This window comes from Myiozetetes cayanensis, unplaced genomic scaffold (genome assembly GCF_022539395.1).
Source record: "Myiozetetes cayanensis isolate MyiCay16 unplaced genomic scaffold, myiCay2020 scf9, whole genome shotgun sequence".
Classification (NCBI taxonomy): Eukaryota; Metazoa; Chordata; class Aves; order Passeriformes; family Tyrannidae; genus Myiozetetes; species Myiozetetes cayanensis.
The window spans coordinates 10,348,603-10,632,322 of record NW_026088185.1 but is presented as its reverse complement, the minus strand read 5'-3'; the positions used below and the strand labels follow the sequence as shown (position 1 = coordinate 10,632,322).

General features: G+C 41.8%; 1 protein-coding gene and 1 long non-coding RNA gene across 3 annotated transcripts; one reads left to right on the top strand and one right to left on the bottom strand.

Annotated features, from left to right (window-relative positions):
• Window positions 1–73,881: 73,881 nt before the first annotated feature.
• On the bottom strand, window positions 73,882–79,175 carry LOC126652975 (uncharacterized). Its single transcript, XR_007632090.1, has 3 exons — window positions 79,119–79,175; window positions 78,799–78,967; window positions 73,882–74,297 (listed from the first exon to the last, which is right to left on the bottom strand). It is a non-coding gene; the product is annotated as an uncharacterized LOC126652975 (long non-coding RNA).
• Window positions 79,176–98,879: 19,704 nt separating this feature from the next.
• On the top strand, window positions 98,880–230,095 carry SATB2 (SATB homeobox 2). 2 transcript variants are annotated; one of them, XM_050340130.1, is made up of 11 exons: window positions 99,372–100,063; window positions 100,545–100,763; window positions 120,437–120,613; window positions 156,855–156,981; window positions 159,105–159,228; window positions 164,032–164,134; window positions 176,489–176,961; window positions 188,547–188,759; window positions 193,335–193,490; window positions 205,167–205,364; window positions 226,899–230,095. In XM_050340130.1, the coding sequence occupies exons 2-11, from the start codon at window positions 100,595–100,597 to the stop codon at window positions 227,352–227,354; spliced, it is 2,196 nt and encodes a 731-aa protein (XP_050196087.1). In that variant the 5' UTR covers window positions 99,372–100,063; window positions 100,545–100,594; the 3' UTR covers window positions 227,355–230,095. The 2 variants fall into 2 exon arrangements, with proteins under 2 accessions (XP_050196088.1, XP_050196087.1); XM_050340131.1 differs by lacking the exons at window positions 99,372–100,063; window positions 100,545–100,763 and adding an exon at window positions 98,880–98,917.
• The last annotated feature ends 53,625 nt before the right edge of the window (window positions 230,096–283,720 follow it).

Below are 283,720 nucleotides of genomic sequence, written 5' to 3'. Positions count from 1 at the left end.
TCAGTTCCAAACTCAGTCTTTGAAACTGGAGTTCTGGGAATTCCTGTCCGTGCTCCCAGGAGTTTTTCCCTGTGAGTGTGCCCTAAGGGTATAATCTGACTGGAAACTTTCTTAATGCCTCTGCTAATGAAGCAAAATTATTTAGGAAAAGAACTGTAGCTCCTTCATGCAACTATAGAACTGTTTATTTCAGTTCATACAGGCAGATTTTCTTAATCCAATTTTGAGCAGTTCTGGTTCATGCTGATGCGAAAACTTTTAATTAGAAGGGCCAATGAAGCCTTATCACTTCTGTTCCCCATTAAGGTCCTGTGCTAAAGCAACACTAGGTGAGACCTACTAAATGTATGCACATAAGAAAAAAACAAGTGGTCTGCTTTTCTCATATGAAGATGATAATAAAAAAAATTTAAAAAACAAACAAACAAACAAAAAAACAGAGAAGCAGAGGAAAAATAATGGCTGTGCTCTGAAAATCTGTTACTTGGACCTTGGTTGTAAGGTTTGCTTGCACAGGCAGAGCTCTGCTATGGTACCTGATGAAGTAGTAAGGATCCATCAAAGGGAAGTGGTAAGGAGAGTGAAAGTTTCCAATTTAGTAATTATTGTTGAGAAATGTGAATAATTACTATCAGTGGCATGGAAAAAATAAATCACAGTTTTTATACATGAGATCAACTCCACTGAGTTGCAGCAGAACAGCCTGTCCTGTATGTGCAGCTCTCTGCTCATTTTTACTTCCTTCTGTAGGTGGGATAGGGAATTAAAGTGCATAATGTTTTCTCATGACTTGCAGAAGTCTGTCAATACATCTCAGGGAGTTTGGCAGAAATAATGTATCATGGTTGATTAGCAGTGGTGAGAGACATGCATGTGAACACTAATTCCTTGGAGAGAGGAATGAAGGGCTTACTTGGCTCTTCAGTCTCTCTGAGTTCCCATACAGGCCTTTGTGGGTCCTGCAGAGGGGTTAATTAGATTAACCTGGCAGAGGCAACCACCTCTGCAGTTTCTAACTAGAAAGAGTACCACGGCAAAAGTCATCTTTACGACACTCAAAGAACTTTTTCTGGAATTGTCTGTGTTTCATTGCCTCTATAGCATGTATGCTAATCCCGTGCTTTCATTCAGAGCCCACATAAACAGCACAGAATAGCATTCTGGTTGTATCATTTTCGTACACCAAGAAAATATGTTGCAGGTTTTTTTAACCATAGCGCTTCAACTAAAGCATTTCAATAGGTGCTTCACTGAAATTCTAGGTGAAGAACACCTGTGACAATAATAACTTCAGCCAAGTATTCCATATATTTGAACTTTTATCTGTTCATAGGTAGCAACTGTAGTATTTCATGGTATTTCAGTGATTTTCAGGAGAACATGCTTCCTGCCCAACTCATGTGCAGTGTGCATATATACATAGTTGCATATCTGCACGTTATATTTTATATTCTAGTTTCCTTTTAAACATTTTTTCAACTGCATATGCATTGAAGTTGCTAGTTTGCATTTTGGCAGAGGATTGGAATAACTGTGAAAACACCTGGTAAAACTGGTAGGAAACTCCTTTGCAGTTGATACGCAGCTGTGTCTTTCACTATTCAGAGAAAGTGCTGGGCCTGGCTCATCATTCTTTCAGGTATAGTAACACTTTAAAGACTCAGTTTCCTCTCTCTGTGGTGAAGTGTGCACAGAGAAATTCCCAGTGGCTGCACAGTGATGAATGGCAGGGTCTTGGCTTGTAATTTTATTAGTGGCAACAGTTCAAGTGAAATTACAGCTATTATGCTCCATTATAAGTACTAAACAATTTACTTCTGCTGAAATTCCAACTGACAGCTCTGCCTGCCAGCATCCATCTTTTGTGTGTGTATGGATATTCAGGAGATCATAGGGGAGAATAAATCACTCTCTGGGCAATCTACTGAGCTGTATGAAAGTGAGAATAAAAGCTTTTCAGCATGAAAAATAAATCCATGTTCTTTTTATGTCAGCTGTGTGGAGATGCTGCTAAAATAACATTTCTGGGGTTTTTTTTCAATGCTGAAAAAGTTAAGAGTGTACAAAGTATTTGGAACCACTGTTACTGCTTAAAACACCTCTTTCTCTTGTTCTGTTTTCCTGTGGAAATTGGTTTTGTTTAATCTTGCATCTGTCTACCTTTCTAATACCTTTCTGTCAGTCCTTTCCAATGCCTCTACTGGCTGCTGTAAGTGGAGAGCAGGAGTTGCAGATAACCTGGGAACATTGGGAAAACTGCTGAATTCATAGATTAGGACGACTCAAATGAATGCCCCTGCTGGAGGAAATTTTGGGGGAATTCAGCCTCTCTACAGTATGTTTAAAAGCAATAGGCTGAAAATTCACTACATGTTGCCTGTCACACTGGAGCCAGCAGGTGTTGTCTCTGTCCTGGCCCAATGCACAGAAAATGTGGTGGGTAGGAAGGGCTGGAACTACTTCGATAGAAAATTTAAGAGCAAAAGACACAAGTCCATAACAAAGCTTTGGTAGTTCTGCTGTTGATGGAGCACATGGTAAAATGACAAACAAAGTTTCTGTGCTCTGCAGTTTGTCTAAGAATTCAAGAAAATCTTGTGGCTTAAGGAAGCTTTATGTTGTCTGGTATAAGTCAATATAAATTAGGAAATATATTTGGGATTTAGAAGAACATACAGTGGCCCAAAATGTATAATAGAAGGGGATTTTCTTGCTTAAAGAAATGGACAAAGCACAGCCCCCTAACTATTTCTGCAGTCTGAGGTTTGGCAGTGAAATTATGAACTTCATGCTTGTGTCTCAATTTCCCTTCTCTCTTGTTCTTTTCCTTAGAATAATCTGGCTTTGTGGGTGGGTACCACGCTGTATTAAGCATGTGACTAACTTCTGCCATCCCATCTTTTAACTTCAATTGCTGCATCCACAAAAATGAGGTCAGAATTTGGCCTCAGATGATATCTTTGCACCATGGGTTTCTGGAATTTATACCACATCCACTGGTCTAGTTTTTTTTTCCCAAAGTGGTTCGAGACACTGCTTATATGGTACATTACATAAACAGAAGGCAAATAGGTTCTCAACTTGAAATTAGCTGTTTGTCAGAGAACAGTATTTTCTTGGGTAGAGCTCTGCAAAAGCTCAGGACTCTGTCCCAGTTCATTTGTTTATGGGATGCTGATTTTAAAAAAGTATTATTCAAGTTGAATATGGTAAAGTCAAATGAGGGACAGATTTAGCTATATGACTTCCAGTGGGTACAGGAATTCTTCAGTTTCCAGTTATACTCTCCAATAGGTAATGACAGTGGAAAATGTGCAACAGGCAATGTTTGTCACTTTACAGTATCGGCTGATTCTTCATTCTCTATGCAAATAATCCTATTGCAGTTAGTGCATAATGTGGATGAGGAATATGCCTTTGTAGATTTGGAAGACCTCAGCACAAGTAATATATACAATACTGTAAATAAAACTATCTCTGATAACTTAAATTATTACCATTCAAAGTATTTAAGCATGTGCTTCTCTTCGGCTTTATCAAAGGACTTGTCTTCAAGTGCAGGCAGAAAATTATATATATATGTGTGATTTGAGGTTTTTGCTATTTACTGCATACTTGAAATCTCAAATTTTTATCCTTCCCTAGGGCATGAATATAGTCAAGTAGCAATGCTAAATACTTATGCCTATAAAAATCTGATTTAATTAAGGCAACTCCTGTTGATATGTTACATAAGAAGGCATCTTATTTTTTATGTTCCTAAACCATTTTAAACTCTTGTCCCAAAAGAAACTTGTGTCTGATTAGAAGAAAGATGAGGCTTATTTCCCACTTATCTGATGTATCTGCCACTGCTTTTTCCTTCTTCTGTTTTCAGTGCTTTGCTGTTGCAAATACCGGCTGTTCTAGACTCAATTCAAACCTATCGAGAACAGGTTTACTTTCCTCTTGTCTTCCTTGGGCACATTTCACATTGTCCATAGATTTGCAGACCCGACTAGATGTTTACTGAACAAATGGGGAGTTAGGAATCCCTCCTATGATAGTTTTGCAAGAAGTATTAAACACATGGGTTTTAGCTGAAATGGACACTGGTTAATGATAACATGAAACTCGGAGGAAGGTGTTTATGTGAATGGGGACGTTCGTACACTCACCAGCAGAAAGTAGCTGCCGAATTCATATGTAGGGTTTGAATACTTCCAGTGAGGTGAAAGAGTTGTCTACCAAAGAGACACTGCTGTATCTTTAGATACTGGAAATAAGTGTAAGAATGCTGACATCCTCACAGGACTGTCTGTGAGCGCTACTTTCATAGAGCTAGACATGGTAAAAAGAAGTTTCAATTGTATAGGCATTATTTATTTAAAAAGCCAGTAGACTCATATGAGTTTTTACAGTGCCAGCATTAGAACAGCTCTTCTATTCAAAAAGAGCCAGAACATTTTCCCTTATATTAAAATAGACACATGCAGGACAGTGACATAACTGTTCTCAGATGGATGTGATCTTTGAATTAGGTCAAATATTAAAATGGCACAAAGCCAATCAGTAGAATTAAGGTTTCTCCTTGTGGAGAAGGTTTTTATTATGGAGGCTGTATAAAGTTTTTGCCTTTACTATTAATTTCTTCTTGTTGAAGTACTTGAGATGTGCAGCTCGTGTAAGTGGGTTTTTTTTGTCACAGCAGCTCAAAGTTGCTTTTTAAATTCTTCTATTTGATAACCAAATAAGACTTTCTTTTTTTTTTATTAAAAGGCATTGTTTTGATATTTGATATGCACAAACTTGGAGTCTATTGATAATAAAGCAATATTTGAATGTCAAACCATCAAATATTAACATTCTAACATTCAGTACCCAAATGAAATAAACTTACTGAGTTTTGTTAAATACAAAAACGAGCAGCATAAAATGTTAATTGTTATCTGAAAGGATTTTATTTCCTTTCAAAAATTTTTTAGTAAATTTCTTAGTATATTTACATTTATAAGCTTTCTTAAAAGAATTACATTTCTGAAAGTTCGAGGGCCTTGTAAATATCTAAAACCTCTTATCTGAGATAGGGTTGGAAGAAAAAAATCAAGTTATTGATGTATTTTCCAAATGTGGATTCATATGAACATGTTGGTTTGACTTAAAATACCTCTTTACCCTTTCCTAGTACTTCACAAACTCTGCATTGTCTCCCTTTGTGTTGCAATTTTAATTCCTCTTTTATGGAGCATCTAGACCTTTCCTTCAAACAAAGTCACTGAACTCATTACCCAAATGAACTCTTATTACAAAGAAGGAGTTAGTTTTTATGGAAGGATTTCTATTTACTGGCACTTTATCCTGATATAGCAGTTCTGTCTTCCCAATGACAAGGTCCAAGAGGTAGGAACTGCAACATTTTATTCTATTAATCTGTCTACAAATTCAGTGTAGTCAGCAACGTTCGCTCTCAGCTTAGTGTGAAGTAAATTAGTCTATGCAGTATCACCCACTGTGTCAGTGAGGCTTTGAGCTTGCTTCTTGAAAGACTTCAAATTCCTTTTGCAAGGTTGTTAACATGGTGAAATCAAGTGATGAGGTCCATTTGTTTTCATAATTAAATACAGCAATTTAGGGTTTGACTTTCTAGTAAAATCTAAAGAGATTACGCTGACAACCATTGAAAAGTACCAACATTTTAGTCTCTCAACCAAGGAGAGAGACTTAAAGTTGTTTGGGTGGGTTTTTTGTTGTTGCTTTTTGTTTGTTTTTGGTGGTTTTTTTTAAGTAAAACAAAAAAGTTTCTGGGTGGAAGGTGGTATGTGGTCTGAGTTGTGAGAAATAATTTGTTTAGTAGCAGTTGGACCATTATGGAAAAGGAACAGAATCTTCCATGTGCCTTGTATGGGAGCAGGCAGGCATCATTCCCTGCTTTGCAAGTAAGGCTGCTTAGAATTGAAAATTCTTCTTCCAGATTGGCATTTATCATTATTTTCTCAGCCAGCAGCTCCCAAGAAGAAAGCATTGAGAGAGAAGATTCTCAAGGCATTTATTTTCCCAATGGTCATGTACAAATATGCAAAGAATTCTGGCTGAAGCATTGCTGTTGGCTTTGGTTTTATTTTCATTTTCAATGCAAAACTTCTCATTCTTAATTTCATCCTGAATACTTTTAGCAAAATACAGATATGCTTTCTCCCAAATACACTGAAAATCTGTTCTAAAAGGCATACCACTTGGAAATCCTGCAGAAGGTTCTTTTTATGTTAAAATGTAACAATAAGGAAACTTTTGTCTGGAACTGAAATAATTAACTATCATTAGAACTTTAGGACAAACAAGTAAAATCAGCAGTGCTCCTTATTTTCAGATCTGCATTATTCAGTGAAGGTCTGTTAAACTGATGTTTCAGTACCACAGGTTTAATGTTTGCAAAGGAACCCAAAGGAAAATAAGTTTCTTTCATTCCATAACAAACACAACGAAGCTTTTCATGAACCTGGGTAATTAAGGAAATGACAACCAAAATTCTTACAGGCTGTGTTCACTGCAGGACAATAAGAAGTTGAGCTGTATCGTTGCATTTCAGGATGGAAATTCATAAAATAGATTTCACGTCTATGATTCCAAAAATCATAGAATCTTAGAATGGCTTGGATTGGAAAGGACTTTCCTTCCATCCCTCCACCACGAGCAAGGACACCTTTAACTAGATCAGGTTGCTCAAAGCCCCATTCAAGCTGGCCTTGAACACTTCCAGGGATATTGCATCCACAGTTTCTCTGGGCAATGTTATAAATTAAAATAAATAACAGCCAAGATGACATAATAATCCTTTCATAAGGCTCTGTTATAAACTTGGGTTACAGCTTCATTGTGAGTGAAATTCTGTCAGTAATGGTTGGTACTGCACTGGATTCTGAAGGATAGTTCTGGTTTAGGTTTGTGCACCTGCAGAGGGTTGAAAGCGCCTGTTGACAGTCATTCTGCTCTGCTCTAGGACTCAAAGCTAAAGTTCTGTCAAACCTGGTAGCTTTTGATTTGTCTTCCAAGATTTGCTTTGAATTTTAAGGTTTTTTCAAACAAACAAATTTTGGGGAGGAGTGAGGGAAGAGGTTGATGGAAAGGGGCTGTGAGGAAAGGCAATTCTCCAGATGCAACTTCACTTGAAGCTACTATGTTTTATTTTACTTCAGAAAAAGGGTAACCAAACACCTCAAATCTAACAAACATGCAACCACCCCAAAAACACCAAACAAAAATCTGTAATTGATTACAGATTCAATAGAGCTGTTGCTTTTCAAGATTGAAATTGGTGCCATCTTATGAAGTTTTGTTTTTGTTAAACATAACAGTGGAAGCAATGTGACTGATAGCAATGTGAATTGACAAATTTTGGCAGGATGCTTTGGCTGAAGTGGCTGCCAGAAGTCCACACACAGCAAGAAGATGATGGGATGGATGTTTTCTGCTTACCTGGATCATGGCTTTCCAGAGCCTCTGTTTTGACTGTATTCGGTCTTGTGTGTCCTTAAAAATTCAGAAAATAATCACCAGGATATTTCAAAGTGCACAGCTCACAGAATAGGACTGAGTGGTAGGACTGATTTTATGTAGCATTAGCAGACACTACAGAATGTCTCGATAGGAAACAACTTAATGTTTACAATTTAGTGTCTACTTTAGCCACTTACAATAGACAGCTATATTCCATGGATAGTCAGTGAAAGGATGCACCTTCAGATACTGATTTGGAGCCAGAGATCATTTTAGGAGACTGTCTAGCAAATGGATGCCTTAGTTTGGTGTGAAATGCTTCTTGAAATGGCAGGCAATTTTCTTTGCATCCCTTACTGAAATCCAGAAGCCTCAGTTCTGTAACATATTTTTGAAGATATAAGTTCTTAAAAACTCAGGTTAATAAATGAAGCCATTATTGCAGCTGGACTCCTGGCCAATTTAGCACCAAATTATTTAACCTGAAAAATGTTTGAGGAAAATAAGCAAAAATGATACTGAGCTACACTTCTCCCTTAAATAAACCAAGGATTTTCATGTACTTTCAAAATATATCCACTCAGAAACTTAGTTTTTATTGAGAATGGCAATGTTTGGATCCATTTTAAGAAAAGTTATACGTGAATAACTTTCTGAGAGAAGAATACATGGGTTTTGTCTGCAATCACTGCTTTTAATTTTCTTAATGCACTTTTCACTGTTGTTTTGTCTGAATACATTTTTATTTTTGTTCCTCCAGACAGGATCCTGCCACAAGCATTTTTAAATCAGACATTAATAGCATAGTTCACAGTTGTTACTGCCAGTGCTCAAACACAAATACTGCATTTGTGTTCCGAGGAAAAAGCAAACATCAGATCTTAATTATGTGCATTTGTGCTTTCTTCTGTGCTTAAACAATCTGGCATAAGGAGTTTACATCACTACCAGTTAACTGTAGTCTGTAACAATCAGGATCACCAGCTGTATGATTTGCATTGGTGGCGTTTTTGTCCCATTTTTCACTTGTTGTTTTTAAATGGCAGAATTGCCAGGGAAATTTGAAGCTTCGTGCTTCCTTTATCCATAAGAAGCTTACTAGGAGAGACTTTTGTATTGAATGCTTAACTAAAATAATTCAATTTATTTGTAGACAGTTTTCAAACAGTTTTGGTGTTTCTTTATTGGTTTAGTATGATTGAACAGGCTGAGCATTAGAGCAGAGATCAGAATTGGGGAGTCCTGTCTTCATTGCTGGGACCTGCACTAAAGCCTCTGCTTGTGCTTCTGTTTCTGAACAGACAGAGGATGAGTGGCTTGTCAGCCCTTTGGAGCATGGACTGAATTTCTGTCTGTCACTGTAGGATTGTCTTCCTGGCATTTTTAGGAACATTTCTAGCAATAACTTTCAAAATGTGAAAAATGTACATAGGTCATTCAGGCTTTGGGTTGCTGCTCAGTCTAAAGCTATTGCTGTGATCCATCAGTCTCTAGTGGATCACTAGAGCCACTTAATAATTATTCCTTCTTCCATTTTGTAAGGTGTAGGAGATGCTGAACTTCAGCATGAGTGAATTCATATAAAGACAATTATTCTTTGCAAAGTATTATAAACAAGAATGCTTTACATGCTGAAGAAGATAAGAAAGGTCACACAGAAAATTCTCTGTTGTGGCTCTTGGCCAGATCTCATTTGTAGAATAAAGAATAGGATTGGGCCTGTAATGAGTTAAGTGCCAGGGAATACTCAAGAACATCCAGCAAGGACCTCTGATCAAATCACTGCTCAGAATAAAAGAAATATCAGCTAAACCTAAGAAGGATTGTGTGTCATGCAGAACCCCAGGCCTTTATTGATAGGACTGTGACAAGTAAACCAGGAATGCTGTTACCTGATGTGCCAAATATTGGCAAATTGTACCACTGAACAAAGTAAAACTTCAGTGTACTTTTTTTGGGTTTTTTTTTGGTCTGTATAAATCCATTTACATTTGTTTCTCATTTTAAAAATCTGGTCTTCCAATGTACTAGCATTTTATTTAGATTGGTATTGTAAACAGCTGAAATTATTTTTAATTATTTTATAACATATTTACCTAACAATATGATTCTGATGTAGCTGGCAGTGAACAGCAGAAGATTTAGATTTGGTTGACTTATCCTCCTTTTCATACAAATGGGAATCAACATTTATTGTTTCAGTTAGAAGCTTGATTATAATCTAGAGATTCTTGTTACAGTGTTGGCTAAAAGGAGTGTCACAAACAAGATGTTTTCAGTTTGTGTGCAGCTCAGAAAGTTTTGTTAAATGTGCTGTTGTCCCAGGCCCGTAGGAATACTTATTTTTTTCTGCAGTGTAAAGTTGAGTCCAGCAGACTGAACTTTAAGATCTTTCTTGAACAACAAGCACTGGTGACTTGGGGAGACAAGTGCTCATTAATTGTATTTCAAAGTTTTGGAGATGGATCCAAACAGAATCCATGTTCAAGTTTCTTTCTAAAACACAATGATACATCAATTTATTGTTCAGCTTCTCTGAAGAAAAGTATATACCAATTATTACTCAGCTCTGAATAGAAGATGTGTAGATATCTTATGCTCCATTTTTTAGTAGCGGAAGGAAGTTTAGTTTTTATGAAATCAACTCTTTTTTTTTTTCTTGCTCTTTCATGCAGAACACTCAATAAGAAGGCCAAGGGGCCTATCTTTGGAACACGAATTATTATTTAGGTGTTACTTTATAGTATGGACAGTGAAGCTGATGTGGGCAGATAAGAGGGAATGAAACACTTGTAATGAAACACATCTAGTCTGTTTTCAGTAAATACCTTTGTGTATGCAAAGACCTTTATTTTTAGCATGCCAAAATAAAGGAACAGAAAAAAATAGCAAAGTTAAAGGAAATTAAGTGTGTACATATTAGATATTTGTGGTTAAGAAGTCAGCTGGAGACAAGGAATTTTGAGAAAGAAATATAAACAGAACTTAAATACTAATGAGGCAAGTGGATGCATTATCAGTCCAGAAACTTTTAAATGAGTCAGATGTGTTGCCAACAGCATAGCTTTAGAAAAGCTAGAATCTGATCTTAATTTATTTTATAAATATGTACGAGAATGTAGAAGTGGTGAGGAATTTTGTTCTGAAAAATCTGGTTTTCTAATGATTATAGGCATTGGAGCCAACTCCTATGAAACGAGGTGCAGTATGGCCATGGACACTCAAGAACTGGCTACCAAAAGAGAAAGAGCAAGTGCTCTCCAGGGCAGCAGCACAGGTGGTTGGAAGGATGTATGAATGATCACTTCTCCCCACAACGTGAAAATCGGACAAATTTGTGGTGTGGAAAACTTTCAAGATAAGATGACGATACTCTGACTTTGCATGAATATACATACTGAATATATTTAATACACTGTCCTAGAGAACACTTCCCGGGTGTCTGCCCTCAGCCAGCAGAGGAATGCTTCAAAGATTGGCCCATGACCATGGGAAGAAGACTGCTTGGATGGCTCTAACTGGAATCACTCTGAAGGACTGTGAGCATTGTGTGCATTAATGAAAGGCACTAGATAATTTTGCAAGAGGGGAAGCAATTTCCATATTATTTTATAAGATGCATATACGTATAATCATGTATCTCAACCATAAGGATTTTAAATCTTGGCATTGGAAAACCTTTCCTGAATTGAATTGGTGAAGTGTATGAACACAAATAGCCTAAAGTGCTGTGTTCATGGAAGCACAAATGAACAATGTCAATCTAGAATAATTACACGTTAATTACTGTGTTTTATTCCAATGGTTTAATTAGGAAATGGTGTCACATATTGCCATAGAATATCACAATTTACCTGCCCCTATCTGATGACTTCTAGCTTTAGTAACAAATAAGAGCATAGTCCTTTTCAGAATGGCTTTGAAGGCATGAGGTGAAAATCTTATTCAAAGAAGGATAAAATTAATATATCTGTTTGGAAATACATAGTGAAGTTAATTGACCTGCTCAAGATATACTAAAAAAGTGTATCAGTAGTCAAGAGCATTTAAACTCCTGACTCTGTGTCCCTCTTTTTAAATAATTTTTTTCCAGATCAGTCTGCAGAACGGTGCTCTCACTCGTGACTGAGGCAGTCAACAGAACCTAAATACTGTGTGTCTATTCTTCCTACAGTGAGTTTTCTTCTTGTAAGTGATTTACCCCTTTAGAATTTTCTGGTTTGGTTTTTCAGATGAGAGGAAGAGAAAGGAATGAAGTAGATAAAAAGGGAGGCAAGGTAAATCTGAGAGAAAACTTTTACCTTTCTTATTGATACTTCAGATGGAAATGGACGTATATTAAAAAGAAGTTTTTGTTATTCTTGCCATGAACAGAATGCCATTAAGTAACAATAATTGGATACAGGTCTTGGAATTGGGGTCAGTGGCCAGGAAGAGTTCTTGTAAGAGATTTGTAAGAAATTTATTATTTCTTCTGGGTGTGTAAAGCAAGAGATCATATGTTACATTTTCTTCAAATAAACTCATTTGATGATTTACTTTGTGGGATATAAGATTGTCAGTCCATGCTTTATGGAGATGTTTTTGACCCAGTTTTAGTTATAGTTTATGTAGCAGTACTTATTTCTCTGCTGCACAGCAAATTCGGGCTGCTGTCTAAAAATTCAGCATTCAATCCTGGATGAATATTTGTGAAAATAGGCCTTGTATGTTCTTTCAAAAAAGTCTTACTTGCCGAGAATTACATGTGAGAATATAGTTTGCTTTGGAAAATCTATGCTGTGTTGCTGTCATTCAGCTATTGCAGGGGATGTTATGGAATGTACTAATGAATAAAAATTCATTATAAATAATCCAGTGTTTAGTAATCCTCTAAACCAGAGAGGGATTACAGTTACTCAGATGAACTCGATGCTATATCAGCAAGGATACAATGACCCAAATTATATTTTCTGTTGAAAATATAATGTTACAGATTACCCTATTTTCATCTGTACAGTAAACTTCGAACTCATTGCATTTGCAGGTAATTTTGCCACAGAAGGACAAAAATACAATATGCAGCATGGTTGGGAATTCTGCTGACTTTTCCCTTTGAATACCTGACTCTTATACCTTTTAATATTATTACCATAGACAACTTCAGTCTCTTTTGTTTGTGCATGTTTAACTTATTTTTGTTTACTTGTTATGGGTTTTTTTGCTGTTAAACACATTCCTCTTCAGCTGCTGTTTAGCAAACATTCAGCAGAGCAAATAAAGACCAAAGGGATCTAGTCCTTTTAACAACCACACAGTAAACCTCCCAGCATGTAGAATTCATTGATCCTACTCATGCTCATCTCTGGGATGAGGCACCTCATGTAGTTCACTCCAATTCCTTACTATTTCACAACAGTTGATCTTACCTGCTTTAGTATTGTTTCTGTGCCACAGGTACTAACTCCTTTTTTTTTTCCTTGTCTGGTTGTTTGAAATAAGAGCCATATAAAAGGCATATTTTCTAACCTCATTTTATCTTGCAGTTTGCTGTTGCTTTGTCAGATCTGATACAAGTATTTTTCTTGAAGTCCATTCTGTTGAAGTGTAGTCATTACTCAGATATTTTCCACTGGAAACATGGATAATCACTGTGGAACAAGACACAGAAAAAATGTGGGTTTCGTGGCAAAGTCTTAGACCAAGAATTTTAAAGTTCAGGAGTGATCTTGAGTGCTTAACTAGCATTAATGGAGGAGCCTGATTTCCAAATATTACTATATTGTCTGGTAACTCAGGCACTTTTCATATAACACGATATGTCCACTCCCAAATTAATCAATGAAAAACGAACAGAAAAATTGGAAAGATGTGGTTTTAAAATGGATCTGAGTTATGGAATTTAAGTTTTACTTCAGAATTCAAAATTCATTGAGGCGAACATAATCTTCTCAGGACAAATAAACCTCTTAGTGAAATCATGCTTTTTAGAAAAGTGTTGCCTTGAAAAATATTATGCAGCTTCATGTACTTTGTGGTTTTCATCTCCATGTGTTTAATAGTTAACAAGCTAACACAGATGAACAAAGGCTGATATGTGCTTTTTGACAACTTGGGATGCAGTGAGTGAAAAGCAGCATAATTCATATGAACAGCTTACAGGGAGGCTTTGAGTGTTGTCATGGCTGTTACCACTCAGCTGATCTCAAGAGTTGTATCACCCTAACTTCAAGGGCTGGATGCATTTCGTGTCAGACAGTCTTATTCCAGAAGTTACATACAGCATAGTTGAGTTTTTCACAGAAGAAATGAAATTAAAGTGTGAGTGGGGAAAGAGCAGAGGAGCTTTTTCTGTTTATTAAATTTGCGATGTGCGAACTCTGAAATTTCTAGTAATACAATTTGTTAAAGTGCTGGCTCCTTCTGATAGTGCTGCATGTTCTGAAGCTTTATTTCATGAATAAAAATTGTCCTGTTTGCAGGTCATATTAATTTGTCATCTTTCAGTTTAATGCTTGCAGCGTGGATATCTCTATTTTTTATTAACCCCTTCTAAAACTAACCTGACCAGAAGCATAATTTGTTACTGTGATCTCCTGAACACTCGAGCTTTCCTATCTCTTCAGTAAGAGAAGCAGAGCCCAGCTTTTATCCTCTTATTCCTCAGCTTAATCAAATATACAAAGGAAGACCATGTAAGCTGCTTCACTCACCCTAAGTGTATGCTGCTAACTGCTCTTGTACTCTTCCCTGTACCCTGGCCTGTGTGGTTTTCTTTAAAGCTGCATTGTCAGAGTTCAAGTCTCCAAAAATTGCTTCTACTTTTTCAGTTTCTGCTGCAGGGTGTGGTTCCTTAGCAATATGTAGCAGTTAAAGCTGGTATAGGACTGTGCTCCTATTTCCCTTATCTCACCCTTCCCTGACGGTAGTCCTGGCCTTTGTGTGATTAGGGCCTGATTCTGCTCGAGATTAGTCACTCTTTTGTTGGTTAGTTTTCTCTGAAGTGCTTCTCCATTAGAACAGAGTCAATTGCTTGGGATGGAGAATCGTGTGGGGCAGCAGCAGCTGCAGTTCAGGTGAGACTGAACTGCTATGGGACCTCTCCCTGAGAACACACTGAGGTTATAACCATGGGAGAAAATACTCCCTGTCTGTTGCAGCATGGTATGACTCAAACTTAAAAGGTTATATGACATCATCTTTCAGTCTCACTGGAAAGGACTGTGTTAACTTTGTACCCATCAGTTTGGAGTCCCCAAATTTTGCTGAAAGAAGAATAAAAAGAACATTAAGCAAGAAACGGAGATGGCAAAGTTGCATTTTGAAGAAAGCAATTTAACTTTTCCTCTCTTCCCATGTTGTGAGCAATTTGTTTTCTCTAGCTAGTATCCAGAACTGTTAATCAAATAGCTGTGGGCATTTGTTTGTGGTATGTATTTTGCACATAGGCCACTGCATGCATTTGACAGCTCAAATTCTGAGCTGATATTTTTGAATGGATGTTTAGGTCACTTGATGTGTTTCCTTTCTTGGTCTTAATGCGTTTGATTTGTTTTGATTAAAGTTTCCTCATAAATGGTTTGGTTCTTAAATTGGGTTCCTAAATGATCTGTAAGTAATTCTTTATACTTATAAAATTCCCTGTTAATCACTTGTTGACAATTTGAAGTATTGCTAAGCATCTATAAACAATGGCCATGACAGAGAGACTGAGACACATTTAAGCTAATATTTGTGGGCGGAAAAAAGAAAGGGTTTTTCATTTGTGTCCCCACACTGGAGCATGCTCTAGTTCTGCAATGCATTTTATGCAAACAATCTCTCTTTTGGTCCTAAATATGGTCCATGGAACACCTGTAGATAGATTGGAATGATTTCGTCTGAACCTTTCAGCTCAATACGATTTAAGATTATGATGTTTCTGTTGCGGCATGTGGTATAAATCTTGCTGTTACCCAGCCTGTTAATTACATACATGCCTTGTACATCTTCACATCTGCCACTGCAGAGCTGTCTGAAAATACCAAGCTCAGATATGAAAGGTGAGGAATATCCTTCATTCCTCCTGACTCATGCTTTTGTAGACCACTGCAGGATGAGCAGTGTCATGCAAATCACCGTTCTGTGGGTCACTGAATATCATCATTGTTTCACTGACTTTCATAGGCATTGAAGTATAAAAATTTTCAGTAAAGTGTATAATAACAAAGTACTGACTAATCTAAATTTATATAGAGCTTTTCATGTTAAATCAGTGGGATAAATAATTTTGAAAACAAAGAAAGACCAAATGCATACACGGTATTCTGAAGGAGCCATAATCACAGAACAACAGAATATGCTGAGTTGGAAGGGACACACAAGGATCATCGAGTCCAGTCTTGCAAAAAATGTTCTGCTCTGTTTAGTGAATGTTTAGAAAACCAAATTAGACTGACTTTTCACTTTTATTCAAGCAAATGTATGTCCAAGCAGGAGAGAATGGAAAGTCTTCATCTCATGATGACCTTCCCAATGGTTATGGTCACAGCACCAAGCCTGACAGAGTTCAAGAAGCATTTAGACGATACTCTCAGGCACATGGTGTGACTTTTGGGGATGGTCCTGTGCAGAGCTAAGAGTGGGACTTGATGATCCTTGTGGGTCCCTTCCAACTCAGCTGATCCTGTGATTCCTGAACTGTGGCTCTTGGTTGCTGGAGAACATGGCAAACTGCTGCAGATTTATTTTCTACCGTATGTGGACAAAAGGCAAACACTCATCCTCCTGTCGTACTTGTTTTGCTTGAAATTTTTGTATTTTGATGTTGAGCTCTGTGTTTGAAGCAATAGTTGTATGGTTAACATGGCTTAAAGCAGAAAACCTTGTGGTGGAAAGGATCACTGTATATTCCATGATACAGCACCTTTCCTTCAGGAAAGGTTTATTTATTCCTCATTTGTATTTTATCAGCACACGATGAGATGCACTCAGCTTTGCAACCCTATCCGTTACTGTGATTGCTAATTTTGAGGTTTGTGTGTGGAGTACGGATGAAACAGATGAAAAGCTCTGGGCATATCCCTGTACGTTATGAAATCATTAGAATATCTCATATGGATTAGACCAAGAGTTGGAGTAGATTCACAGTCTGAATTAAACATGGAACTTTGTCTGCTGTTGTTGCAGCAAACTGCTTCCCACATTGCACTGCAAACAATGTTTTAGCAATGTGGAAGAAATGGTGGGTTTAAGGAACAAGAGCAATGCCAGTCCTGTTCATATTCTATAGGCTGGTTACTGTGAACACTATGGTCTGTGAGGGTAGTGCATTCAGCCTGAAATGCAAAAATGAAAAGTTTTTCTGAAGAGGAAGCAGTGGAAGAAGAAAAATATATGCCCAGCTTAAACATCTTACCTCTGAACTGTAATGAGAATACTTGGTTATAATAAATCTTGTGTTTAGACACTCCTTTCACTGTTACTCAGTTTAATGGTTCTTCATATTTCCTCTGCTGAACCCCCTTTCTTTTCTTTTCTAGGTGTTTAAGCGTTATCCATGCATTTTGCACTGCAAAGGAAAATGTCATTGTAGACCTGATTCCAGTGTTACAGTAGTGCAGCTCAACTGACTTCTGCTTTATGGGTGTGAAAAGCAAGATCAAACCTGGGTCACTACTCGAAGTGTTGTTTCTCACTATGCTGTGTCACTCAGTAGCCCTCTAGCATCTTTTTGGAGGGAGGTGCATCAATTCACCCTCTCCTTGTTCTTCCATTGTACTTGCAGGTAAGATTAGATGAAAACATCTGAGAAACAATAGAATTTACTTGTTGTAAAGGCATTTTTGCTTTTGTGACCTCGATTAGTTGTAACTTCCAGAACAATGCTGGTAGCAGGGGTCTTTGAGTTAGTCTTTTGGTACAGTACACTGTGTGGTTCTGGGAAGTGGAAGAATAGGTGGGGAGATGGCCCTCCAAAGCAGAAAGTTTGTATTACAGAATTTTTAATTGAAATTATTCCCCCGGATTATTCTTAAGGAGAAATATCTTCAAGTTTTCAGTAACAAAAGGTTTTTTGGGGTTTTAGTTGGTTTGTTTGTTTTTGTTGTTTTTGGTGGATTTTTTTGGGTTTTTTGTTTGTTTTTTATTCTGTTTTGTTTTGTTTTAGAAAAGACACTTTCCTTTACAATTGCAATTAATCCTTTATTGTATTTTGCTTGAAATAGGAGCCCATCCCACCCCATGGACATGAGTTTCATATCAAATTCCTCACTCTAGGAGTAAGCATTTAGAAAAGCTCAGCAAGGACTCATTGATAACTTTCTCCTTTACCTTGAATTTTGGCTTCTCTTTTGTCACCTGTGTTTCCATTTACCTGTCCTTGTTTCATTCCGGTAATTGAATTTACTTCAATGCTTCCTCATTTGTCTGTGCAAATGAATCTTGGGTCAGACTTTGGGTTATTTTTACATATGTTAGACTTCATGAAAATCCTAAAAATCAGGGTCTACTCCTTCACATTCTGCTCACCCATTGTGTTTTTTCTGGAACTAAGTACTTAGCAGGTGTGTGGGAAGGTGAGTAGCACTTAACTTCAATTGCAATGCAGGCTGCAGTACCAAACCCTTGCTTGCTTTGTTGGTCATTTTATAAACTGGTTTGTAGAGCTTCTTGGGAATGTATTTACTTTCAGCTTCTCGACATTTAGTAAATCCAGAAAATGCAGCGTGTCATTATTCGGGGGTCTCAGCATGCACGGAGCTGTCTCTTTTCTTCATCATTACATTACCGGGCTGGCTCCTCGTGAGCGACTCGCACGGGCTTAGCATCATCCCTTTCGCTGTCTGTCATCTTGCCACCTGCTGGCAAAAGGTGCAAGGCTGCAGCACATGGAAATCAGACTTCCTGCTTTTAGGGAAAGACTCTCTCCTGCTTACAGTGAACACCGTAGACCGAGTCTTACCTGTTTCCCAGCAAATCTGGGCTCTTCATATCTTGAAGTGGAGCGCTTTACTTAAAATACCGCAAGAATTTTCAGAGGGGTCCAAGTGTGCTAAGCATTCAGCTTGAAAAAAAAAAAAAAAAAGAGCTTTCCTAGCTCTCTTCTCAATATCCAGCTTAAAATGATTTTGTGCTTTGTTTTTGAGGGGGTGAGTCTCTTTTTGCTGAAATAAACAGTAAAACTTATGTTGACTTATGGCTTTGTTCAATTCGTGTGTATTAGAAGTAAATACAAAGTGTACTGCTAATGATTTGAATGTTGTGTTGTAAAGTGGTCACATTAAATCTTTTCTGTTAATTTTTTTGAACAGTTCCCACACCTCAGCAGCTGAAACACACTGGAACAGTTTCTCCAAATTGAAATAGAAAACAGCACTGGTGTGTAGGATAGCACATGGTGAGTTTGCAGAGTTCCTTTTGCAATGGCAACCACTGTCATTTTTAAATTCTTATATCTGTTTCCAAACTACTTTTAAATGCAGCCCTCAGTTCTTAAGGGTGTACTAGTGAATCAGTGCCTTCAAAATCAATGAATAAAAGCTACTATACAGCTGAGACAGGAATTCTCTAAACGTAGGACAGTGACTCTTGTGACATTTAAAACTTAATGTTTGCAATGGTTTGATACTTTGCTCTTTTTTCCTGATTTTTCTTATTATAAGGTCCTACTTTGATGTAATTTTTAGCTGCTGTTTGTACAGGGAAATAAGGTATATTATTTTAATAATCTCTTTGCTATACTATTTGACTAACACAGACCTTATCACTTCCCTAAGGATGCCATTATTGATTGAGTCAGTTAAAGTATATGTGTTAATGACTCCCAGTAGTAAATGTATACTTAGATGCTTCAATTTAAAAGTAAAGCATGATACAACTTTTCAATATTTTCCCATAAGCAAGGCTGTATTCTTCAAAATTTGTAATATAATGAAATGTGTGGTGTAATACAAGTTGAACTTTTGGGTTTATGTGTATGTATAAATACAAAGCATATGGGTATGCACACAGACATTCAAACATACCTCCTTCGATGAAAACTATCACTTTATCATATGTTCAGAAATGCTGCCTTCAGTTAATGCTGTTTTGCTGTTGGTTCTATTATGATGCTTAATTTTTAATGAAATTAAAATGTAGCTTTCTTTATTCCTGGACCATTTCACATTGAATTCCTCAAGGAAATGTGTAAGGGCAACATTAGGTTTGCATTAGTGTTATTTTTCAGATCATGCACATTTTGCAGTCATTGAGGGTTCAAAGCCCATGACAGTTTAAATAAGGTGGCCATTTAAATTGTAGACCTGAGAGCTCTTCAATTTTTAATGTTTGGTTTCTGAATAAGAAGATGCTGATATAATTTAAGGTGAGTTATTGAATGGAACACAGTGAACCACTCACAATGTAGGTTTCACTGAGGTAACCTTGGCAGTGGGGCTGGTGAGATTCCTGCCAGTTAATCAGTCTGAGTATATGAATTGGAATGCCCAGTTGTGTGGTGAAACCTGGACATTGGCTTTGTAGAATTATGATGTCCAAGATCAGATAACTGGATAACAGTTATCAGATAGGTTTTTCTAATTTCCAGCAATTACTACCAGAAGGACACTTACTCTTCCAAAGCATATAGTCAGGCTGTTAATCTGTTACATTTATTTGGACAAGACTACAGTGGCTTCCCAAAGTACTAGAAACATCTTCAATTTACAAACTAACTTTGTAATTCTACAAACTACTTAAGCTGACAGGAAGCAATGCTGCTACTCGAAGGTAATTCCAACCAGTTGGTCATTCCAATAATTTCACTCTCCCTTCCTCTGTTTCTACTCAGCTGTTTATGCACATAGTAAATCAGTTCGGAGAGAACTGTCTTTAGAAAGAGTGAACTGGCTGATCCCAGTATAAATGAAGCTGGGGAAGTTAGAATTTGTAGCTGAATGAGTTGATTTTGTAATCATGTGAAGACAGTGATATGGCCAAATTGAGTCGTTTATGTAATCAACAACCTCCTAAGAACATGGTATGATGATAAAACTGTACTCATGCTGCTCTTAACGAGACACATATTAGACAAATCACCTCGAAATGTGTTTTTAGTAAATGCAAACCGTAGCTGACAATTCAGTTTAACACTGTAACTTCTTGATTTTGGTATGACAGATCAGAGCCCCTTGAAGGCATGTGTTAAGCTCTGCTGCCTTAGTCATGTAATAAATCCTCACTAGCAAAATTAAATTTTTCTTGACCAGTGTAATACACAAAAGCAAATGGGAGTTCTGTTGTTCTCTTTATATGCTGGGGTGGGGTGAAAACAAACACACACGGTACACTGCAAGCATTGGGCATTGTACTTCCATTAGCCATATTTTTCCAATATACTTTTGAGTAATTAAAACTCTGTTCTAATACCAATCAAGTGACAAAACTGTCTAGTTCAGTGGAATTGAGTACCTGTTACTTACGGGAATATCTCTGTTGCTGATTTTCACTGTGATTGGTTGAACATTGTTGACTTTTTCACACCAGTATGAACTGCTAATTTTACTTTTTATGGCTTACAATGCAGCAAACCTCCATCTTTGAATGTGTCTGAAACATTCTTGGAAGTCAGTCCAGTTGTGTCCTAGAGTGAATTTGAAAAGGGAGTTGAAAGCTTGCTCACTGTTGAGCTGTATCCCAAAGAATAAAGAAAATGTTAGGTTGTATGGAGAAAGAGAATAGCATGGGAAGTTTAAAATGCCATTGTAGAAAACCAAGACTTGTATTTATTTGAATTACTATGATCTCGTTACTGTTTTGCAAGAGAAGACTAGTGGGTTTAGAGACAAACAACTAAGCTTTTCACCAGAGAGCAGACTGAAAATTTTGTGTTTATTTTCACATGTGTATAAATAAGAAAGTCCTTGGTAGTCTGAAAAGAAATAATAACTAGCATAGATGGAGAACGTAGAGTAGAAGAATCCAGTTAGTGTTAAGTGGTACTTTTAAGATGTATAAGAGCAAATTCCTAATCAACTCATGGAATTCTATTACAAGGTACTGAACAACTTGAGTCTGAAAATTTTGAGACTATTTTGTGGCCATAAGAATTACTGCTCCATTGCAATGGGGAGAGGTACAAATATGTATATTATATGTAAACATATTTTTCTTATTTGAAAATTCACATTTTTCTTTAGTTGTATAATCTGATCTGACACAATCCCATTCCTTTATAATTATGTACATGTGTGTGTAAATATGCACTTATATTTGTTAATATATTTGTGTGTTTTTAATGCATATTAATTTTTATGTATATGTGTGTATTTATATGCTTACAAGTGGTTATTTGTGACTTGTTTAGCATAGCAAAGGAAAAGAGAGAATGTGGTAGCTTTCTATATGAGGAAACTAGAAATGGCATAAATACCAAAGAGGAAAAGTTAATTAAACTGAAAAAAACCTGTTGGTAAAGAGCAAAAAGACATAGTAGGGAAACAAGTAAGTTCTGTCAGGAAGTTTCTAGAAGGTTCCAAGCTCTCATTAGAGTTAGGCTATAGAATGATGTTGTTAGAGCAGTGGGAGTAAGAAAACCCTGCTGGTTTTAATTCAGAACTTGATAAATTTGAGTAGATAGGATTGAATCAGCTGTAGATTGGACCTGTAACCTCTCCCTGGTCCTGTATCCCAAAATGAATAACTTCAAATGCTTCAATATGATGTGGATGTAATATTAAATTCACATTATATATGATATCACTCTTATACGTGTTGATACAACACATTTAAATGATCATTTTTCTTTAAGTTTTATTGTTCAACACGTTTGTTTTGCTAATATGAGAGAACTGCTAGAACGACTCTGTAAAACTGCTGTGCAAGTTGCCATAGCAATTAAATCAGAGTTTTATGGTGTTCCTTTCTTGTGTCTTAGTTCTGTTTATGATTTTTAAAATAGCAAGCCAATATTTCACATTTTATTCACATTTTTCTGGCTTGTTAGAGATTAGAACCAGATATTTTTGAATTCTTACATTCCTTGCCCTAAATGTGCTTAAATATATCAACTGTTTCAATTTACCCATACTTTGGATTCTTTCTGTCTGCTTATGTTGTTTATGTACATTGTGAACAGCACAGGGCAGGACCAGTGATTTCAAAAGATCTCTGAGACCTTGGGATGTGCCTGTGCTTTAAATATTGTCCCCCAGTGTGGCTTCATTTGACAACATTTCTAGGCTGTATTTCTAATAAAAAGTAATAACTGGCAGGTCTTTCTTTCCCCGCTTTGTTGACTGCAGCAATTACAAACTCAAGCAGAATTTACTAACAAGGCTCTGCTTTGATCTTCACTTACTGTAGCTTTTCCTGGAGGCCACAAATGAGCACACAGTAGAAGGTAACTTCTCTCCTGGGGTGTTTTCAAATCACCCAAGACGGAGGGAGGGAGAAGAGAGAGTGATAGCTGCCACGTGACAGAGGGTTTGCTGAAACACCTGGGCCAGTATTTGGGGTTTCTGCTGTAGTGACCAAGGTCAAGCTGCCTTCTATCCTGAGTCTTCGCACCCTTGTTCATGGAGATATAGAGCCCTGTGTTCATGAGGAGAGAGTCATTGTAGTGTGAAGCTACAACTGAGCATGGCTGGAAGAGACTGAAGGCAGAGTTAGGGGGAATTCAGACTTTTTGTTCCATGGAAAAATCCACAAGAACTTCAGGAAGCTGCAGGAAGTTATGCTGACTTGGAGAAAAACGCGGAATTTCTAAAGCTTCCCACAGAAAAGAAATTCTAGAAAATTAACTTTCTTGAAAGTCCTGAAAATATAATTTTTCTTTTGTTACTGAACAGAGCAGACAGTTGCTCTCAAATCTTGAGAGACATCCTGTGAAATCTCCTTACATAAACAGCTCCTCATAGCAAAACTAAATATGAAGATTCCGTTCTTGCCAGGTGAGCTGGCGGCACAATTGTCAGTTTTACAGCAGAACTTTGTTAAACATGCAATAATATTTGAGGAAATTGTTCTTATGAATCAGTATTCTCCAATGAAAATCCATTCAATGAGAAAATTTCCAGCCATAATTATTTCCCAGTTGTAATTCAGAACTTTTCCTAAAGATCATCTAAGAAGTCTCTGTCAAGTTTAAGAACTGAAAGAAAGCCTTTTTTGGGTCCTTGTGTTATTGACAAGACTAATTCCAAACCACAGGAGATGACTAAATAGCTGCTTTTGTTTGTATTAGTAAGGTGATTGGTGATGAACTTTGCTAGAAAACCAGTGTTTAAGAGAAATCCTTCTCAATCTTACATGGTAAGAAAGTGGTAGGAAAACAATATAAGGTTTTTTATTTTATATTTTACTTTATATTAAGTTCCATTCACCAGTCACCTATGATGGCTCAAAACCTGAATGGATTGGTTTTTTTCTTATTCCATAGGTTTTTGCTTGAAAGGTTATTTCCTTATAGATAGCAGAATTCTAATCTTGTTTTCTAATAAGCTACTATGTGTTAGTCATAGTTTGATGTCTTCTGGAAAACAGAAATACTTCATGTTTTGAATTTTAATTTAGAAACATTCCTTCCCATTGAAATGAGAGCCTGCCTGATGAAGAAACTTCCTTGTCATATGTCAGATCTGCATCTGTAGTTGGAAAGGGTCACATGGCACTTCCTCTGATTTCCTTACTGACTGATATCAGAATAGTTATTCCAGTGTGTCTGTGGAGTCCTTTTTGGCTGTGGAAAAATGGCTGCACTTTGCTGTGTTCCTGAGCCAGTCAGAAATAACATTTTTAAAAATTTTTTTCTGTTATGAGTCTCAGGAGCTTGACCTGAGTGGTTGTGTAGTTTCTGGCACAAATACTTCCAGGTGTGGGCCTTTGCTGGTCAGTCACATTAACAGGGCAATGGACTAGGAAGCTGTTGTCCTAACCAGTGTTTGTTTTCTGGGTGATGCCCTTAGGAGGAAGGATGACTTGTCCAAACCTCAAATCCTAAGCAAGAGAGTATCTTGTGCCCTTGCCCTGCCTGGGAAAACAGAGGGGGAAAGGCACATGGTTATTGCCTTTGGAGGGCCTTCTTGCAAGGCCTTCAGCTCCAACTGGGGCTCTTGGAGACTAAGCTATAGAAACGAAAGTCTGTTGGTGAGATATGGTGGACCTTTGTAAGGCTAAAAATTACTGACCTTGACTGGAAATCCTTCATATTCTCCTCTTCTAAACTTGGATGTTGTTGGGGATTTTTTGGAGTTAATATGAATTTTACTTGTAAGAGTCACCTGCAGTGCATACTCTGTTTTCTAGAGGACTGCAGTACAGATATCGAATGTTGTAAATATCAAAGTGTTACAAAAATAAATAAACAAGGGACAATTTCAAGAGAACCATATGTAGGTTTCTTTAGCAAGAATCACATGTACAGAATTGGTCTTATGTTCTTATGGATGGCATTTAGGAGAGAAATGAGCTCCAGCTGGAAGCATATGAGTAGTCATCTCAGCAAGTCATGTCTTATAATATTTGCATTACAGGTACACGCTTCTCTTCTAGCATTAACAGTGATGGTGATCAGCACAAAAAGGAGGCAATTCAGCTACTGAAATTTTTGAAGAATAAAAGCTGCTCTTTTCTGTCAAAATAAGGAAATTTGCCCATGGCATTTCCAGAGAGAAATTCCCTTCTGAAATGTGGAAAGTGGCAGCCACTAGTGCCAAAACAGTGATTGCATCATGTAGCCTCTGCTTTTGCCATGCACCTCTGAAATGCCTACTCCTGACTCTTTCAGAGAAGGGATTAAGAGCTAACCCCACACTGATCTAGGCATAGCTGGTGTTGCAGTCTCTGCTGTGGCAGGTCTTCAGCCAGGATGTGGAACAGAGAAACTGGTCTGTAAACATGGAATACCCTGTTAGCAGAAACCAGAACATTTAGTTACAAGATGTACCCCAAAATGACATTGTCTTAATGAAATATCTCTACTGAACAGAGAAAAAGTTCTTTGCATAAAGTTTAAGTTTGGGAGGATCTCAGAGAGCTGAAGAGCCCAGACACCTGAGCACTGTCTCTTGCACTTGTAGAACATACTCTATGTGTACATGTTTATACATAGACTTAACATGAGTGTCTACATATGCATGTACATACAAAACCAGATATAAAACATGTGTATGTACTTCTGCATCTTCACAATCTGTTTTCCCAGGCTTTTTCTGGGAAGGAATAGGAACTGGGTAGGATTCTGAGACTGATGGCTTGGAGGAGCCATCTGTTGGCTCCAATCCATCTTGTAACCATTTCTATTGTTGCTGTGCCAAATATAAAACATGTGTTAAGCAAGTGACAATTGGTGCATTTACCGTAAGGGCATTCTTATGCATAAACTCTTCTTACTGCTTAATTTTGAAGCAAAAGACAATGTATCTCTAGTCATCCAGTATCATTTTCTTCATCCAAATGAGAAATCATGTACTCGTCTATTTATACAAACTGTCAAAATGCAGCTGATCCTGTAACACAAAGCTAATGGAGCTGAGGCATTTTATACTGGCTGAAGCCCTTGTCTCATGGTCTCAGAACAAACAGTTCAATGTCATGCCAAAGGATTGGGTTGTTTGCTCCAAGAAATGTCTCAAATGTAATGATCTCATGTGCTTTCTTTTGAATTACTAGGGAGCATCCAGAACTAAGCTTACATTATTTTATTTGTTTTCAAATTATATAGCTTATAGAGGGAGTTGGATATAATTATGCTACTCTCTCCTTCTTCTCTTCACTGTACAGAGAACACCAATATTCAGTGTCTTGGAAGTGACCATGAACACTGAACTGTTTCCACATAACTCTCTCATGGATAGGACAGAGACAAAGAAATGGTTTGAAAAAAATGAAAAACAAACAAACAAACACACACATACACACACACACAAAAAGGCAAAACCAAACTAAAACCCAATGAAAAAGCCTATTGCTTCATACAGTAAAGTTTGAAGATGATTTTCATTTTGCAGAGAAATATTATGGCTTCAAGGCATGAGGGCAGCAGTCTTAACCTGCTGCGCATCACTCGCAGATGGCAGTGTATCTTTGCAGGAGTTTCTCAGTAATGGTGTGACAATGGAATGGGAGACTTGGTCTTTTTGAGGGATTTACCTTTACTCATATCAGACTGCAGTGCCCTTCTGTATATGAAGGTGAAGATGTGCTTTAGGAGAAAGCCTTCCTGAGTTGTTTTGTGATCTCAGGCCTGACCCAAAGGTTGAAGAAGTAACACTTTTCTGCAAGATGCTTTGGCTCACACACTTTAGTATCTTAGAAGGGTTAAAAGCCTGATGCAAATTCTTAATTTGGGACATCTGGTTTAAATGGCATCTTAAATCTCTTTGGTCCTTCTTTTGTGCTTCTGTAACTAAGTTGTGCTTTTTGGTGCCCATTTTATATTTATAGCATAATTTTTCCAAACGGAAACTTAACATCAAGCCAGTGATGCATTTTCTGTGCACAATAACCATAATTATTAAGCATTTTAGGGCTCTTTTGGTTTACTGAACAGTTCAGTAACATGAAGATAGAAACGGTTGCTGCAAGCTAAATATTTTCTGGGATTTGTCTTTGATATTAGAATAATTAAGTAGAATTAAATTAATGAGAAACAGAAACTTCTATTCTTTAAAATCTATATCAAAAATACCATATTAATTACAAGGAAAGAAACCTGACTGTTTACTGCAAGAGAAGCTTTGTCTTTGAGGGGTTTTTAAATCTTTTTTTGGGACTCGGGAAAAACCCAGCCTATAACACTGTAGTGCTGCATGTAGCTGAAACTTGAAATTGAGCAGTGTGAACATTATACACTTAAGTCTTCCGTGGGACTACTCAGATGTAGAAAATTAAATAGATCATTTCTGTTTGCAGACTAGAGGCTGTTCTTTCAGCCATCTGATTGACTAGTTCATAATTCTGTTCCGTCTGTGTCAAACTGGACAAGCCATTTAAGCACAGATGGTTAACTTATTCTACAGGGAGTGACATTTCAGATTAATTTAATTCCTGCAAACTTCAGCGTGACTATTCCTAGCATGGCTTTAGTTTGGTGTCCCTTTCCATAACTTTCTCTGCTGAGCACAGGTCATTGCCACCAGCCTTCCCAGCCCAGTGTTTAAGGCCACCCTTGCTATCAAAGCTGCTGAAGAGACCCTATTCAAATATATGACTACAAAAAAGTCTTGTTCAGAGATATCTATACTTGAAACAAAGTTAAGCCATCTGACTTTGTAACAGGGGCACTTTGATTCTGCTGATATAGTGGAGAGAGAAGTAAGAGAGTTAAGAAGGAATAGAGGAGCAAAGCATTGTGAACTCCTTCGCTTGGCACAGGCCTGTATACACACTAAATACAGCAGGATGAGGCCAGCTGATGTTTAATCACTTAGGAAAATTCCCTCACTCACACACATTTGCTCTAATTGACCGAAAGTACTTTGGCATCAGACTCACCTCGAATTTTAAACATTTGTAAAAGAAAATGGTGAGGACACCAGGATGGAAGTTGACTTGAATCTAACAATATTTTGGCTCTGAATGTTCCCGAGTGCAGCAGTGATATTGCAGATCTGACACTGTGGTGATTTAGTAGTGGAATCTATTAGTTTCCCTCCTCCACGGTGACTTCAGTTTCATTCTTCATAACTATTTTCTCTCTTTACCTGAGATATCTAAATAAGGAAATGAAAACTTGATACCTGGTTGCCAGTTTGCTCCTTTTGTGGTACCCCTGGATGCTGTGCTGCCTCACAGGGTGTTTTCCCATGGCTGCCCCCAGCACAGAACAAGCTGGAGAATCAGTGGTGGTAGGGTACAGACAGCAAGCTTTCAGCACCACGTGCCTCTGAAGTGCCTGATTGTTAGACTGAAACTGTCATTTCCATTGAACAGCTATTTAACTGTGATTAACAGCCACTACTTGAGATACGTCGTTCAACTATATCCTATTGGACTTGTGTCAGACTATTTATACTGGATTAACAAATCCGTAGCAAAGCTGTCATGGCTGATTTAATAATTTTTCTCCCAGTGAAGCTTGTGCTGTTTTCAGTGAACAGAATCAGGTGTTTAATGATGTGGAATTGAGGAATGAATAATTTGTAAGGCAAGTGACCTTGGACTGCTAAAACACCACGGGCTGTGCAGTCCACTTATGCTGTTGAAATACTAGAGAGTTTTGTGGTGGTGGTGTACTGGTGATGGGCTCACATGCTTGAAAGTCTTATTAGTATGCTTAATCTCCAGAGCAGAGTGAGGAGAGAATAAAAATTACACAAATCATGGTGTATTCACAGCTGGTATTGAGAAAGGGCTGAAGCATTATGTGCTGATCTGACAGTAGCTTCAGGAAGTAATGAAGCGTTCTGTTGCTCTACTGCTTGGACCTAAAAAAAGTCTCAATTTCTTTCATTCTATAGGAACAGAAGTAATCTTCCAGTGACCTGTTTTCTTTTCAGAAACTTTTAGTTAAGTTTTTGAAAGCCCATATTAGCAAAATGGGTTTTATAATAATAGTTTCAAAGTGCTAAGAACTGAAGATATAAATGAAGAAGACCTTCATTTTAAAGACTGTCATTTACAAAGCAAGAGATACTATTTCTTGATTCAGGTTATTAAAAAAAAAAAAAGACACCTGATCACTCTCCATTATGATATTTTGTATGAGTTTTGCAAAGCTAAAGGACTTTCAATATAAAGAATCACTCTTTGCTATGAATTCTGAAGAGTGATGGACATTGGGGGTCTTGCCATCTGCGTGATAAAGGGGAATTTTCAGAGTTTGCTGGGAGATGGGAACACTACAGGAAAGCTATTTGCTTTGTCTGGTGTGATACGGCACTCCCTGTGACACAGTTCATCAGGCACTGACCTCTTGTTGTGTTTTAAACCCAACTGGCAACGAAGTACCACACAGTTGCTTGCCCATCCCACCCGGTGCCACCCCACCCACCATGGGGAGGAGAATCAGGAAAATAGAACAACTTCTGTGTTGAGATAAGGATAGCTTAATAACTGAAACAAAGCAAAATGTATAATACTAAGGATAACAATAACTAATGAAAAGGAGAGAAGAAGAATAAAACCCAAGAGAAACAAGTGATGCCCAACACAATTGCTCACCACCTGCTGACAGATGCCCAGCCCATCCCCGAGAAGTGATCAGACCTTTCCTGCCAACTCCCTGCAATTTATATACTGGTCATGATGTTCTACAGTGTGGAGTATCCCTTTGGCCCTTTTCTAGTCAGACATGATCCCTCCCAGCTTCTTGTGCAGCTCCTCACAGGCAGACCATGGGGAACAGAAGCGTCCTTGATTTGGGTGAGCACTACCTAGCAACAACCAAAGCATCAGTGTGTTATCAACTTTATTCTCATATTGAATGCAAAACACAGCACCGTGCCAGCAACTAAGAAAATTAACTCTCTCCCAGCCAAAACCAGGACACCTCTCCTAATGGCTTGCCTTTCTGGTGACTCTTTCCTTTTTACTGTGAAAACTTTGTGACTGGCCTCTTTGCCATTCTTTAACATTGCAGGTAGGAAAACCTTAGGGGGTCAGATGCTTGCACAGTCTATGCTCTTGGACACAAGTGCTATACTTGTAAATAGGTCTACTGTTGTAAGTCATAATTTGTGTGAGTTATGTAAGGGTCAACAGTGATCAGGAGCTGAGGAACTTTTTCCTGTGGGTGAGTAAAACATCCAGCATCTAAGCATAGCTTGGATGAAAGTGGCTTCAGAACTGTCAGAAATAAGTCCCAAAATAAATGTCCTTATAAGTCACTTTCATAAAGGTTTATTCACTTTTGATGTATTATAAGTAATGTAAATTTAATGTCCATCTGGACATTAGGGTTTTGCCAACTGCTACCAGACCAGCTGCAAAATTCACTGGCTACAAGCTTTGCAGCTGCTGCGTGCAGTCAGTGCCAAGAAGGAGCACACTGCTTGCACTGGTGTGATGTGCTGGAAAACAGCTCAACAAGGAGTGAGACATCAAACAGGGGAAGTAAGGGCTTATGTATGGGAACACACCTTTCTTTTAAGACAACTCCTTGCAGACAGAAGCCAGCTGAGACCTGATCACCTTTGTTTGCAGTCATGCAGCCCCTCATGATTCCTGTTTCCTATTGTAATGCGTATTATGTGCACTTTATGTGGTATGTTGCAGTAATAAGAGCTACAAAAATGCATAGAATCTCTACATACCTATGATTTTGATGTCTCCCTCTAGATGCTTTTGGTTTTCAGTTTGTTTAATCTTCCTTGGCTTATAGGTTGCTTAACTGAATGAAATGGTAGACATCCTTCCTTAGGGACAGTTTCCTGTCAACATCTTCAGGCTGTTTTGGCCCTTGTGATTTTTGATCTACTTGGCACTCTTAAATATGGGGGATACCCCCCATTTCCTTGAGCAACTGGTCTGTTTAGTTTGTAACTCAGGATTTCATTGACATTCTTCCAACTGCTCAGTATTTTGGAATGCATGTCCCAGTGGACCTGAAGATGCTGATGAGGAGCCTAGGGCTAATGCTCTGTAAATTGGAACCCACAGCTCACAGCAAAGGCGATTGAAACTCTGACGACAGGGGAAAATGCACGGTCTAAATTGAAGATGGATCTAAGATTATTGCAAGTTTTTTTCATTAAGAGGATGTTCTTTACCTTCAGGGAGAGTCCGTGCTTTTAGACCATTGATATTAAATTGGCTAGTATATTTAGATTTCTCCAAACACAAAGCCTATGCTTTGGACACTCACTTTATGTATTAGCTTTATAAAGCAGTGCTCAGCTACAAAAGGAATATAACTTTCTAATAAAGAGTTTAGCAAAGGTTTGTCCTTAAATTGAAGGCATCTGATATTCAACCATGTTCTCCAGCTGCTTTAAGTTTCAGGGCAGGTTTTCAGCTGGCAAAAATCAATGTCAGGTTTTTTTACTGTCTTGGATCTATGCAGGCTAACGTGAGCTGAGAAGCCAGGCATTACTTTGTTGTCTTGGGGTGTGTGTGTCTGGGTGATTACGTGTTGCTCTGTTCATGTTGTTCAGCAACACTTAGCACTGCACTTGGGAGCTTTCAAGAGCAGGAGGAGCAAGCATCTTGATTATTTATTCTGACTTCTTCCAGACCACAGTGCATGGTCTGGTGGGAATCAGTCTTCTCTGCTACAGAAAACAGCATCATAGTACCTTAGTGGGGAGGCTTGCATAAATGTGAATGTTTAACTTTGAATTGCTAATTACCCTCTTCAGCACTAAGACTTTCTAAAAGTCCCAATTCTGGGAGGTTAGTATATTTTTTGGTTAAGTAATTCACAATTTTTCTTAAAGTCAGTCACACTATACTTCATGAAAAGAGGGATTTTATGAGGGAAAGTAGGCTAAGCAAACAAAGCTCTGGACATTTCAGGTTCTGTGTTCAGTGCTCAGTTGCAGTGGTCTGGGTTTTCATACACTGGTTATTGGGGTTACTCTGAATCTTAGACTTCGTGAATTACAGATCATTACCTCAAATTCACTGCTTGCCTCACTTCCACATTTTCCTTTTTTTTTAGAAGACTGTTAACATTTCATCCTGTAAACTTTTTGTTGCTTCACAACATTATTAATTAAATTATGTTTGGTTTTATATGGTAAATTTTCCATATAGTGAAATCTGATTTTATTAATTTTAATAGACCTCTTATAGCTGTAGTTGAATGCTGAAAGTTTTTAATTGAATTAGATAATTATTTCATTTCACTTTGATAGCAGATTTCACCCAGAGAGCTCAGGTGTTTATGCATTGTAAGTTGATAAGCGGATGTGTAGCACAAATATGGCTTCACCAATACACAAAGCAAGGAGAAAGTATAGGAGAAGTTCAGCTGCCAGTGTGACTGCCCTTGGCTTTAAAGTTCAGGATGTGCTTACCTGCAGTACTGAATGAGAGCCCCGGCTCTGCCATGCAGCTTGGACTGTAGTGTTGACTTATCAGTTCTGTAAGCTTGGTGAGGAGAGGATATAAAATATAATCTGGGTAATACAAAACATGCTAAACCAAAATGGAAATCAACAGACATACGTAGAACTGGTCTATTGATGCTTTAAACAGTGCAGTACAGAGGTACTTAGTCACAGGACAATCTAGATTGAAAGGGACCTCTGATGCTCTCCTGCTTGCAGGGCCAACTTCAAAGATAAACTCAGCCTCAGAGTTGTGTTGGATTGCTCAGGGCCACAAAAATATAATTCTGAGTAATTCCAAGGCTGGAGATGTCCCAACCTCTCCCAAAAGCACGAAGACACCCACTGGATTCTTGCCTATTGTAGGAGTCTGAAATGAGGTTGTTCGTTTCTTTTAAACCATAAATACATTGAACAGAATATGTTGGGAAATGTGATCCTGCTGTTTGCAGTCCTAGTAACCACTCCGTGTCCTCAGACAGTCCTGTCCTTACAGACAGTAAACAGGAATGGCTCTGTGTTGAAAATGATGGCTGTATTGCATCAGAGGTTGGAATGTGCTTTGTCATGTACAAAATTCTTCACAAGGTTTTGAGTTGCAAGAATTACTTCTTTGAAGCCGATGGTATTTCTGTATTACAAGTTAATCTTGAAACTAAACAGATAACTACTAATGTTGTTCCAAAATTGTGACCATTCCTAATGAAGAGAAGGATAAAAAACCCAGGGGAGTTTAGCCCCCTAAGCATTTATGTGAGCCTGGTCAGCACAGAAGTGAAACCTGCCCTCCCCAGCCACTAAACGAGCATTTCTGGGCTCATCTTTTATTAATTCACAGTGAGCATTGCTGTAATGCTTGTTTATGAGAGTAGAAAAAAGGCGGTTGGAAAAGTTCTCTTTGTGCAAAGTAATTTAGACTATTTTAGATGAACATAAGTCTCCTGCAATATGTATTATATTTACCTACCATTGTAACATATCTGACTCTAGGGAGAATGTTACTTTCTAATTAAGACCGTATAAAATTTTAGTTCTATTACAATTACTTTGAGTCAAGTAGAAACACATATAGAAAATCAACATAATTCTTCCAAAACTGAACTCAAGCTGGAAATGTTTATCCCAAGACCTAGGTGCTGGAGCTGACTGCCTTTAAAGATTCAGAACTTCAGCTGCCCTCAGTTTTATGGCTTTCATGTTTAGCTGTCCAGTGTATATGGAGAATGAAATGTGCTTTGGGCTGGTCATTCAAGGAGTTTGTTAACTGAAGTCCAGTGACAAAACCACTAAACCCTGGGATCTGTGCACATTGAGATTTTATAAAACCTTTCCATGTTTACGATGGACTCGGTCAGCCCTCAGAACTGAACTTCCCCAGATACACTCAGCTCGGCCCTGTTTCTATTAAAATCCATTCTGTGAGAACAGGTGCTAATATCAGCTTGTTACTTGGTACAGCTAATGAGTCAGAGACACCCATTATGGTGATAGGGTGAGTGTTGAAGTCCAGTCATGGGTTTCTGATGGCCAAAATGTGCCATTGTGGCCTCTAATATGTGCCCTAGAGGACTTTATTGCAGCTGTAAAAACAGGACTTTTAAAATATGAAGCATATTTCTAAGAATTTACAATTAGTCAAAGATTGCTTTTGAAGGAAATACTGCAATATAAAGTAGCTAATTGAGCCATATAAGCCATAAACACCTCAGGGAATCTCTTAAAGAGCACTTTTAAAGCTGACTTGAGAAATCTACTGGGCTTTTTTAAAGTATTCCTGCCTCTAGCCACACTTCTTTCAAAAGCTGACAGGCAACGAGGGGATGGGAGACAGAACTTTGCTTCCATGAAAGGAAGTGGTAAATTCCCATTGACTCCCACTGCCAGTCCACTTTCATAAAACAAGGAGGTAGAAGAACTGGCAGACACTGGCAAAGTGGGGAATAGCTCTGGGGGCTGCAGGAGGCTTCCTTTTTATGACTTGGTAAAATGACTTTTATAAAGTTATTCTCAATGAGCAGGGGAAAAGAAAGTGTGTATTTTTCACTGCCAATTTTTGGATCTAGGCCTGTATGGCAATAGGAGCGGAGATGATTATGAGAATTATGTATCAATTTGAGGAGACTTTGGCTTCAGTACAGTCATTGCCGAAACTGGCTCTTCATCTCTGTAGAGCCAAGGTTTCGTCTTTAGTTCATGCAGTGTTTGTATCATTTGTCAATCTGCTTAATCTCTGCCTGCATCACATGTAAAATGGAACAATATGTATGTCGTTCCCAGGAATTAGCTGGGCTACAACATTCTCAGCAGTCAGTAGGTTGAAGATTTTACATTGTTTGCACTGAGGAATTTTCCTCAAGATTCAAAAGGACCATTAATCAAATCTGTGAATTTTTATATTACCTCAAGATTACCTACTCTTTTCCTCAGTCTCTCTGTTCATCACAGTATATTGCAAAAATGAATCCAAGTTTTTAAAGTATTTCAAAGTTGACTTCATACCTTCTAAAATATGTTTGCTAAAATTTTGCACTGTTTTAATTTTGTGTTTTTATTGCTCTAAAGTTTATTATTTTTATATATTATTCCTTAACTACAGAAGGCTTTAAAAATATATTTCAAATTTATTTAAAACTACTTTTCAGTTCTTGAATTCTGTTAGCAGTGAATGAATATTTTTGTACCAAATTTATTCTGTTTCCATGTAATATATGAAAAATAGCACTTCTACATCAAGCAATTTTTATGATACTAAAATATGTTGGGCAAAAACTTATCTGACCAACGCTGGTTTTTTTCACGGAAAATCCTGTTCAGTGTAGTGTGCCAAGGTGGTTACTTTGACACCTTTTCAGATGGGTAGTGTAGTTCCTCACAGGGACTTTTAAGATCATGGCTTTCCCTGGTGAAGCAGTTATTCTGATGATGACGGTTATCACTCTTCAGCTTCAGATTTGTAAATCATAGGACACCCAGTGTGTTTGAATTTGTCCAGTCTTTGCTTAGTACAGGAATGCAAAGAAGGTCTCAATGGAAATCATTATTCACACTTTAATAGCTGCTATGGGCATATTCAGAACATAAATAGAAGTTATTGAAGCTCCTCTGATATTCTGACTGGTGTGGTGGTTAAATAATTCACCATCAGATTAAAGAGCTGATTTGATGAACTTGAGGAACTATAGGGAATTGGCTGAGACATTGCCAGTGTAATTTGACATGTATAGTAGGATTAATTATAAGTTCCAATCAAGCTCTCTTTGGAGACAATGCAAGTTTCAAATGATCTCAAAATGAGGCCTGAGATTTGGGCTGAGATTTCCAATGCTACTTGAAGTATTTACAAATTCAAATCCCACTGAGATGAACAGAAGCTGGGCATCAAACATTGCAGGTGGCTTGCAAATCAGTCTTGAATTTTAGCAGTAATCTTTCAGTCCTACTGAGACTTACAATATGAGGTATAAAGGAAATAAAAACAGGGGCTCTGACCCAAGTCTGGCGTCTTTGTTAAGACAAGTTATGCCAAAACACATGTGCAGATTTGCTGGCACATCCACGTACTCTGCCTAATAGGTCAGCCTGTTTGTCTTCCAGGGATGTTCTGTCTTTATTACAAAGTTACTGCTTGGGCAAGGAGCTTTAATATATTAATAATCAGTGCCTTAGGCCAGGTATCAGCTGGCTTTTATTACTGCAGTCTGTGTGGTCCCACATTCAACTCTGTGGGTATAGAAGTAGAGAAACTACTGTCACCTTCATTTATTTCTGCTATCAGATACCTGAACAAACATCTTCCAGATCTGTGCTCCATTGCTTTTGCTAAGGAGTTCCCTTCTGCCTTATTTCAAAAAAAAAAAGAAAGAGATTTCTGGCCAGAGATGGTTAACTATTTGCATACAGACAATCCTGTTGTAAGCATCAAAGCAATTGGGATCAGTCTGTCTTTATTTTCTTTTTTTATTTTTAATCCCCACAAGCAACTTTGTACTGTGTGGTTTTAATGCCTGTTAGCACTGGAGTGGATTACAAGAATTACATCACTGATCACTACATATATAATGATGAATTTATATCCTGAATGAAGCAGACAATGCCTTCTCTTGAAATAATATTTTATTAGGAAAAATAGAAAACAAAATTAGAGGTAAAGTTTAGTTTTTAAATTAGTATAGAACAGCAGAAACTGCTGACATTTTTGACTGCATTGCTCAAGAACCAATTTTGTCATGTGGGGTAAACAGGGGATATTAAGGATATTAAAACATTTAACATGATAAATTAGTACTAGTTTATCATGATAAAAGCTTAGTATGTGTCAAGTAAGAGCATTTTTAAGCAAGACTATGTTCCCCTCTTTATCTTTAGCCATAGAGTTGCACGAGAATTTAGTTTTTCCTTAAGGGAAGAGTCTAGTTCTCCAAGTAAACTAAATTGATCTCAAAAATGCACATGGAAGGTGCCTAGTTACCAAGCTACCAAATTCCAGACTTGAAAACATTGGCTTTAATTTTCTGAACTGGGGAGAGGAAAAAGAAATTAACATCCTGAGGAATGTTTTTATGTTTCCTGTAGTGTTAGGGGCTAGCCAGTGTAGTTTCCTTTTCAATGAACACGGTAAGTTCTGGCTTAATTTAAGTTTCTTCTTTAATTGTCTGTTTCTTCAAATGACTCCACGCATCCACTCCAGTTTTGCATGGTAGTGCCAGGAGGTGCCAGGGAACTCAGCACCAAATGTGTCTCTAAACTGTCCTGCTCACTCTGCTGTTACCTTCCCTTTTCAGAGATATTACATTTGGAGCATTTATTTGCCCTAACTCTTCAGGCTCCACTTCAGATGCACACACAGAAGTGCCCTTTGGAGGACTGTGGTAAGGTTTGCACATCTCTGCAGGTCAAAACACTCTTTGTTACAAATAACCTCAAATTTCGGTGCTGCAGATGATACACAACTTGTAAAATAATCTGGGCTGTGTATTAAAAGGCCTTCTTATCTTGTCAGCACAATAGCATATTTCCAGATGATCATAATTTTTAGGTCACTTAAACATGTTTCATAGCTTGAAACTGTCATTTTACTTTAATTACCAGGAGTGAACATTGAAGTAACTGCTTCAGTTGCCACAGGTACAACTTCTTATTGATCTGGACAAGTGTTTGGTTATGTGAACTGCACTTCGTTGTTTTCCTGCACTAAAAATACAATATTCCAATGCTGGCAATCTAGAGCTCTGCTCCTCCAAGTGCTCATTGTGAAGAAACTGCTCCAAAGAGATCAGTAAGCATTGGGATTGTGTGGGAATGGTGAGACTGAGCCCACCAAAATTGAAACTTTTATGTGTTTTATGAACAGCTCCCATGCTAATGTGGCCCAAGGCAGAAGAGCCTCAGTGATTTTGTCATGTTATCAGTTTGTTTGCATGTGAAACTTTGGAGGATGTGAACACAGAACTAAAACCTTCAAAGCACCATCTTAGTGAAGAATGATAGAGGTTAACAATTACTTCTAAAAATGTAATGATCTGCTTTGAGTGGTCAATAGGACTGCTGAGGAAGGAACAGCATCAAGCTTGGGGCTTCTACCACTCAAATTATGATTCACATTCATACTAGTCTGCTTCAGTTTGATTTCTTGCAGTGGGTGAATGAGAAACACAAGTTCTGGATGTTTCAAAGGTTGACATTCCAACCACAAAAAGAATTTACTTTTCTACTGTAGGTCCCTCAATTAACAAAATAAGAGTCCATTTCCACTGAATAGTCTCAATTTCTTTGTTTCTCTTCTTCACTCATCTTCCTAATTCATTAGTAATTCATATTTATCCAATATTCACACATATTTAGGACCAGATTGCATACTCCAGTGGAGATGGATGTAAACTAGTTTCATGAAGAATCAATAAACTCAGTCATACTGATTCATCATCCCCAGCACAAGATACACTAATATGTCCACAGTGATTTAATTGTGAAAAATATTATTAGTCAATGACTGATTTAATTTCTTTCTGATAAAAGTTTAATAATTGCATTGTGGCAACAGAGAAGAACTCCAGCAAAGATTATAATGTAGTAAGTGCTGACCACAAGTAGGAAAAAAGGATAGTCTCTGCTCCAAAAAACTTACAGTCAGTGTAGAAACTGCAGTGCAGGGGCAGGAAAGCACAATCCAGTCAGTACTGAACACAGGTATCTTGTGTTACAGCAGAGGATTTGGAGTGACATGGGAGTGACGGATGAAAGTGTTACAATTACCTCCTGTCATCCACAAAAAGCCATGTGGGATCAAACACGAGGAGCTTTTCTGGAAACATAGCAAGTGGGTAATGAATGCTTGCATTGCAAAATGGGGGACAGAAAGCTGTAGTTATGAAAGAATAGGAGAGAATAAAACTAGAATAAGACTTGTTCTTGAAGGCCTTGAAATAAAAATAGTTTCTTACCCAAGTCCTTTCTAATACAAGCTGATCGAAGTTGAGGAGTTATGTGAGATTAAAAAGAAAATATTATTTCTTTTCTCATTTGGTGATTGCTGTATAACTAATTGCCTGCTTTCTGAGTGTCCTGAAGCTTCTGGGTAGTGAATGTCATAATCCGGTATATTCAGAAGAGGGCAGCATCAACTTAAACAAGTGGGGACACGTTTAATTTAAGGATTTCAATTTAAACCGGAGAGACTCCAAAAGGTGACACAAATGCAATTGTTAAGTCTGTTAAAATCAGAATTTTAGTTTATGTTCTGATATTATGACAAAGCAAGTTTATTATCCAGAATTACAGGAGCATTATAGTATTTCTGCAATGACATATCTGTTGTTTTCCAATAGTAACACACTCCTCAGAGTAGTGGTTACTGCACCTTAGTTATAACACCTGCAACCCTCTAGTTAAAGGTGTTTTGAAACAAAAATGGAACAAAATGAAAAAAAGAACCAAAATTCTGAGCATTCTGTGACTGAAATGCTGCTGAAGTCACAGGCACAGCTAATGCAAACCAGGTATCAGTACAGGTGGTAACAGTGGTAACACTGGTCCTGACGATCTCAGTTGATAGGAAAACTCTCAAGGACATCAGTTAGGCTTTGGATCTGGGATTGAGTCAGATGCAAGGTTTGGAGTAAACCAGGCAAATACTTGTGTAATTACATTATGGTGTCAGGCTTAAGGGAATTTGCCATAAGTTTTGATTGAATGACTGCACTGAGCACAGAGGTATCAGGTTAGCCATTCCTCACCTAGCTGCTAGGTGTTGCTCCATATGTTGAGTTAAATTCTGTTCCAACTGAATGGGCCTATGTGAGTTTTTAGCTGTTTTACCTCATGATTTTACTTTAACAAAACCCCTGCAAATTTGTGCGTGAGTCCCACTGATGTCAGTGATGATTATGTGTGTGCTGAAGGGTTTGCTGAGAGGAGAACTGCAAAAGGAGGGCTAAATCCTTAGGTCATCAGTACAGCAACACTGCCAGCCTGCACAATGGCTATAGGCGATTGAGGCAAAACAAGTGTAGGAGCTTTTCTTGTGAGAGTTAACAGACTGTATTCTGAATCAGGGCACCAGGAGACAAAAGTGTACATTCAAACAGTATTTTTTCTCCTGCTGGTGAAATTTTTTAAGTGTCTGGGTTATTACAGCTTTTTTCCCTGGGTGTATTTAGAGTTCTTTGGCTGAAGAAGGTGTATCATATTTTCCTTGATTCCCTTCTTGCAGGCTAAAAGAACTGGAACACATGAGCTGTTCTATTTTGCGAATTTCAAGGTGGGTTATTTAACCTTGAATTATGTGTCAAAATCCTGTTTCAGCATAAAGACTACATGTGCATGTGCTTAATGAATAAGACCCTAAAGATTTGTGAAGAGCCTAAGTTTATATACTCCATTAAATATGATCTTCACGGGCTAATTAGTTAGAAATTTTACCCTTGCTTATAGTATACACCATTTTATGGCCAATAACAGTAAAATCTATGTAAACCATGCTCTCTATTAATAAACATTATATGCTTCTGGCTTTCAAATAAGGAAATGGATTACTTGTTTTTCTCTTGTGACTGGACTGCTGGCAGAGTAAAATCCAAGCAATTAGCATTATGGATTGATTGCTTCATGTGAGATATGAAAGCAGTACAGATAATTTTGGTTTCTATCAAAATAAGGATCCTGTGGAGAAAATTTAGATCAGCAATAGCCAAACTGAGAGATTTCAGGGAGAGTCTGAAGACTCTGGAGGTTGATATTGCATAGTTTGACTTTCCCTGTAAGTTAGGGATTTATTTCCAACCACATTTAGTACTAGCTAGAACTGGTTGTTAGCTACTTGTTGTTGGATAGCTTCTGTCCAGTTTTTAGCAGTCATGTATATACTCCTAAAATCCCCTTAGAAATGGCACTGTTGACCTTTCTAATGCAGGCAGTGAGATGGAGTGATCCGGGATGTGCACCACCCTCCCCATCCCTGCAGGGGCCTCTCTGGGTTAGCATTTGAAACAGAGCGGTGGAAGGAATGATCTCTATGGAGCTGTAAACTTAAGTGATAAGCTGTTGTTCTGCCCACGCACACAGACACGATCATCCTTTCTATTCCAGTCCAGGAGCTCCCCAGATATGCGTACTTTGGGGATGTATATAAATCATAGACTCCTTGTAACTTTTCAGCTAGCAGGATTTTCAGTCTAAGCCATCAGAGAGTACCATAGAGGTTCATTCTGAAAGGAAAAGGCCACTTGTCCTGGAGTGACAGGTTTGCTGTGTACAGGAACAGGCCTGTATGTTGTATACAAGGACTTACAAACCCAGGGCAGAGAACATATTAAATAAAGGTCTCTTGTGATTGAGGTCTCTCCTTTAGCCTCACTCTACAAACAGATGCTGAAAATATTTTAGTAATTCGATTAGAAAAATCAACCTAATAGTTCAAATGGTTATAAATAAGAATTTAGATTGCCTTTGCACTTTACAAATGTAGTCATCTAGATCCAAAGGGAGACTTTGGACTGGGTGAAGAACAATTGTTTTTTTTCAAAGATCATGTTATATTGGTCCTGTCTGAAGAAAGCAGAATTTTCAACTGGTTTTGTTTTAAATAGTAAGACTAGCACAGAGTACATCTCACTCCTCCCTCCAAAGGTGTTCCCTGGGCACCAAATATTGTTCATAAATATATGAAAAGCATGTGACCCAGTATCCAGCTGAAAACTAATCACTTCAACACTTAAAAATAGAGCTGTTAGGTGTGGGAGACTTCCCTCTGTCCTGTATATACCATTCTTCAATTTTTGTTTTATCGAGCACAAAGTGCATTTAGAAGGATAACAGTTCAGGAAATTTTTCCTACCTTTTTCTGTCCTCTAGCAGTTCCTCCAAAATATGTATGCTGAATTTACTTTATGGGTCACAATTATTGCTGTGTTGAAAATCCTGGAAAGTATGAAGGATGAGTTAAATTTTTCCACGAGTGCTTTCCCCTAAGCAGCTTTGCACAGGAGTACCTGTGGATGATTTTTTGCTATATACTTTTTAACTAGGCTGTACAATGGCCAGACCAAGGCAGAACTAAGTCATGCAGAAATAAATATTTCACTCCTAGGTGCTAGGGCAGTGCCTAGTCATGAAACCAGAAACTGATTCATGTATGATCGGTTCTCAAATGGGTATCGGTATATCCAGGTGCTGAGAATATGACTGAAAAGGCCTTATGTAATGCATGGATTCTGCAGATGAAGGGCAAATATTGTGCCTCTTATGTCATTTCCTTACTGTATAAGTTTTCCTTCCTCTACTGGAAGGAAATGAACTTCTGATCGTTTGCATTTTTAGATGCACTCAGAGAAATGGCATTTGTTTTCCCAAACTCTTATGGCTGTTCCCAGCTCCTTGCTCTCACAGGTAACTAGCCTTCTTCAAGTTCTTCCCAGGCCATGGGACCTAAATACTGAAGTCCTGTTTCGTGTACTACTGGAATTGCCTAGTTTAGAATATCTAGGAACATAATAGAGGCATAAGCAAACAGAGATTTTTTTCAAAATACAGACTCGGAATGGGTCATTAACCAGGATGATTTGATGTTCTTCAGTCTTAAAGGAAAGCTGTTGCTTCTGCAAATGTGTTTTCAAGGGTAAATCACTTTTTCTCTAGAGAAGCAAAGGGAGGTGTTCAGATCACAGAGCTGAACTTCCATCTACAGTGGAAGTTCTCACAGTGTGCTAAATCATAAGGGCTGGGAGCTTGAGTGGATGCTTTTGTTGCTGAACATGAAAGCAAAATTATATTGCTACTTGGATGAGGGATTTCCCTTAGCAGGCAGCCACCATCTTGTTTACAAGGAAATCTCAGCCATTAGGGTTTGTGCAAACTGCTTTTAGCAGGGATGACACGGACAACAAATGAGACGTATATTGGATTGAGGTAAGCAGCCTCTATTACCACAACTGTATTACTAACTTATGTTTAATTGCTCAGCATTTATGAGGTTCCTAGTTTATTGTCTTTCTTGCCACACAATAGGCTGGGCAAGTTAAAAAAGCTCCAAGTTTCAAAGGCTAGAGTTTTGGGTGCCTGCCAGCACAGATCTGTTTAGCAAACAGGCAGCAGGGTGCTTATTAGTAGGTTGTGGTTTGCAAACCATGAAGCCTGTGGGGCCAGATGCTCTGATCAAATAGTGAATCTATAGATCAGTGAGCCCATTAGATGAAAAAGGGGAGCCCACTGAGTATAAATATATTTTTCATAGGCTTCAATTAGCCACCATAAATGACTCTTGTAACTCTTTCTGTTGACCCAGCAGTCTAAATATTAAACATTAGTATAAGCAACATTTGTTCCAAATTGCTTCTCTTAGAATTTCTCAATGACTCACAATTATATAGTACTTGGTAGTAAAAGAACAAGTGCCAAATTGCTCTTATTATTTCTATTTATTTCAGTGTAAAAAATAGCGCCTACTTTCAACTCAAGGTGCTTATACATAATTCATAAAAGCACAACAAAATTGGCAGTGAATCAACTACTGCATAAGACCAGGTGATTAGCTGGACTGAGTTAGTGTGGTTCTACAGCAGCCAAGACAAGTCTATGAGTTCCCTGAGGTCACTGGGGCTAAGAAAATTTCTAGTTGTTAAGGATCATCCAAAAGGACTCTGCAGATGACATTTCACCCTTTGAATTTTCCATTGGAACAAATGAGACATCAGTCTCTGAAACTTCAGCCATGAATTTTCCAAGAGCAGGTTTTTCTATTTTAATTACTTGAACTTCCCTGATTTTTTTTTCAATTGTTTCAGCCTGTGAATCACTTGTGATTTTCCTGTGATGGCTACTGCTAAAAGTAGTTGTTTTCATGCTTTACCTCATAACTGAAGTCATGTGGCAAGGTTCCCTCTTCCTGACAGTGAACCTGCTGAACCCTGGCACTTCCATGACAACATTCCCAGTCCTGCTCCTTTCTATCAGTATTCTTGTGAACACAGTTTTATTCTTATAAATGTTTGCAAGATAAAAGTGAAAGGTGCTGTAATGCCAATAAACCATCACTTTTGTCAGGCAAAAATCTGTGCATTCTTTTTGTAGTGAGGACCCAATTCTGGTTTCAGTTGCCTCCTACAGGAAAGATCAGTAGGAAAAAAGAAAAAAGACCTGAAAGAGTAGTTTGAAGGTCAATCCAAGATTGTTTAGATACTAAAGAGGAAAAATAAATTAATTTCTGCAGCTGAGAATCTTCTGTTGAAAACGCTCAGAGGCATAGAACAAAACCAAAGTACTCTCCAGTGCTTTCCTCTCGGCCTCTTTCCACTCTGTTGTCAGCATCTCCTCTTTGTTTTCCTTCTGTTGAGTAACTCAGGGCTGCTCCAAATTTTGAGTAAAAAAAAATAAAAAAAGACCACAGAAGAAAACATGATGACAATATTCTTTCATCGGTTGTCTCAAGCTTTACATGGTTGATGTGAATTAACTTTCTTAGAAGGTACCGGTCATTGGCAAAGAAAAGTCTTCCTCATCTGTGCTCTCCACGTGAACAAAAGTGATGTGCTGCACCAGTTTGTAAAGGAATTGTTATAAGTAGCCTTACTGGTAAGACATTTAGTTTCAGGTGGTGGCACACTGCCAGAGAAACACATATTCACATAGTATAAAAAGCAAGCAGAACTCGTGAATTGACTTGCAACTTATCAGATTGAATATATTTAAAAGTCTGCAATGACCTTAGCGTCATGAAGCTTTGTTTTGGGTCTTTCACTGGCAAGATCCTTAAGTACACAGCAAGTGTCACGTATTTCAGTGGTTCCACGCAGACATACTGGAGAAAGTGATGTGTTTAAATTTCAGTGTGTCCTTATATATGCTAGTGTAGACTGGGAAAGTGAGAGCATGTTTAGCCCCATTGTCACCAAATCAGCAAAATTTGAAAAAAAAAAAAAATTCAGGTTGGCATTTTCAGAATGTGTGATTTACTCGGATGTTTCTTACCCTTCAGTTACAAGTCTTCTTTAAGCCATATCATCTGAGGGCTGCATTGTCTCTTTTTAGGTGGGAAACCAGAGTCTATTGTTCTGAGACTAAATTAGGACTAGAGGCCAGATTAATAAATAATATGATTCACTTTCCAGAGTTCTTAAATGTCACTAGGCAAGCATACGTCTGTGAGGCTTATTAGCCTCATTATTCCTGTGCAGAACTGACATCTAAGAGCACAAACAGGAACAAAGACTAGCTGAGAAAGAGACTAATGCAAATGCAGGAAGCCTATGTTCCAGTGAATATAGGACAATCTAAAACCCAGGAATCTATATTACAAGGATCTTTATTTTTCAAGCACTAGCACTCCAGGGAAATGCAATTACTCCATGACCCTTGTATTAAGTTGATCCTTAAATTAATGTATTTTGATTCCCATTTTCTCCTTTTAAGGGCCAAGGTCCATAACCCAGCCAAAGCAACCGTTCACTCCTCCATGAGCATGAGCACCTTTACCTTGTGATAGAACTTGCTACAAATTCCTCAGTTATCTGTTACTATAACTGATAACCTCATTAAAATTTTAGTGGTCTTGGTTTTGCTGCTGTTATTGTCTCAGGTAGGAAGTTTCATCAACCCCAGATAAGAACCCCTTCCACCCACTCCCCCAACCCCTGGTCGGACATTCATTTGAACCAGATCTGCTAAGGGGTAAGTGTTTGCAGCTCTCAGGGGTTTTTGCTGGGTTGGGGATGCTTAGGATTTCTAAACTTCAAATCTTTAATGATGCATGGAAAAACCAAGGAAAACATTGACACTCCAAGAATGCCACATGCTGCATGTCTGTAGAGAAAGAAAGATGAAAACTCTTTTATTCTACTAAACCAGTGGATTATAGATAATGCCATGAAACTGGACCAATGTTTTCATGAAAACAAGTTGTCTTTTTTGAATTCACGCCATCTTGCTTTGCCTCAAATGCTCTATTTGGCTGAAGTTCAGCAGGGGTATTAGGAACTGCTGCTAGCTGAATGCAGAGCAAAGTCTCACAGCCAAAATTAAGAACAGTGCTGTCTTCTGCAGGGTTTTTAAAACCTAATTAAAGTAAATACTTTGGAATGATTAAAAGGCATACACCATTTTAAGATAAAAGTTTATTATAGTTAAAAAAGGAAGCTCTGTAATTTAAAATGGAAAGTTTATGAAGCTTCAGGATAAACCTCAGCTAGGGAAAATAACAGGTTTCAGATGTTCCAAATATCATGCGTTAACCCCAAATGATCGTTCTATAACACCAGTTTCCTTAGTCCACGGTGGTCAGAGTTAGAACACCCACTCTGCTTAAAGGCACAATGCTCACTGCCACCAGCCATTAATCACCCTGTTCCTGCCCTGTATCAAGGCTCCAGGCGTCATTCAAAGAGGGGGTGACCGTGTATCTGTCCCAGCTAGATCTGATTTCATCGTAACTAGGCCTGCTTTAAGCAGGTGGTTGGACCAGGGTTCTCCTGAGGTCCTTTCCAACCTGAATGATCCCAAGGTTCTAATAAAACAAATGACTGCTAGAGCAATATCTAATGAGACCAAACAGCTAGACAATGGCATGTTCTGAAAGGCTGTTAGTATTCCAAGTAATGCTTGTGTTTGACAGAGGAAGGGGGAGGATATTCACATGTTATTTACTTAAGAGTAGCTGCTATTTAATCTACAGAGTCAGATTTATTTGGATAGTTGCTATAATTAAATTCCAACTGACTACTAGAAACATTGAAAGTTAACAACTATGTAATAAACTTCCTAGGCAACAATTAGATATGTTGGGGAGCCAAGTCTGCAAATCTTTTAAAGGTGCTATGCAAGAGGAGACAGAAAAAAATAATATCAGAAAGCAGTGTAGTTTAAGTTATGGGATTAAATTTTAGAAATTACCCTTTGATGTTTTCTTTTGGAAGCACCCTCCTGATAGTATGTAATAAAAGACAGCCCAGGAGGAGGTTAATGGAAGAACCTGCAACTTGCTTTTGAGGCTTTTGGTGTGTTGCAATTGAAATCTTCCAAAATGTGGCTGGGGCCTACTTGCTGGAAATGAAAAGGAGTAGTTAACAGAAAGTTTCTATTAGGTAGGCTACTCAAGCTATTTCCTGGTGCAGAATTTACCACTTCAGCTTAGACCACTAGTGTCTGGTACTTTTAAGGCTCTGTCGAAGTGCAAACCCCATTTCTCTCTCTTTTAGACATCTCTCAAATGTATACTGCTTGAGCAAAAACCACCTCTGCTTTTAGTGTCATACCTGCTGTTCTCTTAGGCCTGAATGTTGTGTTTCTACAATGATACCAGATCAAAAGCTCTAAGGACATCTAGTGATAGCCATTTGGTTTGTCTGCCTTACCTTGCTTCAGGAAGATCTGACAACATATATAATTTGTTCCTCTTCCCATATACTGCTGGGATAACATTTGTCTGCCTGACTGACTTATTCAGAAAAATTTGGTGTTTCTGGATGATTTTATGGTTGCCACAAGTGGTTTTTTTCTCTGCCTTTGAAGCACAGAGAAATGGCCAAGGCTAAGAGAAGCTTTTTCAATACTGGGATTTTATGAGTGACATGCCATTTTTCAGCACTCTTTTTTATTGCCCTTCATCACTGGTCCTTCCATTGACTCTACATAACCTAATTCTGTGACTGCTTGGCACCAGGCAGTATTTATTGTGGTGAGAGACACCCTCGCAGTAGAGAGCATCTGTAGGATTTGGCCTTCAATGTGTGATGTCCTTATGGTTGCAGTGTTGTCATTCCATCTTCTGCTTCACACACTGTGCTGTTTTTACAAGCAGTAATCCAGAGCAACCCTTTGCAGCTACAGAATTCAATAATACGTTGTCAGCAATCAATTATGGAAACACACAATATTCAAACACACTATTTGTGTCATTATTAAAGTACAATAAGCTCTCTTGCTCAGAGGATAGTAATAGCAGATCAGCTTTTTATGAAAGATACGTTACATCCCCAGAGAACAAATAAACCAGTCTCTTTTCTGTCATTTTCCCTTTGTTAAAAGCTTCCTCTGCTCTTTTGACAGTTACATTCTTTCTTAGAGAATGCCTCAGTTTTAAAATCGTCACAGCAGATTCATGTCACCCAGATTTTATATTCTCTCCCATAAGAAAAGAGAAAATTCTTCATCTACTAAGTCTTGACTGGTAGTTAGCTCTCTCTGCTTCTTTCTAGTCCAGCCATAGCATTTCTGCTGTATTATTTTTTTTTCTATGTTACAGTCCTTGGAAAATAAGCTGCAAAACCACTGTGCCATTAAAAACTTCATTTCAGGATCAGACCTCAGTCACCTGAAATTTCCTATTCAAACTTTTAAATAAATGAACCTAAGCCATTTCTGGGCACAATGCTTTAGACAATTAGTTGAAAAAGGTCCTTAAGACAGCATATCCTGACCTCTTGTATCCACCTCCCGAGTGAACTTTATGATCCATGTGCCCTTGTTGCCTGCCACAATGAATATTTGTCATATGTGAGTATTAAAACACTTTCTAGCGTGTGAAACTTGCATGATAACCCTGGAGGTGGTATAATGCACTTCACAACAGACTCTTAACCTTACGAAATTACCTATTAAAAGTACAACTAAACACTAACATTTCTTGGCTAAAACTGATGGTTAGCTTGAGCTTTTCTAAGTGTATGATAATACAAATAACTGCAATTAAGACAACTCTATGATTGTCCACCAAGGCTATGCATCACTTGGCATTGAAAATTATCCCAAATCAGAAAAAAAAAAATTTTATGAAGCAACCACCAAGCAGACCGTCATATGCTTTTTCATACCTTTATGACTGATTCATTTAACAAATAAATAATTTTTCTTCTATTTTCTAAATATTTGATCTTGAGCAGATGTACTGAGTCATTGCTAATATACGTAGTGGATGGTATAATGAAGGCTAGTGCTGTCTAAATGAACCTCTATAAACTAATGAAAAAATGATCATCTGCTTTAATTTCAATTCAGATGAGTTCCTAACCAGAGAACCCTGCAAACTTGTCTCATGCACTCTTGTTCCACGACTAGCCTATTTCTTTATATTTAAATGTTACACATAGTATAGGCAAAGATTTAATCCTCTGCTCTGTTGTCAAACATGCAATATTCTGGCCTCCCATTCTCTCTCAGCATGAAGGTGTTACTGTATCACAGTTTCGGTGTGCCTGCCAGAAGAAAGGACCTGGAGGGAACTTTTATCATTCTATTTTTTAATTTCACCGTTCTCAATTAAAGTAGGGTCTCTGGAAAACTGCCTGCTCATCACTCAGCTACATTTCTCAGGCAGCAAAGTTCAAACAATTTTCAGAACTGTTTTGTAAGCTCCAGTTTGAGGCTGTGCTTAAGCATGTTTAGAACAGCTGATGGGTTAGACAGAAGTTGGATGTAGCTTTCCATCTCTCCCCATTTCCCAAGAAAGCAGGAGGAATTCACATGAAAGCACTCTACAACTTATCTACAACTTATGAAATGTGTTCAGTTTACTGTTCAGTACCTATCATGACATATTTTTGTAAGCTGCTGACTTGAATTCTAAAATCAGCCTCTTCATTTTTTTTGTCCTCAAAAAAAAGTCAAACATCTCTGTTTCTTGAAAATCCACTGACAGGCACAGGGCCTCTCAATCTTTCTTTCAAGAGCAGCTGCTGTGTTTTCTCAGTACTCAAGGAAATGCCTAAAAACCGAGAGAGGAAAAAGCCTAGCTGCCCTACTTCAAGTGACCGAGCCAGATCCTTCCCACGACTGCTTGCTTAGGACACAGTTTAGCTGTACAGAATCATCCATCTGGTGTTTAATGAAAATGTGAGGAATGGAGGTTCTTTACAAGTTCTTATAGAAAGCCAGTATCGTTTGATGAAAAACTTATAAATGTCTCCACTCATTGTTATGTTAATTTCCTAACCTGCTTGTCTTGTTCATGGTAACTTCAGTGTTTATAGCTGTTGGTACTAGGTTTTTGGCTACAGTGTTTCTTTTAAAGTAGACCATCTATTCGTGTAGAAGTCAGTTCTATCAGCAGATGCTGCACGAGGGTGTCACCAGTCGGTTACAATTCTCTTAGGGATCATTAAATTTTGGTATTTTGACACTATAATGAGTCTTTGGTGAAACAACGTAATATATAAGACACAAGCAAATAAATTGGATGTGAAAAGTATCAACATTCATGAAAAGAGGACTTTTCTAGGTTTATTCTAATACCTGCTTGAGATGGACTGGATTAGTTTTCCAGACTATAACAACTGTAGCATTCTTTGGGAATTATCTTCCTGAGCATTTTGGCATCATTTATGCTGAATTAACTAATGAAGTGTAATTTTCTCTGCATGTAATTTTGTGTAATCTGATAATAAGCACAGTTAAAAAAATTGGCACATGCATCATGTTTTCAGGGGTGCAAGGCAGTTTTAACAGCACTTCTTGACCTACTGTGAATTCCTGTGTGTCTAAATGGGACTGAGGACTGTTGTATCCACAGGATCTCAAAACACTCTACAGTGCAGCACATTTTTTGAAGTAACCTGATATGAACTGGGAAGAAAACACTAATCAACAGGCTTCTGAGTGCTCTGCTTTATCCACTTGACTTCTGTATCTCTCATGATCTTAAGCATAAGGAGGCTTATTGATTTTTTGCTAACAACTTTGACACAGTTTGTGTTATCAGTAGTGCTTGCTGTGTTTGGAGTGGACATCAAAGTATTTGTCTGCAGCAGATTGAGTGGAAAAGGATAGTCCCTCACTTTTCCACCTTTTAGATTCATAAAGCGACCTTAGATTAAAGTTAAGACTCACAAACACTTTCTTCCTTTCTTCTGGAATCCTGGTGGGTTTTATACCAGTGACAGAAGAAGAGGTGGTATTTCTGTCTCAGGAAAAGGTCCTCCTATGCAACCTGCTCTGTTGGCCTTGCTTTGAGAAGCACTGCTGGGCTAGGTGATATCCTGAGGTGCCTTCCAACCTCACCCACTCTGTCATTCCTTACCAGAGAGTAGGACTGATCAGTCAAGAACAAGAACTTCTTTGAGCAAGCACTTGTCAGGCTCTGGAGAAATACGGCCAAAACCACCAGTTTACTGCCCTCAGCATTGCCAGTCAATGCAACTGGAAACCTTTCTTCACACAGAAATGCTAGTGCTCTTCCACTCATTGTTACCAGTTTTCTGGTGCAAGGTGTTTTAATTCAGTTTATACTGCAAAGTGCCAGAAACTCATTTAAGATGATAAATTTAAATTAAATTTGAAGTGGCCTATATCAATTTAGCTAGAGAAAAGTGAGCCCCGAAAGAACAGCAGTCTTAGGGTGCTTTGTTTCCTGTAGGGGAAGGATAACTCTTGCAAAACTTGAACTTGATGGCCACATGAGCACCAGAAGTCAAAAGCAGAAACTCTTGTCTGCCATCACTGACAGGAAATACGAGGCATTATTATTTATGGTGCAGTAGAAGCTACGTAGAACAGTGAGCCAGCACCTTTTGTGCTTGGCACTTGCTGCCACAGAAAGTTTCATCTAAACACCTGTAATTATGGAGACCAGACTCTGCAGGGTATCATGCAAGGATTTTTAAAATTTTTTTTACTAGTTTTACAAACTAAACACATCTCCTTTTATTATAAGTCTGTGTTTTTATTTCTATAGTGTAGAAAGAAGCAAAGATCCCAATCCCAAGAGGAAAATAATTACGGTTTATGAAAGGCCAAGTCATAAGCTACTTATTTGTTTAGGGATATTTTTAGGGACTTCAGAGTTTGAGAGAATTCTACCTTGAAGATTTCATGTTCTTCTATAGCAGACCTCAGCACAAATGTGACTATGGAAAATTTATGGAACAAAAATACTTCCTCCACATTTGTGGAGAGAGAGAATTAATATATTGCATAAGACAGAAATGACTGGAATACTTTAACTAATTTACAGGAACATAATGTCCTCAGTTCCAGAGAAGGGAAAATATGAACTTGATAGTGAGGAGTGCAATCCTAAGTGCTGATAGATCAACAACATTTACAAGTTTCTTTCTGTCTATAGTCCTCTGCTCACTGTACTGGATTCCTTCATAATTATCTGTTTTACACCCAAACACTCTAATACTAGAGGGACGTGATCTAACTCCCCTTCTTTTTCCAAATAGAATGACATTGCAGGAAACAGATAGATGGCACCAGTGAAAGGGTATCCAGCTTGGCATATAGAGTTGTGCTGGTGATTTTGATTTAAATAGGAGTTGGTTAACTGACTTTAAAAAATAGCCCCAAGGTTACATCTATGGAAGTTTAAGGACTCTGCATTACAAACACTGTTGGCTTATCAGTAATTGTTTCTGTTTCTTGTGAGCCTCGGAGCTTGTGAAGTTTTGGAAGTTTGTAGCTACATCCTTGAAATTCTTTGAAGCAGGTTTTTATTTTCTTCTGTACCTGTGCAAAGCCTGGCACAGCAGTGATCCCATGCTTTGGGATCCTTGGGGACGTGGCCGTACCAATGAACAGCTGACAACCGTCAGTTTGCTTGCATTTGAAATTACTGCTTCAGACTGAGTGCCTGGGGAGTTAGTAGGTATGTTTGTGCAAAAATACAGGGCAGCCAGCACAGGAAGGTGTTCATACTGCATTTGCAAATTGTATTTGAATGATCTTGGCCATGAAGGCATAAGGGGACCGAGCAAAACCATACATTCAAACGCCTGCTGCAACAATGCATGAAACTTGCCTATACTTTTTGTATATAATAGCATTTGATTTTCCATCTGCAAATGTTCTTAATTCATTTGAAGGAGTATTCTTAGCTGTGCTGCTGTTAAAAAATTTAGGGTTTTTTTTTAAGGAAACCATATAGTTATGAGGTTGCAGTTAAAATCTTACTAAATACTAGTACATAACTGTTTATCTGGGTGAGAAGAGGACTGAGAGTACAGCCTCTTCGTTCTCACTGGACCCTTGGGATCTTTAAATCTAGGAAAAATACCTAGATTTGCCCACAAGCAAAAAAAAACAGAACAGGGGAAAAGAGAGGCAAAGGAGTAAACCCCTTCAAACTTGTATTGCTCTGTAAACAGAAAAAGGGTAACTTTGCACAGGATGATGCTTGTTAATCCCACACACCTGCCCGAAGAGTTATAAGATATTTATAAATTTTGAGAAACCCTGTACTAGAGTTAGCTAGTTTGTCGGCTGTGGATGCTTTGCCAGAGAGGTGATATTTTAAAACAGGTGTATGTATGCCAGAAAGCAGAGAGATCGACATGACCAAGACCACCGTCCAACTCAGTGGCAGAGAGAGGTTTCCTAGTGCTTGCCAGTAAAATGCCTCATTTCTCCAAAGAGGATCTGATAGTGCTCTGTCTCTTGATTGATCACTCAGTCTGATAGTGCTCTGTCTCTTGACTGATCACTCAGTAGCCTTTAATCTCTCAGCAGACTGGACAGCAGACAAAATTGCAGTTCTCTGACTGCCTCCACAAACAAAAGCATTTCTTTATTCTTGCTATGCCCTCAGCCCTGGTGTGGAGGGGCCATTAAGGGCAATTCAGTCCACATTGTGGATTTGATTTTTGGTTTCTCAGATGAGGCTGCCAAAGCAGGGAACAGTTAATGCCAATTACAGTTAATGCCAATTAGAGTCGTGGCTTTTGTGTGAAGAACTTTAGTCCAGTAAGAGCTGTCCTGGACCACCAAGCTGTTTTACAGAAGCCAGCAAACAAGCCACCCAATGGAAACGATTTTCAGTCTTGAAAGTACAGCCTTTTGCCAGAGTCTTTGGAAAAGCTGTTGAAAGCAAGAAATTCCTTTCAGGGCCTTGGTAATGTCTCCACCTTGAATTTTTTTTCCCTCATAATGCACTTCTGTTTTTTTTACAAGTGCTTTAACATGATCTTCTAAAATGTGATTAAGTTGTGTATGTGCTTGAGGTTTTCATGAACAAAACAGATTTTAAAGTGACTTTTCCTGTTAACATAAAGTTACATGTAACCAAGAGTCTGTGCCAGAGTGTACTGTGCGAAAGCTTTTGTGCCAGGTAGGTTCACATTTCACTGGCATAGCATTGATTTCTTTTCACTCCTCAGTTTACATTTCCAAACATATCAGTACACAAGTACTGGAGGATTAACCTTACATCTTGTAAAGAGGTTTGCATTGTTCGTGATAATGTACAGCCTTTGGTATTATTACAGCAAGTCATGAGAAGGTTCAACTGTTTCATTAGCTGACTGAAAACAACGAAGTCTTAAGTTTCATTAAAATCAGATGTAATACTTGCTTTCCAAGATCAGTTGGAAACTAATGGGAATAATCCAAGCCATAATATCCCTACTAAGGCTGAGCTGTGCTAATCACATTGAGGATCATACTGAAGTGATTCTGTATTAAAATCTGTCTTTTTGCAATCCCAGCTCCTGGACGTAAACTCCAGGAGACATGAAGAGTTAAGACAAGACGATGTGGGTTTTGCTCATGAAAGCATATATGTGGGACTCCTTATGAAAGCATGTATGTGGGACTCCTTCCAGCCCTGACAGATTGGCTGAGGATGCACCAGCAGTTTGTGGGCTCCTTAGTCTGGAGGCTGCACAGAGCTGATGTAGGGATTAAATCATGAGAGGGAGGGAATCCCTTCATCAGCTCTTTATGTTTGAAAGTCTGGAACCCAATAGCAGGTCCTGATGATAAAGAAAGGGGATGAGGGATCCAATTGCTGTTATCCAAAGAAGACAAAGTAACTTGAACATCAGCAGTGCTCAGCACTAAGGTTGTAGTTCCACTTGCTGGACAGGGAGTCACACCCTTCTCACTAGCACAGGGAAAGGGGTACACAACTGAAGGGTGATGGTGGACTCTTCCAACTGGATTTCTCTTGTCAGTCTCTACTGAACTAAGGCAAGAAATGTGGTTAGGGTTTAAGCCAAAAAATATAAACTGATACCTTTAACAGGTCCTTACCCATAACAGAAGAGAGATAGCAAGGTCCAGTTTCCCCATTCCCATAGTCCAGGCAGTATTTATTCTCCCTTATAGATGTTTTGGCCTGTGGAAAGGCTAGATTTTAAAATAAAAGAAAGCAGAAGGACTTGATTTCTTCATTATATTAAGGAAAAAAAAAGTCTTACACCACCTGAAAGGCAAGGCTATAATTGTGAAACGGATAAATGAATAAAATAATTACCCATAATGTAAGAGAAAAAAACCCTTCAAATGTTTTGTTTGGTTTTTTGGTTTTTGAGTATTTATATAACTTCAGTAGATAGCACAATGGAAGACAGGAGCCCTTGCTAGAGAGTGGAGAACCATATCTGTTGAGCTAAGTTGTAAAAGCTCTCATTCTACATGTTCTGAGGAAATCCAAGGAAATAGGGAATCCTAGGAAATATGGATTAAACCATAACATGTTTAACATTAAAAATCACTCTCATAGGAAACACCACAACCATAGCAACAAAGCAACGACATTTGAAACACAACAAAAATCAAGAAGCTTATGACCAGCTTTTAACTGTCCCTATTAAAAGGGTTTGGCTTTTTCTAGAAATAGATTTAGAACACAGTGAAAAATCTTCTGAAATCAAGAGAAAAAAAATCCCAGAATCTGCAGTGCTTTGAATCAGATGCAAAATCACTTGGGGTCTTTCTTTCCAAAACTTAGGAGCTGGAATCTTGCCTTTTTGTTAGCTCCTGCAAGGAAAAAGTCTGCAGTGAAGTGGAATGAAACACAATAGAACAAGCTGTGTCTGAACTCCAGCCAGACAACACACCCCCTTTTGGATCCCAAGGGAACTTTGATGTGCTGGCAGAAAACTGATTTGTTAGAAAGTGTGACAGTGATAAAGGCATCTACATAGTGAAGGAGGCCTGACTGGGTTAGGAGAGAGCTGAGAACATAAAAACAATGCAATGTAACCCCTGTTTTGATTCAAGAACCCTTGCGTGGAACGAGCTGAAGGAATTAAACTTCACAAAGCATTACAGCCTTAGTTGTGTCTTGGTACCTTTCATCACACAAAATGAAATTCAGCCCAGAACTAAAACATTAAATCAGGAGATACAAAATGAAAAAATAAGAAGCAGAAAACATGACTTTTGACTAAATGAATTGGCTGTAAAAACAGGGGTGAAAATATGGTATAAAATTATCAAAGCTCTCTGCAATTTTTGCAGCACTTTCTCAGCCACAAATATGCTTTCCCACAAAAGACAGTAACTGTGTTTCTTTGTAGAGCTATCATTAAGTACAGCAGAATGCCAAGTGAATGTCAAAGCTTTGAATGCAAACTATTAATGTTTCCTTTCCTCCTTCCTTCCTTTGGAAAAAAATTGAGAGGTTTCTTTCAATTACACATTTTTAACAGATTCAGATTACAAAACAATATATTCTACACACATATAAAAATGAAAATGCCAAGGATTTCTTTCAATAAGATCTTTCCAAAAGATCTGTTCTTTCCTGTGGAATGTGTATATGAGACCTTTGGAAAGGTGAAGAATATTTTCAGCATACAGATGGCAGTCTGCTTTCCAATTCCACTTTGCCTGACTGGCCTGGCTGAACTTTCTTACTGATTAGTAGTGACTGGATCACGCATGAAAGCAGCTAATTCACAGTGCTGAAGCAGTGGTGGTTGACTGAGAACGAGTATTACAGCTGTACATCTGAGGTGTGTTTCAGTCTTTGTGATTTTTGGAGCCTCGCTGGGTTTCTTCTTCATAATTAGATTGTTGTGAGCGGTGCAGTTGATGAAATGTAATCATCACAACTCCTCCATCTAGGACTGAGGTTGCATTACAAGAAATGTGAGTTATGTCTACATGACACAATGCAGGGTCTGAGGACCAGAAGTGTGGCCTTGTGAGCTGCAAATGTGCCCCTGGTGCAGGGGCAGCCCAGGAATGCAGGCTGGTGGCAAGGAAGCTGCAGGTAGGCATGCTGAGCACTCCGTGTAGCCATGACCTCCCTCCTCCTGCTCTGCTGACCTGCACCATTCACTTCAGTGTTTGCAGTCAGAGAAAATGGAAGACACACACATATGTTCTTTCCTCACTAAATGTAAACACTAACGCTGGGCATGCACTGGAAGGAGTTCCTCAGAAGGGTTATACAATATAGTGCTGAAGATGAGGATTCTCTGGATTCACTGCCTTTGCTCCTCAAAGTTACTGTGTGTAGCCCTGGCCTCTAGGAATTGCCCTGCCAATTTATTTGGTTTTTATTTCATTACCTCTTAAGCTAACTGCAAAGTTTGGTATAATATGATGTGTTTCAAACAGTGTCTGCTTCTGTCTTATCTTTAGGAAACATGCATATTTAAATCTCTTTATTTTTTATTAACACACTGTTCTACTGGAACTGAAAAGTTGAGCTGTTTTGTTTACTGATCCGTGTGCAGTTTCAGCTATTAGACAAGGAGCTGCCTTTCTGGAGGGTAACCATTTGAGGTTTGGTGTTTTTTTAAGTGTCACATCTCATCTGGAGTATTTTAGAACAGGATTAATCACTTCCCAGTTTTGCTGAACCTGAAACAAGACTTTCTGACTGAAATTCATATAACTAAATTTTTCTGTGGCTAGCTATAAAAACCACTGAGAAGTCATGCCATCCAGAAAGGAGGCTTTAATTTGATTTTAGGGAGAAAGAGACTCAGTTTGGCACATAGTCGTGGGGTAGTGGAAATATTCATACAAAACTAATAGAGGGGTTTTTTTCTTTACCCTATACCCCTTATGAGGTAAGCTTGTTTTCATTTGCAGAAGCATGGACACTTTCAGGGGTGTCTCCTTGTTCTAAGGGAAGGTAGAATCAGTTTGCAATAGTCAGAATCTTGCTTTTTCAGTTCCATGTTGCTTGCAAAGGGAGCAAAATCAATACAGATTCAGCACTGGAGTGAAGTAAGTTATTTGAATACAAAAATTTGGTATAGAAAAGAGAAAATAATTGTTTGAATATGGGAGTAGAACTTGCACAACACATCAAAATGCTCTGGGGAAAAGGATATTTTTCCACAGATTATTTGCTGAAGCCTGTCCTATTGCATGTTCACTGTAGTTGTTATCAGCAGATAAAGAAAATAAGAGCCTGTCTGAGTATACCATTACTTGCTGCAATTCATCTGCAGTGGAACTGGTTTACCCTGCACCTCCTCCGTGGAGGTACATCCACACACACAGGAAGCCACCCTTATCGAGAGGCAGATTAACAAGTTGAATCTCACTTCACATTTTTGTGTAGTTAGGGATTGGTTTCCTCAGGGGTGCAGTGCAGAGCCACAGCCTTTCCTGAGGCGTACAGTGATGGGCCAAGCACAGTTAGTGCAGAGCACTGAAACCCACCATGCTGGGTGCGTTGTACATGGACTCATGGCTCAGGAGGGGAGGCTGCAGAGCTCTCTAACATCTCAGGTTGGAGGCAAGTATCAAATTCTCTACCCAAAGTTTATTTGCTAGTACTGTCTAATAATATGGGCTTTTCTTTGTTATATAAACTAATGTGTCTGATGCAGTAATCTGATCAATAGGACATGGCACTGTCTTGTGTTGGAAAAGAATTCACCTTCTTTCTAAAGAGGAATTAGAAATCTGCCCTTGTTAAGAGCCAGCTTCAATTCTGCAGGTCTTACCTGTTTTTATAAGAGCTCCTCTTGTCCACAAGGATTGCTCTTGGGATGTGATGAGGAAAAACGTCAGAAGCACCAAAACAGTCTCTCACTTCTGAGATGTTAAACTCGAGGCAGAAATTACTGATACTCTTTATACAACAGAGCACACTACAAACCACTCACCAATCTCAGACAGCAAATTCTTCACCAATAAAGGATCAATAAGCTTCTAAGAGTAGAGTTGGCCAACAGTTTCCTGTCAAAAGATTTTTACACCTAACATGGTCTATTTTTTCTTAACAAGAATTTTCAATGGCTGTTAAATGTCTATTTTTTTTACTAAAGAGATGTGTTTTTAAGAAAAAAACACATGTTTTTCTAAAAAAATTGAGTACAGAATATCAAAACCTTTCCATGGGAAAAAAAAGGAAAATAAATTGGGTCTTTGGTCCACCAAAAATCATGAGGAAACTGATTCTTCAAGTAACATGGAAGTTATTTTCCATATTTGAGCTTTTCTTGTTACTCTGTGCTGAGACCAAGTCTTTATTTCATCATAAATATAAAAATCATATTGATAAAATCATCAATATCCACGTGTATGATAAATAAAGTTACAAGCAAATGATAAATAGTTTTTATATCTGGATAATATCTCATTCACAAAACAGCATTTTAAAAATGAAACTTTAATGGAACAGTTTTCCATAGTGTACCTACTTCCATAAAACTCCAATAACATGTCAGTAACTCAGTTTCCATCCCTTAAACATTTGTGGTTTAGTGCTAATAGCTTTATACACATAGAATTGTGATTCAAGGAAAGTATCATGTTAAAGGATTTATGCATTCAGTGTACTGTCAAGTGCAAATATTGGCATTTAAACCTAGCATTTTCCACACTGCCAGCCAAACCTGTGTTTGGGATGTCTGGCTGTAGTCATGTTGGGGCTGGTGTTTCCCTACTGCTGTTGGTCTGTTGTCACAGGTTGACTTCTATGACTGACTCTTCAGCTTGTTGTGTCAGTATGAATGTTACTTTTCAAGCTTTGAATACTTGAAATAATTTTCTTGTTTCAACCAAGGGTTTAGATATCTGAAATCAAAATTTCTACTTTTCATATGTATGGTATTTAGGGATAATGGCTCCTTCAAACAATCCAGGATGATCATGATGCTAAAATAAAATGCATTTCTGTATCTTCTCTCTTTCCCTGGACAATGCAATGTATTCCCTCTCAGTGGTCATGTAGCCTCCATGTCTGTGGAAGTTCCATCAGATTTCCATCTACCCTCTGATTTTTCATAGATTATTTGAGGTACAGTTATACATCTTAAAGTATGGTACATGTTCTTTTTAACTATGTGAAAAGTTGTACTTCTGCAAGGAAGTAAGAATATACATTTCTGCGGGACATACCTCCCGCTTGCTCTGTTTCTCTCCAAGTCTCTGTATTTCAAGGAGGCAATAGATGATACTTGGAAAAAAAAGTTATAGCATTTTTAATACCCAAGGATTTCAGCATGTTACGTGCATGCAAATACACATCACTTGCTTGTGCTGTAAGAACTGTTCTTTTGGTAAGTGTTACACCAGTTTTATTGTAGATCAAACCCAACATTTCAGAAAAGGATTATTTAGCTTATTATATGAATTATAATGAATATAATTCTCAAATGTCTTGATGTAGAGCCTATGTGTGCAGCTTCCTGACTGTTTCAGAAAAAACTTCACACTTCTACTCACATTGCAAAGATGAGAAGGAGAAAATTCTGGCTGCCCAAAACAGTGCTGGTTACAGCCCCTGTGAAGAGGCAAGGAAGCATCTTTGTCATGCTTTCAGCTGTAATAACAGAAGCATGAGTTGGCTCATCAAATGCCTTCTGCAGTTGGTCCCTCAGGGAGATAAGTGTGTCCTCCTCCAAGTTTGCTACTACTGACACATCTACTTTGAGAGTGGCAAATTAAAACATCTTCAGGGAGTGGAGGCTGCTGCTGCCTGGGCATGTGGCCTGCAGGTAAAGCTCTTGGGACCTCAGAGCATTCTTATAGGGCTGTAGCACAGGCCAGCCCTCTTTAGGACTGATGCAAGCTGGAGTTTCCAACCCTTGCCAGACAGTTAAAAGCCTACACAAAAAGAAAAACTTCAGTGGATTCCTGGAAAGTTTTCTGCATTGCCCCTAGCTGGTCTGACAGAACTCCAGTCACTCCCTGGGAGGAATGGCAATGTTCTCCTAGCATCCAGCCTGCCTCTGGGTTTGTAAACTTGTGCTAGAGCAATAGCTGAATACGAGGCCTCTAGAAAGTGCCAAAACCCATGATTAAAAAAAAAAGATCCCTTTGTTGCACATACTACAGGAAGGCATGAGACATTTGTGATACCAATTCAGTGATACAAAAGTACTTTAACACCTAAAAAACATTCCTTGTGCAAATGTGTTTAGTATCCAATTAAATGTCTATGACAGCTCCCCACAAGTTATTATATGTTATTTGCTGCCACTGCTACATTGCAAAAGCCTCATTGGTGGCCAAGTAGCATGAACTCATAGCAATTGATACAAAGAGTCTTTCAGAGGAAAGACATGCAGACTTCTAGCTTGAAATTATTCCATTCCTGTCATTCCCTTAAACAGATATGTGAGACGAATTAATCCATCCATCCTCATCAAATCATTTCTTGTTGCTCAGCTGTGGAATTTTAGGATATTAAGAAGCTCGTGAGACAGGGGTGTTGATTGCCAAGTCAGCAGAAACTTTAGAAGTCTGTGTCAAAACTAAGTTTGTTTGACATGCAGGAGCAAAATATTTGCAGTCGTATAAGGATGAGAAGGCTTTGGCTTTTGTTTTTGGTTTGTTTTCTAAGTAGTTCTGGGATAGCAGTTGATGTCCTGTTTTGCAAGGCACTAATATTAGAAGACTCTTTGATGTGGAGAGGAGACTGCACTATTTCTTGGGTTGAAACACTAGAGGTTGTTGCCTCATGATGATAAAAAAAAAGTAATGACAACTGTAGCAATCTGTCTGCTGGGATGGAGGTCTCAGCCATACACCATTCACAAACGAGCACGTGCTGCTTTGAACATTGCTTGTTGCTGTATGTGCACTCCGTGTCTGACTCACACACTGCCATGTGTGCAGGGCTGGCAGGAAGGAGGAAGCTGGGGCTGACTGAAGGACGTACCAGTTCCTTGATTAGATTGCCTGGACTGTAGGTTTTGAATAAGCAGCCGCAAGATCTTTTTCAGTGTGCTAAGCCATGAGGATTCTTGGTGACTGACACGTCACCAGGAAGGTTTGAAACTAGTCGGGCAACGGCACGAGAAACTGTGGTCTTGGAAATTTTGGCCTGCTTCGCTCATTGCTTTTTATTATTTGTAAACTCTTAAGGAATTATCTATCATAGCAGCTACTCGTGAGACCCCACCTGGAGCGCTGCATCCAGTCCAGGGTCCCCAGTACAGGAGGGACGTGGACCTGTGGGAATGAGTCCAGAGGAGGCCACAAAGTTGATTAGAGGGGTGGAGAACCTCTGCCATGAGGAAAGGCTTAGAGCCTGGAAAAGAGAATGCTTTGAGGTGACCTAATTGCAGCCTTGCAGTACTTGAAGGGAGCTTAAAAAGATGGAAAGAGACTATATACAAAATCATGTAGAGACAGGACAAGGGGGAATGGCTTCAAACTGAAAGAAAGTAGTCTTATATTAGATATTAGGTTTATGTTAGACATTAGGTTGGTTTATATTAGATATTAGGGTGAAATTCTTTATGGTGAGAGTGGTGAGGCACTGGAACAGGTTGCTCTGAGAAGTTGTAAATGCCCCATCCCTGAAAGTGTCCAAGGCAAGGTTGGACAGGGCTTGGAGCCACCTGGTCTAGTAAAAAGGGTCCCTGTCCATGGCAAAGGCACTGGAACTAGATGATCTTTAGGGTTCTTCCCAGCCCAGGCCATTTTATGATTCTGTGATTCTGCTACTGTATGTGTTCCAGCACTACCTGTAACAGCAATGCAAACCTGACACTTATTCCAGGTGACTCATGTATTCCCAGGGAAAGATGTTCTGGGAAGGGGAAATGAGTAGTGGTGGTTGTTATCCTGTCTGTTTTCATTGTTTCAAACAATGTTGTCTTCAGACATGTGATTAGTGGTATTGTGCTGCTGTTTTTATCTTCTGTATCACCCTCCCTCCTCTCCCTCCCACCTCCTAAGGAGCCTTCTCTTGGTGAGAGACTTGCATGAGGAAATAGGCAAATCTATACACAGCATTTGTTCCCCTTGGCAGCAGTCAACTGTCAATCCAGGGAAGCCACAGACTCCTGCAGGGCTCTGGTTGATGGTGCTAGGAATAAGGAATCCTGACTACAGTCTTTCAAACATCAGTCACAGATCCATGGATTCTTGGGATTGAGCCCTGTGCTGTTCTGTCCTATCACTGCTGGCATCAAATTGATTAAAACTCTACAAAACAACGTGGCAGAGAGATCTCCAGAAATGGCATTTCATCCACCAGAAAATATATGGTCTTAAATAAGCACTTTGGTTAGTCCCTAAGAGGGTAACAAGTCATGCTGGTTTAACTGCTTCCGATCCCTTAAACAGAAGAAAAGCTTGGTAGTTAATTTGCTGAGTTAGAACTCAGAGGATCTGTTCATTGTGTTCTGCTGCAGAATTCCTAGGTGACCTGAACAAATTCTTTAATCTCTGTTCCCATCTAAAAAGGTACAGTGGTAAGACTCTTTATTTAACTTTTCGCTTGTAAGATTTGGCAGCGGGGATTGCCTCATCCTACAGGGATACAAGGTATTCAGAATGAGGGAATCTCATTTCAGTTGAGTATTACAGACCTCTTTTGCTGTTACACAGCCGGTAACGGTACCTGTGAAATACAACTGTCCTATTATTTAGGATTAACAGAAGAAGTTACTTATTGTCTCCAAGGCTTTTCACATTGCCAGGGGATTTTTTACACAGTCCAGAAACCTCTATTGTTACAGAACTAGCCAGAGGCACAGACTGAGAACCTGGAAATGCCCAACAGGGAAAAAGGGGAGAAGGACTCCTGTATTGAAACAAATCCCATCAGTGCTCATCTTGTCTGTGGGAGAAGGGAACTGCTGTGCACACCAGAGCAGGTGGGTTGCTGAGTTTGGTGCACAAAGAGTGAAGTTACTGCTGGGACACAAGCTGGCTTCCTTTCATGTTTTAGGTGGTAAATGCAGATGTAATTTGAGAGTCGCTGCGTGGCTTTTGATTGAATACAAAGGGGCAGACGGTTCCACTTAGTTCTGAAATGAGATGCAATCATATCTGTGAATTGCACAGTGGCAAATCACAGTAATCTGCCTTACGATGCATCGAGCTGCCGTGCTACCAAACTGCAGAGTCCTGCAGCAGCAGCAAACCCTCCTCCCTGACCTGGGCTGTGTCTGCTACGGCGTCGTGCCATGCTGAAGGGATAAGATACAAAAATAAGTGCTTTCTGCCACAACAAAGAGCAATCTCAACAGGAGTAAAGCCTCACTAATCCAGGGCTAGCATTGTTTTATTCAGTTTGCATGACTGCATATTCTGAATAGTTATTATTGCTGTTGTTGTTCTAAAAATAACATGGCATCTCCCAAGTTGGCTTCTTGAACATAGGTGGAGTACACTTTGAGAATACATTGCATTTCTCGTGTATTAGGTGCCACTTCTGCTGTCTGGAACAAATGGTTAATGAATCTTATCTGGTCAGCAGTAGGAATGGAATCAGAAAATACCCCTACCAGTACCTTTTTGGTTCCTGTCTCTTCTCAGAGCATTTAATCTTACTTAAATCATTAAAATAGCAAGTTGAGGTCCTGTAACTAATATGAAAGCCAACTGAACAGCTAATGAAGGTCATGATCCAGGGATTCATAAACACCTGACCTTCTCATCACTTTCTCTAACTCTCTTTTAAAACAGTGGAATTATATGTTAGTATAGAGCACTGAAAGGAAGAGAACAGACCAGCCTCCTGCTTTGAAAACCTTGAACTCTTTAAATATGGAAATTCAGTAGCTAGCCAATAGAAAATTAGTCAGAAATCTAGAAGAAATCTGTTCTTTTCTAATTCTTTTAACTCCAATATGTAAGATTATAGATCCTTAGAAGAAAGATATTGGTAGAAGTTTATCTTTTCTCCAGACTGGAGATTGGTTAGAGAATTTTTCAGAATTGGAATAGAATTTAAAATTATTCTGCTTGATTTAGTTTGTTGAAACATCAGGAATTTTTATTCTCTGGATTTTTGACCAACTGTAGCAGAGAAGAATAGCTTCTGTGCAGGATTCTCATTTCAAAAACAGCCATGTACAGTAGTATGTATGCAAACCTAAATTTTCTTAATAAAGTAACAGATGTAATATTTTTTGAATTTTTGAACAAAAGACTGCATTGTGAAGTAACTACAGAAAATTTTGCATTTGGCTTGTTAGTGGCTGGTTAAGGCAAAGAGACACCTGAATCAACTGACATAGAAAATGTTTCCTGTGGCAAAGAGTACAGAAGATTTGTTTGCCTCTGAATAGTACCCTTTGTGGGTCTGTGTGCCTGAAAAAAGGGCTAACATTTTTAGAAATACACATGTTTTCACTGATGATGCTGATAACTAGCACTTGATCTCCTGCCTTCAAAAACCTCCATGTCTACTATTTAAGCAGAAGGAGACATTGTTGTCAAGTCCAGAGGCTTTGTATTTGTAGTCTTTAGTCCTAATGATCACACTTCCAATCCCCTGTGTTAGAGGGGAGTGTATTACTACTTTATTTATATTAAAAAATATGCAAGTTAGCTAACAGCAAAATTATTCGGAAGCTCCAGGATATTAGGTTAAAGTAGAAAGCAATTGAAAATCTGCAAATGAGTGTGAGAGAACGTGTGATGCATCAAAGGCCATATTCATATGGTGGTTCTGTGCTGTAGTTCTACATCCATGGCAATGCCTCAGCCTGTTTGACTGTCCAAGTAGAGAAAAGTGTTCAAGACCCTGTTCCAGCCTTGACTTGCCTGGGCTGCAATGGTGGGAACAACCTCTCTGGGAGTCACAGATGGCTTTTCATGGAGGCCACAGACCATGTTTGTGCTGAGGTTTGCCTGCTTCACAGTGTTCACCATCAAAGCAGTAAAATGCAGATCCTGTTTGCTCCAGTGCTTGTAAGGGAAGATGTAAGGAATAAGAAGCCAATGAGGTAGACCTATTCTTGACTGGAATCAAGGATGTTAAATGAAGGACTTTCAGAGACATTTATGTGGGACCTAACAGAAGTACACTTCTCTAGAAAGGATTCTGAAAACTCTCTCTGATGGTAAGGGAGCCTTTGGCACTGGGATGCTTACTAAGGATCAGACAACCACACACTAATTCTTTGGTCAAGTGTTTTCTTATTGTTTCTAAATTACTGACTGGGATGACTAACAGGCAGCAGCTGAACTACTGTTACTTCCTTGTTTTTCTGTTCTCCCTTTCTTGAATGCTGACACACATTTTTTGTGCATGAAGCTTAAAACACTGTTGTGATGTTGTGGAGCTCCAGTCTTGAAAGTAAAAGCAAGGGGTGCTGAGCCAGCTGTGTTGGATGAGCTTTTGACACGCTCGTTACTCAGGGCAGAGGAAGGGTCTGTGGCCTAATCCTGTGTAACTCTCTGAAGCCACAGTGTGGGCTGCTGGTAGGACAGTGGAGGGAAAGTAGATGGCCTTTACTACAGCCCACAAGAATGTAGCTTTGTGGCTCTCACTGTGCACTAGAGTGCAACAGGGCAAACTTGTACCTGGTTGTGTCGGGCCACCGCGAGGCACGTTCCGGATTGGTGTGGAGCATTCGGTGCTGTACGTGCTGGAGTAGCACCCTGGTGTAGAGATGCTGTCAGATGGGAGGGGTGCACACTCCCACCTCTGAGTACTTTTCTGTAACAAAGCGAACAACTGTTGTTTAACTGTTGTTTGTTATCTGTTTAACTGCACAATGCAAGTGCCTCTTGCCAAAAGCCTGTCTTCTCGGTTTAAAGATGTGTTAATCGAGTAATAGACAATATTTGCCATGAGGGAACTATATGTCTCAGGGATGTCTGCCACTGAATCACGATAGGTTCTGCAACGTAGTATTTTTTTAAATAGCACATCCCTGCAACACTGTGTGGGTTCAGCTGTGGCTATTGTTCCAGACAGGACTGGCCATAACCCCTGGAATAGATCAGCAGTGTGAGCTTTGTTTTGTTATTGTGGTAACCCTTGTAACCTAAGAACTCAATAGCTGACTTTTTTAGTTTAATTTATCTTACAATACAGAAATGGCAATGTGCTTCTGGTAAAGAAACCCAATTCTGTTTATTTTTTTCCAGTCCATAAAAGAAACATTGTGCTCACCAAATCTTGCTTCTTCAATAATTTTGACACTGCAGTCTTGAGATTATGCTCCTCAAAAATCCTATAAAGGATTGCTCAGTCTAAATATTCACGTGATCTCAAAGTAATTATTATATGTTTTTGGTGCCTGTCTGCATCTAGGATATCAATTCACTAATCTTCGAGAACTTTTGGAAATTATATTGCAAAAGACTCTCTTGAAACATCCTAAGCAAATTTGCCTCTGATGATATTTACTAGAATTTACCAAAATCAGTGTCTTTTCAGATATATCAGATCAGATTTTCAAATTCACTACTCAGTTTTGAAAAGTAGAGACCCTCACTGAGTGCTTTTCCATGATGTATCATGTTGAAAAGTTACTTGTTTTCTAAAGCTCATAGTAATTTAAGACATCTAGAACTATATGAGCTATAGTTCATAAAAATGTATTTTAAAAAATTAATTTAAATTAAAATCAGACTACTCTTGCTTCTGGATATATTTCAAAAGTATTACACCAAGTTTGTATGAGTAAATTACTCACTTGATTTTGATGCTAACTTCCTATCTGCAGTCTGGAAACACTGAGGGGTGTTTAATATTCACATTAAACAACACCTTGATTGGCCCCCGTAGCAAACTTCTAACAAGCTATTAGATTTCTAAAACAAATGGGCACACAGGCAGAGTTCTGAGGACCTGTGAGGAGACAGAAAGCAAAATGCCAGAGGTGAGTGGGCTTTGCCTACAGCAGGAAGATCTTACTCAGACTGCACAGATGTCGTCACTGTTTCAGTCATGAGAAAATGTGTGGGGCAAAGCCCCCATTGCTGACAGAGCCTCAATAACTTCTGCACCTTAAGTAAAGTTTGATGACAGGAAAGCTAAAATAGAAAAACAAATAGAAAGTAAAAATCACGTTGCTGGAGGCAATGAGGGCAAAGTCCTCCAGTTAAAATCCAGGTTTGCTTGCACATGGCTCATTCTAGAACTTTTTTGTTCTTACATACCTGTGGGTTTACTTCTTAAGACACACTTACTTGGGAAAAATGAAAAATGATACATTAAGAACAATGAAGTAGAGAATGGAAGAAGGAGAGCATAGTGAGAAGTTGACTCTACTGAGGTAAATGGGCATAGAAGAGCCAGAACAGGAAAACTGGAGTGGGAAAAGAAGCCAGTATGAAAGGTTGTCTCCAGTGGATATAAGGTACTCTCATTTCTGCTTTGATGGTGTCTCTAATAGAGGAAAGTTTTGATGTAGGTATTTAAGTATGATTTTAAGGAAAAAAAACAAACCCTGCAGTTCGTGGCTTTTAAAACACAGAGGGAAAATCACACTGACATATAGATGGGTTGGCTCTGCAAAATGAGTCATAAGAATTTCCTAAAATCGCAGACTTAGAGAGGTTCGCCTGTCTCTAATATTAAAGCTCTCGTTTGCCCAAAGCTGAGGGTTGTTTCTAGTTGCTTGTGTCCTGACTGACAAATTGAGCTTACAAAGAGACAACTTTGCTAGATGACAATACACAACCCATCCTAACACTGCATGTTTTATATCTTCTCTAGACCTTGAATATTCAGTTAAAATAATTAATTTGAAATATGTCTAGAATGTTCTGATTACTTCTATCCTGTTCATAGCTGGACCACTCAGTTAAATGAATGCAAATTTGAAAGTATGTAACCTCTCCCATTTGGTGTGTCTGAAAAGTGTACATACTAGTAGCAATAGCTACAATCTGTTTAGTCACATTTACCTTCTATGTGCTTCTGACCAAATGCCTCTTATAAAGCAACAGAGATTATGAAATAGCATCAGAGAAGTATTAAGAAACATTTTGAGGAAGTTCTCTCATTTTTGATACTCATCCTGAAGGCCTCCATGGTAGGTGTGGCTGTTTTATCTAAAATGTTTTTGCTTTAATTGAACCAATTCCTTAACTCATGAAGACAAGAAACAGGTGTTTTCCAAGTAACCCTGTAGCAGTTTATGCAGGGAGAAGAACTGTACTACCTTAGAAAAAAATATTGTTTATTGCTTTCTTTAGTACTAATTAAGCTCTTCACTTGAAAATAAGTTATATTTTTAATCAGTCCTATCATTAGGTTTCTATTGCCCAAGAAAATTTTAGTGGTGCCATCTATATATTAAGATCTGATGTCACAGCAAAAGCTTCTAGTCTTTTAAAGGGAATTTCCCTGAAAGAGCTGTTCGTTTTCTTGCTTTAAATCATACCGTTTAATGAATGACTAAGAAAATTAATGGGATTGGGGGGGTTCCCTCACACACAAGAGTGGCCTAGCTGATGACATTGTGAAATCTGACTTCAGAAGAAGGATTTTTATTTTCTATTTTATTCTGGTAAAAGTTCTTCACGTGTATTTTGAATTCAGATAGATGCTTGAATTACTCGGGTGTAACAGAGACTGAGGAGGACTTGCCTCCTGAATAGTCAGAGGAACCCAAACTGAGAGGAACCCTAAGTAATAACTGGTATCAAGTTCTAGAAATTCAGTTATATTTGGACTTGGTGAGAAGCATCAAAGGTGCAGAGATGGCTGGTGCTATTTCAGGAGTTACCTCAGAGCCTGCATCATTCCTTCCAGTTGTACATCTGCACAAACCTGGCTGCTGGTGGAAGCGGAAAAGTGGGGAGTGACAGAGCATGGAAGATGAAATCCACAAACCTTTGCATTGTGTACATGAGAAGAAAGGGAAAGAACAGTGTGAAGTAGCTCATAAGATCGCTGTGTGGGTAATGTAGGTGTAATATATTTGGAAAATTAAATGGTTTGTAGTACTACTTAAGGAAAACAGATGAGTTTGATGCTGGCAGTATGGAAAAAGTGACTGCCCCATTCTGAAAGGGATGTCTAATAGCAGGGCAAGGCGCAAAGTGTAAATGTCAAAAGATTAGCTCTTCTCATCTGCTGCCTCAAGTTCTTGTTTAGATATGGGCAATTAGACAACAGTAGTGAGAGTTTGGCTTTTGAATGTGTTTTTTATATTTTATTACACACAAGCAGTTGTTAAAATGATAACTCTCCTAGGCCCATTCACATTTTTTGGACCCAAACCAATCCATTTCCAAATGGCCTCTGATAAACTTTATTTAGGCTGCCAATTTGAAAGTGAACTCAAAACCACACAAGGTGTTTCTAAAAGATGTGATGTGTTTTGCGTGCTGCGGTGAGAATTTTCACTGCAAGAAAAGAATGGAATCCAGAAACAGTTGTCTGACTCCCCTCACGCTCTCAGCTGAACAGAGTTGTAAATGATTTTGCTTTCTTTGTGGTTCATCTGTGTGCTGACCAGTACTGCTAAATCTGCTCTCCAAATTGCTCTGGCACCATTTCAGAGGTCAGCACGGAAGGACTTGAAGCACAGTTTCCAGAGAAGCTCAAAGGTATTCACTAACCATTTAACTTTTCTGAAGAATCCAAGCCATCAGATCTCATGGCATTGAACATATTTTCTCAAGTGAAGGGTTGGATTGTGTGACAGTGCTTGGGAACGCATTTTGTGATGAGAAAGAAAATAGGGAAATAGTTTTCTGCCAAGTCAGTAGGATGAATTAGCTCACCAAGGAGTCCACCAAAGGGTCCTTGGCCAAGAAGGAGAAAAGGCTATGTGGTCAAGAGCAGTGACAGAAAAGAGTCAGATGTGTGTAGGACAAGCAGTATATTTTCTTCTCAGTGACGCAGAGCAGCTAGATTGACTCATCTTTAATGTAGTTCTTTACCCTGGTAAAATGTAAGGCAAAAAACAAGTGATAGGAATCAATCCTAAAGGAAAAATATTGCCTGGAAGGATTAAGATGCTGAGGAAGAAGGGTTTCCTATGTGCCCATGGAAAATACTTGCAGGTTCAGAATGTGTAAGGTCCCTGAAACCAGAAACAAGGGAATGGAAACTGAATCCACAGCTAATTCTCTCTTGATGGTCTTTGTCACTGACATCTTGATTATAGATATGAAAAACTATGACACAAATCTGGCACATGGAAGAAGCAGTTTTAACTCCTCTTTCCTCACATATTTCCAGTGCTGCCTTGAGGACTTCTCAGTCCTTTGCTCTTTGCTTTTTCTCTGGACAAATGTCATTAGGAACCATAAAAATTCCCCATTTTGTGGAGCGTTCTGAAAACAAACTCATAAAAAGTAGAAGGTACTCAGACCCTCTGCTAACAGTGACCAAACTAAGACATTAGATAGATGGCATTAGGCATTAGTATCTGCTCAACAATGACAAAGAGTATTTATTTCTCCAACCCTTTTAGCTCTTTACTAAAGTATGGTATTGTCTCAAAAATATGCGTTTCTTTCCATCAAGACTTTCTAAGCTAAATGATTCATGGACGACGGGAAGAAAACCCCATATTTTAATATGATTACAGATAATTCAATTTCCATGCTGGTGATTAGCAATTAATTAGTAGCTGAAAACATTAATCCAGTCTGTGAACCACAAAGCTACAGTATATTCCAATGGCTCCAAGATAGAGCAAATCTTTGGAACCAGTTTAGTAATATAAGTAGAGCATAAATCTGACCAAAGCGATCTAATGAAAAAGTTCAAGCACAACCCAATGGTCTCTAGAAAGTTAGAATTCCAGAATAATTGAATTCAGAGTAATTTCATCCATTTGTGTGGGCTTCTGTGAAGTGGGAGATGGACAAGAGTTTTATTTCATTCTGGCTCATCTAAAGAAATCTTAGACTTTTCCTTACTGATCAGATTACTCTCAGTTTTCTGTATGACATTTTATAAGAGTTCGTTGGGACTCCCTGCTATTGTTCCTCACGTAATCTTATGGAAACTCTGGGTAGCAGTAAGCACAATGGTTTTACCACCACAATTGGTACACATTTTCCACACATGATAAATGCAAGTGATTTGCTAAATGCCTGCCAATTACATACTGTAACTTTCCCTTTTTATGCAATTATTCATACGCTGGAGACTCCAATCAACGCTAGTTCACGATTCTGCCTTTATAACAATTAAACCAGTTGTGGTATTGAAATGAGTTCTTGTATCTTCTACTGGCAGCTACAATTTTGGTTAAAAGGATGGTGAATATAATCTACAGCAGTTCCAAAAGGGGGAAGTACTGCAAGCAAATTCCAGTGCAGTTTTTTGTCTGGTTATTTGTGAAGTTCCCAGCAACTTCCATCTGTCTACCCTGGCTTCCTTGTAATAAGTTAATAGTGCAATAATGGCTGATGAACGGGGAGGGAGCAGAGGAAGCAGCAGAGTTGTGCTGAGAATGGAACGATGTGCCCGTATGATGATAAACTGATCCCATTCCATTAAATCACAAAGCTGTCTCCACTCTTCTCCTCGTCCCACATGAGCAGCTGAAGAAAAAATCATGGAATTGCTATCGCTCACTGCAGCTGTCAGGAAATGATACTAATTAGTTTAATTTGCAATAACACAAGCACTTAACTCTCCAAATAATCTAAGTTAGTAAGTCAGTTTTTATATTATGACAATGACATGTTTAAGAGCCTCTGGAGCAGTGATTTCTTTAACCTCTGACTCAAATGCCTTTCAAAGGAACACAGCAAAACTCTTTGTCCCATGTTACCTGCTTGTGAGGGCAATTACTTGGTAGGAAATTGTGGCGGCGTTGCTTAAAGAGGAGAAAACCTGACAGCTGTCAGAAGCTGCTATTTTGCAAGGCAGTGTAAAGAACTGTTATTCAGAACAAAAATGCCTGTCCTGTGGAATTAATTGCCATAAGATGACACCAAAAAAAGATGGGCAAACTGACTTGTTTTCCTCATTTCATGTCTTTGTGATGTTCCTGAATTTGATAGTTTCTTCTTTGCTGCATTTTCTGGCATTCACACACTTTTCTGGTGTTGTGTGTGTTTCTAATGCTTCTGGCCAAGGCAGGAAATGTTGATGAAATATTTGAAAATACTGGTCAATCGCAAATGGAAAAAAATATCACTATACTGACTTGAAAATAATGAGATTCAAAAGAAAACCCACCTATAAATAAGTTGTTTTTGTCTGCTCTCTCTGTTTAGACCTCTCATATTTCACTCTGGACAGTCATAGGAGATTGTTGAACATTGTGAAATTCTCTGATATAATTAGCAGCAATTTAATGTAATATCAACATGCTAGTTTTAAAGTTGCAGAGTAATCAAACCTTGGAAATGAATGGGGCATTTTATGCCTCTCCAAGCTCGTGTTTCAGGCTCTATGCAAACTCAAATACTACATTAATTAAGGTATTGCTTGTGCTTTTGGTGATTATTTTGTATTTATTTAATATGTTGATGATAATGATGGTGTGAAGAGGGGGAATGGGCACACTGTCATAGCTGATCTTCATTTCTTAATAAAGACTTAAATTTTGAGGGAGAATTTTTTACAAAGAGTAAAATTCAGTGTCAAGTTCCTCAGTGACAGAATTATGGAAATATGTGTCTCCTGAAAACAGACGCAGTAGGCTGACTTGGAAACCTCGGCTGAATTGTCTTTAAAGACTTCAGTCAGACTTTGTGTTTTAAGATCATTGTGTAATCAGTACAGTTTCACTGCACAGAGTCAATCACTTCAGAATCTCCTCTGCTTCCTGGGTTTTATTTTAAGACGTCACTTAGAAACATACACTTCCCAGCCTTTACAGTCCAGTTAGGGTCTGAAAATCCTGAATGCCAGGAACAGTGGTACCAGTCTTTAAAGTGAATCAGGGGGGAAAAAAAGCCTCTGTAATCAGCAAAAAAACCCCAAAACTAAGAAAACAAAAGCTTATTTACTTAAAGAAAAAAAATCCTAGAACTCCTGGTGTCTTCAAACTTCATAATTTAGTTTATCAACTGTCAATAACCAAACTCATGTTTCTCTTTTCCCAAGAGCTGATTAAAGCTGTGGTCTCCTCCTGTAATTCATGACATTCCATTGTGTTTGTTTCTCCTGGAATTTTCAGGCTGAATTACTGTAACTAATATACCACTAACTCCGTACTGCAAGAACCCTGACCTTTTGAATCTCTCCTTCTTAGCAGTAAATTGGCATAGAAAATTTCAACACAATAAATGCCTTTAACATTTTACTTTATCTTGATCCAGAAACACATATACACCATCTTATTAAGTTAGTTTGCCACCAGTATCAGGTTGGCTTAGAGAGTTCAGAAGATGAGGAGATAGGAAAAGATGAACTATTCCATTTGCAGTGGATTAGCAATAACCAAGAAAAGGCCAAAAACAGAGTCCTTTTGGCCTCACTTTAAAATGGGACCACACTTGTGTACAGATGACCATCACCTCGGTGTGCTTACATGCTGGTTGAATCAGTTTAGGAAGTCCACGTTGCTGTTGAGGCTGCTTTCTTTTTTCCTTATGGTGCGAGGCAAATGTTGGTATTTTTCAGGCTGTAGTTCTGTACTACATTGCTCTTGCCGACGCATCCTACACAGAGATGAAAGCAAGAAGCTTTTGAAAAGGGTGGCAAAAAACATTAAGTGAAATTATCCTTGGCCAGGGACTTCTCTGCCTTCTGGGCAGCTTTTTTCATGCAGAATGACACATATTTCCTTGTGAGTTTTGGATAGACTGTAAACATGGTGTGTGGAGGAACAAATCAATGACTTGAACCTCTGTATGAAAAAGCAGTACCCAAATGATACTGGCTCTCTGTGGCAGCACAGAACTGCAAGATCCCTTTGCAGAGTAAAACCTTGCTCAGCATGTGGCATGGAAACTTCAAAATAAAGCTGAGCTGCCACTGGAGGACCTCACTGTACAGGACCAAGAATAACAATATGCTACATTTTTCCTAAAGAAGTAGTTTCTGACACCTTCCTCTTTAAGCTGGAGCTGGTAATTTCATGTAGTAATATGGATAGGACATTAGTCATTAGTTTTCCCCCACAACTTTTCTTTGTTGCTGATCCTCCTCCTCAATATACCCATTTTTCAGTGCTGACTTCAATGTTATAAAATATTTAGCTTTTTGATGCTAGACCAAATTAAAAAAATAGACCACAGCTACTTTACAGCTAGACTAGACAAATTCTTGTACAGATGGATGTTATGAAAGTAAACAGATAAATCACTTAACAAAATTAAAAATATTAAGATTGTTGACCAACAACAAAAATTCATTATTAAATACAGGATGTTCAAAATTATACATTAAACAGAATTTAGTATTTAAGGGAAAGCTTTTTGTAGCCTTTTCTTTGTTTATACATTTAGTTAGAACCGAAGTGAAAAGCAGGTTTTTTAATGAGTCTGCTCTCTGAGAAGAGCAATGTAGCTGAATTGAAATACCCACATTCTTTCTGCCTTTTTTTTTTTTTTAATAGGTTATTATGTTCTAAAACCACAATGAAAAATATCTTATTCTAAAGTATATAATTACCCTCTGTCACTCTCAAATCTCCTCTGGTTTCTGAGCTCATTTAATAACAGTGAACAGATGAGCAAAAGTTACAAATGAAGGTACTATCAATTTGATACTCAGCACATAAATACCTATAATGATAGTGTGCTTGTCGGCATCCATTGTTTCCAGTCCTACCCATTTTCTATTTCTACAGGGAGTTCCATCATCTTATGCAGACAGTAAGAGGCAAACATGAATTTCAGACCAGGCAAAAAGGGCCCCAAGAATCAGAGAGTGTGTATAACGGTCTCTGGATTCCCCAAGGTTTTAGATTACTGGATCAAGAAGTTTTACCTTGAAGGTGAAAGATTCACATCTGCAAAGACCAAATCTGGCAAATCCAAATTGATTTGCCTACTAATAAGAAGCATGTTGAAAGGGTGAATTTGGCCAAAAGGTACAGGCTTACCTGTAGTCTGTCAAGAGCCCATTTTGGATGTCACATTCCACTTAACCAGTTTCATATCTAAATGTACACACCACAGCAAAGAAATGTTCATAGAAGTGCAGTGGAAATCTCTGATGATGACTATGGGTTGATTCATGGACAGCATTATGTTCTGTGAGAAGGAGGGAGTGAAAGGATGTAAGTTCAAGTGTATAAAACAAAGAATTCCTCATTATCTCCTTTACAGATATTTTGACTTATTATTATTGTTGAAATAGTGGTTCTTGCCACCTCTTAAACCTCCTGGCAGCCACCATGCAGTTGTAGGAAGTATTTAATAGTAAATATTAGAATAGTGGTGGGGTTCTAGTGGGCTGTTCCTCTGATAGCTGTGGGCGTGTTTTGTTTGTTGTCTATGTATCACCACAAATTACAAAGCTTCATTGGTATATGGAGTTTTTTAATATGCTCCGTGTTCGTGCAGGGCTGGTGAAACTGTGGTGGAAGGAACAATGTTGCATGCAGCCTTGTAGGCTATGTGTAGGTGTAACACTTTAGCCCATGGATTGATTCGCAAGGTTCTGTCAGGGCAAGGGCTTCCATGTGCCATTTCAAGCGTCCTGGTCTATAGAGGCAGGCCTGGAGAGGACTTTGGCCTCTCACGTCACCCTGTGAGTGCTGTACAGTTTTGGGGATTTTCTCACTTTCAGACATGCTAAATTTGCATCTGTATCCTACAGTCTGTTCTAAGAGGAAGCCCTAAGCTGCACTCCAGAGTTTGCTAGAAGTGAAGAAACATAGCAGACTCAGATTTATTTTGCTTATACACTTTAGATCCAATGGGTTTGGTGACAGAGGGACCATGGGTCACACATATGGATGTGCCTGGACCCTACCACATCCTAGGCCTCCCTTGCTAAAAGTACTTCTTGTGCCAGACCTCAGGTTTCCCCCATCCAGTAAGGATACAAGGTGGACCAGGGAGGGCAATTGGCAAGTTATTGGCCTCAATTCCAGTGGAAGCTTTGTGGTCCATGTAGGCATGGGCAAATACACACATCATTTCTCCTATTGATCCTCTGTTTTCCTGAGCCTTTCACTTCAGATGAATACAGGCTCTGAATCTTCATGGATCTAACCCTGCTCCTTTTTACTGGTAAAGCACCGCACTGTTCTCTGCTTTTAATATATTCATTTCTTAACATTTTAAATGAAAAAAAAATTTACACTGTTCTGTGTAACATTTGAAACATCACTATTTACAGCATAGGCTTCTCCAAATGGGTTGCACTGATGTTGCCCTGAGAAAGCACAGTACAGATGGGGCAAGGCTAGGCTGTGACATTTTTTATGAGCAGTGGGAAAATCCCCTCAGGGCAATCATTTGCTTTGCTACACACAGACATTCCAGGGCAGAGTCAACAGCAGTCTCTAAAACTACCTTCCTCCAGAATGCATCCTTGTTATTGGGATGTAAAATGTAGGGCTTCATCAGTGCTGTATAGGCAGTGCCCCCATAAAAATACGTATCCATTATTTGTTTGTTTGTCTAAGGAGATATCCTGTGTATCGTAGTTCTGAAAGGAAATCCAGATTGTCTGGGTTGTTTGCCTGATGGTATTTTCCATAACTGAAGGTATTTTTCACTTGCTTTTAGTAATAGCCCCTTAAAATATTTGCTAAGCTGCCCAGACTCCTGGCAGTTAGAAAATAATATGGCTGTGTTCTGATTGAACTTGATCTTTCAATTGAAACCTGCCCCTGTTCTCTATCTGTCATTTCTTTGGGTATCAGGACTTCAAGCTTGTGAATTCTATTGTAGGATTACATAAGGGTGTCTCAAAGGATCAGGCTGTAAATATATCCTTGAATTTTGGTAAGACAAGGACAACGGCGAGCCCTGCCCAGCAGCAGTCCTGCTGCCAGCCCTTGCTTCTGCTCCTTCACTGTGAGAGTTCCTGTGTGTGGGGATGCACACATGTGCATGTGTGTGCATGTGCCTCCACAGGAAAGTGAGTTATTATGTTCTTCTTTCTCTATATTCTACCAATTTTATTTTAATTTCATGAGGTGCACAAGACTGATGTGGATAATAAACTATGAGTTATATTCACAAAAGAGGAGGAGGAATAGCAGCCTTTATTCTGTTTTTCTGTCTATGTACCTTCTTTCACTTTGTATCTGCATTCATTTTCTTCAGATCAAGTATTTTTTTGTAAAAGCATTCTCTGCTTTTTTCTGTGTTAGTTTTATAAGAGAACAAGCTCTTTGGCCACTTATATGAGTTGGAGTGAAGGTTAAAAGAATGAATACTCTGTTTGCCTAATTCGATAAAGTCTCTTTTCCATATCTGTTGTATTATAATCCATGTCTGATTAGGTTGTTGGGACTAGATCCAAACTCACACCCTCATTGTGCAATCCAAAACCAGCCCAGGTGGTAAATTCCTGGTCCCAAGGCCCAAAAGCCACAGACTGTGAGTGCTTGCTGCTATGCAAATACTCCTCATTGATCCCTTGTTTCCCCCGTCCCCTTTCATTGCAAGTTTTGACCAGGTGCAAAATGCTGTCACAAGCTCTATCAGAAGAACGTCTCATTTGGCTCTGTCCCTGCTGGTTAGCACAGCAGCAGCAGTGGCTCAGCTCTCAGTGTGAAAAAGGTAGTCGCACTACATGATTTTTGTGCATCCATCCGTTCCTGCTGTGAACAGCATGAACTGCAGTGCTTCAATTCAGATGTAATGTATGGGACAGCAGACTCTGAGACTAGATGAAATAAAGGAATGTGTTATGTTTTTTATTGATTGAATAGATGTCCAATCAATATAAACCTGAGGCCAGATGTGTGTTGTTTCTGAGCCCAGGGATTAGTATCACAACTGTGAATGCCACAATCAAATTCTCACTGATTTTATACAGCACTTAAAAATAACTTGCAAAACCACAAGGTGATATTAGTTTCCTATAGATCTTTTTTCTTATTAGTTTTTAGGTTTAATTATATTCCTACTTGTTCTATACCTCTCCCAGGCCTGCCTCCCCAACACCTGTGTACAAATGATGTACACAGTATATTGAAAGGGCCCAGAGGTGCTTTGCAAGTTGTGAACTTGATTCTCTCTTTTAAGCCATTACCTTTTCACTTGTGAAGGGGTGTGAGGAGCCAGCTAAGCCAGTGTCTGGTTGTGTCACATAACTGCACCAATTCAAGGCATTTGAAAGTAAGAGAAGGTTTGGTGCTTCAGATCTTAATGTCCTTTTCTCCAAAGAAAGGGTCTTCTCCATCCCCATCATAGAAATGAACCTAGAGAGACTGCGAGAGTTAGTGGCCTTTATATGTATGCACACATGGGAGAACAGATGCCAGATTAAAAAACAACAACAATAACCAACAACAAAACCAAACAAAAAAACAACTGTGAAAAAGGATGGGAAAAGTCATCTGTTTCGATGACCTTCCAATTCTGCTGTACTGGTTCTCCAGGGGACATTGCTGTCAATGGCATTTACATCTCTGAACTGAAGTGGGTATGTGGCCATGAGATGAAGACATTCATCTCCTCCTTGAAATTGTTAGTTGACTCAGTTCCCCCAGTTCCTGTTTGCAACAGAGGAGTGTTGGTTTCCCAGAGCATTGGTAAGACCTAGTTTTTGTTTTCTGCAAAATATAAGAGCACGAGAGAACTGTCAGGGTTAATCATGATCTTCAAACACAGCGAGAGGCAGCGTTACAATGAACAGTTGATCAGCAGTTCTGGGATGAACACCAATCAGTCCAAATGAGGGTGGAGAGAGCAGGACAAGACTGTCATGACTGCACTGCATGACACAGAGGCATGTCCCAGGCTGGCCTGTGCTCAGCAGGGACAAAAGCCTCATCTTCCCCTTGGTAAAACTGTTGCCAGGTGCTAGCCAAGGCAAGGTACAAACCGATTTTCTGTCTTTCAGAAAGGAAGAACAAAAGATAGAATTATGTTTTACAGGCAGTTTCAGCAGTGAGTGAAATCTGCTACTACTGATGTATTTGATTTTTCTTTTAATTATCCCACAGTTCTTATGTTATGTGACCCTGTCTCCTGTGCTACAACAGATCCTTAGTACTCTCCTTTAGATAATTCTTTCAGAAATCTTGTTTTTCCATATAAAGAAACCAATAAACACATCTGTTTGGGTGGAAAATCCAAACTCATTGTGCAAGTCCAGGTAAAGTTTGCTTTGTAACAACGACCAGATTTTGCCAACTGAAACTTGTGTGTGTCTAGTATATCTGAAAAGAGCAGTTCTTGCTAGTTAGAGTTAACACTTTGACATCCCATTTTACTCAGGGGAAAAGAAAAAGAGTTTAAGCTTTATTTGAAAAAGCTCTTCAAATATGGTTTATCAACTAGGAAAGCACTCAGCTATCATTTGAGATTATAAGGTTTGTGCAAGTTTGCATATCAATAAATAATAATACATCTGCCATTTCAGGTCTTGTTCCTGGGAGCTGGAGTGGAAGAGCATATATTGTAACCTCTGCAGTTTTGCTTTTGCCTGAAGCAAGATCCTGGCTCCTGCAAGAAAGCAGTGGCAAATCTTGCATGAGTGTAGTGACACAGGATTTCATCTCAGATTTTCAGTATTACAGTGGGCATCATGCACTGATGACCAGAGTCTGTCTCAGTCTCCATAGTATTTACAATTGTTATCTATTGGGATGAAGTTCCAGTGTTCTCATTACCAAAGAAAATCCTTCTGTTCGATTTATTAACGCTGAGGGTAAAAATCAATCGTATGGTGCCTTTCCACCCAAGCAGAACATGTATATGCATGAGTGCTCCACATCTCACCTGATCTAAGGACTGGATGAGTGGGAAAGTACACATTGCTTCCAGAACAGCGAAACCTCTGTTTTAACACCAAAACCTCTTCGATTTCTTTCTGACACTTTAGAGCTAGATTACCAATTGTAATGAGCCTCTGAGTGCTGAGGCATTAATGGCCCTCATCAGCTTCACCTGAGGCTTCCCCTTACACGCCCTGCCCACAAAGTCTTAGAGTCATAGCATGGGCCCAGGAGTTCTATTTAAGCTCAGCCCTGGCTAGCCCAGCTTGCTTCTTAAAAATAATAGATTTTGTAAATCAGGAAACAAACAATCCACGTGGGAAAAGAAGCACTTAAGGTCAGATTGAAAGATTCTTGTTAAAGGAGTAGAATTAAATTATGGAGAAGGTTAATGTAATATAGAGTAAATATTTCTGGAATTTTTTTTGTTTGGTTTTTTTTGGTGCCTTTTTTCCCCCTCTATTTTTGTCTGTTTGTTTATTTGTTTGGAGCTGTTTAAAACATTTTAAAAACCGTTTGGTTTTTAACTTGTTTACATTTAAACTGAAAAAAATCGTGATGTCTAGATAACGCTGTGAAGAAATAGTTGTGTCAAGAGTGGTGTTTGTCTGCAAATACCTCATCTGCTGGGGGAATACGGGGAAGAGGCCAGTAGTGCCAGGATCTCTTTACCTTCCCCATTGTTCCTACCTACAGCAGGAGCTCTGTGGAAACTTGAAGGCTCCTGACCTGCACTCTGAGGCCACTGTCAACTCTTTCCAGATATTTTTTTTTAACTGAAGGCTAAATTCACTCTTCTTTACAAGTTCAAGAATACAGTGTATTATACACTCTGAAAATGGTTTCTGTGTGTGAGTTTTAGCTTCTGGTATCTTTCCAATTTCTTCAGACTGTTGCTTTACAGAACAGTACTTTGCAGTATCCTCATCTGCTGCCTCCCTAGCTGTTTTTCAATAATCTTCTAGGCTGATGGTTCTGAACTTTCTTCATTAGCAACCAAGTGTTTGCTAAAGACCCACTGAGAACGAAAGGAAGATGAGAGTAGAAATACTTTTTTGAAGTATATTTCCATTTTTCACATGTAACTGTTTTAGCGGATGTTGGCCTTAAAATATACAACTAACATAAACCCAAAGCAGCTACAAGAAATAAATTTCTCACAAAGAATGCCAATCTACAGAAACATTACAATGAGCTAGAACATGTTTTTTTAATCACAAATACCCCAAACAGCATGCAATTGCCTTATTTCTGTAAAACGCTTATAACTAATGCATTGTCAGTTAAAAAAAAAAAAATCCAAATTCCTAAAAATCATTTTGAATTATTAATTATAGCCACCTGTTTAAACTGCATGTCTCAAGACCCTAAGGCAGCAGGATCTGCAAGAGAATAATTCACTGAAAACAATAGTATCCATATGAAGTCAAGGTGAACATTAGCTGGAAACTAGCAAATGCTGAGGAGTTTATCCAAGACTTGCAGCTTGGCCAGTGGCACAGACGTGAAAACTGATGATGTTTTCAAGGCAGGTACCTTAGTGGTGCAGCGTTGTCTGAATGGTGGCTGAGTGGCTTCGTTTGTTACCCCACTGAATGTTCCAGGGGAATAAAACTCTACCTGTCTGTCAAAGAGCCACCCTTTGGAATTCTTGGATCCCAGGCTGGGCTCCTGTGTTCTTCCAGGCTTTCTGAATTTATTAATGGCTGAACATTACTCATCCTGCTGGGAAACAAGATGGAGTTTCTTCACTGTATGTAAAGTGCCCTTTTTTGTTGTTATTGTTGTTGTTTTGCAGGTACTTTGTATCTAGTCAGGGTTATGTGATTTTTTTTTTTCTTCAGTGATAATATTTGTGTGGTGTTTTTGGCGTTTATGACCTGAAGGAAGAAACACAGCAATAAATGTGCCTGCTGGGCAAAATTTGCTTAAAATCTTTTCTCTTTGATATTGGCTACTGATTTTCCCTGTGCAGAGGGGGCTGCATCATTTATTGATACATTGATACCTACAGTTCATTGACTACCTTGATTTAGTAGCAGCAAAAGTGGTTTCTATGAGACAGAAATGACTTAGTGTGAGGAAAGGAGGCCTGATGGATTAGCCCAAAGAACAGCAGAAGGCAGAAAGACTGGGCAAAACTTTCTTTGTAGTGTTACTTACTCTAAATTCTAGTTGACTTTATCAATAAGTTTGTTTTAATTTGTACTAGGCTGGAGAAAATCCCATATTTCAGAAACAGAATGGATGAGAAGGGAATCATCTGAAAGCTTATTTGATGTTTGAATGTTCACTACAGCAACAACTGTCAGCATAGAAAAGGAAACACGACTCTATTTATTGTACATAAACCTTCAGTAAAGTGGTTCTTATTGTTCTTGAAAGGCAAAGTTTAGCTTGGTTACTTGTGTAACAATGCAGAAGCTATTCCTGATGCCACTGTAGAAATGGGACTTTTGCTATTGGTACGTGGAGGATTCAGCCCTGTTTCTGAATCTTCTTTACCATGTTGAGTTGATCTCAGATTCAGAACAGGTGATGGGCCAAAAGAGGTTGTCAAATGTTTTAAATGCATGAAAGAAGAGATAATAAGTTTGCAGATCATTCTAAATGTTCTGAGAGTCTGGATTCTGCCTTGTGTTTTGGAAATGTTTTCCCAGACTTGGAAGCAGACTGGTCTGGAAGAATGCACAGAAGAGGGAATCAGGAATGACTGTGGAACCTGCCAGTGACCGGCTGTGTAGCCTTGGGCAATCGTTCAGCTCCTTGTCTCTTTCTCTTCTTGCACTAATTGACCCTCTGTGCATGTGGAGGGTAAGGAGCTGGGAAGCAGCAGGGCAGGATCCTTACTGTCTTTCTCAAGTCTGCCTTCATGCAGGACAGAAACGGGACTCTTTGCAGGCATTTGGTTCCTCCCGAGTCCAGGAAAGGGCAAGAGCTGCCCTGGCAAGTTCAGTGTTAAGACTTTACAATTGCAGCAACTAGATCTCCACATATCCCTAAGTGTGTCAGATTTGTTTCCTCTTACAGGTGTAGGAAGTAAGAGGTGACTTGAGAGGTTCTCAGTTGTGCTTTCATGATGTAGCAGGATGAGTCTGGCAGACTTGTTTTCCTGGGTTAATAATGTGCTTCAGAAAACCCCACCCAAGAAATCTCTGTAGAAAGAGAACTGGAGCAAAACTACATCTGTAGCCCAAGCCTCTGAGTGCACTAACCTTTAGACCATCCCTTAAAATGGGAGCTAATGAGATTTGAGCTCCACCAGATATTAATAAGTAAGTGCTCATGTAAAAATTGTCAAATAACACTACTACATCTCAGAGGTTAAGTTCTGTTATTTGTTTTGTAGCTTCATCCCTACTAAGCCTTAACCCACATCTGGCAAAACTGTTCCCAGACCACTCTGGCTCTTGTTGTGTGGGGCATATATAACCCTTCGTATCACTGCTGAGTCTGGGTCATTCTTGATAATTTAAGGCCAGATTTCAGCTGGTGTGGGCTTGCTATCTTCAGTGACTTGTGCTGTAGAGGGAAAGAATAGGTCCAAACTTGGATATGCAAATGCATTTCATCCACTTTTATAACACTGAAATGTGTCATATGGACTATTCATAATTTTGAGCAAATCTTGCTTTATGTGCTTCTAAGTATCTGAGAGTTACCTAGCACCTCTATTTCCAAACTCATTCCTCTTCCAACAAATTCTGAAGTCTTTCTAATGAAACATAAAATAGAATAGGAAATGAATTCAATGTGGGGAGGAGCCTTAGCAGTTTCTGCAGCCTTTGCAATCAGGCCTCAATAAGGCACACTGATCTATCTCTTCTCATATGACAGGAGAAAGAACAGATCATAAGTCTGAGATAATTTTATAATTAATCAGTTTATTAAAAATATCTAGTTATGTAAGTGGTAGCCAGTGATTAACTGAATGAGAAGAGCATTGACTAAGGAGTGAAGAACAATGAGGTGTTCTTCTTGTCTGTTTGATGGAAAAAAAGTTCTGGAGTTCTACGTGTGTTCACAAAACTACTAATGTAGGAATGTAATATACTTTCACTAAACATATAACTCTGCTGTACCTGAGAAAGGACAGATGTTGTAATGACATAAAGAATTAAATATTGATAGCACAACAAAGAACAAAATTCAGACTTCATTTGCTTTGGTGCAACTGTACAGAGGCACATCACAGCAACACTGTGAGAGGCATCTTCAGACAGTTTATGTGCATTGCAGTGCACTGTGCAAGAGCCTGGAGTTCCAAAGCCTATGCTGATATTTGCCTCATGTTACTCCACCTTCCTCATGCAGGACTGACAGAAGCACTGTCTGTACTGGTGTGTCAGAAGGGTTCTGTCACTGAGGCTCTCTTGCCCGCAACAGCCTCCACTGACACTGTTCTACTGTCTTTCCCACCAAAACAAAGAAGCCTAATGTGAACTGCCTTTTGGTGTTGAAGTCTGCCTGGGCTAACTCCTGAGATACGCCCAAGAGCTGCTTCAGACTGTGCTAGTTGGCTTAGGCCAAACCCATGACAAGAATCAGTCTTTGGACATTCTGAAGTCTTAGCACAGGCCATTGTGCTCTGGGGCCCAGGAACATTCCTGAAAGTGCAAGGTGTTTCCTAGTATTGATGGATCCAAAGCTGGTACAGAAATTGTCTTCATAAACATCTAATAAAAATATTTGAAGAGTATTAAAAAAATTTCAAATGTGTCAATGAATTTAGTTTCTATTGCAGTGGAGATGCATAAGTATAGCAAGGACATCAAAATATGGTGGTACTGAGACTATGCAGAAAGTGAAAACAGTGAGAGCTTTCCTGGCACTCCAAGAACTTGAATGGGTATTGAAGCTTTCACCACCTGAGCTGATGATAGGAATAACTAGATGTGCTGCTTTTTCATGGCTGTTCAGTACCTTTGCAGGAGGGGCTTTGTGCTCTTTTCCTAAATTACAGGGAAAATGGAATGGAGAAGGAAGGATGTGTGATTTGGAAAGGAATCACAGTGCAAGCTTTTTTTTTCTCTTTAAATTATGAAACACTCAAAATCTCAACTTTCTGTTGTGATTTGAAGTAGGAATTGGGTTTTGTTGTCCTACAATTTTGTTAAACCAGGAAAAGCTTTTCTGCCCAACACTAAGCAAAATATTGCAACAAACCTCACTAACAGGTCCAAAGTGATTCTGCAGCCCACCAGAATTCCTAGACAGGAGATCTGGTGGTACAGAAAAGGTTGAGTTTAATTTGCAAGAAAAGAAAAAGTCTGTGTGATTTTAGAAGTGGTGAAAAATAGCTGAGTAAAGGCTCAGAGAGCTGTGACTGCAGCAAGGGAAGTGGGTGGACAGATCCCTGTATACAACAGTGCTATGAGATGTGAAATTGCTAAAATAGCCCCTGCCTAATGTAATCACCTTTCAAAGAATATTTGAGAGGCATTTTGTCAGTGAAACATAAACAAAGACTATGTTTGAAATTCAAAACTTGTCCAAAGTAATTCTTCTTTCAAAGGCTGTTTCCCCTGCTTGTGCTCATTCTAGTGCTTTGAAAAGACATCTTTTTAGAGAACAAGCTATTTTTAATTGTTTATAAAAACCCCCAACAACCAAACAAAAACCTTTTACAAAGCAGTAAGGAAAACCAAATGCATCTTTGAGCAACTCTACTTTTCTAGGAGCAATAGTGAACACAATAGAAACTGCATAAAAGCAGTCATTACCCAAGAACTTTTAGGAAATGCTGGCACTATTTCTAGAGTAGAGATCTCATGAGACTATAGAGAGAACAGCATGCATGGTACCACTTACATTTGCCACTTACAAATGGGCTGTATCAGGACAATAACTTCAGATCTTATAATGATTTCTCATTTTAAAACATTCCAGATTGCATTACAAACTAGTGGCATGATCCCTTAGCTGTGCCTGTGTAAGACTCCTGTTGGCTTCAAAGGCAGTGTTCAGGCAGTGCTGTGTTCAGGCTGACACAGGGTCATGACCTTCACCCAAAGACAAATTATTCACTGTGGTCACTTGAGCTTGTGCTGAACAGGAACTACTGAAAGAAAAGAGAACAAACTGCCTAATATTGTCTTTATTAACTGTTGCTTAAGGCAGGAAAATAAAATAAATTTTAAAAAATAAAATAAATTAAAAAAACAGCTCTTGCGAAGAATTAAATTATGGAGGACATAAGTTAGTAGTATTGAGATAGGATCCTGAATACAGTTAAATCTGGGGTATCTCAAGTATCCCCTGATATCTCTTATAATCACAAATCATCACCTTTTGCATCCTGAACACTGAAGTTCATGAACAACACCAATAGTGACATGTGGCTTCTCGTGACTTTGTTTCTGGTGTCTGACTATGAATCATGACAAAGAGATGTTGGTTTTTTGGGTTTTCTTTGCCACAGGTAGCCCATTTATATCTGCTTTCCTCCTCAGTTGATTCTTTCTTGTCTAATAAGGCAGTTTGTCTTGCAACTTTTCTTAGCGCAGGTCACACAAGGGGAGAAATGACAGGACTGCCCTCCTCTACCCTTTTCCTGACCCTTCATTGCTGGCAGGAACTTACTGATCCCTCTCACCTCTATACTTCAGGTCCTCCTTGTAACTTTTAAACAATGGCTTGTTTCAACCATCATCTACAAGTTTTTAGAGGGAGTTGTGAATGTGTCATGACTGTGTATGATTTGATTTACAGGAAACTGAGGGGGTGGAAAAAATCACTGGCGCTATTTGCAGGCATTGGTGGAGATTATCTCAAAAGGAAATGTGTTAATTCGTGGGCACTAACATCATTTTTCTTAGTTGGAATGTGAATCACCAAAAGGTTTCAAAACAAATATGTCTTTGTATATTCTACCATTTTTATAATTGGAGATTAAAAAATATAGGAGTCTTGTTCCAAGGAGGCCCCTGAGAAGGCACACAGCCCAGATCTCTTCAGACCCTTTATCCTCTTCCTAGGAAATCCTTGGTTGTACAGAACTGGGGGGCAGGGACTGACTTGTGAGCCACCAGTGGCTCCCACTGCCACTTCCGAGAGAAAAGTGACACCACTGCCACTTGATGGCTTTATCCTGTTATATATGTCCACTCAGATGGCCAGCTGCAACCTAGGCCTAATCTTTAAGAACTTGGGGAAGTGAGTTATGTATTATCCATCAGTCATGAGTATATGAAAGACAAATCTAGCCTGGCAGTTGTACCGTTACTTTACATGCCTGGTTTCCTGTGAAACCCACCTATTTTGCTTTTTTATTACCTGTTGCTTCTAATTTTTGTGAAGGCATCAGGAAGCTTGTTTTAGCCACACTGAGTAAATTGTCTTGGCAGAAATGAGGAAAATGTTAAAAATGCCACACAATCTGCTGCAGGTTGCTTAAATGACTTAATCAAAAATATATTAATATGAATAGACCTCAGACTTCCTCTCCTCTCAGTCTTTTTCCAGGTTGAAAGTCATCCAAGGCTGCAGTGATGCTGAGGGCTGTTGGGCAGTAGAGGGGAGTTGGTGTCCAGGGCTCAGCTCCATGGGGTCGGGCTGGCCCGGCCCAGCACTGCACTCCCCTGTTTGCTTTGCAGGAGTGGACAGGCACTGGGAGTTTGTTGGGATTTTACTGTCAAAGCTTTCAAAAGAGGTGTAAATGTGTGTGCACAGGCTGCCAGGCAGGCCTAAACGAGCAAGGGGGAAATTGAGAAAGTGGTTTATTTGATTGCCATCCTCCTGCCGTCCAATCTTGGCTTCTCTCGGTGGTAGCTGGGGCGGCAGCCTCTGTGCTGCTGCGGGACCAGTGGGCAGCAAGACCGGCTTCTACCGGCACTGGGGGACAGCCAGAGGTCTAGTTTGGTTTGTAGACTTCGAAGTAGTCTGCAAATACTTGTTTGTGGTCGCCTAAGAGGCAGATGCACTGGGAGGTGCTCCCAGGGCCCTTGGTTCACAGCCTTGGCGGGTCCTGGGCAGCCTGCAAGCACAGGGCTCCTGTACTGCTGACACGGAGCTCTGCTGCACACCAGGCACAGTGAGGGTGGAGGCCTGGCCCCCCCCAGTTCCAGCTCTCGGGCTGCTGACAACTGCCTGCCACAGGTAGGGGCCAGGGCCTGGCGAGCTCCAGTGTGGGCAGAGAGAGCACAAACAGGCGAGAAACAGTGGGCCTGGGTGGGTTGTGTAGCAGAGACATCCATGCCTCCATCCTAAAGATAGGCTGGCAATGCGGTCCTCCTGGACCCCACACCCGTTTCTCCATCAGATACAGCTGCATATGCTGCAGATTGGGGGAAAACACGCACTAGTGAAAACCTTGGATAACAGCTTCCACCTGTAGGCGTGCAGATGCTGCCATAACCTGCCAGAGGCACCCTGAAGAGGCCGAGGGCAACTGACAAAGTGATGCTGCTCTCACTCTCCCATCCAGTTACAAGAACTGGCCTCTGCAGGGAGAGCCGACACACTGTGATGGCGACAACGTTTGGGAAGGCTGGGAAGAGTCCACCCCAGGGAGAGCACACAGGAAGAGTGGGAAGGCCCCATGCCCTGGGCACTTTCTGGGGCACGCCGCCAGCCTGAAGGTGTTGCAGCTCGGTAGTCGTGATCTGCGGAGCTCCAGGGAAAGGCTGTCTCGGTCCCCCGGGCTCAGCCCTCCGGCCAAGCACAGGCAGTGCGGCACTTGCCTGTGTGCGGGGCTTGGACCGGACCCTCTCCTATCGCTCTGCCCTGTGGCGGCGTGTCGAGGGGAAGGGGGCGGGAGGACCGGCTGGCCTTCGTGACATCCCAGGGAAACAACGGAGGGGATAGGCGGCTCTCAGCGGGCCGGGAAGGGATCTTCTGCTGTCTGCGCCCCTGCCCGCATCCTTGGGCCGCACCCGACTCTCTCGTCCTGCCTGAGAGGTGACTCGAAGAGTGAGCGAGGCGGAAGGTCACCACCGGCATCCAGGGGACGGGAGTCACTTCAGCCCTGTGTCCCGCTGTGCTGGCCCGCAGCACCTGCCGCCCTGCCCTCGCCGGCCTCCCGCGGACAGCTGTGTCGCGGCGGTGGCGCCGAGAGCCGCTGAGACCAAAAGTCTCAAAACCTGGGTGCTTCTGACACTTCCCTCCCGAGGTAGCAGGAGCAGGTCCGTTCTCTCTCCCACCCGTAGAAGTTGCAGTTCGGCTCCACTTGCATGGAGGCTTCCCTGTCAGTTCGGTGGCTGCGAAAGCTCCTTGTCCCTTCCCCTTTCAGTGCGGCAAGCCGGCAGGGCTATGTGGTCCCACCAGCACGGGCATCAGTGACTGCCCGGGGAGATACCGCTGCCTGTCTCGCCACCGGGCTGGAAAGGACTCTGGTCGGCTTGGAACTGGCCCGACGGAGTGCCAGAGCTCCCCGGAGCGGACCAAGCAGGGGGTGGAGGCTGGAGGCGCCGGGGTGCGGGGTGCCGTCAGCTCGCCCCTCCGAAGCGTGCGCTCCGCTCACTACTGGGCGCCCACTCGCGGCCCCTCAGTGGGATCGAGGCAGCTCTGTGAGCCGGCCGGCAGGGTGGCCGGGCTCTTACAAGCGACTTACAGCCATTCTCTTACGACTTAGAAAAAGTCCAAGGCTGAGAAACTTTGAGAAAGTTGGGCAAATTCCTCCCTGTTGTGTAGGGGAGACTGAAGACGCATGCCGTGACCCCTCCTGAGTGAGCGCACTCACAGGAGTCGCTGCACCTCCGCCTTATCCTCGCTGCGGAGGAAGATGCTGCAGCCCGAGAAATCCTGTCGTATCTGGTTCTTAATGGGTTGATACAGAGTCAAGGCGCTGACAAACCGCCTTTCCTCTCGGTAAACGCGCACAGAAACGCCGCAGAAACTGAGAGACTGTTATGTCTGCCTTAGTGAGGAAGGATGTACAGAGCTGTTCCCAGGGACAGAACAAATACCTGCTAAGAACCGAACGCGCCACAAGTTGTTGCACAAATGAACTGATCCTGTACTCGCTAGGGCTCTAACACCCTTACTTATGCTAAAGCATGTGACACAATCTTCAAAATGTGGTAGCTCCAAGTTACCACCTCTTTATTACTTATACAAGCTAATAGGTGAAGTGACTTTTACCTTCTTTACTTGAAGGAGGCACAAAGAAGCAGACAGGTAATTCCGCGCCGTTAATTTTTGTGATGTGATGGGTAGGGAAGGGATAGGTTGACGTAAAAAAATGGGAAGACCGATTGTGAAATCTCGGAATTTATCTGATAGTGACCGTTTCAGATCTCATGATTATTTCTTAAACTGCTGCTGCAAATATGTTAGAAAATCTGACACCTTATCTGCCCGTGTGTGAACCGAAAAAGGGTGATTTGATAGCAGACAACTTTTTTTTTTTTTTTCCTGTGACTGACTTGAATTCTCGCCTAAATGTTAGCGTTTTAAATGTTTGGTGCGGAGAGAATGAAGCGGTAGCTATCTCTCCCGCTCCTGGGCTCTGCCTTACCGGGAAGGATCGCCCTGAGTGCCGATAGCGGAGTGCGGATTTTTGCCGTCTGCCGCGGTGAAGTTGCGGTAGTGGTGCAGTTCCGCTCGTGTGAGGCTTGCCAGGCTTAAGGCTAAAAGTGTCCCGTGTACAAAAACGGTCAGAATATTTACAGGTAATTGTAACTGTCAAATACTCCGCTGCGTTGACGAAGCGCAGAGATCTTCGAGCGTTTCGTCTTTCTTGAGGTGGGGAGGCTGCGGGGGCGTGGGGGAGCGGTCCGGGCCCGTTCGGCTGGGACACGGGGGTGCCTCTGGCTCCCGGCAAAACGCTGACCAGGAGGAACTAACCGTGTCACACCGCAGGGGCGGTGTGGCTGAAGGGCTCTTCACGGGGCAGAAGTGCAGCGGTTCACGGAGCAGAGTAAGCGAGAACTGCCGTCCCCGCTGGGGACAAACTCGCTTGATAGATGGTGATTTAGTTGGAGAGATTCCGTGACGGGGAGCAGACGAGCACTGCGTCTGCTCTGATTTTGTAATGGGATTTCAAACGGCGGATACCTTTCACCCGTCCCTTTACAAACGTGAAATTTGTCACGGCAGCGCTCTGGCTGCGCGCAGGCCGGCGGCCCCTCCGGGGGGAAGCGAAGGTGGCCGGGGGAGACGCAAGGGCTGGAGAAAGACGAGGCTTTAGAAGGAGTCGCGCTCTCTGCGTGACAGCGGTGCATGGGACTGTGGGCGCCGCTGCTGTGCCTGGGCACGGCGACCGCGCAGCCGCCGGGGTCGCAGAGGCGGTGGCTGCGCCCGCACTGCGGGGCTGGGAGGTGGCAGCCCCCGGCGGCGGCCGGGCACTTGCTGCTGGCCCGCTCCGCGCCCTGCCTGCCACTTGGGAGCGGGGCAGGGGTGGTACGGAGACAGCGTCGTCGGAAGCTGCGGAAACAGAGGGGGGCCAACTGCCCAGCGGGCAGGCTCAGGGCAGTGTCCCCAGGCCCACACTGCCCCGGCATCTCCCGGGTAGGCATCTGCCTTTTTCGGTCAAGCCACATCCAGATCGAAGGACACCGCCTCCACAAGGCTGCCGGGGCTGCCTTGGGCAGCGGGCCACCTTTTGGCCACGCTTGAAGGTGCTGAGACCGGGCAGACAGCCCCGGCCCCGGCAGTGGCCTTTTCACGGGCCAAGTACTAACTCAATCTCCGAAACTCTTTGTAAGTGTTTGTGCATATTGGCTGTCAAAGTTTGGAAATCGTGGGGGAAAGACAATAAGATTGTTTGCAAGAGGAAAAGCGACAGGATTTGTCCTTTTCCTGCCCTGGGCCCCCATGTGTGACCCCTCTGCAAAACGTGCCCTGCTGAGCCCCACCGGTAGCAGTACAGGGCTTGCGAAAGCTTAAAACCCCTGAGCGTTACCCGGTCAGCCTCTCGCAGCTTTCCAGCTGCGATGATTTCGCCAGAGACAAGCCCTGTTCGTGACGCGGCCGGGAGGCTCTGAGCTACCTCTGCTTGCTGGAGCCGGGCTGTGGGATGTTTGCGGCTCGTGTGTATGACGGTGCGTTTCCTCGTTCTGTTCAACGGCGTTTTCAGCCTTTACAGTTTAATAAAACTCCTCTTCTTCATCTTCACTCGAAATCCCCTGCGCTGTCTGCCCCTTTTCTGTGGATCAGCAGTCTTCGGTTATTTGCACCGAAAACTACAACTCCCCAACCGGGCACCCTCAACTGCTGACCGGGCTCAGTTCTGTCACGGGCTGACCTGCCTGTGCCTTCAGCGAGGACGGGAGGTGGGGGCCGGCACTGGGCCCCCATGCTATCCTGCCACGGCTCTGCTCCCTGAGCACCATTTCGCGTGGCAGGAGCCGGCGGGATCTGCTGCCTTGTGTGGCAGAGCGAAGGGTTCTCCCTACACATTTACTGGAGATTTAATTAATACGGGCCGTTTGCGTACGAAAATGAGAGTGTGTGTTAAGAGGCAAAGTTTGGATTTAGAAGGAAAAGGGCACCCTCGTGGCACAGTGCTCGCTAATGAGCACTGCCGTCCTGGGCAATGAGCACGGCGGGGCTGGGGCTGAGAGCTGCTCGTTGGGAAGGTCATGGGGAGGGCGCTCGTAATAGGCTCTGTCCTCCCCGATCTGTTGGGGGGGGTCTTTACTCCCATCTGGTCTCCGCCGGCCGTAGGAACTTAGAGAGCGCTCGGGAGGCGATGGTGTCCAACGTGGGTGGGTGACGCTGTGCTTCCAGGTCGGAGCCTGGCAGGGCAGAAGGGCTGATATCTTGCTAATTTACGTAAATCGTTGTAATTAAAACGATCCGTGCCTCGGGGTATGAGTCCTCAGCCTTACACGCTCGGCATGTCCTGCTGAGCTCCGCCGTCATTCGCCCTCACCCTAGGCGAGAGCGCGGTTGGAAGGGAAGAGCGGGCTGTCCCGGCATCCCGCGCCCCGTAGACACGCTTGGGATGTAAAGGCAGGCGCTGGGCTGCCTCCCGGGCCGAGGGGGGCGGCTCGCTGCTGCAACCCCCTCCCGCATTCGTTCACGTCGTAACTCGGGCAGTGCGCGGCAGGCGGGACGCTTGTTTCCCACTCAGCTCGGCCACCTCGGGGTGGGAGTGGGGGGCGCAGCCCGGCCCGGGGCAAACGGCGCAGGAGTGGCCGTGGGCTGCGGTGAAGGAGCAGCCGCAGCTGGTTCTCGGGTGGCGGGTTTCACCTCGGGACTTGTTAGTCACTTCTTTCTCGGATCTAGGGAATTTTCCTTAATTGCAACGACGATGGCAAAACTCTTCCTTCATTTCCAGCTATAAGCTGCTAATTCGAAGGAAAAGAGGCATAGGGCACAAGCGCTTCGGGTCTGTGCTCCCTGCTCCTGACAATTTACAAATCTAAACGGAACTACTTCAGAGAAGCCATACAATATCGAAAAGTCTAGCAGGTCTGTTAAGGTGAGGCGGGTCGATGAGCGCGATATCTCATGGAGGAAATCCCTTGTGGTTAGCACTGCAGCGTGTGATTCCGGGGAAACGCGACCCGTGGCCAGGGGGAAAGTCAAGATCTGGAGACGCGTGTGAGGAACACGGGAAAGCGGCAGAACGCAGTGGGCAGCCGGAGGGCAGGAGACAGCCTAGCAGGACGCCGGCAGCGGCCATCCCCGCACTAGGCGCCCAGCCGACCAGGCCTGCCGGTGAGCCCTGCTCCCTGCGCCCGCCTCGGCCGGCGCTGCGCTGCCTTCTGGGCATCGAAATACATTGTAATAACAGCTCCGGCCGACTCGTTCCCTTCCCTGTACGTCTGACTGTAGAGATTGTCTCCCTATTGTCCACAGCTCGTTCTCCGTACGACCAGCATTAGCGGCAAAAGACTTACTAATAAAACCAGTGAGGGGAAGGATAGAGGCGAGGATAGGTCTGCAGAGATACTGCTGTCCCGAAACGCTTTGGTTGGAGCTCGGGCGCCTTAAAGACGCTTTTGGTTTGTTGTTTTTAATTTTGCTTATTCCATTGGTACAGCACGAACTAGACGAGTGGACTCCGAAGGGGCTGGAGGCAGGCGGCGGTGCGCAGGGTAGGCAGAGCGGGCTCCCGCGGGGCCGAGGCACTGTGCCGCCGAGCCGGGGGACTCGCCAGGTGCCCCGGCAGCCGCCGCGCTCCCCTCCGAACAGCCACCCGCTTAGGCTTGGGCTGCCGGGGGAAAACAGCGGCTTGCGGCTGGGAAACGACGATGGCCAGCGCCGTGCTCTCGCCGGCACTGTCGGCTAGAGGCAGAGCTCCCCCCTCGAAGTGCTGCGGGCAGGGCCGGGCTCCTCCCGCCCTTGCGCTCAGGGACATTTTCGTTTCGTTTTGGCCTCACCTCCTGAACCTGGCTCCGAGCGAGGGATCGCGGTAGTACAGAGAAGTGGGAATCCCTCCTACGGCAGCAAGGTTAGACGGCTTGTCCCTGACAGGGAGAGCTTGATGCCGAAGCTACCCCGCAAAGGCGAGGAGGTGCCCAGCTCCTTGGCTGCCCAGCGCCTTTCCAGGCCCTCGAGCGGAGCGCGAAAAGAGCGCGGCCGGGCAGGAGGTCGGTCCCCAGCGCTGCCCGCCGCGGGTTTGCCCGTGCCACCGCTCTGCCCTGTCCGGCTGCCGGAGCCTCGACGGCACGTGGCGGGCAGGGCGGAGCGGCGCTGCAGGGCCGAGGGTGCAGCGGAGGGTGTCGGCAGGGCCCGCCCGGCCCCGCGGCAGGTGCTGCGCCCTTCCCGCACTGCCGGGGCCGCGGGCGGGCGGGAGCGGCGGCGCCTCGGGCTGCGGCGGCGCCGGTGCCCGCGCGATGGCGCTGTGCGAAGGAGAAGGAGCCGCGACGCGTCGGGCGGGTGGTCCCGGCCCCCAGGAGCGGCCGCGGGCTCGGGTCCCTCCGCGATGAAGCCCGGCCCGAGCGGCGAGACGGGAGCCCTCGCCTGCGGGAACCGCCCGCCCCTTTCCGCCTGCCCCGGCGCCCTGGCGGTGCCTGCTGCCGCCGCCGCCCCCGCGGGGGGGACCTTGCGCTGCCCCGCCAGTGCTGCGGGGCCGCCCCGCTTCGATCCCGCCGGCCCCTGTGCCGTCGCGGCATCCCGGGATCTCCGCGCTCCGAGGTGGTGCCCGCGGGCGGCGGGCCGGCGCCCCCCGGGACTCAAGTGTGCGGCGCCGGGGACCACTCTCCGGCTCCGGCCAAGCGCCCCGTGGGGAGGCTGCCGTCCCTCGGGCATCGTGGCCCCGGGAAGTCACTGGGCGGAAGGTGGACAAGTAGGAGGCGAAGAAGAGCGCCCGGGGGCCCGGCGGATCCTGCCAGGCACGGCGGGCGGCTCTCGGGCCGGCTGCGCTGGGCGAGGGCCGGCCCGGCCCGGGGGCCCGCGCCAACCACGGCTGCAGCCGCCCGTCCCTGGAGCCTGTGCGGGCACGGAGCTGAGATCGCTTCCATGCGTTCTGGCTTTAAAAGCGGTAGTTAATGAAAACCAAACCTTTCCAAGGAGGTGTTTTTGTTCAAATTTTTTTTGGCAATCAACTACTTAAGGCGTCCATGAACTTCAGTAACAAGGAGAGCTGGGCGCTCGGAACGCATAAACTCCTGCTCTCAACAGAGTGCGAGAGCAGAAAATTCTCGTACTGGAGTTCGTGCTAGGAAAAAATATAGGTTATTAATATTTTTCTTTTTTAATAGCGAGATTGAAGACGGATGAGGAAAGAGATGGGAAATAATCGTCCTTTTTTTTCCAGTGGAAATAAGGACAACATGTGAAATTCATGCAATGGGGGAAAAAAAGTGTTTGTAATTTAAAACAGAAAGAAAAGACTTTTATTGGGAAAAATATGTAAAAGAAAAATAAGCATCATGCTTCATAAAATCTGTCTAAATTAAGTGATGTTTACAAAACAGAAGTTACCAACCATCAAAATTTATACAAACTCGTTTCAGTTTCCTTGTTTCACTAACAACCCCCTTTGCTTCCGCGTAAAAATTTTCGAATTATTACCACTTCCGATCTCAATGTTATTTTTTCAAAGAGTATTTTATGTAAACATTCAGATTATAAATACGGAATAAACACATATTTGACCATCCTGATACTCCAGTGAACGCGCAAATGAGAAACCAGATGCCGGTGGAGAAAAAAACGAAAGCAAGAGAAAGGTGCAGGGGATTCATTGCAAATGAAGCAATCGCTACATATATATTTAAATGTATTTAATTGTATGCATTATTCAAATGCCCTTCTGACTAGTTTAATAATTTAGAATCGATAGTTTTCCTAAAAACTTTATAAAATATTTACACTTAATAAAATATTAATCGATTAACAAGCCGGTCGTACTCTTATAGGAGCTTTACTAAAGTCCTGTAATCGCGCTGTTGCCACACGTCTCCGCTGTTAAGGAAAGGATCACTGACAAAATGTAAATGAAGATCTTCAGACGGTGGTGTTTATAAAATAGCTCATTAATGGGCTTGGATTGAATCTCTCCATCCATCCATCCATCCACATCATCAGATATAATAATAGTAACGAATCAGACAGGGAAGATCCTGGCTAAACCATTGGCATTTTTTTTTCCAGAAGTACTGAAGTCCTAAATCACCAATTCTTCTAACTTTCTGGCCATTGATCCACGGGAATTCGTAGTTCAGCATCAAAGGTAAGAACAAAACATTATTTAATTATTCGATAGCTGGTGGAAAAATGTTAATTTCCTTGTAAGAGCTGCTGATGAGCTGTATCAGATTTAGATGGGGGAAAAAAAGAAGAAAAGTTAGATGGAGTTATTTAAAAAGAAAACTGAGAGTTTTCCAAACTTTGAGGCTCCTTTCTGAGAGGGACGGCGGGAGACCCGGCTGGCGGCAGCCGCTGTCTCTGCTCCGCAGCCTGAGTGTTCCCGACACCGGCGCTCGCTCCTCCGAGCGCTCTCGGAGCCCAAGTCCTAGCGGCGGCCCCCCGCCCCCGGCCTTCGCTGGCCCCCGCATCTTCTCCTGCTCCCCAGGCTTCAGCCGGCGGTGGGACCCAGCTCCCACCCGCGTTCAAGGCTTGCTGTCCCGGGGCAAGGCGGGCACTTTGGCGGCGGGTCTCCCTGCCCCTGCCTAGGCGGGGAGACACACGAGTTCTTCGGCCGACGCGGGGGAAGCCACAGCACTGCTTTTCGGGGCCGGGCCGGAGATTGGGTGTGGGACGAAGGGATGATTTCTCTTACCCTGCCCGGGGATCCGCTGCTTCTCCCGGCACCGCTTTCAGGGGCGGCCAGGAGCCCCCCGGGACACCGGAGCGCTCGGCGGGTTGTCAGTGCCGCCCGCAGGGAAGGAGGGGCGCGGCGGGGTCGGCGGCGGCCGCTCTCCCGCGGGGACCTGACCCTCCTCCCAGTCCCGGGGCAGCACCGGGACGGCTGCGTGCAGGCTCGGGGCAGCCGCTGCTGCCCACCCGACCATCCCCGGGCGCTTGTGGGGCTAACGAAACCCTGTCTCCAGGGCTGCCCAGTGGCCGTGATGCTCCCGCCGGTCCCCGCTCCCGCCGTGCCCGGGCGGGGAGACTCTACTCCCATCACCCCCCGAAGCCCCCTTTTTTTTTTTTGACCCTCCGGCGCCACCGTAAAAGGCAGAGCTCTTAAGGGGGCACGGTGGGGAGGGCGGCGCCCTGCCGGGAGCCAGCGGTGGACGGGTGGCGGGGGAGGCGGGGTAGGGGGCGTCGGGGCACTCCGGATGCCCGCCGCCACCCCCTCCTCCCCCGCCGCCCGTCCGCCGCCCGCCCCCGAGCCAGCGGGGATTCCCTCGGTCCACCTTAACGCGGGTCTCGCTCCGCCGCCGGGCGGGGAGGGCTGGGCGGCGGGGCCGCCGCTCATTCCCCCGCGCCCCCCGGGCCGGGCAGGGGGCGCTGCGGGCCCTCGGGGTGCCCGCCGGGCATGGCCCCCGCCCGGGGACGCGCCCGCGCCGCCGCCCGCCCCGGGGAGCGGCACGGTGCACCTTGCATCGGAGACAGAGGGGACTGCCTGCATGCCTGCCTGCCGGGTGACCGCTCGCCTCCCGGCACCGGTGAGGGGCTCGGTCCTGCCCCGCTGCGACTTCCCGGCCGGAGCTCTGCCCCCGCCCCCGCTGGCTGCACTTCGGTAGCGCTGTCATGCCCTACCCGGAGCTCAGCTATTAAATAATTTAGCGGCGGCAGCAGCAGCGCTTTCCTGCTCGCTTGCCACCTCCTCCCGGTCCCCGCCATCAATTATTCAGGACCACCCCGGTAACTGCCTGGAGCCGGGAGCGGAGAGCAGGGCGGCGGCGGGGCCCTACCTGGGGCCGCCCGGAGGAAGCGCGACCGGCCCGCGGGGCTGCAGGACCCGCCGCACTGCCAAAAGTTACTGTCGCCTCCCCCAGGCGGGGAGCGGCTGTGGGAGGGTCCCCGCCGCCGCTCGGCTCCCGGGGGAACCAGGGAGGGTGGCAGGAGGTGGCGAGGCCGCATCGGCTGCGTCGGACCGACCCGGGCGCCGGGACTGAATGTCGGTGGCAGCTTTGCTCCTCCTCGGTCGGTCCGGTGTCCCCAACTCCGGCTTCCCCACTATCCCCCCCACCCTTTCCCTTCTTCTCCCGGCTCCTCCTCCTCTCCTTCCCCTCGGCCCTCCCCCAGCCCGACTGCCCCTGTCCTTGCGCCTTTCTGCCCTGGATCTCTCTTGTCGCCACCGCCTCGTCCTGCCACACTTCCCTTCCCCACCCAGCCCGCCCTACGCCCTCCCTTCGCGCGGCACCGCGTTCCCTTTTCGCGTGCGAGATGTATTATTTATTTATTGATGTTTAATTTCCTGCCAGGTGGGTCTCTGCCTCCCCCTGCGCCCAGCGGGGCCGGGGCTCCGCGGGGCGGGCCGGGCCGGGAGGTGGGCTGCTGCGCGCCCGTCTGCGCCCGATCCCGAGATAGCACCGAGACTTGATTTTTGCTGGGGGGGCGGGGAGGGGGAGGGGTGTCGGAGGCGAGGAGGGGTGGCGATGTTTGGGATGCACAGCCCTGGGACGGGAACGCCGCGCAGACAGACAGGCAGACACACATACACAGGCGTGCACACTCACCAAACCCGAAACCAAGGACAACCCCAAAAAGGACTCACTTTGCCTCGATGACTCAACGCAACTAATAATCGTTTCTCCGCTCTCTGTGGCGAGTCCCTCCTGCCGCTGCTGTCGCTGGCAGAGGAGGGAGCGATTGAAAGTCACACACCGGGGGCCGCCGCCGCCGCTTCCCCACGCCACCAGGCACTCGCCGCCGCCGCGGAGCCTGGGAGAGCGGCGCTCCCTCTTCTCCTCCCCCCGTCTCCCCCCGTATTGATTTTCTCCGCGGAAGGTGTGAGAAGTCGTCTCCTTTTCCCCTCTCCTCCGCGCCGCAGCCGGCGGCCCCGCGGCTCCCCGCCCCCTCGTCCCGACCTCCCCGCTCCGCTCCGCTCGCCACCCGGGACCCTCCGGGAAGGGGCTCTGCCCCTGTCGCCCCGCGGGCAGCCGCCCCGGCCCCGCCGCCCCGGCACCCTCGGAGGAGGGCGAGGAGGGGGCTGGGGGTGGGGGGAAGGAGAAGAAGGGAAGAACGCGGCGTGAGAGGAGGAAACAAGAAAACTTTCCACCCTGGATTCTCTACTTCTGATCCATGGACAGAGTCCAACTCAGCCAACTTACAGACAGGCTATAAGCAGTAAGTACAGCGGCAGCTCTCGGGAGCCGCTCGCTAGAGGCTTCCTCGCCAGCAGCCGGCTACTCCGTGGCTGCACAGCTGGCTGGCGCGGGGGGGCCGTGCCAGCGGGGCCGTCTGGTCTGGCAGCCTCTTCCCCGCGGCCCCCGGGGGCGGGCCGGGGCCGCGGCCGGACCCGGGGCGCAGCACCTGGCTGCGGCGGGCGGGGGTGCTCCTGCCCGCCGGCCGGCCGGGCGCGATGGGCACCGGGGGGCAGCGCTGCCCTCGCCCGCGGCAGGTTGGGGCCGGGCGGGTGAGGCGAACCGCTCGCTTCCAGCGGGACCGGCTCCGGCGGCGGGAGCGGGGCGGCATCGCACCCGGCTTGGCTGAGCCGGGCCGCCCAGGGGACTCGCTGCGGGGGCCCGGGCGGGCGAGAGGGGCCCGGTGCCGGGCGGCGGCGCAGGCCGGCGGCCACTGAAGCGCCCCTTGTTTCTCTCACCCCTAGGTCCGTGCTCCCTCTACTGCGACCTGCCAGCGGGAGCCGCGTCTCCGAGCATGGAGCGGAGGAGCGAGAGCCCCTGCCTGCGGGACAGCCCCGACAGAGGCAGCGGCAGCCCCGATGTCAAAGGCCCCCCTCCCGGGAAAGTGGCCAGGCTGGAGCAGAACGGCAGCCCCATGGGCACCCGCGGGAGGCCCAACGGCGCCGTCAGCAAGCCCGTGGGAGGTAACCGTGCGGCCGCGCTCACGGCGGCCCCGCCGGCCGGGGCGGCGGGCCCGGGGCAGCGTGTGGCGGGCGGGTCGGCAGGGGCGGCGGGACCGGCAGGTCCGTGCGGCAGCTTTCCCGGGAAAGCGTTTGGCTGCGCGGCACCGCTGCGGTGGAGGGGGTCCGCGGGAGGGCTCGGACCGGGTGTGCGGAGCGCAACCCTCCCGCGTTAGGAGGCCGCCTGCCGAAAGAGGCCACCCCGGGCCGGGCGGCACAAAGGGCCAGGCCTGATCCTGTCGGAGGGTAACGGGCTGGGAGCGTGTCCTGCGCTCGGCGCTTCCTTCGTGCGGATCGCCCCGGGGCAGCCGCGGGCATCCCCCTGCCCCGCCGGCGGTCCCGGAGGGCACGGCGGGGAGACGGCATCGCTTTCGGGTTAGGTGCGGGCAGCCCGGCTGCCCTCACGGGTGCGGGTGACACGAGTTAGGTGTGTTACACTCGGTGTCACAGAGCGGAGAATGGGGTCTGCAGGGTGGGAAAAACGGCAGCGTTTAGGTTTGCGTTTAGGGATTTTATTTTTCTTTCGGTAAGTAGCATTTTGCAGCGGTTGTTGTAAAAGAGGACAGGGCAAAGCATGTGCGAGCTTCAGCACATATATTCATGTGCTGAATATATTCAGCAAATATATTGAAATTAGTTTTTCAGCTTTCCTGCAATTCTCTAGAATACTTAATCTTTTGTAATTTGCTATCAAGTTGCTCCTCAGTTTTGTGTTTAGAGCATGTTTAAGCGACACTCGTGGTTGCTTTTTCCCCCTTTTGTTCCAAGCAGATAAACTTTCCAGTCACTTCTCCTAAATCCTCTCTTTTTTCCTCTTAATTCTAATGCGGTCGTCTTTAACACAGTGTAGCCTCGTGTTAGGAAAAATATATTTAAAAATCTTGAAATTAGGCAGATGTTGTGAGCAAAATAATGCAGGAAAGGCCACAAAGTTTACCTTTACCTAAAAGAAAAAAAAAAAGAAGAAAAATGTCTGTATTTGTGTTTTAATATGAGCAGACTGGTAACACACAATTGTAGTTATTTATACACAAAGAGTTTGTGTAAATGGCGTTTCAAGAGATACTTTGATACAGTCGTCACATGACTCTCTATTACGTGAGGTTTATTTAGCGATTTTACCATTAGATGCCTGTTTTAGACCTCTTTGGCTCAATAGGCTTCCTAATTGCTGAAGTTTGCTAAGGAGCTGCATATTTTATTTTAAAAACGTAGGATTCATTTATATACCTAATGAAGGGTAAGAGAGCTCACCATTTTTTTCTGTTTCTTGAATGACTATATATCTATTTTTTAAACCTCTTCTCTGTGTTCTTCCAATGTATGGAAAAAGAAGAAGCAGCTTTGCAGTGAAAGACTTGTAGTATTATTCCACTTACAAATCACGGGAGAAATAATTTGTTGAGTAATTGTAAAAATGAACTAGCTAATCATATAAAAAGTAATATGTGTAGTTTTGGACGCCTTTCTTGAGACTCAGGTATTATAGCTGCTTGATCTTAAGGACAATGTTTGAACAAAAGCTGAAATTATTTTCCTTCTGACATTAATAGAAATATACTTTTAAAGAATGTTTTTGAATGTTTTGGAATATATATGTTGCTTTCTAGTGGCAACTGCGTTATCCAAGAGAAATTCAGCGGCTTTTATAGTTATATCAGTGGCTTAGAGTGAATCTGGCCTGTTAAACTATGGAAGATTTCTTCTACTCCAGAAAGAGACTTTCATTTCTGAAAGCAAACTTTTAAGAGCTTAAGTTTTCATTCATTAGTCTTCAGCTCATTTATAAAGATGTTGTAGACAGGAGTGTAAAAGTCTGGGGGGATAAGAAAAGCAGGAGTAATATATTTTCTTTTTCTTAACTGGAGTTCTTTAAACAGTCTCAATCTCTTTGCATTTAGGCTGTTCATAATAAAGGTTATTCATTATTCCTTATTGATACCGAAAGCAAGAAGAAAATTATTCTTGTCTGAATACCTATCTAGGTTCTATAATACTCAATACTAAATTAGTTAAGGCAGATTTTTTTTTTAATAAGATAATGGTGCTGTTTAAAATTGATTTATTTTTTTTTCTCCTTGAAATACTCTCACAATAAATCAACATAGCTTATTTCCAGATATTTTGTCTTCTGCTGTTTTTCAAGTTTGATGATTAAGAAGTGGTGTGACCAAGTGATCTTCTCCTGAATGCAGATCACACCTGTTCGGGTATTTTTGGAAGTCTGTATCTTTGCAGTGATTGTTGTGGTGTTAGTAATTTTTTCACTTGAATTGTGAAATGCAGCTGTAGATGTCTGTGGGAAAGCTTACTTTTAATATACTGGCAAATTAGTATAAAACTTCTTTCAAATATATATTAATAAAGGCTCTCCTAGTATTGTGTGTAGAATTTGACAAAAAGGAAACTATTGAAAGTCGTAGTGAAATGACATCTAAGGCTTCAATTGTCAGACTTTCAGTTTATTCTTATTTCTCAGGCTTTAAAAAGTGCTAATTTTTATTGAATGTGAATTTCGCTTGGGACAAAAATGGAAATACTTTACTGAAAACTAGAGATGACTTTAGTTTTTGTTTTATTTTTAGTTCTATAAAGTGTATCTAAAGGTTTTGGAAGCAGAGACAAATGCTAGCAACTCTTTTTCTCATCTCATTTTGGGCCTTAGATATGTAAATGCTGAAATTCCTTCTTATTTGTCAGGTGGCTTTTTGGTGTAATAATATCTGTTTCAGAAGTTAATTCCTGAGAGCAGAGCAATAAGCTCTAAACTAACTGGTGCTATGATGAGCCTGATGACCTTTGGTAACCAGTTTTATAATCGTAGTGTTTACTGCAATTATTTTTCTAGTGACTTCCCTGAGAAATAGAGAAATACTATAGTGCGGTAGGTGTTTCTAGCTTTTTCTCTGGTTTTGTGAGTGAAAAAGCATTTTTAAATAAGCTTTTGTAGTGCAGACAGAAAAATCAATTGTTCTCATGAGAAATTTTGCCTTATGACTCTCCTGGTTTTTTTATTCCTAACATGAATGTACTTAATTCAAAGGGCCATTACATGCAGCTATAATAAACTAGTGAAGGTCACTAAAAAGATAAACGAGGTCTTAAAGGTTGTGTTTAATAGAGGGTTTAAAAGTTTTGGTGCTGTTTACAATGTTGTTAGTGTCAGTCCAATGTGTTAGGGTTCGGTTTTGGTTTGCTTGACTAACCCAGTGCTTTCTAAAAGGTTTCAGCAGTTACTGTCTGTTTTAAAACCTGTATGCAATAAAGCACAAGTGCTCAAATTTTCAGGAGACGCAGGTTTTAGAAAGGTCCCTGGGAAAAAAAGGCTAATATCGCTTTAAAAAACATATGAAGTCTGGGAGAGAGTTTAGAGCAAGCAAGAGCACTGTGGTGTTGACAGCTTTATATCCCTGTTGGGTAACATTCACTTACTAGAATTGGCGTCTCCTCTCAGTTGGTAATTCACTCCATAAGGATTAAAAAAAAAAAAGGGATGATTAATGACGAGGAAACTTATATTTACAAAATTGTTGATTGCAGTTCAGGAACCTGTTTGTGTAAGAGTGGATGTGCATGTATATATGTATGTGCTGATTTTGAGGAGCATAGAAAACAAGTGTCAAAAGCCTCTGAATGCAACTTAAAATGCCAGTATGCAGAATGAGCTGTTCTGAAGTTTGGTTTTGCTGAAATAGAAATGTAGAACCAAAATGCAGCCAAGGGAACATGTTCAAATTTGGAGCAGGAAATGATTGCAAAACATTTTCTGGTTAAATTAGTTTGACGCAGTCTGATAGTAATATGTTCTTATTCCTTTAACTGTTAAAAACTGTGATTCAATTTACAGAATATTAGTGGAGGTGAAAGCTTTCAGGCAATTCAAACCGAAGTGTATGATTGGGATGTTAATCAGTAGCTGTGGTTACTGTGCTCGTACAAAGTCAGATGTACCAGAAATGTGGATGCAGTGACTCTTCAGAGCGCTGCTGCTAATTGCTGTAAGCCCCCTGAAGTTGTGATATATCACGGTCGTGTGTGCTTAGGTGTAGTTAGAAATCAGTTTTAATGTATCTCTGAGGTGACAGAAACACTGACTGAGAATGGCTAAAGAGCTGTTTGTCAAAATCCATTCTGTCGTATTTCTGCAAAAATATCGTAGGGTTTGTGCTGCCTTTTATATCTTTTACAAGGATTTAAAGTACTTTACTAGAGAGAAAATCCACTTCTGTGCCGACAGAAGAGTACAGCTTGATCAAATTTGCTCCTCTGTTCTAAATGGTTAGTTGACACTGAGCTCTAAATGGCACTCTGAACAGAGTAAGGAAGCATGTTTCTCTTGTCCTTAGAAACTGAGTGAAGTGAAAGGTTAAGTTTTAGATTCCTGCCCAGATCCTAGATGAAGAATATCTTCCTGCTGCCTGAGAGAAGTATGTAGTTATTTGAGAGAATTAAGCGCATCAAGGTACAGAAGCGTGAAAGCCGCAAAGCCTTGTTAGTTCAGGAACCAGCAGTGTGTGTATATATTTTGTTTTATCCAGGGTGGAATAGTTGGAAAACCTTGCTTTGTACTTTGATATAATGCAGTAGGGATTAGGAAGAAATGCAAAATCTAGGATTTTACGTGTTTCTGATACATAATGATAAAGAGAGCTCTAATTCAGCAGAAACAGCAAGAAAAGCAAGATGGTGATTTCTTTTTCAGGACTGATGGTTAAAAATGAGTTTCTGGTCTTTTTGCTGATTTCCACCCCTCTCTCCCTTTTCCAATCAGATCGTGTCATGTAAATAGAATAAACAGAGCACCCTTGACTCCTGAAGGGTCAGGCAGTGTATCAGCTGTATTTTTGCTGAGGTAGAAAAATAGTCTTTCTTTATGTGTTCAGTACTTGGTCTGTTATTAAAATAAAGACACAGTTGGTTAAAATATATGTGCAATTGAACATATGCATTAAACAGAATATAGGGTATCCACCCATTCAGTGACCTAGACATAATTTGATGTTTAGAGTAATTTTGGAACTCTTAAGTTGCATCTGCAGAAAGCCACCGACAATTTTGAATTCAAGATTTAAGATTAGCGGTACTAAGGCTTTTTTTTTTTGCCCTGCAACAGTTCCTAAATGTTTCATCTCCCCGATTCCTCCCTGCCCCACACCCATGGCCGTGTAAGTTAACTGCATGCTGTTATTCTCATCATGAACCAAAGGAAAGGAAAAGAAACCAACATCTTTGGAATAGTCCATGTTAATTCTCTGTTTTCCCCTCCCTTTATAAATTGAGTTCTGCCTTTTCTTAGTTTCACTGGCATAGAACATAATATATTTATTGGCATTTATTTATAGGGCAATTCTTTGAAAACTCCAGTTAAGGTGAGTTTGTCGGTTACTCCCCAGAATTATTTTTATGCCTAAAGAAGATGACAAATTCATATTAGAAACTATAAAGATGCCAATCAGGAAACATTCTCGAGGAATTAAATAGCGACATATTTCCCCCTCAGAATTTAGATGAAGAATTTGGACATTGAAGGAAAGCAAACAGTATTAGACTTTCATTGTTATGAATAACCATCTAAAGGTGAAGTTTGAAGATTCCTTTCCAAAATAATTAATTTTGTGGAGTCTTTATGTTCTATTTAAATACTTTTACTGTGCTGAATATTTTATCTAGATTTAAAAGTAGAAAAAAACTGGCATAATGTAATTGTAATCAAGTCATCATTTCAGCAGACAGCTATGTCATGTTGAAACTTTCTAGTTTGTAGCACAGGCATTCAGATGATAAAATTTATTTTAGAATTTCTTTAAATTAGTACTTTAATTTAGTACTCTTGATGGAGATGCTAGCCTAAATATTTATTTTTTTGCAGTTACTTTCTATTATTGCTGTTTTCTTTAAAGCTGTCTGTGTGGAAGAGGAAGAAAAAGGACCACAACAGTCATTTGGAGCTTTAAGGAAAGTACTTGAAGCAGTATGATTTTTTTCACTCCCATTGACACAGAACATGGCATCTATCAATATGGCATCTATGATGTTGTAAAATGAAGAGAGTTTTATTGCAGTCATGTATTTATATTCACCAAACATCTGTGTGACCTGTTTAAGAAAATACTTATTTTTGTGGTTGAGCAGTCCCCAACCTGCTTTTAAATCTTATTTTTAAACTTTTCAAAATAACTGAAAATCTGTAAAACTTGGGAAGACTTTCTTTTGAATCCCAAATTGCAAGGCATAGCTAAGTTAGGCCTTTAATTACTGCCCCTCATAATTTAGTTAAATTAGTAACTACTGCTGTGTTTTTAGGATTAAAGGCCCAGTTTTTCAAGGTATAAAGTATTACCAAGTCCCTTTGAATTGATACGATGGGGGTTTGTTCAAGATAACCTGTGCCTGATTCAGGCTCTGTAACTACTGAACAAGTGTGCTCTCCTTTTGAAGCTCAAAGTGGTTTTGAAACAATCCCGCTGTGTTGAACAAGGAACCGATGCCCTTTCCAGCTTTGGGGGAAAAAGAAAAACCTTGTGGTAATTGGTTCCTACTGTACAAAATGTCCTGGGTCAGATGTGTTGGTGGCATGTGCCACTAATGTAAGAAATAGTCACGGCAGACAAAAGGCAGCTGAGTGATAGCTTTTGAGAAATGTTTTCTAGCCTCTAACCATACTAAAAAAAAAAATTGCCCTCCAACAAGCTTTGTACTTGTTGCAGAATGTTCAGCAGCAGCTTCTCTGCTGCGGGGCTACACACAAATGAGTTTGCATTGATTAGTGGTATGGGAGACAGAAAATACGCTCTGCTGTTTAATTTGGGGCAGTTGTTAGCCCATCTAGCTGAGGCTCTCGTGGCTATTCACAAGTGTTGGCTGCTTTAACATGTGATGCAATCGCAGCCATCAAGTCATGTTGTCCATATTGCCACAGTTCTGCAGTTAGGAATTATTTTTTTTATCCAGAGTTCCTGCGCTTTGTACGAAAAGCACGAACTGCAGCTGTCGAGTGTACTTTGTCCCTGTATTAATTTGCATTGATCCAGGTATTGGTAAGGGGAAAAATATTTCATATTTCCAGTGCTATTTCCTTTATTTTAGGGAACTTTAAAAAAAACTTGATATGGTATTTTTAGTTTTTTAGTTGTTGTTTTTTTGTGGGTTTTTTTGTGTTTTTTTCATTTTAAATATATGTAGTAGCTCTGCTGGTATCCCCTAGATTTACAAATATACAAGATGTTGGCATTTGTCTACTAGTAATTTAAGGCTGCTAACATTGAGAAACCCTTATAAAAAAATATTTCAAAGGTGGGGGGGATTGTTTGTTTGGTTAGTTTTTTGTTTTGATTTGTTGGGATTTTTTTAAGTGTAACTCTTACTCTCATTTCTAAAGATGTGAACGTCGATGTTGCTAATATCTGACGACTTACATAAAACCTCCTTCTAGGGGTCACTTCTACTTGCAATGAGGCTCCACAAATAATTTACGGATTGATTAAAAAATGAAATGTGAACCCTGCATTGCTGTTATCCTAAACTGGATGCTGGGGCATAAATAGTGTGTCTGAACTCAAGATATATTTTAAATTTCCTGTCAAATGACTATGGATGTTTCATGCAGCAACGTTAGGAAAAAGAGAAGGTTGTCACTATTTGTAGAAGCTGTATGAAGGGAACAGAAAGATCTTGAAGAAAAGAGACAGGTAGCTCTAGGTAAGAGTTTAAACTTGTGACTTGTGTTTTAAATAGAAAATTTTCTGGCTAATAGTAAAAATGTTCAGTCATTTTGCTAACTGATGTCCTTGTATCAGAGGGACATGCAATATTAAACAATTTGAACACAACAGTACCTTGTTAGTAGCAGTGTCAGCAAGGTGAAGAAGCTCAGAAAAAGTTTAATAAAAATAATCGGTCAGACTCTATTTTATATGAAGCTGCAGCATTTCTTGAGATAACCACATGCCCACTGCATTTTCAGAGTGCGGTAGAAATGTCTCCCACTTGAATGTGCTCCCACTTTACTTGTTCCCCAAAGACACGCGGAGATGAAAAGACACACTATTGACAGCAAATCTTTTCAAAGATAGTAAATCTGGCAAGAAACGTTGCGAGGGGAGTTTCTCATATCAGAAGCACGATTTGTATTGCTGCATACAGCCACAAGGTTACTTCCTCTCCTTCTCAACCGTACCATTCTACTTGTATAATATTGAGAAGCGACTGGATTAGTCTGTCTTTAGTTGTGTATCACCAACACTACTTCATTCTCGAGAAGTTGCTGACACTGTCAGCGTTTGGACAGAAACTTCAGATAAGTGAGGAAACTCACATATAGAAGTATTTACCATCCTGGTAATCTAAACTCACAGAGAGTATTTTGTCATAAATTTGACTGACAGGCATATATTGGAAATGAAGCATGTCATTTTCAAAACTATAACCAGACAATTTTTTGAGAGTAATATAAATTCATATTTTGAGCATATTTTAGTTTATATGCATTTCCATTATTTATATATTAAAATTAGATGTGCGCAATTTCCAGCCTTATTATTTTGAATGGTTATTAAGAAATGTAGTTATAAAATATGAGTTATACAGTACTTTGGAGTAAAAGGTGATTTTCATAATGTCTTTTCCCAACTTACAAATAAATTCTTTGCCATAACACAAACATGTTAGCAGAGCAACATGATAGATGTCTCTTTAAGTATCGTAGTAAAAGAAAATGACTTGTATTCTGAGGCTGTGGATAGTTTATGTTGTTTTGGACCCATTTCCCAAGCAGTGATCGAAAACAGATTACAATAACAATTATACAGTCAGAAGATGCAATATCCATTTCTGTTTTAATTGAGTGAAAGAATAATAAAAACATCATTAAGAAAAATGAGGTGGACCTGTCATACACTCTACCAATTTTTAGACTTAGAGAAAATGCAGAGTAACAGAATGTGGGCTTTTTTTTATTATTTTCCTCTTTTTAAGTAGAGTTTGTTGCTCAAGCTAGTCTGGATAGTAGATTTCATACGGGCTCCTATGAGCAAGTATGAAGTAAGTAGGTGTACTGCTTGACAGTAGTGCTCAAGTTAGGCATTATCTGAGTGTCTGGGTCTGGCGTAGTGATGAATGTATTGAGCCTTCCTGATTACATAAATATGATCGCAGTGTCATACTGACCTGCCATTTAGATGAGCTTGGAGAATGCCGTGGACAGGTAGAAAGCAGTAAAAATTACTTCTTTGTCTTTCAAAATAAAAAGCTGTGCTACTTTATGATGGTTTTCTCTTGTTTGTTTGTTTTGGGTTTTTTGGGATTGTTGGGGGGGGGAATTTTTTTTTCATATTGTTTTTACCTCTCTCTTTTTTCAAATGATTTCTGTGGACATGAATGCCACTGAGCGTACTTGGTCTCTTAGGCTGGGACTGACTCTTCTATGGCCCTTTAGTTACCTGAGCACCTCAGCCTTCAGACTGAAACCCAATAGGCAGAAAGGCCCCTTGGTGAGTGGCCGTGCACCTTTGTGCCTCTGGCAGAGGGGTTTGGCTGGAGTTGAAGGCCTGAGGCTGAGGGATCCTGGCTGTCCATTTTCTCCGAAGTGAGTCCTGATGCTGTGAGCAGACATGTCCTTTCTGCTGTGCCACACATGGAAAGAGATATTCTCTCTACAGTAGCCTTGGCTCTAGCCTTGTATCATACAGCTTTGTAAATCAACATTTGGAATGGCATCCGAAAGTGAACTGGGAGCCAGTTCAGCCTTTGGAGTGCAGATGTAATCTGCTTTCTTTGGCTAACACCTCTCAGTTAGCACATGCGTTTGCTCACTGTATCTGATTCTCGGGTGTACCTCTGTGTACGTAACAATGCAGCAATTCAGCTGGTTGAGGCCCCAAAACTGACACAGTTGCTGACTGTGAATCCATACACGGTGTGTCTGCCTGTAGGTAGGTCTTTTCCACTCTAGCCCCAAAATATCACTAGCTGGATGAAGTGCACCGGGCACACCTGAGAAGGAGAATTTACCTGTTGACTCTTGTTCCTTGAGCTCATGACCTGTTTGATAAAGATCTGGTAGTTAATAAAAACTGTTAGATTAATGTGACGTTCTGGCTGATAAAAGTAAATATTCCTTAAAGAGTAGTATTCAAACCCATAGTTTTCAAATGTGTGATCTCATCTTTGGGAAATGTAGATTGTTCCCCCCACAACTCATGATCTTCTGTTCTTGAAAAAGAAGGAATACAAGAGAATGCCACTCAGAAGTTGCACTCTCTCTGCAGGAGTGTGGGGTGTGGAAGATTAGAGCTGTAAGTAAAGGCCAAGCCCCAGATGCCGGTTCCTGATCCGTAATGGGCAGCAGGTGCAGGCTATTCTTCTGAAGACTCTGTGTTGACTGGTGAAAAGGGAGGCACGGAGGGAAGTTGGCTGCTTTCTAGAGAACAGAATGGCTTCTACTCTTTCTTGGTTGTGATTATCACCTCTGTTGAATTTCCTGCTGAAAATCTGATGAAGATTTCTGTGGTCTCCTTCTACCAGAAAAATACCATCTAGTAATGATATTGCTGCAGCAGCAACCTTACGTCTTGCTGAAAGTGCAGCAGGATGAATAACTCCATGAGTAACCACTGAGTTTGATATTTACTCAGAGAGAGAGTTTAATGTGGCTCGTCCTCTTGCGTGTGTACTTGTAACTTTTGCCTGTAATCAGTTCTGCCATATCTGTTGACATTGTCACTTAGAAATGAGGTTTTATAATGCTGCCAGTATCTATTAGACACGAGGGAAGGAGGCAGTGATTACAGCAGTTGCAGATCGACTCACCTTGTCTCCCTGCTGGAGCCTGCAGTTGGGTTTGAAGGCAGAGGAGTAGTTGCAGTAGTTACGTTAGATTCCCTGTCAGACAATTGTCTGGGAAGATGAAGGAGGGGTGATACAATTCCTTCTTTTTCTTGGCAGGGGATGGTTCACAGAGGGTTGGACATCAAGGAGAAAACAACTTGCTGGTGGGTCCCAGTGGAGACCCCAAAATAGGCCCGAGTGTGGTATGCAGCACTTTTTCAGACATAAAACCTCAAACCAGCTACGAAAGCTTTTCTGTTGCATTCCAGGGGACTTATCCCAGTACCAGCAGACTAGTTAATACAACCTTCATTAAAATGCTTTTGCTAGAAGATGTTTTTTTCTTTAAAAATTACATAACATGGTGGCATCTGCTAGCACCACCAAATTTAAGGGCTTATTAGCGGTTCCAGTTTTCAGCGTTTAAAAATGTCGGTCATTAAAATTAATTTTGGGTGGAACTTGGCATAGGGAGTCTTACCCCCTTAGGCAAGTTTTGCTATATTGTCAAGAGAAAAACAACAAAAAGTGATCCCCCAAACTAAAAACCCCTCACAAACCCTAAACTAATTTTTAAGTTACAGAGACCAAAACCTAAAACTTATGGGAAATTAATGGCTTTAGATGAATTTTTTTTTTTTTTAAGTCAGTTTAATTTAGAAGTGTTTACTCTACTGGTTTTCAGTGAAATAAGTATATTTTCCATGAGTTCATATTATGAAGTACGGCTGTGGGATACTTTTTCTTCTTTTTTAACTGGGAAACAAGTTGAAAAAACTGAGCTTTTATTTAGGAAAAACGTAGCTATAGTGTCTTCACCTTTGCCTTTTGATGTGAATAGTTGGACTGGAGGATTTTTGTTTTGCCAACCTAACTGATTGTATGATTCTGTTCTATGTATTGGAAGGCTGGTGTGTGGTTCTAGTGGGGTGTGTGATTCTGGTGGAGTGTGTGGTGCTGGTACCCCACAGGTGTTCCTGCCTGCTGGGAGGTGCTGGCTGGCTCCGGGGAGCTGAGCTCTTTGTGCTGCTTTCTGACTCAGCCTCCCTCAAAACCGTGTTTTGAGGTCTGGGTTGTCATCGCTCTCATGTTTGGCTCACTTAGGTGGGGAGGTGGAAGTGCTTTGTTGTGCTGTTTAATTTCTCCAGCCTCCCGTCTGCCCCATCCGTGGCTGTCCCTGGGCTAACCCCAGTGGGGCTGCTCCGTTCTTGCCCTTTGAATCCAACCGGTGTCACAGATTTGAAGGTTGGCTTGAGTTTAGTGCAACTAGTTTAGTAAAGGGGGTTAGTTACCAGAAACAGCTGATCCACTTGGACTAACAAAAGGCCTCATCTCCCCTGAGTAACACTTCTGTCCCAGGCACGCAGCAGGAGAGGCTGCGCTAGAGGTAAACGCTTTGTATCCTTCTCTTTCTCATGCTCTAAATACGGCTCTTCTTTTATATCGTCTTTTGAGAAACTCAAGTATTATCAAATCAAGTTATGAGTTTCATAATATGTTTCTGTGGTGGGATAGTGGCCTGAAATATTTTGTATTAAACAAGTAAGGCTGTTATTTCAGCTAGGAGAAGGATTCTTTGGCTAGTTAAGCTGTCAGAAACAGGGGACATCTGCAGAGACGGTAGTGACTTATTTATAAGACTTCCTGAGATCTGGGATAGCTGTGATGGCTGGGAGACTGAAGCCACAGAAAGGTCTGGAAGCTGAAGAAGGATGTAAATAATATCTTGTGGTTTGCATTCGCCATTGGCTAAAATATAATATGTGGAAATGCATTTCCTGCCTACAGATTTATTGAATATGTAAAGCCAGAACAAATAACTGAGGAGGAGGAGAAAGATATTGTCCTTAGTTTTACTTCCTCTGGCCCTCCTAAGAAGAAAAATTCTGCAATGTAATGTTATTTAATGTGATTTTGTTTCTTTGGCAAACATTGTATTAAAATCATCTGTGGACTGAGCTTTTCTTTACCAAATTGCATCCTGGAACAAATTATTTGCAGCGGGCTTATAAACCCATGAAGAGTAGGAGTTTAACAGCATCGCATTACTGGTTATATGCAAAATCAGATAGCTCTCATTTTGTCTAGAGCACACTGGAGGGCAGAGGATTAGCAGAAAGTTTTTAAACCAAAACCTTTTGCTGTAAGGAGGTATTTGGTGCTTTTGTTTTGCGTAGGATTGTACAGTTGCAAAGATCCTGATACGCTCTCCTGTATGTGACAGAGATTTCCCGCTGGCCGCCTGTCAGTGTGCGCACACAGCTTTCTTCACGTGGTTCCGAGTGGTTAGTGACAAACAACTGCAAAGTCATTCCTCCAGTCCCCATTAAAAAAGATTTACAGTGGGAGAATTCTCAGCCTCATAATGAGACTGTTGTAAGCTGGTGCTTGATACATAAAAGGCTGAAACACAGTCCATTTACCCAAACCAAGCATTTATTGTAAATAAGTTAAGTGCCAATAGCTTATATTCTGTCCAATTTAATTATATTCATAATTTATGGGGTAACTTGAAAGTAAGCCTTAATGGACATTCTTAACACTTGCTGAAATGTGTGAGCTCTGTCTCTTCCACCTTATCACTGAATTACACCAGCATGGGCTGAACCTGGCATCTACTTCAAGTCAGATCCTTCTCTAGCGTGAATAGTCATGTGTGTGTGGCACTGTGGAAATGGTACGGTTGTGCCTGTTCAGCTTGTCTCCTGCATCTGCAGCCCTCAGTTGGACTCTGCAGGATTTTCTGGGGAAGATCTCACATCACCACCAGCTACAACTACGCTGTGATTTAAATGAAAGTGGTGGTGAGACCGGAACAAACCCCTTTTTTTCAAATACTATTTGATGTCTTTACTCTTAGAAAAAAGCCCAACCAACCAGACAAAAAAGCCCATTTTGGAATGCAGTTGATCTTTTCCAATTATGAATTTATCTTCTCTTGTTACGTGTGTCTCAAAGGTCTTTTCCAACTACAATGATTCTGTGATTCAATGTTTGTTCAGCTAGTTGAGTCTTGAATAGAAAACTCCTGGTTATTATCATGAACACTAGGTTTAAATTTCTGATCACTTCAGTATTTGCAGTTTACACCGTTCTGAAGTGACACACTGAAGCTTTAAAGCTTCCCTTTTAATTTCCTTTCCTTTTTTTTCTTTGTTTTGGTTTTTTTTTTTTTTTTCTTTAACTTGGTACTAGTGTTAAGTTTTTCAGAAAGGAAATGATGGATTTATGTTGCGCTAGGATGCACGATGGCATCTTTGCTGCAGAAATTCAGGTATTTCTGTAACTGAAAGCTGTCAAACTTAATTGGTTTCTGCCTTTTCAATTAGAGCTGCAGTATGTGAAAAGGAGAACTGGCAAAGCTCTCCTGTGCCGCACGGATGCCGATTTCTGCCTTTTAAAGCAGTTTTCTCATTTTAAGTTCATTTTTCAAATTTGTTTAAAAAAAAAGGGAAAGACAGCTAAATACCAGATTGGTTTACGTAAGGTCAGCTCTATTGCAGTGCAAAGGGAAATAAATAAGTGGACTGCTTTCCCTTCACTGCCTTTGCTGGGTAAAGGTCTCTCTCCTAAAGAAAAAGAAGCAGATTAGGTTTAGGAAATCTTGTAGTTTGATTCCTTCCTGTGGTTACTGCCAGTTGTGGGAGCATGCTTTATTGTTAAATTTATGGGATCTTTATTTAGATAATTTCCTCAAGACAATCCATGCTTTGCTGGTTGGGCTTCCTAGTCTCTGTCACAGAGTAAGGGTCTCAGAAGTTCAACTGAAGTTGCTTGTAATTCAGTGTTTTGAGATGTACATGGGAATAAATATTTGTGGATGCTGCTCTTGCTGTTGCCCAGATTTCTTCTTTTCTTTTCTTTTTTTTTTTTTTTTTTCTTTTTTCCCTTCTATGTATTGGAAAGACCAGCTTAGAGAACGACCCACATTACAGTCTCTGCTAAGGAAAATGTTTTCTGCATACAGTAATGAAGAGTAGTTTCAGTTGTTTATGAATTTTCAAGATGTCCAAGTTTCTGAATGAAAAACCATAGAAATTTGCTTTGTCTTCGTGTGAGATTACACTCTGTGTGTGTGTGTGTCTATGTTCTGATTTAAAAAAACAAACAAACAATAAAAAAAAGCCAACAAACAAAACCTAAAAATCCAAAGCACAACAGCAACAACAGAAACTTTATTTTCCACTTTCTTCATTTGATAAAAATCTCTCCACTGTAGAATGATTTCCTTTGGGTTTGACACCACCATTTGATCTCAGTTTTTAATAATTTTGGTGGGTTTCACTCCCAGAAGAAAACATGCTTGTGCTGTGAAGTATTCCCACTAGAAATCTGGGAAGTCTTAAAACCTCATGTTACTCAGGGCAAAGAACTGGCTTCTTTATTAATTCCCTGCTAGACAACCCCTGTACAGTAAATCTTACCATAACACCATGCTGTTGAAATTAATCAAGCTGATGTTTGGAAATTGTTCAAATTATATTAAATTAAATAACACCTAGACGGGGCTCAAAACTGTGCTGATGGAAAGAGATTTTAATCTAAAAAGACAAATTTTATTGGTGCCTCTTCTTGTTGGTTGATCTTAATTTTACACTTATTAGGACATGCAAACACCGCTCCCTATTTAATGGCGGGAGAGGTGGGTGGCAGAAAGAGTAACCTGCTCCTCAATTTTCTGTGTCCTTTTCTTCTTTGCTTTGATTGCCAAGTCTATGATGGGTATGTGGACAATACACAGAAGTTCAGTGCCAGTAGTATTGTATTTACTACTCGTTTAAAACAGGTACTGGACCAAGTATGATTTGCAAATGAACAAAAGAAACAGTGCAGGACTTCTTAATATCTGTTCTCTCTCATCCTTCTAGTTGGGCATTAGAAATTTGCAGCTTTTTACTCGTAAGTCTTGAAAATGGTTTCCAGGGAGCTGTATGACTGCAGTTTGATAATACTTTTCACTGGCTTTAAGGTTGTTTTTGGAAAAATGAATGCTTTATGCAACAGAGTGTCCCAGGTTTTCACTTCTTGAATGAATTATCTGTTTCTCTTTCCTTCATTTTAAAGAACTGATTTCTCCCCAGTGAAATAAAACTACAGATTAAAATGGACAAGGAGGAGAAAATGTGCATTTGGACACCAGTCTCTTTGATAAATATTTAATTCTTCCTGATTTCTCTGCCCCTTACAGAGTTTCAGCAAAAAATGCAACTCTGTTTACAAAGTCTTCTCTGTACATTGCAACTTTTCTGTGAAAGCAACAGTGGGGCTTAAATCTCATCTTTGATTTGTTTTAAATATGTATGTTATACAAGTGTTCTGGTCACTACTAACCATTCTGTTCTTCTGGGTAATAGTGGGAACAGTTTTTCACTGGTCTCTTTCATGGATTAGGTATGATTCTTGTTGTGTATGGATGTTCTTATAAAAACCTTTATGTAGGTCTTGGTTTATGTTCCCCTGATATTTTATGCAGCTGCCATCTATATGGGGTCAAAGCTCTGTGAGAAGCATAAAAAAGCTGCTTCTAAGTCAGTTAAGTGAAGAAAAACCAAGGAGAAAAAGTCTCTTGTATGATTTGAGATTGCTGTTACCGTTTTGTGTGCATACCAGCATTGTTTTCATCCTTCAAGGAAACAAACTCTTTCCTTTTTTAGCCCTCAGATTACCCCTGTTTTTCTCCGTGTGTGAAAATCAATGCTGTGTGTCATCCACCATGAGCTGTGCAGCATCAGTCACTGCAGCATCTTTCTGGAGCTGGGAGAGCGAGTGCACACAGTTTCAGTGCCGAGGGAACCTCAGCCCTTTCGGTGCATGGGTGTGGGCAGGAGAGGATGACAGGAGCTCTGGCTGATCGCTCGTTAGGGAAAGAGCTGAGGAGTTTCAGGATTTGTGAGTAAGGCTGGCTTGCACTGCAGTAGCACTGCGTGAGAGACTTCATTATGGATGCTTGGTCTCCTGCTCTCGGAGTGCTGCTCTAAGTTCTTCGACTGGAATGACAGTGAGCAATGAGGAACTTGTATTGCTCTTCTCTCAGGGCCCCGTAGTGAGCTGGAGGTATAAAATGTGCATGTAGGAGCAAGGCATGGTGTGTATCAGTGTGTAAAGAGCATGTTGGCCTCTGACTGCAGGTATTTTTCCTTCTGATTCCAACATACTGAAAGTATGTTAATTTATTTTCAGATAACGTCAGGAAACCGAGAAGCTTGGGGTGATAAATCCATTGGAGATATGACCGTTTACCTCTCTAATGCAAAACAGAGGACAAAGTGGTTGAAACTTCCTTGGGAGTAAGATTTACTAGGAAATAGGTTGGATTACTGTTGTTTTTTACTAAAATAAAATTGGTATTAAGATTCCAGATGCTACAGTGAGAGGCATGAGAATAGGTTAGCAATGACAGATGTGGTAACCTGCCCTTTGCTCTCTTTTTTTAAGGTACTAATAGCAGCTTATCAACAGTTACACTGAGTCACTGAGTTCAGAGATGTTTTTTCAAAAGCTGTTTCTGTAGCAGGGTCTCTGCAAACATGGGCAGCAGGAAGGGCCAGGAAAATCATAATGGGCAGGGGTCCTGAGGGCCCTTTGTGCCATCCATGAAGTGATATCGTGTATGGCATCAGTTCTAGCTTTTGAGGTCCTGTTTGTACTCAGACAGTAAGGGATGAGCGCGGGGAACAGGTGCAACTTCTGTGCTGAAAAGGAGAGACTGTTGTTTGACAAGGAAAGCATCCAGCAGGAGGATAAAAGACACTGTGGCCTCCCTCTCATCAGTTTGCTTCATCACTTTTCCTGTCTTGCCAAAATGTAATTTACACAACTGATATTACAGCCTCAGCATTTGGCCAATTATCCTAATCTTTTGCCAAGACATTAATAGCCCCATCAAAAGTGCTGTGACAGCCTGTATGTTCGACAGGACTGGAAGTTTGTCACTTAAAGAGACTTAGTTTCGTTTTAGCTAGTTAAATGGTTTATGAACAAATAGAATTCTAGTTTTAACCTTTCATAGGAAGAGAAATTTTGTCACTGATTTCAGTGGAACGTGATCAGCCATGGGCTGTCTTTTCAGGAAAGCACCTAGAGATTTTTTTTCACAGAGATTTTTTTTAGCACGGTGTGTTAGAATTTGGCTGCTTGAACTTGCAAAATGCATCAGTTTAACCCAGAATCAAGCAGCGAAGAGGGAGCAGTATCTGTGTGATGTGGTAACCTTCTTGTAAATTACTTCAGGATGTTTTAAAACAAATAACTAAAACACATCAACTGGATAATGTAGCCTGTAGCTCTTGTTGTGGGCCTCTCACTGAGTGAGAATTGTGGATCTAAAATATCTTTTAAAGTAATTTAGTTTCTCAAAATTCAAGATAAGGAGTATTTAAGTCCCATAGCAGTTGTTGGTGTGACTGTGTTTATTTCAGGGCACGGTGACTCCTCTGAAGGGATATATAACTATTGGTTTGTAGATACTGACACTACTGATAGCAGAATATCTCAAAGATATTTAATGGACTTCGTGCAGGAGAACTGAAATGTGGCTTTCTCTTCTTTTTCCCTTAAAGAAATGCCTGGTCCAAGAATACAGTGATTTGTGTCTGGTCTTTCATAAGTAAGCACTCAGATATTTTTTTTGAAGTTATTTTCTACTGGAAATGGTTATATTTCATTCTGAAAAGTAAGATTTAGAAGAGAGCTTTCTGGTGGTATTATGAGCCTTAGATGACATATTTGGAAAACTGCTATAGGCTGAGTTTGGTCTCTGCCCCGATATTTCCTAGTTTATCTAGGGACTAACAAACTGTATGTAACCAATTAATAAATTTCTGTGACTGCAGGTAATGATTTTTCCTTTGGCTCCCCCTGACTACAGCCAGGCCTGTAGCAGGTGATGGAAATAGCAGTGCAGTTCTGTAAGTTTTTTGTCTGTTCCCTCTTCCCTCTGTGCATGCACTGTAGGGTCGTTGCCTGCAAATGGGCATGTTTCTCTACTGCCTGTTGTATTGAATCCCTTTAAGTTCATGCCCCACAATTTATTGCCATAGATGACTTGATCCTGTAACCACAAAAGTAAATTTACAATAAAACAGAACAAAATTGAATCCAGACCACCCTCTGAGTTTTCCACTTCTGTGGTTCCTCCTCATCCTTGATGCTCTTTCAAAGAGAGCTGTTCTCACTCTCTCCGTGCATGCAGCAAGAGGACAGCCCCCTTGTCTGTCCAGGTCTGTGTGACCATCAGCTGCCAATACAAGGTTATAATTTTCAGCAAAATCAATGCAAGAATATTTTCCGTGCACAATGAGAAGACTGGCCATGGTCTAAAAATGCACGTATATCTAAGTGTCCCCCAAGGCTACCTGCCTCTGCTGATTCCTCCATGCGTTCACTGTGTAGATTCACTGTGTAGAGAGAAGCAGAAGCAGCATTTGTATGTCAGGTTTTTGTATAGCTGAAGGCGGAGAAGCTCTGACCTGAAAGAATAGGGACATTCATGGAACTGTAGAAAACTTCTGCTATGTTGAAAAAATCTTATTAGGAAATCTTGTTCATCCTAATGCTGACTCTGATTCTGTTCCTGAACTGTATTCTCTGGAGCTTTTAGTGTGGTTTTTAAATGAGTCAAGTGATGAGACTTCAGTATTTCCCTTGGAAAGAAAACAAAAGCTATCCCACAGGGAAGAAAGGCAGATTTCCACTTATGATGAGCCTTCTAGGAGGTGTTTTAATTTACAGCTTTAATCAGAGATGTATGACAGACTTCTTGTTCCCCTCTTATTGATGCTTTGTTGTTTTTGGGTTTTTTTTTTTCCATCTAGGTTTGATGATTCCCGTCTTTTGTGTGGTGGAGCAGTCGGACGCCTCTCTTGAATACGATAATCGAGAAGAGCATGCTGAGTTCGTTCTGGTTCGCAAAGATGTGCTCTTTAGCCAGCTGGTGGAGACAGCGCTCCTGGCTCTGGGGTATTCCCACAGTTCTGCAGCTCAGGCACAAGGTATTCAATAAAGTTCTTTTCCCCCCTTCTCTGCACCGCAGAATACGGCACCTGAGGTTGTTCAATGTAAGGAGAAAGCAAGAAAATTGGTGGCAAATCTTGGAAGTGGTTATATCAGTGTGTTAATTGTTTAATCTTAAACTAGGTGTACAGCAAGCCCCACCTTGTTAACTTGCCTCGAAAGCATGAGGTAGATCTTGCTGAAGTGTGAAATATGGTGATAATGATCAGCCAGCATATCCATGACACACTTGTTCCGAACCACAAGGCAGGTCGCTGCTCCGAGGAAGTCAGCGCAGCAGAGCTGGGTAGAACCTGTAGGTGTACAGCTAGATGGTATCTAGTGTTCTTCTTTGTAGCAGGGCCATTTTGAACAGCCTATTGTAGCCTTTCATTTTTTAAATTACACATTGTAGAGAATGGTTACATATGTATACATACTCTCTTTATGGCAAATAGTTGTAGGGCTAAATGTACAGGCTGATTTCTCTGTTTTCACTTACCTACTATGTTGCTGCAAAGCCCTGTGTAAAGCTCTACAGTTCCTTCCACTTAGAGATAATTCTCTGTTAGCAGCAAAATCTTAAAATAAACAAAGCTTTCCTTCCCTACCCAAAATATCAACTTGAAAAAAAACAATCCGAAAATCCTAATCTTGAGGGAGATGGGCAGGAGGTGGTGGGCTGGGAGAAATCTTTCCAGAATGAACCTTGCATTTCAAGAGGCTTTTTTATACTACACAGGTTATTTCAGTGCTTATACTTTTGGATGAGAAGCCTTTAGGTTTGTTTCATCTCCATATCACCAATAAAACCTGTGCACATTTAGAGTAGTTTAATAGCAACTTTGCTGGATTTTGGATTTTGTCTGTTGGTTTTAGTTATTTTGTATAGCTGGGTATTTGAACGTGGGAACAGAGGGAACATTGGTGGTGTTGAATCCAGGAATTCCAGGCAGTGGTTAATAGCTTGGGCTCCTTGTACAAACTTCTTTCCAAGCTGGGTGATAGTGATTCATTTCCTCTGTCAGACTCTGCTCTGTGAGAGAGGCTCAGGTTCTTAAAACAGGCAGAGCTCATGAACATGTGTTTATTTACATAATATGGTAATAAAAGCTCTGCAAGAAGGTAGTTGTTTTTGTTTTTAATATTAAATGTTTCGTGTCATCTTAGGAACTCTTTTTTTTCTGAATGTAAAAGGTCAGTGTATCCCACTGCTTCCATCCTGGTGAGCCAGCTTTCTGTTTGACAGCACTATCCATCTCAGTTAACACAGTTGCTCAACGTGTTGCGAGCTAACATGTGGAACATGCTGCATTAGGTGGCCAAAATTTGATTCTTGGCACTTACAGAGGGGAATGGGCTTTGCAGAAAACCTGCTCCACGGAGGCATGCCATGCAGTGCAGTGATCCACACTGGCTCAGCGTCTCATGGGGGGGAACCTTGCTTTTGCAGCATCTCTCTGTTGTGAGAATAGTGAGGAGGAGAGACAGATTGACTCACGAAGGAAATTAGTCACTGTGCAGGGAGGAAATGGCCACTGCGTTTTCGAACTACAGGCTTTGACAATGAGCAGGTTCAGATACTAATCTGTCACTTGATGTATTGCTCGAATAACTTGACTAGAAAATAAAATATCTAATTGTTGTGATTAGTCTGAAAGAAAAGTCTGTAATATTTTCATCTTTAAGGAGCAATTACTTTCCACTAGACAATATCAGATGGTGTATATATATATAAGTATCTTAAAGATCCATCCACTAACAAATCTCTTGGTCAGGTTATTTACTTTGACACAGAAAGACCAGTCCACCAAAGTCTTTTAGACATCCTGAGCAAATACTGTCAGCCATGCTGATTTTAAGATATGAAGCTGAAGTATGCAGCATGTTCTGTAGTATCTTGCCTCTGTGCTAGCTGTCTGTAAGCTGAGAGATGAGGTACAGACAGAGACAGAGTGACAATTGATTTCTGAGGCTGTTTTGTTTAACTCAAAAATTAATAGAATATTGGGTTCTAATCAGTTAACTAGGGTTGACAGAAGCATGCTGCTAAATTGCAGCTATAAGAATTTATTAAGGGAACAAAATTTTCTGATATTAAGAAGGGGAGAAAAATAAAGCTATTTGCTTTATTCATTCTGGTTGTAGGAAGAAAAGTCTGCTTCTCTTCTAGTACTTGGGATTGATTTCCATTAGCAATGCACATTAATAAACGGCCACTTAGTTCTTCTTCATGATCAGCTGAATTACAGGATCTGCATGAGAAGCTGAAGTTCCTCAGTTGCATTTTTCAAAGCTTTGAGCAATGTGCTGCGCAAAATGGTGACATGAGTAGTTGTCCCCATGTCCTCCAGAGACAAAGTAAATGAGTTTATCAAAGCTTTGGTATTGTAAAAGCTGTAACATGGTATATCACAATTGTCACCTTTTGAGTTGGGAAAGTGTTTCATTTTGGCCCACCTCTTGTTTTGGATGACTCTGAGAGGAGCAGCAATTTCATTTCATCTTGTGAGAAACATCTTGCCTTCTCCTGTTCTTTTTAGACCAGGATCTTCCAGGCTGGGGGGAAAGAGGAGCTGTGGCAGTAGAGAGAACTGCTGTACAGCTTCACCCTGCCTTTGCTGTGCTTTGCCGTGGCAATCCTGCAGAGCTGCCGAGGCTCGGGCAGGCAGTGCCTCGCAGTGGGTTTACCTGGCTGCACAGCAGAGCCTGGCTGCCAGAAAGGGAATGTGACACAGAGTGCTGGGTGGTACAGTGCCTCCCTGAGGGGTCTGTGTGCCCAAAGGGGCCCTGCCATGGGGCTGCTGGCCAGGGCTGCAGCCTGGAGCTGCAGAGTTCTCCGAGGAGGTGACGCTGTGTCTGAACGTATGAGCTGTAACCTGCACACACACAGCTGCCACCTGGCCTGAGCCTCATGTGGTCACTTGGCTTATCATGGATAATTTTTATTCTTGGTCATTAGGTAAGTAGATAAGCTTTAGGATAAACAATCTTGAGACAAATATGTATCATGAGGTTTACATAAAGGTGGCACCATGCCTCACTGGAAGAAGCTCTTTATTCCCACACAGTTTGACCAGGACACATTTATTCCACAAACAGCTGGTTGTGAATGTTTTTTGTTGATGGTGGTGGGAGCAGAGACTTTTCCAGTGAGTGCTGCCCTCGTGAAACTTCCCTTTTCTGACAGGAGCTGTGAAATATCTTCTGGAACAGCATGGGAATTTGTTAACAGCTTGGCACTGGGGTGTGAAAGTTGGTGGTGTGAATGGCAGCAAAGGTTTAATAAACATTTATGTATTTTTCTTTCATCACTTGAGTCTACACCTGACAGTAGGGAACCTGCTACATGTGCCTTTCAGAGAGGAAAAGAGTCATACTTTAAAGGGGCACCTGTTCTATATGTAGTTTGCTAAAATTTCCATGCTCAGATGAATTTTTTTTTTTTCCCATGAGTGAGCTATTCTAACTGGTCTGTGCAAGAGAAGGGAACTCTTAGGAGGTATGGAGTGCTGAGTGCTAGGACCAAAGTAGTATGAAAGTAACTGCAGTCTGGTGTACCCTGTGTACAGTCCTGCAGTTTTGGGACCTGCTGTGAAAGTTGATTCCCTCCTCAGTGTGGGGTGGAAGAAGAGCAATGCTAGTGTGATGCTTTTAGTGTCTACTTTCTTAAAATCCACTTGACAAAGAAAATGGTGTGATTACTTGTGGATACATGTTTTTTCTTTTGACCAGTTCCTTGTTAGCTGTTGTGAGTGTGTACACAGGCTGGTGTGTGTTGTCTGCAGAAGTCAGCAAAGGTGAATGGGCTGTCGAAATGCAGATTGCCTTGTCCTCCCAAGTCCTTCAGCTGGATGTGTTGGCAGGTCAGTGTGGGGTGCCTGCCCTGACTGCTGCCTGGGGGCAGCTTTAGCGGGGCACTGACAAGAGAGTTGCCTGGGTTAGTTGCTGTGTGTAGCCACAACAAGAAAAGGAGCATAGAGGAGAGTGAAATGGTGCTCAGATGCCAAATGGAGCAGAAAGAAGGAGAAAACAGCAGAGGGAAGTTAACACAGAGCAAGGGAAACATTAGATCTTTCCCATCCCTGTCACTGTAGGGATTGCCAAGCCATGATTCTTAAGCAATGTATTGCCTTGAGCAGAGCCATTGCAAGAGGCAGTGTCTCCTATTGTCACTGCTCCCAGGCAGTGTCTTGGAGGCCTCTCTTCATGTGCCCAGTTTCATCCAGTGCTGTGTACAGACTAAAGAGAGGGAAGACTTGTGGCTGCAAACAGCTGTGGGTCAGAGTGGAGGGCTGGAAGGAGAGGCTGGCAGTGGTCGGTGGGGAAGGGGTAGTAGAAGAACAAGAAATGACAAAGATTTAAATATCTTACCTTGCCATGTAGAATTGCAATAGCTGGACAGGTACGAGAGTCATACTCAGTGAGGATTGTAGTTTAGTAAGCTCAGATCAGACAGCTCAGCCCTGTCAACCTTGCATCACTGCAGTGGGAAGGAGGAGAATTTTGTTGCTGCTGGTCAGTGCCTGGCCAGAGTAGCTGAAGGGTACCTCTGCCCAAATTTCGTGACACCCAGAAAGGTATCTCAGGACTAATGGTCCTACTTCAGCTGCCTTGCCTGTGAAGCTCTGATGTTGCTTGCAGTCAGGAGACAGCTTGGTTTTGGTGCTTCTGCAGAGCACTGTGTTCTGGAGCACTGGTGGAGCTGTCCTTGCAGTGAGCTGCAGCAAGAGAGAAAGGTGGCTCTCCTGACTGTATAGGAAGGAAACCAAGGCACAGACACATAAGGGCTTTGGATCCATAGTGCACATGGCTGTTGCAGGAAGCAACCCAGACTGCAAGTGTGTTCATTTTCTTCAAGGGTTTAAATATGTGAGCTCAGCCCTGCTCTCTGCTGTTAACTGGAGGCCCCTTGCACTTGTAGCCTGTGTTTCAGTATTATTTCAAAGCACAGACCAGATCTGTGTGATATGATGCTGTTTAGCAAATCAGTCCAAACCCCAGGCTGCTGTGTGTAAGAATGTGGCAGCTGGAATGCTGGGCTCCTTCACTCAGACAAGCCTTTGTGAGAGCAGCATGGCCATCTTGTCCCTTAGGGGATTATAGCCATGTGTACAAATATTTGAAGGGTGTAAATACCGATGAGGGAATGGATTTGCCTAAGCTGGTACAAGAGGGTAGGGCTCTGGGATGACTGGAAGGACCTGAGCAGATGATTAGTAGGGAAAGATCCTGTGAAGTATTCCCATCTGTGCTATCTCCAGAACCACAATAACTTCCAACTGAAGGTAAAGGCAGAACATACCAGCTGGGGACTGTATTGAACACGCACGCACAAGCTGGTTTTATATTTGTGTACAAGAAAGGTACAGTAAAAGTGTGGTGAAACCTTGCTGAACTGTGCTTGATGTATACAGCCAAGCCTGCTTTAGCTGGGGAGACCAGGTGTGCTATTTTCAACTCAAGTGCAAGGTAGCAGTATGGGAAAAAATGGGAGGACAAACACTCTCAGGTTTCTCCTGTGAATAATGTACAATAAATTACGAGGGTGCTGTAATCTGGGTTCTTCTGACCCCTCAGCCAAGTGCCAGTGTCATTTGTATGCCTGAGTTGTGGCTCCCTGTTCATGTAATCAAAGGCCTCCTAGTAAGTATTATAGTGACTTTAATGACTAGGAGAGGCACTAGTAATATAATGACTTAAATACCAAGACAATACAGCCATCAACAAGCTAAATATTGGGTCACTTCCTGACCCTGTCACTCTTTGCTGCTACTTTTTTCATTTTCACAGAGGCAGTGTAGTGTTCTCACCTAACAGAGTTGTCAGTCCATGTAAAGCTGCTGTATTTCTCTGTTCTCAAACCCCTTTGCCATGGAGTATTCTCAGCCTGATAAACCAATGCCTCTTAAAACAAAAACACCTCAAAACAAATGAAAGAAACTCACCCAGCCCTCTTCACAACTCTTTTCAGCAGTTTGGTCTTACTCCATGTCTAATTAACATCTCCTTACCTTGAGTAATAATCCCCTTTATCCCCCTTGCTTCTACTGGGGACATTTTGATGGGTAAGCTAGTCTTTCTTCCCTCCAGTTTTGCAGGTGTCATTGTAAATGGCCCAAATTAAATCATTTAACAGTAATAAGTGTGAGGGGTAGGACTTAAACCGACATTTTACAGTAAACTCTGACACGCAATTCCATGACAACTTGACTGGGATTGCTAGGCAGGCTGGATTTCTTGCAGCGATACTCAGCCATCCAGATCAAAGTTTTCCTTGTAAAAGCTGCTCCTTCTTGAACTGTTCATTGCTTGAGTTGTATTCTTTGTCTTTCTCCCTCATGTTTGAATAAAGAGGGCTGAGTACTTCTCAAATATTTATTTCCCTCCCTGTTTACAGGCATTTACCAGCAAATCACTATTTTGTCTACCCTACAAAACTTCATGACAACTGTAAATGAAATTCAATTAACAGGAACCATGAGAAAAAGTCAGAATTTAATGAGAATATTGAAAACCTCTTCATTCTTTGTGGTTTTTGATAGGCATTTCAGTGCATAATGGACACAGGATTTGAAAGACACTGTTGTTAAAGGTTCAGCATCTCATGCCATTTCAATTAAAGCCCTAGAGTTCTCTTTAAACATTCCTTGGAACTCTTAAGAAATCCTACATAAAAAATAAAAGAAGAAGCAGAGAATGAGGCTCCTTATATTTGTAGGGTTTGCTAAAATTAGTGTGGCTTTTTTTATGGAAAATGTGGCATGTAAAGAAATGTTAGAAAGTCATATTTTTATATATATAAATTGAATATATTTCAAGTTTTACTTTGGTTTATATATATGACATATATTTATAGTATAGCGTAGAAACAGACACATATTATACATGCATACAAATATATATTTATATTAAAGTATACATATATGGAAACAAAATCTCAAAATTCAGTTAACAGATTAATCTTTCAGGTTACTTGTCATCCCCATTCTCCATTTGTGCTGTTATTTTAAGTAGCCTCATTAGCCCAACAGCATTAACTCTAGTGAATACTTTATTTCTTGATAAGCTCACTGTGAAAGTTCTTAACTTCTGATCAGTGATCAAGGAGTGTCTTTCTTTTCTTTTCTTCCCTGCCACCCCCAATGCTGGTGTGTAAAACTTAGCGTGTAGTATTGGCATTCTGATCCCAATATATTATTTACAGGATTCTTGTGATGGGACAAAACCTTCTACAAATAATAATCTATTTTTCTGGATGGCAAACATCTGGGTAGTATAAGTAAATGGGTAATTTATTAGTGTTTGAACAGCTTAAAGGAGGGTCAGTAAAGGTAGTCCTGAACAGCTCAGCACTTCTGAGAGACGCTTTCCGTCTCATTTGCGGTGTGTGACTGAGCACGGCTTGTGAGCGGGAGAGGAGGCAGAGGGGAAAGGGGGGAGCAGAGCGGACAGAGCAGGCTTTGGCTGTCCCAGTGAGACACTCTGTTGTCCTTCCCTCTGTGAGACCCCACATACCTGCAATGAGACTTTGAGGTCAAGTGCTTTGAAATGTGTTATGTTTTGCTGACAGCTCCGCAGGCTCCAGTGAACTTGTGGCAGTGGCGTGTGTGTCGTTTGCTTGTTCCACAGTCATAATGGATCAAACTCGGACTGTGCTATGGGTAGAAACCATTAAACCTTTTGTTCCCGTCTCCCTCTTTGTTGCTCAGCGATATTGCTCAGCCTGTAACAGCAAATCTGTGCTTCAGTTTGATGAGGGGCATGTTCTTTAGTGCCTTCCATCCACTTTGTGTTTCAGGCTGTGTGCAAAAAGGTAACACTGCAGGACAGAACTTTCTTGAAGCTTTGCACTCTTCAGGGAAAAATTTTCATATATTCTGCCAGTTTTATAAACCAGTGAAGAAATGCTGGGGAAATGGAGCCACAGGCTCTTCTATATCACTGCAACCATTACAGTAGTTTAGGGTAAAATAAAAAACAAGTTCACTCTGAAAGGCCTGTGTATACTCAATTAAAAATGCAGACCAGCTTCAACATATGATAAATTCAGATGTTTTTTGTCCCCCTTCCCAACCTTTCAGGTAAACCCACAAACCCAGGAACCACTGGTATTTTTATGGAAAATTAAGAAATGGTATTTACTAGTTTTAATTAAAAGTAACAATTTGTTGTCTTTTTTTTTTTTTAATGAATCTGATAATGAAGCAGTGCAGTATTTTAAAATGGGAATAAATTAGATTAGAGCAGGCCTTCCTTGTCCAGAGAAGGAAAAAGAGGTGCAGGTAGCAGCCTGTTAGCTAACAAGCTAATATTTAAGCATTCAGTAGTTTGAGCAGAGTGAAGCCTGGTGCTGGTTAACATGTTAATGTAGGGGGGGTTTTCCCATTTTTTTTTCCTTTTCTTTTTTACATTTTTTAGACATTCTTGTCTACTGAATTTTATTTTTCCATTCCCTGCTCTAGATAAGGGAAGCAACATTTTAACTCAGTGGCATGAGGAGCTTGGCTTTTTGTTCCAGCTGCAGATTGCCTTGCCCCATCTGCCTTCCCCACCGGGGCACAAAGCTGAGCCCACCCCCCGCTGCTTCCTTCTTTAACCTCACAGAGGTAGGGCTCATCCCTCAGGTTGGCTTCTGCTTATCAGGAAGCACAACTTTTAGAATCTGTTTTGCCTTGAGTGTAGGTTTCCTATGCAGTATTTATAATGGATGTGCTGCTGGGGAAAAAGCAGAGCTCTTTCTGCTGGTTGATCTGTCTGAAATCTGTTTATCTCCAGTGCCCCGGTCTGGATGTCACTGCACGTGTGATGGGGAATTGGTTTGAGCATGTGGAGAGCAAAGGTGCTGGCTGCAGGAACTCTTGCAGGCTCATGGTGTAAGGCAGTAGTTCTCAATCCCCTTTAACCACATAGACAAGCAAAGTATGAAAACCAGTTTGTTTTTAAACTGAGCACCTAAAAGTAAGGGTAGAAAATCTAAAGGGGATAAACAGAAAGTGTTTCCTGGTTTTAAAATACAAAAGAGAGAGGCAAACACGCTAACCCCTGTTCTGTGCCTGATCATCTACCCAGGAAAGATCCTTCTGGCAGTGACAGCAAAGGATCAGTTCAGAGGGTTTTTCACTGCTGCACGCGAGCATTTTAGAAGGGACCTGGCTTTAATTCTCCTGGTCCTTATTGGAATATAAATGAAGCTGTCAATCAGCAACTGCATTTGATGTTTGCGTCCTTTCGTACTGGTTGAATTTTACAAGGGCAATCTGCCCTCCTGCATTGTTTGTCATCGGGGGTCTGCAGCAGATTAAATGGCTACATTTAATGAAATGGAATGGAAAAGGATGAGCAAAAGACAATGCTATTAGTGACCTCCTTTTGCCTACTATCCTGCTCACTGGAAACCCACTCAAAGAGTACCAGTGAAGGTTCAGATGCGAGCTGTGACTGAGAGAAGCGGGTCTATGTGTCCTGCTCCCATTCACTGAGCTACTTGGTTATTCTGGCTGGGTGTTTCTCTCTTCCTCTCTGTACTGGTGGAGGCCTTATGGAGAATTGCTCATACTCTGTCTTGCTTTCAGCCAGTGAATACCTTTGATTTATTCAGACAACTTAAAATGATATATGTTTATACAGCTGTGATTAAAAAAAGGTGTTTCATCAGGTTGAATGACATGAGGTCGGGGCATTTTAAGTGTATTTATGGGCAATTTTGCTTTCAACTTTATTCCACTGAAAGATAATTCTTCTAGAATGAAGTAACTGTCAATTAAACAATAAACTAGAATAGTCCTGGGATATGGGGGTCTCTATTTTACTCTGTTTTCATTCCCCAGTTTTGTATGTGCAGCATCTTTGTCTTCACCTAGCTGTTTCCACGTTACCAACAAAGAGTTAAATTTATACAAGCAGGCTACGAGGAGGATGTGTGTGCCAGTCAGGATTCTTAGCTAAATTGCTTTCATACTTTGTTTTTACAATATATTTGCTGCCTAGCCACATTTTGGCCTTTTTCCTTTTTCTAACAAAAATCATTATGTGGGATAGCTAGTAGATAGTTCCTACTTTCACAGTGACAACTCCATGCTAAAAATGTCCCTTGGCATAGGGATCGTTAACTGATGGCAATTTGTCTGCTTTTCTGAGTAGGTTTTTCTTCGGCACCAGTTATAGAATCTATGAAATAGTCTGTGGGGGGAAGAAGTGTTTATCTTGTCTTGAAACTGAGGATGCACCAAATGGTTGAGGAAAAAAAAAAAGTATCAAATAATGAGCTATAGATAATACTGCATCTTTTCAAGATCCTGGAAGGAGATGTTTAGCCAGTATTGTTCAGCAGTCAGCATGAGAAAATTGTCATTTTGTGAAGTGCTACCGTAGAATGTGTTTCAAACATCACTATTTATGTATCCATTTATATAGATAGCATCAATTACATATTTTTAAATGTTGACATGATGGGTCTAAAAACTACATGCGTTACAAACATAAAAGTTTCCTTTGCCGTGGCTTAACTGTGGAGAACAAGTCTTATTTTTCTCAATTTGAAAGCTGTATTTGTTTGAGTAAAAAAATGGAGAGTGTTATTTTGTTAGTAATAGTTATAAAGATTCATTACTATTTTATTGTGGAGCTTTTAAATAAAGGGTAACACATAATTTTTTTGGGGGGGGGTGGGTTTGGTTTTTTTAAACTTTTCTGAAATCTCTTTTAACAAAAGAGCATGGCAACACCATACATTTGCATTTTCTGATCACTAAAAATCTCCCCTACCACAAATGTGTATATGAAATTGAGAACCTAATTAAAGGATTAACAGCATGTACAGTAATTTACCCAAAAGGCATGTGTTAATTTGTTAAAACACTAAAGATCTTTATGCTGTCTTTTTGGATGCTATCAAAATATTTTCCATGGAATTGGTTGAACCTGGTCTCTTTATTATAAATTCTTCTGCAGAGTAAGACAACTTAATTTCATATCTAATTGCATAAGGAATTATAAATTATCTTTTCTAAGAGACCTGTGACACTAAAACACAGAATGAACAAATAAAACTGATTTGTTCTAGTACAAATGAAGATACATGGCAGTATTTTTATTACAGACACCATTTGTTTGGGTTGAGTGTCTGAATATTTTACAATAAGATACAAAGTGCTCTTTGCAGAGCAGTCATTCCAGCAATGCATCTTAAGGTGTTTTGCAACTAATTGCCATGAAACGAAGAAACCCAAATCAACAAAACCCAGCCCCACCCATCAAATAAAACGTTATGCAGAATGAGATGAATCTGTTCCAAGGGAAATATGTTTTATCTGCATTCATAGAAGCAGCAGGAACTGCCTCTTGGATCAAACATGCAACTTTTCTTTTGTTTGCAAAGGAAAGACCTGTTGATTCCAAAAGTGTGCATTAGCTCAGAAAAAAAAGGTGGCTTGCTGGATGTAGAACGGTAGTTTCCAGCTAGGTAAGACTGGAGCATACCGTGAGGCATTTCATGTCTAGTTTCTGTTGGGGGTGATGTGTAGTACAGTGTACTGGATGTGGGCATTGCCCTCATGTAAAGGCTTTGGCCTGGTTAGTGCCACATAACCCAAGGGGATGCCGTGCTGCTGCAGAGTTAGGATTGCCTTCCCTGCCAGGGACTTCTGGTGGAATCTTGAACAAACCTGCCTTCCTGCCCTGAAAGCACAATCAGTGGGCATTCTCCTTCAGAAACAACTCGATGTTTGTCACTGCAAAGTGACGTAGTAATCTGAGAATTGAATATTAACCTTATGGCAGAATTCAGTAGAAAATGGCAATTATTAAAGGTTTGTGTTTTGTAACTTCTTAAGGAATTGTATGCTGGTATTAAAAGTTTAACATATTTTATAGTAAATTTACCACTTTGTACTGAACTGCGTCAGTGTTGGTGCCAAGGCTGTTTGAATGTTGTTGAACATCTATTTAACCGGATTAGATTAAACCCTAATACGTTATATAGTGCAAGGAACAAATTAATATTCTACTGACCTTTGGAGGGTTGAATTAATAAATTTATCACAAGGATTAGTTTGGTGTTGTATAATAGAGATGTTCTTTTATTTATTTATCCAGTAGTACTTCTATTATGAAGTTTACTGATACAAAGCTGCTTCTGGTAAGCTGATTGTTATTTCCAGAGACTAAAATACCGATGCCAAACTGTCTAAATCCCAATGTATGTATGCATTTATGCATTTTTCTAGAAGGGGACCAAAGGGTAGTATGGCACTTCACAAAGGCAAGTAGGAAAGAAAAGTAATGATTTTTAGCTACAGAGCTTCCATGGTCTGGTTTCAGTGATAAGAGACAAAAATTTCAGCATTTATAGTAAAATGCTATGTAAAATGCTTTTAAAAAATAATATGCTTAATAATCTGAAGTCATTTCAATAACAAGGTTAAGGAATACTTTTGTTACTATAAAAATATGAGAATTTTTTTTCCCCTTAGCTTTCTGTAGCTCTGTATTAAAATTTCTTTTTGCAAGAACTTCTTATGCTTCACAATTTTGAGTGTGTGTCTGTACAGGAAAGTAGGGAGAGGGAAAGCAAAAGAGAAGAGAGACAGCTAAGTGTTTCTGTGCTGTTTGCCGTAGCAATGTCATGACTTTGTTAGGAACAGCAGTGTGATTTTTGGTGGTCTAGTAAGCACCTGTACTATCTCACTGAGGTACAGCAAATCCCCTGTCCCACTCCTGTCCTTCTCCTCCTTGTTGAACAAGGTTGGGATGGAGTTGCAGGTACAGCTGTAGTACTGACATGGCACTATGATGCCTCATGGTCACAGTGTGGATTTTGCAGAAGGAGTGGCTGTTACAGAATAAAATTGCCATCAAATAGCTTCAAGGATTCTCCTGAATCCTTTTCTTTTTTTTTTTTTTTTTTTAATGTGTCTCTTGTGCATAAGCTCTTGTTTTGCATGTAAATGTAAGGGAGATGGAGAAATCTTAGCTGCAGAAGGAAAAAAAAACAAAACAGTGTCTTCATATGTAAAAAATTACAGAATTAGAAGGAGACAAATTTACGTAGCCTTTGCTCCATAATAATAGGGCAAGACCTGACAGAACCATAAGGCTTTTTTCACAGATTCAGTTGTCTGGAAATTGTGCAATGCTGTTTAAACGGAGTGGCTTTTAACAGATAGCAATAAATAAATAAAAAAAATTTTAAAAAATCCTGGTTTCAGCAAGGATTACATGATGGTAGTGCTAGCTCCAGTGCAATTAATAGACAGCGTGTACTTTGTTTTCCTTTGAGTGCTTAGCATTTTGTCTAGATTTTATCTGGCCACGTATCCAGGAACTGGGTATGGATGCAAGCTGCTGTTAATTGAACTGTATTCAGGACTATTAAAACCATCGTATGTGCAGTATGGCAAGACATGTATCTAAATTTGCATTTGCTGTAACGTAGCCATAGTATGTGTGTCCTGTAGTAGATGGGCAGCCCCTAGTCCACGTATTTTTAGATACAAAATTTAATCAGATTATGACAACTTACATCAGCATAGCATTTGTCTTTTACAAAATGTGCAGTTATTTTCCCAGAGCAGTTGCGAGGTGCAATTTGTAGCTGAGCAGGAAGAAAGATGAAATATGTTCCAATTTTGTTGTGGGTCATTGGCCCGTTGAGTCAGGTCTTGTTTTTTAGCAATTTCTGTGTAAAGGAAGGCTGGTCCTGGTTTCCCCTATCTCATCCTCCTACTGAATGTCTTTTTACATCCAGCTAGTTGTGTGATGTAGTATTTAGGAGGAAGAAGATGCTGTCTGATGCAAGGAGTAATGAGTTCAAACCTGGAAGAAAAAAAAAAATCCCTTATTTCCGTGCTTGCCGGATTAAGTCTTTTCTATAACATGTGTTATAGAAAAAGGGCTATGTTTGTACAGAAGGAGGTGCCAGAACACTAATAGAAGTATAGTAGCTCATCTGATGGGTGGGACAGATTTCTGCGTGCTCTTTGGAAAAAAAATTAACCCTGTGTGGGAGTGTAGTATCTAACATTAATTCTTGACATTTTGTTTCCCATACTTCTGGGGCTCTGGATGAGGGGAGCTTCATCTTCTCTGTAAAAAATTAATTTGTAGAGATAAAAAAAAAAATTCTTAGAGGATTCCATCACAAGCTTGTTAGCATGATCCTGCCTTTGGCATGAGAACGTGGAATAGGACAGAATCCAAGCATTTTAATTTGCTGGGAACAAAAAGGAGCTGGTTGGTAACTTTGGGCTGCAGTGCTGCTCTCCGAGGCGCGTTGCTTTGCGGGCAGGCACGTGACAGTGTGATCGTACGTGGGTCTGTGGTGGTTTCGAACACGCCTGGGGCCTCCCCTGGCCCTTTTGTTGTTTCTCAGCCTTTGGCATCGAGAGCCGGTGGGGGATGTGTGGAGATGGGGAAATGAGAGTAGATATTAGAATTCAGTAGCAGGTTTAAATTAAGCAGAAACCTCAGTATGGTAAACTTGTAAGGCTATACGTAGACTACGACCTGTGGCTGGGCCATAGTCACGCTCAGCAAATCACTGAATGTGATTGGACAGTTCATACATTTTCTAATTCTTCCCAGGAAAAAAAGAGGATTTCAGTACTGAATAATATCTTGTTAGCCTATTCCTACTGTTGGCAGCACAGCAATTTGAACTTTCAAAAAATAGCAGATTAGATATTTCCCTGAAACTACATGTACTATTTGGCATCTTACTGATGTTCTGGCAGAACAACGTAGGGATTGAGAGAGACTGGGGCTGGAAGTGACTTAAGAGAGCTAACAGAGCTTAGCAAAGGTTATGAAAAGCAATGCTTTCCATCAGATGTCCTGTGAAGAGAGACATGGGAAAAGGACAAGAGATACCAAAGCGAGAACTACTCACCATGAGTATGATTTTTTTTTCAGGCAGGACAAGTCCAGGCTGACAATTTTCATTTGGGACTTTGCATCCTCTGTAGGAAGAGTTATGAACAGAAATTAAAAAGCTAGTAGTAGAAGGAAAATGGCATGAATCTTGAAACTTTAACATGGTGCATATCTCAGAGTCAAATATTCCTTGCAATGGTGGAAACTGAAATGCAGTGTTCTGGTACTGCTGTATTTAGGCCAAAAATGGAACTAGAAAGGTTTGTCTTGGTGTGAAGGCTGAATGAAAAAAGGAAGTTAAACAGGCATCCGATGCTGTGATGTAGGGCCCAAAATCAGCTCACACAATGCTGTTAGTGTTCATAATTGTTAGTGCTGTAATTTCAGTAAGGAATTCTTTGCAAGAAAATTAAGTCATGTTTTCAGTTACAGCACTGCAAATAAAGTCAAATGCTTCTGAAGTGGAGTTTTTGATTTCCACTGATGCAATTCAGGGCAGAGTTTGAAACATGATTTTTTTTTCCCAGATGTATCTCAAGCTATATTTCAAATTTGTTTTATATGAAGAAGTAAATAATATGTTGGGAGGCAGCTTAGGAGCATAGGTAACATAGGTTCAGATAAATTTATTTATGTTTCTGGTTCCTGGTCCCATACTTGGACCTTTGCAAAGAGATTGTTTGGGGTGTTCCATCCATATAATTTTTCAGCTCTGTCCTGATACAGAAAGCCAAACTCAGTACAGATATTCTGGAGTGAGTTATTTAGCTACAGGATGGATAGACCAAAGCCATTTCACTACAGAACGTTTTTCCTTATATAAAAGCATCCATTTGCAGGATATTTTTTGTTTAATGATCTTCAGAGTAATTTCATTGTTATTTATAATATATCATAGAAGCTTGGGTTTAGGTTCTTGCTTGCTTATGCAAATGCTTGAGATACAGTGACTTAGACTGGGACAATAATAGAGGAATTACCTGTAGGAATCCTCCTACCTCTGCAGAATCATGGAGAAAGATGACCTGTGTCCTCAGAGGATGAAAGTATGGGAGCTCCAAGACTGAAAGTGGGGAGGCACATTTGTTTTAATATATAAAAGTTTTGCCCTGTTTTCAAGTACTTTTCTTAAGGCTGGAGGAAGGAGGAGAAAGCTGCAGAGAGTAGGGAGACATGAAGCCTGGGGTTAAGAACCTTACAGTAGGCTGTGGTGTTGCTTTAGTTGTGCGTGTGTGTGTCTTTGGTTGAAGGTAGAGATGGCAAATATCCACCTTTTTGGCAAGGGCTGAGAAGTGGGTGTTTAACTTGACTAATACGTGTGTGTATGTAGGAAGGTTTTAAAAGAAGGGGAAAATATTTATTAATTTGGTCTATTTGTGGTTGAAATATCATAAACACTTGGGTGTAACAAGAGAAATACAGTAACTTTTTGTTTTCAGAGGATTTTTTAGAAATATTAATTCAAATTAAGATTCATATATTTTGCAGAGAAGCTTTCTTTGTGAGGTTTTCACGTAGGGTGAAAGCAGGGAAACCGATCTAACTGCATCCATTCATCAGGATGGTGCCTTCTTTCCTGTGGAGCTTAAAGGCAAAGAGTTTTGGTTTTAAAGCATGAGGTGGTTAGTACTTGTATGTAAACTTCTAAATAGTGTACAAATGCAAAAGATTTTTATTTGATTAACTTTTTTCTTCATTTATTAACAAGGTGCTTATGTAGGAACATTCACCAGAAGCTTTAGATACTGTAGGAGATTTATGATGTCATATGATGTCATTACGGCAATATGCTGCATTGTAAAACTTCAGAGCAACCACTGCTGCACCAGCAGGGTGAATAACGAAGCATTCATTCACTCCTAACAAATCCCAACATCAAATGTTCCACAGGCTCTCTTAAAACAGAAATAGTGCCTGTAGGAACATGTAGTGAGAAGTGACGTTTGTGAGGGTGTAATTGGAGTACCTCAAAAGGAGTGGTAGATATTTCAATTCCCAGAAGTTGTTGTGTTAGAACTACTCAAAAGCTAGAGATTCTCTGAGGTAAAGGCTCTTCAGATGGAAGTGGCTGAAAAAAAAATCTTGGCTAGCTCATGGGGAGCTTGTGAGAACGAGTACTAGAGGCCAAGTGCTGCTCTGTTACACCATCCTACGTCTGGACTGGCGCCAAAGACGAGCGCTTTCCCCGCTGAGACTGGACTGGAGGGAGTACAGCTCGGAGGGGTATGAGCGACCAGTGACTCTACTCTAAACCACACATAAAATAAGTTTAGCAATCTTGGACTGTTGAACAATGATTCATTTTATAATATGACCGCAAAATGTAGCCGCGTCGGTAATGATTGCTTCAAACAGCTCGAGAAACTGAATGAGCAAGGAGGAGTCAGGATTACCCTTAGCCCTACTAAGTGTCCTTGTTAGGCCGGAGGTCAAGGCTTCCTGGTATAGCTTTTGCCCTGGGCTGCACAGGCAGGCAGGGGAGAGCAGACAAAGGTCTTGTTCTTTAGTGGTAAATGTGCCTTAACAGCCACCACTGTATATTAACACTTAAAACAAAATGAAAGGAAATGTTAAACCTGCTGCATGTTACTTGTTCAGGATGTTAACAGCTGTATGGCAAATACATCTATAGTAGAGGAGAGAGAGGAAGATACAAGCAACTTTCACAGCCATCCTTTCATATCTGTAATTACATCCAGACTTAGCAGCAGTGTCATTTCATTTTGCAGAGGAGCGTGGCAGCTCTTGAAGTGAGATTTGTTGGTGTTCAATCCCACACGGTAGAAAAGGTCCATTGTGCTCTGACCTGCTTTAAAACAAACCATACTAAACCATGCATGCATGCTCAAAGAGTCCCCCCTTTTTATAGACAACTGCCATTTGTTGCAGGGGTTGCTATGGCAAACCAGGGCAGAAAAGCCTGTCTTGATGTTAAAGCTAAATACTTAAAAATTGTAAGGAGACAGATTTTGAGAATATAAATTAATTAAATGGCAGTAATTGCATTATTGCGCTATCTTGCCAGGGAAATAGCTATTCCTGTGAGAGTCTATTACTGTGTTAGGTCTTGGAGCAGAGTGTAATTTTCTGAATGTGCTTTAGGTTTTCAAAATCTGTTTTTGTGCTTTTCTTTAATTCTAACTAGTGATAAATAGCAGCTTAGCCTTGCAAAGGTGGTCATCATCCAGCGTGGTTGAGTTTTTAATGCTGTAATAAGACTGAATAAGCATTTGCAGTTTAAGCCTTAAATTGAGAGAAATAAATAATTTAACCTCACAAATCTGGCCCACGTAGCTGCTGGATAGCTTGCTGGGTTGGGAGCAGTGTCTTTGGATTTGGGCAGGAAATGTTGCAGTTCTTCCAGATAAGTGTTCTACAGCTGTCTAATGGGCCTTTTGCTCCTTGGCTGCTGGAGCTGCAAAGTGTCAGGCAGGTAGGAGACTTTTATGGTACATTTCTTCTTTTGAGAGAAAGAGGAAAAAGCCAAGGCTGTTCTATGTTGCTTGTCTTACTTGACTCCCCTGATTACTTAACAGGTCTGGCCTTACTGTAGTTGTGTCTTTCTTCAAATCTCCAATGAAAGAATGAATAGGAAGCTTCAGAAACAGAACTGATAAACTGGATGCTGCCTAGCACCTTTTTAGTGCAATTTGAAAAGCTGCTTGAACTTTTTTTTGCTTTGAATGCTGAAAACAAACAGTTCTGTCTCTTCGTTAAAGTATTTTCCTACATTTTTAAGTGGGACTGTGTTATTGTCCTTCAGTAATATTTGGGGAGAAATGAAGACTAAAATGCTCACATCTCACATCTGAAAGAGGAAATTCAGATTTAAAAGGAGAAAGAGAACAAACCCCTCCACAGGAAGAGAAATGAAAAATCTTTTTTATAAGTATTGGACCATGAAGAGTCTTAGTTAAGGTGACTTTGTGCGTGAAGTCCTTTCTTTAGGTGTTCTCCAAGCATCTCTGGTCTTTGCTTAGTTGATCTCAGTTGATCAATCAGCCTTTGATTGGCTGAATGCAGGCACAGGTCGGTGAGTCTGCTTTGATTATGCCAATATTGCCAGTCTTATGAATTGACCATCTGCTGTTTGCTTTTGTGGGCACTTAAGAATCAGGCAGGAAGAACATGGCAGTAGGCTGGGATTAGCGCCTACATCAAAGTTCTGGAGCCCTTGCATCTTCTCAGTTTTGCCACTGCCTCTTTGTCTTCCAAAGGCCATCTTTAGCTGTGCTATTAGCACAGCTTGCTGCAGTTGGTCGTGCTGGTGCACAGAGGTAAATATGTGCTTCTGTCAGACTTCCAGAGCTCACTTTAGTACACTGAGAGTGTCATTTTGTACGTCCCCTTTGGGTTCCTGAGCAGACTGCCCAATGCATCCAAGGAATGGAATGTAACAAAGCTTCTGTGTTGTGGATCGTATTTTATATGTTTGGAAGAGGGACCAGCAGCTTCCCAAATGGGAATTTAAAAAAGGAGAAATGTAAAAATGTTTATAAATAGCTCATGTCAGCATCCTAATCTGGAACTGGCCAAGTCTAATGCAAGATGCTTTTCATGCCACCGTGTTTGCCAGCTACCTCTCAGGCTAAGGCATTTGTAGTGATTCAAGAGTTCGACTCTGTGTTAGAAAAAGAAAGACATTTGTGCAATATCATTAAAAGCTGATCCAATTTTTTAAAATTTATTTAATACTTCTTACTTGAATCCACCATTTTTCTTAGTATTTTGTGTGACATTATTCTTTCTTGTTGCATTTATCATTATTCAGTTGAGAGGATTTTCACTGCTTTACCTACCTTAAAATGATCTCACGTTCAAGGCTAAAATTAAGGAGTTTTGAGAACCTGGTTATTCTTGTTGTCACTAGTGCTGAGATTAGGTATAGATGACTGAGTGCTTTAAAAAGGAGTTTTGCATCCACTTATCAGCTTTTCCTGATAAAAATGAAGAATTAATTAATTTTAAAAATACAAAAAAGGTTAATTGAAAACTACTTGCAGTCATTTCTTATAAGTAAACATATGTATAAAACATTGTAGCTCCACCCACAACATTCATTTTTATTAGATGAAGATACTTTTTTATACTAACTTTGCATGATAAGTGAATAGTGTCAATGTTAAATTCTACATTTTTCCTCTATGGTTACAACCAAAATTAAACAGATTCCCCATGTGAAATTATATCCCAAACTACTTTCCCCCAAGGTATTTTTAAACTTTTCGCCTAAATGATGTGCATTATTTTAATTACAGCCCATAATAATTATCTGGGAGGTATCAGTTATTATGTTAGTCTGAGGTGCCACTTAAGTCCTTTTCTTCTCACAATTAACAAAATAATAATTGTTCCAAAGGCAGGCAGGGATATGAACCCCAATCAAATCCTTACAGACATGTCATTATCGTAGCAGGGGAAAGCAAAGGAGCAGGTTCCTCCCTGGGTGGAAGCATCGGGAAGAAACGGGTGGCTGTATTTGTTTTGGCAGGCTGAAGCTGTTGTGAGCCCGGGTTCCCAGCCAAAACCAAGTGAGCTTTGAGTTGACTTGAGCCATTTCTCAAATGTTTTTGTGAACTCTCACTTTTTTCTTTAATTCCCCATGTTGTTTTGGTTATATTTCTCAGTGCTGGGAACATCACAGCAGATCTTCTATGTTTCGGGATTATTTGTGAAAAGATTTCTCAGCAGCTAATAGTGATTGTTTAACAAAAAATCTTCATTGGTTGGTTAAAATCTGAGCTCAGATGTGTGATCACATAAGGGAAAATTCCATGGAGACTTGGAGTGGAACGAAACCCCCTCCTTAATACTTTTGTCTAACATATGTCACTGTATTAAAAATAATTACTTTGGTTCCTTAGAGGGGGAGAAGAAGGTTTTTTTTAAAAACCTGCAATTCTATATTGAGTAGGCAAATAAACTCCCGAGATTGCTTTCATTGGAAAAGGACATTTTAAATGGTACCTTTTACTTGAATGTTGGCCAGTTTAATTTAGATTATTGCTTCTGACAATTAACCTCGTGTTGGGCTGCACTTGTCTCATTAGCAATGTGGCGAGTGATGAACTTGGATTCATGAAGGCTCAGCTCTCGCCTGGGAAACTCTCGCCAGGGCTGCGCTGCTGCCTATTAACAAATTATTAACAATTTATTAACAAATCCACATAAAAGCCGTCTGTGGAGGGCTGGGACTGTGGGATTAAGCAAATATATTAGCAGTTTTATCAAATTCTTTGAATAGTTTTACCGAAGGAGAAAGTTAAGAACACAGGAGGCATGGACATAAGCTTTAAAAATATGTTGTACCTGGTTTTGATGTTTTCCCTTTTAAACTTGTACTAGTTTGAGACGGAGTTTCTCCTTCAAAATGCATCTGCTGTAAAAAAAGTTTTTAAATAAAAAGGGAATAGAATGATAGGGAATAAGGATACGGCTAAATAATTAAAGAATAAAATTCTTAAATTCTGTTTGAATGTAATGCTTCATCTGCCAGGAAATGATCAGTTGATTTGTTTTGCATTTAAGCAAAACCAGTTACGCAAGTTGTGGTTTTATGAACTGATTCTCTCTCTTTTTCTCCCCGATTTTTATTCCACCGAAGAAAAATATTTATTATTTCCACAGTCTGCTGAACTGTGTTACACAGTGAATATTCTAAAATAATGTCATCTTTCGGTGGTTATTTAGTGAAGAAAAGGATGGAAGATAATTTTCTGCAAAAGACATAATGATTTGACCAACTTTGTGTAACTTGAAGTCTTATATAAATATCATCAGAGAATGATGACTAGTGTTAATACCCCAAGATGAAATAGAAAGAATTTTCTGTCAGTTACTAGGAGAAAATAGCCAAAAACATTGGCTTTTTTTTCTTAAAAAAATTTTATTTTTTTTTTTACTTCTGTTTTTTATTTCTGAGTTATAACAACATGCTGTGTACCTGTGTCTAAATTTACATACATACACGTCAAATGTGTAGTGTTCAGAGTTAACACAGATATACATATCTTTATATGCAGGAAGGAGGAAAAGTGTTAGTACCTTAAAGTAAGTTTTTTATATTTTCCTTATAATTTAAATTGACTTTACATTTATTGTATCAGTTCCTTACAAATACTTTATTACTTTTACCATGAAAATCAGTAAGGTAAGCAGGATTTAAGCTGACTGCTCTGTCCTCTCCCTTTGTGTGGCTATGCAAATAATATTTGCAGCCACTTAAAAGTGTCACATATGTTGTTTAGAAGTAGTTATGTCATTGAATATTTAATAATGCATACAGGAGAACTGATCCAGAAGAGAGTATATGAAAAGAGATTTGTTCTGGCAGTACAGTGGGTCATTTCAGTGGAGAAATGAAATCTTTTTCTCTCCTTGGCTGCGGTGAGAGATGGGTCTGTGCAGCCGGCGGTGCGATGTGCAGCCCATATGTGCACAGTGAGGAAAGCTGATGCTGAGGTGTGAATGTGACTGGCAGTGATTGCCACGCCCACCTGACATGTCCCTTTCTTATCTACAGTGGTAGCTTTGGCCTGCCCTGGGACCCTGCACCTTTGTGTTTTCTGGGCTGAGCAAGTGTGCCTGGTGGCGGGTACCCTTGGGCACGGTGCTTGTGGAGCAGGCATCCCTTGATTATCCCAGTAGACTAGACTCATGACTCCTCTGTGCTCCCTTCTTCTGCTTTATAAATGTGAGTAAAATCATGGGAAGAAGATGGAAAGAAAAGTCATGACTCAAGCTAAATAGAGTGTGATTTGTTGCCTTGGGGGTAGGAGGAGGAAGGGATATTAGAGGTTTGCGGTCTGGAGATTTATTCCTGTAGAGCTGGGAGGTGGCTGGCCCTCATTCAGAGATGGGAGCAGCGAGGCGTGAGAGGGAGGAGGAAGGTGACAGTGATGTGGCCCTGGGTGGGCGGATGAGCAGGCACTGACCAGCAGAGTTGCTTGCCATGAGAGGTTCTCAGCCAGGGCTGAAAGCATTTTACTGACCGTGATGAATCTGAGCTCTCTTTTAGCAGGAAAGGAAACCTATTCATTGATTTGCAGGCTAAAAATTAAAACTATTTTCTTTGTACACAAGGAGGGTCTAAAGGGCTGGCAACAAGGTTGAGACCATTTTCTGGCTGGGGGCAGTTGTTGTTGGAGGGTTCTGCTGTCTCACTCAGAGCCAAGGGAGAGTCTGCATCGTTCTTGCCCATCAACCTGTCAAGCCTTCCTGTGTCTCGTGAGATGTGGTACTGCAAATTCCCTTTACTGGCAGAAAACTCCTCAGCCATGATAACAGCATAATTCTGTAGTTCTGCCAAGATGGCTCTAAAGTTTTGGTTGTGATATTTAGTTACATTTGTGAATATTTTCCTTCAAGGTAAAAGTTACTCTAAATATGTTTCAGGTAGGACATTCCTTTTATTTATATAGGGCACATGCAGGCACACAACACTGCTAATGGAATATGAAGCCTTTTGTGCACTACATACCTGGATAAAAGCTGGCTTAAAGCCTCAGTGTCTTGAAACTGATACCTCCATTTCATTTGTAAAGAGCTTGTCAGCTTAACCTAAAGACAGAGTATTTCCATTTCAATCTGTTGTCGTAGTTTCTCTAAATTAACAGTGTTCTTTCAACATCTCCAGATGAGAGGTCTCCAGATCTTCAGTTCTCTTTTTTGAACATGCAGTGAAAAACATTTCACCTCAGAGGTAAAGGAGGTAACAGAGAGGCCACTGTTTTTGGCCTCCAGCAAGAAAATTATTCCTGATTGTGAAGATTGGGTAGAACCTAATTTTAAGCATGTCTTGATTGAATAACTTCTCAAATTTCATGAGAGCAACATGTTTAGTCTAGAATAGTGTATCTGGAGGAAGCCATTTCTCATAAGAACTTATAAATTCATCTATAATTTATCCATTTTATTTAATATTTATTTTTATTCTCCTAGATTACAGTTTTAATGGTGTGGCTTTGACCTTTTCCATCTACACTGTAGTGAGGACAGGTCATGCTGACTGGGACCTTTATTATGTGAGCTCATGAAATGAGTTGTTCTGTGATAAACTAAGCCAGAGCCATCACCTGGGGAAGATAAGAGCTGGTTTAGTGTTCATAGACTCCCCCAACTGGATTTTCGTCCATCATACTCTCAGATGTCAAATGAAGAGAGGAGCTTTTCTTTTTGTTTTTGCTGATTAGAAAAACAAGGAATTTCAAGTGGTTTAAAGTCTGAATTATTTTAGTATTTTAGGAATCTCAGACTTTTAGGATAATACTTTAGTTATAAAGTTTCTACTTACTCAGAAAGCCTTTATTTCTTTGCAGTTTATACCTGTCTTAAGACTTGCAGTATGTAATAACCAATAATACTCCATGTTTCCAGACGAACAATAGACTTTGGGGGAGTAAAATAGACTTTCATTAAGATGCAGATACCCACAGAGCAACCCACGTCCCGCCACCTGAGTGAGTGCCAAGAGCAGAGAATAGTTATTGGCTGTGGGAACTGACTGTGTCGGCAGAAACCAGATTGAGGCTTTTCCTCCAGGGTGACCTTTGAAATCAATCAGATTGTTAAAACGATAAACTTCCCAAAGCTGTCTTGCTGTGTTGTGCTAGTAATGCTCCCTCAGTGCTGAGGTCTGCTCTGGTTCCCTGTGCAAGTAAGGATAAGAAAATACATCTGGATTTATTGGAGGGTCATTTAGCCTATTCTTTCAGTAATATATGTGCATGCAGGGTCTTTGTCTTCCTACATAAGATTTTGTGAAGTAGTTATTTATATCTTATTTTCTCCTTTGTCATGGTATTATTAGTTGAAATCCCCAGTCAGGTGTTACATATTTGTGGTACTGAAGAAAATGAAGGCAGCAGTATAGGTTGTACATTACTGTGAAATGGCATCTCTGGTAGATTCCAGAGATTTTCCAGTATTGGTGTCATGTTCTGAATAAGGCATCATCCCATTGTATCTTTATTTCATTGTATTTCCCAGAACTGTGAATTGTCCTCTGCCTTCCTTTTCTGCTTACACGGGTGTAGAAGCCATGCATTAGTGGGCCCAAGACACCTGGGGCTTTGTGAAATGATCCTCCCCTTTTTCTTGAAATACCATCATACAGCATTTTTGGTCTCTTTGATTTGAACATGAGGTAGAGTTTTGGAAAGAGAAGAAGTGGTGAGAACACTGAGCTCTGGAGGAATAGAGTTCTGGTACAGAAATTGGTTTAGTACATGATTACTGGTATTAATAGTTTCTTTCACCAGAAGACCCATCACTGGGACTGCTGGGATAACCCATTTCTTAAAGTGTCTGCAGTAGCACAACCACAAAAAAAAGGCCTGAGGGTGCTGGTGTGCTGTCTTCCAGCTTGGTGGGTGGTGAAGCAATGTGAGCTGCTTTCTGGAGGATGAATCTCAGGAGGTCCTAGAGCTCTCCACCACCTCACGAGGGTGTTTGCAGTGCCACCAGTGCTTAAGGGTATTGAGTCCTGTGGTGTCTGAGGGTGTCCCTTAAACTCTCTTGCTGATTTTGGCTGGGATAGATTTCTTTTCCTTCGTAGCAGCTCCGCAATTTCTATACGCTGTGATTACATGAGAATCTCAGCTGCTACTGAAGAAGTGGTATACTGGAAAGGCTTCAAAGCATTATGTGCATGTGCTGCAAACCTCCAGATCCAAAACATGAATAACTCTTTCCAGTCTTTGCCATGTTTACAGAAATTTATCATTTAAATTAAAAAAGTAGTTATTCTGTCTTTTGATCTCTGGTTCACAAAATGACTAACGTGAAGTTGAAAATGCTGGCGGGATCCAATAAGGATCTGGTGGCTTTGTAAGAAAATAGGTTCAGTTCTAGGAAGATGTGGGCTAAGAAAGCAAATCTAGGTTCATCTTAGCATTAGTGTGGGCTCATCAACAGTACAAGGGAAAACTGTTTTTTCTGAGTCTGGTAACAGTTCCTGCTTGCTCTGAGTCATCTCCTCTAGTGGTGAACTAGTCTTTTTTTTTTCTGCTTTTGTTTTCTGTTGATAGGAAATGTAGCATAGTTCAGTAACCAGTAAAGCTTTATTTAGACTTGTCAGAAATGCAGAATTTTTTTGCTCTTCCTGGGAAGAAAAGAGGGAGATGGGGAATTTGAGATCAGATTATCAACTGAAATGTGTCAGTGAAAGAGAATTTCTTATTTAATTTAATTGAATGTATCTGAATTTGCAATGCTGTCCAAATTAGGAACTAGGGTTATTAAAGTGTATTTTGAAAAGAAATTCTGAAACCTTAAAGATACTACTCTCTGTCTCTCTTGAGTCTATCATTTTGTAAGGGAAGGGTAAGGTTACCTTTTACCTAGTTTGTGAGCTAGGAGTGAGACCTGAGCCTAAATATCAACAAACCCTTAGTCTTAGGTCTATTGCATATTCTTAAATATACTTGTGCATGTGCATTTACATGGATAATTTTGCTTCCATAAAATTTTTTAATATAAGAATGCTAGAGTGCAAGCGATACCTCCCTTGTTAACTGCTTCATGGTGGATCGAGTTCTTAACCGAATGTAATTAAAGATACTGTGTTCAAACCTATGGACATTGTAGGGGTCTGGATATGCTCTTAGAGTAATGCAGCTACAGAGAGCAGAGGAATTCTGAGTCAAATTGCAAAGGTAACAGCAGCTGGATCTTCACATGCTGCATTCATGTTGAATTAGTGGAAGCAATTGTTTGAGGTTATCAGCGAAGTCCTCAATCCCTCTGTTTCCTCAGCAATACAAGCTTTTCTATCCTGCTAGTTAGATGCTGTCCTACTAGTTTTTCAGTTGTTCATGTTGTTTTTTTCTCATGGAAGTCAAGAACTGAATGTCTGGTGGGAGGAAAGAAAAGACAGAAGGCAAGCCAAAAGTAGTAATTTAGTGAAAAAAACATTCTGCTAGTCTTTATACAGCATAAGGAAAGCCCCAAGACACAAATCTTAAACTAAAGAGATTAAGCTGTTAAACTACATAGGCCAGAATCTGAATCTGCATTCAGTTTAGGGGTTTGTTTGTGCAGCACAGCATGCTGTGTGCCCTTATTTTTCTTTGGACTTGGGACCCATGAATTTTCAAATCTACTTGTAGTTGACTCAACACAAAGATAGTTGGCTACTGTATGTCTGCAGTCTGAGCCAGACTTTCTGTGCTCTCTGTAGCTGTTGCTGTGAGTAGGCAGGATATTCAGATTCATACAAGGCCAAACAATGTCTGTAGGCTTAATTCTAAGCCTATTATCCTCCACAATGTCCTGTTAACAGTGCTCTTTTATAACCTTTAAAATGTGTTTTATGTATTCCTCTGCAATTCCATGTTATTATGCTGTTTTTCCTGCTCAGTGGACTGTCTTTCCATGTGAAGCTTATAGGTAAGCACTGAAGCTGGGTCAATTGAAGGAATCTGGGGCACTGGCATCTTTGTAAAAACAGATGCAGGTTTTTCCCCAAAGAAGGAAAACATCTTCTACCTCTCCTCTTACCCATTCAAAAACATCATATAAAATCCAAGAAAGGATTCTGGAGGGTGGGAACCAAAGGCTCTTTGCCCAAATGCCCTTTTCTTGCTGGAGATGTTGCGGAGCAGGTTGTGTTGGTGGCATTGGGCTAGCAGAAAGCTGACAAAGAAGGTTGGACAGCAAATGTTTGTGTAAAGTTCTGGTCCTTTTACTCCTGTGCAGCCCCTTGTAAGTAGGGAGGTGGCAATAGGGTCATTGGGTCCAAAATTTGGGACAAGATGATTCGGGCATTGTTTGAGGCTGTTGAAGAGCATGTGCAGTGGAGAAAAGCACTCCCTGTTAATTACACTTACATGCATGTTCCTTAGCAATTGAGGCAAATACACTGTAAGGCTGAGGTGGAAGCACATTACAGGTCTCCACTAGCAGTATCTGCCTATGTTGGCTCTCTGGGAGGCACTAAATTATAGGCAGGTCCTGGTGCCAGGGCTGGGATGGCAGAGAAGCCGCGTGCTTTGCCAGGGAGCTTGAGACTGGAAGAGAGACAGCTGTTGTCCAAAGCAGAAGGAACATACACGGTTTTAAGATGACAACGCAAAGACCTCCAGGCATGGGAGCAGCTAAGGAAACTCTTTGATCAGGGAATAAACTGAGTTGTGACACTCCTGGTCTGGATTTCAAAGGCATTCAGCAGCCACTGCTCCCTGGGAGGAGACACAGCCTGTGCTCCTGTGCAGCTGAGGAAGCTCAGGTGTCCCAGGACTGAGCTGGGAATGATCTTAATATAAGTACAGGTTGCCCAAAAGACGGTAATTTCATGCAAAACTGGGGAGAGTGCCATGCTTTGGCTGTTATGTGGGGCTGATGTTAATGATGGAGCAGGTGGTGCAATCCTGCAGGTGTTGGGGCTGCTCAATAATACGACTGAGAAAAGTAGCCCCATTGTGATGGTGCCTCTCAGGAAAGGGCAGCCTGGTGGAGGGTGAGGCTGAGCTCTGGACTGACAGGGTTATGAAAGACGCTTCCTGAGAGCTGCTTAATATCCTGGATCCAGTAGCTTTCTGTCATGAGTTGTCATGACTGAAAAGACTTTGTATTTGTGCCATGGAAGTGATGTTTAGAGGAGTGGTTCTCTTTCTCAGACAAAAGAAAGAAGAAGAGGACTTTTCTCTCTTTATTCATATTCTTGCTGTCCAAGGTAAGTGCAGACCTGTCCCAGAAATTACAAAAGGAGATGTTATGCAGGACTAAATGTGGTTTTCGTCAATGGAGGCGATAGTTTTAAAAGTAATATAGAAAATTTAAAAAACCCTTCAGAATCACAGAATATTCTGAGTTGGAAGGGACTCAGAAGGATCATTGAGTCCAACCCTGAAATGAATGGCCTGTTGTTTTGTTTTTTTAATAGTTAGTACTTCCTTTGCTTCCTCTCCCTTCTATTTATTTGTGGTATTCCTGTTCTATCATATTTTAAAAATAATCCCCTGAAGTAAATAACATCAACCTTTTTTTTTTTTTCCTGTTTCCTTACTAATTATTTACTTTTTTTTTCAAACAGAATAGGGGGTTGGAAAATTAAATAAAGACTTCCAAAATAACAAGCTCCAGAAAATTTTATTTAATTTGTGGGTTCATTCTATTTGCTCTCGGTCTCTCCCCCCCCCCCCTTTTTTTTTTTAAGAAGATCTTTATTAATTTAGTCTAGTAACTTAGTGCTTATATTAAATTAATCTAATAAAAGTCAGGGTCCTCACATAACGTTTCCCAAATGTGAAGCAGCATCTATTACATGAGGCACAATCTTTTTACTGTAAAATGTAAACTTGATATGTAGAATTACAAGGCATCAAACTGTTTAGTGTATGTTATTTAAGTCAAATACTTGAGCACAGTCATGCTGGAGGAAAGGAATGGGCAATACTAGCATTCAAAAAATTGAAAACTCAAACCAAGCTTCGTGTATCAAAGTGATTTTCATCTGTGAATGTACTCTGAAGTTCAGAATTAAACCTTGTAACACAGTCTTTCTCTTGATAGTCACACCCATGTTTCTGTAAACATTTTGATATATAATCATACAAATATCATAGTGAAAATGCATAGTCTGTGTTCAAGTCTGTGTATTGATACGGATGTGCAAGCCAAAAAGGCCAGATATGAGTGTTTAAATTGACCAGCTCATAGACGTGTTGTTGCAGCACGAAACTATGGTACACAGAGTTTGTGACAGCATTTTAAAACAGCAAAAATGAAGACTTCCAGCAACAGCAGTACAAGGGGCTTTGTGCTGACAGAGCTTTGGGTAGCTCGGCTGTGCCTTCCCCTTGGGTGAAAGTCCCACTTTTGTGCAGAGCCCTGAAGTTGCACAAGTCTCATGAGCTGGGGTGGAGTGTTCGTCATTCAGGGAGTGTGGGTGTTCCTGTTGATTTGTGGATGTGTACATCACAGTGTAATCACATAGTTTATTCCTGTTCTCTCACTGAATTATTTATTGTGGACCGAAACAAGGAAGGAGGGGGATTCTTTTGTATTGGCATAAACATAGGATAATGTGTATTGTGTGCTTTTAATCACTAAATCACCGATATGTCAATTGACATAATACAGCCTACCTCACAGGGATGTTGCAAAGTTCAATTAATTAATGGTTTTAAAGTGTGTTGGGACCCTTTGATGTGAGGCGCTTTAGAAGTACAGGGGAGGGTTATGTTGATTATTTTTCCCGTTTATTGCCCCAATATGTCTCTGACTGAAATTCAGTAGGATATAATGATGGGCAAAGGCAGCATAATATTTTTTTAAATTTCCCAAAGAGATAGAAAAGGCAGCTCAATAATATAATACAAAAATTAATATAGTCAGTTTTTTTAATTTTTCCTGTTGCTTTTTTTCTCCTTTCTGCTTGAAAAGTCATTCCCTTTGCTGGATTAACAATAATAACTACAAATTATGGCTTTATGTTGTTACAGTTTGATGATATACTGCAGCCAGGGTAGAGGTTAGAAACACAGGCTGAGTTATTATGTACTGCAGGGTAGTGATTTCCTGCAAACTGATTTATGGATAAATAATTCTATGTACTTATTACATGGGACAGGCGGTTTTTAATTTCTGTAACAAAGCACAGCTGAACAAAGGAAAATTACATGCTAAAGCATAGGGACAAGATGCTTCTGAAGAGGATAACCAGATGCAAACAATGTCACAAGAGCTTTCCAATCTTGTAGTGAGCCCTGCAGTAGTGGCTGATAGAGAAATGGCTTGATGGTCCCAGAAGTGGAGCTTTTATTGCATGTCTCATTGAGGTCTTTCATTTGGCCCTGTAAAAGGATTTGGGTGCTAATGTTAATCTTCAGTTTCTTCTAAATGTCTGTTGTGTTGATAAGAGCCGTTAAAAAGTAAGCTGTTTGATCAAAACTACTTGATTGAATTCACAAGGCAGCAAAAAATGTTGGTTGTGTTCTTCACCCAGCCCTGTGTTTGCAGTCTGGCACTCCTGGGCTGTGATCCTGAAGTCCCTGGAATGCAAGGAAGCGAATCCTAGGATACCTAGTACAGCTCTGGAACGCCACAGCAATGTGAGCCATGGCTGTGGTCTGGTATAACACTTCAGATTCAAACTTGCTCAGTATATTTTGGAGTAGTAAATGTAGCCCAGGAGATCTCATGCTGGGTTGGGTACTGCCTACTCCCTCTGCCTTTCCCAAGATCACACAGACACCGTGCTGAGCCGAGTCTGGCTGCACAGGCACATGTTCTTGTCTGAGCTGGATGTAGCTGCTGTGCTACAGCCTGCAGTGTTAGTGAACATGGAGCTGCGATGTAAGAAACAGGCCTTGCACTTTTCCAGCCTGACTGTGTCCATCAGTCCACAAGGAGAGCAATCACCTGCTTGAACACCTCACCCTATATGAGTCTGAGCAGGTTGTATTTGTTTGGGCTGTAGAAAATGGGAGTTTTTGGTGTGTTGCATCAGGAATTCAAATAGTTTCTCTGTTTAGTGCTAACAAGTGCTTTTCTTAACAATATTTGGTAAGGAATCAGTATTCTCTGCTCTCCTTCTTTTTTCACCTTTAGCCAAATAACACAAAATTCCTTCTCTTTCCATCTCTGTATCCATTTGGGCGTGTATTACTCAAGATTCATTTTCTGTCTCCAGAAAAAATGTTGAGGAGGGCGTGGTGATGCTAATAGGAACTTCCAAAATGTCCTTCATTTGATCCCATGACTTAATTTTAACCCTGGCAGATTAGCATTTTAAATAAATTGCATTAGTCCTCTGTGTGCATTTGCATTAATACTACAAGTATGCATTTAAGATGTAACTCAGGTAGACTCATAACTTGTGAAAGGTGACATCAGGAGTATAATCATGGTGGGAGCAGGGAAGAGTTTGAAGGGAGTCACTGACAGGATGAGGCGTGTTCTGGTCCTGTTTGCTCTGTGTGGCCACAGAAGGGAATTTGGAAAATGCCCTATTTTAAGAATTTGATTTTACAGCAGTGATGTATTGAAGGATACCTGAGGTTCCTCAATAATTACTATGGGGCTATCCAGATTAAAAGTTACCTGTGCAGGTGATTGGGAGATGCAGGACCCAGATCTCGTTCTGTTTACGACAAAGAAGTGTCGTAGCTAGACTATGATATGTTCTAAACCCCAGATGTGGCATTCTTCGAAGGAGTGTACTGTGTGGCTATCTTTCTGTTTGCAAAGACAAATGAGGCTTCTAGCCATATAGATAAATAATTTTTATGGGACAGTATAAGCTACATAATAATGAAAAGGAATTGCCATCTTAGCTGTATTTTTCTAGATAGCTGCTTTTTGTCTTATTATGTTTATGCTCTTGATGAAAGTAGTTATTCTGGAAGTCTTCTTTAGCTCCAGCCTTGCATCCGTTCAGTTCCCATCTCACTAGGGTGAAGTTCCAGGAATAATCCCAGTGCTGTAGGTACATCACTCTTTCAGGTGATACTGTAAAAAAGCTCATGAAGATCCTGTGATGATGACCTCTGTAGAGAGGTCAGCCATGATGTAGCAGGTCAAGGCTTCTGCTCAATGTGGTGTTCTGCTCTCACTTGCAGAGTTATCACTTTCTTCTCCAAAGGAGCTGCATTTTAAATGAAACTAAATTGGAAGCACCCTGTCAGGGTGCCACATCACTGGCCTAAGTGGAATGTCAGCAGTGAATTGCAGTGGTTATGTGCAAACCTGACACTCAAGCTTGTAGAAGCTTGCCCACTGCTCTTCTTGTGGGTAAAGGGAGTTATGCAAATTTCAAACTAAGTTACTCTGCCCTTTTACCCTGTCTCCATTTTGATGAAGCTGAGGCTTAAACTTAATAAAAGACCTGACTACAGAAGTACGTGCTGTTCAGGAAGCAACAGCCAGTGTTAACAAAAATCTCTTCTAAAATAGTTTTGAAAAAAATTCTTTTGAGAAAACTTTATTGTCTCTAATTGTGTAACTGGCCCGGGCTGCATTGGGCCACTTCTAGATGAGTTCTTGAAAGCTGTTCTAGTGCATGGCCATTTTTTGAGTGGCATTGAAATCTGTTGAACTTTCCCTTCAAAAAACTGTCACAGGAGAAAGTCCCTGCTGATACAGGAAAGAGAACAAAATTCATTAACAGACAAGTTTTGGAAACTCAGGGAAGATGTGTTTTTGGATTTCCTGAGCGGTCTGATCTGCTCTGCATTATCCACACATAATTTTGAGAAGATCTGGAGCTGGCAGAGGAGTGATACTCCCAGAGCAGTAGTATATTCATTAATAACACAGTGACCTTTGCTCGTTCCTGTCCCCACTCCCAGGTCTCAGCTGTGGTAGGATAAAAGTTCAACCAGGCCAGTTAAAATGATTTCTTTTAAGTCTTGAGCTGTAGTGTTTGAAATCAAGGTGAGGAACAATAAAAAATGTGTCTGTTGAAGTGACCCCTTGCTACCAGACTGCTTTCATCCTGGAGTTGCTGTTGTACTGGAAACACTCAGTCCTGGATGAGAAGGGACCTTTTTAAGGAGCAAATTTTGGTCCACTCAGTTTTTACCGAGGCATCATTCAGAGATGTGCTCTAGCATACGGAGAAGACGTTTGCTCAACAAGCTGGCATCATCTTCCCAGTCACAGCCCAAGAGTTTCCTTAAGTACAGTGTCGGTGCCATGAAATATGCACCTGTGAAGTCTGCTGAGGAGCTGAATGGAAACCATGGCTTCTGGCTATGGTTTGGACCAGCTTAATGTACTCTGGAAAAAATATTTCACACGTCACATCACACCGGCTGAAAAAACAGCGGACATCAGCAGCGCTGGAACCCAGAGTAAAGGACTCGCAGCAGGTGCTAACGTGCAGAGGCACCGAGCATTATGGTAACACCTGTGTTTGTTTAAATCCAGCCAAAACAATTTCCTCTCCAGTTGTAGAGGAGGATTAAGGAAAAAAAAAAAAAAAAAGAAAAAATCTACCTACCTTCCAGTAGTAGCAGACATTCCTGTAAAGCAATTTGCATAGTATTTCCCATGGTGCGCTCTGGCTGTGCTGGGGTTTTTCTCTTTACACTTTTTTAGTTTGGGGGACACCTTTAGCAGCTTCAGTGCCCCCCCAGCCATCTCTTTGTCCCTTGCCAGCATTGCCAGGCCTGAGCAGTTGCAGATGGTGTGATCTCTGAGTGCTTTCCTTAATTGAATGAAAAATAAAGCCTCTTGTAAAATATTACCAATTTAGATGTGACTTATGGGGCACATATGATGCTTATTTTTTCAATTACATGAAAACTTGGCGTGGTTAAACATAGGAAGCCAAGTGTTCTGTGAAGCCAGTATAGATTTCTGGATTTTTAGGTGATTTTGCTTTAAATTATTATATACCAGAAGGGGGTGAAGGAAGTCAGCAGCTAAACTGTATTTTCCCAGCATGTATTTCACTCAGTGGACCCTTGATGCTCATTTCATGACTAATATATGCTGTACTATATGCATTTCTTGTTGTCACCAGAGATAACATTAAGTAAACTATCCCCTTAAGAAAAACAGTTTTTCTTGGCAAGTGGAATATGACTCAAGGAACCAGCACTGGAGACATACGGCGCTGTGAATGAGTGCTGTGTGTTACTCTACTGGATCTGAGTCCAGGCACTATTTATACTGCAGCATATTCAGCACCAGATTGTTAAATCTTAATACTGAAACAGTGCATCATTTAAATGTTTTTGTTCTGTTTATGTCCCATTTTCAAGCATTGGATATCAAGCAACGCTTAGTAACTTTTTGTTTCCTTTGGACAATATCTCTCCTTGACAAAAGCTTTCTAATCTGCTCTTGAAACATTAGCCTGCCTGTACCGCTATGTTACAGTGAAACTTTGTGCCACTGAGGATGAACTAGGTCACTTCCAGCTTCTTTCAGTATGTGCTGACAGAATGCCTTGCAAAGCAGTACATCAGTGGTAAATGCGAAGATTTAAGTGCTACACAAAAGGAGATGTACTAAAATTATTCCCTCTTCAATCTGCGTAGGAATGGGGAAAAAATATTCCACAGCAGGTACTGCATGGGCTCATTTTGTTCTGTTATTGTCTCTGTTCAAGAAGCTTTGTTTCATTGTTTCAGTGTGGTATTTATTTTATGATCATGTTTGGGAGATCAGGATAAAGAGCTGTTGAGCTGTTGTCATTTGTTTCGGTTTGATAGTTCCAAAGCTGGTGAAGAACTGGGAGTAGAAAGTGAGGAGGAGAGAGCTGAAGTTTCTTGGCATCACGGCATCCTTCCAGATACTCAAGAAGAGCTCTTGGTGTGCCTGTTATGGCAGAAGAAGTAGTTTTCTCCTGTATTAATGTGTTAGTGTATTTCTGACAGTTGTGTTTATGGATGTCTTTTCCAAGATCCAACAGTATATAAGGAAACCTCAAAAGGCATCAGTTTAAATGGGAGAATGGTGTTTTGGAGGGCTGAGCTGAGGAAAGTTAAGGGAGCAGTACAGCAGGGCAACGGGAACACGATGAAGGAGGGAATAAAAGCAGTAGTGGCAAGAGTGCAGAATAAGGTTGAACTGCTTTGCTGCCATGTAAAATGGCACTGTGGCTTTCTTTGTTTGGTGTCTTCCTGGAAGTCATTCCTGGGTGTTAGTCATTGTTTTTGGTGTGGGTGGGCCCTCTGCAATTGTCTAAACAGAAATAATACCTCTGCACCAAATGGTTTACCATCCAAGTTTACAGCCTTTGTGACAAGCTCATCCAGAAGAGGTGATGATCCCTATTAAAGAATGAACAGAAGTAGAAATAGAACTTAGAGCATTCTCACTCGCCCCCAAAATCCTATTTTGGATCTGCGGTCAGCAGCTCGCAGTTGTTTGGTTTTGGGTGGCTTTTTTTCTCACAAAGAAGAGCAACCATCTGCATAGTGCAACTTGCATCTGGGAGTGAACTCTTCCTACTTGGTGGGTTTCCAGTGGCATCCATCCACTGGGAATTGTACCATGCTTAGATTGTGACTGTGTGCTGAAAGCCCACACGTAGGAATTTTCCTGTTCAAGTCAAAAGTAATGCATTTATTTACTGAAAGGTTTTTGTAGACTGAAAAATCAGGACTAGAGAGTATTTAAAGCTTATTCTAACTTAGAGAACTAGGCTCTAGTGGGATGATGAAAGATGTGAAGGGAGGAAGTCTCCTGTGCTTTCTTGAAGTAATTTGAGAGCCAGGAACATGTCAGCCACTGTCTGTTAAGAATTTAAATCTATTCCTGCTCTTCTCCATTTTTTGTTTCAGGAGTCAGCAGAACACATCTTTCTGGGCAAGAGTGCAATAAACCTCAAGGCAGATTTTGAATCTTGGGAACAAACAAAGGGTTTAGTAAATAGCCGGTAAAATATAAAATATGAATTTTTTGTTTTCTTTTCAGGAATAATCAAGCTTGGGAGGTGGAATCCCCTCCCTCTCAGTTATGTGACTGATGCACCAGATGCGACAGTAGCCGACATGCTACAAGATGTCTATCATGTTGTGACATTGAAAATCCAATTACAAAGGTGGGTGTTTCTGAACATCTGTCCTTCTCTATTCTCTGAGCTGCTCTGTCGGTTACAGCATTACTACAGAGATTAGCACATCCTGTCTTCATTAATTTCGGGTCTTTTGATGAAATGAAAGGAAAATGAAGAGAAGGGTGGGTCACCTGGCAGCTTTTTGGTGCATGTTCCAACTGATATTGTATGTTTTCTGAAGTAGCAATATGGTAGCAGAGAGGGGAAGGGCAGAAACTCAGTCAAGTTTATGGGGCTTTTAAAGGCAGACCTTTCAACAGTCCCTAATTTAATGGATTCTTAAGGTCTAATCGTATCAAATAATAAACTCCTTGCCTTTTTCTAGGGGCTGCATTGTGAGAATCCAAGTCTTCTACTGCCAGTCACTGAGATGGGGAGGAGGGGAGCTTTTTTGACTTTTCTTTCTTTTTCTCCAGTGGTCTTCCCAGCAAAAAGAAGACAAGGAAGGAAAATGTCACTGCAATTGTATTTGGCATTTGGAAAATATTTTTCTTCCCTGAATACTGGTGCTGATTAGCAAAGCAAAAGCTCACTCCAGTTTTACACTTATTTGCCCTCCCTTCCTCTCTCTTTTCCCCACCCCCTTTCTTCTTCCCCTTTCTTTCTGTTGGCCTTCAGAAGAGTTCTCAAACAGTTACTGATGTAAGGAGGTGTGACAGGTCCCTTGCAGTGCATGGCATGCTCTGGTCACGCTGGTAAGCCTACATTGCACAGCCTGCTGTAGCTGTATGGCCAGGACGTGCCAGAGGAAAGAGTAAAAAATAAGTCTGGAATAAATTGCCAACAATTCTTCGAAGGTCTGGCTTGAAGAGAAGAGAGGTCCACAGGGACCTATGTGTGTCCTTTTGGTGGCAGGTACATACCCTCCAACTGTTCAGTTCAATTTAGAATTTGCAAGTAGTTGATGCCTCACTGACATTAAACTCCCAGACAAGAACATTTCTTTCTTTTTATATCTCTGATAGTGCTTGAGGTTTCCAATTCCCATGAACAGGTCTTTCCTTGGTTTTATATACTGGTATCGTTTTTCAGCTAGACTGCATCTCTGCTACACAGTTGTAAAAGAGCATCTAGACCCTGTAACTGCTATGAAACTGGAGTGCAGTAACTCATTTCCTCAGAAGTGTGAGCTACCAGGAGTCCATCTAGGCCTATTGTCACATCTGTATTAGCAAAGGGTATCAATCCAAGATTAGGGTCTCATTCTCTTTCTTCAAAATACCTGAATGCCTGGATGCAATGTAAGTAAAAGATAGCCCATGACTTTGAGATAAAGATGATCACTGACTACTTGAACTCCTCAAGCCCAACTGAACATGCAGCTCTGAGGGACAAGCCAGGCTGTAAGGGCAGAAGGCAGAACCCCCTCAGAGGTTGATTGGAGAACACGCATTAATTCGCTCTGGTAGAAGTGGCAGTGACAAGCTTCTCCCAGCTTTTTTGATGTGTTTCTCGGGTCTGTCCCTGTGCATGTAGGCACAAACCATAAGCTTGTTAGACTAAAAGAGGCACAAGTCACATGAAGACAAAAGCTTCAGTACATATGCAGTTCTTGTAGAATGAAAGTGAGAATCAACTACACGTGACAGATGTTGGACATATGGCTTAATGTGTTTCTGAAAGGCTCTTGGATACTTCAGTGATAAGGGCAGTATAAGAACCCCTATGAAATTAAACTAATTTTTCAAAGTCTTGCCTCCACACAATGAGGGCCCTTACTGTTTAGGGATTTTGTTAGTGGCAGCACAGCTTATATGTTTATTTTTCTAGCCCAGCAGGAGTACCTTTGTCTGGAGAGTATGGCTTTATCCAGCCATTTCTGGGGCTTGCTTTATGCAGTTTCTTTGCTCTCCATCAAGCCCCAGAGGGAATGGTTATGCACACATATAATACCATAGGAGGATTAGCTGCTATGTGTTGAACTGCACATCTTCTGGTAGCCATGCTTGATGGGAAGGTGACAGAGGGGAGAAGCACCTCGATGGGCTGGTCAAGCAGGAAACTTCAAGGTTGTGTTTGTTGCTTAAAGTTCTATAGCACTGGTATGCAAAAAGTCATTATCTGTGAAGGTGATGTTTCTATCTACTTTTTGCTTTCTGTTTCAACAGTTGTTCAAAGTTGGAAGACTTGCCAGCAGAGCAGTGGAACCATGCCACAGTTCGCAATGCCTTAAAGGAACTGCTCAAAGAGATGAATCAGAGCACATTAGCCAAAGAATGCCCTCTCTCACAGGTCAGTGCTTTTAACAGGCTTAGGGAAAGAAAGATTTGCAAGAACTGAAGCTCATATTTGTTTAGCAAAGAGTCTAGACCAAACAGTTCCATAAATACCAAATAAAGTCATTTTCTTTAGAAAGGAGAAATTCTAATTAATATAATAAAGAGTATCGATACCATGTTTTCTCAGTGGGTTGCCTGGTGAAAATTGTGAATGAATTGGTTGGTTTTCAGAGAGATGTAAATTCTTTATTTAGGTTTTTATCTGAACCTTTTGTAATAGGGCTGATTATCCTCAAGTGCAAGATTTGAGTGGCTTCTTCCCACTAGCAGAGGCTTGCCTTCCCCACTAACCCACAGGTAGCTCTCATCAGCCTCCAAACATGACAAAAAGTATGCAGTTTTAACAGTTGTGCCCCAATTTCTAGGAAACAGCAACAAAAAAATGTATATGTAATTATGTTAAAAAAAGAACAAAAACTCAGTCTCGTTCTCCATGACTGCTTTATAATCGGCAGTGAAGTCATGTCTAAGACACAGGTTCCTACAGATGTCATGAGCTCTATTTGTACTTCAGATTGTCATAATGAGAGATTCATAAAATTTTCATGACCGAGTCCTCCTTGCCTCTCAGAAAAAACAGAATAACACTTCAGCACCCAGACCAGGTAACTTCGCTAGGCATGAAAAATACAATGCCTTCTAAAATCTGAATTAGAATCATAGGTTAATCTGTTGATTGTGTCTTTCAAAAGTCAAAACATCAGTAATCCCTGCTTGCTAAAAATCCGTTGTTTTGCTATACTGCATCCAACATTTTTTCTGCCGTGGTTGCCTGTCTTGCATTGCACTGTATGTTCATCCTGTGATTCATGATCCAAAGTCTGCATGAACCAAGAGAATTCCTTCTATTCATCACAAATTTGCCTTGCTGTGTTATGATTACAACTCCAGGGAAAGTGTAGAGGTGAGATACAGAGCAGAATTTAGATCTCTGCAATTGGTAGGAGTTACATTCCTCATCTTCCTTAGCCATGTGGGATCTGCAGAACTAACAGGGATGGAAAGGCTGTGTAAGGAAAAGCCATGTAACTTGCCTTATTTACCAAAGGAGTAACTGACTCCAGATACGCACAGACCATTGAATATGCATTGAATAAGAAAGTATTCTTCTTTTCACACAGTTTAATTTCTTGAAATAGAATTATCTGTGGAATCTGGTCAGCTAATGATGATTGCAGCATATGGTTTTCTCTGCCCAGTCTTTCTCAGTATCCAGTATAATAAACTATACACCATTTCATATGCAGAATTCGTTTGTTATCTGGGTCCTTTTCCTCCCACTTCAGTTTCAAAACATACCAGGTGGAAATGCTGCAGTTGGTTTACTCCTTCTGTAGCCTCAGTCTGAAAGGTATTTACACAATTATTGATGGCAGAACCGTAGCAGCAAAAATTCTTGCCCCAGTATTTATTTAGTGGGCAAAACTAAAAGGAGATCTTTCTATAGAGAATTGAACTTTCTTTTAAGCACAGGTATAAGTGACCTTGGGTAGTGACTAACCCTTGAACTGAGACTACAGAATGCAGCTTATATTATTACTATTATTATTATTATTGCCATAAGAAGTTTCAGTCTGTTTTGGTTTGGCTCACAAAATGAGATACAATGGAAGGTTGTATAGGATCTGTCTATTACCATCATCTGAATATGCCTCTAATACAATTCCTTCTCCCAAATCAGTTTTAAAAAAATATCGTGCCAAATGTGAAATGTCATTACAACCCCCTTGTGGTTAATATATTATTGACAGCAGCAAATTGCAGAGTGGTCTCTTAGGAGTCAAACTGCAGAGTAAATGCTGCTGTTTATTAATGTGTTCACGGCGTCTCAGGTACAGAAGTGGAGAGGGGCAGCGTGGGGAGCCCCCACTCCCACCAGCAACAGTGCTCCGTCTCTGGTTCTCAGTGCCCGAGCTCTCCGTGAAGCCCAGATGGGGATTCTGATTGCTGCTAATGGGAAATGTAATCATTCACTTTGATTTAAAATTGTTCTGTTTTTTTCTGATAGGTGTATTACATGTCTGCAGTTTAGCTACCCTTAGCATACAGCTCCTGTTCAAACAAATAAATCCCAGTTAACCAAGCTGGGGGGAAGGAGTGTTTGGTGGGGGGAGTGCGTGTGGCAGAAACAAATCCAATTATTTCAGCATTTTCATCTTTTCATAGAGATTTCTGTCTTTCCTGTGCATCATGTAACTCATTTCAGCGCTGACCATGCATTTTGTCTCTGCTGGAGCAAGCTTTCTTGGGATGTGAGCACGTCCCATATTTTTCTCCTTGAACTTACTGCACCAGATTTTCTTTGTGTGGATATTTCTTAGCTCCTGGTCTAAGTAGTTTTCATTCCACATGGCTGTCATGACCACACACATACCAGACGTATCTGCTGTTTAATGGAATCTGTTTCTTCCTTAAAGATTTTCCCAGGTATAATGTGCATTATTTAGATATTTGCAATTAGTTAGTGGGGTTTTTTGCCCTCTCTTCTAAATGGATATTTCTTTTATGCAGACTTATCAAGATTCCTAGCAGAAATACTCCTAGGGTTACTTTGCATTTAATAGTGAGGGATATGTGGTTTGAAAGTTGTTAGGTTCTTTTGCCTGCTCTATATTCAAGTAGTTGAAGAGAATCTGTCCTGGGATTTTTCACCAATGGTTGATTTACAGTTTGATTTTACTATTTAGTTTATGCTTTGCTTTCTTAAATAAAGGTTAATGGGTTAATATATTCTGTGATATTTAATAGCCCCACAATTTCAGGAATGTTGATTTCTTGTAGAACCAGAGGATCTGAGGGAGAGAAAAAACCCAGGAAACCCCAAACTGATATGTAGACAGAGTTAAACAATTTCCTCACCCTTCCTTAGTGACTGGAAATTTAACTAAAGTGCCGTTAAAACCCTCCACATTATCTCAAGCTTGTTCAAAATCCTTCCTCAGCAGAGGCTATCACCATGCCAGGCTTTCAGAACTCTATTGCTTGTTTAAAATGCTGTGGAGCAAGGGAGGATTTATGGGCAGGGAATTGCTGCTGACTGCCACAATGCTAGGTTTATGTCTCAAAATATTGATTTTAATTAGAAAATTGAGCCTCAGTTTTAGAAATTGAAGCTTCTACTTAACAAGGCTCTTACTTCATAGCCTTCAGACTTTACTGCAGTGCACTGTAGCACACTTTGAGTGGAAAAGTTAAAAGAGAAAAGGCGGAAGAGCCTCTTTACTGAAAGTGAAATTACCTGTTGAAGGCTGAAAGTAATCTATACTACCTAGGTATCCATAGTCTCTTAGTTTTGCTTACATTTTTAAGTCCTTAAAACTTAAATGTTAGGAACAGCCAGAGTCCTGTGATACTGCAGTGAATTGGGTAGAAGGATGGATAAATCTGGAAGAGGGCAGGAATGTTTTTGCTTTTAGAGCATTGTTAAAATTGAGTGAGCCAATGTGTAAGCCTTGTAGCTTTCCAGAGATGGCCAAGATCCCATTTTGCACAGGAGTCTTCAGGAGCCCATGGGCCAGAGCTTGAACCTATGGTGAATAGCTTGTTGGAGCTGTGAGATCATCCTCGCTCTTTCATCTCCAAGCAGAAAGGTCATGCAGCGTGCCAGGGCTTTTTCTGAGCTTTGACATAAGTGAGGAAGGAGGGCATAAGGAAAATGTGTTTTCTGGGGAAGGTGCATTGGCTCCTGTGTGTTATTGGTGTTAGATTGCATTTCCTTGCTGGCAGTGTACAAGTGCTGGGAATCATTTGACCCTGGAAGAGTTCAGAGAGGGGAAAAGGAGAGCAAAATGTTGTTGTTAAAAAGATGCCTCCTCTACAGCATGGATAAAGGGAGGGAAAAAAGAGAGAGGAAGAATTACTAGTCATCAGGCTGTTTGCTGCTGATGGGCAGAAGCATCCCAGATATAAAATATCCTTTTTAGTGGTACTGAGTTCTGCAAAACCTCTCTGCTTCAGTTGCTTGTACTGAGTTGCTCGGTGGAATTTGCAGAGTAGGGAGGGGTGCTGGTTAGGCAAGTGATACTTCATTTTTGTTGAGCTTTTTTGTGGGTTTTGACTACTCTGTGTTGTAGTATGTGTAGTTTCCTTCACTCTGAATAGAACTGCTAATTTCTCTTCTGGGTGATTTTTCTCACAAGGGCTAATCACACGTTTCTATAAATTATATTAATTTAACTTATTTGCCTAACTGTTGTTCTGCAGCGAGTAGCACGGATGTTCTCCAATTCTTGGCTGTGTGGTCTTGCTGCATTTGGAAGCAGAACAGAGACATCTGAAAGGCATTATTTGGATTATGCATGCTGGAGCATCTAATCTTACCTTTAGGATCTGGTTCCTAAACCATACTTGTTCTCACCCGGGTGCAGTGAGCATGTGTTCCCCAGTATGGCACTGCCTGTTATTATCCAACTAAAGTTTAGATATTCTAATATCACAAGTACAAAATAAAATAGAACTTCCCCAACCCCCCCCCCAGCCTGAGCTGCAGGTCTCAGTTTAAGTCCATACTAATTTTTACATAATTTTAACATAATTATGCAAAATAATAACTATTATTTTGTAATTTTATTTATGGCTTGGAATATAGAATAGAGAATAAAACCTAATTTTTATTCTTACGAAACAGCTATTTTGGTTTTGAAGTCACAAATGGATGATCACTGTGCACTTTCATGTCATTCACTTTCCCTGGAAAAGATTTCTAACTGTGGAAGATATTTTAAATCACTTTTTGTCTTTCTTTCTGTACTTCCAGAGTATGATTTCATCCATTGTAAATAGTACATACTATGCCAATGTGTCAGCAACCAAGTGCCAGGAGTTTGGAAGATGGTACAAAAAGTACAAGAAGATTAAAGGTAAATTGAATATTTTGTTACTTTCTAAGTTCTTGAACTTCTGCTGACAGTTTGAGATTATTTGTTTTAAGTGAAAGTGATAATAAGATATAATAATATTAGTGAATTTGTCTACAAAGTGAACACAGTCACAGCACATTTGAAATTAAATCTGATAGTTTACAAACAAGTCTGGCATGAAAACACGGGCCACTTAAAACATGCTTAAAATATCCTATTTAGCTGTGCTGAAAGATCAACTGTGTTTTGAATTAAGCTAAAACATTTTGGAAAAAGAAATGTTCTAGTATCTCAGGACTTAGAAGTTAAATTGTGATGTAAGTTACCTTAATTGCATGTTTTTCCTGAAAGTTAAAAACCTGACTTTCTAAGCTACGTATGCCCTTGTTCTCTGTTTTCAATACCACAAAGTGTACTGGCATTCCTGCCGTGTTTTATCACGTAGAATCTGGATACCAGTGGAGGATTTAATACCTGATTGTTAGGAGACACTTCTAAATAACAAGGTGCTGACCCACTGAAGTTAAGATAAAAATAGCCCATTGTGTGTAATTTTTCTGCAATGAAGTTGTATTGGTTGTTTAGCAGCAAATGCCTGGGCAGCAAAATTATTCTAAGTTCATCCCATTCTCACCACTGAACTGTCTGATCACCTTCTAATGATGCACAAAATGATGTGACAAGCATCTGTCATGTGTAGTTTGTGCTTTTATTTTTTCTTTCCTTTGGGAAGGGACTTAGGTGTGCACTGGACCGTTTATTTTAGTAGGGTTTTTTATAAACACTCATGTCCTTTGAGCAGGAGTTTGAGGATAGACAGAAGCTTTTCCATAATTCCAAGTGGGTCCTCTCTCCCGAAGTGTCCATCAGCCTTGGAATTCAGGGGTATCCTGTGATAGGCTTTTTCACAGTTTTTCTCTCTGTTACACCACTGAAGGGAAGATTCATTGTCTGGAAGAAGGCATAGTCTATTATTGTTGTTTCTGTCTGTACTCCTTTCAGTAGCCAGGAAAATCATGACAGAATTCACAAACATTATGCAGAAACAGGGTAATGTGATGTCCTTCTTGAGAAACCATTGCATTTTTAGTTGCGTGAAGATTAGCATCTTTCAAAAAGAGTCTGCTGCTCTTAAAAGGCTGGCACACATGAGCTATGAAAGGTTGCTTGTTTAGTTTCCTTAGGACAGACTAGAAATCTGCATAATAATTCCATAAAGAGTCTGCTGCTTGAGTTAGGAACACACGAAACAAAATTGCGTAAAACATCAGAACAAGTTCTGAGGCATCTGTTTTTCCTCTGCACATCTGGCTTGTGCAGAGCATACCTGTAAGATGCTCATGCCCGGGCTGTGCTGTGATTAGATTTTCACTAGGACAGGAAATAAAAGGAATGTTCTATGGTAAAATTATTTGTGTCTAGAAGGAAGATTGTTCAGGCAGAAGTGGGGTAACAATGCAGGCAAGGAAACTGAGATCTTGTTTTTCACCTACTAAAAGGTTTAGGCTTAGGAGTAAAATTGTTGATTGGATATTTTAGTATGTGGTTACCTCATGCCAAATAAACCAGATAGTTTCTCTTCTCTCTAAATTGCCATTGTGTGACTCAGAAGTGTTTCTTTTCTCTAAATGGTGTGTCTTAATAAAAGAATTTATTCAAAGTGCTTTAACATATCCTCTTGGTTAAAAAACAATCAAAGGAATAAAACAACTTCGAGGTCATCGCCATTCACTTTTACTTGCTGTTCTGGGAGAACAGAAATGGGCTTTTCTTTCTCCTTTTTTCTTTTTTTCCTTTTTTTTTTTTTTTTTTTTTTAAACTGGGCAAGAGTGCCAGTTGCAGAGGCATTGGAAGCCCTTAACTGTAGTGTTCTTAACTGCAGAGATGCTACTACAGCTTCTGAGTGTTTCCAGCATGGTGCTGTCTTCCACTTTCTTTCATTCTTGGAGCATTGAATTCTTTACGCTCTTACTTTTTTTTTTTACTTAGTAAGTGCACAGTTAAATTGTTAAGTGCAGTAAAAGCAGAATGAAACCTCAATCAAAAGGTCAAGGATCCAAACCTGAAGAGTTTTCCAGATAACTCCGTATCTGCTATTCAGAGACACAGCCAGTCGTTGCTGCTTGGAAGTGTATGTGTGTGTTAGTAGGAGGAGAAAAAGGAAGGTTAAGGTATGTGTGAAGTAAACACAAGCTGCTATAAAGCAGTTCAAGTAGTGTTGATTCATCAACCATATGAGTGGGAGAGAAAACAAAGAGTCTGTGGCAGGTACAGTGGTGCATGGAGAATAAACAGTCATGCAACTTCAGAGCAGTAATCTAAACACCCTGCAAACAGGAAGACTTCTGCACTTCTTCGTGTGGTTTCAATTTCTCATGATCTCTGTTTTCATGATGTTTTGTTTCTTTTCTGTAGCCAGATATGCCTGCAGAACAGCTCAGTTAGTGTGCAAAATCAGTGACTTGAGCTGACATGCTTCAGTCATCACATACTCCTTTAATAATAATTTTTAAAAAGGACTTCCATGAAGGTGAATGGATGATGCAGCAATCTGCTTTTTAGGTTGTATCTGTATAGATTAGGTAAAACTATAATTTGGTGTCTTTGGAACCAGCACCCACATCCTTGTGTAACTCTAGAGCTGGTTATTAGAAAGTAAAAACAAAAAACAACTCACATGAGCTGTGGTAAATACAAAATAGGAAGGGGCTTCAAAATAACTTTATTGACGTTGCAAACTGAATGCAGCCTACAGTGTTAAATGTGTTTCCTATTATCTGCTAATGTCTGTTTTAATAAAACAGTGGGAATTAAATGGTTGCTTCTTAATCAAAACCATGATTTTCTAAACATAAGCTATGTGATTGTGTTACAAATTGCCACATATAGATCTCCTAGGTCAAACTTTTTTCCTTTCTCATAGAAATAAATAAACAGTAAATTAATTATACTCTCTGGAAGATCAAAGTAATTACAACCAAAGCCAGGCAAAAATAAAAAGTTCTCTGGAAAAAAAGACCAAAAAAAAAAAAAAGGCAAAAAAAAAAGCATCAAGTTGCTGAGTGTATAGTTAATGTTTAAATAAATATAAGAAAGTGAACAATCAATAATTTGATATCATTAGCAACAGATGTAAAAGCTGTACACAAATGTAATTGTATCAAATCTTGAGTAAACATTCCCAGTGTGCATTCCATTGAACTCACCAAAAAGACAACTAAACTATTTATGCTTGTAATTTTAAAAAAGTTTTCAGTTAGTTCAGCTCAGCATGGCAATTTTGTCTTGTGTCAGGATGATGCTAGAACAAAATTCTGCTGGAATATTTTTCTCCCACCCTACCCCAGCCCCTTAAGGTTTTAAGACATTCACAGTTTACTCAGCACAGGAGGGTTAGAGCACAGACACACTTGGGAATTTGCTGCTGAGAGGATGGGAAGCTTTTTGTCTCCTCCTGGCTCTGAGTCTACCACTGGGGATATGTGTGAGGACATGCTGGAGTTTATAACAGGATGTCCACTCTTTCCAGTCTCCTTGAGGTACACAAATACATTTGAAGGAGAGTTTACGTTAACGCAGTTCTAATGGAACATGGACAGTAGTTGGGAATCAAAAAGCTTCTGCGGGTTTTTTCTTTCCCTCATGGATGTCTGAAATCACTTGAGGTGCTAATTAAGCTATCTAGTTTGCATTGAAACTTTGTTCAGGATATGCACCATGTATTAATTTAACATTAGTATGTGAAGCCTTTTTTAAACTCTTTTTATTTAATTCTTCTTTTTGTAGGATACAAGGCCTTTTAGTACAGAGTTGTGCGTACACGACAGGATTTAAGTATGTTTAAACTGAGAAATGCACCATTTTAATAACTGCTTAAAAGGCTTGCATTGATTCTGAATTTGATTAACAGATAGATACAGAAATAAAAATAACAATATGTAAGTAGCTATATACATATATATATGTATGTATGTATGAAGAGAAGATTTTTCAGAACTTAGCCGTGCAATTGAGATATTTGCCAAGGGATCAAACTCGTACCAGTTACCCTACTTGTTGCCCAGTGTTTTGGTTCTGTAGCATTTAGAATATTTTTTAGCTCTATTCCTCAATAGATATTTCACTTTTAAGTGTCATGCTTTCTATTTTTATCACAAGGACTATCACTGTATCAGAATTTTTTCACAACTGAAAATCTTAACTGGTGTGAATGTTTTGTTTTTGCCTGATGACACAACTTAGCTTGGTGGGAGGAAGTTAGGAAGGCAGCGGGAAGAAATAAATACATTGTGAACTTAAAAATAAAAAGACATATTTTTTTTGTCTGCATTTGAAGAACATTTCATCTTTGCTTCTGACATCAGTGTCTGTCAAAATATAGCTTTCTGTGGATGTGAGTTTTGAGACTGTGGATGTCTCAAAATTTTTGTGGAATGATGAGGCTTTTCAGTTTGAAGGAAGAGGGCTCAATTATTTCTATCCAACAGACCAAGAACTTAAGAAAAAACTTTCATAGCTTTCTTAAATTGAAAATCTGCTTTGGCTGCTCTTTGATTTTTCCGATACTGATTTGTTGTTTGTGTGCTGTTTTATTTTTGAAAGTATGTTTGCTTACTTCCCATAATGGATAGACAGAGCAATCTGTTCCTCTTTTAATGCGTTCCTAGAGGCCATTGTGGGTTGAGAGAGGTTAGAAACAGGATTCAGAAGGGCTCCCAGCTTTCTTATTTCCAGGCTGAAGGAACCAAGGATTGCGGCACAGTGATAATGCCAGCGCGAGTCTGGGGAAAACTGTCATTATGTGCTTTGAGGAATAGTTTTTAATTGTTCCTCTGAAGCTGATGTTTTGGAAGCTTCATGAAAAGGCACACCAGATCTTTCCCAAACAGTGGTTTTGACTTTTAAAAAGATCCTATTTATTGATACATGTGCATTTATTTCTCTCTCTCTTTGTACATAGAGGGGTTTATATGTGTGATTGAGATATAGATAGATAGATAGATAGATAGATAAATAGATAGATAGATACTTGCATGCATATATAGATCTTGACCTTTTGCAAAAATGTTGAGTTTTTTAAGAAAATGCATTTCATGACTTGTTTCGGTGTTAGTTGTGGCTCTGGCACTGAACCTGTTAGGGTCATTCAGGTCAGCTGTGAGGTTCTTGACATTACTGTAATTTTTTCTTTACTTACTTTTACACTTCTGTCTGTGTATTCATTTCACTAAAAATAGGTATTTCCCCACTTTCTTAAATAAAAAGGAAAGAAAATAACACATCAATCACAGGCAAGGTTGTCAGCATCTAGGTAACGTCCTTTTAGTCTATGACCTGCTGTGCTGTTTTATTAGGAGAATAGTTCATTGGTTAGCGCTGGTGATGAGGAAAAAAGTGGCATCTCTCTTTAAATATAAGTTAACAGTGTCAAGATTCAGGAAGAATTACAGACCCCTTGACTGCTCTTTTCCCCACCCACATTAGCGTTTTGGATTTCAGCAGTGTCCCTGATGTTAAGTGCCAGTTTGGGGGATTTGTGCATGTGCATTGTTAAGAAACAATTTACCCGCTGCCATGCATTCCAGAGGTGTATGAGTTGTGGCCCTCTTGGCTATTCCTCTCTGTAAAGAGAATTAAAACACACCCTTTGGGTTTATTTTTTTTACTTAACTTTTATCTAAACTAAATGCATTTATGAATTTCAACTTTACAGAATGTCTTTCATGGCTTCTGGCTGTTTTGGAGCAGTGGCTCTGACTGTTAACAGTGTCTGTGCCGGGGCAGAGGGATATGTGCAGTTGTGCAGTGAGCTGAATGCCTTCTCAGCCACAGCCAGTGCTGCTTTAGGGAACATAGATGAGACAATAAAGGTTAGAAACCCTTCTGTGGAGAAACTGCCTGAGCCACTTGTCCTATGTCTTGTCCCTGCCATGCTAACCAGACCTGCTCAAAAAATGTCACTCAACTTTATGTTTTAAAAATGTCTCCTGTTGCCAGTACAGTGATTTTCTCAGTGAGGACCAGTGGTGTGCAGAGTCTGGGACTTCTGCCCACAACTTAATTAATAATGGTCATCTTCATTTTCCAAAAACCAAACATGTTTTGGTTTTAGTCTGCAGAATCACAAAATTCATTTTCTTTCGTATTAAAAAAAAAAAATTATTTGTGTGCTTCCAAACAGTGACATGTTAGCTCAAAGGGAAAGAAATCTTTACAAAGTTAGCTTGAGTGGAGATTAGTTTGAAACAGGAAGATAACTTGAAGTTGAGGTAGATGTGTTTTCCATTGTGGGAGAGCTGCAGTGTGGTGGACATCTATCATCCCATGGATTTCATAGAGTATATAATAGTGAGGAGAATTGCCTTCTCCTCACTAGAAGTATCTGAAGAGTTTATATCTCTGCCTTAATGATGTTTGTGTTCTGTCTCCTTCCTTTCACCATCTCTGATATTATGAGTCAGGAAGACACATGTATGTATTTCCCAGAGGGATTGCACAAATGACTGGGTATTCTAAAAGGTTTGCACCTTCCTTTTGAGGTGCCCAAAAAAGGTCAGTACTTCTGTCACAGTAATTAACAGGAAAAGAGATATTTTTATATCAGATGAGAACTTCAATCCATCTAAACCAATACTCCCTATGTTTCTGTCAGACATCTCTAAGTAATGTTTTCCCTGCTTCTCATTTTCCATTTCACCAATATTCTTGCATTAGACTAGGTGGTTACTAAAGCACCTTCAGTGTAATGCTTTTCTCTGCTAGATGGATCCGGCGTGTCCTGTTGACAAACAATGTTAACTTGAGTATGAAGAATTATGAAGAAGTTTGTACTTCTGTGTGCCGTCTTGAGCCTGCACAGTAACCTCAAAATAAATCTAAAAATAAGATGATGATGCTTGTATTCTGACAAGCATCTTTGGAAGCAGTGCAGTCCAGGGACAGCCCATGGGAAGAATATGACTTACTATGTTTAAGCATAAGTGACAGAAGACATGTTAGCATCTTTGTGTCCCAAAGGGTGACTTGGATCTAGTCTTGAGGATAAAGGAATGAGAAGGTCAGCTGCAAAGAGAGAGTCAGCAATGTTAGTGCGCTCTACTCCGTTGACCTGAGATTGGTGCTGGTTAAAGGCCCACTTTTAATGATAGTTCTAAGTAAAAAAACAGTGATTTGTGCTTTGGTGGGAACTGAACAATTTGCAACAGAACAAAGAACAGACAATGGCCTTTTCTGTCTGTTTTCCATTAGGCTTGGATAAAGGCCTTTGCTACCCACAGCCAGCGGCCAAACAATTTCTGTATGTGCTCTATAGCTATTTTGAGGTTATGTGCTATCCTGCAGGAGTAGAGGAAGGGAAAGGTTTTAAAAGTTGCAACTTCTTGTCAAGTCTGCCTCTCCCATCAAACTGCTTTTTCTCCAGTTCTGACTGCAGGAGCAAGTGGCCCAGACAGAGATCAGGCAGTGAAGTCAGTGAATGACTCCGGGTAAATATGAAGATTAGATGTTGAATGAAAATGAGACTCCTCAGACCAGCCCTTTGCACTGAAGTGGTTAAGTGAGCTGTGATTAAAAGAAATAAGTAATTATCCTAATTATAGATGAAAAGATACAGAATTACCACTTTAAAAGCACCTCCTGTGCTCTGGAGTGTTTCTGTTATTTACAAAGTGGTAGTTCATTATTATGTAGCATAAGCAGGAGGGCACCCTCTGGGTACAGTGCACAGCCCTGTCTCTCCGAGGCAGAGGGTGGTACTGTGCTGGAGAACACTTCACCCCCCAAGCAGGGCTCCAAAGTCCGGGTCTTGCTCCAGTGAGCAGGATGGTGCTAAGCCAGGAGAAATTGTGAGAACCTTTCTGTCTCAAGCTTAGTGCAGGGTATACCAGAGTTCACAGAGCTCTCCCAGCTCAGCCATGACCACCGCTAGCAATGGCTTTTATGATCACCAGGTTTTAAATAATAAATAAAACAAAGAAGCAAACTCTGAAGCACTGGAGAACAGCCCTGGGTGGTGACATCTTGTCACAATTGAGGCATGGCAATTCTGCTGGCTAGTAACTTATTACAAAACGTTTCTTTACCAGCTTCTTCCTACTCTGGGGCAAAGTGCCTGTATGCCTGTGGGACTGAAAAGTTCCGGACGCGCTGGGTCATGGACGCTGGCGGGTGCTCTGTGTCCCGGCTGCAGTGCAGTGCTGGGAGACACGTTACGCTCTTGCTCTCCCCGCTGCATCCCTTATTGTGCACAGGAATTTGGTTTCCAGTGCTGTCAGTCAAGTCAGTGCCACTCTTAAGCCCTAAATGCCTTACGGGATGTTTGTCAGAATGTTCCTATTAACAACTCAGTGCAAATAAAGTGTGAGGGGAAGGGAAGGTGGAGAAATAAATCTTATTTTAAATCTTTTGAGCTGGTTTTATTTTAAATGGAAAGTTGCATGCAGACCACCCCAAGCTATTGTGCTGTGGACTGCGTCAGCTGCTTGACTGTGCAAGGAAGATTGGGGTAGAGGTTAAGAGCATCACACAGGGGAAGGGTGCACTGAATTCCTTTTGTGCTGTATCCAGGAAGTTTTAACTCAGTATGGAATAGAAATACATTGACGCACATGGTAATCATTACAGGACCAGAACGGAACATTGAAATACAACAATTTGCTGCTCCCATTGTGGGGATTATGTTGGTTTCTGACTGTCTTGTAGAGGTAGTGACGTTGTGGGAAGGTATAGAAAAATGAAGGGCATATGCTGTCAGCTCTGGGAGCTGATTGCTGAGCTTAGCACAGTACCTGTTGTCCAAACAGGTCTCTGCCTACCTAGTGATTTGCTTCAGAAGGGTGGGTGGCTCTGCAATATGACAGTACTGTTGTACTTTGTTCAAGCAAAGTACTGCAGAACTATATACCAAGCATGCAATGTGATGAGAAAAGGAAAACACTGCAATGTCTTTTGCTGTGGTCACACCACAGATGGAGGTAGGTAACAGCCTCCTGAACCAGCTTTTGTTTAACTAGCACAGGCTTCGCTAGCAGAAGTAGTTTATCAGCAGTACTTGAATGTAGACAGCACACATCCATGAAACCCCTTCCTTCCCAGTTTAAGGTCCTGCTGGTCTGTCCTCACTGCCTTATATTCCAGTCAATATATTCAAGTACCAGCCAGTTCATGCAGGACTACAAGAACTGTAAATATATTCCTAGTTTGAGTGAAATAATAGCAAACAAGGGAAGGAAAAGGCTCTAATTGTGTGTGAACATGGAAAATGAAGGATGCAAATGGAAAAGTCCCTGTGTCAGGAAGATCTGAGGTAGAATGTTGGTGTCACAGCAGCTTTGTTGCTCCTCTGTATCCCTTTTTTCTGAAAGCATTGCTGTCAAGCTGGCCTGTCTCCCAGGACAGTGCCTGTCTCCATCTTGAGGTTGTCTCAGTCTTGCTCCTGTTCAGCTGTGTAGAACCCAACTAATCCGTGGTTACCACAGAACAACAGGGAATCAGATATGGGCAATGCGTTAGAGAAGGAAAGAGTCTTGAAGTTGAGTAATGCACATTTTTTCCATCCAGCGTAACTGCTAATGGTAACCTTTTATTATTGAAGTGGTTGGAGTGACTAGAATCCGGTTTGTTTATAGGGAGTACATGCATGGCTGTATAGTCTAATGTGATCAAAAAAGGAAACTGATAATAAGGGAAAAACACACCTATGGAAGTAAGTCAGGTGATGTCTCTAAGTAATTCCAAGTAGCACTGCAGAGATTAACAGCCTGGCAGCCTTTTCATCTCAAACTTTATTTTTATAGGGGTTTATAACTTGGCACTGAAGTCAGGAGTGGGTGGAAACTTGGCAAATGTGGTTCAGCCCAGAAAGTGAATGTTATTTATATTTATTTCTCAGCAAGTTTTCAAAAACACTTGGTTACTGTTTTTGTGTTCTAACAAGTAGTAATTTGTTGGTTTCGGTAACTTGTCCTCTGTGTGCTTCTTAAACTACAAATAGTTCAGAATTTCTTTCAGCTTTTCTTAAACTCCTAGTGGAAGGACTCTAGATTTCTAGGGGTGTAAATGATGTAGCAGGATGCTCCAACTATTTTATGTACACTGAGCAACATCTTTATTGTAGTTATACCTGCCAAGTAGCTATGGCACCTTTGGAATAATTACATTTGGTTTTGCTGGCAAATGTGTGTATATAATGGAATTACTCAGGTACAGGCTTACTGCAGAGAGGCTGAGGAGGCAACAGTATGGCCATGTGGGTCCTGAGTCATCCGTGTGGTCTGGGGCTGTGACAAAGCAGCCCCTCTTCCCCACTCCCCTGCCCACACATGACATCTCTGTATCGACGCAGGGTCAGCATTAGCACTGCTTGTATTTCATATTCCACATTGAGTTCATGTCTGTTCCTAATGCCAGAGACTAGAGGTATAGAGCTTTCTGTGCCTGATTTCAGGGATGCCTACTGAAATCGTGAGCAGCAGCTTCTGAACAGGGATTTTCAGTATTTTCAGCAAACTGAAATACTGCATTACGTATCTGACAGCCTGCGAGTAACACAGCAAAATGGTCATTTGCTGACTCTAGTGTTTATGTATCACACATATTGCATTGCATTTCATAGCTGAAATACACCACATAAGTAAGCACTTACTTAGAAATTTAGTCAGCTTGAAGCACTGGCTTTTGTGGAAAAATTGAATTAACCGTTTTCTTACAAATTAATGTTTATTTAAAAAGTTTTTAAAAAGCAATTATTTCATAGAATATTAAATATTTTATGAGGTTCTCCTTTAAAAGAATGAGATGAGTGAGCTAAAATTTCTTACAAGGAAATCCTGGGTATAATTCACCTTGTTGTAAAATTCAGTACTTGTGATATTCCAGAGTGACAGTTCTAGAGATAGTAACTGTGTTTGTGTGTGTTCAGGGCATTATTCCCTGTCAGGCTCAGATTAACTTTGGATGGTGAAAAGAGCTGTCTTTCGATTTAGAAGGAAACAGAGCAAGTCATCAGTAAACTGTTGTTCTCAGTATTAACTGTGAAAAGCTTCAAAGCTTTATATAGATTAAGTTTTTTAAAAGAGTTCAAAGCCTGGTACCATTGTTAATAATTACATAAGTCATAATAGTATTATGGCATTTATGAAAGAAAATCCTATCTTATTATTTGCTGAGAGCAATACAGGGGTGAGGTAGTGGTTTTCTAGTTGTATGATATACATCTCTGAACACTTTTATATCACTTCAATATATAAGTGCCTATCCAATTGCATGTACTGAGGCTCATGGAATCTGCAACCTACTGTAAAATGACTTCTGATTACTTAAGATTATCTAAGTAGGAGTTATATTTATGTACTTTATAATCTTCATTTCTTCATAAAAGTACTATATTTCAAATAGTACTTTTAGAGGAAATTTGGGTTTGTAATATGTGCATTTAGTTTGGCAGTTACATGAAAAGATACTGTGATACTGCAGATATAACACATTTAACAGAAACAATACATACCAGTATATAAAATTAAAATTTAAGTATATTCATTTTGTGTGCACTGTTTCATTTTTTGTATCATGGTGCCACTTAGGGATCGCAGGTCTCTGTTGTGCTAAACAAAGTTTTTATGAAGACAGTGAAGCCACTTCCTCTAAAGTGGGCATTCATGCAGAGGTGCTTTAAGGTTTCTGGATAGACTCACAGTGATGAGGCTTTGGCTCTTGGAACCATTGCTTTAGATACTTCTCACTTGTGAATTGCACGGTTTTGTAGTATGCTTTCACCCAACCAGCATGAGTCCAGTGTAGTGGACTTGGGTGAACTGAGGATACCAGATAGCTTTATCCACACACAGTGCAAGGTGGAGTTTTTGTTGGAAAGGATAATCGTTGCAGAGTTTATAATGAGAAGCTGTTCCATGATCTGCACAGGGAATGGTCCGGTTTCTGTGGGGTTTGTGTGAGTGGATACTAATTTGAGCTTCTTTCCTTTAGCTAGATGGCAGTGATTCTGCAACATTGACCACTTCTAAAAGTTACTCAATTTTCTGTGACAGATTCAAATGTTAGTGACAGTATCACTGGAAGTGTCCAAGCTTGTTTCTTTAGGAAATGAGGCTGGAGAAGATACCTGCTACTGATTTGTAAGGAGGTTTCCTGAGTAGTGGATGAAGCCTGAGAATCCAAAAGAATGTTAATTAATGTTGTGAGTTTTACTTTATGTTGCTTTTGCTTATGTTTCTGTGAAACTTCTATGCAAGTGTAGACTTACAAAGTAAAGCAGGTGCTGTTTTGTAGTCACCTGCAATAATCCTTGCCCTAAGTGCAAACTGAAATGACAGCAAGCAAATTTTTCTCTTTTAACAGTGGAAAGAGTGGAAAGAGAAAACCTTTCAGACTATTGTGTTCTTGGTCAACGTCCCATGCACTTACCAAATATCAACCAGCTGGCAACTTTGGGAAAAACTAACGAACAGTCTCCTCATGGCCAAATTCACCACAGTACTCCAATACGAAACCAGGTGCCAACGATGCAAACAATGATAAATCCTGGGCTCCTGTCTCCTCAGCTCAGTCCACAACTGGTGAGGCAGCAGATAGCAATGGCCCATCTGATAAACCAGCAGATTGCTGTCAGCCGGCTGTTGGCTCACCAGCACCCACAGGCTATCAACCAGCAGTTCTTGAATCATCCACCCATCCCTAGAGCTGTCAAACCAGAGCCATCAAATTCATCGGTGGAAGTGTCTCCAGATATTTACCAGCAAGTCAGAGATGAGCTGAAGAGAGCCAGTGTGTCTCAAGCTGTCTTTGCAAGAGTAGCATTCAACCGCACACAGGTATCAATTTCTATTCTTTAATCAAGAAGTGCTGAAGGGGCAAAATTGTGGCTCTTGTGGGGCTGTATGGCTGTTGCAGATCGAGGCAGAGGTTGTGCCATAGAAACAGGTCAAACCACTCTCCGTTTTTTCCCCCAGTCTCTTTGTTGGTATTGAACAAGGCTGTTTCTTCCTGGAACAGCTGTTTGTTTGCATTTGGCCACTCCTGTGCTGTTACCTGAGCTTTGTTCTCTAGCAGTCATTCCGCTCATGTGAGTTCTTCCCTGAGTTCCTCTCTGCAGTTATAAACTTCCACATCTGCCCCAGCCTGATGGTGAGGAAGAGGTAACAAGAGACTGGGAGAGTCAGAAGTGTCTTTGGGCTTCTGTCACTTACTCGACTCCTTCCTGTGGTACAACTGGTGCCACAACTAGTGCCAGAGGCTGCTCCCACAAGTGCATAAGGCAAGTGTGCATAGGCCTAAAGACTGACTGCTGGGAAAGGTGTCTGCTGTTTTTAGCAGATTGTGTTTGCTTCCATACATCTGACACAGGTTTTCTCACTTGCCTAGTGAAATGCAGATGTTGAAGTGATTGCATGATAGCATGAGCTTAAGCTTGGCATCTGGAGTACCCAGGGTGAATGTGTGTTCAGAAAGACAGACCATTTACATTTATCCTGCTGCTGTTCAAGGCATATAACACATGCTCTCTCAATTGTGATACTCTGTAGCAAGACTTAAGAAATGGAAAGTGGCTTGATATTTAACATTGGTACAAATTCCTTTTGTTTAGATGGAGTTGTTCTTTGAGGTAAGATTTACCAGCAAGTAAAAAAAAAGTGTGTGTGTGTGTCTCTTGGAGATCTGTCCCTTGCCCCATACAGCGCCTTTGTCTGTTCTGCTAGATTAATGATTTTCTTTGGCACTGCCATTTTGGAAATGCCATGTTATGAGGGAACTAATTAAAGTATGGAGCACATTTTATTACTTCCCTTCTTCCATTAAATTCATAAGATGGCTGCAGTCAGAAAAAACATTCACTTGCAATCAACGTGACTTTGAGTTCTGGGGTTAGCCTTGAGGATATCAAATGAAAACTACATTGGAATGTATGAGTATTTCCTCTTTAAAATGCTGCTTTTAATTTGGAAAAGCTTTTCATCCCTCTGGGATCATAACCCGTTGTATATAAAGCCTGGTATAATCAAGGTAGATGGTATTGACAGAATGACATATTCTGAACGTGAGCGAGAGGTCAGCAGTAACATTGCCGGTGAGGGCTTTGCCACTGTCGCTGAACATGAAGCTCTGCTTCACGCAGACTGGGAGAGCCAGGTTGGTAATGCCCAAGTCTGCTATTAAACCAAAAGCTCATTCCCCAGCAAGAAAGAAATTACCTGCTTCTTAACCCTCCATCGTAAGTAATATAATGTACTGAACGGTTCATGACACCGATTCTGGAACAGGCAAGTCCTGCAGCATCCATAAAAGATTTGCTTATCTCACAACTGTGTTTCTTTAGTCTACAGGGCTTTAACGTAGAAGACCAGTGATCTTGCATACAGTGAGTGCATCATGTCCCTAACACCATCACTGTAGCAAGAGAGTATTGATACTAGCTTACGTTTCCTTGTCCTCAGCTTTTAATTCCAACCCAAACAAGCTCCCCTCATATCAGAGACTGTTCAGGGTCTGAAGAAGAGGTGCTCAGACAATCAGTGTTGCACTTCACTGTAGAAGGTGTGGGATATTCCTGTGCATCCATGATGGAGAAGCAAACTCTGTAAAGGCACTTGAAGTGGAAGTTCAAGTCTGCTCTCACCTTCCTGCATCCTTTCTGCTGCCTCTGAGGTACAGGGAGATGTGTGTTTCTCTGTGGAAATGTTTGGGTTTGTTGCATTTCACAGAAGTGCTAGCATTAGGAACTGGAGGTCTGTTGTTTCACATGATGGTACCAAATAATAGATGCTGTATGCCAGCCAGCTAATAATTGTATTAATCACCACATTATGGGCCACTGCCTAATCTCTCTTCTTGGTAGCTCTGTGGTGCACATTAGCCTATAATTAAGTATAGCTTCATGAAATATGTACTGTGAGGCTTGTTTAATAGATAAACTATTCTCTAATTTATTTTAAAGTCCAATGACCTACATACTTAATGTTGAAAAGCCCCCTCTTACTAACATTATTTCTCCCCTGAGACCTTCCATCTGAGCAAATCTGTTAAATGAAGTAGAGGAAGCTTTGATCCAAACTAGGCTAAATCCATCGGAACAAATGGCTGACACTTGTATGTATGCACATGTGTGTGGGAAGTAGAATGTGAGGAGGATCAGAAGAAGGAGAGAGCCAATTGTATGGTTTGTGAAACATCCAAATCTTTCTCTTCAAGATGGAAATATATAACTGAAGACCATATATTTGCTTGTACCTGTGGCCATGTGATCTGCACATATGGAAACAAAGCACTTCAGGCTCTATGACAAGTTCTGTGCTCCCACTGAGGTCCTACTCTGAGATGGGGCCTGAACATCAGGCAGTTTAGTACCTGCTGTGTGCACAGGAGAGCTGCATGGAGTGCTTGGCTAGGAGCTGGCCCAGGCTGTGGCAGCCATGAGAAGGGTTTCTTTAAACAGAAAGTTCCAAAGTGAACATTTTTCTATTTATTTGAAAGCGGGTATGAAGGACTCTCTAAGTGTATATGCCTGATTTTTAGTAAGTGCCCAGGGCTAATCTCTGCCTCTTCTTATTTTCTCTTTAGAGATTCACTTTCATAATTTTGTGGAATCTACATGCCTATTTATTCAGCACAGGGGACAGGTAGAAGTGCACCCACAGAGACAATATAGTTATTGAAGAGACTTTCCAATGAGTAAGAAATTCCTGCACAACCTTCAAAATATTTGAAATGGTGGTGCACAGTACCATGTTTGTCTAAGATGGTGTTGCCTACAACCTACTCAGTGATGAAAAGAATGGTCTCTGTTGGAATAACACCCTCTTTAGGCTCTCAGCAGCCTTGCCTGCTCTTGTGGCATGGAGAGAGCTTGCCATGGCTAAGGCACATAGCAGTATTACTGAGGCAGGAGGCTCAGTTTCTTGCTTGTGTAATTAAGTCTGATTAATACTGAAATCCACAGGCAAAGTACAACTCTCAGAGACAGAGCAGATGCACCTTGCACTTGGAATTGCCCTGTGCACATTTTTAAAAGCAGTAAAAGCTCTCGAGGGGAGGAAATGCCTGCAATATACAGGCTGCACAGGGTGAGAAGGTTTCAATGCACAGAGGGGGCTGGTGTCCCTCACTGGTCTCAAATAGTGCAGTGAATTCAGTGGGACTGTCAGTACAGTGTAGTACTGCTCCACTGCAGGCTGGAGTTCTCCAAAAACACCTACCTCTCTGAAGCATGCATCATCCTTACATCAGGATAAAATCTAGGTGACTAGTGGCCTCTGAAAGTATGAGCACCCTTTGGGTTGGCCAGCCAGGATACTGTGCAGTGGGAGGCAGGCCAAAGCTGTTACCAAGGCTTTACCTTCTTCCTGGAAGAGAACACACTCATGGATTTTGGCCATCCTCAGGGCAGCGTCCTTGTACTATCTCCCTCTTGCACTATGATGTCTCCTAATACAGCATTCAGATTGCAACCAAAAGGTTGTAGGAACCAGAGCTTACTTACTGCAGGTTGTAGTGTTTAGTGTTTGATAAATGGGTGGGTAGGGGTGGTTACAGAAAAAATAGGACTAAGAGAACTGCTTTAAAGGAAACTCATGAAAATGCTCTCTCAGATTTACCTTTGTCCTCCTCTGAAAAGTTTTTTAGCAAATCCGGAGGTGCTGAAGTGATCTGTGCTTTTCAAAATCCAAGCTGAAAAATAGGTCATTTGAATGTCCTGTTCTGCATAAGGAAAATTAACATACTCTTCCTCCTCTCCCCACTTGTTCAGCATCCCTCTTTGCTACAGGCTCATGGAGTTGCAGTCAGGACAGTTTATCAGGCTCTTTGCAAGAGTCCGGACAGACTGGATCAATGAACTGCTTCCCTCTTCAGGAGTGCCCAGTGGACTGCAAACCCTATAGACTGAAGGAGTATTTCTGTTTATATCTTCCTCTTTTTTTGCCAATGTTTTGACATAATAGCCAAAACTAGTAAAATATTTGGGCGAGTGGTCAGTGCTTGTTTCACTGAACAACCTCCAAAACTCGAAATATCCGTGAACCTGAGGCGTCATAAATGAAACCATTGTGGTGCCAGATACAAGGAGAGCTGGGTAAAAACACCGGGCATGTTCAGGCTGCTTGTAACCTTCTCCCCAAAGAGCACTGCTCCCTTCCTCCTGCCCTGAGTAGCTCTGTGTGAAACCATTGGCTTCCCAGCCCGCAGATGGGAGAGCAGCGTTTACCCAGCTCAGCTGGTACCAACCGTGTCTTTTTGGATTAAAGGAAGTAACAGCCCAAGGAGGAGGAAACTCCACCAGCCTCAGATGTAGTGAAATTTATGAAGAAATAAACTAAACTGATCCTTCTTTTTCGAGGGATTTGGTTGCACCTTGGCTGCAGGAGTGAGTTGAGGCATAGGGAAACATAGGGTTGATGCTGGATGAGGCCCCAGCTTCCGGTGCAACTGTAGGCAAGTCCAGGATTCTGCAATGAGGAAGAGGGAAATAACACTTCTGTGGCATGCAAAGGTGTCACCAGTCTCCTAAAGAAGGGTTGAGGGCTCTCAGAGCAGGAGTGTGGTTAGTAAGGAAGCTCCAAAGAAAGGTTATGGAGGCAGGCAAGGAGAGAGGTGGGCGGTGACTCCTCATTTATGTCTAATTCTGCTTTCTTTGGCAAAATTCCCCAAACTGAAGTGGGTTCAGAAAAGAGTTCTTTAAGAGGCATTAAGATCAGAAATATGGTTTGTTGAAATAGCTAACTCTTCCACCTCTATTTGCTTGTGAGCCAAATCCTGGACAGAATTCCTTTTGCAAATAATTTTCTCTTTAACTCACATGAGAGGACCACAAGCAGCTTTCATTCTCTGTCTGGTATCTAGTGAGACAGTCATGCTGCATTCATCGCTATGTTGTCTGCCCCATTGTGCACAGACTTTCAATTAGCAAGGCTTCTGGTTTTGGGGGGGAATTTTTTGTTGGTTTATACTGTTGTAGAGAACTCTCTCTTATTGCATGAAACCCTTTCATGCTGCCTGCTTGTTTTATTCTTGGGTGTAATGTGGCACAAGCAGCGTTCTGTTGTACTCACAGGAAAGAAGGCAGTCTGTAAGGGAAGTGCTTCATTTAATAAATTGCAGATTTTTGGTACATGGGATGTTTGTTCCAACAGTGGGTTTTGCACTGCCCAAAATTTCAGTTTCAATTAACTTAATTGTATTCAATAGGCTGAATGAAAAGATCTTAAGTAGCATGTGAGTCAGGCTTTCAGAACGTGTGCTTGAGGGAGGCGGCTGCTCAGCTGATGCACAGGAGTCCTGATCCTTGGAAGCAAAGGCACGGATTTACACAGTGTGCACGAGCTGTGAGTCTTTGCTCATTTTCCAGCATATTTCAGTATAAAGGTCTGACATGTGTCTCATATAAACGGTGGCACTCTGTGGCTGCAGTTGCTCGGTCTTTCTCTGCCTCCTCTTTGCGGTGCGTACACATTCAGCTCCACATGCACATCCTGTCTTCCCTCATAAAAAGAGATACCATAATAAAAAAGAGGCTTTATTAAACTAATGCAATAAAGGCGTTTTCTTTGAGGATTTAAACACTTCATTTTTAATAATAAAAATCAAATTGTCATTGTTGCACCCCGTATAAGTTTTATTCAAATCAGGCTCTAAATGCTTTGTGCCTAAGCAGCTCTCTCCTGAGATGTATGTATTTTAGCATTAGTTAAATGAGTTTAAGAACAAGGCTCATACTCTGGCTGTAGGCAGTGAATCTAGAGATCAGGAGATTTCTTCTAAATGAAGGACTAATGTGATATGTTCAGCTACACTGAAGGGTACTGGGAGACTGCTGGTCTCACATTCATGCAGTCAGTCAGAGTCCTTTAGCTTCTGAAGTTCATATGAACTGACACAAATGTGGCACTGAACATGTTGCCCATTGAAACAGAAGAGTTGGTCAGGGAACAGGGTATAAACACAGTTTTGCCTGATGGAAAATGTGACAGAATGGATGTGAAGGTGCTTGGTTTGGCTAACCACTCGAAAATTTCCACTGATTATCTAAAGCAATTTTGCTCAGCAAAATTGGACTGGACACACTGCCAAGATAAGCATTTCTGAGAGACTTCCAGCACTTCTGCTTCATATCCTAGTTGGAATTAGGAAGAGATGCAAGGGAATGGAAACAACGCAGTGAGCATTTGAAAATGAGCTTGAGTCCTAAGAAGCCTACTGAAGAACTTCATATAGAGCTTCTTGTTGAGTGCTGTATACTTAGAGGCAAAGATAAGTATTTTCAGGGTTGTTAAATGTATCTTGTTCAGCCCAGAAGACACTATTGAAGGTGGGACCTGGAGTAAATGCAGAGCAGCCAAGCGATGTCATGGTAAAAGCCTGTCTTCACGTGGGAAAAACACAGCAGGTGCTTTATTCCTGGAAGGGTTATGAGAAGTTGGTATTTCTGCTGCAGAGCTTCCTGGGCTGACCTGCTGCCTCCAGCTTCCAGTTGCAGATAGCAGACAACTGTAAATACAAGTGGTTGTTTTAGCTGGGCAAATCAAGTTTGTTGTATGCTGAAGGTACAGTGTAGTTCAGTAGCAATGAGCAGCCACCAAAGGGTTCCCTGAGTGTTGCCTTCCATGCTGGAAATAGGCCTTGTGTGCTGAGGGGGGACAGTTTGACATTACTGACCTTTAAGATCCAGATGTTGAATTTGAATAAATCTCTACATTTTCTGATCCTGCTCAGAGTAGCATCTATCCCTGATGGAAAGCAGAATAACTTTTCTATTGAGACTGTCAGTTACAAGTATAGTAAGTATTGGAAGCAAAATACTACAAAAACAATATTTTTCTAGCATTTCAGCATTTTCTCTGTTGCTTTTGGCCATAGCTGAAGTATGGAGAGGCACAAATAAACCAAAAGTCTGAAAAAAGTGTTTATGCTTTTTTAGTCCTTCATATATATAATCTCCTTATACAGAACATAAAAACTGAGGTTTAGCACATTAGTTGGGTTTATTTAAGTTTTTGCCTTGGACAGTGCTTTGGTTGTCCGTAGTCTGTTCTGAGCCTCTTTAACCCCAGTGCCCACTTTTGTAGTCAAATGGCTTGGGTCTGTACAAGAGGGAGCACATCTCCTGTCCAAGTCATCAGACCTGATGTGTGTGAGGTCCTGGCCAGTGCTTGGGAGTCTCCTGCTGCCTGATGTCTCTCATCCTCCTCAGTGCCCATGACACTGGTGTCTGGGCTGCACTCCAGCATCACTTCCTCTCCTCCATCCAGATTGCTTTTCAAAAGTTCTGGTTGCAAAATTGTCCTGTGTTCAGTCTCTGGTAGTGCAGTCTGCTGTCCCACTGAGATCTCGTTTACACCTTTCCAGGCCTGAGCAGGAATGCTCTGGGAGAAGTGCAGAAAGGCTTTGCTCACCTTCTGTGGGCTTTGGTCAAGCCTTTGTTTGCCTCGAGGCCTGGTCAGTTGGTCCGCTGGATGTCGGAGTCAGTTTGAATAACATTCTCTCTATGTTGTACTGCATCATCTTTCAGAATTTGCTTAAAAATTTTTTTTTAAATAATGACATATGGGTTGTTTGTCCTGGAAATCCCATAGTTAATAAAAATAAAAGAAGTTCACAAGTGGGGTTTCATAGAATTAGTGCAAAGCAAACCCCCACGACTGTGACTTTGCTGGCTTGCAGGGACTGCATTTCAGCTAGTTTGAAAAAACACTGTCAAAATTACTCTTACCTTAAATAGATTCAGTAACTTTTTTATTTTGGTTGGACATGTGCTTCTTTCTCCACCACAGGTATTATTTTCTTAAAGTCAATTATGGATCCAGTGTGTAATTTTAAAAATGGTACAAGTTCCAAGGGTAAACCAGACTGTGCAGAGCCCTTGTCTCAGGGTGAGCACACACCTCGTTTGCAAGCACAGCCTGTGTGAACATTAAGCTTCATCAGTTGCCTCTTCAGCAGCCTGTTTAAAAATGATTCAGAGGAGTGGAAAAGCAAAGATATTATCAAGCTACATGTCCTAAAATGTATCCTGGGAGCTGTGTTCGGTGTAGAAGATCTGTTTGGCTATTTAAAATCATATTGAGACTTTCTAGTCCCTGAAGATCTTCTTTTAGGTTTGCAGAGTTGGTTGCTCTGCAAACTGCCAATTTTTTATTTTTATTTTTTAATATGCAAGATGTAAGTAAGTCAGAATGAGCTAATTTAGCCAATGGAATTTTATAACAAATGTATGAATGCTGTGGGTTTCCCTCCCTCACCCCCTCCAGCAGAAACATAATTTGCAGAAATGAAAACAGTCTCTGGCTGGCTTTAGGGTTTTCTCAAAAATAGAAACAGTAGGGTTTGTCTGGCTGGGCCAGTTTCCTCACCACACACCTGGAGTATATCACTTTAAAAAATACATTATGCCTCATTAAATTACAATTAAATGAAATCATGATCATTTGTTTTTCTGGAAGGAAGATGTTTTGCATATTGAAAGCCTAATTTGTTGCAGGTGACAAAAAGGCTGAACAGATTATTTAATATCACTTTATTTTTTATAATGTTGCTCACTGGTTAGTTTGCATATACTTCAGTAGCTCAGAATTATATTATTGTAAACGTTATTGCTCTCAAGATACTTTATTTTATCGTCCTACCCTATCACTCAGCTATCTAGCTGCTTCTGTTTACTCACGTTGTTTACCTCCAGTTGCAGGAGGACATCAGATTTTTCCCTTGTGAATCAGTTTTCTTATTAGCACTCCTGCTGTTTGCATGGTTCCTAAGCTGCCAAAGCACTTAGAGGAGCTGCAGAAAAACCCTCTTTGCAAGCAGGTTTTCCTACCTGGGGCAGGGCACGGAGAGCAGGGCTCACCCCTGTGAGGGGCTGCCTCTGTCAGGGTGCTGGAGGGAGCAGCGACTCCCCGTCCCTGGAGCAGGTGCCTACAGATCAAGATGAGACCCTCGTAGAAGCAAGAGGCACAGGCACTGAGTCTACCCCGTGATAAGATGTTTCTGGTGATGCATCAGATCCTTCAAGCGCAAGAGTTGGTATGTCAGGCAGTGAGATACTTCTTAGTGCCACGAGCAAGCCTCTTGTACCTGTGAGCCTCTGATTTACATACAGAGTCAATGACTGCACAGAAAAGTAATTGCTGGCATGCTTTCACATATGTTTCTGCTCTCCATTTTTTAAATTGGACCATAAATTTAGCCAGGCTAAGATGGGAGGGAGAAAAAGCTGTCTTCGAATCAGCTCCAGTAGCTTTCAGGATCCTTTCTTTCAACATAAACTCATGATTTTTTGAAGTTGAGCTTTTCTCTAGGAGAAAAAAAAAAGGAGTTATATATCCTTTAAAAGACAGACAATTAGGAATTTAGAGAACTGGTTGGACCAATGTTTCATTTATTTACTTCATTTGGAGAAGTTTTTAATGTGTTTAAGGGAAAACTTTCATAGGGACTTAGTGTATTGATCTTGCAGGTCATGGCTTCAATGCCCTCTATGTCCTTATTTTGGTTAATCTCCCCCAGCCTGTAAGCCTATCAAAAGCTGGAAGGGTTTTCAAAATGTCCTTAGCTTTTCTGACGGCTGGTAAACGCTGAGGAAGAAGCCAAGGATGAACATGCAGTTGTGTTGAGGTCACACAGAATACCAGAGAGCAGCCCAGCACTGCAATTTCTTCAGATTTTTTCCCAGTGCAGACCATTTTCAACAGCCAGCTTCTCTCTCTCATCCCATTTCTGAGTGGAGCTCACCATGGTTCCATTCCCAGCTCCAGTCCTTCTGGTGCCCACTCTGATAATTGCAGAAGAATGTAATTGGGAGTATGTTAGCTTGATTATGTAGATGAGGAGCTGAAAAGTTGGAGCTGTGTGCAGCCTACCTCCAGGTTGTGTGTGGAGCTTGTTTTGAGCATTGCTGGTGTAAACACTGCTGAAGTAGAGCATTCATGTATGTATTTTAGTGTAGGTGTTTAATAGCAGAAAACAGATAAATGCAGATACAGATATATCACTTGCTGGTCAGATGGTTTTTTCAGGTAAATAAGATCAATACATACTAAACATGTTGGCATTTGGTTAATGGGCTAGCTGCAGTAGAATTGTTTCAGTAAGGGTTTTTGGAGGAGACTCTGACATGGAAGACAATAAACTAATATTGCAGGGCTCTGAGTGTGTGGTTGTTTTCTAGTAACATATTTCTTACAAGAAAGGAGTAAGCCTTGACTTTACTTGCGGGGCAGCTTGCCTTGGTTGAGGCTGTAAAGTAACTGCAAAATGCTCGCGTCGACAGCGACAGCGAAGCCGTGTCCAGGGCACTGCGGGGTCCCTGTGCATGTGGCTGCTGAACGCTGCTCATCTCCCAGCAGCAGGTCAAGGTGAGCCCTCCAAGCTCCCACTGGCATCTCACAGGGCTTCGGTGGCCGGCGTTCCCGGGAGCAGTGGTGCAGACAGGCTCTGGGTTGTGACAGGAGGGAAGCGGGAAGGGTGTTGGATTGCTCATGGAAACATATTGACAGAATAGCCTTTTAAGTGTCGGACATGAGGGGGTGCCTGGGGGAAGCTGGTGGCAAACACTGTGACCCCCCTAGTTTCTGTAGGCCCTTATCCAGACTTGTGTGCCGTGCCTTTAGCTTCTAGATAATCTGTGGAACTGTTGAGTGCATACAGCTATGTATAAATTTAATCCCATCATTATATTCAAGCCTCATTTAATGATATTTTCATCTTTCCAACTCTTTTTTGCTTTTTTTTTTTCCTCTCTCCTTATTTTTGGAAATGTTCTGTAATGGCTTTTGTAAAAACTAGATTAATATGTTCATTCATGATTGCAATGTGGAGCCTGTGGTATTTTTAAATGAGAAATGAAATAATGGGTTAAATCCCTGAAGTTAGATTCCAAGGTTTTATTATTGCTCCATTTTTCTTCTTTCAGAAATGACTGTCCAAACAGAAATGAACGGACTGTAACATCAAAACCCAGCTAAACCTTTTTCTTTATAAACCTCCTCTACTGTTTAAATGTCGAAACTAAATTTACCAACCTTGGCAGATTTGTCAAAGATGAACAGGATTGCCAAGTGTTCCCAGCTTCAAGTAAAAAGAGAGAAAGATATCTAACAGTTCCTAAAATATTTGCAGCAAGCACCTGGTGATAACTGCAATTTCTTCTACCCAATGCACCTACCTTCCTATCCAGCATCTCCATACTCAGAAGCTTATTACAGTGCCAGAATAGGACAGTCCCAAAATAAACCTCAGCCCCCAGAAGACAAACATTTTCCTACAAAATATCCCCTCAGGGAGAGCCCATGAGATTCTGATGCAGGTTCTCAGTATTGCAACCCAGCTGGTTACACTAAACAAATTTTTAAAAAACCAAAGAAACCCACCAACACATGACTGGCTTTTTTTTTTTTTTCTTCTTTTTTTTAAACAGGGCTTGTTGTCAGAGATCCTGCGTAAAGAAGAAGACCCTAGGACAGCTTCCCAGTCCCTTCTCGTAAACTTGAGGGCAATGCAGAATTTCCTCAACTTGCCTGACTCAGAGCGGGATCGTATCTACCAGGATGAGAGAGAGAGAAGTATGAACCCAAACGTGAGCATGGTGTCTTCAGCTGCCAGCAGCCCAAGCTCCTCCAGAACCCCCCAGGTAAGATACAGTCCCTTGTTACCTGTTTGTTGTGTGGATTACTCCAGGGAAGGAGTTTCTCTCCACCCTTCCCCTGTCTGTCATTCCCCTTGCCCAGATGAGTTGTGGAAAATTTTTGTAAGGTTTTGGAGTGGCTGTTAAGACATTTAGTGGATTGCAGCAAGAGACTGTGATGATCATTCAAGCTTTAATCAATGCCAAAAATGCAAAAGAGTGTGTAACATTAGTTCCTGAAAGAGTACGTATGAGCATTACATACAGGCTCTTGATATGTGTCCATTAAATGACTGTTATAGGATATATTATAGAAAAACAGCGTATGTAGCTTTTTACTTGTGTCTTTTAGATTCTTCAGAATACAGAGAAAATTTCTGGGCTTGTGGGGAGGTTCATATATGTTGCAATAAAAACTGTGTAGGGAACAGAGGTCGATAGTGGATTAGATAGCCATTGTTAGAAACCAAATTGCTCTGCATTCTGCATAGGAAGTCACAGTCTTTGAGTTAGAGGTTTTCATGAGTAATTATTTGAAGTACAGAAAGTGGAGATGGGCAGGGTGCTGGGAAGGAAGATGATGCTTTAGAGTCCCAAGGCAGCTGTCATCTCACTGCACGTGTTTATTAACGTGCTGTTGCCGCCCACTCTTCCCTGGGTAGGTTGTTCCTTTGCACTAAGAAAGAGCATCCACATACTATGCTGTAATAGTCATCCCCCCTTGTACCAGGCTGCTTGTAGTCCCAGGCATATACTCTGGAAAGTGAGAGTGGTTGCACAAGGGTGGTGATTAATCCCTGTCATGACATTTTGCCTAACTTGAGTTTGAACTTTCTAACAGTGCAGACATGACGGGTCAGTTCTAGCACTTCTCTGTTCTTTAGTAAATGGGCCCATATAACCCTTATAACGGTATCACTGAGGACTTGAATTCTGTAGCCACAGCTACTAGAAGTAAGTAAGCAATGTGGAGGGAGCCAGGTTTCACAGGCAAACAGATCATCCCTAAGGAAGGTGTGCTGATTCTGTAGAAACTGTTGAACTTGTTCAGTTTAACTCAGGCATTTGGGTGCACTTCACCACCATCAGTACACCATTAGTACATGATATAAAGAACTGTTTTCACTGCCAACCCAAATTTGACGCTGAATTTTTATTACATGGGAAACTCATTGTATGCTCCTTATCTTTTTTAATTACCTTTAAGTGAAAATAAAAATATACAGGGATCTCTTTTATTCTTTAAATAATGTACCCACTTTCTGCATGTGTTTATTCAATTAAGAATTAGCTTACTCCTACTTATATTTATTGCAATAGGTTTTGCAACTAGAGTCAAGTACAAAAAGGAAATTGAGAGTTTAGATGCAATGCAGTGAGAATCAAAATTGTTCTGTTGCCCCATCTCATTCCTGTGTTGAAATACGGCATTTTCCCATGCTCTAGCTACAGCTAGAATGTAATTTAAAATAATGGAAATTTTACCTGCATTTGTAAGAGCTAAGTTTTGCTAGAAAACCATACTCTAGATGTATAAAACAACCCATCCTTGCCTTATTTCGGCTCGAAGAATCCCACAGAGTATTGTGAGGTTTTTAATTTGCAAAAGCAACACACAAAGGTTTGCGTACCCAGTGCTCGCCTCGTGCCCGCTGGATAACATTCCCCAGCCCTCAGAGGGCCAGCACCCGTCAGCACAGGTGCTGTTTTGACAACTTGGACACCTCTGCAAATGAGGCTGCTTCCCAGATCCTGGGCAGGCAGCACGGCTACCGTGCTTCCCCATATGCCCGGGATTAGTTCTGTGGTACAAATGCCATCCTCGCCGGCAGCGCAGCGATTCCCGGCAGCGTCGCCTCCCCAGGAAGCCACCCTGGAGCAGGGTGCTTTGGGGCAGCAGCGGTAGGAGCAGTACCACCCTTTCAGGAATTGTGTTCAGGAGCCGGAGAAGGTGATGGAATGGCATTTGGAAACATGGTTTCCATAGATACTGATCTCCTGCAGCAGTGCTTTTGGGATTGAGTGTGCCGGGTGGGAGGAGAGCAATGGCAGATACCTGTGGAAGTGCTAGTGCTGGGGTAGTCATGCAGAAGGTGTAAGGGTACACAGAGTAACCTGGCTCGGCTCTCCCTGACTCTGAGCCAGCCCCAGGCCACCCTCATGGGATGTCCCTGGCTCAGGACCTGCCTTTAGGTGAGAACAGCAGATTGATCCAGCAAATGGGTACGAGTGCCGTGGGGAAGAGGCTCCAAGCTGCTAGGGGTTGTTGTGTGCATGCGGAACACCAGCACTGGGGGCTGGGTTTCGGTGCTCTGGTGCTGTGGCTGAAAACACTTCTCTTTCTTTTTCCCCAACTGTTTGCAACAAGATGTTTCAACAGCGATAGTCTCCTTCTTAATATCAAGGCCAATTTTGAATCTAGGCCTCTAAAGTAAAATACTTTATTTTAGTGACTGTGATACTTTGGTTTGGTACTTGCCCTGCTATTTCAGTGGTTAAATAAAAAATGATGCAGCTTTCAGGGTGTTCAGGGAAATGGTGTTTTTCAGATGTGGAGCTAGAAGCTTAGGAAACCCATGCAAGATGAAGCTATATTTTAAATCTTTCTTTTACATGCTAATTTTGTTCTTCTCAGGATCTCAGACCTCTGTAATGGCCTTTGAGGCCGTGGTGACCTCGGCTGCTGTGCTAGCCAAAGGCTCCAGCGCCTGGGAAGGTTTATTTTATACCCGACAAAGCTCCATTAAATGAGTCCTGACAGACTTGGACAGTCCTCTTCCTTCCCATGATCCCTTTGTTGTTTTCTTATGTTTCCCACAATTGCCTTAACTCTCATGTATCTGTAAACATTGAATTTCCGAGTGTGGTGTCCCTGTCAGTCCATCCATTGGTCTGTACCCGGCATGTGCTCATGGCCTGTGGATGGCAGTGGGTTTAGCTCTGGGCTCCCAGGGCAGGGGTGGCTGTGGGCTGCCCCCGCTGCCCCTGCCTGAACACAGGGGGCTGGACTTAGTGAGAGCAGGAAAATCTTACTCCCTTTCTACCTTGTGTCCTGCCTATGACAGGCAGGGAACAAACCCGTAGCAGTGTGCCTACTGGCCCTGGGGAGTAGGACAGGGAGAAGATACAGGTTGGTTAAAGCTTTATCTGGAAACATTAAGGAGGAATGATTAGTTTAGATTGTTGTCTCAATTGAATTTTGTCTCTGTTATTTATGTGGCCTTTGGTACAAAAAAGATGTTAGGGAGAGGAAGATTTGGAGGACAATAAAACAGAAAGAGAAGTTCAGAAGGTTTGTTTTTTCCTAGTTAACCTTCCCAGTATTTGGACATGTCTGCCTAGTTAAAAATGAACATTTGATGTACTCTAGTAGGCTTCAACTGTGACAAAGAAACAGGAGCCAGCTGAAAATGTTCATAATGGGCCCAAATATGAGTGTCACCAGCGTGTGTGGGTGGTTTGGATCTATTGGGAAATGTGAGCTTTGCCACCTCGGTTGTGTTGTTTCTTAAGACCTTAACATCTCAGGAGAAAACAGAGATTTTATATCAGTAACCCACGTTTCCCTTAAAAGGTGTAAGGGGTGCAGTGATCGGCCCTGGTATCTCTCCTCTTTGTGCTCAGGAAAGCAAATGAGATCTGTCTCCCGGGGCTCCTGGTGCCGGGAGCTCTCAGTAAGTTTGCACTGCCCTCACTACCTCACCTGCCAGTGCGTTCTGGGGACCCCCACGGCTGAGGGGCTTTAAAATCAATGCCTTGTAGCAGTCTGCTGAACTGTATTGACAGAAGGCTTGTAGGGGTAGTCCAGCCCAGGGAAAGTTCTGGCAGTGTCCGTTATTGTCCTTCATTTGTCACAGAAGCTGATGGGAAATCATTCAATTAAAAGGAGTGCAGCGGAATACACAAAATCTCAATATGAGTTTAGGAGAATGAGGGCAGCACATCAAAGGCATGCCAAAGCCCAGCTTTATGAAATGATTTTTTTTTTTTTTTCATTTCCACTGATTTCCTAGGTGAAATTAGGTGACTGTCTGGCTAGCATAATGATGATAAGGCTGGGAAACCATACATACTCAAGTGACATACGTATAGTTTTAATAAAGGATGAGGGAGACTTGAGGGAGTGCATTAAATTGAGTAATAATTTATTATTTAGAGACCTCTACCCATTTACTCATTTTTTCTGGGAGAATTGGCTCTTCCTCCAAGGTGTAGGCCACTTTTAGAGAGGGGGGAGAAGGTAGAGCCTGGCGGCTGGGCCACAGTAGCTCGCTGGCAAAGCCAACTTCAGCGGCTGCCTGCAGCCGAGTGCCCCAGCTACCTATCCTGTTGTTGAGCTGCTCAATAAACACGCTGGGAGAGGGAGAGGGGGAGAGTTGACGGGGCCTTGCATTTCCTATAGGAATGCACTGCAATTATTTCCAATCACAATTAACCTGATTAGAATAATGGACAGGAAGTGTCCCTCTGTAGCTAATGCAGTTTGGCATCAGCTGACTGAAATCCTTTGATAATTTCTGCACAGATGGCTGGGCTGAAAGCAGCACTTTTTTAATTATTATTTTCATGGTCTCTTGGTAGGCCAAAACCTCGACACCAACAACAGACCTCCCCATTAAGGCGGACAGTGCCAACGTCAACATCACAGCTGCCATTTATGACGAGATCCAACAGGAGATGAAAAGGGCCAAGGTATCTCAAGCTCTGTTTGCCAAAGTGGCTGCCAATAAAAGTCAGGTGAGTGGTATAGAGGATTTCATTGTTGCCGGGCTTTTTGGGGTTTTGTTTTTAAAGCAAACTCTGGGGTTGGGACTAGACCCACCTCCTCCTCCTCCTCCCGCCAATAAAATTACATCTGTTCCTACAATAATAATAATCCTCGTCTCTGGGGAACCTATCATGTTTGGCTTTTGCCTGCTTAAGTGGTTTCCTTTTCCCTTTTAAAAGAGGCTGAAGGAAGGGTCAGCTCTCAACCAAGCTTTTTCTCCCATTTGGTACAGACATGTGCCTTTTCCCATGTGTGGTATATAACTTACACCTCTGCTAGTAGGACAAGGATCTTTTAAAATGGTGGTATCCTACTCATTTGGCAGGTAATGAAATGGTTTTCTCAAGTGATTAATTGAGGGAAGGCAATGGGAAACGGAATATTAGGCAGGTGTTTCCTTTTTTGCATGTTGTATGTGCTGCATGCAGTATTGCCATGTGAATAATTCACATCAGATCCAATCATTTTTACAAAAAGGCACGAGGAGGCACTGCAGTAAGTTCTCCTGGATTAATTTCTACCTTGGGTGTAAAAAATACATGCGGGCAAACCTAGGTCTGGGTGAAATTCTTGAAGAGAATCCATTAATTTAAAAATTTCATCCAACTCTTTAAAAAAATATAATGCACCAGAAGGGATTTTGTGGAAAGGAGGACAGACAGATTTATTTGAAGGGCAGCAAGTGGATTGGAGATTGTTGGAAGGAATTGTTTACTCAGTGAAAAGTGCTCCTTCTGATCCTTTATGAAATTACTCAGTTGTGCTAGGAGAGGGCATCAATATAAACACAGAAATGCACAAATGTGTATGTGACAGTGAGAGAGTGGGATAGAAGCATCTAGGTGCATGCACTCTGAAAGATACATTCTTTTCCTCTGTGTGGGAAAACAACATCGTAGTCATTAAAGTAGATGTAAAATAAGTGGTTGAAAGGCTTATAAACAAAGCATCAAAGGCTATCAAAGCACATGGGAGAGCTTTGTCCTTGTTACACGTATTTGTGCCCTGACACATGGACATCTGATTAATTTTTCCTTCCTCATTTAATCTTTCATTTTCTTTGCCTTTTGCTTTCTCTTATCAGGGTACAGGGGCTACAATCCCTCTACCCCCAACCAAACCCTGGGCTCAGTATGAAATACATAAAAGGAAAATACCATGGAACCCTCTTAAACTGTTAAATGCATAAAAATCTCATGTACCACATGGCAAAATATAATGAGAACTGGAGCTGTTAAACGAATAAAGCTGTTAAAAGCATAATGCCACTTGGCACAACTACTGTGCATTTAACGGTTTTCCACTGTGTAATAAATGACATATGTGGTAAACGTGCAGTAAATATAAAAACTGCACAATTGATTTTGCAAACGTGCCCCTTATTCTTTACTCCATGCAGATATCAAAGTTCCACCCAGAATCCGGACTGGGCAGCTTTTAATAAGGAGTGTTTAACACAGACTGAATGCCAGCCTCTCTGAGGTTTGGCTTAAAATTGCCTGCAAGCTTCCTGTCATTATACCCAGAGGCTTCTTGAAATAGAGAGGGACTGAACCACCCAACAATAATTTGGGTGGCTCACCAGCTTTGGTCTGTGCCAGCTTGAGTGCACTTCTCTGGCAGCATTGCACAGCAGCGCCAAAACAAAAATAAGATCCGTAGTCTTTCGCATGGAAAAAAAACAGGGCCGATTTTGAACACCAGATGCAAAAGGTTAAGAACAGGATCCACGAACGTTATTATTTAAAGCAAAGTTACTGCACATAAAGGTTTTGTTTCTTCAGCAGCAGCAAATAAAGAAGTGTTTCTGGGGCTGATGTTTCTTTTGTTTCACAGCCCTGCCAAAGCAATACTGGCTCCCTGGGATGACCCAGCATTTGCCATGCTGAGATGTCATAGCACTCTGCTGGAGCATGAAAGTGGTTTATGGGGCATCGGAAGGCAGGGAAGAGAAGCCATAGCCAAGAACTATAGTGGTGTGGGGCCTCCCCCTGCCCCAAAGCCCACCTGTGTGCCTGATCCTGGGTGTCTTGGTGTTGGTTTCCCTGCTGCAGGCTAGGATGCTCTGTGGCCCACAGAAATGCCAAAAGCAAGGACTCAGCTGCTTGTGTAGGGTAGAGCCATAGTGTCATGGTCAGCGTGTCACCTTAGGTCTAGCTTGTCTGAAAAATAGCAGTTGGTTGTTCCCAGTGTTTGCACAGTCCAGTTGTGCCAGTCATGACCACTGCTGGTGAAGATGCTGCTGATTTCAGCAGCTGAGTTTCACGGTGGGAAGCACTCATTGAAAACTGCCCATGTTTGCAGAAGAGAAAGTTTGAAAGAGGGGAAGAAAAGAGTGAGTCTGAGGCTTTGCTTGGACTCTCCGCCAAGGTTCGTTCACTTGCTATTCTCCACAGGCCTGGCTTGCGTTGTGTTGGCTTCCTCTATTATTCCCTCACCCCAGACTACTGAGAGGCTTCCAGTTTGCTAACAAGGCATGTGTTATGCTGGGCGCTGCTGTTCTGTCAACAACAATCCACGGTGCTGTGAGATCTTCACAGTTTTAGCAGGCAGTGAGGCTCTGACAGGGCTGTTTTGACATTTTATACACAGGGCTGTATGTCGTGTACCCCAGAGAACATCCAGAGGCAATGGAGGCCTCATTTCGTCTTCTATCCCCGTATGGGAAGAGTGGTACCCACTGAGAGCAGTTATTGCAAGTGGCATCATCTACTGGTGGAGTTAATTGACCTCTAATTTAACAAGCAACCATCTTCATTCTTAAGTCATGGCAGAGTCTCAGTTCAGCAACTACAGAGAAGGGCAGTTTCTACAAACTGAGTTTGTAAATCACAGAGCTCCCAAGTCAACATAAGTGCAAGGATCAGGGCCTCATGGGGGTACCAAGGTAGTATGGTGAGAATTCTTTCAGGGAATCCACCTTCATAAAGAATTCAAGCCATTCATTTTGGACACTGACTTATTCAATCATCACTTATTTACCTTAATATGCATTTTATTCCTTGCAACTTATATATAGATATTTTTAACCTTGTTTTTGAAGTGGTGTGCATCCCTTTGTATTTTTGAAGCCAGCAGGAACTGAGAGCTCAGTGCCACAGGACAGCCTCCAAAGCTGTCCTGCTACTATAGTTGCCAGGTAGTAGGAAGTACTCTCTGGACAGCATGCTTCTCTGGGATTGCTGCCTGCTTGTGCCCTTTGTCCTTTTAGTGGCTAAACCTAGAACCTGTATCAGCACACTGGGAGTGTTTCTGAGTGTGGCTGGAACACTCAGTCTAAAGTTTGGGCTCTCCTGGTTTTATTTAATTCACAAGAAGATGGATGTTTGGTGTGCTATTTCAGAGAGGTTTTGGTGCCCTGTGTGTCTACAGAACTGTGCAGTGGGACAGTCAGAGACTTGTATTGCTGCACATTTGTACTGTTGGCCATAAAGCTGATTCTACATTCAGCTCTGTAACTGCTTGATATTACGGCTTCAAGAAAACCATTTTCCCCATGACTATGGGCCAGCCCTTCTGTAATACTGTGCAGCAGCATCACCCCTTTGACCTCTGATAGTGAGAGGCTAAATCAGAGGCTGTGCTGTGCTCAGCAGACATTTGTTTCTTAGTCTGTGCAAAATGAGTTTAAGAATGTAGTTCTGTTCATAATAAACAGTCACTATCAAAATAAATAGTGGGCAAAGCTGGCTGGAGTGCTTGTTGACAGTCTGAGTGAGGGAAGAGCTGGTATGAACATGGAGGCCAAACTCCACACAATTCTCCCAGGGCAAGAGACTCTTCTTAATCAGGCTGGGGCAGCCATGGGGAAGTGGGGTACATGCTGCTGCGTATCTACCCTGGGCAGGGCAAATGGAACCTTCACCAGTCCAGTGAAACAAAAAGTACAGCCTTGAAATTGAAATTCTTTACAAGGGACTGAAATTTGTTCCGGTTGTACCACAGTAAAGCATGAGAGACCCCATGGAGCAACATTTGAAAAAACGTTAAGCTGGCAAAGCTCAGTCTCTGGTTTGTATCTTTGCCCTGTTTAAATGTGGGCAAACACAGAACACACTTAACTGAGGGTTGGAAGCTGGGGCCAGAAAAGGCCTTCATTTGAGGCTCTTCAGGTAAAGAGAAATCCAGGCCTATGGATGGAAACCACTGTGACAGTTTCTCGCCTTTTCTCTAACTTTTCATGTTGAGATCCCTGCCTCATTGCCAGGACTGTCTGGGAGCATGTTCTCTGGCCCAGAAGGGTGTTAGCCCACAGTAGGGTCCCACACTAGATGGGACTCAGCACCATGGCCAACCTTCCATGCTCTTACCTCATTCCTGTCCTACAAGAAGAAAGTGCAGGTACTATGAGAAGAATGAGCAGTGTCACTTGGAAGAAGGGTTAACTCTAGAAACCCTTTATTTCATCCTTCCCTTTTCTTCCTTCCCAACTTATATTCCCTTGTATTCACTTGATATGATGGGATGCCTTCTCTCCCCCTTTTAGGTTATAATAGGTATTTTCTGTGCCCTTAAATTAATTATCTTCTAGTGATGATGAACAGAGGCTAGAAAAAGCAGCTGGTGGTGAAGATGTGTAATGTAGCTAGTGTGTGCATATAGGGCACTTCTTACTGCTGTAGCATCTCACTGCCTTTATGATGCTGTGAATCTCTACAGCTGGGCCATATCTGTTGTGCTGATATCTTGATGTTCTTATTACGTAGTGAGGAAATACAGAAAGACATTTCTCTCCTTGACTGAACTTGGAATTTCTTTGAAGTACCTTTAGACTTGAGCTTCTCCTATACAGACTTCTATATGCAGTCACAGTGTGACCCCCATCCATGACAAGCTTGAGAAGTGAGCCCCTGTGAACCTCATGAGGTTCAGTAAGGCCAACTGCAGGGTCTAGCATCTGGGTCACTATCAACTCAGGCTGGAGGATGAAGGGATTGAGAGCAGCCATGCCAAGAAAGACTTGGGGGTACTGGTGGATGAAAAGCTGGGCAAGAGCAATGAAAGGGTGCTCACAGTCCAAAAGGCCAACTCTATCCTGGGCTGCATCAAAAGCAGTGTGGGCAGCAGGTCCAGGGAGGTGATTCTGACTCTGCTCTGATGTGGTGAGACCCCACCTGGAGTGCTGCATCCAGCTCTGGGATTCCCAACACATGTGCACCTGATGGAGTGGGTCCAGAGGAGGCCCACAAAAATTATCAGAGGGCTGGAGCACCTTTCTGGTGAAGACAGGCAGAGAGAATTGGGGCTGTTCATCTTGGAGAAGAGCAGGCTTCAGGGAGACCTCATTGCAGTCTTTCAGTACTTAAAACAGGGCTTATAAAACAATTGGAACATATGTTTTAGCAGGGCCTCTTGTGATAGGGCAAGGGGTAATGGTTTTAAACTAAAATAAGGTAGATTCAGACAAGAAATAAGGAAGAAAAACTGTTGGTGAAACACTGGAACAGGCAGCCCACAGAGGGGGCAGATGCCCCATCCCTTGAAACATTCAAGGTCGAGTTGGGCGGGGCTCTGAGCAGCCTCATCTATTGGAGATGTCCCTGCTCATTGAAGAGGGGTTGGACTAGAGAACCTTAAAGGTGTCTTCCAACCTAAACTATTCTGTGACTCTATGGTAGCATCTGCAGCAGTGCCTTTGCCTCTGCAGCTGAGTGAATGAGGGACAGTTGTGGAGCTGGGGCTTTGCTCAGGAAGTCCTTGGCAGACCTGGGAGCTGATGGTGGGATGCTTGCCCTAACCACAAACCCACACTTCCTCTGTAGCGTGGGGAGAAGCTAGTTTGAATTTGGCATGCTGGAAATATCCTCAGTGCACAGCATCCTTCCCTCTGAGGCCAAGAGCTGTAAGCAAACTTCTTGTTCCCATGAATCTAAGGTACACTGGGGCTCATGTATCTCATTCTTTTTTTTTGTATATTCATGTTTTATAAGGCTAGTGAGAAACTGGCCCTCATGAAAGTGCTTCACATTTTGCCTTGAATTTTTGGGGGAGGAAAAGTACCAAGTGTTTCAGAAAATCCAGGCTACTGAGTGATTAACCTTGAACTGTATCAAAATGCTCCAAGTAAAGCTTCTCAGGTTCAGTCCCCCTCCCCCGGCCCTCATCAAGAATTCATTGAAGCCATGACAGAACTCTCCATTACAGTTAGTCTTTTATCCATTCCAGCTTTTTTGATTAGGTTATCTTGAATCATTAGGGGGTTTATTTATTTTAATAGACACTTATTGGATTCATGGAAAGAGAGTTTGGCGACTGAGGAACAAGAACTGAATATTATCTGGCTCATTTTGCTCTGCAGAGTCCCAAACTGAGCAGAGGGAAGAGAGGCTGAGGAAGTTTGTCCAGAGGACTACTGTGATCCCATGTAGAAAGAGAGACTTCTCTGGGGAATGCAGCATTACTTTACTAATCTTTCAAGACTTGCGTCAATCATTGCTGCTTTTTTTCCCTTTTGTCACATATGCTGACATTTTCTGCACTGATGATGTGGGTGAGGAAATGACCTTTTATATTTATTTTTGAGATTTATTCCTGAATCACTCTTACTAAAAACTCTTCATTTGCCTACTCATGCTTTCACTGGAGACCCTAGAACATGTCAGCGCAGAAAACTAACTGTATTATTACTATTATTATTATTGCTATTAATTTTAATGTAAGTGCAGGGAAGCACAAGGTCAGTTTAGCTGCAGTGTTATCCACGCTCAGAGCGGAACGGCTGCCTGTGACTGACTCGCTGTGGACACCCAACTGCCGCCTCCTGCCGTGGCTTTTGGCAGAGACGCTGCTCAAGCACAAGCACTGGCCTGCACCCCAGCACAGCTGTGAGCCTGAACTCTTCCCATGTGCCTTCTAGTCCTTAATCAGAAATTTGGTCCTTGGCAGACTGGAGGTCAGCAGATCTGCAGGAGGCAGTTTTTGGGGCCGGTATATTTGTGCATACCTACATTGAGTGCTGGAAAAACTGACCTTATTGTAGCCTGGTACCTCCGGCTGCCGGAGCAGCCTCCTCTGCTCCAGGGTAAGCCTAGCTGAAGTGAAAGGGTCAAGCTGCTAGGAAGGGCTCAGGGATAAGTGACAGAGAATATGGCTCAGGATTGCTGCACCAGCTAGCTGTCCTCGGAAGGGGGAGGTTCGAGTGCGCCAAGGCTCATGCTTTGGTGTAGTAAGCGTGCTGTTTCTTTAACAGCATAAAAGCACAATGTGAATGGCTGGCTTCCTGCAGATTTTTGTTGTTGTTTGCTTAGCTATGTGGAAATGTATTTGATTAGAAGACAGAGAGAGAGGTTAAAAATAGGACATTAATATGATATTATTTGTTTTATCAAATAAAATGCTTAGAAAATGTTTATCTTGTCTCATGAGAAGAACAAAAATAGAGGCTGGCACTTCTCTGCAGCTCCCTTTAATGAGCCGAATTGGGCTGCATTCTTGATGCCTCTAGAAGTTTTGGGGTGAAATGAAGGAAGTTCTGAACAAAATTCCTTGTAACCACAAGCACTGGGTGTGCCTGAATGTAGAGCCAAAAGCATCCTTTAATTGTGCTGTTTTTCCTCCTCTTATTTTTAATGGAAGACATTCCCATTTGAGAACCTTAGAAGCTGACATTAAGGGCTGGATTCTGCCACCCGTATTGCCACTGGTGTGTATGGAACTCTCCTGGTAACTCTGTGACAGCCAAGGGGGCTGTTTGTGCAGTGGAGCAAGACCTGTGATGTGCAGGGGAGGCAGGATCAGAAACACGGCATATTATGGGCCTGGGGAAGGGTGTGTTATTTGTTAGATTTTCAGAATGCGTTCACAGAAGTTGTATTTACTTGTAATGCAGTGAGTCAGATAGATACTGTGGATGAGTGGGAGAAAAGGTGGTGAGATAGTGTCTCCTTCACTTTTCATTCTTCATGCCAATAAATGTAGCTATAGATGAAAATTCACTGTGAATGGCTGTAGCTCCAAGAATTTCTGTATGTTAGCATTTCTTAAATGAAATAATTCTCCTGGAAAGCTCTGTGTAACATACACAGACCCCAAAGAAATAAATAAAAGAAAATAAAAAAATTGTAACCAAAGAACCCCAAGTTGAGATTTTTAACAGTAAAAGGAGATTTTGTGTATTAATAATTCATGAGTTCTCATTGAACATGCACGAAGAAACGGTGCTATTCAATAGAGAATACTGTCATCTGTCACTGTTTTATTTGACATTTACACTTTTTTTTTTTTTTTTTGCCTGGTACTGCAAAACTTTCTTGGATGGCGTGCTAAGATTATTTAAATAAATAATTAAAAAAAGCCCATGCAGACTTTTCATCTGTGCATGGGGAAGGCAGTTACTTGCAGTCATAAGGAACGTGCGAGTAATGCGGCGCTGTGTTTTCTCACGTATTAGTCAAAGCTATTGCCTAATAAACAGCCCCATAGATGGATAGATAGGGTCTTGAATGAGTGCCCGAATAAAGAAAGGGAAGGGTAGAAAAAGAGCAGTGAAAGGGCAGATTTGATGCAGATAAGTGTACGCATGCACGCAGCGGGTACGCGTGTGTGTGTGCGGGGGTGAGCGAATAATGGCTGTTGTGAAGAAAGCTGCCACAAATACATCGCCGCCGCTGGTGCAAAAATAAATATTTATAAATGGGTGTTGGGGGAGATCCAGTCCCGCACAACGTGAGAGAAGACAGGGCATTTAGCACAATGACAATTCAGTTAGGTGCACCTTGCAATTTCTTGCTAATATTAGGCTCATGGAAATCTTTCTGCTCTGTAGGTTAGTTATTATTTATAAAAATCACAGAACCAGCTGATACATTCATAAGCTAATTATTGTAGCAGCTGGGTACACATGGTGCAATATGTCTGAGGCTGTGAAGTATCACAGATTTCTTGGGGCCTGCTGTGGTGGGGGTGTGCTGTTGAAGGCTAGATCCCTTAATCTGATCAGCCAAGCAAATACTTTGTGGGGAAACTGGATTAATATCTCTCTAAATACCACGGATGTGCTTCACCTTCAGAACCAGGCTCCTTTAAACGTGCCATTAGCTTATCTCCTTTGGGGAATGGAGAAGTTCTCAGGTGTCCTCAGGATGGCGGGGTCTTTGCCTGGTGCCTCCCTTTGCCAGAAATTAATTTGGTTTGCTCGTGTCTGCACACATGGTCACACTGCGGTCTAATCTTTTCCCTAATAGCTCCAAGGTCAGGACCTCAAATGTTGCCAGGCAAATTGAGCGCTATCCTTCTTAAAGACTAATGGCAGAGAGTGCCTAGTCCATAATGAGGCCTGTAGTGTTGCTCTAAGTGATTGTAATGAGTGCTGATTATAACGGGACAGATAAATCAAAGCGCAGCAGTTGCCATTGGGCTACCCGGACCAGCCCCGGGAAGGGGAATTGGCCCTGCTGAGCCGCCCCTGGGCTCTGCCAGAGCCAGGCACTGTGCAGTGCCTTGCAGCCCTCGGGGAACCCCAGGAGCTGTCCTTCCCCAGGGCCTGCCTGGCATGGGCTCCAGCTTCACCAGGTGCAGGGTTTTGTGTGTATTTTCTGTTACACAGTGGGTCTTCATGCTGCAGCATCCCCCAGGAGATGTTAAACATACCTGCTTGAGACATTTGAAAGAGTTCCATTGGAGACTTATTCTGCTCACTGAAAACAGGGAGAAACAGGAGCTTATTTTTTTCCACAGATGGTTTATTTTCCATTTCAAATATTATTTCCTTTGTATGGAGGAACCCCTGAGAAAACACTGTGGAGTTGGGAGACCTTCTTCCTATCTTTTCTCTAAAAGAGAGAAAGTTTTCAGTGGATTTTTGAGCAGTGGAAGGTGACTGAGGAGAAGTGAGGGTAGGGGATATGGCCATACCACATTAAAATGCAGACTTCACCTGGCTAAAAGATTGCCCAAATACCAATCAAAACACTTTGAAAATATAATACAGGTTTTCTTTCCCTAAGTAAATGACTAGATATCTTGTTTTCATCCTTGCCCCCCTCCCCAGCCCTCCTAGTTTATTGCAAGAAAAGATCAGGTCTGCACAAATGTGGCCTCTCACTTGTAAAAACAAGGCAGTGTTGTGTTACAGATTAGTTTATAAATCCCTGGTGGCTTCACAGTTCAGTGCCTACAGCTGCTGCAGATGGGCCTGGGTTTTTGTCTCTTCGCTGTGCTGCAGCCGGCAGTTGAAGGAGAAAATGGAATGATCAGGTTATTAACATGTAGGCCGTGAGGAAGAGGCTGCACAATGAGAACAGCTGGTGTTGCTGTCTTGGCTGATGCAGCGGAGATAATCAAATCTTGCCTTTTTTGGGGGGGTGAAGGCAGAAGACACAGTGGAGAGTAAGACAAACAACGGCTTATGATATTATACACGGAGTTTAGAGTGCACAGTAGAAGTTGTCAATGGCTTCTTACAAGTTGTTACACAAAAAAGCAATACCAAAAAGCCCCTACCATGGGCTGGTAATGAACTCGGCTGTTCAGCTTGCTCCGGTCACTGTTCAGAAAAAACACAGTTTTGGCTACTTCCTGTACCGAATATTTTTAACATTGATCCAGCTATCTTGTAGGTATTGTAAGGTGCCTGTCAAAATGGTGTCAGTATGCTGAGCTGTAGCTCGAAATGATGGGTTATAAAGCTACTAGGTAAAATATTTTGACAGGAGTCAGTAAGGCGCGTTGACAGCATCCTCGGCATTATCTTCCCATCTTCTGTCGTTTGCATCGCATCTCCTGTGCAGGCACAGGAGGGGAGTCACTGTCTCCAGCCCCAAGTGGGCTGGCTGCTGGCAGGAAGGACAGGCTGGCTGTGCCCTACTCTGGGCAGGTGCAGCAGCAGCCACCGTCCCTTGGGTAACCTTATGGGGACACCGGGTCACTGCTGCCCTCACCTGAACAGCTCTTGCCATTGGGTTCTCTCCTTGCCTTTGGCATTCAGGGTGGTTTCTGCTTCCTGGAGCACTGGCACTTTCCCCTCAGGGGTCTGAGCAGTCAGTCCCCGTGGAGAGGTCCTACAGCTCTTTACATACAGCAGTAACATTTCAAAGGCATTTCAAACTAACCCTAAAATAATACAGCAGGATTAAAATCTGCTATTACTGTGCTCTGTAGTTGGGTTTAGAATAACCTCCGCCTAGTATCTTCATTTCTCTAGTAACATCTGCAGGACTCTGTTTGCCGCTTTTGTGCTAAATACCAGAGGATTCCCTTTCTGTGAGGTTGTGTCTTATCTAAGATTTGATTATTTAAAGCTTTCAAATTTCAGTGAGGTTCAGAACTTGGGTAGTCAATGCAACAGAGTGACAGCAAATCAGAAGTCTTTGCTTGATAGTATCTGGTACTAAACATTTTCAGTAGTGTTTCTATAGGAAAAATATTTATATCCAAGCATTTTAAACCTGGTGTGAATATGATGGGGCAAGATGCTATGCTGCCTGGCTCCTGCTAAGCACTGCTACTTGCTTCAGTTTCTCCAACTTGAAGGAAGTAGAATATATCAAGGATTTGTCAAGACCAAAGGGCACCTGAGGACTGGGGGAGATTTTGTGTGTGAGACCAGCAAAACTTGCACCACAGAGCTGCTAAATGTAGCTGACCTTCCACTCACATCTGGTTCCTTGGCATTCTGTGAATTGACTGTGCTGACCCTACCATTGCAGGGCTGGCTGTGTGAGCTGCTTCGCTGGAAAGAAAACCCAAGTCCGGAAAACCGCACCCTTTGGGAGAATCTCTGCACCATTCGCCGCTTCCTGAACCTTCCCCAGCATGAGAGGGATGTGATCTATGAGGAAGAATCCAGACATCACCACAGCGAGCGTATGCAGCATGTTGTCCAGCTCACTCCCGAGCCTGTGCAGGTCAGAGCAACAACTGCCTCGTCAGGGTGTCTGTGTGGGAGGTAACACAGGGGGTTTGAAGAGTGTAACATGGAGAAGTGCTTTTTATGTATCGACTGAAACTTAAAAGTACTTCTAAAACGACCATGGTGAGCGTTTTGTGGGGAATGGGCCTTCATTTTACAGCCTCCTTAGGATTATTTTGTCCTCTATACAATATTTATGGCTAGTATGAATTTTTGGTTTGTACACCTATCTTTGCCCTATCTTTGTCTAAGGTGTTAATAGAATGAAAAATAAATAGATACAAATATGCGTAGAGAAAATAAAATGAAAATTCTGCGAGACTTCTCATCTTTGCAGTTCCAGCTTCAGTCAAAAGAGAAAATCAGCCTTATGTGTATTCCTAATAACTAGTAACGCATGCCACAAAACCAAACATCTGCAAATGGTCAAGAGAGGCTCAGAAGATGTTTCTTCAATCTAAAAAGCTGAGGCGACACCTCCCATATCAGACCTTCCCTTTGAATTTCCAGTGGTGCTCGGTCCCATTCACCTGATCCCATTGTGTGACCACTCTGAGTATCATCCCTACTGCTCTTCTCTGATCATCTCCGTTCCTCCTCCCACCTCCGCTCTCCCCACTGTTGTTTGATGGTGGATTGCACCGCTTTGCCACTCTTTCTGTGAACCTTGGCATTGAGCCTCTATTCTTTGTTGTTGCTTGTGTGCTGCTGCTGCTACCACTGCTGCCAACCATCTCGTCACCTCATTTTAAAGGTGAGAGGGTTTTCTGTCACACTGTCCTGCCCCACCTGAAACACATAGGTCTCACTCAGATTAATTATTGCCTAGTTAGTGCTTTGTCTCTTCTGCTAACAACTTCCTCCTTGCTTTCCTTTTGGTCTTTGCCTGGAAGAAAAAGTCTGTTTCCTGGGGTTTGGATTCTCAGAGCTAGGAGAAGTGCTCTGAGTAATTAATGTTTCAAAATGTTTGTGGGATCTTGGAGGTAAGGAGCTACAAAAGGATAAAGAGCCGAGCTAAGGTGGGAAGACAACTAGACCTGCATAGATTTGAACATATTAGCCCAGTTCTGATGCTCACAGCAAGTGGGAATATCCTCTAAGGGAAGTTAGAAGAAAAAGTTTCCCTGGGCTCTTGTGGGTGACCTTGATGATTAGCCTACTTTCTAAAGCCTTCTGCACATCACTTTTCTGCATCGTGCAGGTTGACTCTTGTGAGTGACACGTTACACTGTGTTGGAATGTTGTGCATTTGTATTTGTCAGCAAGTTACAAAGCCATGGATTAATTTTTTATTACAGTCAAAATATGAAAAATGAAGAAAAATAAATGGAACCAGCTGGCAACCACATACAACAAAACTCTGGAGACCCTCGTATGCAGTTGATACAGTAGGCTTGTGTTTTGGGGATGCTGCATTGTAAAGCTATGCTTGCCCATCCAAAAACCCCAGTAGGTTTCTGAGTGACACACTAGCAGTGCCAGGCACGGGAGGCTTGCTGTCCACCTGCTCCCTACTCAAAAGATACCCAGCACCAAGCAATTTTTTTGTGTCGTTTTCGGTCTCTGGGACTTGAATTGTTTCAGGCAGCAAGGTTTGTTTTTTGGCTTTGCTGCAAGGGTCACTATTAGGTAATTAGCCATGAAGAATCAATGACAGCAGCCAGAGATGTAAAGCTGAGGTCCTCACACTTGCAGTCATTGGAGATTTTGTGACACTTTACATAAGGGTAGGGGTCTTGGGCCCCGCTCCTGGCCCAACTCCAGGCCGAGTAATTACATTCTGCCTATCTGAAATTCCCCCTGTAGTGTCAAGTGGGAAAGCAACTCTCATTTCCTTCTCAAAGCAGTGGCGGGTGCAGAATGTCAGCCTCGGAGCCTGGCTCCGCTTTAGCAGCGGGTGGAAACATCCAAGAGCTGCAGTCACCGACCTACTTAGCTTTGCAGGCTTTGCTAGTGAAAAGTGTGCTATAAGTTGAGCCTTTACCTGCAGCCTTGATGTCAAAACAACAGTGCTTTGAAGAAGAGACAAACAGCAGCACTGTGAATAAGAGCAGGTGCAGTACTGTAACACCTAAGCAGGCAGGAAGCTCTTACCTCTGCTCCCTCTCTGTCCGTCCCGTCTTTCTCTTTGCTCTGATGGATTTGGCGTGCGTACTGTAACTTCTGTCTGGTACTTGAGCCTCCTGCTCCTGCAGCTGTGAGACTGGGAAAGCCTGAAAACAAGCTGCCCCACACTGCTGCCAGAGCTCCCTGCCACCATGACTGAGCCCTCTCTGGGCTCAGACATTCTGGGCGTGTGTCTCTGTCAGACTTGGAAGAAGATCCTGGGAGGCATGACTAGACAAAAGATAATGGATAAATTTTAGCCTTTTCCTTGGTGTGGCTTCTTGGAAATGGCGAAGATTTCATCGTGATGAGTTTTGTGTAGTTCAGTTGCTGATTACAGGGCTAAGGACACTTCAGTGAGGGAATCACCCCACGGCCTGTATGGTTTCTGTCCCCTAAAGGCAGGGTGTGTGCAGTGGGGTGGTTATTGTAGTGCTCTAGGAAATCAGCTGCACACAAGTTGGATCTTGATGTGTAAGGGATAGTTGGGGTTTTTTGTGAGAGGTTCTTGCCCTCTGTTTGGTATTACTAGCCTGCACCTCACTGTTTAGCTTTAAATTCAGGGTTTTAAAAAGAAACATTTTTATTTTTTCTCTCTTCCATTAGATTTTTCCCGTCAGCCATATATTAATCTGTTTAATCAATTATTTTCCTGTTTCTGAAATGAAAAACATCTACAGTGGAAGCTCAGTGCACAAGAAATTCCTCCCTGCACACTTGATTTATTTGTTATTGTGCTGAGGAGTCATAAAATGTGAGCCCTGTGGAGCTCTGTGACATGGCTGTGTTCTCTGGCAGCACTGGGTGGGACCATATGGATGTGTCAGAGTGTGGATTTTCCTTCACATGCTGGTTGCAGAGCATCCATGCTACACCTACATGTTGCTGTGCATGCAGGCTGACCTCATCACAGTCTCTCACTTGGTTTTTAAGGAAATTCAGGTGTGCACTGAGTGGCTCTCCCTCCATTTCAACGTGGTGTAACCGCAAAGTGCTGCTGTAGGACTGAGGAGAAGACCTGTGAGGTTGTACTAACTGGGCTACCACAGGGACACCACCTCTGATTTACGGAGTGCCTGAGCCACAGTTTTCTGGAGGGTGGGAGGGCATGCTGGAAAGCATTACTGTATTTTTGCCCTGTTCTCATCCTCTTCCACCACCACGAGGTGTGGGATCCTGGCTGGACCTTTGATCTGGCTTGGCCTGGCTTATAACTGCGTGCAAAGTACTCTCTTTGCAGCAAGCAGTCCTCATGCTTCTGTGTTCAGCTCCCTGCTCTGCAGAGGTGAGGGTACCCTGTCTTACTTTCTATCCCCTGCTAAATCTCACTGATCCTGGGCTGTTTGCTGGCATTGGACCTTTCTGGAGTGTTAATGCTGACAAGAGCCTACAGCTGCTTCCCATTGCCAACCAGGGATTCCGTGTTTGTTACAGACATGCTGGGACACAGTAAATCTAATTTCTCTCCTTCTCCCACTATTCGTCTGCTGTGTCCAAGGTGACCACTCCAGAGAGTAACCATCTTGCCTGGCACTTTAATGTAGTGCTAATTCATTGTTAATTGCTGGGGCAGAGAAACCTGACTCCATTGGGAAGAGCATGAATCAGGCAGTTGTCTCTGGAGTGTCGGGGTGGATAAGCCAGTTCTTTGGAGTAATGAGCCACCATTGCAGCAAAGTACCTGCTTTTCAGAGCACAGGGAAACCTCGCCTTTCATTTCCTGCTGAGTTGACAGATAGGTCTGCTGAAGCTGGTAGGTACATGTTGAATTAAGAGCAATCAAATGTTGCTTTCTGATACATTGTTACTTTTGTCACTTTTTTAAGATAACATCCCTCCACCCACCCTTTTTTTTTTTTTGTCAGAAGCTTTGATTTAGACAAATCTGGCAATTTATAATAGTTCAGGTCATAAATCATAGGGGAACATTAGTGAATAAAAGAAGGCATAGTAGAAAGCTCTAGGAAAGCTCTTTTGTATTGGAGTTCACTGCAAACATTGTGGTTTCTCTTTAAATATGCAGAAAATAACATAACACAGAAGTAAATTAAATACTAATTTTGCCATTTTGTGAGAGATGGAAAGGAACAAGTATTTTAGAAATGACAATGAAATACAAAAGAGCAGAACATGGAGCCCTCATAAAAATGGGTCAAGGCAAGTGGCGATGGCAGTCCAATGAAACTAATTTCATATTCTCTTTCTAGAAGTAATAAAAGGGGAATGAACACCACAGTAGTGCTTCCTAATGAAATATCTGATTCTAAACAATGTCTTGGAGTTCATGGGTCACACAATGCATAGCATGCAGATGGAAAAAACAGTGAGACTTAAATTTTCTGTTCTTAAAAAATAATATTAATTAATAATATTTAGGCAATCATAGATGATGAGTGAATCAAAAATGTGTTATTCCATAGGGGAACACGATGTGCTTAATGATCTATAGGATGATGTGCACGGTGAGGTTTTGCTGTATTTGTGTGAGTTACAGCTGAGGATTTTGCATACTGGAAATTAGGACTGAGTCGTCTGTGAGACTTGGGCAAAAATTACTTTCCCAAACTATGCTAGCTCTCTGACAGTGGTGCTTACTGTTCCATTGAGACAATTTTTTTGTGGGGATGATGTGCCCTGTGATTCATTCTTAATGGCTACACCCTGATAGTTTTGCTTTTTGATCATTTCTCTGCACCCTACAGACAGATTGTGGGTGCCTATCCACTCCTTTTTGACTTTCTGAGCTCCTTAATCCGTGGCTGAGTGTGGTGTCCGCTCAGACAGGGGTGGTCAAGACTAGTGAGACAATTTGTACTCAGCAAACCCAGATGGACTTTAAGAGGTATTTCTGTTGCAGATTTATTCATTCCACTCAAAAGCTCAGAGCTTTGGTTTGGGAGGGCTGCAGCTGGAGTATTTTTTCTTTGATTTAGAACTACAGAGGGAAATGCATGTCAGAACAAGGTGTATGAATTTTGTAAGTGGAGAATATCTGTCTTCCTTACTTGCTATGTTATCTGGAGTTTCATTCTCTTTCTTATCAAAATTAGATAATAACAGTCAAGTTTGGTATCTCCTTTCAGTCTAAACTTGAAAAACCAGTGAAAAAAAATCCCAAACTATGAAACTGCTATTTTGATGCAGTGTGAAAGCTTAAGGCAATACACATTACAAATGCCACTTAATCTGCATTTATTGTGTGTGTGACTTTGGGTGGGGGTAAGGGACTCTCTTCAAAGCAAGCAGTACAGGCAAAACCCTCAGAAAGCTTCCACTTCTGAGCTGTTTTCTCATGCTGCTCCAGTACCTGTGCCCTGTAGTCAGAGAAGCTGCATTTTGAAATACAAGCTGTGTCTGTGTGCTCTGGTCTTCCATCCTTTTGGTGCACACCATTTTTCTGATGGATCACAGCAGCTCAGGAACCTTGCACAAGTTTGACAAAGGAAACAGGAGCACATATCAGACAATGAACTCTTTACATTTGACTCTGAGGTGTCCAATAGATCTTCTGGTTATTGATAGCTACCATAATTGCAGTGGAAAGACACTGAGCTGTGACTGCTATAGCCAAACCTGTGACTGTGCCATCTCAGCTGTTTCTGTTTAGTGTGGATATCTAATGTGGCTGAAAAGTGCTGCTGATTTTTATTAAAATTAGGCCTGCTATTCCCCTTGAATGATAGTGGGGAGTGTACTTGCAATTAAAGCCAAATTGCTTCTGTTCTGAAATTAGTTTAGGTTTAGTACTGTTCCATTTAACCCTAGAAATGGGAGATCAAGTAAACTGCATAGTTTTAGGTTTTTCTGTTGTGGCAAGTTTAGTCTTGTCAGAGTAGAACACCATTTCCATATTTGTTTAGACTTCTGAAACTGCAAGGGCACGTCAATGCTGCTTGCTCCTGGACAGATTTCCTTTGGTCCAGGATCAACTGAGACAGGGCAGGGATGAGGTGGGACTCTGAAGTTAGGAGCCCCGTGAGCATGGCTGATATTTTTCTTCTGCAGGTTCTTACAACAAAGATGTCTCTCAGGGTACATCTTGCATGAGGCTGCCCCACAGCAGCTCTGTTTGGGCTTCTGTGGCTCCCATGGCAGGATGCTCCAGGCAGAAACTTCCCTTAAAATCTGAATGTGTAGATTTAGCACTGTGGAGACTTGGCAGTAAGCAGCAGGGTGGTGGTTTGTGTTGGTGTTGCTCTGAGAAGTTGTCGTTTTAGCAAATGACATCACTGTAGCTCTGGCCCCTGTTGTCTCACCCTTTTGCCTTTCACGCACAATTTGACCAGATTTAGCCCACGTTTCTTACAGCCCTGGCCCTGTTGTAAATGCTAAGCTGCCAGTGTTGTAAGAAGTCATAGTAGGTTGAGGATGAGCAAACATCTAGAGCAAGATCACTAAATAAAGCTCTTTAAATTCACATAACCTTTGAAGCTTGCCAGCAGCAGGCAAACCTTGAAGGCTGAAAAGCCACTAGATGAGTTCCATTTATATTTGAGAATTTTTGCAGTTAAAAATATTGCTCTTTTTAATTTTATTTTAATGCTCCCTAAATACTCTGTGTCCCTCACACTTGTTCATAAATTATAATATCAGGCTTTAGAGATGTGTAAATGTTTATAAGTTTATAGGTTGTCTGCAGCATTTTATTCTCGGGCTCCTTACAGCAATCTTAGGATAAAGTCAGAGCCCTGGATCATTGCAGCTGGCCTTTCTCTGCAGATAGGCAATTGTAAAAATGACATGGGGAGGAAAACCATTGTGTATTGTGCTACAAGGCACATTGCACTGTTTGTCCCCTAAAGATCTATGAGACCGAGTGTGCTGCTTTTCCTCCCATGTTGCACAGTGTCCCCCAAGGAAATGGTGCAGCTTCTGGGCAGTGCTGGGAGTTAGGCTATGACAAAGCAGGATGTAGATGGTCAGTCTCCTCGCCCAGAGCCAGTCTTTTTTTAAAATTCTTTGGTGTGTAATTTCCATTCTTGCTTTTTATCTTTTTTCCTTTTCTTTTTTTTTTTTTTTTTTTTTTCTCCCCCTGAATAGCTGGAAATACTCAGAGACTGTAACATGTGTAGGGACATGGTTTTTTCCTCAGGTTGGTATGTTGTTCCATGTTTGTATGGACTTTTACAGGAATTGCAGATTGAAAGGGGAAGTGTTTTTTTGTGTATGCACTATTCTCACGCATCAAGTATCCAGAAGTACAGTAGCACATATTTTTTCTCACAGTCATCTCTGCTTACAGTGTTTCAAAGAATATTCCAAAATATCTTGGCACAGACAAAGCGAAGCTGTTTGCAAGATCCCTAGCTGTGGAACAACAAAGGCTACATTCTCAACACACATCACACATGACTTTTATTAAAGTCTTAAACAAAAATCAGATAATGTATTTAGAAAATTGAACTTCACCATTTACGATGCTACTCACATTGTGAAAGGAAGTAGGTATCCCCTTGTGCCTCCTTTCCAATGACTTTTTCCCCATTTCTGCTCACTTCTTCATGTTTCAAATTAGAAGGTGAAAATCTTCAGTACAAATAAAAACATTTTAAACCCAGTAATTTCAGACTAACTCCCATTGCGGTGCCTAACTTAAGAAAGACTTGGTGTTCAGAAACCAAGGAATACAAGCATGCCTAAGGTGCCCCTGGTGGAACATTCAGAAGTTTGAAACATCTAAAATCATTATTAACCACTTAGCATTGCATATGGCAAAAAGGATGTGGTAAATCACAGAGCGCATCCTGGATATTACAGACCCAGCCATCTCATTAACTCCGTGTCAAAAAACATTCCTTGGTTTCCAATTGGGGCTAAATTTAGTTTTATGGTATTTGTACCATCATAGTACAAGAAAATGTTGACACCCTTGAGTTTTCTAGCTGTTTTTTCTCAAATTTATGGTTTGGACCTCTACGTTATGCACTTATTAGGCCATGCTCATTTGATGTGCCTCACTTGAATCCAAGGCACGTGAGCAGGGAGAGTTATGAAGAGCCTGCTTCCTTCCTGGTACAAGTCCCATCACGTGGATATTGAGGAAGGTGAGCACATTCTGCAAAAAGTCTTAATGCAGACCTGTAACTGTTCTGGGCTTTTAAGAGAGTTCTGTGGCTAGTCTCATGGCTAGATCTGGAAAACCTGGGTATTCTCTATCTTGCTTGCAAAAGGCTTGGCAACCAAGATTTCTTTTTGTGAGATTTTGATAGTTTTTAGAGTTGAAACGTGCAGAGTATCACAGAAGTCCCTTGTACCCACAAGGAGCAAGAACTTGCTCCTTTTTCCGTGCTCTGTTGAGGGAAGCTGGGTGGCAACTGTGAATCCATCCAGTTGGAGCAGAAAGAAAGAGACACACTAAAATTTCAGGACTCAACAAGCCCCATAAAAAGATCTGTCTGGACAGCACTTCACTAGTTAAGTGCTAAGTTATTATTATTATTTATTATTTATTTCCTCTTCTATTTTTCCTCTTACTGAACAAGCAGGAAATATCTTTGTTCTTTCATTTTAGAAATGAAATAAATGTATTCCCTGCAGCATTTGAAATTTTAATAATCCATAATAAATAAAATCATATCTAATAACATAACTGCTTTCAATTGGCAACGCGATCTCCTAGATGCATTGCAATGGCAGAAACATAAATAGTTGCAGCCTCTGAAAGCCTACTTCCTATTTGCTAAATATACTTGGCTTGCTTTAAATTCCTTTGTGTGCAGTCATTAATACAATCCTCTTTGACAGCATTTAATTAAAGTGCTTTTCTCTATTAAATTCATTAAAACTTTTTTTTTACATACAACTGTTTCCCAGACACTGAATGTTAAGGACCTGTAGGCCTCTCTTTAAATAACTTCTCTCTCCTTGTTGTAAATTGTTAATTAAATTTAACTTAGACTGTTTAAAGATGGCTTGGAAAAGAAAGCCAGATTTCAGGATATGGTCTCAATCATGGCTGATTTTTTTTTTTAACACAATTTTTTCCATGTAGTTATAGGCTGCGTGTTATATTGTTTATGAATGTTGCTGTACTTGCAGCTGGAACCAAGCAAAGAAATACCCTAAAAAGCTCATTTCCATCTCACTTCAAAAATTTTCATCTTTTTCGTGCAGTTTCTTAGCCTAAGAGTATTTGTATGGGGGGAGTAAGGAGGGAGGAGCTGTTTAGTATTAATAGATTATTGACAGCTTAATGTCTTGGCACCTAGACAGCCCATAAGGTATAATAAACAGGAAGCTGTCTGATGTGAGCGCAGTCAATAGCGTAGTCAATCAGAACCTTTCAGTTAATTGCTGGTTGACCTCAGACATTTCCTTTAAGTGAAACTGTCCTTCGCTCAGATCTCATCTGGGTTTCAGGGTTTAATTTGAGAATGCCCTTTCCATATGGCAGCTTGTGCATACATTCCTGGTGGATTTTTGCTTTGCTCCCATGCACAGCATTTCAAGAGCCAGTGTGTGCCTGGAGCTTTGCAAATCTTGTAGCTGCGCACTGGGCTGCCAGTGGGGCTGGGAATATGCCACGGAGCTGGGCTGCCGGCGGGCACCGGCACCACGGATAAAGCAGGCAGGGTTGTAAACTGACATCAGGGCGGATTTTCAAAGCAGCTGGACTGTTGCCCAGGGTGTTTTGGATGGAGTTAGGCACGGCTTTGGTGCCTGGAGAGGCACCGTGGCATTAGCGAGACCTGACCCGGCCTTTGCAGATGTGATGTCCCGCAGCCCAACGTGGCTGCACTGGCAGAAGCGTCGGCACCGCTGCCTCCATCCCACCCATAGGCACAGATTCCCCTACTCCTCTGCGCAAGTGCAGACCAGGACTCATTTGTATTTACTTTCCCCAATTCCTGTATTTAGCCGTTCTAATTTTTTTCGGACTGCATATCTTGATGAGGTCTAGATAAGCTACAAAGGCAAGCAGGCTGGAAACTACACGGGCAGTCCCTGACCCTGACTAACTGGAAGCCATCTGCTTATCTGGGGAGGGAACCTCCATGGAAATCTCTTCTAACAAGTGTGCTGCATTTGGATTTTTCTTCCTTTCCCTCCAACTGTTGACTTTGAGCATGTGTGTTTTCCATAGGCAAGATCAGGGAGGGTGAGCTGTGGCAGCTCTTGTTTGCAGCACCGACTCTGGATTTGCCAAGAGCAGTGAGTAACTGCCCTGTGAAGGAAATGCTTCTGTACCAGAGCGAGTTTAATTTACATTTCATTTTTTTGAGAGACATTTTTTTGCCTCTAGATCTTGCAGTGATTGTTGTCTTTTAGCCACTTATCATGCATTCAGACTGTGGTTTGCTGAAAGGAGTACTATTACTTTTAATCTCTAATTTTTCCCTGGTTTGGATTCATTTCTGTGGTTCTCTTTGTCCCTTTACATCACACAAACTGCTTATGCCTTTTTAATGGCCTGATTAGCACCAAGGAAGCATTGCTGACTTGGAGTAATGTTATTCCTGATGTTTCCTTGTTTAAATGAGATAAGGAGTAAGAATGCTGCATTACTCTATTTGGGATCCATTAAAGTCCAGTCCAGAGACCTGGCTGAAGCAGGTTGTAAATTTTTTGACTTCATGCATGTTGGAACAATTAGGGGGAATAGCTTTAAGATGATGCCCCCTTTCTGTGAAGACATGAGGGTGAGAGAGAGTTGGGGTAGTTTTTTCTGGCGAGAATAGAACAAAACCATGGCAAGACAGAACAGAACCAAGAAAGAAATCCCAAGGTATGTGTGTAAGCCTGGGGCCATCAGCGGCAACACATACACTTCACTCCCAGGTGTCTCTGGCCAGAATATATTCGAAAGTACTTTCTGTTTTTATCAGACTTACTGGCCAAGCTGCTAATCAGTATTGCATTGACCAAAGGACTCCCACATGCAATAAAAATCATAAGCTTTATTGGATTTTGAGATAGAAAAGATTCACATCCATCTTGTTTTATAAACCGTGTTACGTTTCATGCTTTCAGAGCTCCCATCAGTACAACCCTTTGTAAATACAAAGGTGAAGGAGGTAGGTGGGTAGATAGATGGCTATGAGTTGCTGTTCCTTGGGTGGTACAGCCTAGAGCTATAGAAATGCTAGAGCTGAGTTTAAGGGGTTGCTGACATTTCTGAAATACTGAAAGAAAAAAATATGTTGGTCCTTTCTAAATTATTATTTTCAGTTCAAATAAAAAAAAAAGGGTTTGCGGCAGTTTAGAGCAACAAGCAACATAATGCTTTGAAGGAAAATAGGAAGAATTTGAAGAGCAAAAGTTGCTCTGAATAAAAGCAACCAGAATATGCTGTTTCATGAAAAATGCCTAAACAACTGCTTGAACTTTGTCAGAATATTCACTCCCCCTGCTGCCCCAGGCAAACAGCTTGGCAAAGTAGATAGACTTCACTTAGGCAATACTTTGATGTCACTCAGTTGACGTTTTTGACTGAAAAATGCCACACAATCCTAATCTTACGGAAGCAAAGAATGGCATTTTGCATTTCTAGCAAAACCCTGGGGCTTCTTGCACACAGACCTACAGTAGCTGCAGGCTTGTGTTAAGAGTGAGCTTTACCCCTGTGATTATGTGTGTGTAGCCAGCCATGGGCTGAGCAATCCACAGAGCTCCCCACAGCAGCCAGCAGCAAAGCCAGGGATGGGTCCCAGGGCCCTAACAGTGTCATCTTCTGCTTTGTCCTAATGCTGCCTCACTAGCAATATATTAAACCATTTTATTAAAAATGAACAAAAACCTGTGAGTATAAACTGCACACGCTGTTTGTTTTCTATAAAGCCATTTTCTTCCAGCATCCAGAATCTGTAAAATAGGTACAGATAAGAGTAGTGAGACATAGAGCTTGACAGCATGAGAGTGAGATGCCAGTGTAGCCTCCTCCTCTCTCTTGTGGACATGCCCACCTTTTCTAGAGCTTAATCAGGAAGATGAATGATTTCAGATCTAATTCTCTAAGGCATCCTGTCGTCAGTGACCTAATCTGTGCAGGAGACTGTACTTTGGTCATTTGATTTTTATTTACCCAGCTTCTAGCTAAGGGTATAATAAAGCGCATTATGCCAGTTGCATGTGTGGTAATGCTGGATATTTTGCTTTTACCATGGTAGTTGATTATAATGCACTTTTTAAGACTTGCTTTCTAAAAAAAGGAATATTTGTACTTTTATGTGTTTGATTCACACAGTATAGTTTGCACAAGTCCTGTTATTAAGTGCACTGGTGGTTACATCTTGAAAGCCGTAAAACATGCTGAGTAGTGTTTTATCAGCACAAATCTGCTATTTTCACTAACCATAACAGTCAGGTTCTCCTGACTTCTAACTGCTCCCATTGTAAAAATTAGCAGTACAGTTGGGTATTCCTGAAACCCCAAATAGCCAACTGTAAGGACCTAAAACAGTTTGATGGGACGAATAATTACCCCCCACCAGAATCCAGTGTCTAATCCAAACATATTCTTCCTGAAATAATGCAGTGCCTACTCCTGGTCTGAGTAACTGGAAAACAACATGATTATAGTGGCGCCATTCGTGCCACCATAGTTAGGGGTTTAGAGCTTGACCTCTAGGCTGGGGCTTGTCAGGGAAGATCTTGCTCACAATGCCCACAAATACTCTTCGGATTTTCAAAAGAAACAGAGAACATGTGTAGTGTTAATTAAACAAAAAAAGTGTAGAGGATACCAGAAGTATTTTGTCTGCAGAAAAGCAAACAAAAAAGCCTTTTGTTGCCTCTTTAGTTCTTGTGGCATTCTGCCAGCTCCTCATTAGGAATACCAGAGTTGGGATGGGGAAACTCAGAATGGACCTGAAATCTTTGACAAACCCTCCGTCCAGCCACAACCAAGCTCAGGCTCTATTTGGAAACTGTTAAGCAGAGTCTGCATGCCGTAGCACCCCAGAGAGCCTTGATAGGGCTGTGAGAGAAAGCACAAAAGAGACAAGTCAGAGGCCCACAAAGCTCATGATCTTGTTTTGAAGAAAGTAAATTTCAACTGGAAGGTTTGTGGCCCTCAGTGCATTGTTGAAGTCCCACTTGTGTGGGACTCCAGTTAGCGTCACCATGCAGAAGGGCAGCATGAACCTTTATAGCGCTGTTGCTTTTTCCCTTGTGAGGGAGGCTGCCTTGCTACCGCAGGTTACAGGCAAGAGAGGCTCACTTGGCTTCTTCAAGGCTGGCAGAGTCCTGCCTGCCTGCCTGCCAGGGATGCAGCAAACTGGCCCCCGTGCCAGCTGTGCTGGCTGTGCCCCATCCCCAGACAATGGGGCCATCCATCACCGATGCCTTCAGGAGAGAGTCTGCAGCGACATTGTGCAACGCTTCCTGACCGCATCGGCTGCTCTGTCACCAGCACCCTGGTTTGTGCCAGCAGAAGCCGGAATGAGTCTGGCCTGTTGTATATTTACACAGTAGGTATGTGCCAGCTCCACCTGTGGGCTGACAACCCTCCCAGGCTGCAGCCAGGTATTGGAGAGAGAGATGCCCACTGCTGGCCACGGTTACTCTGCAGTAAACCTAAGGATCTGGCTTAAACTAGCCCAGGATGGGAAATTCAGAGCTAATACATGAATGTTCATCAGCATGAGCTCATTTATGCTGCCCCATAAAATCAACCAGTTCTCAGGCACTTGCACAGCAATGAAAGTTGTGCCTGTGCTTTTGTGGGAAGGGTTGAGTTAGCGTTCGAGGGAGAGCAGTTACCCCAGGAAACACCGGGACACTGTTCTGCATTGTCAGAGTTTTGTGATTTATTTTTTTAACATTATACAGACAAAATAGTGGCTATTGTGTAGGCACGTGCTGTCTATTAACAGAGATCAGGAAAGGGAAATAAACCACGCATTACTGAAGAATAAGATCATGATTGTGGTCAAGTGATGGCAGAAATTTTCTTTCTCTTTGTCAGGCTGATTTGTAAACATTCTTCAAACAACTGTGCAGACAGCAGTGCCACAGCTTCTTGAAAGGAAAGCAAAGACAAGGAAAGATTCCACTGCACAGATGTTTTACAGTAACCTTAGACCTGTCCCAAAGTTATCTGGTCATCTGCAGTTGTCATTGCGAGCTGTGCTGCTCATGTGGCCTCTTTGCAGTGCAGTGTAATCAGGCTGTAATTTATATTTTATCTCCAGTGATGATAGCTCTTAAAAATGTTTTGTGGTGTATTTGCTCTTTGATGCATGCTAAGCTCCTGTTAGCATTAATGGGAGCAGTGTGTGCTGGGGAGGGAGGGAGACACCTTCCCCCTGCTTTCAAGTCAAGATTAATTGTGTTTTGCTTATACTTACCACTTTGCATGGGATGGCAAAAGCAACGTACAACTGAAAGTTTTGTTGATTTGTTTTGGTTTGTTTTGTTTTTAATTCTTGTTTTCTTTTTTGTCACCTTTTTGACCATTTTTGACAATTTGGTCCAGGAGAAGAGTTGCAGGATGGGGCTGCTATTTCAGAGTCTGGGTGTTTGTTCAGTGTCTTGACATGCTTTCAGATCATTGCCTGTTTCCTGCCCTTAAGCAAGGCAACCGCCCTAAAGCAAAGGGAAGCATGTGGCAAGTGTGCTCCAAAGATGTTGAAATGTATCGCTTCAACCAGCTCACATTCCGGCCTGCCAAAGCAAACTTCGCCTTCCCCATGGAACGCAATTCTCTCTTCACAGTTCTCTCTCAGTCCCCTTTTGTGTAGCTCAGAGAGTGACTTGTACCTCAGAGCTGAGAGATTAGGACAGAGGGTTTGTCTGATCCAGTATTCTGGCTCCAGTGGTGGTCAGAAGCAGATGAAGGCTGATAGGAAAGGCCTGAATATTCAGGAGATTTTTTTACTGTGTGACTGCTTTGTCTTTGCAGCTGAACGGGACTCAAGGCTGCTGGCTTAAAAGCTGTTGTAGCCACCAGTTCTGGTTGGCTGGTTTGGTCTGGCTTGCCTGAGACAGGGCACATCATATCACAAACATGTATTATAATTATCTCTAATAAGGGTGTTTACTCTTGTGAAGCAATTACTAAGGTGCATTGGAAAATGCACATGATGTGTGCCAGCATTTGAGCTACAAAATTAAAAGAAGTTCAGATTGAAGTTAGATGAAAGTGAACATATTTATCCATGTCAGACTTCCTACCATTTTGCACGCTCATATTGATTTCTTTTGACACGGTCTTCTTTTATTGAGTACCATATATTTTTTTAAATCCCTTACCGATAACAATATCTGCTAAGGGCAATTGTAAAAGGAAACTAAAGTATATTAAACCTGCCTGGAGTCAAAATGTAATCTAACACCTGTAGTCTGCAATTTGTCATCACTTCATAGATACTTTTTCTTTTTTAATAACAGTTTTGGATTTCCCTGAGTTTTGACCTTAGGATACTGTATAATCCAAGAAAAGCAAGGAAACTAAACCACAGTCTTTAACACAGCTTTATGGTGTCAAGGTGTGAAATCACTCTGAGAATGAGCCCAGAGAAAATACTTCCTTTGGAACTGTGACTAGTACTGCAGTGTTTACCCAAATGAAAGTATTTTTGCAAGGGGAAAAATAAAAGAGTAGTCTAAGAACCACATTTTGAATAGGAAAGAAATGAACACAGGTGCAAATTGTAACTTCTACTACAGTTTCTTGTACAGACATTCCTAAAAACCTGTAAAGAGTCTTGGCACAGTGATTGTGTCTAATTAATGTTCTTACCCCTGCAAGCCCTGGTCTGGGAGGCTGTCAGGGTGCGAGCCTGTTTATGGCAGCAGCTTGTTCTGTTCCCCTCTTGTGCATTTCTGTATGTGAAGAAAGTGAGACCATGGCTAGAGAGTGTAAAGCTGTTTATTTGAATGGATAATCTTCTGCAGATTATTCCTGCAAGATCTTCTGCAAAGGATAGTGCCTCCTTCTAGGTATGAGATTTTGTTGCAAGGTGATAGAGTTTGTCTCTTAAGTAAACTCTTAACATGATAGCTAGGCACTGCCCGTGGGCTCTCAGCTTGCAGAAGTGAGGTGTTGCTCAGTGAAGTGCATCTGAACACCTTGTTTAGGCCTGTCCTCCACCCTCCCTCTGACTTCAGCTATCCATTGGGAATGAACTTTTCCAACAAGCTCGTTTACATGAGGTATGTAGTGAATTGTTTTCTCGTGGAGTCAAATCAGTGGTGACTCCTGCTGAGTAGCCGTGAATGCTTTAAGGGATGTAGTAGAGGACTGGTGTTGGGTGTACCAAGTGCAGGTACTGGAGCTACGTTTGTAACATTTGTGTATTCTGTCTGGCTTTTATTTTGGGCTCCTTAAGCAGGCGAAAAATTTGCTATCTTTGGCATAAAAATCTTTGCTGTGATACGGTGTTATGGCTGGCTATGAGAGCAACGTAAATGTGAAGGAAAGCTAAAAGGCGAGACCCCTTCCCACTGTGCAGAATAGATTCATAGAACCATTTTGTTTGGAAAAGGCCTTTAAGATCATTGAGTCCAACCATTAACCCAGCACTGCCAAGCCCACCACTAAGCCAGGTCCCTAAGTGCCACATCTGTATGTCTTTTAAATACCTTCAGGGATGGTGACTCCACCACTTCCCTTGGTAGCCTGTTCCAGTGCTTGACAACCCTTTCAGTGAAGAAATCTTTTCTAATATCCTATTTAAACCTCCTCTGACAAAGAGAAGGCAAATCCATTCAACTTTACTCCTTGTGGGTTTGGGTTATGAAAATTGACATTGGCCAACACATGCCACTTGAGGTACCTGTTGGTGCTCGCTCTGTCTGTGCACAGAGCAAGGTGGTGTCTGTTCAAAAGGGCAGCCTCTGTTGCAAAAGCACAGTGTTTCAAGAGTGTGAAATTTTTGGTGGTTCTCTTAGTCAGTCTCTTATCACCATCTCAGCAAATCCTAGCAGAAAGGAGCTCACATGACTAATCCTCTCTGCAAAGGGAGGGGCAGAACCACACTATGAAACAGAAGAGTGGGGGTTTTTCCCATAGAAATGCAGTTTCTGATTCTGATGTGCTTCAGAGGCTGCTCAGGCAGTGGAAGGTGGCATGTCACAGAGTGAGTGCTGCCAGCTGGTGCCTCGCTGCTGTGCCCGAGTGCGTGTGTGTACTCCGCTCAAGCATATCCTGCTTGGCTCCCCTTAGCATCTCACCAATTTCACGTGTCTAGTTCTAGCTAGGAAGTGGGTGGAAATGGAAACAAACATCAGTGGCATAGTGAATCCAGCCAAAATTAAATACAGTACAGACACAGACTGCAATTGCATGACATTCATCTTTCAGTTTGAGTCTGCTCACCTCTCTTTGCTGTGTGAACACTGAAATCAGGTTTCTTCTGCGAAAGCATCCTTGAGACATGGGGAACGGATATGTGTAAAACAGTTCAGCAATCCCTTCCCCCCAAATAATTTTTGGGTTTGGATTTTAGATAGACCACAAACCCTTAGCTTATTGCAAATAATCCTGATCACTCCCGTAATGATACACTACATTATATACTCTCCTAAATTTAATCATTCAATATCTCACTTCCTTCCCTGTAGGCATGTACTATTATATTTTACACATGGCTTCCAGCTGGTTTTCATTGTGGCCTTCAAATCATATTTCAGTGCAGTGCAATCTAAGACCAGTCACTTTATCATTTAAAGTCAACTTCCATCACAGTCATTTTCTTGCAAGTTTTTTACCAGGACAGGTTAATTTATTGGAAAAAAATGAGTTTGTGTGTGAGGTGAAAGTCTACCTGAATGAACCTTCATGAAGCAGCATCTTCCAAAGCTGCTCTGTTCTGAAATGCTGAGTTGGCAGCTGTACCTGTACAGTTTAAACATCAAATCTCTTGAAGGGATGGAAAGAACAAGTCCTGTGGGCATGGAAGGAAATCTGTATCTTCACATTTGATTTGAAAGTAGATGGGGAAGTCAGCTCCAGATGGTAGTGGATGTGGAGGAGGAGGAGGCTGCCCCACCTGTGGCTGGGGAGTGGTGAGGAAGGGCATGGGGGATGGAGAAGGCAGTGGGAAATGGAGGCACAGGACACCTATGCCATGATGCGCATCCTTCCGAGCACAGCCCCAGCTTTCCTAGGAAAACGAAAGCTGAGCATGGCCATTGTTTTTGTCCCTTCTCTCAGAAGCCCATCATGTACATGGTGGTAGGTCAGACCACTGTTGGGGGTTTACCTGCACTGTTTGTCTCAGAAGATCAGTGATGATTCCTTCCTCAGAGCAGCACTGACCAGAACCCCAAAGTGTTATGGCAGGGCGTGCACAGCAGTGCGTGAGGCCAGCTGAAATGTTACCTGCAGGTTTAAGTGCTTAATAACGACCCAAGATCTGAAAATCTGGAACTGCCAAAAATGGTCCATTTCCTCAGTGAAGCTGTGACATGCAGAACCAGACGTGAAGTAAGCAAATCACCCAAATTGATCAGCATGCTTTTACAAATGTAGTTTAAAGCAAATATTTAACAATAATTTAGATTTCATATTGTACCATGTGCCTTAGCAGTTGATCTGGTTTGCACAGAGAAACATTTTCCTTTGTGTTAAATAGTCCATATTGTCAGAAGGTATTGCAAAACTGACCACAGCCTAAACCTGAAGGTGCATTTATCCACCTCTCTGTGTATGGGTAAACTTGTGTCACTGAAGAATGTAGTGTGGTTGAAATCCTTTGTTAATGCCACTGGCAATCCAGAGCAAAGCCCCCAGAAGCTAGCAAAATGATGAGATTTATCTGTTACAAGAACATCTTTATAGGTTTTTTATTACTTAAGATAACAATAAGTGAAATAAAATGCAACCTTTTTCTAATATTTTACACTGATAACCCCTGGATTATGTGTTTTCTCTTCTGGAGAGGGTGGAGAGGTCACTCCAGAAAAGGAAGGGTTAATTGAAATCATTCTTTCCCTCCCGCTCTCAGCCCTCTCTTTGGTTGATTGCTTTATAGATGCTGTAGGCATCTCTTCATCTCCTTCAAATTAAACATTTTACTGCTGCTGATCCTGTATTGTTGGATTTTTTTCATCATTATATTTGATTGGAAATCTTGTAACATTTTTCAAGCTGGATCATTTCTCATGCTATTTGTCAACTGAAAAGGGAAAAAAACCCCCTTCCAAGTCCAACAAGAACGAACTGTGTAATTCTCACCCTTTCTGGATGTGTTTCTATCTCTGTTACTGCTACTTCAATCCAGCTTCTGATTAGTAATGCTCCTTGCTGCTTTTCGTGTGACGCTGCCTGAAAGTTCCCTGGCAGTTTATTTGTAGTGCTAAATCCTTTTGATTTTGGCTGCTCTGGGTCTTACAGTGTCAGGGGACAGGGCCAGAAGGCACTACAGGGGAGATAAGTAGGTAGGGTCTGTGTGACAAATTTATGAGGCTGGGTCCTTGGCTAGTGTCAGCCATCCTGGCTCCACTGCTTTCCATGCTCCCTGCTGACGTAGGTGCGGATCCCACCCTTGTCTGTAACCCCTCTATTTGGGAACATCAGTCCGTCTCTTTGAAAACAATCCATGGACAAAACAGAAATCCTCAAAGAACAGCTGAGTGATTCCATGCATTGGAACATTATGCTCTTTTATTACAAGACATGTAGTAAAACATAAACCAGAGTATCTGTCATTTCCATTTGAGTTTCTCCTTTCCCCCACTCCTTGGTTAGCTCCATTCCTATGACACCCTGAGCATTTATGTGCTTGGGAGGAAAATGTATGTATTGGCACTGAAACAGGTTGGCAGCGTTTCGCCCACGAGTGGCTCCTGTGGCAAGTCCTGCCTGTCACCAGTGGTACACCTGCTCTTAGCTGCTCATCCAGGCACCAGGTGCTGTGTCCTGCCCCTGTGCTCGGTGGAGCTGCAGCCCCTCAGGGCCAGCTGAGTGCCACCAGGGGCAGCAGGAGAAGGGCAGCGTCCTGGCCAGGCTGTCACAGCATCTCCTCCAGGCTCAGCTCCCCGGCCACATGTACAGTGGGCAGTGGCTGGGGACTGTGAGCTGTTCTTCAGAAGCCATGACTGGAGATTGCTGGATGTGACAAATTACCATGGCACCAACGTTTGATGAAGGAAATGAATAAGGGGCTCTTCGGCATAGAGCCTTTTTATTTATTTGCATAACAGGCTGATATTCCACAGCGGACTTCCCTCTTGCAGTAATAGCTTGACTATGTAGCATTTTGCTGGGGGCTCAGCACGTGTGTAAAATTCAGTGCAAGTTCTCAGCACATTTCCATTGTTTATCCATATTTTTTCCCTTTAGAGAGCATTAATGTAGGGTTGATTTTCTGGATGTTACAGTTTGTAGCAAAGACATTTTCTTCTTGTTTAAAGAGCCAGAATTCCCTCTTATTTGTGGAAGAAAATAGCTACCCATATTGATTTTGTTAGCTCTGAGTGTTGAGTTCTAATAATTATTTCCCCGCATCTGAAGAAACCTCTGGGCAAATCCAGCCCTCAGTCCTGTAGGGGATTTTTTTCCTTAATCTCTCATGTATAGATTTGGTTTTAAAGAAAGCATGTGGAACTCCTCTGTGTTTTGAACAATTCAGAGCAGGTATTTTTTTCCCCTGGAATAAGGGCTGCACAAGGCCCTTTCTTAGTCATTTTAAGTGGCTGTTAGGAAGATTAAGAGCTACATATGCTTTCTTTAAACTTGCCGAAAAGGAGATACTGCTGGTGAAAATCTGTTACAAGACTGCAAAGCGCATTTGCCCAGAGGGTTTCTCAGAATGGAGGGCTATAATTATTTGAACTCAGAACTCCTCAACTGGTGAAATTGCTACAGATATAATACAGTGAAATCTGTTCAGGAGACACATTAAAGCCACCTATGTGAAGCTACTATGCTGTCACTCTTCATAGAAGGGAAATCCTAACAAATCTCTGCACTTTTATTATTTAATTTTTTTTCCATAAAGCAGCTGTGATGGATTTTAATGCCAAATCATTATTCATGATAAAGTAGCACCTGACAATCCCATGTGTGTCTAGGCCTTTGTGGTACTTGGCATTTTGAAGAAATGGTGAGAGTCTCTAGCCTAAAAAGACAAGAGGAATCAAGGAGGAGGAGAAGAGGAGCAAAGCAGGAGAATGACTTGTCTGGGATGGGACACCTGCCCAGTCATCCTGAACCATGAGACTGTAACACCTTTTGACTTACCTTTTATTTTGGCTATTTTATGTTTCTTTTTATTACTTACATTTTGTACTTCTCATTTATCTTGTGGCTTTATATTTATTTGATATCTTTTGCCTTTTATATCACTTTCTCCTTTCAGTCTATAGTTACTAGTGCAGTTGCCTCGAAAGGGAGAAAGGTAGTGGAGAATGGATATTAATTGTGCCTTTCCTCACCAAAACAAAGTAGCTCCTGTGTAAAGGCCTGTACAAGTGCCCTTATCTCGAGCACCAAGGGGGTCAGCATGTACGTGAAGTCTGTGTCTGTTTGATCTTATAGGTGCTGCACAGACAGCAGTCCCAGCCTGCGAAGGAGAATTCCCCACCTAGAGAAGAGGCTCCTCCTCCACCCACTGAGGACAGTTGTGCCAAAAAGCCAAGATCCCGCACCAAGATCTCCTTGGAAGCTCTAGGTATCCTTCAAAGCTTTATTCATGATGTGGGTCTCTACCCTGATCAGGAAGCCATCCACACTCTCTCAGCTCAGCTGGATCTCCCCAAACACACCATCATCAAATTCTTCCAGAACCAACGTTACCACGTAAAGCACCACGGGAAGCTAAAAGAGCATTTGGGGACAGTGGTTGACGTGGCAGAGTACAAGGATGAGGAGCTGCTGACAGAGTCAGAGGAGAACGACAGTGAGGAAGGCTCTGAGGAAATGTACAAAGTAGAGCCTGAGGAGGAGAACCCCGACAAAAGCAAGGCGGCTCCAGCGGACATCGACCAGAGATAATGTGAGATAGGGGCGCAGAAAGCAATACATTGATCCAAGGATTTTCTGGTTTTCTTTTTCTTTTTTTTTTTCTCTTTTTACCTTTTGTTTGTTTGTTTCCGTTGCGCATGATCCATGTGCAAACCGAATGAATTCAGCATTGCCCGATCAGACATTGCCTTGACACAGACACTCGAGTGTTACACTTCCTACATTTGACTGAAGCAATTGTTGTAGTCACATAGGATTATGCCTTCATCAATCTTGCACTTATGAAAGGGACATCTAGCAAGTAAATGGGAAGAGAAAGTCCTATGAAATTAATGAAGGAAAATTTACAACTTTGTGTGTGTATATATATATTTACATAAAATATATATATATTAAAATTGCATGGGACGGAACTTTACAACCTAAAAGTATAGACTGTGAAATGAGTTCTTTAAAGATGAGACTTGTTTATGTATTAAAACCACTTCACAATGAGTTGCTTTGGCTTTTTGATAAACTGCCGCCTGCTCTCAGGGTGTGGTGACTATTTTTGAATTCCTATTTATTTTCTATGTTTATCCCTGATTTTTTTTTTCATTATTATATGGCTTCCTATCTGGCAACTTGATGGGTAATTTTTGAGGTATTTAAAGACGTAAATCAACACTGCCAAAAAAAGAAAAGAGGAAAAAAAGAGAAAAAATGGAAAAACAAATCAGGGCACCTTAAAAAGAAAACTAGTAAGTTAAAAGTACTTTGAACACAATGCACACTTAAAAGGATACAGCATGTTCCACTCTCCAGATAGTCCTTTCTGTAGTGAACAGATGAGTTTTCATGGGATTCAGAACAGCTGAAACTGAAATTCAGTGCATAGAAGACTTGTCTATTAACGAGGTCTTTATAGAAAGAGAAAAGAGATAAATGTTTTGAGATTTGATGTATGGAATTCATACTATCAACCACATTTTACCGTGGATTTTATTTACCTGTTCTCTGTTTCAGATCTTAAAAATTTACAAGCTTCTTTCTTGTCGTTGCTTTTTGTTTATACTGAAGTGAAAAACACACACGCACACACACACGTAAAGTTACATTGCGACACAAAATACCACAATCCCGGGAATCCCGTCCAGGTAAATTGCAAACAGGCCGAGGGTTTGCATTGCTGACACCCCATTCGCCCTCCTGGCCGGCCTCCCCCGTGTTCCTGTTTTAGCTGGGCTTCCTCCGTGTCACGCGCGTTTTGTGCCAGTGAAATGTGTTTTCAGCCGCAGGTCCCACCTCCCCACGGCACGGGCACTTCCCGGCCTCCCGAGGCACGGGCACTTCCCAGCCTCCCGAGGCACGGGCACTTCCCGGCCTCCCGAGGCACGGGCACTTCCCAGCCTCCCGCCACGGGCCACGACCGCGCCAGGCCCTGCACACCCACCCGCCCACCTCCTGGGCGAAGGGTCCCGCAGTGACCTGGCAGCAGCCACGTTACATAAAGCAGAGCTAACACTGACTGACTCTCCAGTGGCGTGAGCACTAAAGCTGCAATCTACTATAGCACCCACCCGCTCTGAGGCATCGTGTCGAGAGAGACGCCAAGTAGCATTTACTTTTCACTTCCGTGCAATGATTTCCGAGACAGAGACCTCACCTTGCAGCCGGATTGGTTTCAGGCGCCTGTTCAAACTGCAGCCGTAACGCTACCAACAAGGCTTCTGGCTTTTTTCTTCCTTTTTTTTCACATGGGCTTTTCACGTAACCTTGACAAAGACCTCATGCAATATGCCTTTGAAAGTTACTTTCTGTTTACTACACCAGGCAATGTAATATAACTGTTAATACTATTTATATATTTGAAAGGTATAAAAGGTAGGAGCTAAAAACGAAAAACAAACCTCTACGTGTAGATATTTACTCAGAACAGACAATATACAGGGAGAAGACGTTGCAATACAAGCTAATTCTAGCTGCTCAGTAACCTCTGGAGTTTTTATGAGATTTTTTCAGAGCTAATGTTTGAAACATGAGTATCTCTGCATAAATTTCATATACCTTTGCAAAATTATGGTGGGTTGCTTACTTAATGCCCCTTTTGCTCTTCATCCTTTAGTTCTGTAGTATGCTGCAGCTTTAATCAGAATTTCAGTGGTTGCTGCTTTATGTTTCTCTCAGAGCTACGCTTTCAAAACTGTCTTCTTATCCTGTAGCTGAAATCACTCCATACATTTGAAAGGAAACTGAATTTTGCCAAGCTAAGTAAGGTTGTTCATCTGATGATGGCATCAACATTTGGTATCTTTTACACTTCAACCAAAAATTTTATTAGGTATTTTTTCAATGCTGAGTCTTGCCTTTTTATTTTTAATTTCACTGCCAATTTTGCAGTGGTTCTAAGTGAATCTGTGGGCATTTTAGCCTGTGGTCTTGCCAGAACTTTGCGAATTACAATGCATATATGTCTATTTATTCAATATCCATCATATAATATCTATTTGGAGAAAGAAACTTTTCTTGTAGTGCCTCTTAACAAAGCACAATTTTCCGCCTTTTTTGTGAAATAAAAAATAAAAAAAACAAATTGTGTTTTATTGCGGTATCAACAATGTGAATAAGGATTAACATATTGTAAATGTTCTTTTTTCCATGTAAATCAACTTTATCTTCGTTATCACTAAGTGATAATTAATTTTTAACTTATGTGCATTGTTAGGCTGTTAGAATTTTTTGGTTGTTGAAATAAAACGCATTCAATAAATATGACTTAATTTGTCAAGTAATTTACTGGGCCTTTTTTCTTTTCTGCTGAGTTCAAGTGGAAGAAGGTCTGCAAAATGGAGGGGACATATTTGCCTGTTGAAATCAGAGTTGTTCAGTGTTATTGGGGTTTGAAAACCTGCATAATGCCCCTGGGGTCGGTACAGCTGACAAATCTGTACCCCCCAGGACTAATCTGTTGTGTTACTGGCTTTCTGTGCACATGTATGTGCATGCATAGGGAGTCTCTGATGGGATCAGGAGGAGGGTGTGGGTGCCATCAGCCCTTAGGAGAATATACTCAAAACACACACACAAAGATCCACTTCCAGTCTGCTGTCTTCTTTTATTCGTAGATTTTTTCTGTTTATAATTAAAAAGCCACAAATGACTGCGTGTCAGGAAACTTTTGGAGCACACATGTCCATGGTTAATGGACATAATAAAAGGCTTTATTATATTTATAGCAGGGCATCCTACTGAGTGTGTAGAGGAATGCCGGAAGGATTGATGTATCTGAGAAATGTGTGAAATGTTTTTGGGGAGAATACAGATAAATGGAAAAAATTGCTCAAAATTCTTAAGCTAACAAAGTGGTAAGTGTCTGGATTCAATCCTAGCAGACGAATCGTATACTGCACGTCAAACTTGAGTTGTCTAGGAATTGAAGTAGAGCAATTTTTAAAAAGTTTTTATTATTTTTTCTGTAGCTCCAATGCAATAGTTCCTCCCTTTTTTGTGGCTTATTTATATCCTATATAAAATATCTATGTGCTCTCTTGAGAAAAAAATAAGGAAGAGGGGGGCATAACCACATCTTTGAGTACCCAACCACCTGCTTGCCACTTGTATTTGATTTGAGACCAAATAAAACCAAGCATCTTGCTGTCTGCCCAGGGCACCTGGAAGCTGTGCACAACAGCCTTTAGTTGAGTGCTGTTTGCTGGGGTGCACGACTGCTCTCCCTATACTCACCTCTGAGAGGGTCCTGAGCTGCCCATGCCCCTTCCATGGGGACAGTCAGCTGGCACGGGCACAGCTGGTGCCTGCCTGTGGTGCTGCCTCTGCTCTGACCTGTGGGCACAGTCCTGATGCACGAGGCAGGCAGGCCAGCCTGGGGCTCCGCTGGTCTTCACGGGTGTGGGAGGTGACAGAGGGCATGACCTGGCCTTCAGAACTGCACCCGCGCCCCGGGCAGATGCTATGGAGGTGCTGATGGTGTTGCACTGGGTGTCCTTTCTGCCTGCCAGTAGGACAAGAAACTAAAGGAGAGGCAGCTCTCAGCTTCGCTTGTAGAGAATTTTATGCATGCACTCTGTGTGTATGTAGCTAAATAATATTTAAAGACGCACTCACACGTATTTTAATTGGGGGGAAAAAAATCCTATAAACATATGGGTTCTTCTTTCAAACCGTAAAAAACCCCCAACATTTAATAGCTGCTATAGCAGAAATATTTCTATTAATGCTTCTACTTCTCTATACTTTACATGCTGCTGCTCCTATTTGTTGTTCATGTTTTAGTCATCCAGACATATGTATTTCCAGTTTCAAACCTGTGTGAGTGAAAAATAAACATGTTAAGAGTAGTTTAAAATGTTTTAAGATTATGAACATACTCATTATTGCCTTAAGTTCATTGTTGCTTAGATAAAAGTATCCACTCAATCTCTTCCCATTTACTTAGTAACCAATTATTTATTTTAGACTGAAGGGATTAGAATCCTCATCGATGAAATTTTGTTTCTATCCTGAACCTGTTAAACATGGAGGGATAAAGGCTGGATACATTTGTCGGTGAGCAAATGGCATCTTAAAATCATAAACGAGTAATTACAAAAAATCTCTACTTACAATATAAAGTGCAGTGATTAATTAAAGATGCGGTTTTAACTTATTTATAGCCATTAAAAAAACATTCTGGTTTTAACACAAAATAACACAAGCCAAGTCATCCAGGGGAGAGACACTGGCAGCCTGAGACTTGAGGAGCAGGCAATGTGACAAAGCCAACAGGGAACAGCAAATGCAGGCCTCCCTTGAAACCTTTGAAAAGTTCACAGAAGCAAGGATGGAAAGAGGTGGCTCTGGCATCCCTGCCAAGACCCCTTTCATTTTTGCTGGCATACAGACAGCTCAGGAGTGTGAAAGCCCCATCTCTCTGTGATGGCAGGAAACCTGTGGGCTCACTCCTTGGCTGTGGTGCAGGCAGTGGGGAGCTTTGCCAGCTGGGGAGTGCGCTGAGGGTGAGTCAGCCCTACCTCAGGCAAAAAGAGGATACGGGTGAGAGAGACAGCAGCAGTTGAAATGCAGATTTCTGCAGGTTCCCCTCCTTCCAAAATTTTTGGTTGTTGATGGCCAAATGCTGGTCTTGCTTGACTGGCAGGTGTGGTTCGGAGCCAGGAGGAATAAAGGTGGTGGGAGGCAAAGTGAGGGTCACCTGCTGAGCTGGTGACTTGTGGCTGCTGTTCCCTGGCAGGTTTGGCTGTGTGGAAGGCTGCCCTGCTGCTGAGCAGCTCGACCCTGCCAGGGGTCCCAGGCAGACCTGTCACACCGTGCTCCAGCCCTGCAACTGCTGGCTCTGTCTGCAAGGCAGCACTTGCTCAAGGCAACCAGCCCCTCTGTCCTGTGGTAGTGTTTCAGAAGCTACAGCTGGTTCCTCCTAAGAGGAGTGGTGTAGTTTACCCTTTGGAAGGGATCTGGTCTTGATTTGAAGACCTCAGGAGCTGGAAAATCACTGTTGTCCTCAGTAGTTTGTTTGAATGGTGGTTTCTCTCCCTACTAAATCTGTACCATATTCTAAGGGGAATTTGGCTTTCCTTTCCTGGTTTTGTCTTTTGTTAGGCTTTTCTCATCTGGGTGGAAGTTCCAGGTAATGAAGGATATTTTTTTTTACTTAGAAGTAGCTGTTACAATTAAATGAATTTTCTTGAATTGAGGTCTTAGTGTTCAGCTGAGGCTGTTTCAAAGAAAAATCTATTTTGGCTAGTGACAGAGTTCCCCCTTGTACTCCTTTTGAGAGCCCACCAAGATAGTGACAGAAAGAGGCTCTTTGCTGCTTGTGAACCCGGAATGTTCACAGATGGTATCTGTCACTGTTATAATAGAAGGAGGTTTCATAGTTCTGGGGCAATGTGCTTCATGCCTTCTGGTACTGCCAGTGCCTGGTGTGCATCCTCCTAGGAATTTACCTGGCTGAGACCTTTGCTGGTCTCAGCTCATTTGCTGACAAGAGCCGTGGTGAAGTGAGCAGTAGCCAGTGAGAGTAAACCTGATCTGAACTACCATGAGGAATGAGTGCACCTGTGGAAGACCATGGCAGGTGGCTTGGAGGGCCCATGCTGTAAGCATGTGGAGGTTTCCAGACCTGCTTCTGTTGCAGCACCAGACTAGATGTGCCACCAACCAGTGTGTCCTCACAGAGTGACTCTGGGCACAACTTTCAACTTGGGGCTTTCTAAGGGACTGACTTCCTTCATGGTAGAAAGTGCCAGCCAAACATGAAGTGCACACGCATGGACCACAACCCTTCTGAGACAGAAAGATAATGTCCCCTGTGTGGACCCCTCCAGAGACAGACACTAGTCCCAACCTTATTGAGGTGCTGTCAGCAGGCTGTGCCTGCCTGTTTCTTAACCCATGTGCTGCATGTCTATGTATCTCATGTTTAAATGGATGTGCTTCATGACACGATAGCACTCTGAAGTACAAAGTTAAATGCTGGCACTACCCCAAAGGACAACCACTCACAGAAAAGCTATTTTCTGTTGCAGTTCTCATCTGTTTCATATCACAGTTCTCTGTGCACTGTAGAGCTATTAAGGTAGCATGAAACAGTGTTGGAGGTAATGCTGCACCCTCCTCAAACACCCAAAAGTCAGCTGAGCCATTCTGTCCACAGTTGTGGAGAGACTGCAGCTCCTCTGACCTACTTTGATACTGTGCTTTTCTTTAGAAGGATGAAAAAGGGAGAAAGAGGCTGCTGGAAGGACACTATTGAACCTTGCATGAGCTGGAATGATGCTGAGAGCAACAGAACTCCTCTGTCATGGCCTTGGGACATCTGCTCCTCGGTTGAAATAATTGAATAACCTGAGTATGAGCAGCGGTGCCTGAGTAGCAACAACCACCATGTTGTCCCCTGACACCTTACTTACAAATACACTTGAGAGATGACCTCTCTATGTCCTGAGTTAGACTGGGTCAGTAGAAGCACATGCCTTTGGCTTTCAGAGGAGAGAAAGCACTCTTTCAGGCCTTAAAAAGCTGCTCCCCCTGCCTGCACAGCAGTCCATCTTTACCATATGATGAAAGTATACGCTGAGACTCATCACAGTCTCAGCTATTTATCATTAGAGAAGACCAGAGGAGTGTTTGGAATGTGTTAGCCCTCAGGAGGACAAAATGCAGCAGATTGGTCTCGTGGACATGAAGGGCACTCTTGCAAGGAAAGTGGAGCAGGACGTGACCAGCAAATGCAGTCCTTCATGACAGGGCCCAGCCATCGGTTTCTCAAAGCAACCAAGTGCCCTCTGTTTGTATTTAAAGGCTATTTGTCTCTTCTATTTGTATTTAAAGGCTGTTGCAGAATATCATTCCCTTAATGGGTCTATTTTCACAAGCCATTTAGCATCATTTGTTCTGTGTCAACATTGTCCTTTCATTTAATTTCCCCCACCCAGCGTCCCTTCCTGACCTCTGGCCACCCACCACCCAATTTATTCATAGACAGCCACTGCACCCCCTGCGAGCTGGGTGTCCCTGTGCCGAGCCAGCTCAGCCCTGTCCCAGCATGGACATCTGTGGCTGCCTGGTTCACAGTGCCAGGCACGCCTGGTGCTCCCAGCGCTGCCCCCTGGGCAGCAGCAGCTGCTCGGGGAGCTCATGCTGAGGTGTTATGGTGGTGCCTGTGGTGGCCTTTTTAACTCCCCCCACCGGTGGCCACTTCAGTGCCGGGGGAGGGCTGGGTGCTGGGCTGCCCAGCGTCTGCCATGCAGGGTAACAGGGTGGGCCTGGGTCCATCCTGCCCACATTTTCTGCCTGTGGAGCTGGGGATCACCCTGGCAGGAGGCTGCTGGGCTCCATGCTGTGGTGCAGGAGCAGTCCCATCCCACCAAGCACCCCGGTGGGCACTGGCAGCACCCTTCGAAGGTGACACAGCCCCAGCAGAAAGGGAAGCGCTTGCAGCTGCCCCGGTAATAAACGGCTGGGACACAGTCCAGGCAAGCCCATACTCCAGCAACCCCCTTGGTACACAAATGCCCCATGCAAGTGGGGTAATGAAAGACCACAGCTACTAGCTACCAGCAAGAGAGGCACACATATTGATCACAACGGACAGGGAAAGTAGCTGGAGCCATTAGCTTCTCTCTAAATATAGGGAGATGGCAAAACATGAGCATTCAGGACACAGACTGTGGTACAATTTCCCAGTGGAAGCCAGCTGCTCTGTGCAGGAAATGAGCTCCAGTATAATGTGGGTGGATAAACAGCATCACTCAGCCCTCCATGAACGTGAGCACTGGGTGCCCTGCCCACGCGGTTCTGGCCCACACACCAGTGAGCCTGGAGCTAAGGAGCTTCCATACTGGAAAGTGAGTAGGACTGTGGGGCTGAGAGAAGTAACTGGGATCTTTTCCTCTTTCTTGTTGTCTTTAAAAACGCTTGTGTGGCTGCTGGCGAATGCTGGTTTCATAATTGATGGACATGGTCTTGGCAATCTCCTTTTTAAGAGCCATTCCTTGTCACATAAATATCATCTATCAGTGCCCATTGTCTTTATAGCGATCTTGAGCAAACAGTTTTATTTCCAATCAGGACATCACACATTGATCTAAACACTCATCTGTAATGGATCAATTTACATTAGGAGAGCAGTATTGTAGCATTGTTGTTCATTATATTGAAAGAAGTATATGTTTAGTTACAGGCTAAAATCAATTAAACAGCCCCATGCCTTTTGCTGTGAGAAAGTCAACAAGCCATTCTGTCTTGGACAATTATCCAGCTATAGCTCCTCTAAAAAAGGGCTTCAGCATCATCCCCTTCTTCTGAGTTCTCAGTTTCTCCTTTAGAGACTTCTTTTGCAATGTTTTGCTTGTTGTGCAGTCTAGTAAAACACTCTCAGCTAAAGTGCACATGAGAGAAATGAAAGCAGTCTTGCTCTGCTGTTGTGGAGGGGACTTTCCCCGGGCCACACAGAGCCAAGCATCCAAAAGGAAAACCTGCACTCTCATCAGAAGGCTGCCTGGTAAAATGTGATATGACGGAGATGCTGAAAAATATAGACAATGCTGTTTGTATCTTCATGGGTGAGATCATTATCTCTAAGAGTCCCTGATTTCAGGGGAGGAGAAAAGGAGGGATTGGGAGGCAGGGAGGAATTTGTACATTGCACTGCTGTTTCTTGCCCTACTGCAAGAGAGAAGACTGCAAGGAGTGCTGGAGGCTTCCTGACAAAAGGCGCATCATTTCAGCTGATGGTACAGCTGCAGGGAGAGCAGGAACCTGCAATTTCAAAAGCAAAGCACACAGGGGAACTGCAGGGCAAAGCAATGATGGGTTTTGAGAAGCAGATCTCTCAGGGCTCTGGTGGATGGAATGGTGGCAGATGAAGGTATTACCTGCCCCAGCCCTCTGTCAGAGGTCTGTGTCCCCAGTGACAGAAGAGAGTGTGTGTTTGTGACCGGCCTGCCACGTGCTGTCACCACAGCAAGGCCAGAAGCAGCTGGACTCTGGGCTGCCATGCAATTGCCAACTGGCTCCCACTGATTTCTGCCCACTGTCAGCAACTGGCCAACGTGGCAGTGCTGGGAAGGCCAGGCTAAGCCACAACACTGCAACTTGGTGACTGTAATCAAGTTTTTTGCTCTTCCTTATGAAAACCCCTGATAAATGGTAAAAGTGATCAGCAAGATTAGGCACTTACTTTGTGGTCAGACTCCAATCATGACCTGGCCTGTGCTATGGAGGGCTTGCACAGCATTCCTGGTTTATATGTTTGTAAGTATATATGGTTTTTTGTCTTCACACTTTGCCCACTCCTTTCCTACCACTCAGGCCACCCCAGGTCTTGTCTTACTCTTTCATTATATGCACAAAACACTGCTGCAATACTAATAATAATAATGAGAAGGAATAGCAGATATTACAAAGCTTATTAGGAAATTGATCTTTGATTTGCTCTTGAATGAATAGGCAGACCTCGAAACTGCTGAAGCCATTCAGTTAATTGGTTATTGGCTCTCTTGAGTGATTATATCCACCCTGGTTCCACCAAGTTCAGCAGGTCTTGTGCTGGTCAATTAGCCTTTGGCATCCAGCAAGGGAAATGCTTCATTCAGGTTTTCTCAGAGACTGTTTGTGAAGCATAAGGTGGACTGAGCAGGAGAGGTTTCCCATGGGCATCAGGGTAACTTATTAGCACTCAAAGTTGGAATCGTGCTCTTGAACTGGCACCAAAAGGGCATTTTTGCCTGTACCCCAGCCCTCTGAAAAGGTGGATGCTCTTAATTGGAAGAATTTGCCCTAAGGACCACACTTTGGGAGGACAGCAAAAGCCAGGGGATTTTGGGAGGGCCACAGTAATTTCCTGCAGTGTGACCTTCACCCAGTGCGTAGGAGGGCCCAGCGCTCCTGCAGGATGAGCGATGCCAGCAGAGCCTGCAGATCAGCTCTTTTGCCGGCTGTGCGGATGGAAGCCCTGTTGCTTGGTCACAGTTGGTCTGCAAACTCACTAATCACTACTGCTCTGATTCCCTCAGCACTACTGGGGCTGTGCAGAGCTGAACAGCTGACGCCATTTAGTGGCTTTTCCTACAGAGTGCTCAGTCCTGCCCTCACTGCTATGGCTTGCCAGAGGGCTCCAACACTTGCATTGCTACGATGCAGACCCTGTAATAATAGTTGGTTACATCCAGAGAATTCAGTTCAGATTTTAAAACCTCATCAAATAGTTAATGACTGACTATTTCAACACAGCAGTTCCTGCAGGACTTGGGAGAGAAGAGAGAGAGGGAGACGGAAAAGTTATTCATGTCCCATCTGTCTGGAATGCTTGTCCCCTCCCTCCCACCCACTGAGTCACTTCCTCCCTTTATATATCACTTAAAATTTTTCCTTTCCCCTTTAGCTTATGATTAACAGGCATTCACCCTCTGCAAATTTTTTTCTTTTTTTTTATGATGCAATGTGAGTTATGGATCTATGGACAAGTAGAACACATTGTCTGGTAAATGCATATATGGGGTAAAACGTAGTATATACTGCCTGTATGACCATGTAAATTAATATATCAATCACTGCAATATCCATCTGGTGATCCAGCCTTCCAAACCAAGTGAAGGCACTTGCTATGTTCTGCCCTGGTTATTTTGGCCCTGCTGCCCAAAGCACAGTGGTGTGCAGGGAGAGGCACATTACTGGAACCGGGAGGTGGAGGTGTTTTAGAGCAGCAGCCCAGGTTGGGCTTCACTCAGCATCTAGGACCTGACCCAGGTGGGTGTGTGGGATGGGGCCACTTACTTAAATGCTCCCAGGTGTGTTTGTGAGGGGGTTTGGCTGACTCAGCCCACCACTTTGCTCGCTTCTAATTAGCAGGTGGTGAAGGGCTCTGGGGGACAGTGCCATGCAAGGCAAGAGAGGGAGGTGGGCAAGGAACTCTGCAGGTTGTGGATATGTGCTGACCTGGCACAGCAAGCAGGGGAGAGTGGGCTATCTCCAGCCTTCTAATGGAGGAGCAGGAATGGCTACAGAAGAGGAGAATGCTGGTGGGCTCATCCTGGAAGCAGACAAGATAAAGAGGAGGAGCCTGGGTGCTTCCTGAGCGAGCATGTGAGATGGTGGTGGTAAGTCCCTAAGCTGTAAAGTAGATGAAGGCTTGGAAAGGGAAACTTGAACCTTCTTGAGCAGGTTATTTGTGTTACTTGAGCTTTTCCAGTGAAGGGAGAGAACATGAGGTCCTATGTTATGTACTGTGGAAACTTTGTATGTGTTTTACCTGTTTCAACCTTCTTGCACGTGGCTCAAGGAGGAGGTGTTTTATCTACTTGGCATTTTGTTACTATGGTGGCACAGGAAAGTTTTGTTCTTCAGGGACATCAGGTTGACACCACCTATTGAAAAACCATTGTTTTAAAGGCAAACACTTGAGCAGCTATATGTGACTGGGAGGAATCCCCATTCCAGAGAGACACCGGCATCTCTGTGTTCAGCTGCTAGTTGTCGTTCTCTTTCTGTAATCTTTTGTAATAAGATCCCACCAGCTTTTCTGGTTGCTGTCAGTTGGCCAGAAGCTGATGGGTGATGCAATAATCGAGGTAGTGTGTCCACTCTGAGAGGCACTGAAGGATGGGACACAGATGTGTCACAGAGCCTCTGCAAAGAGCCAGCTTGGCTCCTGCTGGCAGCTTTAGCTGTGTTTGGGTCCTGTTGGCTCTGTGCCAGCCTCCCAGTTCAAGAAGCTCACTGCAGGGGTGCCTCTGTGCTGGGCTGGCACTGATCCAGCAGTGCCTTATTTTGGCTCTGACTCTGTATCCCCTGAAAGCAGCTGTCCTGGCCCCAGACCTGTGTGCTCCAGGCTCATGAGCCACGGCCAGGCCTCTGGACATTCGGTTTCTGAGAACTGTCTTCATTTTATACACATGGGTGGTGGTGCAGGTGGGCTGAGACAGGTCCAGGTACTGAGGGTGGGCCTGTGTTTTCTGTAACTTGGCAAATCATGGACCCAAGAGCACTGAAATCCCAGCAGTTTCCATTGAAGAGCAGGACTGGAGAGGAATACGTGGGTCTTGTAGCTTTTATGACACCTAATAGACTGTAAAATGGCCACTGAATTTTATTGCATTTGTGGGAGACTTGATGAATCCAAGGATGGCATGCTGTGTTACTGGAAGTCAAATAACCACTGATGCTGCTGTTGCTGAGTGTTTTTCTAAAAGGGAAATTTGTTTGTTTATTCTCCCGTGCCTTTGCTCTGATGGGTAGCTATGCATTCTTCAGAGATTTCCTCCTCCAGCTTATTTTCGGAAACAATTTTACATATATGGATGTGGGGACAGTATAGCTACCCTTGTATTATGGGGCAAATTAGTTCAGTATTTCATTTGTTCCAGGGCAACCTTTGGAAATAAGACAATAGCCTCAGTTGTTTATTTCCCTGAGAGATGTTAATGATTAACTCTGAAAAGAAAAGTAATTCTTCTGTCCTGCATAAACTTTCATAGCTCTATGCAACAGCAAGACATGTTTAGGTAGTGTACGGCATGCAAAAAGCCAAGCTCTGCAATGTTACTGTGCAGATAGATTTGGCTGCTGGAGAACAACTTCAGCCTAAGACTTCAGTGCTGCCAGCTGGCAGAAGTGATCATATATGTAAAACCTTAATCTGAGCCAGAGAAACCTGAGTTCAAATCTCTTGCCAGGGATTGTAGGATAGAATGATTAACCTGATTCTATATTTTTGGATAACTATCAAGTGCCCGAATATTTATAGTAATAAATGTCTTCCATATGTGCTGATACTGCATCCATGGAGTGCAATAGCATGATACGGTTATTGTCTTACTTGAAGATGCTAATTATAGCTAATCCTATAGGCACATGAATCATGAAACACTGGCCCAATTTCTGCCGGCTTCTGAGAGACGCATCTGACTTTGTTCACGTGAGCAATGCAGGTCAGCAGAGAGCTCAAGGCAAAATTCCAAGAGTGCTGGGGATCCTGAGGTCTCTTTCCAGAAGAAACACAGGCACTTGATATTTAAGTACTTAAAGTTGCAGGTGGGCACTTTACCAGCCTTATACCTTCAGAGACTTACTTGTAGGTGCCTGGATGCATCTTGAAGTGTCAAGATGCCACTGAAAAATAAAACCTTGATTCTACAAGCCATTGTTATGTAGCCCTGTGATCGTCCAAGTCAGAATTGGCAGGGGGCTCTTAAGGTTCTATGTTCATTTGGTGCCTGCTAGACTGGCACAACAACCAGGCTTGCAGCACTGCTGGTGCCTGTTGGGCTGTGTTGTACTGAGGATGCTCAGCTACTGCTCCAAGGATGTGATGGCTTACCAGATCAAGCTCTGAAACGTACCTTAATGTAAAGAACCCTCTTCAGTGCAAGACTGTAGAGCTACTCTCTGGTTGGTAAAAAAAATCAACAGAGGAACTGTATGGAGGTTATAATGTTGTAATAAGAAGGCTATAAAAACAGAGAAAGAGAGACTAAACCAATGCTCCAGTAGTTTTCTCTTCGCCTGAAATAGAGGTGAGCCCGCCCAGACGTCTTCCTTTTAAATACTGACTAATGCATGTGTTTTAAACCAAAAATAATACCTTCTGATTGGAAATGTTTCAATAACATTATTTGTGCATTTTATTGAGGCAGAGGTTGCAATTATTAGAGTCACCAGGAATTTCAGACATTTAAACACAGCCTTTATTTCTCCAGAGTAAACCACATCCCTGTGCAATTATTCTTCTATCTAAATGCCTTCAAACCAAGTCCTAAACCAGATCTGATGTTTGTTGCTGGTGGTCCCTCTTACAAATCGGCCCTTGAAATGAACATGTGGGGTTAAACAAACGCCAGGGAGATGGGACTGGTCCCTGTGGATGCTGAGGGAGGCAGAGCCTGTGCAGGATGCAGCCCTGGGTAGATTATGCAGCTCTGAGCAAGTTGCTGCTGGTCTTGTCAGGTACTGTAGTCTGGGCCTTGCAGACTTTAAAAGAATAAGGAGAAGGGTTTGTCTGGTCATGGAAACTCTCCTTCAGCCATGTGATCTCTTCATGGCTTTCCTTTGAGCTGGCTTTTCACCTGGAAGCAAACAACTCCGTCTATGGTGGAGAAGAGACTCTCCTCAACAACCAGAATGTCCCTCCCCAGCATGTTCTCAATGTTGCCCCCCAATCTTTTCAGCAAATTTTTTTGGAACTTTAATTAAAAAACTGAGACTGCTAAGAGGCCTCTAAGGCCTGAATCCCCTGTTGTTTTCTGGCCCCTCTGCATCCTCTATTGGCAGCATGGACACTTCTGCATCTTCAGTTTCAATGTTTTTATGCTTCCAGGACATCACAAATAAAAATCTGGGTTTAAAAGTCCTAAAATTAAAATTCTGACATCAGTAAGAACAACAAACCTTGAAGTCAAAGGAAGTGTCCGTCTTGCAGCCTAGGCTGGGACGTAAGGAGGTGAGAGTTTATTTAGGAGGTGACTTGAGACAGCAGTAATAAAAGAGGAATCCTCCTTACCTGGCCAAGGAAGTTTCAGCATCTGCCTATTTAAATCTCTAGCAAATACTTGCTGCCTTTTAGGGAGCAGGATTAGGGTTATGGGGGAGTGCAAGGATGACAATCCTAACTTCTGTCCTCTGCATTCTATATCACTTGGATGTGTTTTCCCCTATGTACTCCATAAAAAAAGATGCCAAGAAACCTGAATGATGTATCAGGATGCCAGAGAGAGAGGAAGTTGCCCTCTCACCCCAAGAGCCTTGTCACATAGCACTCTGATACTGATTGTACACTTCTCCAAGGACTGGTTCTATCTGAAGTGTGTGTCCTCTCCCTTTTCCCAGGATAGCAGCATGTTGACTGCTCAACTCCCACCCCCCTCTTCCTCCACAAACCCCCAACAATTCTCAGGAGAAACATTTTTCTTGCTTATTCTTGTGATGATGATGAGCCTGCAGTAACGAAGGAGCAGAGCAAAATACAGCCCTTGCTCTAGTGAAAGAGGCAGGTCTCTAGCCACTGCTCATCTGATGGCAAGCAGGTTTCTGGCAAGAGTGTGTGTGTACTAGTACTTGGAGTTTTGTCTACATAGTGGGCCAGGTCTTGAGTGCGCTGTCAATTAAGGGCAGCAATTCAAAGTGATTCACAGCAGATTATGCCAGCCTGTCTCTTGATGGAGCACACTCTGGTCCTGCGCCTGCAGGTGCTGCACAGACTGCCAAGCCTGGAGCTAGCCTGCAGTTATGCTGTCAGCCTTGCTTAGATCTAATGCTTTATGACAACTGTCTACCTGTAATGTGATAATGGGTTGAAAACCTCTGCAAAATTGATAGGGTCTCTTGCAAAGAAGGAGAAACTTATAATGTGTCAAGCCTGATCCCTTCCTGAAGATCCACGTGAACTGCAAAGATTTCTTTGCAGCTGGCAAGTCTGACTGTTCCTCTACTGCTGATGACAGTGGTTATGTTGGAGTCTGTGAAGCTGCTGGATTCCTACTTTCTCCCAGTTTAGGGGAAATCAACCTGTTGCAATTTCAGGCACTTTAAATCTGTTGTTAACAATGAATCCTAAGATATGCTCGGGTTTTACCTCCTAGGGCTTTCTGCATTCTGTGTCTGCACTTTCCCTATTCTAGATAATATCATCTTCTGCCTGCAAGATGATGTTTCCAGAGTTTATACAATAAGTTCATTCATTATGTTTAATCCCTAAAATACAAGTAATTGTCTAGAATGATTAACAGGTTGTGTTCTAAAAGAAATTATGGTTAGCATCATGTAACACAGCTTTTATAGAAAGGGCCAAATTCCTACCCACCTTTTGCTGATGTGATCCAGGAATAGCACCAGTGACTTTGTGCTAGGTCAGCGTTAAGTGAGAGCTGTGCCTAAAATATCCAGATGCACTTTCAAACCCCCTAAATTTGCTATCCAGGTAAAACCACTGCAACTAGGAGGTTGAAGCCACGGGAGAGGTGGTCCTCTTGCTCTGGAGAGGCTCAGGCATGTTGTCTGTGAGCTACAGATCCTTTTCCCCGTGTGCCCTAATGCAGTTGATGACCCTTGATGGGGACACCACTGTGCCTTGTTGGTGCAGGACTTAATGGCAACCAAAAACTCTTTACGCATCCAAAATGCTGTCATTTTAGCTGGTGTAACTAGTTGCAGCCTGTCCTCTTCAAGCTGCTCAGCTTCCACTACAGCTCAAACTGGCCCAGGACTGGCATGAGGTACTGGCAAGATAGGCACTTGCATGAGGGCAGCAGAATAGCTCCGGTCTCTTGATGTACTTTGGCTGTATGGGAGACTGGCAAGCACAGATGGGGGTGTCTGCTGTGGATAAATGCCAGACTCTTTGGGAGGGAACAGGGAAATTGACCTCAGGGCCTGCTTTTTGGCATGAGTGGTCCAGCCCTATCCTTGGGTATGCTGCTGCAAAGCCAGGAGCTGGCTCTTGAGGCTGTGGACTGTGCTCTCAAGATCAGAGTCCCCTCCAGAGAAAACAGGGATGTTTACACAGAACACAGCTATCCTAACGGCCATGTGATAATTAAGAGGCCTGAGGCTGCTGGATAAACCCTCCCCTACGACCTTCCCATCCTCCAGAGTATAGGCCCCCATGGTAGCTCTGACCCCCATGCCATTCTCTGCCACATCTGTGGGCTTATCATGCTTCTTAAAGAGCCTGTAAACCCATTAGCTCTGGGTAAATGATCCCTGGGCTGTCTTTAGAATAATTAAAACCACAAGGCAAATAGTTACTCTGGACTATAAGCAGCATATCAACAAAAACTTGTATCTTGAAATGTGTGTTCAATTTCTGTTATTAAAAGGCACCGAGCCATATGTGAAACATTATCATGCGTCTTTGTGAAATTAGCAGAAGTATTTGAACAACCATTTTGTCTCTATCAAAACAGTGCCTTATTATTATTATTTTTTCATACTGTGTAGGAAGGTGCGAGAGCCTTTGGAAAGCAGGAGGGCTCAGGCAGGCAATTTGACTTCTGTGGCCCCTGACTGTATCTGTCTTCTGTGCAGAGGTGCACACTGTCTGAGAAGCCCAGATGATGCTGGCCATGAACAGGGAAAGAAGGACAATGTGAAGAGTCCTGTGTTGCTTTTAATCCTGAAATCCAGGTCTGGGGGTTTTATTGAACTCCTTAATTGCTTTACTTTTGAGTGAGGTTTTCACAGTACTTGCCAAATTCAGTTCCCATTAAGGTCAATAGAAGTTTGACTATTGATTCAGTGAGAAAATAAAAAGACCGATGCTGAACGCGCTTTGAAATTCCCACCACTTAAGCTTAAGAACATATGTTAGAAAAGTGATGTCACTTCTGACTGCTTATAAACTCTCAAAATAGTATTAGAACTTGGAAAAAGTCCTTAGTTTTTTTGAACTGGCTCTCTGAAAATGGCACCAAAACCGCTTAAGAGCAAGGCTTCCTTAAGGAAGAGGAATATGAATAGGGGAGCTGTTTCTGATTAATAGTGACCAATACCTGTGGGCAAGGTCAAAATGTGGCATATAGCCAGGCTTGAAGGAAAACATGGTGTAAAGTGTTTTGGCATTTAATGAACACTTTAAAAAACTTCCAAAACAACCACCCAGATTATTGATCTGTTTGGCAGTGCATTTGGTAATTTACCCTAGCATACAAGTCCTTCCTGTGGACCAAGTGTCTTTAGTCCTGGCTTTGTGTGGCATACAGAGCATTTTTAACTTTTACTGGACATAGCTGGAGACTTTTTTCGCATGTGTCTGCTGGTTTTGTGCATGTCTGGTTTCAAGGGTGGTGAAGACAAGCAATATCGTATTTGGAGAAGAGAATCTGTAAAGAAAATGCCAGTGCTTCTTGCCCCAAGCCTAGATTATCAGCCAAATGGATTGAGATAAGGCAAACAAAACTGAAATAAAAATGAAATCAGTTGAACTAGTCTGCTTAGTTGAATTGAATGACAACACCCCTTGATTGTCAGAGCTGAATCAGCAAATATAAAAAAGCCAAAGACTCAACCCTACACTTACAACCCACTTGTGGCTTTCACGCTGACAACCTAGTCACTAAGTATAAATGGTCCTCCCACTACTGGTTTGTCTGAGTCTCAGGTTATATTCAGGGATATGACTGCATCACTAGCCTCACAATCTTAACTTGATTTTTTTTTTTCCTTAAACTCAGCGAATACATTGGAACTTTCTAACTGTGCCAAGTATTTCTGCTAGAAAATATTCTGGAGGATTCACATAATAACAAACATGTGAAGGATTTCTGATAATGAAAGACTCTTGCTCATGTTAATTTTTTAGCTCCAAAGGGAGATTAATTTTTTTTCTATAAATGCTTAAATTCTAAACCCATATATCTCCAATCACCCAGTGGCCAGAACTGCAGGCTCTCAATAAATCTATATTATAGAGAGTAAGGTTTAGCATGCATAGTAATATGTGATATGAGCCCTGATTACACAGACTCAACACCCTTCTTTATTAATGTGGAGCTTTTCTCTTTTTTTTCCTGGAGAGCTGTGGATCCTGACTGAAATTTGACATGTTTTGCTTTTCTGTGAAAATCTCTTGTGGATCCTTTTTGAAGCAGCTTGCAAAGGGTTTTGTGGACCAAGCTGAAAACCAAGGGAATAGAGAGAAGCTTCAGGATTAGCTATTCAGCTATGTTTGTGTATTAACAGCTGTTAATATGTGATTTCCACTGATAAATAAATGTATAGTCATTGCCTTGTACATTAGGATTCAGTCTCTTTGACACCTTGTGCAGTGCCAAATGTGGAAAATTTGGGATTTTTGCTATCTGGAAAGGCAGCTGAACAAAAATGTTTTCAGAGACACCTTCTGAGTCCATAGCAAATAGCACCTGAATCTTATATGAAATAATACAGTAAGTGCCAACGCCTCTCTAAACATAAGTTATCACTGTTAGCAAAAGCTAGACATATTTTGGGGTATCAGAGAGCAATAAGCAGCCTGAAAGCCTTTACGTTGTGTAAGTTCTGAAGGCTCAGCAGCCATGGAAGGCACTTTTGCACGTTCCCTTGTGTGACATCAAGCTAACTTGTAAAGTGCAGCAAGCTTTCTGTCTCACAGAAAGACCTTTTGTACCCAGTGCCAACCCTGGTGCCACCTTAGAATTAAGGAAAGGGAAACACAATCCAGGGCTGTTGCAGCTGGCCACCAACCTGCAGGTGCTGCGGCATGAAGCGTGTTTTGGCTTCCCCTGAGCCGGGCTCAGCTCAAACTGTGTGCCTTGTCCAATGCCCTTGTGCTGCTATTGGGTGTTTTGTGGGCTGCTCACCAGTTAGTGGTGTACTGCAGTCCATCCTTCCCCCAGCACAAGCCTAAGAAATCCCTCCTTGTCATTCATTCTGTAATGCAACTGGTAATTAATTGGCAGTGTTGAACAGAAGAGGTGACTGAACAGATCAGGGACAGAGCCTAGGCATAACAGAGCACTTCCAGCCTTTGAAAACCATGGAGAGAAGAATCAGTAGAGAGGTAGGGAAAAGTCCACTGAGCTCTTATAGGATAAATATCTCCCTTCCTTTTCTTTTATGACTTTAGTGGATACCTAGGCAATGGAACCAGGAATAGCTGCATAAGAACAAATTAGTTGGGAGAAATAACATAGGAGCAAGGTGTGTATTTCAAGCAGTTAATGCTGTGGCTGGCAATGAGTTCTTTCATGGGACTGTCAACCAGGAAGGGGATGGGGCTCAGGGCTAAAGAAGCAATTTTTATGTTTTCCACCTACACTGGGAATGATCCAGTAACCAGACTCTGTAGCTGTACCAGCTTTTGCTGCCTTTCAGACCCTTCTCCACAAATTCTTTCCATGCCCAAAGCTGGCAGCCACAGGTTGTATGAGTGCTGCTGCAGCAGCTGGAAGGTGACCCATCTGTGTTTCAGCTCCCCCTGCCCCAAATGCAGGTGCTCTGAAAAGTGTGTTTACCTATTGTCTATTGGCACTACTCATGTGGGTTCTCTAATCTAGCTTATACAAGATAAGTTTTGCTCTGGTTCTGATGCCTCAACATGAATATCTAGAAGAAGCAATAACTACATCAGTTTACCCATTACAGCAGTTAAGTGCCTGAAATATAAAATATTATAATTCCCAAGAACCAAGGGTGAGGTGTTGAAACATCTCCAGCAGGGACAAAGTTAACAGAGTCTGATAAGCTGCAGTTTGGTTCTGATTGCAGTGGAGATATCAGTCTGGAAAACTGCCCAGTGTGCTGCTGCAGGAGACCTGTAATTAGCATGTGACCACTGCTGGTAGCATATCTGAGGGTAATAAGAACGTGACAGACATCATCTCTTTTCAGTTTTTGTAGGCTCTTGGTATTTAGCTCTTCACAAAGCTGTGGGTAGTCCTTTAATTAAAGCTCCCAATTACGCATTTGACAGAGATTCTGTAGGCCAGCAAGTTGTAATGTTAGATGCCAATTGATTATGAAATGTCTCTGCAAATTTTCAGCCCTGTGATCCACCCCATATCAATATTAGAGTTGGATGTCTTCTGTAATTGCGCATAATCAGTGTCTTATTAAATCCACAGCATCCCTGTTAAATTATGTGCTGTGTGCAATCGTTTCTAGAGAGCTGGATCACAGAGTAAGTGCTGCATGTGTGGGGAAGTGGAGATGACTTTTGCTGATAGCACCTGCAAAGGGGAGGAACGATTAAACCTCACTGGGGGACACAAGAGAATCTCTCAGGCACACAAGCCCTTTGAGATGTTCTAGCTGGAACAGCTCATCTGCAGCAGGGCTGTATTTAGGAGGAGTGAGTACCCAGGGATGTCAGGGGTGCAGTGAAACAGTGTTTTCATCACAAATCTAAAACATAGCATGATAAAGCTACGATGGAAACAATTAACCCTATCCCAGCCAAAACCAGTACAGCCCTCTGAAGGGAGAACTTGCAGCTGTCATGAAAAGCTTGGCTTCTCTGTGCTTTACCTTGTGCATGCACGTTACAGTCCAGATGACCTGCAGGCAAGCTGGGGACCTGGTATTTGAACAGATGCATGGAGCAGCAAGCTGGAGCAAGCTGTGAGTGGGACAGCAGCTGAGCTGTCTTAGTGCTTTCTACACCAACTAATTAGCCTGGGCAGAGCACCCTGCTGGTGTGGCAGCACCACGTCAGGTCCCCAGTGATCTTGGGTATCTGCCCTAAACCGTATTGCACAATTCAGGCACTCACCATCTTTGCCAAGTGCAACTTGATGGTGGATAATCAGACCCAGAAATGTTCTGTATTTCTCTGTTTGGGGTAGCTGTAGATTCTGCTCTGCATTCACCCGGAATTAAGGGGCACAGAGGCCTTCCATGCTTTTCCCAACACAGGAGAGTTTCAGGTTCTTCTCTCCAAACCTCAGCAAAAGGCAGGAGAGCTCTGGTGATGCTGCAGCTGTATCAATTCACCTCATTTAGGATGTATCACAAATCAGTGTGGTTTAGGAAAAAATGATGTGTCTAGAAATTATCTCTTCATTTGTGTTTATTATAATATTGTATAAAAATGCATGCTCAATTGCTGCTGAATTGCTGTAATTAATTACATTATACCTTGAACAACTGGTAAAAATGTATACATGTTAGAGCTAGACCTGAAACTTCGTGTCTGAGGGTGTCTGTGTTCTACAGTGATTCAGATAAGACTTTGAGACACTAAGTACTCTGCAATAAAAAGTCCCTTGAATGAGTTTGGATTCCAGTAAAGGAGGTAGGTAATATGCATCAGCACCACCCTCTGAAAAGACCCCCACAAAACCAAAGACTGTCAGTCAGTGCTGTCAGAAATGCACTATCAGGAGTTCTGCTTTCTTATTGCCACTCAAACCTAGACATACTTGTAACTTTGCTTATAATTCTTACGTATTTTTGAGAGTGCTTTACCAACTATTGACAAGAGAACCATATCTCTGCTGAAGTCCTAGTCAGAGTGTATTTTCTACTCCTACACTTGTTTCTTTGGAGATTTGGTTTTCCTATTCCTGCAATGCAGGCTTTAAATCTTGAGGACTGAGGACATCAATAAGCCACCAGGAGAACTAATGGTTAGGCTGTACTAAAGCATAAACTACTCTTCCCCCTGCAGAACCCTGCAAAGCTGTGAACCTGAATTCATAGCTGCACTTAAGTTTCTCTAGCAAACATCTTGCACTGAGCCAGGGATGCAGTTCCATTTGCAGGGGGGTCCCAGTGGACTGCAGGGAGATTTCTGGGCAAGCACAGTGGCTGGGACACACCCGCAGTGCACTAGCCCTTGGTGCAGGTGTGGCACTATTCAGCTCCCATGGCCTTCCTGGTTTGGGGAGCGGATGTGGGAAGTCAACACACCCTGAGAAAATGGTTAAGAGGACAGTAACGAACTGGAAAGTTTGGTGAAGTCCCATCTACAACCCCATATCCAACTTGCTGATGTGACCTAGCACTGTGTGTGGATGTTGGATGTGCCCCTGCACTCTCCAGCACACATACCCACAGGTCACTCTGTAAGAACTCCCACTGGGTGCCTGGCTCCCTGCACAGACCTTTGGACTGCTGTTGAACTAAGACAGTTCTGTTACGAAGGCAAGTCCCTCCCTTCTGTGTTGGGGGTTCTTGTAGTCCCCAGAAGCCTGAGCTGTGGTCTCCTTTACGGATCTTTTCCAAACTCCGTGCTTCAAACTCTGTTTTGGAGTTTTCTGTTGTCCACTTCCCACGTGGAAAAGGAGGAAGTTGTTACTATGTTCGTCCCTGTTAGAGTTGCCCACTGTCTGGCATCTGTAGCCCTTAGGAACTCATCACAGTTTCAGAGTGTCAGAGGAAGTGCTTCTTGGTGCAGAAATTTTGTAACACCACCAGACATCACCACTAGCTGCCTAGAGACAAATTCCCCAAAGTGCCAGCCAGCACAGCAATGTTCACCTGGAAGCCAGGGCTTGCAGGTCGTGTTCCTTCACGGTCAGCAGTACTGTGTGGGTTCACACAGCCAGGTTCACAGATTCATGGGGAGAGGGGGAGTGTGCAACTAACACGCTCTTCTGCTTCATGCTCCAGTTGGCCTCAGATCTCCCATTTGGCAAAATAGGTATTTTTAATGTGGTTTCAAATTGAGGGTCACAAATTACTTGTCAAGCAATTTGGCCATATTAAGTTGCACTTTAGACTTTCAATCTCAAAGGTGAACATTGGAATATTTACGATCTTCTAAGGGAGAAAAACAGAATTTAATAGAACTTGCTAAGTAGAGCAAATGAGGCTGCAGTACACCTTCCCTCTGTTATATATTAAACTGGTGTTATTAAGTGTTAACTTAACAACATATCGTATGGACAGCTAAGAGGGGCCAGGAAAAGTCTTTGTGTAAAACATGTAAACAGCTAGGGATTTTTTTATTGGAATCATTAACTGCACTAGAGTTAAATCCTTTGTTTTCATGGCTGGTTTAAATTAAATTAGCAAAATTATGACTTTTTTTTTTTAATATGATGGTTTTAATACGCGTCAAAAACTTTAACAGAATAATCTATGTCTATTTTAAAGGTTTTGAAATTTTTAAAAAATTTGATTTACTCAACTTTTCTCTGGTAAAAAGCTGGGACTGACTAAGGCCAGTTCAGGGGAAGTATATTTAACGTGTCATTTTCAGTGACTGTCACGATGCAATCCACTGTTATTGGGTCATTTTAAGTACATGAGTAAGGGTGGAGATGCACAGAAATTGAGAATAAGTTCTTGAGATGAGCCCCATGGTACTTAAGTGACCAATGCCGTAGGTATGTATGTAATGTCGTAGGTTTTCCAGGGGAGTGCTCAGCTAGTCTGTGCCCTAGCGTCTGCACCTAAGCAAACAGCAGATTTAACAATCTCACACCAACTCGGGTGAATTCCAGACTTGCCTAGGTCCAGCACCTTGCAGAAAGCCCTTGAGGAGTGAAGTTTGGTGGTGGTGGGATTGGAAGATCCAAAGCCACAGCGCTGGAATCTCCTTTCTACTTCACACTGGACTTATTGGTGTCAGACCCATCTGTGGCTGGCCCACATTAGGAGGGTCTGTCTTCTTTCCTTCTCTGTACGTACTCACACTGCACTCAGCTCTTGTTCCTAACTCCTTGCTTCATCCTTCCTCTCTCCTACACATGCACCTGGCTGTTGCTGCCCTCCCATGTGCAGATGGGGCTGCTTAATAGCCTGTGTTTGTGAAATGAACTAATTTAAAAACACACATTTGTCTCTTACATAGACGTGTTTATATTGTTCTTATGTACTTTTGCATAAAAGCTGGATGAAATCAGCCTGAGCCCTGGGAAGGGTACCAGCATCTGCTGCATAGGATAGTCTGCTGGGATCCAGTGGATGTGGTTAAAGTTAGAAGCTCCTACCCTAACTCCTACTTGACTGGGCAGTAAAGTACCTGCACAACCTCATCAAAATGCTCTTAAATGTAGATTGACCTGGTGAAGCCTTTTCTGGAATTGGTCAAACACTGGAAGTGGAACTCAGAGTATCTTTGTGGCAGGAGTTTTTAAAAGGTAGTGTAAGAATTGGCTTGTGGCCCTTTCTAGAAACCTTGGTGTGAGTTACCTCTGCCAGAGGTCATGGCTCCCCTGTATGCTCCTACAACAGCTGCTCCTGTGTGTCCTGCTGCTGCTTGGGGAGTAGGAAAGGCAGTGGTGAGCAGAGAGAGAGTGAGAGAGTAATCTTCTTTCCTTGGAGAGGATATTTGAACAACACCTAAAGCCAAATATTGTAATGGTTGCATGTGGAGGAATAACAATATAGAAAATGTCCCTGTCCTTTCCTTACCTTTCCTGGAAATACTTCAAAAGGAATGAAATGGGCAATCAGTAAATGATTCTGCAAAATACATTCCTGATCTATCAACAAAGTCAAATGAAATTACCCAAACAATTTAGAGATTAGGAACATTGCAGAGCTGTAACCCTTCCTTGAGGGGGATGCACCCACAGTTTGTATTTACTGAAGTATAAAAATTGTTTCAGTAGGAGTTGTTAGGACTTTCCAGATAGGGCTGGGTTCCCTTCAGGAAGGTCTGAGATTTGTACTGGAGGTGCTTGATGGGCAAAGTCAGTGTTTCCAAAGTTATGCTAAAGAAAGAGCCAGGACAGTAACTGGTATCCCAGACAATTTTTATGACACTCTCTGCAGAAACATCTCCCCACAGAGCTGCTTGTTTGGTTCCCTAGACTTTAAACAGACTCCATTTCATGCTTGAAACAACAGGATTCTTTGTCTTCTGTGTTTCTTTGAGGTTGGGACTGTCTTTCTAACATACAGTTTGAGGTTCAGAAATGTACCTAAGGCTACCCTGTTCCACACAGTAATAAATCATAAAGAAACTGTTTAAGTAACAATTCTGCAGTGCCTTCCTCTTGTACTGGAGGATGTGGAAACTTTAGAAGTCAGAACTTAGGCAAGCCCCAGTCCCTGCAACTGGACTTTGAAGGCGAAGCATTCATGAACTATCAGGAAGGAGCTTTCCTTGAGCAACCAGTTGTCATGTCCAGAGCCTTCAGTGAGGTTGGCTTGCTCCTGTCTCAGACACAGCAATTGGTAAGCAGGACAGGCATTCAAAAGGCTCTCTGGAGACTTGAAAAGCCTGAAAGAGTGAAAAGTTTAAATATTTGTGATTGGTTGGGGAGTATTCTTATTATCTGATGCATCATTACCACTTTAATTCTCACTTTGGTTTCTGAAATTTATTTTAAGTTTGTTTGATTTTTAAGAGGAGCATCGAGGTACTACGGAGTAGTGCTTTTAGTGACTTTTGTTACTCTTGACAATAACCTAAATTGACAATAAATGTCTCTTTCCTGACAGGCTATGCAAAAGCCTTTGTTGGTCTGTGGAGGGAGAATAATTGAAACAAAATATTTCTTTATTTTTATTCCCTGATAATTTCCATGCAGTGGCAATTTTCTACCCTCTTCAGTTCTCTCCAAGGGTTATATAGAAACGTTTTGTTAAGAGATGCTTGAAGTGAAACACAGAATTCAGAACATCTCCTGCTTTGTGGATATTCCAAGTCAAACCAAATCAGACTTTTACTTGAGTCTACCTTCTTGCCTTTTTTTTTTTTTTTTCCTTTTTTTTTTTTCCTCCAGCAGTTAGTACTTTGTTTTTGCATATTTTGGAGGGTAGAAGTTCTTGCCTAGAGGAAAGGTCCTACCTTTTTGATGGGCATGATAAACAACTAAAAAAATCTTATTCACTGATTTAAATTATTAGATAGTTTTTCTTTTCATAAAGACATTCAGATATGTCTATCAGATAAATGAGAAAAGTGAATCAAAGCAGTGCATTGCAGCAAATCCTGGCTGCTGTGCTCTCCCTGTCACTTCTTGGCCAGGCACTGAAGCTTCTTGTGTTGTGGGACTCACTCACTGTCGATATATCCAATGGATGCGAGGGGGTGATGCTGTGCCTGTTGGCCCCAGCCGGTGTTTGGTCACTTTGGGAGGGTTCCTCAGCAGCCAGCAAGGTGCTGTAGCCCTGTGCTGCACTTTTCTGCTTGTTGGGCATGAGTGTGGGCTGAGGCCACTCGACTGACAGGGATTTGGCAGCAGCTTCCATTCAGCAAGGGGCTGGAAGGATGGGGTGGCTGCTTCATGGAGTTTGCAAGCCTCTTGTCCCAGGCAAGGCCAAATTCTCCTCTTGTGCACCCAACACCCATGGAGTTAATCGCAACCTACAGTGGTGCTGGAAAACTCTGACCTCTACAACTAATTTCCAATTGTAATCCTAAAAGAAGAATGGTTGGCTAGTTTGGTTTTTCTGCCCGTGCTTAAGTGCTTTTTGCTTTCATTACAGGGTGTCAAGTTGTTAATATTTATGGAGGACACAAAAGAATGAAAATTCTGTTTCGTGTTCAATCTGACATCTTTTGGCACCAAAACCCTCTAGTCATGGTAGTACTTCTGTTTCAATTCGGCAGTGCTCTTTCGAGATGCAGTCCTTTAAAGTGTGGTTTGGCTCTGAGGAGGGATTCTATGCAAATAGTATTCAAGGGGTCTGTCTTTATTGTCTCAAATATTAATAATTTCCAGATCAAATGTAAATTGCCTTGAGTTTGTTTTCTTGTTCTTTCTTCCTGTTCTGTCAGCTTGGTTAAATACATCATGATACTTTTAAAGTCAACCTGCTTCCTTCCTTGGCAAATGCCCCCCTGCACAGTGAGGTTCTGCAGACCTCCTCCAGCTCAGTTGTCCCTTCTACTCTGTAGCCACACAGGACTGGGAATGGAGCCTCCCACAGACCTGCAGAGCCACAGCTTGGTCTGGGTTATAGGTGTGGGATCAGAGGTCAGTAAGTAACCAGTTCCCTCCAGGCAATTTGTCAACACAAAGGTAAAAGGAGCTTACAAATGTAACTTAAAACAGCCCCATGCAGAAGGAGGTGGAAGCAAAAAGTGGCTCCTGGGAGCTGTACCAGAGCCAAGTTCTTCTCCAAGTGGGTGCACTCAGGCTCCAGGGCCACATTTGCAGGGATGTGGGACACTGTGCTCCATGAGCCTACGGTGGGACAGTACTCTGGCTTGCTCTTGGAAAGCTCTGCCTGACCACACACCAGCACTTGTCCAGATCTGCTCAGCCCAATCCAAACTTATGAGGTTCTTCCAAGGGATCACTGAGGGATGATGTCATTGCTGGCATCATGCTGAAATGCCTAGCCCTGGAGGCCTTCTCTGCAGCTCCAGCAGCACAGCCATGCATACTAACGTGGGTGAAGTGATACTGCTTTGAATGGTTTTGGGTCAATGAAGCTTGTTCCTGTGGAAGTAAAGGAAGAAGACCAAAGCTCCCTTAATACTGCTTTAATTGTGTGCATTTTATGGCTTGGTAGCAAAATTAAACCAAAAATATCAACAAAATTCTCCAGAAGGCTGTGGGGAAAGAGAGATTATTACTGAAAGGGGTACTTCGTTCTCTTGTTAAAACAACCCACAGATTCTCAGAAAGTTAAAGAACATTGAATACTGCAAACTGTGCCTGCAAGCACAGGTATAGTGCCTGTGTTCAGAGAGCATATGTTTACATATAAGCTCCTTGCTCATAAGCATGCATCATTAGTGGTGTATGCTTTGCGTGCAGCATTGAATCTATGAAGTATAGCAAGGATGCACTGTGAGGAACGGTTTACTTTTGAAGTATTTTATAAATGTAACGTAACTATTGAAATCACAGTTGTCTGGAAAAATTCTTCCAATAAGCACTACGTTTCCTGCTAAGATTTCATTCATTATTTGGTATACTAGCTTAGCCATGCATTGCATATCCATAAGTCACTACATGTGGAATACTCATTTAGACCAGACCTCTCCTGAAATAAAACTCTTTAGGGTCCTCTAAGAGGACATACTAGATAGTTTGAAATTCTTATTCACTTTTTTTATAGTCTATAACTGCACTATATTCTACTATTGATCAGATGCTCTAGTCTTAATAGATTTCTTAACAAGGATTTGTGTATGAGGCAAGAAACACATTGTAGTGGTAATACACACATGTATTAGTAGTAGGACAAACACAAAGGAAATAGCACAAATGCAAAGGAAACAGCAACCTTTGAACTAGAGGCTTGGGTTGTCAGTCACTTAGATAACCACTTCTTGTTGCCAGTGACCCTGTAAGTACCACTGTTAACATTAAATGTCCTCCGTCCAGTACCCTCTCACACACGCTCCATGGTAGCATTTAATGCACTCTACACCAGCCGAATGGGATGGAACATAAAAGTTAATTTGCAAACTTTCACGTTTTCTGGCATATTTCAAAGTCCATCCAGACACTTTAGCTGGGGTTATTGTGCCAATGGATTGTGCCCTTTGATCCGGAGGAAACCAAGCTTAGCTTCTGCCACGCTGTGGTCTGTGTGAGTCACCGATGGCTGCACCTAATGTCCAGGAAAATAGAAACTGTGTCTTGATTTAGCTCAGTATTAGGGTCCTGTTATAAAGCTTAGGCTGAAGGGTTATGGGATGATCACACAGTTGAATTGTCCCTCCACATTTTAGTGACCAAATGAAATAGCAGTCTGGAAGGGCCTGTCCCCTAGCATGTGAACAAGATGCCCATCTTCTGACCCCTCAACAAAAAGTATAAAGAATTTATTGGATCTTAGCTTTGTCTTTCTTCTGCTTTCTGACGTTTGATACGGAAAATGCCTCTAAGTGTGTGATCAATGCTTGGTTTGCTGCATGGGAATGGTTATAGTTTGAGGGGAGCCTAGGGGATACTTTATGAGCTATTAAGTAACTCGTTAACTAGGAGGCCGTGTACTTGACACGACAGACCCAGGTAGGCTGAGGTGTCTTCTGATGCAGTGTGCCAGAGTTTAAAAATGCAGCAGATAAATGTTCCTCTAATAGCTCTCATCTCTTCTCCTACAGGCGGCATGTCATTTAAATGCCAGAGGCTAGGCCTTTCCTAGAAAGAACACCTATTTCCCCTATCATTGACATTCAGGCTAGATAAAGCTTTCTGTAGAAGTGGAAAATGTGTAACAAAATAGGATTGTTCTATCAGTCATATTGTTCTATTCTCTCTCTCTTCTTTCTTTCTTTTTTTTTTTTTTTCATACCTTTACCCTGGAGCTCCTGAGTCAGGTGTAGAACATGTCACTGCTGTACTACTGACCCCTCCCTCCTCCATTTTCTGCTATCTCAGCATCTTTCAGTTGTAAGTAAGGTATAGGGAAGAATTGTTATAAATAGGTTATATTTACAGATAAACTGAAATACAGGACATCTCAGGGTGTTTCTATGCTGTAGCTGAAGGAAAGAGCATAGATGTACATACCCACATTATCAGAAGCTTCTTAGGACCCTTAACACAGTGGTAGCATGTGGGAGCACAGACAGCAGCAGGTTAACCTGAATACAGTCACTACCTGTTCTGTTTTTCTTTTTTTTTTTTTTTTTTTCTGGAGCACTAGAGCTCCCAGAGAGAAGTTCTTGCAAATCACGCAAAGCAAAGCCCCTTGATGGCTTGCTCTGCTATCTTCAGTCCAGAGAGCTGGTAGAAGTATCATTAGCATTTCCTTTCAGTCTTCCCTTTTTCATTTGCCATATTAAGGAACTCTTTCTGCTCCTGTGTTCAGACCAGCTCACTGCAATGGCAGAGGAATAACCATAAGGTCAAAGCCCTAGAGGACCAGTAATAACAGAAGTGTGGAGTTCATAACCATGTTGGGCTGGGGTGGGCTCCCCAAACAGGGGTGCAAAAGCCTTTGCCCCATCTTACACAAACAGTGGCATGCACCTTTCTGGGAGAAAACAAAAGGTAAGCGCTGTTTTGTGGGGTGACCAAGAAAAAGGCCAAGCACAGTGTAGCTCCATTTACCAAGTGAATGCTGGATGAAGCTATGTCAGCATCTGAGCTGTATATATGCAGTTTGGCCAAGAATCCCCTCTTTGGCATCAAATTTGTGGGGTCTTGGCATAGTCACAGCCCTTTGGTGAAGTGAGAGAGAGAGAAAAGAAGCTGCTCAAATTAACCTGCAAATACCAGGAAATTACCTACATCTTCTTCAGTCTATTTTGACTCCTAGGTTTTCTAATCCAGTTGAAAGATGTTATAATGTGTACTGCAAGCAATTCACAAAAATTACAGTTATAAGGCAAAGCTATTTTTTTATATTATAATGTTCAAAAATATTCTCTGTCGATTATATTAATATTATCAAGCTCAGCTATTGCTAAACTCAGGCACACCAAATAATCCTAAAAATCCTTAGAGTAAAAGCCCCTCAAATGCCTTCCAGTTTCTGGGTTTTCAGGTGCACTGTGCTTCTGTTTTAAGCACACACCCCCTCTCCAGTAACTGGGATGGTTTACCAGTGTGTGGTTTAAACAAATGCAAGTTAAAGTTCTTCTAGATTTACCTGACTCAGAGTTGACGCTGTAAGATGCTTGACAAATACTGCAAGATTCCTGTTAAGTATTTCGGAAGGATTCCCAGTTGCATCCAACTGATAGATATGCATCAGTTTTTGACTGTATGAAATATTGGGAGGTATTCTGAGGTGGTCAAACACAAGTCTCCATGCCTATATATGATGAGAGGCCATATGGCAGACCATTTGGGAAAGGTGTTCTAGGAAAAGGCTCTGGCCAGCACTGCTGTCTTTGTTCACTTCTGGTGCGCTGAGTGTGTCACGGCTGTGCTGAAGCAGCCAGCTTTGCCTTGTGATAACCTGTTTGGTGCCCTGCCTCCCAGTCACTCCTGCAGGAACAAGAGCCTGGAGGTGTACCAGCAATTCTAGTGAACTACTCTGACCTTGGACTGCTGGTGGTGAGGAGCCAAAGTTCCTGGCTGGCAAGAAGTCTAAGTGTTTAAAAATTAAAATTCCCTCGTAATTGAAGTGAAAAATGAAAATCTCAGCATCTTATGTAAAGCAAATTCATGGAAATGTTGATTATTTCCCTACAAATTGTTCTATTAGATTTAATGTTAAACGTAATAGTTCTATTAAATATTGAATGCATGGCTAGGAAGGGTCAAAGTAAATATTTACTGTAGCATTAACTATATTATATGATTGCAGTGGAATGTTTGGACTATTTTCCCCATTACAGTTTTATCATAATTGACATGTTTCCCCAAACATTTTGGTTTGAACAAAATGATATTGATGTTTTTCAAGAAAAACTGTTTTAGTCAGCATTTTTCCAGGCAGCTGTGGCATACAGGGTGGAAGTCAGGCTGACCTTGTCCCTTCCAATGTCCTGCAAACAGCTCTTCTGTTGGGTTGCTCTGCCAGAGTAGAGTCTTTGATAATGCTGGGGAGTCATTGTATCCAAGGGGTACTTGGATTGAATCAAGTGGTGCCATGAAAGGAATCTGGGACAGCTTAGGAAGAGAAAGGAAAGCAACATGTTCTTGCTAAAGACATAATAACAAAAATGAGAGATGCTAGAGCCAACTCCTCACAGACATTCATACTGGGGTTTTTGACCTAAATCCATGGGATGGAGGCCCCAGTGTCTTTAGGGATCCGTCCCCAATGTGTTGGAGTCTTGCAGGGCTGTGGCAGGGTTAGCCCAGCCAGATATTCTGGGATGGGTTGTAAACTCTGCTGGAAAACCCTGGACAGTGGTTCAAAAATACCCAAGTGCCAGGCAGATGGGTCCAAGTTGTTCTGATGGGGTGAGCTGGTCAACCCTCAGCAATTGCCAAGCAGCTTTGCTGCCAGGGCTCTGTGAGAGGCTTGATGGAGTCTTGCAGGAACACTGGAGCCCTCTTGCACCTGCCTGCCTCTTCCCTGTGCACCTCACATCTGCTCTCCCTGCATTTCCTGGCTATTGGCACCCTCCCATAGATGCAGGTTTCCTTTTTTGCTTCCTCTGAGTCTTGTCCACCTCCCAGGCAGCCTCTGAGGTAGCTCACATCTGGGCTTATCCTGTCAAGAGACGGTCAGCTCTCTGTGCTGAAGCAGGCGCTGTCGGAGGAGGTGCAGGCAAAGCTGATTTGTACCAGTTTATGATAGGCTTAATAATTTTCCACTTCTGCAAAGAGGCAAAGCCTTTCCTACTGCTCCTGCTTCTGTGTGTGGTGGAATAAACATCTGTTGGGCAGTTCTAATTTGCAAGCGAGGGCAATTACCCATGGCACAGGTGTGTTATCCTCTGAGAGCTTTTATTTCTCTCAAATGTGGACACGTCTGCAAATAATTTGAGGCACTGCTATTATATAATCTTATACCCCATGGAGGATAATTACTGAGCTTTTTTTTTCACCTTACTGTATCTTTGTTTTATTCACCAGAAGAAAACTCCCACTTATGCCACTCCCATTTGCCACATAAAAACTCTCTTTGAAGTGGGAACACAAGTCACAATAAGTTTATTGTTAAAGTAAATTAGCACTGAATGAGAACACAGTGTATGTTTATAAGCCAATACGTTTTGGAGAATGAGCTATTAAATTCCAGTAGTTTGGCTCCTGTTTTTGTGGTTCACTGCTGGCTTATGTGTTTGATAACAATCAGTGGGAGAATGAACTGACCATCTCCTGCAAACAAAACACTTTTTTTTGACCTCTCTGTCTGCAAAATACAGAACCTTCAGAGTTCTGTTTCCTTTCATTGCAGGCTGCATCTGCAGATGATTGGAAACATACCTACAAGTCCCAGGATGTTCAGATAGAAAGCTTTGGAAGCTCGGTTCAGCATCAAGCCCTTTGAAGTTCATTTCCATCTCTGGAAATGACTGATGGAAATGACTGATCATCTGAAACTTGTTAAGAATCTAATCCATGAACTCCCATTTAGCCTAGTGGCTTTTGTATCAGACCCTTGCAGTGAGCTCTCCTGAAATAAGGGACATTCTTTTTCCATCTCAGATTTGCTCCATTATTGATTCGTATCTGAAACAGTCAGACAAAATCTAATTACCACTTTCTTTTACTACATTAATTTAAATATTTTTAAATGGCAGACTGGCATAAATTGATGTCTAAAACAAGGCAAAAAATAACAAGAAATTTGTGGACCTCAAAATTCCAAACGAAACAGAGATCTTTGAAATAGCTGGAATTCAGAGCTAGTAATCTGGCCATTTTCTGGATCCCGTGGCTCATCCAGCTCTTGAATTCGGTAGCAAGTTTGCCTGAACAGGGTCAGAGGGAGCATGGAATGAATTGCTGGCTCCACGTTTTCTGGACCAGGCTCCCCTTGTTTTGCTATGTCTTCAGATTGCGCTGTTGCTGCAGAGCACTCAGCAGAGTTGGATATGGGAAAATCCCCCTGCCTGCCATACCTGGCTCTGAAGTGAGCAGTGGTAGGGATTTGGTGACTGGAAAGCATACTGGAAAGCAAAAGCCATGTCAGGATCTGGTGATCATGGCACCATCCTAAAACGGCCTTGTGTGCATCTGCAGTGAAAGCTGAGGAAAAAAATTGACAACTTAACCACTTCTCTTTCTGTGGGTTGTTTAAAGGTGGCACAGGAAAAATTGGAGAGTTTATCTTTTCTTGGTTTAGTCTCTGAACTCTATTTGTGCAGCCTCTCTTGGTAAGGCTGTTACACACAGGGTGGAAGAAACCTGGATTTGCCCATCAGACCTCTGGTTGGTGTAAAAGAAAGGCTTTCTAATTTTTTACAGTTTACCCTGAGATGGCACATTTGAGATGGAATGAACATACACAATCTTGTTGTAAATTCATTTTTTAGAGTAGAAGTATACATTGATCCTGATGGATGAAAAAGAAAATCTATCACACATATATATCTGAAGAAAACAAACCTTCAGAAGTGAGATATTGACTCACTGTGGACAATGCTGAAGCTAATACTTAGACATGGTAATGTGAATCTTCCTTTGGGCTAGGAAAGCGTCAGCCCACTTGGTGTGCTGATTCCTCACAGATGATTCCCCAGCTCTGAGGGCACTGTGGAGGCCACAAGCACAAGGCTTGGGATCCAGGACTGGACAGTGTGAGTTGATTTTCCTTGAGCTGTGACAGTTTCTTAGGGCTGCAGTAGCCCATGGCAACTGGCAGACACTGCTGCAGCCCTCAGGTTGCTCTAGTTAGCACAGGGAGATCTATGAAGTGAAATATTTCATGCTGTAAGAGCTGAAGTGCTAAATGCAATCCACTTGGGAGCACAAGGCCAAGTAAAGCATTAACACCAGAGTAAAGACAAACTAATTCAGGAATAACTAATATTGTTGACTTTGCTTGCACAAAATGTCACTTTCTTTGAGCTTTTATTTTCTCTCCCAAGAGCAGGTTTAAGAGCAAACACAAATATTAGTCATCGTTCTCCTATTAATTATTGTTAAAGATTTAAAGGATCATAGACTTCGAAGTTAATGCCCCATTCAATGTGGGAAAAGGCAAAACTGTACATCCCCAGTGGTGTTGTTCTTTCTGGCTGGCTGGTTGATCACAGACCAAGTGTCCTGCCTTGCGACATCAGCAGCACGTTGCGTTACTGAGGGGCAGCAGTTGTGAGATGGAGCAGGTCTCAGGTGAAGGCGGTGACTGAGGGCCTGAGCTCACCTGCAGGAGTGCAGCTCACGTGGATGCATGTGCACTCCTGGACATGCAGGTGAATGAACATAGCATAGCCCTCCTTCTAAATCCTGGTGTGGCAAGGCCCGCTTTCTTGCCCTTGTGCAAGACTGTAACTTTGCTTATCCTGTACAATGATCTCTTTCATGTCATACATACAATGAACTTCTGAAGTCCTGGATTAACTTTGGAATAAAGTTTTGACTTCCTTCAAACATGGCTGGTTTCCACGGCCTGCTCTACTCCCAAAGTGATTCTGTCCAAATGGTATTGCAAGACTACTGGATTCACATTTGTCAGTTCCAGGTTGGATTTCTTTACTTTACAAAACTGAAGATTTTGGTAACCCTCTACCCTCTTCCCTGGATGAAGCTGAGTGGAGTTCTTCCTTTCTCAGGAATCTCTTATGTTGCCTGTGTGACTGTCTTTCATCAGCTGTATACAGATATTATGAGGGAGGGAGTTTGGACACATGTTTAGAGTTATTACAGGGGATATGTCTAGGGAAAAAGGACTCAGCCCTGCTAACAAGATTTTAGGAAGATTTGAAGAATGGACCAGGTTTTGTAAACTTAGTATGTTTATAACATAAGCATTGAATGCAGTATTGAATTTAAAGCTATGAAAAGACAAACAACTTGGCTAAAAAAATTTGATTATTTTTACCTAATCGGTTTCATTTGCATCAAATGCAATTTTGAAGCAATCAAAGATAACTATTACTTTGGACCAAATTCAATGGATAGTTTTGGTTGTAAGTGTTGAAATGTTTTGTGTTATATCCATATAGCTATACCTTTATCAAAAAACCTGTTTACACTTTTGAAAGCATTTCAGTTTGGGGCATTTATAAAGTAGAAATAAACTCTATTTCTTCAGTGACAGTTCAAGTTTACAAACTCAGATTTATGAACTGATGTATTTTTTCCTAGCGTCTAGAGAAAAAGGACAGAATATTTTGAGTGTTTCTTTTTTTTTTTTTCCTTTTAAACCTAGGTGATTTTTCTGAAAGGGCCAAAAAAAAGATAAACATTTTTCCATCAAGAGCAGAACATCATGAGGGTTCTCGTGTTTATTGTAAAATTTAATTTTTTAACAGTGAACACAGCTCTATTTGTAGTAAAAGCCAAGAAAATTACTGCCTAGAAGTGGGATTTGCTCCCACATTGCCTGCTTGCCCTGATTACCCCTCTCCAGGGCACTCTGGGGTGCTTGATGCTGCACCTGGCTACACTTGCTTGTAAATTAGACGAAGGTAAGGGAAGGGGACTCTGTAGCCTGCCCCTCCTTTCTAGCACATGGGAGTCCATGATGAAAGTCATTCCCTTTACTGAAAAGATCTGTAAGAAAAAAAACAAAAAAAAACCCACACAAAAAAATCAAAACCAACAAAAAATACCCAAACCAACTTTGTGCAGTTTGAATTGATACCACAATCCTGTTTTGTGCAGCAACATTTGTGAGAATAAAACAGCACCTCTCACTCGTTTGTGAACTCATCAGACCCTTCTGTGACAGTGACAGGCTTGGAAATGACTGCTGATTACGACAGGTGAAGTCATGAATACAGAGGGACTGGGAGGAAAATTGCATCGCAATCTGCCATCCATCCTGGAAACCAGAAGGGAGGTGGTGCTCTGCCAGCACGTCCTCTGTACACTCCGTTTAAGGGCAAAAGGGGAGCTGGACTCTCCCAGGGACTGACGCTGAGTTTTAGCACCTTCCAGAAATCAGCTCTTTAAGCAAATGAGAGAGCATCCTGGGGGCAGCACTGGTTCCCCAGTAGGAGCCAGGGCAGCAGGAGACCATCACCTGGCAGTCGGCAGGTTGAAGCAACGCTGGAGAGAACCACTTGGCAACGGGCAGGTGGGCCAGACAGCAGGAGTGCAGCACCATTTGCTCCACGACTTGGCACTAATGAGACACCTATTGGAATTCTGCACACTCTTTAAAGACCTTCTGTGCAGAAAATCGGTACGTTTACCGTAATCCTTTGCAAGTGAAAAAACTGACTGGAATCTTCCCCACTGTACTTAGTTACGGACTTCCTAGGAGGCTTCTGGAGCTGTGCGAGTCACATTGCTTTCAGGAAAGAGGTGCGGAGAGACAGACAGCTACTGCTGGTGATGCACAAACTGGAGAGCCTTATGCACAAAGAGGGGAGGGTTCAGCATTAAGGGCTGCTATTTGACTTGACAGTCAGGGTTGGGTTTTTCCAAGCAGTTTCCTTCTGTGTGTACACGCTCTGAAAAGCACTGTTGCTGCACATGCAGAAGAGAGTTAACATTCCACAGATGGAAACATGCAATGGAGAACACCTCTCAGAAATGCAGCCGCCATCCCCCCACCCCCCCAAGACTAAGGCTCTGTTTTAAAGGATCTTAAATATCAAGTATGCTGAGCTCTTCCTAAAAGACTGGCTATAGGATTAGCAGTGAAGGGGTAGAATGAGCTGTTTGGCCTGTGTTTAAAAGTGCTTTTTCTTAGACAAACTTAAAAGCTCTTGGCTTCCTCAGTGGCATTCAGCCTGTAGAAGGAGGATCTGTGTTAAGAACACAGTGCTCTATGGCTTATGACGCAGCTGGACAGGTGGGAAGGGATCACTTATAGGGCTTCATTGTTTCCTTCCCAAGGAGACCTCCACTATCCATGTTTTTTAAGCAAATGGTTGCTCTCCTGCCTCAGTCCTTTGCCTTCATTGCCATTGTATTATCACAGCCCTGATCTACAACCCCTGATGGCTCAAATTAGTAACTCTGGCTCAGCAGCTGGAGAATTTAAGCGTTGTTTCTAGAGCCCTGCCCTGGAGAGCTGGCCCTTGCTGACTTACATGGGCTTCACTGGTTCAAAGCACCAAAGGAAGAAGCCCTGCAGCCTCAGCCTTGGCACTTCTCTCTTTGACCTACCTACAGAGAGGGACAGAGAAGAGAACAAAAACAGAAAGGCAGAGGAACTATTCTTTTGTTGGGGGCTGGGATGCTCTACCACTTACTATTGCTGAGAACAAGCTGAGAGCATCCTCTGTAGTACCAGAGCCAGAAGGCTGCAAGAGAAATGTATAATCTTATGCCTGGTGTGGTGGGGGGAGGGGAAGATGTCTTTTAAAGTGTAATAACACCTATGTTTTATAATCCTGCCCAGCTCAGGCTTGACAATTCTTCCGATAGCCCAAATACTATAAATTTAGTTGAAGATAACAGAACAGATGGGCAAAACATATGGTTTGTAGGTAGTGTGTGGTGGTTGATATTTGTGGTACATTAGGGGAATTTATCTTATTCCCTCTCTTTCCTTGTATAACTTTTTTGATACTTTCTTGAGTTCTTTGTGCCTTTAGGTGAGCTTAGGGCTTTGCAAATGTCTTATAACTTAGCTTTGTTCAACCAAATTATCTGTTGCTTCGTAAACCTCCTTTAGAGATTTTGTTGTCTGTACATGTTGTCTTCAAGCTCCAGTTTGAGCCAGTAGGAGCTGGACCACTTAGAACCCAGTCACTTATTCCATCTGTCCCGTTAATATCTGTGGAGAGCTTGAATGGACATGTGGTACGGTACTGAGACTTCACTCAGCTGCATTACCACTCCTCACCACGTGCACTGGGCGCCAAGAGTTGCAGCACACGTGGGAGTTTGCCATGGATGCAGAGAGTGTGACTGCACGGGCTGGCTGGGAGCAGCATGGGACTGGCCGGGCAGATGCCACCTTCCCACCAGTGCTGGCCTTTCCCTGCTGTGGCACAGCTCCCCACCATCACTGTCTGCAGGAGGAGGACACCCCAAGTGGTGTGTGCTGCTGCCAGCAGCAAGAACTGCTTCCCTTCTGGTTTTGTTTAGAGAAAGCGTGCCTGTTCTGCAGGGGGCTGCTGGAAAAGCACCAGAATATTAACCCTCTGATTTACCTGCCAATCTCCTCCCCAGAAAATCTGAGTGTTAGGCCAGAGCTAGATGCAATACTGAGCTTATTATATGATGCTAACCCTAGGCAAGTCAGACTAGGTTCAGAGCACAAATATACAAATGCTTCAAGTATTTGCTTATGGGAAACCTGAGAAAAGCTGAGTAAGAATGAGTCATGGACAGATTTACATCTAAGGGAAAGGAACTTCAGAGAAATATAGAGAAGGCAATGCATTTGCCCACAACCTTATGATGCCTGAAAGGAACCCTCTTTTCTCTTGGAAAGGACATTTGAAAGCTGGTCTTTCTGTGTGGCTACAGTTTGAAGGGAAGGTTCATATCTTTGCCATAGTAAATGAATAGGACAAAGTCCAGCTTCCGATAAGTGATGATATCAGACTTGAGCTAAACTCAGTTTTTACTGTCAGAATTTTCTGTCCCTGAGCATCACCTAAGTGGCATGAGTTCTGAGGTAGTTTGCTGATTGACCCACCAGTGTCTACTTTGAGTCTTGAATGCACTCTCATGATGCAGAGACAGTGTCTTGGACCAGAGGTCCTGAATATGTGTAAGGTTTAACTTATTATCTACTGATGCACCTTGGTTAATCAACTTCATGCCTGCCTTCCTGAATGCCCAGAAACTGCAAGTGTCTGTACTCCTCACATTCAGTAACAGAATTACTTGCAGTAATATTATCAATGTATTGCTGACCTAACGTGTCCTACTTTGGTGAATTTATCCAAAAACTATTTGTAGGTTTTTTACCTCAGCTTGAGCCAAGGCTCTTCCATATTATCTCAGGCTTCTTAAAGCAGCCTGGTGGTGCCAAATCTATCATTAGAAATGTGGAGTCTGTGAACACCCTGGTTAAATGAATACAGTAAATATTTTATGTTTTGTGAACATTGTAAATATGTTGCCCTCTGTGATACATGACATGAAGGGCATGGCATCAGGCTTATCTTGATGAGAAAGCTAAGTGTGCCATGGGGAACCAGATGCAAGGAGAAGCTGAGAATTTAAGTCAATTTAACTGAGACAGGTTTGGGTTGATGTCCCTGCTGCTGAGAACAGGACACCAAAAAGATATATTTTTTTATCCAAACTGGAAAACTGAACAGAAGATTACTACTTTAGCTGTGTCAGGCAAGAGGTACTGCAAATTAATGGAAACCTAGGATACCATCCTGCAACACATTTGACATTCCTATAATGAATATATGCTTGACACAAAAATCTGATCCAGCCAACGGGATCAGTCCTGGGCTCCTATTGACAGGGATGGGTTTTCAGGCTTGGCTTGTGGAATTGACTGGGACAAACTCACTGATGTGGATTTGTATTTCAGGAGCAGTGGTCAGGTTCCAGCTGGCAGAAGGTCAGTGTGAGTTGTCACTGAACGCACAGCTCAAAGGCTAAGGGAAATTGTAGGGGAAGGATTATCTTGGCAATGCAATTTGAAACTACCAGAATTTTAAGGCTATTACAATGTGCACATGCTGATCAATAAAGATCCTTAACTCTGGCATCTCCCCCTTGAGGCCGGACTTTAAAATTACAAAATTCTGAGCTTTGAAAGAAACTTCAGAACCGCATTGAAGACCCAAAGCTGTAGTTCCTAGTGGAAGGGCTTGTGACTCCCATGTTACCCTGGTGCATTGTGTCTGCCTGGGGGACCCAGGAAGCGAGGGAGTCAAGTTGAGGACAAGGGGCTTTTCGGTAATATCTATTGATACCAGGGTGAGCAGAAATAGGATCCAGAACTTCGAAAGGTGAAGGTTAAATAATGGGTCTGATATTATTGTGCCATGTTGTTTAATCCATCTCTGAAGGCCTATGGAGAGATGCTGTGGCTGGGGACAGGATGACTTGGGGAGCTTTAGGAATTGGTTTTGTTCTTTTGGTTGACTGGAGAACAATTCTGCTCCAACACACAGCCTTTCTAAAATCATATGTTTACAGAGTGACTCTTCAAACCTAGAGTACATTCTTAGGAAGGGATTGCTTTATGGGTCAGAAGTTTTAAAAGAATTGTTCCTGAGTTTCTAATAGTATTTTATTTATATATTCCACCTTAGAAATGTTTCTTTTGGAAGGATGCAGGATATATAACTATTCCCTTGGTCTTTAAGTGACCTGTTTTTTCAGCTGTAATTGTGTCTTTTATTCTTAAGCTCACCCTTATAATTAAAAAGATATGACAAGCTTTTGCATTCCTAAATGCTGACCCATTCAAGGTGATTGGTTGTGCTTGATGTCTTTTCTCCGCTTCTTTCCTGAGTTTCGAGCTTCCGAGTAGCCAAAATTATCTGTTTGCTACTAATAGCTTTTCCACCCACTTGCCCCACCTAGTTAGAGGTTCAGCAATGCAGCAGTTTAAAATTAGCCAGGACCTGATTCTGTTTTGGCTTACACTGACTCTGTGTGGCTATAGCTCCATCAGAGAGGAGGGAATCAGTCTCAATCCACAAACATTATTTCTCTGAAATATTTGGCAGTGACTCCTTTTAACCTTATTGCAGAAATTTCCTTTTCAGGACCATGCAAAATGTATTTTACATCTGATAGGGCATTTAATGAATCCTTGGTTCACTCAAAGTTTCAATAAATGTGTCTTGCTGAGAACTTTATAGACAGGCTCATTGGCAAGGGAGTGGGACAGAGCAGAGCTGCAGCCTTTAAAGGCCTGAGGCTGGAATCACCATTGCAGCGCATCTGGTTGAAGAGGGGTGGTTGCCTGCAGTGCAGCAAGCAGGTAGAGAATGCCATCCTGATCCTGAAATGATTTTCATCTGCTTTGCACTGGTATAAATGACTGCATGTAGCCCGTGGAGCTGAGCTTGGCGTACTTTTCTGGGTGCCAGAGAAAATCACAACTGAGAAGAGAAATATCAGCACCAAAGGATACAAAGAGGAAGCAGAATTAATGCTTGTTGGCATTGCTGTGGAGAAACAATAAAATCATTAGTAACAAAAACTGCAGTGAAAGAGGATTTAGCTATTGGCTTTGTAGACGGCTGTGGATCCCAGAGTGCTTGGCTCTGGAGAGGGTTTGGTAGCAAAAGTACCCAGGACTGCAGCTGTCCCCGGTGGTCCTGATGTGCCTCGACTGGGTTCACCCTCTCCCTGAAATCCTGCATGCAGCTGCTACCTCACAGAGCTGAAGACTTGTGGGGCAGTTTGCTTGTTCTCTTCCTTCGATGTGGTGACTGTGATTAGCTATTAAAAGGGGCTCCATTGTAAGAGAAATGTGAGCTAGTGAATGGAAGGAAAATGTTGACTTTCAATTCCACAGCACTTATAATCTGTTCAAGACCAAAAATGTAATTTATTACTAAAGGCTTGTGTTTTTGCTGTTCTTTGTATTGTTGCAAAGACAGTCTAATTATGTCTCTATTTGGACTTATTTATACTGCTTGTACATAGCCCTTTCTTTTTCCTGCCCTTTAAAAAAGGGAAAGGCCGGGAGAATCTGGTAACAGAGTCAGGCTGTCTCTATCTCTGGGAGCACAGCTCATCTGTTCTCCCCACAGATACCCTGCCAGCAATGCCATTCCCTCCATATTAGCAGGAATATGTGCCCGGCCCAAGGCAAGGATGAGCCTTATTTTCTGTCAGACCTGTCTTGGTGTCATTTTGACCCACGATGTATTTTTCTCTTCTCATAAATTTATCCTGTAGCTTAAATTTAGTCAACAGAAAGGCAAGGGGAAAAGGGCATCCAAAAAAGGGAGAAGGGAGAAGCTTATAGAGGTGTGGGGAGAACGGTGTTCATGGGTGGCATTCAGGGTAAAGGGAAATGAGGTGAACAAAGCAAATCTTACAAGCAAGTTTTCATCTGCCTGATGCAGAAGTTGTGGCATGTAACATTTGCAGAAGGATCCCAGGTCTGGCTTACCCTGTGAGGCCATCCTTGTGTTCTCATCATATTAGCACAAGGAACCATAGTTCTCCTGCTGTTGCTGGATTTCCCTATAAAAGTGAGTCTAAACAGGGTGTTTCTGTCCACCATAAGTAAAATGAAGCCATAATAATTAAGTCAATAAAATCTGTCTTCAAGAGGAAGTAAAAGAGCCACTTTGTGTATGTACATGCCAACGCCTCAAACTTCCTTGTAAAACAGAAGCAGCAGCTCTTCTCCCAGTCCCTTCCTGGTGTGAATGTGACAGTGGGTACAATCTGGGCTCATGCAAAGCACCAGAAGAGTTAAAACAAAGAGGCAGATACTCTTGAAAGTGAAGAGGCAGCAGGAGCTTGGCATCTGTTTTGAGGAAGGAGCAAGTATGAGTAAATATTTGAGGGGAACAACCGGTTTAGTCTTTTCATTCAGGGGCCCAATCTATTGGGTTTTGCTCAGGCCAGAGGGATGAAGCCCTGTGTTTGTCAATAGAACTAGGTAAACATGGTTCTGTGGATTTTGTACTTTTACAGCTGCTCTGTGATAATTTAAGAGAAAAAAATAATCCTTTATAGTCCCTGATTATCTGGGTACAGTTTATTAGAGATATAAATGCCAGCAATTTAAATGACTTTGTATTAGATTGTCCTTGAAAAAAACAGAATTTGTAACTAAAAGGACAGTGCAATGTACTCTTTATGAAACAATAATGCCATTTTAGATGGAACAAGCACTGCATATTTATAATTTTAAAGCCATTGCGTAGTTCTAAGTAAAATATCTGTGCATTGTTTGCCTACATTCTTTGTGAACAAAAATATTTTATTGCTAGCTATTATGAACTCCACAATCTCTACAAAGAGATTATAATGGACTAGATACAGGACACTATCAATAATCTTAGTTAACATTTCAGTTCTATTAGCTTACTACACTGATAGCATTCATTGTGGACTGAATGACAGTCAGAAGCATACCACAAGAATAACTGGACAACCTTTACCTGTACAAAGAATTATTCTACAGTGCAGATTTCTGAAAGTATTGCTCTTCTTTACATTGCAGTTTGCTACTGCCGTTTCACTGTGCAAATGATTGTAAAGAGGGAAGGTTACAGGAGGACGCTTGTGTGAAGCTGTGTTGAGTGCTGGCTGCAGTGGCTTGCCTGTACTTGATTGCCTTCCAGATCTCTGGGGTTGGGCTCTACCTGTGCCAAAGAGTGTGTCGTCTAGTGGTTCCCATCCTTTCTGGAGCCAAGCCTCATGTTCGAACCCTGGCAATGTCCCATGCTTGCTTGGATTGAGCTCCAACTGGATCACGGCTTGGAGTCCTAGTTTGCTGCTTGTGCATGTATGTGTGCACCTGCTTTCTGATGTGAAGTGTTAGCAAGTACAGTTTGGTGTGCTAAGGCAAAATCTGTCAGAGCAGGTTGCCCACCTGAAGTCAGTTTCTTAAATGTATGGCAACCACATCTCTGCTGTAACTTCTGGGACCCTGGAAACTCTGTTGCAGTTTAAAAGGGAGAAATAGTGTTGTCTCCAGCTCTTTCAAACCATAACGGGACTGGTTTTTGAACTAACTCCTTCGTTTAACCCGGTAATTGGATTGGTTTGTGAACTGCATCCTCTATTCCCTAACTCCATTCATGAGTGTATGGGGTGTACTATTGGAGTAGTCTGGGGCTTCTGTAGTCTGACTGCTGTTCTCAGAGGTGTTCTGGTTACAAAACCTCTGTCCCTCAGATTCCTGTGTAGGCAGAAAGGTTTGTCTTGTCAGCAGCTGCAGCATGAGGTGTTAACTGGAGGCCTGCCTCTGGAGAACAAAGTTGAACTCTGGTTTCTGGGTTAGTGCTGAGGGGGAAGCTGTGATGTGTAGCTGGGCTTTTAGCTGAATAATGGAAGTCTGAGGTCCCATTTTTTACTCTAGTGTTCAAAGGAGTGTAGAAGATATTGCCATGCAAATCATGAATATTCGGATTTCCTTCACACTTGATTTATTAACATTGTTTTGCTTTGCCAAATTCTAGCTTGAGTTGAAACCGTGCTGCAGAAAGGCAAATTATCTCGTGTTTGCTTTAGCCCAAAAGAGTACACAAAGCACTGGAGCTCTCCAAACCCACATCAAAGGTGAACATACCCTCTGCTGCTCCAGACACGTCTGTCAAAAAGGATAACCATTTGCCACTGCATGGAAAGATACTTAGCCTGCTAATGTAGCAAATTACTTCTGCCCCTCTTGGCTTGGAAAAGACACTTGAAAATTAAACCTGTGTAGTCTGGGCAAAATGCAGAACAAACTCGTGTGGCAAACAGCTCCATGGAGAATATCAGAGCAAAAGGATGTAAGAGAGACTATAAAGGTTAGACACTACTTGCTGGTGCCAGTGTCTTTAAATCTGCAATAGAAGAGGATCTGCTCAACAGGGAACTTGCTCTGCTGCTGCTCACTGTACCTGTGCAGGAGCAAACCGTGGAGGCCTTCCAAGTACTGCACAAAGCAGGAACTTGTTTTGCCTAAAATCTGTCCCACTCAATTACTGTCAGGCTGAGAACTGGACTTTGCTCAGTTTGTACAGATAGCCTCAGGCTCCTGTAAATTACTTTGATCTACATGGATCCCTGAGGATCTCTTAACTTGTGAGTTGGGCTCCTCAGCTTGTTTCATGAAATGGGAAATGGTGTCTTACTGATGGGGGTCTTGCTGCCCCTTCTGACAACAGCAGCCTGTTTCACACTCCTAATCATAGGACCTGGTGCTTCTCTGAAAACTGACTTTCCTACGATTAACTATGCACAGTAAATGCCACAGATGAAATCAAACAATCTATTTAAATTAAAAATATATATTATTACTTTTTAAATATCTATTTTTTTCTGAAATCATCACCCCATTTGAGGTCTATGGGATTTCCTGCAAGTGATGACCAGCTAGTGTTAACAACCATTCATTGTACCAGAGGTTATCATATCTGAGCGGGGTTTTTATTTTTTCCCTGGGAAATTTCCTGTATTTATGTCTGTACTGCTTAGAAGATACTACTCTTCAAATGTCAGCTGGCATATAGGGAAGCTCTTCTGGCTTACTCAGTTTTGTCTGCTAGCAGGGTGAGAAACTTTCTGTCAGTTTTGTTTCTGACAGAAAATACATTTTCACAACATACATTTGCCTCTGTTTGAGGAATGTTGGCTTTAGAGGTTTTTGGTTTAAGGGTTGTTGGGGTTTTTGTTTGTTTGTTTGTTTATTTTTACTTAAGCTTAGAGCTAAAAGCTTATATTTGTTTTCTGTGTGGGAAATACCAGTTATAGAGATGACTAGGGAGAAAAGGGAGATTATTAAACCCCAGTGTTTTCTACAGAGAAATAGTCAATTTTTCTGCAGCTGAAATATCTATTTTCTATGGTTGGACTATTTTTTTTCTGGCAGAACTGAAATATTTTCCTTTGGGGTAGTATGAGCTTCCCTTGAGCCCAAGTAAGCTTTTAGTGCCCCCTGGGACTTTAGGTCTTCAGACCATGTGTCCAAGCCTAGTGCTAACCCTGGGGTTGCCCTGCCCTCATAAAAAACTTCCACCACCAGCTGGTGATGTGTTACAGGGTTTTGTGGGAAACTCAGGTGATACAAGCAGGCAAATGAGGTTCTTTGGCTCCTGCAGCAGCTCATAGCTTGAACTGTTTCATAATGAAACATTTTTGCTTTTCTGAACAGAGTAATTTTGATGCCAGTTATTCCACAGGTGTTTTCTGTAGGCCAACTGGCAAAAAAAAAAAATTGATTTTTGTATGCCAATTTAGCAAAATAAATTATGAATACTGTCATTTTTCTTAGGCTTAAAACTGTGCTTTTCAGCTAAGAGAAGAGTCCAGGTTTAGATGGTGGAGTATTTGTGGTTTAGCTTCCTGGTTTCACTGTTGAGGATTTACAGTACTGTAAATCTAGAGTAACGTCATGTAAATCCATAGTAATGTAACTATATTTATTTCCCTCCATGGAGCTGTTTAGGTTTATATCAGTGAGAATAAGAACAGTATTTGGCCCTTTAATATCTATCTCCAGATAATAAAAGTCATATGAGGGTTTCAGTAAAAATTTGGCAAACCTACTAAAACAAGCCCAACAAACTATGTAGGACGTAGATTAATTTCCTCCACCGAGCATCTGGGTTCAGCATTATAATTAGCAACAGATCTAGTGATACGCCAAACAAAGATGTTTATGTCAAATAGTTATTTCTGAGAAGGAAAGGAAAAAAAAAAAAGGGAGAAAGAGGAGGTTAAATTAATTGAATACCATTAAATCAGTCCACATTGCTAGCCTGAGTGATAAGTGTCTGAAGAGGACAAAGTTCCTGTTGGTGTTTTGGAACCTGGAGGTCCCAGCTAATGCCAGAAACCTAGGAAAGGGGAAAAGAATTAATTACTCAGACCTTTGAAGCAGTTTGAATCGAGCTTTGCTTCTAGAAAGAGATAAAGATCTATGTGTGGACTTGATAAACTCCAATCTTCCTGAGATTAGGCAGTCACTCTGTAACAAAAACAGAACTGCAAAGAGTTAACGTAATGTAGAGGAATTTTATGAATTTCTGGAGAGACTGAATGAAATCACTGTCCAAAATGATCAAGATTAGTCCAAAGGCAGATTTGGCAATTCTTCTAGGCTGTTTCACCACAAAATGACCTTGGGTTTATAGCTGTGTCACACTAATGTTTGAACCTTCAGTTTGTGTGCTAGAGGGCTGTACCCTGTCAGTGGCAAAGGATGCTTTCATTCATTTATAACCTACAGATATTAGACATCATAAAAAGTTCAATATACCAGTGTGATGATAATATATCTGCAAACTTCCCGGCTAGCATTCTGGGATTATTTGTCAGGCAGTAATTAGAACGATGCATTTTAAATCTTCTGAAATGGTGCCAGGAAAAGAATTGCTTTCTGTTTTGAACAGTGTTAGTAGTACAGCTGGAAATGCTGCCTAATGGAAATACTTTTAGACATCTCTTAGTCTGTATTTGGTTACAACCTGCACAAGGACCACAGGCAACCTTGCTGTGTTGAAGAAAAATTACTTAACAAGTGGTCAATACTGATTACACACAGGAAAGAGTCCAGATTTTAATTCCACTGAACTGTACTGCAAGGAGCAGAAATGGTACCAAGGTACTAAACACTCAAGGTATTCAAAGGGATCTGTAATTTTGTCTGATCATCAGTGTGGAATACCTTCCCCTGCAGCTGGTGTGACTTCCCCCACTGAGAGAAACCCAGTGAATTTGAGACCCAGTTCTGGATCCTAATTTAGAGAACAGCCATAATGATTGCGATATTTGTCGTCAGGATTTTAGTTCAGCATAATAAAAGGTAGAGATCTGTTATTTTAGATCTATGATTTCTACATATCAGTCCAGAGATAAGACGGGAAGATTGGTAGGCCTGTCTGGATTCAAACTCTGGCAGAATAGGGATGAAAATCCAGTATTAAAGTTTGAAATAAAGCTTAAAAAGTGCGACTTCAAAACACTGTTTACTTAGCTTTTCGTAAGGAAGTTTATTCATTTATGAACAAAACTGCCACGACTACAATGAAACAAACCTTTATTTCATTTGTTTATAACATACACCTGGAAAAAAGGCTTTGGGTCAGGTCATGTTTCTGTGATTGGAGCATTAAGTTACAACGAAGTCTGACTCTAGCTATATTATCTCCTGCTAATGCTTCATAATAGCAGTAGTCTATTAATCCTGGGAGTGAGAGAAAGTGGATGAATGAACAGATGCCTACATGGCCTCTTTCCTGCCCAAATCAGTACAAAAAGCTCTTGGTAAAGTAGAATAAGTTTGTCCATTTAAAATATTCAGATGTTATCTTTTGGTCAAATTTATGTATTTCTGTGTTTTCCACTAGACTGATCTTGAGATTTTCTCCTTTCCAATAGTCAGTCTTTGGGAACAGTGTAATGGTTTGTCACATGTCCTTTTTAGTGAATGCCAGCTCCTCAGCTGATGTAAACTAGCACAGCAAAGCTAACCTATGTTGATTTACTGCAGTCCTGGGTATGACTGAAGGAGATTAAAAAGGAGCCATTATCCTATAGAGAAGAACCAAACATAGGTATGTCAGAATTGGTTTTAATTCTTAGCTCTGTTTTGTTGTTCTGCTCAGGAATACGTGTGCATGGGTGTCTCCAAGGGTGAGGATCCATGTGCTGCACTGTGAAACCTGGTGTCACTAGGAAGTATATGCAGGATAAATTCATCTGCAGTCACTCTTTGGCTCTTGATCTGGAGCTGGCACGTTGTATAAATTCTTAACTGGCTCCTGCCTGAACACTGAGATGTTCCCTGGGGATGAACTTTCCACTTTCACTTTGGGATACATGATCTCTGCAATAGCTACAATTGCTTCTATGCTTCTCCACTTCTTTTCAACCACTTCTATGGAAAGCTGGAATCACAGTGAGGATGCTCACATGGTTTTTGCCTTCTAGCTATGGGAAAGAACCAAGGGGCACTGCTAGTGCCAAGGCTTTGGATGACTTTTGAGGAATGAAGGTCCTCTCTCACTGCCTGTTCCTGAGCTGCTTTTCATGCTCCCACCTTGGCAGTGCCTCAGCCTGGTAGGGCACCTCTCCCTAGGCTGGCCCAAGTGCCACAGCACTGCAGCTGCTGAGCCTCAGAGGCCAGTGCTACCTGCTGAATGTGAGGTGTGGCAGTTCAGAAATGTCTCCTCAGGAGCCCGACCAGCAACAGCATTTCTGTGGAGCTCAGGATGATGTTCATCCCTGTACTCAAAAAGAGACCCTATCCCTTCATGTTTTCAAGATAAAGGGGCAAGGTGGCTCCTCTTTGTCTCTTTTCTACAGCACAAGGTGAGTCCCAGTTTGATATCTGGCATGCAACTTCATTCCTTCTGCTTTTTTTTTTTTTCCTCATTTTTCTCTCTGTAGTGCAAAAATAGTATCAGTAACACATTTATATCCTGCAGGAAAGGTAACATGTGGACAATGTTGCAAAACTCCAGGTGGGAGCTGTGGCTGTCGTACAGAAATGACATATGTACAAGTTACCAAATATACACAGAAGCTTTGAAGGAGAAAGGTGTGATTTCAGAGAATATTATCTCATGATTCCTAAGACAAATGGGACACCAGGTTCCTTGCCCCTCATGGGAGTTTTTGTAGCACTGGCTCCGACAGTCCTTATGTGAGGTGAAGACACCTTGCCTATGTCTGGCTTTTCTTAGGAGATACAGATATTGCTCTGTATCTAGGTGCAAGTGAAGATTAGGGTTAGGTTTAATGGTAGGGCAGATGAAAGGCAAGACTGTCATGACAGAGCCCTCTGGAGGCTCCCCATGCTCCCAGTCCCTGTAGTGGCTCTGAGTCATCTCCTGAACTGCTTCTTCTGATCCAAAAGCCACCACCTCCTGCCCAAGGGGCTCAGCCCTGCTTGCTGCTGAACCCACTAGTCCCTGTGAGCTCTTGCCTTCAATATGTGGTGTACAAGGGTGTGGGAGTGACCAAAGCTGAAGTGACGTGGAACATCGCTCTAGCACACTGAGCCTCTCACTAGCTGTATGATCCGCTTTTGCTGAAGAGCTTCCTCGCAGGCAGGGACAGCTGCATGAGATGACAAGGATTTTGGCATCCCCGTGCCACATTCCTGCAGAGGTCATGTGGCAGCCAAAATCCTGCAAATCCTACCCACAACAAGCGTTGTCTCCTTGTCTATAGCTCTCAGTATATACCTTGGCTGTGCCTTGATTTGGAAACAAAGTCAAAGGCATGTTTAGGGCAGGATAGGGCAGCTTATACTTCAGTTCTTTCAGAAGTTACCTGTGTGCAGAATTACATATGGGAGAATCAGTTGTTTAGCAGATTATTGTCAACACTGCTCCATCACTCCATTGCTGCTCCAGACATTCAACATAAGACACTGAAGACCCTAAGAAATGCCATCTCCTTTCCTGATTTCTAACAAGCTGTGAGTATGGGGGCTGGGCAGACCTGCGTCTGCCCAGAGTTGCTTATCAGGTGATTGACTGGAGCTGGACTGATGAGAAAATGCAAATGCTTTTGTGAAAAGCCTTTTTTTTTTTTTTTTTTTTTTTTTTTTTTTTTTTGGGTGTGTGTGTGATTTTTGTTTGTTTCTGGAAAACTTTTAATGAAAATTATTTATGTGGATAGAAAATCCTATGCATTTTTAAAAACTCACAAACAAAATGTTTCATCCTAAACCAGAAATATTCCCACTGAAGCCAGTGTCTGTCTTCCTCTTGGGAATTGTAGCTCTGTTCCCATTCTCTTCCATGCATAGGACTGTAATTGATCTACACCTTCCCTGGTGAACTGCAGCCAGGGACTCTAGGAATGACAAGCTCCTCTTTTTCACAGGCAGTGCTCTACGATGAAGCATGAAATATGGAGGTGGGATATCCAAACCCCAGTACCAATATGGCACTGCTGCTCTCGTATGAATTAAAAAAATATCTCTTTTATTTTTTCTTTCTTGTCCCTCACCCCCTCCCCAATCATTCTGGAAAAAAAAAGTTTCAATAAAAATCAAGATTTTCTCCAGAAGAGAAGAAAGCAGTTGATAAGGAAGAAACATAATAATTATACAGAGCCAATTATACATATTGTCCATCTGTTGGCTCTTGTTCCATCAATGGCTCCCTGATAGTGTCCATCACTTGTCTGTCACTCAACAGAGTAACCCCCACTTTCATGAGATGTAGCAGTGAATTTCAGGCTCACAGCAGGAACTGGTGTATCTTCACTTCAGTGGGAACAGGGCCCAGCCCTGAACTCATCCCACTCAGCCAGATACTCTCCAAAAGTTGTGATCTTTTCAGCACAGATTTTGGCTTCTTTCAGCTCATTCTGCATACACACATTGGAGCATAAGCTAGCTCCTTAAATAAAAATCAAAGCAAAATACTTGACTTCAGAAGAATAGGAGACCCAAAAGGAAAAAAAGAAAAAAAAGCAAGCAAGAAAAAAAGGCCACTTAGGTAATGGGTTGAACAGATGCCGTGGGTTGTTATAGCAACTTGAATTCTAAAAACAGGAGAGAATACCCACATGCTGCCACATCTACCAAAGAACCCACACTCCAGATTTCAAAATTCAGGCACTGAGGAAACACCTATTTCCTATTATTAAAAAAAAAACCAAAACAAGACAAACAAAAAAACCCAAAAAACCAAAAAACAAACAAACAAAAAAAAAGAAAACAAAAAACCCCGCAAAAACTCATACCAACAAGAAATCGACCGAACCAACCAGCTGAAAAACAATGTGTGAAGCATCCCCAGAAAAATCCACATATGTTATCCTATGAAAGAGAAGAGCTCTTTAAGATGCTTTGGAAAAGCTTATGGTATCATTTGTTATGATATTTAAAGTAGTGTGTGTGCATGCCTGTATGCCTGCGTGTGATGTGGATTTCAGCTCTCAAAGAGAACTTGAAAGCCTTCCAGCAACAACGTAAGCACTCTGACAAAGAGTTTGTGGAGGGAATAACTGTCAGCAGCAGATACCAAGGTGACAGTGAGCAGTTGTAACATCAAACCTAAAACACTTACCAGTTTTGTGTACTTGTATGAGAAATAATGACTCCTCAGACACTGACTGCCTCTGTCAGTGCAGGGAAAAAGCACTGATTAGTAGTAAATCTAGATAATAAAGCTTCAGGCAGGTATAATGGAAAGTTTTCATGGTAAAATATCAGGTGATATGTGAAAATATGTAAATCAGACCCCAAGTTCAGGCAAAAGCATGCTTACTGTGGCCTAGGGAAGCAAATAGGTGTCTGAGCTGAGCACTGGATTAGGTCTCATGCTTGCACATGAAATATTGCTTGGTTTGGGATCTTTATCTGTTCCAATTTTATCTGAGTAACTTGTGTGGGAGTGTAACAGCCTGAGATTCTCCTCTGGAAAAGGCAGGGGACTTGAAATGCTACATTTAGTTGTTATTTCATAATTTGATGTAGTGAGGGTTTTTTTTGTCAGACTATTTGTGCTAAAAGTCATCTGTGGATTCCTGCCTTTGGTAACCCATCCTCCAGCTGACTTCACATCATGAAAGCAGCTCACAGCACGTGCTGAGATCAAAGTCAGTGCTTGAACGAAGTCTAGCTGCTGGGAAGGGGGCAAAGAGAACACAGGACTGTCCTTGACACTCGGAGAATGTCTGAAGAGGCAGGAATTTTTCCAACAGAAAGACAATAGAAAGACTGGACACAACCATCGATCTCTGCTCTGTGGAGACAGCAGCTCCACTCCAGGCTGGCTGGTGGCCCAAGACTGGCAGCCTTGGGGCACTTATGTGGATGCTCTTGCCCCCCAGCTGGAGTGGGGTGGAGCCTGAAAGGACGAAGGAGCAAATCTCAGCACCTGCCCCAACACCACATTACCTCTCTCACAGGCACGAGGCAGCACAGGAGGGTTTTGAGGGGAGGTTAATCAAAGCAAAATGTAAGAGTTGCTCAGGTATGGCAGTGGGGAAGCTCGTGTGTGCGTGTGTGTGTGTGCTGGCACAAACCTGCAAAGAGGTGAATCCTTGTTTGTCTGCAAGAGAAAGAGTCAATGGCTCTTACATCAGGCCCAAAAGTCACTCCTCAAGCAAGGTCTTCTGAACTTTCCTCTCCCACCTCACTCTTTTCAAGAGGTATAATTTTCAGCAGAAGTAGCTCAGGCCAGCTGTTTTTTGTACTCATCTTCCAAAAAAAGGGCATCTGGTCAGAGTTTTTCTTCTTTTTCCCTTTAATTCAAGTACGTCTGAAGATATTGCCCAAACATACCTCCTGTAGTAATAATATTTAACGATACATCTTCAGACAGAAAAGAATATGGAAGATATTAAACCCAGAGGCAAATTTTTCTGAGTTATGGGTGTCAGAAAACTGAGTTATAGGTAGAATGGGAATGGTTTTGCAATCTTCATAGCAGGTGTTAAAACCATTATGCTAAAATAATTATATATTTGTCTTAAAAGTGTAACCTCAGATTTTTAAAGCTATCCTGGAAGGAGTATAAAGGAATATATTTTCATCTGTGAATAAATTAAGCGGGAGTTTCTGGGGATGGGGTGTGAAGGAGAGTTAGTAGAGTTATTGAAGGGAGAAAGTCTGGTTTTAAAATTATGATTAAAAATAAAACAGCAAAAACAGGGAAAATCAATTGATGTGTTAAATTTTTGTTTGGTGGTGAATGCCCAACCGTAAGTGGAGAGTAGTCCATGGTACAAGCTCAAGTACAGATATAGCGTTGTTATGTTGTGGAAAAGCTGTTAGATTTAATTATGATAGATTTGAAACAAAATAGGCTTTCAAAAAGACTTCTCCCAGCAAACTGGCACTAGTTCTGTGTTAGACATGGTGCAGTTACTGTGAGAAATAACTCTTAGCTTCTGCAAAGTCCGTAAGTGAAAACTACCATGTAGTGCTTGCTCTTGCATTCTGTAATGGATTTGTCAGAGAAGCTTTTCTTAATGGTCATGTCTGTCACACTGGGTGTGAAACACAGGGTGGTTTTTCCCCTCTGCAGAATTCAACATCAGGGATTCAAAAGGGAATAAAAGAAACAGAGGCTCATGCTGATATAAAACCGGCACAGTTCAAGGAGGATGTCAGCAGCCACAGGCACACCTCAAGGAACCAGGGTAGCTGCTGGATACGTGAGGCCATGCAGCCCTGCCCTCCCTGGTGAGACTGCTGAGTCTCAGCAGAACTGCCCTTTTGGAGGCACAGGGTCCCAGGCTCTCAGACGAGAAGGTGCCACTCTGCACCCAGGAGGGAAGCTGCAGAGTGGGTCCCCCTGGGGCTGGGCCTGTGCTGCAATGGAAGTTGCTGCAGGTGTCTGAGCAGCAGCACTGCTGTCAGTGGCACAAGAGCCCCCCACACAAGTGTAAATGTTCTGGCAATGGAGATATAAGCAGTGCCAGGTGGGGAGCTGGAACTTTCTGTCTCAAGAAATGTTTCTTAAATGGATGTAATAGAGACCAGTGAAAGTTTCATTCTGGGAAAGACAAATCAGATCAAAGAACATCCATGCAAAGGCAAATTTCTGTTCTGCTGCATGAAACCTTGAAATTTTTTGATGAACAGTCCATAGCTTCCCTTTCAGGATTTCTGTTAGACAGTCTTATTGAGACTGAGGAATAACATGGGAAGGTCTATTTGCTTAGGAACTGAAGAGGCCCATATAACCATTTCACCTCCAGTAGAGGCAAGAAGATTTAATTGTTGAGTTTCAAGCAGCAAATCGGATGCAGTTCCGTTCTCGTGTTGGGTGATGGAGAGGGGAAGACATAAAAGACCAGATTTTGTCCTAAGGCTTACTGAAAACCCTTATGAGCCTTCTTTGAAAATAATTCCTGGCACAATCAATTTTAAACCCAAGTTTGACTTTTTTTTTCCTCTCCCTATACCAAACATGATTAGAACATAGTATGGATTAATTGCTCTGCCAAATGTCATTCCTATAAATCAAATCTGTTTTCTGACATATGAGTGAGTGTCTGAATACTCCAAAGCCATTAAAAATATCTGCATAATTTTAAAACCTGCTAAATGTTGTTGTTTTCTCTCTCTCTCTTTTCATTCTTGGTACAGTATGGTATTTTACTCTGATGATGAGAAGTTGAATGGCAAGTTTCAGTCAAATGATTTTTTTTTTTTTTTTTTTTTTGCAATCGAATCCTAAAATCTTGACAATGGCACTTACAGTGGAAATGCCACCAACTGTAAATTTACACACGGACAAAACTTGGCATCCCTAATCAGCTCTTCTTCAAGCTTAACTTATGGGATCTCTGCCCACATTCTCTCTGCAGGAACTGGTGTTATCCTACTACTGAAGTATTCATGTGTTAGCACCCCAGGTGTACAACAGTGTGTGGGACAGTCTCCAGCACTTGTCCTACTAGTCAGTACTGTATTTCCTGTGTAATAAGGCAGAAATAAGTGCCCATGGTAATAATGACCATCCCACCACCTAAATATCGATATCGCGCTACTACATTTGGTGAAAAATGACCCAGCACAATATCTTTTTTTTTTCATTGGTATAGGCTGATTAG

Bases quoted from the DNA above. Each gene is read 5' to 3' on its own strand.
- SATB2 (XM_050340130.1), top strand. From the start codon at position 100,595: ATGGAGCGGAGGAGCGAGAGCCCCTGCCTGCGGGACAGCCCCGACAGA. The intron at 164,135-176,488 runs GTAAATTGAATA...CTCTTTTAACAG, and splicing joins AAAGTACAAGAAGATTAAAG to TGGAAAGAGTGGAAAGAGAA. The intron at 188,760-193,334 runs GTAAGATACAGT...GTCTCTTGGTAG, and splicing joins GCTCCTCCAGAACCCCCCAG to GCCAAAACCTCGACACCAAC.